The 263052-nt window shown below is 47.3% G+C and overlaps 6 protein-coding genes, 1 long non-coding RNA gene and 1 pseudogene across 16 annotated transcripts; 4 read left to right on the plus strand and 4 right to left on the minus strand.

The window, feature by feature from the left end:
• Positions 1-832: 832 nt before the first annotated feature.
• On the plus strand, positions 833-24328 carry CCM2L (CCM2 like scaffold protein). 2 transcript variants are annotated; one of them, XM_031004829.3, is made up of 10 exons: positions 833-906; positions 5333-5500; positions 8229-8312; positions 8408-8591; positions 9350-9813; positions 13079-13214; positions 16250-16313; positions 19386-19515; positions 20091-20229; positions 21384-24328. In XM_031004829.3, the coding sequence occupies exons 1-10, from the start codon at positions 877-879 to the stop codon at positions 21707-21709; spliced, it is 1725 nt and encodes a 574-aa protein (XP_030860689.3). In that variant the 5' UTR covers positions 833-876; the 3' UTR covers positions 21710-24328. The 2 variants fall into 2 exon arrangements, with proteins under 2 accessions (XP_030860689.3, XP_030860690.2); XM_031004830.3 differs by lacking the exons at positions 16250-16313; positions 21384-24328 and having other exon boundaries at positions 20091-20193.
• LOC109024383 (uncharacterized) lies at positions 17801-21450 on the minus strand. The gene is made up of 2 exons (XR_002003887.3): positions 21365-21450; positions 17801-19562 (listed from the first exon to the last, which is right to left on the minus strand). It is a non-coding gene; the product is annotated as an uncharacterized lncRNA (long non-coding RNA).
• A 17900-nt stretch (positions 24329-42228) lies between the features above and the next one.
• Positions 42229-92171, plus strand: HCK (HCK proto-oncogene, Src family tyrosine kinase). 4 transcript variants are annotated; one of them, XM_055373289.2, is made up of 13 exons: positions 42229-42300; positions 62023-62143; positions 63692-63734; positions 64089-64191; positions 64996-65094; positions 70133-70236; positions 74243-74392; positions 74740-74892; positions 76990-77169; positions 78932-79008; positions 84232-84385; positions 89317-89448; positions 91632-92171. In XM_055373289.2, the coding sequence occupies exons 2-13, from the start codon at positions 62024-62026 to the stop codon at positions 91832-91834; spliced, it is 1518 nt and encodes a 505-aa protein (XP_055229264.1). In that variant the 5' UTR covers positions 42229-42300; position 62023; the 3' UTR covers positions 91835-92171. The 4 variants fall into 4 exon arrangements, with proteins under 4 accessions (XP_055229264.1, XP_063558575.1, XP_004062021.1 ...); XM_063702505.1 differs by having other exon boundaries at positions 64092-64191; positions 91632-92159; XM_004061973.5 differs by lacking the exon at positions 42229-42300 and adding an exon at positions 42643-42933 and having other exon boundaries at positions 64092-64191; positions 91632-92159.
• A 7633-nt stretch (positions 92172-99804) lies between these two features.
• Positions 99805-154695, plus strand: TM9SF4 (transmembrane 9 superfamily member 4). Of its 4 annotated transcripts, none has more exons than XM_004061975.5 (18): positions 99805-100071; positions 121615-121728; positions 124734-124833; positions 130265-130433; positions 130534-130663; positions 131749-131872; positions 133859-133977; positions 134080-134191; positions 135554-135624; positions 138397-138529; positions 139391-139472; positions 139569-139644; positions 142572-142655; positions 145265-145440; positions 145919-145982; positions 147464-147583; positions 148732-148821; positions 152737-154695. In XM_004061975.5, exons 1-18 carry the CDS (start codon positions 100057-100059, stop codon positions 152884-152886), a joined length of 1929 nt encoding a protein of 642 aa, XP_004062023.2. In that variant the 5' UTR covers positions 99805-100056; the 3' UTR covers positions 152887-154695. The 4 variants fall into 4 exon arrangements, with proteins under 4 accessions (XP_004062023.2, XP_055229265.1, XP_055229267.1 ...); XM_055373290.2 differs by having other exon boundaries at positions 99816-100071; positions 154412-154695; XM_055373292.2 differs by lacking the exon at positions 99805-100071 and adding an exon at positions 100343-100361.
• Positions 154696-156834: 2139 nt separating this feature from the next.
• LOC129529044 (probable ribosome biogenesis protein RLP24) lies at positions 156835-173609 on the minus strand (annotated as a pseudogene).
• Positions 171668-177595, minus strand: LOC101132210 (putative testis-specific Y-encoded-like protein 3). The gene has a single exon (XM_019016710.4). It carries the CDS (start codon positions 175437-175439, stop codon positions 174372-174374), a length of 1068 nt encoding a protein of 355 aa, XP_018872255.3. The 5' UTR covers positions 175440-177595; the 3' UTR covers positions 171668-174371.
• Positions 177596-177680: 85 nt separating this feature from the next.
• PLAGL2 (PLAG1 like zinc finger 2) lies at positions 177681-193010 on the minus strand. 3 transcript variants are annotated; one of them, XM_019017357.4, is made up of 3 exons: positions 192857-193010; positions 187130-187503; positions 177681-182859 (listed from the first exon to the last, which is right to left on the minus strand). In XM_019017357.4, exons 2-3 carry the CDS (start codon positions 187387-187389, stop codon positions 181629-181631), a joined length of 1491 nt encoding a protein of 496 aa, XP_018872902.1. In that variant the 5' UTR covers positions 187390-187503; positions 192857-193010; the 3' UTR covers positions 177681-181628. The 3 variants fall into 3 exon arrangements, with proteins under 3 accessions (XP_018872902.1, XP_055229268.1, XP_063558346.1); XM_055373293.2 differs by lacking the exon at positions 192857-193010 and adding an exon at positions 188691-192827; XM_063702276.1 differs by lacking the exon at positions 187130-187503 and having other exon boundaries at positions 192857-192989.
• Positions 193011-193052: 42 nt separating this feature from the next.
• POFUT1 (protein O-fucosyltransferase 1) lies at positions 193053-223901 on the plus strand. The gene is made up of 7 exons (XM_004061977.5): positions 193053-193281; positions 195291-195412; positions 200503-200685; positions 201843-201955; positions 213491-213683; positions 216073-216315; positions 219730-223901. Exons 1-7 carry the CDS (start codon positions 193158-193160, stop codon positions 219916-219918), a joined length of 1167 nt encoding a protein of 388 aa, XP_004062025.1. The 5' UTR covers positions 193053-193157; the 3' UTR covers positions 219919-223901.
• Positions 223902-263052: the final 39151 nt, after the last annotated feature.

Here is a 263052-nt window from a genome sequence, read left to right on the forward strand (position 1 = left end):
CAAGGTTTCACCATGTTGGCGAGGCTGGTCTCGAACTCCTCACCTCAGGTGATCCGCCTGCCTCAGCCTCTCAAAGTGCTGGGATTACAGGTGTGAGCCACCATGCCCAGCCTTACTGAATACTTAATATGTGCCAGAAGTTCTTCTACGTGCATTTAATCCCCGCAAGGTCACTGTGAGGTTAAACTAGTATTATGCTCATTTTAAAGAGGGGAAAACTGAGGCACTGGTGGTTAAGGGACTTCCCAAAGGTCATAACCCTAATAAGTGCCAAAGCCAGGATTCAAATTCAAGCAGCCTATCTTCAAAGCCCACGCATACTGCCTCCCTTAATAGTAATGATTAATTTTTTAAAATCATAACTTGCTTGGCTACAATACTCTCTATAAGGCACTTTCCACCCACCTTTTCATTTCTCACCATAGCAGCCTAGGGAGGGAGGCCGTGTTGACTCCCAACTTATAGAGAGGAGGGGGAAACAGGCTGTGAAAGGGGGAACTGACTTGCCTTGCCAAGGTCACACAACAAGGTCAGTGGCAGAAGTAGGGCTGTAACTTGGAATTTTCCAAACCAGGACTTCAAATGTGGGGGGCCCTTTCCCAGCCTTGGCCAATTCCCAAGCTCCCCCAATAACCTGCCTTCTGGCTAGAGGCCTTGAGCCTCCCTCCTCAGGTCAGCTCTGCCTGGGCTTCCACCCTTCAGCTGCAGGGTCCCAAGGCTGTGTCCTCCACACCCCCTGCCCTCCCCATCAGATGGGAGGGGCAGGAACTCCAGGGCTGGTGGAGTTTCCGACCAGGCAGGAAAAAGAACAAAGGAACTGGGTGGGGGGGTGGAAGGGATGGCCAGGAGGGTGGCAGGAGTAGGGGACATTTCACCATGGAATATGAAGTCAAGAAAGGGAAGAAGGTAGGTGGGAGGTTGGGAGGGACGCAGGGAGAGGAATGTCCCCAAAGCCGGGGAAGGGGGCAAACTGGGGCGGGGTGGGGGGTCGGTAGCGAGGAGCATAAGTGGAGCCTTTCTTCTCATTTGGAAGTAACTTCCTTCCTACCCTTGGGCAGCCAGACATTCAGGCTCTAAACTCCCTGTTTCTCTGCTCTCAGTGGCCTCTGGCATCCCTAACATGGACAGACAGGGACCTTCTCAGGAAACCTGGCCAGACGGACTCAGTTTGGGAGATTCTCCACACCTGCTTCCCTGGTGTTCCCCGCAGCTCCCTCCTGCAGCCTCTCAGACAGACGGACAGACAGACACCCAGCAGATCCATTCTCTTGCTCGTCACTGCCCCAAACAGAAGGACTCAGCCAGGGCAATTCCGATAGGAGGTTGCCTACACAGGCTTGAGTCTCCCACCTGCCCCCTGCCCCTCCCACCTTTCTACAAGGGCGTATGTAAGGCGTCAGCCAGAAGCCATTCCCCCCACCCCCAGATCCTCACCCCTTCTGACTCTGAAGTTTTCTAGTATGCTTCTCTGGGTGTCTCACCTGGTTGTCTTTGGAGTTCAGGGAGCCGCTCTGATTTTAACTTCCATCTTACCCCCATTTCCACCCTCCCCTCTACCCCACCCCCACCAGAAACATATGTCCGGGCTGTTCTAAAAGGTGCCCACATGAATCACAGAGGGCTCAGAAGGGAGCCAAGACATAAGTGCATGTTTTCTCTTAGTTTGTTCTTTTAATTGACATTTATTGAGTGCCTATTATGCACCAGGTATTTCTTTTTTTAAAGCAATAAATAAGTTAATGTAAAATTGCATAGAAGGGCCGGGTGCGGTGGCTCACACCTGTAATTCTAGCACTTTGGGAGGCCAAAGCAGGTGGATCACCTGAGGTCAGGGGTTCAAGACCAGCCAGGCCAACATGGCGAAACCCTGTCTCTACTAAAAATACAAAAATTAACTGGGCATGGTGGCACATGCCTGTAATCCCAGCTACTAAGGAGGCTGAAGCTTGAACCTAGGAGGCAGAGGTTGCAGTGAGCCGAGATCACGCCACTGCACTCCAGCCTGGGTGACAGAGTAAGACTCTGTCTAAAATAAATAAATAAATAAATAAAAATTTTTTAAAAATCATAGGAGGCCCCATACTCAGTGCTGGAGGAAACCGATCAGTTTGAGTCGAGAGCTGACGGGTGGAAGGAAAGTGGGTAGGGAAGAATGTTTGAGGCAGAGGAACAGCATGTGCAAAAGCACCACAGTGGGAAGTAACATAGCAAGCCAGAGGGACTGAAGGAGGACTGTGTAGTGGGGGCCCAGGGGACAAGAGTGAGGCAGATGGGGCTGGACAGGTGGGCAGAGCTGAGCCATTCAGGGCCACCAACAAAAATACTTACCCCTCCCTACCCCTAATACACACACATACGCAAGACAAAGTCCCAGCTCCATAGCTAGCATTCAAGATATGTTCGTCTCATAATCTAGCCATGGCAGACTGACTGCACACAGCTTCTCCAGGCTCACCCTCATCCAGCCTTTGAGGCATCCAGAATTTTGCACATGCTGTGCCCTCTGCTTGGCATGCTTTCTCCCAGATAGTTTCTTCTCATCCCTTAAAGTTGCTACATACCCCATCCTGGCTCCATGATATTGGTTCTAACATAAGCTGAGTACCCATAAGAATCACCTGAGGGCTCATTAAAACACAGATCACTGGGTCTTACCCCCAGTTTCTGGGCCAATAGGCCTGGGATGGGGTTCAAGAAATTGCATTTCTGGCCAGGCACAGTGACTCACGCCTGTAATCGCAACGCTTTGGGAGGCTGAGGCAGGAGGATTGCATGAGCCTAGGAGTTCAAGACTAGACTGGGCAACATAGTAAGACCCCATCTCTTTAAAAAATATATATTAGCTAGGTGTGGTGGTGGTGCATGCCTGTGGTCCCAGCTACTGTGAGGCAGAGGTGGGAGGATCGCTGAGTCAGAAAGAATTTGCAATTCTAATAACCCACAGGTTATGCTGATGGCTGTGGGGCCACACTTTGAGAACCACCGGATTAGATCCTGGCTACTCAAAGCGTGGTGCACAGACCAGTAGTATCAGCACCAGATGGGAGCTTGGTAGAAATGTGGAGTCTCAGGCTCCAACCCAACCATACTGAATCAAAACTCCAGGGCAGATAAAGTTGGAAACTCACTAGTCTAGGTCATTTATCACAAGCCATGGAGGCAAGGATAGGATCCAGGTCTCCACTGAATCCTCAGCACCCAGCAGAGTCCAGCCATACAGGTGTAAATGTTTACTGAATGAATGAGTAAACGAACAGATGTATTTGTGGACTTGTGTTCTGTTTACCTGGAAAGAACGTGAGCTCCTTGCAGGCAGGGAGGTTGTCTTACTCACATTTGCCTTGTTACACAGTTAAGTAATCACACCACACATTCACTCAGTGGTTTTCAGCTGAGCTGCCTTTTGAAATTACCTAAGAAGGCTTAAAAAAATCTTAATGGACCGAGCTCATTAACCCCAATGGCTCACACCTGTAATCCCAGCACTTTGGGAGGCCAAGGCAGGAGAATCATTTGAGCTCAGGAGTTCAAGCCAGCCTAGGCAACACAGTGAGACCTCATCTCTACTAAAAATTTAAAAAATTAGCAGGGCATGGTAGCACACACCTGTAGTCCCAATTACTTGGAAGGCTGAGGCAGAGGGATCGCTTGAACCTAAGAGATCAAGGCTGCAGTGAGCTATGATTGTGCCACTGCACTCCAACCTGGGCAACAGAACAACATCCTATCTCAAAAAAATTAAAAAATAAAAAATTTTATGCCTGGGTCTCAGTCCCAGAATTTCTTATTCAGTTGGTTGGGAGTGTAACCTGAACATCTGAAGTTTTAGAAGCTCCCCCCGTAGTTCGTGTGTGTGTGTGTGGAGTGTTGAGGGGGGGTTGTTTGTTTTGTTTCTTCGACAAGGTCTTACTCTGTCACCTAGGCTGGAGTACGGTGTTGCAATCGCAGCTCACAGCAGCCTCGACCTCCCAGGCTCAGGTGATCCTCCCACCTTGGCCTCCCAAGTAGCTGGGATTACAGGTGCATACCACCACACCCGGCTAATTTTTTTTTTTCGGCGTATTTTTTGTAGAGACAGTTTCACCATGTTGTCAAGGCTGGTCTCAAACTCCTGGGCTCCAGCTCTCCTCCCGCCTCAGCCTCCCAAAGTGCTAGGATTACAGGCGTAAGCTACCGTGCCTGGCCTTCCCCAGGTAGTACTAAAGGATGGCCAGGGCTGGGAGCGACGGCTCTAAATGCAGTCTCACACTTGAGCATGTATCAGAAGCACCTGGTGGGCTTGTTAAGCCCTAATTGCTGGGCCCTACTCCCAGAGTTTCTAATTTAGTGGGTCTCGGATGGGGCCTGATAATCTGCATTTCTCTCAATTCCTAGGTGGTGCTGCTGGTCCAGGAATCTCATGTTGAGAAATGCTGTTCTAGATGGAACTCAAACTTTCTTTTGAGATTCAGATGGCTGGTCTGGGCTGAGCCCCAGAATTTGCACCTTTAACCTTGATCCAGGCCATTTTTATGCAGGTGCCTCTGGATTCTACTTAAATGTACTTATTAATAATTTATAACTTTTAGGAAAGCACAGAGAATAGCCTAAAAAATAGCTATGCACCCACCACCACTCCACCACATTGAATCCTAATCTATATTAATTTATGTATACGATTTATATATATGTGTGTACATATATATATATATATATATTTTTTTTTTGAGACAGAGTCTTGTTCTGTTGCCCAGGCTGGAGTGCAGTGGCTCCATCTTGGCTCACTGCAACCTCTGCCTCTGCCTCCTGCGTTCAAGTGATTCTCCTGCCTCAGCCTCCCGAGTAGCTGGGATTATAGGCTCCTGGCACAACGCCTGACAAATTTTTGTATTTTTAGTAGAGTCAGGGTTTCACCATGTTGGCCAGGCTAGTCTCCAACTCCTGACCTCAAGTGATCCACCCGCCTTGGCCTCCCAAAGTGCTGGGATTACAGGTGTGAGCCACCACGCCTGGCCTTGAATCCTAACATTTTTCTGTATTTGCCCCAGCCTAGACTCATTCCTCAAACCTGTTTGGCAGGAGCTACACTGTCACCTGGGTGTTTAGAAAGAAGGTCGTTGGATCCGGAATGCCCAAGGTGAACTATTGGTTCCACCACTACTAGCTGGTGACTTTATCAGTTAGTTCCTCTCTAGGGTTTAGTTTCTCCATCTGTAAAATGGGACTTACAGAGGTATCCCTTCTGCAGAGTTTTGGTGAGAATTAAATTAGGTAATGTAAGTAAAAGTGAGCATAGTAAGAGCTCAATAAAAGCAGCCACTGTTATCACTCTCATTCCTCCTCTCCTCCCCAGGGCTTTGTATCCCCCATCCGAAGGCTGGTGTTCCCCAAGGCTGGGCGCCGGGCAGCCTGTAGGAGCAGCGTGAGCCGCCGGCCCCTGCACTCGATGCCCCTTTATCCCCCCGACTACCTCATCGACCCCCAGATTCTGCTGTGTGACTACCTGGAGAAAGAGGTCAAGGTGCGTGCAGGATGAGAAGGGGTGGGAAAACCTTGGGGTGAGGAGACCTTCACTTCTCCTTGACACCAAGTTCTGATCAGCCGTATCTCACACAGGGGAAGTTGTGGCTCATTGGAAAGAGGCCTGGGTTCATGTCAGCCTTGCCCCCACCTTCAGCAAGTGACCTCCATCTGCTGAGCCTCCTCAGTGTTCCCATCTCAACATGAGTCTCAAAACCTACCCCCAGTGCAGAGTGGATGGGAGAGTGTTCTGCGCGTGGAAAAGTCCTATCTTTTGTCAACTGACATAACAGAAAGGGAGACTCCCTAAAAGAAAATGATGTTTACTCAGGAATAGGCATTGCAATGGGAATATGCGTGCCATAGTAAACTGTGTATTCAGGAGGTAAAGGAAGGCAAAGGTTTTTAAAGGAAAAGTGAGGAGGATTACATAATTGTTTTGAGATAATTATCCCTGGCTGCAAGGATCAATAACAAGGATGGCACCATTTCCAAGTTGGATGAGCAGTTGCTGTCCTTGCAGGAATATGTGTGTGTGTGTAAGGTTGTGATAGCCTTTGTGCAAAGTTGTAGTTTTTACAGTCTTTTTGATAGTTCTTGTTATCAGGCATTCATGCACGAAAATCCTCCCTCCTATTTGTCAGGGCTTTTAACACAAGTGACTCCATTCTGATTGACAACTTTGACATTTCCCACGAGATTTTACTGCAGTGACCTTGCTGTTACTCAGACAGTGTCCAGATTAACAGCAAAGCACAAAGGACTTCCACCACTTAGGAGCTGTACTTCTTTTTTTTTTTTTTTTTGAGACAGAGTCTTATTCTGTCTCCCAGGCTGGAGTGCAGTGGCACATCTTGGCTCACTGTAACCTCCGCCTCCCGGGCTCAAACAATTCTCCTGCCTCAGCCTCCTTAATAGCTGGGACTACCGGCATGCACCACCACACGCAGCTAATTTTTTTGTATTTTTAATGGAGCTGGGGTTTCACTGTGTTGGTCAGGCTGGTCTCAAACCCCTGACCTCAGATGATCCGCCCACCTTGGCCTCCCAAAGTGCTGGGATTACAGGTGTGAGCCACCACACCTGGCATGAACACCATGAAGAGGCAATGATGGGTCTTCATTTAGCCTAAAAAGATTGATATGGGGGTAGGGTTGTCCGAACTGGCAAACAACAAGCCACCTAGTAAAATCTGAATTTCAGATAAGCAATGAATACTTTCTTAGCATAATTATGTCCCAAATATTGCAAGGGACTAAAAATACTAAACAACTTAAAAATTATTGTTGATCAACGGCCAGGCACGGTGGTTCACACCTGTAATCCCAGCACTTTAGGAGGCTGAGGCCGGTGAATCACGAGGTCAGGAGTTCAAGACCAGCCTGGCCATCTTTTAGTAGAGATGGTGAAACCCGTCTCTACTAAAAATACAAAAAATTAGCTGGGTGTGATGGTGGGCGCCTGTAATCCCAGCTACTCGGGAGGCTGAGGCAGGACAATTGCTTGAACCTGGGAGGCGGAGGCTGCGGTGAGCCGAGCTCACACTGCTGCACTCCAGCCCAGGCGACAGTGCGAGACTCCAGCCCCCCCACGCCCCCAAAAAATTGTTGTTTTCAAGTTCAAATTTAACTGGCATCCTATATTTTATCTGGCAACCCTGTATGGAGGGAAAAGCTAACAAATAAATCTGCTTAAAAATTGAGGGCTGAAATCTGATAAAGAATAGAAAGAAGAGAAAAGGTTTGATTGGTGGATTCACCTAGAGGAATACAACTAAAAAAATTTTTTTAAAAGTTGGCCAGGCATGGTGGCTCACGCCTGTGATCCCAGCACTTTGGGAGGCTGAGGCAGGCTGATTACTTGAGGTCAGGAGTTTGAGGGCAGCCTGGCCAACATGGTGAAAACCCATCTCTACCAAAAATACAAAAATTAGCTGGACATTGTCGCACGCGCCTGTAATCCCAGCTACTCAGGAGGCTGAGGCAGGAGAATCGCTTGAACCCGGGAGGCAGAGCTTGCAGTGAGCTGATATCTTGCCATTGAACCCCAGCCTGAGTGACACTGAGACTCTATCTCAAAAAAAAGTTAACTATTATATTGAATAACATTTAAGTGCTAACATTAGGATACAAGAGTAAAGGAAAAATTTGTTGATTTAGTGCATCATTTTTCCTGACAAAATTGTATACTAATTTGATCCAACATTCTTCCCTTTCCATTTGACTTCTGCAACAAGACCATAAGGAAGGCAAGTGATTTGCAATTCCTTTGACGATGCTTGGGGTAGAGAGAGCCACTCAGGCCAGAGGAAATTTACAGGTGGTCAGTTCTTTCAAGCTATTATAATAACTTTTGCTTCCCTATGGAATCTTATAGCTAGATGACTATGTGTTAAGGCAATATAAGCCAGCAGTTGAGAGTGTCGGCTCTGGCATGTGGATCCCAGTTTGATCCTCTCTAGCTATCTAATCCTGGGCAAGTTCTTTAGTTAGCCACACCCTGCCTTGGTTTTTCTCATCCTTAAAGCAAGGGTGAATGAGTGAATATATAGAGAGCGCTCAGAACTGTGCCTAGCTTCTATTAAGGGCTCAGTAAAAGTTATTATCAGGTATATTAATTCATGTATTTCTATCTCAATCTATCCGCACTGCATCAATGAGAAAGCCAGGGTTCTTCAAGGTTTCAGGGTGACATCTCTGTGTCCTTCTCTCACCCCGATTTCCATCCAGTTCCTGGGCCACCTTACCTGGGTGACTTCCTCACTGAACCCCTCCAGTCGGGACGAGCTCCTGCAGCTGCTAGACACCGCCAGGGTGAGACTCTGGGGAGGGAGGAGGGCAGGATCTCGCTCCCTTCTCCCTCTTCTACCTGCGGACCTCGGGAACTCGAGATCTGCTCCTCCCTGCAGCAGCTGAAGGAGCTGCCGCTGAAGACCACGGCGGAGCAGGACAGCATCCTGAGCCTGTCTGCCCGCTGCCTGCTGCTCACCTGGCGCGACAATGAAGAGCTCATTCTGCGAATCCCTACGCACGAGATCGCCGCCGCCTCCTACCTGCAGGACGACGCGCTGCACCTGCTAGTGCTCAAGACCGGTGCGGCGGGAGGGGGAGGGGGAGAGGGCGGGGAAGGGGGCGGGGCAGGGGGCGGGGCAGGGGCAGGGGCAGGGCCCGGAGGTGTGCGGATGGAGAAGGAGAGGGACCTGCGGCGGGGGCAGAGGAGATGGAAAAGGTCTGACCATACTACCCTGAGACTAGGGGCAGGCCGAAGAGGCTCTGGGAAAGCAGACAGGGCCTGAGGTTGAGGACGAAGGTGGGTGGCCTGAGCCACTACACTGAGGCCAGGTGGTGGAGCACTAAGAGGGTGGAGAAGCCCAAGACCTAGGCCAGGGCTGGATCCGCAGTTACCACCCGGCTCTGAGGCTAGAGTGGACCCTTGGGCTGGGGGCGGGGCCTGATTCCAGGGGCGGGGCTGAGGAGAGGCGGGAAGTCAGAATCCAAGGGGGCGGTCCCTGAAACCCGGGACTGAGTCCCCAGTTAAGGCTCCCTCGGGAGGGGACAGCCTGACCACCACCCTCTGTTCAGAGGGCAGGTCTGAGGCCAGGGGCGCAGGCGTCGTGGGGAGCGTGGAAGCCACCGGGCCACACCACCGAGAGGCCAGGGGTGGAGACTGAGGCCGGGGGCGAGCCCGAAAGTGTGGAAGCGGAGTGGGCGGGGAACCGCCGCGCTACTTTAAAGCCGGGGGCGAGGCGGCGGTGGAACCCCAGAGCCGCGAGGTTAGGTGGCCAGCCGGCCTCGGGGGGGGGTCTCTGAGTCCCGATCCCCGCGGCTGACGGTCCCCCGGACTCTCCTAGGTCTGGGTGTGGACCCGGTGCCGGCCGGCGTGGACGCCAGCCCAGGCGGCGCAGGACGCGACCCCGGCCCGCCAGGCGCGGCGCCCGAGAAGCGGAGGGTGGGCACCGCGGAGCGGCGCCACACCATCTGCAGCCTGGACTGGCGGATGGGGTGGGGTGGGGGCGCCGCGGAGGCCCGGGCCGGGGGAGGCGGCGGCGGCAGCCTGGAGCGCCAGCGCGCCGGGGCGCGGGCGTCGGGCAGCTGGGAGCGACGGCAGACGTTCAGCGGCAGCTGGGAGCGGCGGCACGGAGGCGGCGGCGGCGGCGGCGCGGGGAAGCCGGGCGGTAGCTGGGAGCGGAGGCAGGCGGGCAGCGGCGGCGGCGGCAGCTGGGAGCGGCGCCACCCCGGCCCCAACCCGCTCGACCCGCAGGACCCCAGCCCCGACGCCTACTGCAACCTGGTCATCCTGGCTGTAGCCAACAGGGTGAGCCCGAGGGCAGCCTGCTGCCAATGCCCGGCTTCGGGAACGCTGCTTCCCCGCCCCCACCTTGCCCCCGCCCCACCCACCAGGTTCCTAGGATCTGCCCCTGCCTTCTCCCTGCACCTGCCCCACCTAATGGCTCCTAAACTCCGGACCTGGACACCTCCAGGGCATCTCCCCTTGACTCCCTCAATGGGATGAACTCTCAAAATGGCCAAAACAAACTAGATCTAACCTCCAGCCCGTTCCTTCTCCAACGTTGTCAGTGTTGGCCCCACCACAGTAACATTCACGAGGACACTAATCACCAGCGTGAATCGAGGGCCAGCTCATGCCAGACAGAGGGCTGCATCAACTCATTTAATTCTCACAGCAACCTCTGGAGGCAAATATTACAACTACTGTATTCCCATTCTATAGAAAAGGAAACCGAGATCCATAGGTGAAGTAACATAGGCAAGGTCACACAGGAAGCACGTGGTGGTTTTAAGATTCAAATCCAGGAAGTTCAGAGCCAGTATTCTTGGTAACTAAGATGGCCACCCAAGGCAGAAGCCTTCCTGCCATTCTTCCTTCCCCCTCCGTCTTCCCCTCTGCCTCCCCCATCCTCTTCATTCACCCTTGCTTTTATTCATCCGACCATGTTTCTTGAGTGCCAGCTCTGGGCTAGGCAATGGGCTAGGTGCTATGGATACAGACGTGAAAAAGACATCTGGTGTCCACCCTTAGGGAGCTCACAGGAGAGCAGACACCTTCAAGTTCTGAGCATTCTAAGCTTTTCCTCTGATCTTGGACCACCAGATCCCTCTGTATAAAAACAGTGGTGAACGAAACAGACATAGTTCCTGTCTAGATGGTGAGGCAGATAATAACCAGTAAACTCAGACACCACAGCTGTCTCTCTCCCCTTGAAACACTTCCTCACTTGGCTTCCAGCTCTCCACCTTTTCCAGGCTTTTCTCCTACCAAGCTGGTTCCTCCTCTTCTCCAGAAGTTGGAGTGCCCCAGACTTTGTCCTTGATCTTCTTCTCTCCTCCATCTATCCTTCATCTACCCATTTCTAGGTGATCTGCATCTGAAGATCTAACGACTGTTTCAAACCCAACACATCCAAAACTGAGCTCCAACCTCCTCCCCCAAACCCGCCACTCCCTTGGTTTCCCTGTCACAATTAATAGCAGCTGTGTCCTTACATTGGTCAGGCCAAAACCTTGCTGTGGGCCTTGGCTGGCTCTCGCGCTCTCTGTCTTTCTCACACACACCCCATATCCACTCTGTCAATAAATCCTGTTGGCTCTTATTTTTAAAACATAACCAAGCCTGTAATCCCAGCACTTTGGGAGGCCGAGGCGGGTGGATCACCTGAGTTGAGGAGTTAAGACCAGCCTGGCCAACATGGTGAAACCCATCTCTACGAAAAATACGAAAATTAGCCAGGCATAGCGGCGGGTGCCTGTAATCTCAGCTACTTGGGAGGCTGAAGCACGAGAATCACTTGAACCCAGGAGGTAGAGGTTGCAGTGAGCCAAGACTGCGCCACTGCACTCCAGCCTGAGCAATAGAGCAAGACTCCGTCTCAAAACAAAACAAAAAAACATCAAAATCCATTTATTTCTCCCCACCCTCCCCCTGTACCCACCCAGGTCCATGCCCCATTTTCTCTCACCTGAATCATGTGGTCACCCTCTGACTGGTTCAGCCCTTGCTGACAGTCTCTTTCCCCACACAGTCAGAGTGGTCCCGTTAACATGAAAGCCACATCATGTCACTACACATCTTCCAGTGGCTTCCCATTTCACTCCAAGTAAAAGCTAACATCCTTACAATTGCTTACAAGGCCATTTGTACTCCAGCCACCATGCCCACTTCCTCTGTGCCTGGAAATAGGATTCCAGACAAAGCCAACAGTCATCCCACTGGACTGTGAGGGCTTTGCGGTACTGAACCTGGCCCAGTGTCGGCCACATAATAGGACTAAGTTGGAATTTGTGGAGTGAGTAAATAAGTGTAATCCCAACACTTTGGGAGGCTGAGGCAGGCAGATCACTAGAGCCCAGGAGTTCCAGACCAGCCTGGGCAACATGGCAAAACACCGTCTCTACTAAAAATACAAAAAATTATCTGGGCGTGGCGGTGTGTGCCTGTCATGCAGCTACTCAGGAGGCTGAGGTGGGAGGACCACCTGAGCTCAAGAGGTTGAGGGTGCAGTGAGCCATGATTGTGCCACTGGGCGACCGGAGTGTGACTCTATCTCAAAAAAAAAAGTTGCTTTCCAGGGTTGTCTGAGCATCTGGCTTCTTATCTGAGTCATCCTGGTCCTAAGAAGGATATAGGAGTTAGAGTAAAAAACAACTTGGGTGCTGGTACTAATGCCATGAACCTGCTGTGTGAGCCTAGGCAAGGCACTTAACCACTCTAAGTCTCAGCATCTTTGTCTGTCCATTTTGTAGGTTTATGGTAAGGATCACCTGGTTTAATTATTAGGACACACCTACTATCCCAAAATGCCTATCCTGGGTTACGTTTTAATTTATTCTTTGGGCTTTTTTATTTTTATTTTTTGTATCCAACCATCCATTGTCTTGGGCCTTTTTACAGACACAACATAGAGAAAAGGTTCATGAAGACAGTGTCTTCATCAATTACTGGTTTTCTATGTGTCTTGCTTAAGGCATAAAGAGGTAAATTCAAGACCTAAATACCTATTCACATTTGTAGTCTCAAAAAAGTTTTACCCAAGAACTTAAACTCCTTCCTTCTATCAGAGACTGAATTTTATTTATCCTGTTTCCATTCTCACACTGAATGCTAGGAAGCTCATGTCTAAATATGGCTTCCAGTATTAGTAACTATATTGAGCCTAAAATTTTGATACATTTAATCATCCCTTCTCCTACTAGGTATTAGGAGAACTGGATTCTAATCCTGACTAATCACTTCCCCTCACTGGGCCTCAGTTTCCATATCTGTACTTTAAACTAAATTAGGACTTATCTTAGAAGGGCATCAGGAAGGCTGATGAATCCTCCACAAATCTGGGGTACATTTTTCATGGCACAAGAGTTAGAGTTGTCACTGAATTCTATAAAGGGGTTCTAAGATCCAGAGAGTAGCCATCGAATTTTGATGGAAAAATTCTTGAAAGCCAATTTAAAGGGCTCTATAGGTGTGTATCTTTGTGCGCATCTTCACACAGTGTTTTAGGAAGCAGGGTAACATCTTGGTCATTGGTGAGGACCTGAGCTCTCTCTCCTCCTCCCTGGGCCAGGATGCTGCAGAGGAGTCCTGCGCACTCATCTGTCAGGTCTTCCAGATCATCTACGGGGACCAGAGTATTGAGTGTGTGGACCGGGCTGGCTACCACTACACATCCACACCTGAACGGCCATGGCTCTGCAGCCGCAGTGAGTACCAGAACTCCTGGCCTCCCCTCCTGTGAAACATCCCAAAAAGGCCAGGGGAGGGAAGATGTCCCAGGACTTGGGCTGATGAAGGTATTTAGGGTTCCTGATCTCTGCCATAATTACAGTGTACCCCACAATTGTAGGTGAAATGTCAATTTTCTTTTTCTTTTTCTTTTCTTTTTTTCTTTTTTGAGACAGAGTCTCCCTCTGTTGCCCAGGCTGGAGTACAGTGACGCCATCTCGGCTCACTGCAACCTCCACCTCCTGGGTTCAAGCAATTCTCTGCCTCAGTCTCCCAAGTAGCTGGGATTACAGGCATGTGCCACCACGCCCAGCTAATTTTTTTTTTTTGTATTTTTATTAGAGACGGGGTTTCACCATCTTGACCAGGCTGGTCTTGAACTCCTGACCTCATGATCCACCCGCTTCAGCCTCCCAAAGTGCCGGGATTACAGGCGTGAGCCACTGCACCCAGCCATCAGTTTTCATGATGATCTCAAACTTAGCTTCTTCAAAGATGTTTGGATTGTCAAATTCAGAACAAGCCCCCTAAAGCTGAACTCTTCTCTCTCCCTTTTGTTTTTGTGTCCCTATATTGCAGCAACCTAAGCACATGTATTGTCTGCTTACTGAGCCATTGGTCCCACTAGGACCCTAACACAAAACCAAGATTTCCAGATGGGTCCTTGGATGCACACAAGGACTAGAAGGAGAATGAGACTAATAGAGACATTTGTTGAGCACCAGTTGTGTGCCAAGCACCATACCAATGTGTCATGTCCTTATAGCAACCTTGCCTGTCCTCTTTGTCACTGTATCCCCTGTGCCTAGCACGAGACTGGGTACATCAGATACTCATGAAGTATTTTTCTGAATGGATGAAAGAACTCTCTGAGGCCTTAGGATTCCCATTTTTTTGTTTGGTTGGTTTTTTTTTTTGTTGTTGTTTGTTTGTTTGAGACGGAGTCTCACTCTGTCACCTGAGCTGGAGTGCAGTGGCACGATCTCGGCTCACTGCAACCTCTGCCTCCCGGTTCAAGTGATTCTCCTGCTTCAGCCTCCTGAGTAGCTGGGACTACAGGCGTGCGCCACTACGCCCAGCTAATTTTTGTATTTTTAGTAGAGACGGGGTTTCACCATGTTAGTTGGCCAGTGTGGTCTTGATCTCTTGACCTCGTGATCTGCCTGCCTCAGCCTCCCAGAGTGCTGGGATTACAGGTGTGAGCCACTGCGCCCGGCCAGGATTCCAGTTTTACAGATGAGGACATTAAGGCTCAGATTAGTCAATAAATTACTCAAGGTCACACAGCTGGTAAGTGGCAGAGTCAGGATTCAAATCCAGGTCTGTCTGATTCTGAAGCTTCTATCAGCAACAACCTTATTCCCCATGCTGCCTTCAGGCCAGTGGGTGAATTCCCCAGCCATTGTCTCCCGCAGCGTGGTACCAGCAGCAGAGTGCTCGTTCTTTTCTTCCGAAGACCCTCGCATCTGTGGGAGCTGTGCTTGTTGGGAGGCTGGGTTAGTTCAACTCTCACAAGGATGATAGGCAAATAAATGAGATAATTCAACAAATATTTCAACAAATTCATTCATTTAGCAAATATTTATTGAGCACCTAGTAGGTCAGATCCAGTGCTAATGAGTAGGTTATTCTGGTGAGCAAAACCAGAGGTGGCCTGTCTTCATGAAGTTTACTTAGTGGAGGCAGGCTGACAGTGATTAAATAAGTACACAAATAAATACATAACCACAGGTTGGGCACAGTGGCTCACACCTGTAATCCCAGCACTTTGGGAGGCCAAGGCAGGTGGATCACCTGAGGTCAGGAGTTCGAGACTAGCCTGGCCAACATGGTGAAAACCCATCTCTACTAAAAATACAAAAATTAGCTGGGCATGGTAGCAGGCACCTGTAATCCCAACTACTCGGGAGGCTGAGGCAGGAGAATCACTTGAACCTGGGAGGTGGAGGTTGTATTGAGCAGAGATCGCACCACTGCACTCCAGCCTGGGCGACAAGAGCGAAACTCTGCCTCAAAATAAATAAATAAATAACCACAGACTGTGCTGGGGGAATGTATGATGAGGAACTGGCCCCACCTGGAGGGTAAGGAAGCAACACTGATCAGAGATCAGAAATGGTAGGGCTAATAACCAGCTAAATGAGACAACAGACTAGGAAGAGCGCAAGCTCTCCGTACTTGGTGTTTCTTTGCTCTGAAGGTTTTCAGATCCTTCCCCTTCACAAATTTCTTCCCTTCTTTCTTCTTCTTTCTTTCTTTTTCTTTCTTTCTCTTTCTTTCTTTCTTTTCTTTTCTTTTCCTTCCCCTTCCCCTTTCTCTTTCTTTCCTTTCTTTTTTCCTTTCCTTTCCTCTTTTCTCTTTCTTTTTTCCTTTCCTTTCCTTTCCTCTTTCTTTCTTTCTTTTTCTTTTCTTTTCTTTTACTTTTCTTTTATTTATTTATTTTTTTTCAGGGTCTGGCTCTGTCACCCAGCCTGGACTGTAGTGGTACAATCACGGCTCTCTGCAGCCTCGACCTCCCAGGCCCAAGCAGTCCTCCTATGTCAGCCTCTCAAGTAGCCGGGACCACAGGCATGCACCACCGCACCCAGCTAATTTTTTTGTTATTGTAGAAATAAGGTCGCTCTATGTTGTCCAGGCTGGTCTTGAAGCCTGGGCTCAAGCAGTCCTCCTGCCTTGGCCTCCCAAAGTGCTGGGATTACAGGCGTGAGCCACAAATTTTTTTTTCTTTTTTTTTGTCTTGACTGAAACACACAGTTTACAAAATATTCCCTCACATGTTTCCTCATCTGCTGTTCCCAAGGCCCCCCATGAGGTAGGTGGGGGGTGGTATTCTCCCCACGTCGGGGAAGTTGAGGATCAGGAGAGGGGAGGGGAGTTCCCCAGGGTCTGTTGTGTGTTGGTGTCAGGGGCAGGACTAGACTTCAGGCTGAGACTGAGGGTGGGGCCTCAGGGAGCAGGGGATGCTGATCCCTGCTTTGCTGCCTCTGACAGTCCCTCTGTCTGCTGGTCCCAGGTGAGAGCTGCCACACAGATGGGACGTATGCCTATGACGCCGACTTCAGCTGCTGCAGCTCCTTGTGAGTACAGCCCCTGTCAGGGACTCCACCCTGCTCCCCTACCCCTGCACAAACAGGGTGACTAGAGAGGATAGGAGAAGGTAACCCAACCTTGCTGTGTGCTGAGACACTGGGCACTAAGAGGGGGAGGTAAACTGAGCTCCCTGACTCTGCAAACTCACAGGATCCAGACCCTTGAGAGACCCAGGAGACACCAGAACTCAGATGTGGGTCCACACAGTCCTGTGGTTCTCTCCCAGTCATCCAGGCACAGTGGCCTGCAGAAATCAAAATCATAGCTACATGCCAAAAAAATTATTTTGGCTTAATTTTGGTTCCATGTAATAGAAAATCCCCAAAAAGAGTATCTTAAGCAAGATAGAACTTTTTTTTTCTTATATTTGACATAAAATAGAGCAGCAATTCAACATTTCATGGTTGTTAGGAGCTCAGGCTTCTCTTTTCCTTCCCTACCCTCTTCAGGACTTGCAGCCATCCTCAAGGTCACCTCATGGACCGAGATGGTGGTTGTAGCTCCAGCCATCACAGTAGCATGCTAAGGGGCCTCTTTAAAGAGTTTTGCCAGATTCCCACCTGATGACTTCTGCTTATATCTCATAGGCCAGAACTTGGTCACATAGCCATCACTAGCTGCAAGCAAAGCTGGAAAATTTAGTATTAAAAAAATATATTTCAGGCTAGATGCAGTGGCTCGCACCTGTAATCCCAACAGTTTGGGAGGCTGAGGCAGGTGGATTGCTTGAGCCTGGGAGTTCCAAACCATCCTGGGCAACATGGCAAAACCCCATCTCCACCAAAAATACAAAAATTAGCCAGGTATGGTGGCGCACACCTGTGGTCCCAGCTACTTGGGAGGCTAAGGCAGGAGAATGGTGTGAACCCAGGAGGCAGAGCTTACAGTGAGCTGAGATTGCACCACTGCACTCCAGCCTGGGCGACAGAGCGAGACTCTATCTCAAAAAAAAAAAAAAAAAAATTCAGGCCAGTCATGGTGGCTCACATCTGTAATCCCAACACTTTGGGAGGGCAACGCAGGAGGATCACTTGAGCCCACAAGTTTGAGACCAGTCTAGGCAACATAGGGAGACCCTGTCTCTATTTAAATAAATAAATAAACAAATAAATAAATACATAAAATTTTAAACAATTCAGTTGGGAACATTACCCAGGGTTCTGTTTAGGGTGACCAGCCGTCCCAGTTTGCTCAGAAATGAGGGGTTCCCCCGGATATGGGATTTTCAGTGCTAAAACCAAGAAAGTCCTGGGTTACTGGTTGATCACCTAGTTATATTACTGAGGGCTTCAGTTTGGCATGTAGCAGTCTCTGCCAGTGATATATGTCTTACTGTTTTTTTCCTTTTTAGTGGCAATAGATTTGCCTTCCTCATACTGTATGCCCTTAGGCTAGTCTTTAAACAACCAGATATCTACTGAAGAGATAAAATAGTGATAATAGCGTTTGAACATTGAACTTGCTATGTACTAAGTGCTGTTCTATAAAGCACTTTATTTTTTCATCAACATAGTAACATTACAGCAGCTACTGTTTATTGCTTATAGTCCATAATTCTAAGTGTTCTACAAATATTAACTCCTGTAATTCTCATGATGACACTAATTATTATTATCCCATTATACAGATGGAAAAATTGAGAAATAGAGAAATTAAATTTACTTTCCCAAGGTCAAGCACCTAGTAAGTTATAAGTATGGGATTTGAACAGAAGAAGGCTGGCTCCAGAATCCAGTCCTTTAACCACAAAGCTACATGGCTTCTTTGTAGGTAATAATGGAGGATGGTTCTGGAACAATTTAGAGACAAAGAGGCAGGAGCCCAAGGTTGAGTTTTTATTAAGCAATATTTCTTAAGTACCTCCTATGTGCCAGGCACTCTGCTGTGTGCTGGGGATACAGATGGACACAAGACAGAGGGCAAAACCTGGGCCTGGCACATAGTAGGTGTTCAACAAATGAAGAAAACCAAAGTCCCTGCTCTTGTCAAGTTTACAATCTAGCATAGGAGGCAATGAAATCACAATTTAACAGTAACAATCATTAATGGTAATAAGTACTAAAGGGAGGCTCAGGGTGGTATAAGAGAGGCAGAGGGGGACCGCAACTCAGCTGGAGAGTCAGGAGGGCCTCTCAGAGGTGATGGCACATGAACTGAGGCCTGGAGGATGAAAGGGGGAAGAGTGTTCCAGGTAGAGGGAACAGCAAATGTAAGAATCCTGAACTAACCAGGCGTGGTGGCTCACGCCTGTAATCCCAGCATTTTGGGAGGCTGAGGTGGGCAGATTGCTTGAGCTGAGGCATTTGAGAGCAGCCTGGACAACATGGTGAAACCCTGTCTCTACTAAAAATACAAAAATTGGCTGGGTGGCACATGCTTGTAGTCCCAGCTACTCAGGAGGCTGAGGCATGAAAATTGCTTGAACCCGGGAGGCGGAGGCTGCAGTGAGCCAAGATCGCACCACTGCACTCCAGCCTCAGTGACAGAGCAAGAATCTGTCTCAAAAAAAAAAAAAATTCTGAACAGGATAGAGCTTAGTGGGTTTGAGGGGCATCAGGTGGCCACTGTGGCTGTGGCAAATGGTGTGAGGGAGAGAGTGGTCAGAGAGGATGCTTGGGGGTACCTGGAAAGGCCATGCATGTCACAGGTAGGCCATGGACTGAGGGAGCATATTCGACAGAGGTTCTAACCCAACCTAGGGGAATTAGGGAACACTCTCCTGAGGAGATGACATTTAAGATCACAGGATGAGTAAGAGTTAGCTGTGCAAAAGGGAGGGGAAAGGAGGCAATCCAGGCAGAGGGACCAGCAGGTGCAAACACCCAGAGGTGAGGAGATAGTAGAGGAAGAAGGAGAAGGGGGGCGCGGGGCGCGAAGCCCAAAGAGCAAAGGCAAAGGCAAGCACAGTGAGAGATGAGACTTGAGAGGTGCCAGGGGCCAGGGTGTGCGAGGCCTTGGAGGCCAGCATGCAGTCTAGGATGAGGCCTCCTACCTTCAGCCTGCCTGAGGGCCAGGAGCTGGAGGGAGGCGAGTGAAGGCCCTTCTTCCCGTGCCTGCAGCAATGGCTCCCAGGACACCTTTGAAGCATGTTACAGCGGCACGTCCACACCTTCTTTCCATGGCTCCCACTGCAGCGGCAGCGACCACAGCGGTCTGGGCTTGGAGCAGTTACAGGATTACATGGTCACGGTGAGCTGGGGCCGGTGGTGGGAATGGCACAAGCGAAAGCCTGGAGGCTGGAGTAAACATTTTGGGAATGGCACATTGCCCTGGACATAACCTAAGCAGAAGACATCAGAGGTCAGAGCAGGAGATGAGGTTAGGAGAGTAAACTGAGGCCAGCTTGTGCAAGGCCTTAACTAATGTCAGCTGGCATTAACTGAGTGCCTGCTGTATACCAGGTGCCATTCTAAGCACCTTTCATGCATTATTTCTTTTAATCTTTTCAACAACCCCAAGAAGAAAATGCCATCATTATCCTCACTTTGCAGATGAGAAAAGCAAGCATCATGGAGGTTGTCACCTACCCAAGATCACAGAGCTGATCCAGTGAAGGGGTCAAGATTTGCACTCAGGCAGCTTGAGTCCACACCCTATTCTTAAATGCAGCCTAAGGGATCTAGATGTCCTCTGAGTAGCCCATGAGAAGGTTTTCAGAGGAGGGCTGGGCCTAACATGCCCTTAGGGAAGGCTCTGGGCCTTTCAGGCAGGGGTTGGGTGGCGCTGCTTCCTGGGATTGATCTCGAATGGTGTCCCCCACATAGTTGCGGAGTAAGCTGGGGCCCCTCGAGATCCAGCAGTTTGCGATGCTGCTGCGGGAGTACCGGCTGGGGCTGCCCATCCAGGACTATTGCACAGGCCTGCTGAAGCTCTACGGAGACCGGCGCAAGTTCCTCCTCCTTGGTGAGCCCCCGCTGTACCCCCAGAGGTCAGCTAGGGCCCCTGCTTGGTCCATACCATCCCAGTCAGGCACCAGGCTGCAAATGTTTTCTCCTTATCTTTCAGCCTCTGATGAAACCCAGATCATGAGATTCACAGGGCAGATGAGGAGCCCAAAGTGCAGAGTAGGGAAAGGACTTGTCAGAGCTGGGAGACACTGTTGATAAGAAGAACTAAGCAGTGGTGTGGCCATTTCATCCTCACAGCAAAGCTGCGAGAGGGACTGATTCTTCCCATCTTACCCCACGCGGAAGCTGAGGCTCAGAAAGGCTAAGGAACATGTCCAAGGTCACACAGCTAGTAAGGAGGGCTAATAACAGGAGGAATAATACGAATAAGCTGACATGTGCTTGGCAGTTACCCTGTGCCAAGCATCATCTCATTAAATGCCCCCAGTTCTGAGAAGTAGATACTATTATTGGTCCCCATTTTGTGGGTGAGGAAACTGAGACTCAGAGTTACAAAGTAAAGGACTGAGGTCACATAGCTAGTAAGTAGGAATGGAAATAAACTGTTTACGGAGTGCTCAGTATGTGCTGAGTACCTTGTTATTTAATCCTCACATCCCTACCCAGAGAACAGGTGCAATTATCTGTTTTACAGGTGAGGAAAATGAGGTTCAACATAATTAATCAATGGGAATATAATGATGGTACTAATAATAACAAAAATAGGCCTGGTGAGGTGGCTCACACCTGTAATCCCAGCACTTTGGGAGGCTGAAGCTGGCGGATCACCTGAGGTCAGGAGTTCAAGACCAGCCTGGCCAACATGAAACCCTGTCTCTACTAAAAATACAAAAATTAGCAGGGCGTGGTGGTGTGCGCCTGTAATCCCAGCTACTTGGGAGGCTGAGGCATGAGAATCTCTTGAACCCGGGAGGCGGAGGCTATAATAATAATAATAAAAGTACAGTAATCTAGTATGTAGTGAGCATTCACTGTGTGCTGAGCGCTGTGTCGTTATTCGCTGGCTCAGAGAGTTAAGGACCTTGGGCAAGGCCACACAGCCAGTGAGTGACAGCAGGGATTTGCACCCAGATCTGCAGAGAGGACGCTTCCCCTGTGGGAGGGAAAGGGAACGTGTCCTGGGGACTCACCACGCCCCTCGGCTCGCAGGGATGCGGCCTTTCATCCCGGACCAGGACATCGGCTACTTCGAGGGCTTCCTGGAGGGCGTGGGCATCCGCGAGGGCGGCATCCTCACTGACAGCTTCGGCCGCATCAAGCGCAGCATGAGCTCCACGTCGGCCTCCGCAGTGCGCAGCTACGATGGCGCGGCGCAGCGGCCCGAGGCACAGGCCTTCCACCGGCTGCTGGCTGACATCACGCACGACATCGAGGCGCTGGCCCCCGATGACGACGACGACGACGACGACGACGACGAGGATGAGCCCCGGGGCTCCAGGGGCGGGAGCGACGCCGCAGAAGACAACTACCTGTAGCCACCGCCCCTGCGGACGGCGTGGCGCCGCAGCCCACCTCTGAGTCTCAGTTTTGCTTCGGGGACCCTATCCCCAGGGCCCCCCCATCACACCTGGCGGGGCCCGAGGGTGTTCACTCCAGGGTCTCGCTCCCTGCCCTTGGGGCCCGGGGCCATGCAGTACCGAGAGTGTCCTGCAGGGGGAAAGCGAAGCCGGGCCCTAAAGTCCGGGGCAGTCACCCGGGGCTCCCGGGCCGCTCTGCCGGGCTGGGGCTGGGCAGCGATCCTGCTTTGTCCCAGAAGCCCAGAGGGATCAGCCCCAGAACACACCCTCCTCCCCGGGACGCCGCAGCTTTCTGGAGGCTGAGGAAGGCATGAAGAGTGGGCTCCACCTGCTGGCCGACTGAGAAAAGAATTTCCAGAACTCGGTCCTATTTTACAGATTGAGAAACTATGGTTCAAGAAGAGGGGAAGGGGCTTGAGGGAATTTCCTGATTCTCCTTATATGACCTCAAACTGACCATACTAAATAGTGTAGAAGGTCTTTTTCAAGGCTCTAAATGTCAGGGTCTCCCGTCCCCTGATGCCTGACTTGTACAGTCAGTGTGGAGTAGACGGTTTCCTCCACCCAGGGTTGACTCAGGGATGATCTGGGTCCCATTCTGGCCTTAAGACCCCAAACGGGTTTTTTCAGCTCCAGGATCTGGAGCCTCTATCTGGTTAGTGTCGTAACCTCTGTGTGCCTCCCGTTACCCCATCTGTCCAGTGAGCTCAGCCCCCATCCACCTAACTGGGTGGCCACAGGGATTACTGAGGGTTAAGACCTTAGAACTGGGTCTAGCACCTGAAAAGAGCTCCATAAATGTTGTTCCTTTCCACATCAAACATTTTATGACTCAGTTTACCTTTCTTGCCTGGTAATAAGCAAAAGATGCCTGGGTGCATCCTACCCCAACTGAAGTGGTGGTGAGCTATTCAGAAGATCCTCAGGGGAGCTCACTGTTTGGGAAGAAGAAACAGTACTTGTTCCCTTGCAGCCTTGTTACAGCCTAGCTCTGTGCTCAAGTCACAAACAAGAAATAGCCAAGACTCCACAGGCAGCTATCTGGGAGTCTGGGGTAGTCAAAGAAATGGGAAGGAAAGGTTGGAGAGGTAGAGAAGTCAGGATAAGGACAGCATTCAGCACAGCCTGAGTAAAGGCTGGAAAGCTAAAAGGGATGAGGCCTGAGAGGAGGCCAGAGACTCACATAGGAGAGCCAAAATGTGTTTGTAAAACCTTGCAAAGGCTTCCATGGCCAGACACATTGTACACACCATAAAATAGGCACTGTTAGCAATTTTCAAAAAAATGTTATTAGGACTCCAGGTCCAAAGAGTTCCATAATTCATACTTGGTTTGTGGTAAATGATCATCCCATCATCACTGGTCCATGTAGGGCCCTTCTGATGTTTTATTTTACCCTCTCCCGATCCACATGTTCCCCACACTCCTTTTCCCTCTTTACTATGAGCACCTAACCCTATGTGCTGATATATGTCCCTGGACCTAAACTACACAGTGCTTTGTGTGTGTGTTTGTATAGATGATTTTATATAAGAATTTCACTCTATTCCTTCCCTTACTCTGTAATGTTTTTCTAATTTAAAAAAAAAATTAAGAAAATTTTTAGAGACAGGTTTTTGCTCTGTCACCCAGGCTGGACGGCAATGGTGCAGTGACAGCTCACTGCAAGAACTCCTGGGCTTAAGTGATCCTCCTGCCTCGCCCTCCCAAAGTGCTGGGATTAAAGGCATGAACCACCAAGCCCAGCCACCCTATAATGTTTTAAATACCTACCTATGTAGCTGTTGAAAAATCTCACTGTTGCATCCAACTGCTGCAAAATATTTCGAGTTGAGCATCCACTGTTTTCTTTATCCATCTCCCCAGAGATGAACACCCAGGCTGCTTCCAACTCCCTCTTACCACAAACAACACTGTGATGAACATTTTTGTACATGAAACTTATGGGCCTATGTGAGCATTTCTTTGGGCTCTAAATCCAAGAGTGGAATTACTAGATCACAGGGCAGGTTTTAAATTTCATTAACTTCTTCCAGAATGGCTTTCACCAATGGTGAGTGAAGGATGCTGTTTCCCGACATCTTCATCAGATTTTTCATCATCTGATTTTGTAACTTTGCATTCGGTGTGGGTGTAAGGTGGCAAGTTGTTTTAATTTGCATTTCTCTGTTAATCCTGAAATTTATAACTTCCTTCTATACTTGTCAGCCATTTGAGCTTTCCTTTCTGTGACTTCCTTGTTCATATCTTTTGTTCATTTCCTACTGGGCTTCCTGTCTTTTTCTCATTGATTTGCAAGAGTAGTTTATACATTTTAGATATTAATCCCTTTTGGATGTTGATGTTCCAGGTATATTCACCTAATATATTTGCCTTCTGTCAAGTTTATCTGTGACAGTACTCAAACTTCAGCAGGCATCAGAATCTCCTGGAAGGCTTGCTAAAACACAGATGTCTGAGCCCCACTCCTAGAGATTCTCCATAAGAGAAGGGGAAGGGCCTGAAAATTTGCTTTTTCTTCTTTGGGGGGACAGAGTCTTGCTCTGTCACCCAGGCTGGTGTGCAGTGACGCAATCTCAGCTCACTGCAACCTCTGTGCCTCAGCCTCCTGAGTAGCTGGGATTACAGGCATGCGCCACCATGCCTGTCTAATTTTTGTATTTTTAGTAGAGATTGGGTTTCACCATGTTGGCCAGGCTGGTCTCAAACTCCTGACCTCAGGTATCTGCCCTCCTCGGCCATCCAAAGTGCTGGGATTACAGGCATGAGCCATCGTGCCTGGCCAATAATTTGCATTTCTAACAAGTACCCAGGTGATGCTGATGGTCCAGGGACCGCTCTGAGAACAACTGATTTGTGATGGCTTCCATTGGGCAAACTTGTTCTATTGAGCAAATTCCTTAATTTTGAGGTTGTCGATTTTATTTATTTTCATTTTCTGGATGAAGGAACTGGAGTTCAAGAGGTGAAGTGAATACCCCAAGGTCACACAGTGAGCTGGGCTTTGGACTCATGTCTGGCTAACCCAGAGCCCATGTCCCTAGCCTCTCTACTGTCCTGTCTCTGAGACGTTGGGATGTAGTGGCCGTAGCCTGAGGCATTCAGACCTGAGGCTACAGGGAGCCTTAGTAAGTTCCTGAGCAAGGTAGCCAGAGAGGGAACAGTTGGTTGGGTAGGGACAGGGGCCAAAGATATAGGAGTCCCTCTTAAAGGCCTTGGGGCTTTCCAAGAAAAGCTCAAAAACTGCCCAAAGTCCTAGCCACAGCACAGTGACAGGGCTGCTGAGAGGCACTGGGACAGACAGTTCTTACCCCACAGCTCCGGGGATGGGGTAATTTCCCTCACACCCCAAGGAAGTCCCCACCCACTCCGGAACTACCTTCTTACCAAAGCCATGTAACCCCTTAGTTCCTGGGGTCCAAAGGACACTGGCTGGGGCAACCCAGGCACTGAGCCTGGAGACTCTGGCCACACTTCCTCCTGTAGCATCCAGAGACCCTGCCAGGAATTGCTTCCCTTGTTGGTTCAGTTCCTGACATCACAAGAGGGGAAACCCCCCTAGGGGTGGGATAGCTGGTTCCCAAGGACTTCTAGGGGTAGTGCAAGTATGGAACTTCCCCACCAGCTGGATCCCCTGGGGATGGTCTTGGCCCAAACCTGAGTGGTAAAATTGTCTCCAGCTGCCGTAGATGGACGCCTCTCCCAAGGTGGGGCCCTGAAACTTCCTACCCACTCCCCACTTCCACTGGCAGCTCCCAGCAGTCCTTCCCAACTATGTGCTCAGGAGAAGGAGTCCTGGGGCCACTGTCATTCAGCCGCCAAGCATTTAGAGGGCACTTGCTCTGTGCCAGGCATTGCACAAGACACTAGAGGGAGATACAGCACAGTCTGCCCACTGAGGGGCACACTGATGGGGAAGACAGTTCCCAGATAATCACAGCACAAAGTTCTCAATTGTAAAGTCAAAGAGTGAGACACCAGCTCTTTCTGGGGAAGCCGGAAAAGGTTTCACAGGGGAGGTGACCCATGAGCGAGAGCTTAAAGGACAAGGTTTTTGGCGGGTGAACAATAGAAGAGAGAGCCCTCCAGATGGGGACCCAGCACAAGCAAAGGCAGGGGAGCTTGAAGGAGCATGGCATGCTCCAGGATTGGCAACAGGTTAGCACTCGTGCAGCACTTAGGCTCCCGGGCCAGAGGGTCGGAGGGTTTTGAATCCGAACTCTGCCATCTGCTTGTTGGGTGACCTTGGGAAAGCCCCTAAAATGTCCCTGGGTCTTGGTTTCCTCATCTGTAAAGTGGGGTTGGTAACAGCCTCACCCTCGTAGATCCCATAGATTGTCATGAGTCTTAAGATATTTCACGTAAAAGTACATGTAGAAAGTGCTCAATTAGTGACCATTGTGATAGCTGGAGGAACACGGAGTGTGTGAGGTGGGTGACGAGGTGGGTGGGTAGGAGTTGCAGGAGAGGAAACCAGAGAAGTGGATAGATTAGAAGCCCTTGAAGGGCAGGCTAGGAAGCATAGGCAATGGGAGGCGATCTAATGTTTGTTGTTGTTATTGTTGTTTTTGTTATCGTTGTTTGAGGCGGGTTCTCACTCTGTCACCCAGCTGGAGTGCAGTGGAACAATCAAAGCTCACTGCAGCCTCCAGCTCCTGGGCTCAAGCCATTCTCAGCCTTCAAAGTAGCGGAATTACAGGTGTGCGCCACCACGCCTGGCTATTTCTAAATTTTTTTTGTAGAGACGTGCTCTCTTTATGTTGCCCAGGATGGTCTTAAACTCCTGAGCTCAAGGGATCCACCCGCCTGAGCCTCCCAAAGTGCTGAGATTACAGGCGTGAACAAAGGTGCCCCACCTGGGAACAAGCCAGGGGACCTGCATTTTCTTGAAGCGAATCAAACTGCTGGAGAGGAGGATCAATAGGAAAACAGAGGAGCGTCTGGAAGCAGGGAAGTGGGGAGGAGGCTGGAACCAGGACCACATGAGAGATGCTAAGACCTGGCTGAGCTGGGGTAAGAGGAAGGAAGAGGAGAGAGTAGGTTCAAAGAGGAAAGGAGAGAAAGAGAACTCTGCCTACCCCCACCCCCACTCAGAAATAGTAGCCCCTCACATTCTTTGACCAAATTCATTCATTCATTCATTCATTCATTCATTCCACAACCATTTATTTAGCATTTAAACCCTGGCCTCTTGGAGTTTACATTCTAGGAGTTTATATTACTATTAAATGTTACTAGGAGCTTCCAGATGCAGTAACGACCCAATCAGGCCTAAATGGCCAGAAATTGATGGCCCTCTTGGTGGGTCCTCCCACTTGACTTGTTGCTTATCCTCAGGTATTTCAGAGCAGGGGCAGAGGGGTCTTAAAGCCAGGCCAGCCTGTTCTGCCCACTTCCTACCTTGGGGAGTTCACTGTCTCCTGTGGCAGCCCCTTCTATCCAATGCAAGAGCTAACATCCACCTCCTTGTCCCCCCACTCCCTGCCCGCCGTCCCCAGGGCCCCCCACCTGGCTTCTAACATCACCTTTAAGAGCCCTACACAGTATCCCTGATGCCTCAGCCATTGGGCAGCCCTGCAGCAACGCGCAGAAAATGATGCAATCTGCAGAAACTTTTCAACTTCTCATTTATATCTAAAAGCAGCCTGTTCTCCTCAAAAAAAAAATTTTCAAAGCCTGTCATGCAGACAAAGGGGGAGTGCATTTGATGTGTAAAGACCTACAAGTAAATAAGACCAACAGCCTAATAGAAAAATAGGCAAATTATTTATACAGACAGTTCACAGAAAATACAAATGACTCTAAAACGTGTGACAAGATGTTCAACCTCACTCATAAGATAAATGCAAATTAACACAACACCGAGCAACCATTTTTCAATTAAGAGATTGGCAAAGTTTGGAAAAGTGTGATCACTCACTATGTGGGTGTAGGTGTGAGGAAACAGACACTCTCACACATTCCTGGTGGGAGAGCAAGTTGGTATAAACCCTACTGAGCAATATCTACCAGGATGCAGGAGCCTTTTGATGCAACAATTCCACTGCCAAGAATTTCTCCAACATTTATACCCACACGAGTGGAAACCAATGTGCAAGGAAAGCCATTGCAGCTTTGTCTCTAATAACAAGAGTTTGGAAATAAACCAAATGTTCAGTGATAGGGGTCTGGTTAAATGAACTGTGGCTCATGCAGGCAATAAAATACCATGCAGCCATAAATAAGAACTAGGTAGCTCTGTGCACCGATACAGAATTATTTCCAAGATAGAGTAAGTGAAAAAAAAAAAAAAGCAAAGTACAGAACAATGCACTTTGAATAGTGCTGTATTTTTGTTTAAGGAGGCGGGAAATGTCTTTTAAGTATAGAATAGTTCTGGAAGGTATACAAAACAAGTTATAGTTGTGCCTCTGAGCTGGAGGAGTGTGTGGCTATAGAATAAGGAGGGAAGGAGACTTTCTCTGCATGATGTGTCCTAAATGTTATGTCATGAATATGAATTACAGCAGAGCAATTTTTTCAAAAACCACTATTCCAGTATTGTGGTATTTACTGAACTCTATAGACACCATCTGTTTCCATATCTGTCTGACCCCTCCAACCCCACCCCTACTCCCAACACTCATGCTTACACACACACACACACACACACACACACACACACACACACACACAGAATCTTGGAAAGGGAGGCTGGTTCTGACTCATTCCTACATTCCCTGGAGCTCAGCACAGCACCCAGCACAGAGCCTCCTGCCAACAATCATATGAGTGAACTATCTTGGAAACAGATCCCCCAGCCCCAGTCCAGCCTTCAGATGACTTCTCATCGGCTGACATGTTGACTGCAGCCTCATAAGAGATCCCAAGCCAAAACCACTAAGCTAAGTTAGTTCCACATTTCTGACCTACAGAAACTGTGTGAGATAATAAATGTTGGCCAGGTGTGGTGGCTCATGCTTGTAATCCCAGCAGTTTGGGAGGCTAAGGTGGGAGGATTGCCTGAGGCCAAGAGTTCCAGACCAGCCTGGGTGACATAGTGAGACCCTGTCTCTATTTTTTTTAATAGTTACAATTTTTTAAATCTCAATCCTGCTTCTTCTGTATAATTACACAGTTTTAAGTTGCTAAATTTTGGGTAATCTGTTACACGGCAATATATAACTAATACAATCACCAAAGGTTTGTTTTTGTTTCTGTTTGTTGTTGTTTTGTTTTTTTGTTGTTGTTTTGTTTTTGTTTTTGAGACCATCTCGTGCTGTCATCCAGGCTGGAGTGCAATGGGGTGAACACAACTCACTGTTACCTCGACCTCCTGGGCTCAAGCAATCCTCCTGCCTTAGCCACCCATGTGGCTGGGACAATAGGCATGCATCACCATGCTTGGCTAATTTTTAAATTATTATTATTATTTTTGTACAGATGGGGTCTCACTTTGTTGTGTAGGTTGGTCTCAAACTCCTGGGCTCAAGCAATCCTCCCACCTCAGACTCCCAAAGTGCTAGGATTACAGGTGTGAGCCACCCTGCCCAGGCACAATCAGTAAGCCTTTATTAAGCATTTGATGTGTATCAATTCCATGGTGATTGCAAAAGAAGAAGACATGGTCCTGCCCTTAGGGGAGGAAGCCACCTGCACATTCACTCCTAGACTCATTCCTTACTTCAACCAACATTATTGAGCATTTACTATATACCTAGCTCTGTGCTTAGTGTTGACCCATAGGATGTCAGCAATTAAAATACACCATAGAGGCCTGTAGTCCCAGCTACTTGGGAGGCTGGGATGGGAGGATCACCTGAAACCAGGAGTTCAAGGCCAGCCTGGGCAACATAGCGAGACCTGCTCTCAAAAACAAAAATGTGTGTGTGTGTGTGTGTATATATATATATATATATATATATATATATATATATATATATATATACTGTAGGACAAGAGGGAACTTTCTAGAGTGATAAAAATGTATTTCTTAATGGGGTTTAAGTTACATAAATATATATGCATTTGTAAAAACTCAGCAAATGAACACGTAATCTTTTGCCCTTTGCCTATAAATTTACATTAAAAGAAAATTACTGTAAACAAATATTGAAATTGAACTCCAGTTAATAATATGTGTATTGAGGTAATTTCTTTAAAATGCATTTTAAAAGATGAATTGATGGACAGATAGATGAACAAACATGGTTAAAGCAAGTAAAATGTCAATGGTAGAATGTAGGTGGTGAGAGTAGGTATTTTGTTGCCAAAGTCTTTCAATTTTGCTGTGTATTTGGACATTTTCATAATAAAATCTTCAGAAGGAGCAACACTTGATAACCATATATTCCAATTCCCTCATTTATTATCATTATTTTAGTTCCATAAATAAAAACAATGCATTCTAGTTAAGAAAGAAAAAAACAGTGAGAGAAACATCACACACCAGGGCCTGTTGGGGGATGGGGGGAAAGGGGAGGGAGAGCATTAGGACAAATACCTAATGCATGTGGGGCTTAAAACCTAGATGACAGGTTGATGGGTGCAGCAAACCACCACGGCACATGTATACCTATGCAACAAACCTGCACGTTCTGCAAATGTATCCCAGAATTTAAAGTAAAAAGAAAGAAAGAAAGAAAAAAAAAACATAGAAAAACACTTCCCCACCACCAATTTCAATGTTCCTTTCCTCTTCAGTGACAACCTCTGCTTCTTGTTGGCTGTTTAGCTTCCAGACTTTTATCTACGCATTTACATACATGTAGAGGTAAACACAAAACCATGTTATTATTTTAAAAAGGAATGTACTCTGCGATTCTGAAAGAATGTCTTGGGGATCTCTCCATGTTAATTCATGCACATCACCCCAGTTTCAAATTGCTGAGTAAGGATGTGTCTTCCTCTTTGAGATTCAGGCTCAGAGAAGAGTTTGTCAGACACACACAGAAAGTTAGAAGAGCTGGGACTCCAACCTACTCTCTTAGTCCCAGGCCTGGGCGCACCCTGCTTGAGCGTATCCACCACTGAATGAGGGGCAGGGCCACACCCAGGCCCTTTTTTTCTGCAGATTACAGTGGGCAGGTCCAGCCCTGCCCCTGGGAGAAGACCAGCCTGGGCTTGGGTGCACCGGACCCAGGAGGAAGTCCACAAAGCGCTTCCTCTTTTCTTAGCCTCCAGAGACACTGGGGGAAGAGAAGGGGGTGTTGTGAAACTGAACAGTCCCCCAACCCCCCTGGGGGGACCCATCAGCTGGGGGTGGCCATGCAGCTGGGGGCAGAAAAACAATTTCATGGACTCCCCCAGCACTGCCCCCGCCCCACCCCCGTCCCCACCCAGTCTCACCCTGCCCCTGAGCAGGAGGTCTGCTGCCTCTAGGATGGTACTTGGGGTAGGTAAGCTTGGAAGGCATCCATAGGCCAGCCTTGTACAGTCTTGCCCGAGTCCTACATGAGTTGGCCCCAGTGCCTATCAGCTGCTGCCGCCACTTCCAGCCTCCTCTTCCAAATATGGTATCTGCCTGGGGCTTCAGGCACCAACAACATGGAAATGTTTGCAGTTCCTCAAACAGGTCAGACTGTTTCCCTCTCAAGCCTTTGTCAGGTTGTCCCTTCTGTCTGGAACACCCTTTGCCCTGATCTTCCACTGGCGTCCATTAAGCCTCAACTCATATCACTTTTTTTTTTTTTTTTTTTAAGGCAGGTCTCACTCCATTGCCCAGTCTGGAGTGCAGTGGCGTGATCTCAGCTCACTGCAACCTCTGCCTGCCGGATTCAAGCAATTCTCCTGCCTCAGTTTCCTAAGTAGCTGGGATTACAGGTGCCCGCCATCACGCCTGGCTAATTTTTGTATTTTTAGTAGAGACAGGATTTCGCCATGTTGTCCAGGCTAGTCTCTAACTCCTGATGTCAGGTGATCCGCCCACTTCGGCCTCCCAAAGTGCTGGGATTACAGGCATGAGCCACTGTGCCTGGCCCATATCACCTTTTTCAAGAAGTCCTTGCTGCACTCAGTGTCCTTCCTATTTGGTCCTACAATATCATGGGCCTCTCTCTCTCTCTCTCTCTCTAGCAGCATTTTCCACTCTGTATCTAAGTTATTGGTTAAATGATTGTCTCCATAATTGGATTGAAAGTTGCTTGAGGGCCAAAACCCTCTCATCCATTTTTGTGCTCCCAGACCTTGGCAGAAATGCACATGGTAGGCCCTTAATCGTATTAATGGAATTAATCAAAGAATGAAGGGTTTAGATGCCAGCACTGTCACTATCACTCACTGGCTGTTCCTAAACTCTGAGCTTCAGTTTCTTCCTCTGTAAAATGGGCATGTGAATAATATCTGCATGGAGTTTGCAATATAGTAGAGGAGACAGAGAATCAACAGGTGAACATACAAATATGTACCATAGTGCCTGGTGGCGACAAATTCTCTGGAGAAAAATAAGGCCGAGTGGGAGTTAAAGAAGACTGGAGGAGGGAGGAGCTTTCTAAGGGGGTCAGGGACCCCCTAGGGGCTGTTGGGCGTTTCTCAAGGGTTAGTCTTCTCTGATTTTCATTTGACCTTTTTGGAAAAGGTGGGGAGCAGTGAGGTCCTGCCTGGGAGGGTGTAGCTATGAAATAAACGCTGGCTAATTTACAAATAAAAGGGGAAATGGTTGAGCTCTGAAATAATGATTGTGGCTCTCTTTCCCATCCTTCAACATGTTTTGAATATAAAACAATCAACAGTGATCCCAAAGAATTTGAAATATGAAATGCAAATGCCCTCTGGAAATAGGAAAATACATTTCTGAAAGAGCCAACCTCTGACCCACTGTAAAGCGAAGCTTACATTGTGTTCTAGCTCCTGCCCTCCTTCCAGGACAAAGCCCTGGGTCCCTTCCTGCATTCTGCATCTCTCTCTATACTCCTCAACTTCCTGGGCACAATTACTGCATTTTGTGTAATGGTTACAAACACAGCTGTCAAAGGCACACTGGAGGCATGTCCATGTGGGTTCTTCAAATCCCAGCTCTGGCACTTATTGGCTGTGTGACCTTGGGCAATTGTCTTTACCTCTCTGAGCAACCCTCTTATAGTCATCCCTACTTATAAGACAGAAAATGAGATAATGTAAGTGAGGGCAACCACCTGGTGCAGGAGGTACTCTTATTCTACTATGCAGGGGAGGAAACAGGCAGAGAGAATCTGCCCAAAGTCACAGCTAGCGAGAGGCGGTCAGTCCAGCCTCTGTGCCTTTGCTCCCACACTCTTCCACCCCTGGCCCCAGAGTCAAGTGCACACTCAGAACACCTTTCTTGACTTTTCATCCCCTAAAAATCCCAGCCAGCATCAATTCTATCTCATCCATGAAGTCTCTGATTGTATTTTCAGTTGACTTTACTTGATTTTGAATAGCTAATACATTTAAGTAGTTCAACATTCAAGAGTACAAAAGATACTATGCAGTTCCCCTCCCTGGAAGAAACCACTGGGACTGTTTGCTATGCGTACCCTTCTTCACTTGGCCCAGCCATATGCTAGTGTGTTTGTTCTGTTATTCTGCACAAATAGTGAAATACAATAGAAGCTGTTGGACGCCTCAATTTCTTCCCTATTTACAGCTATATTTTTGCATTGTTCTCTATTAGTACATAAGGGGCTTCCTCCTTCTTTTGTAAAAAGCATTTTTATTGAATTATAAATTTACGTACTATACAATTCACCTGTTTAACTTTTACAATGCAATGGTTTTTAGTATATTCAAATGTTGTGCAACTGTCACCACAATCAATTTTAGAACATTTTCATTACCCACCCACCAAAACCACCCTGTACCTATTAGCAGTCACTTCTTATTTCTCCTCAGCTCCCAGCCCAATGCAACCAATAATCTTCTTTCTTTTTCTTTTAAGTAGAGATGGAGGTCTCAGCATGATGCCCAAGCTGGTCTTGAACTCCTGGGTTCAAGTGATCCTCCTACCTCAGCCTCCAGAGTGGCTGGGACTACAGGCATATGCCACTGTGCCCAACCTCTTTTCTGTTTCTATAGATTTGCCTGTTCTGGACCTTTCATATAAATTGAATTTTATAATATGTGGTATTTTATGATCAGCTGTTTTCATTTAGCATAATGTTTTCAAGGTCCGTCCATATCATAGCCTGTATCAGTACTTCATACCTCTTTATTGCCAAATAATATTTCATTGTGTGGATATGCCACATTTATCCATTGAGGGACATTGAAGTTGTTTCCACTTTTTGGCTGTTATGAATAATGCTGGTATGAAGATTTTATGTACAGATCTTTGTGTATATATTTTCAGATTTCTTGGGTATATACCTGGGCGTGGGATTACTGGGTCATATGGTAATTCTATGTGTAACTTTTTGATGAACTGCCAGACTGTTTCCCAAAGCAGCTGCTCCTTTTACATTTCCACCATCATTGTATGAGGTGGAATCTCTCCATATTCTCACCAACAGTTGTTATTATCTGTCTTTTTAAATTATAGCAGTTCTAATGGATGTGAAGTGGAATCTCATTGTGGGGTTGATTTGCATTTCTCTAATAACTAATGATATTAAGCACCTTTCCATGTGCTTATTGGCCATTTGTATAGCTTCTTTGGAGAACTATCTTTTCAGATCTCTTGCCCACTTTTAAGTTGTGGATTTTTAAATTATTGAGCCATCCTATGTATATATTCAGGACCCCAGTCCCTTTTCAGATCTGTGATTTGCAAATATTTCCTCCCATTCTGTGGGTTGTCTTTACATTTTCAGGATAGTATCACTTGCAGCACAAGTTTTTAATTTCAGTGAAGTCCAATTTATCTATTTTTTCCTTTTGTCACTTGTATCACATCTAAGAAGAATTTGCCTAGCCCAAGGTCATGAAAATTTACTTCTATGTTTTCTTCTAAGAGTTTTACAGCCTGGGTAACATAGCAAAACCCCTTCTCTACCAAAATACAAAAAATTAGCCGGTGTGGTGGTGTGTGCCTGTGATCCCAACTGCTCAGGAGGCTGAGGTGGGAGGATCACTTGAGCCTGGGAAGTGGAGGTTGTAGTGGCTAAGATCGTGCCACTGCACTCCAACCTGGGTGACAAAGTGAAACCCCATCTCACACACACACACACACACACACACAGACACACACACACACACACACAAAGAGTTTTATAGTTTTTGTTCATACACTTAGATCTACGATCCATTTTGGGATCCAACTTCATTCTTTTGCACGTGAATATTGAGTTGTTCTAGCACCATTTGTTGAAAATACTATTTTCTTCCACTATTGAATTGTTTTGGCACTCTTTTTGAAAATCAACTGGCCTTAAATGTGAGGGTTCATTTCTCAACTCTCAATTCTGTCCCATTGACCTATATTTCTATTCTTATGCCAATACCACACAGTCTTGATTACTGTAACTTTGTAGTAAGTTTTGGAAATCAGGAAGTGTTAGTTCTGCAACTTTGTTGTTCTTTTCAAGATTGTTTTGGCTGTTCTAGGTCCCTTGCATTTCCATATGAATTTTAGGACCAACTTGTTTATTCCTGCCACTCCCCCAAAAAAAAGGCAACTGGGGTTTTGATAGGGATAGTATTGATCAGTTTGGGGAGTACTATCATCAACACTATTAAGTTTTCCAATCCGTGAACATGAGATGTCTCTCTCAACCCATGGGATGATTTTATTTAGGTCTTAAGTTTCTTTCAAGGATGCTTTCTTGCTTTCAGAGTATATTGTACTACTTTTGTTAAATTTATTCCTAAGTATTTTATTCTTCTGGTGATATTATAAATAAAATTGTTTTCTTAATTTCATGTTCAGATTGTTTATTACTAGTGTATAGAGATACATTTTTTTTTTAATACAGCGTTTCGCTCTTGTGGCCCAGGTTGGAGTGCAATGGCGCAATCTCGGCTCACTGCAACCTCCACCTCCCGGGTTCAAGTGATTCTCCTGCCTCAGCCTCCTGAGTAGCTGGGATTACAGGCGCCCGCCACCACACCCGGCTAATTTTTGTACTTTTAGTAAAGACAGGGTTTCACCACCGCGCCCAGGTACAATTGGTTGTTATATATCCTTATTATTTTTGACAACTGCTTAGTATTCAATTATTTTATTAAGATTTATTTTCCCACGTCCCAAGTCATGGGCATTTAGGTTATTTTCTGTCTTTTCCTAGTAAAAGAAGTGCTGCGATGATTCTCCTGTACATACTATGAATTCGTTTAGGCATTCTGATGTTTTCTCTCTCTGAGCTCCTTTAGTCGTCAGCTGCTACCACTCTGACCCAAGCTCCCATCATCTTGCCCTTGGATGACTCTCTCCCTGCTCACTGGTTTCCCTCCTTTCCCTTTGCCCCTCCAATTCATTCTCTACCCAGCAGCCGGACAGATCCTGTGAAAAGATAAGCCAGTTTGGCTCACTCCTCTGTTCAAAACCCTCCAACAGGGCTGGGCACAGTGGTTCACACCTGTAATCCCAGCACTTTTGGGAGGCTGAGGCAGGTGGACCACCTGAGAGGTCAGGAGTTCGAGACCAGCCTGGCTAACATGGCAAAACCCCATCTCTAGTAAAAATACAAAAATTAGCCAAGCGTGGTGGCGGGTGCCTGTAGTCCCAGATAACGGGAGGCTGAGGCAGGAGAATCACTTAAACCTAGGTGGTGGAGGTTGCAGTGAGCCGAGATCGCGCCACTGTACTCCACCCTGGGCGACAGAGTGAGACTCTGTCTCAAAACAAACAAACAAAACCCTCCAACAGCTCCCATCTTGTGTCAATTAAAATTTAATATCGATACCAAGATGTCTGTGGCCTTCACAATATGACCCCACTTACTACCTCTCCAACACTGTCTCCATCACTCTTGTCTGCACCCTCTGTGTTCCAGCCACAATGGGCTCTTTGTATTCCCTAAACACACCACGTGCTGTTGCCTCTCAGGACCTTTGCTGTTACTGGTGCTTCTGCTTGGAACACAATTCCTCCAGATTATCACATGACTTATCTCTCCAATTCAAAAGGTCTTGCTCACATGCCACCTCCTCAGAGAAGCCTTCTCTGACCACCCTGTCTCAAGTTATACCATCGCTCCTCTCCATCCCACTACCTCTCCCCTTGACCTCCCTAGTTTTCTTATAACCCATATCATTCCCAAACATGGGATGAGTTTTCATTATCTGTTTATTATCCATCTTCCCCTCAATAATGTAAATTCTAAGCACATAGGAAGGAATTAATTTTGTTTATTACTGTATCCTCAGCATCAAAAATAGCACATGGCACATAGTGGGTGCTCCATAAATATTTGTTGAGTGAATGAATTATCATGCCACTCCCCTGTTTATAACCACCCAATAGCGTCCCATGTATGTTAGAATAAAACCTATGCTCCTCACAGAGGCCTGCAAGGTCCTGAGTGGCCTGGCCAATTTCATGGACCTCACCTTGGGTCTCCCTCCTCTGCTAGACACAATGGGATTCTTCAGACACACAAAGCACCTACTTTCCTTGAGGCCTTTGTGTGTTGTATTAGTTATCAAGATTGCATAATAAACTACCCCGAAGCTTAAAGGCTTGAAACAATAAGAATTTATTGGCAGGGCACGGTTGCTCGTGCCTGTAATCCCAGCACTTTGGGAGGCTGAGGTGGGTGGATTACCTGAGGTCAGGAGTTTGAGACCAGCCTGGCCAACATGGTGAAACCCTGTCTCTACTAAAAATACAAAAACTAGCCAGGAGTGGTGTCAGGCACCTGTATTCCCAGCTACTCAGGAGGCTGAGGCAGGAGAATCACTTGAACCTGGGAGGTGGAGGTCACAGTGAGCTGAGATTGCGCCTCTGCACTCCAGCCTGGGCAACAGAGTGAGACTCTGTCTCCAAAAAAAAAAAAAAAAAAAAAAAAAAGCTATTACCTGTTCTGGGGAGGCTTCCCTACCTTCCCCTGTTAACCTGCACGGAGCCCCACCCCTTGATAGTGCTTGTTGCAAAATTCCAACCTGCCCTTATTGGTGCAACCATTTGTCGAATGCCCTCCGGTAAGTGGAAAATGCCATGAGGCCAGGGATTTCGGCTCCCTCATTCTCTGTTGTGTTCCCTAACACTCAAGACTCATTACCCAGTATGTGCCCATTATTATGTTTATTGACCAAATGAGAGAATCAGAGACATCAAATGGCTTGCTCAAGGCTACACGTCTAGAGGTGGAAGGAGCACTAGAATCTGGGCCTTGTTACTCCTGGTCTAGAATTGGCCTCCTGCCCCAGGACTCACTTGGTTCTCCAGACTTCAGTCACAGCAAAGTCCACCCTCATTTCAGAGTTCCTTTTATTCCATGTTGAAAAGGGTCCACTACCCACAGGGCAATATCTCCTTTTTAAAGTCATATCCTCCTTCTTTTATCTTTGGAACAAGGCAGAGTGACAAAGGTGATTTCCAAATTATACTTGAATCAGTGCCTAAGCAGCAGTTTGAAATCTTAATGATTAGGCTGTACTAATGAAATTGACCATCTATATATAGCAAACCTAAGCACTTTACTTATATTTCATTCTCAAAATGACCCACTGAGGTAAGTAGTAGTATTATACCGACTTGACAGATGAGGAAACTGAGACTCAAAGAGGTGACGATCAAGTCACCTCTTAGTACAACATTACCCATTTGGTAACAGCAGTGCCAGGTTTGAACTCTAGTTGGACTCCTACGATGGAGCATTTAGCACCAGTTTTTTGTTTTTGTTTTCGTTTTTTTTGTTGTTGTTGTTGTTTTTTTTTGAGGAGTTTTGCTTTGTCACCCAGGCTGGAGTACAGTGGTACGATCTCGGCTGTCTGCAGCCTCCGTCTCCCAGGTTCAAGCAATTCTCCTGCCTCAGCCCCCCAAGTAGCTGGGATTACAGGCACCCACTACCACACCCGGCTAATTTTTGTATTTTTAGTAGAGACGGGGTTTCACCATGTTGGCCAGGCTGGTCTTGAACTCCTGACCTCAGGTGATCTGCCCACCTTGGCCTCCCAAAGTCCTGGGATTACAGGCGTAAGCCACCACACCTGGCCTTTAGCACCACTTTTGTGGTCAGCTATAGTCTCCATGACAATGAACGAATGAATAATTGAGTAGACAAAATGTTTGCCACCCCCAAAGACTGGTAAGGGGGTGTTTTAGAATACAATTTGTAATTGTATAAATATTCTTTGGTGCAAATATGGGTTAGATGGGAACTTTTTTTAATTGAAAAGAATGACAATGCCAAATGTTGGCAAGGATGTGGAGCAACTGGAAATCATAAATCACTGGAGGGAATGCAAGATGGTATAACCACTTCAAAAACCAATTTAGACCAGGCACAAAGGCTCACACCTGTAATCCCAGCACTTTGGGAGGCTGAGGCAGGCAGATGGCTTGAGCCCAGGAGTTCAAGACCAGCCTGGGCAACACGGTGAGACTGTATCTCTACAAAAAAAAAAAAAAAAAAAAGCTGGGCATGGTGGTGTACCTGTAGTCCCAGCTACTCAGGAGGCTGAGGTGGGAGGATCACTTGAGCTCAGGAGACAGAGGTTAAAATGAGCCAAGATCTCGCCATTGCACTCCAACCTGGGTGACAGAGCAAGACCCTGCCTCAAAAAAACAAAAAGAAAAACAATTTAGCAATTTATTGCAAGTTAGACATACACTTGCTATATGACCCAGCAATTCCAATCCTAAGTATTTACCCAAGAGAAATAAAAATATGCCTACACAAAAACTTGTACATAAATATTTATAGCAGCTTTATTTATATAGCGCCAAATTGAAAACAACCCAAATGTCTCTCAACAAATAAATGGATAAACAAATAGTGTTACATCTATACTATGGAATACTACTCAGCAGTAAAAATGAATGAACTACTGGAACATGCAACAACATGGAAAATCTCTGAGTAACAGAAGACAAACACAAAAGAAACATACTGTATGACTGCATTTATGAGAAATTCTAGAAAAGACAAAGCTAATGTATAATGGCAAAAAGCCAATTGGTGCTTACCTAAGGCTACCTAAGTGTGGGAGGAGTTGACTGCAATAGGACATAAGGGAACTTTTTGGGGTGATAGAAATGTTCTATATCTTGATTGGGGTGGTGGTTACACAGGTATATATATTTGCCAAAACTCATCAAGCTGAATATTTATGATGGTAGATTTTATTCACGAAATTATGTCACGATAAAGTTGACAGAAGCTTTGGGAACATACACAAGGATTTCAATTACAGCATTACCATCAGGACAAAACATTTGGGAAACTGTCCATGAACAGGAACATGTGTCAGCTCTCTGGCTCTTTACTATCAGAATGGCAAACTTTTGAAAGGAGATGTAGCTGATGCTAATGTGGACCCTCTGATGCCCCCTGGGCCTTTACTAAGAGCTGCACTTCTCTTCCTGGAGACCCTCTGGTGGCTGAAGCATGCACCAGGGAGGCCAAAATGCTGGAAGGTCAGTACCCCTGGAGTACCCCTCATCTGGTGTCCAACAGGAGTTGGTGTGTAAATGCCCCAGCTCCCTCGCCTGACAGGTGGAGTAACCCTGAAGTGGGTATATCTCCAGAGATCCCTGCAGAATTGAACTCCAGTTGCCCAAAATGGTAACTGGCTTCATGATACTCCTTTTAACTGGCTTCCCTCCCTTCCCTGTCTCATCCACCTACTCCCCTACCAGTGTCTTCTGCATCTCCTAAATAAACTATTTTCACTTGGATCCATGTCCAGGGTCTGCTTCTGGGGAACTCAAATTAAGACCAGTGGATAATACCAAGGGTTGGTAAAGATAAGGGGAAATGATGGGAGAAAGAGTGGGGAAGTGGCGATTCTCCAAACACCTGTCATTCTTGGCAAAGCAAGTACTTAACAAAATTCTAATGTAGGACAATAAGGGGACGTGTATGAGGATGTCCACTGTGGCACTATTTACAGTAGTGGGAAATTGTGTGCAATCTAGGTGTCCATGACTAGGAGAATGGATAAATAAAATGTGAAGTATGTAAACAGTGACTACACGTACAGCTGCTACCTTCGGCAACATGGCTGGATATTAACAACAGTAATGGGGGTGGCGGGGGGGAATGTACAAAAGTGAATAAGTAACATTAAACATACATTCAGAACATTATCTGTTTTTATAAAAAGCACATACAGACTAGGTGCAATGACTCACACCTGTAATCCCAGTACTTTGGGAGGCCAAGGCAGGAGGTTCAGTTGAGCCCCGGAGTTCAAGACTAGCCTGGGCAATACAGCAAGACCCCATCTCTATTTTTTTTTAAGTTGTCTACGCCATACCACACCGAACACATCTGATCTTGTCTGATCTTGGAAGCTAAGTAGGATCAAGCCTGGTTAGTACTTGGATGGGAGGCCCCCTTAAAATAGTTAGCACTGTAGGCTAAAGAGAAGGAAAAAAGGCCCATACGGGTACATATACCAAAAACATAAGAGTAGGGTCATTGTCTTTCTCATTCATGGTTCTTCCCCCCTTCTCCACCAGGGGACATTTTACAAATGTCTGGAGACATTTTGTTGTCACAACTAGGGAGGAGGATGCTATAGACAACTAGTGGGTAGAGCCCAGGAATGCTGTTAAACATCCTATCATTCACAGGACAGTCCCCCACAACAAAGAATTACCTGCCCCAAATGTCAATAGTGCCAAGTTTAAGAACCCCTGCATTCCCCAGCCCCCAGGACAGCATTGCTGAATGAATTATGAATGAATGAATGAAGAAAAGACTGTGGTCCTGATCAGCTGGTAGCAACGGGAATAGAGAGACGCGGTAGAATTCTTGTAGTTTTGGAGATTTTGGAGGTGTGTTACACAGCATTTAGGGTGATAGCCCCTGTCTTTTCCAGGAGAGGGTGTGTTCTGCCCTTGCCTGGAGCTGGGCACAATCCCATCCACTTGGGGCCTCAGTCACCCTCCAGCCCGACTCCTCCCCTCCCCCGACCACCTCCCCCAGCTTGGGAGTCCTCTGAGCTGCCAGGAAGCCAGGGTGGTTCCTTCGGGCAGGCAACTTTGCATGGCCATGGTGGTTCCTTCGAGAGAGGAACTTTGCGTGGTGTCTGAATGGAGCAGGCCTGCGGAAGGGAAACCGCTGACCACAGACCGATCTGGAAGTCTCGGGCCGCGGAGTTGGGGAGGGCCGGGCCAGAAGGGAGGGGTCGGAGTGGTGGGGAAAAGAGATCACGATGCTTCCGGGGTAGGGTAAGGCCTTTCCAGGGTGGGTTGGAATCTTTGAAGACTGTGGCAGGAATCCTTTGATAGGTGGGGTTAGGATCTCTGAAGGGCAGAGTTGGAATCTTTCGACCGGCGGGATAGACCCCTGGGTATTAAAACTCTTAGGCGGCGGGAGGTTGGATCGCGCAGGAGCAGGAGCGGTACTGGAACCCTGGGGTTTGTGTTCCAAATCTTAGGGCAGGGTTAGAATCCACTGAAGTGAGAGTTCGGATCCTTCCATTGGGCAGATTAGAATCTTTGGGGGCAAGTTGAGTTTAAAAATCCTTCAGAGGTGGGATTAAAAATCGTTTGGCGGGGCAGGGTTAGTATCTTGGGAGCCTTGGAGCGGGTACTGGGGTTCTTAGACGGGCGGGTTCGAATCCCTAGGAGTGGGATTTGGGATCCTTTGGAGACTGGGGTAGGACGCTGGGCGGTGGGATGGGGAGGTGTTAGGGAAAGTGGAGCGGAAGGGATGGGGGTTAGCATCCTTGGTGGACGCGTTAGAAGCCTCCGATGGATGGTGCTAATTTTTTTTTTCTCTTGGTGGAGGGTTTGGGATCCTTCTTGCAGGAGACGGAGGTTATGACCCTCGGGGAGCCGGTTAGGATCCTGGGGTGGCGTCTGAATCTTCGGGGAGGTATTAGGACACTTGGGGCGGAGTTAGCATCGCTCAGGGCGCGGCTAAGGCGCCCAGATGGCCTGCGGGCGCCACCACATCCCTGGTCCCAGCTCGGGAGCACATCAGAGGCTTAGAGGCGAGTGGGAAGGGACTCAGACAGTGCAGGACGAGAAACGCCCGCGGCACCAAAGCCCCTCGGAGCGTCGCCCCCGCCTCTAGTTCTAGAAAGTCAGTTTCCCGGCACTGGCACCCCGGAACCTCAGGGGTTGCCGAGCTGGGGGGGCGCTCAAGCTGCGAGGATCCGGGCTGCCCGCGAGACGAGGAGCGGGCGCCCAGGTGAGTGCCGCGCACAGGGGACCGGGAATACCCGGCCGGCTAGGGGTCCCAGGAGGCGGAGGGAGCCCAGGAGCCTGGGGAGGGCTGGCTACGGGTGCGGCTCGGGGCAGCGAGGGGAGACGGAACGTCGGGGGAGCCGCGGGTAGCCCGGGGGATGAGGGGTCGACAGCGAGTGGAGGGTGCCCTAGGGAGGGGCGGCACTGTTGCGGACTGCTGGATTCCTGGGGAAGGGGACGCTCGGGCCCGTGCAGTGACTTTATCCACCACTTCTCTGGGCCGTCCAGGTTCCCCTTCTGAGCGGGGGGGGGATTTTTTTTTTTTTAATTAAAAAAAAAAAAAAGAAGGAAGGGATGGGGCTTCACAGAACCCGGGAGGGGGAAGGCCCTTACGGTTCCCGGTGGGGGCCGGGTCACGCCGGGTTGGCAGCCAGCTTGGGGAAGGGGGTAGTTGGGCGGAGGCGTGACGTGCGAGCCACACCCAGGCCGGCTGCAGCTGGTCGGCTCTCTGCCCCTCCTCCCACAACAGGTCTAGGTCACACCCCCAAACCTCCTGGCCCCAGACCACACTGCATGCATGCCCTGTCACTTTCCTCCTTGGACGAATTCTCCGCCTCCGAATTCGTTTCCTCATCTGTAAAACGGGGCTATGAAGTCTTTCTTGCAAGGATGCAGGAAATTGGAGTATGCGAGAGGTGGTGCGTGTGAGAGACAGGCTAGTGGGTAGGGGAGGGGGCTTCTAGGGTCAAACTGCCTGTTGGGGCTGGGGTAGAGGATTTGGCCTTTCTTTGCCTCTGTTTTCACAACTGCAGGATGGGGAGAGTAATAGTACCTCCTTCACAGGGTTGTTTAGAGGATTAATTGGGTACTGAAGGGGCCGGGCAGGGTGGCTCACGCCTGTAATCTCAGCTTTTTGGGAGGCCGAGGCAGGTGGATCTCTTGAGGTCTAGAGTTTGAGACCAGCCTGGCCAACATGGTGAAACCCCGTCTCTACTACAAGTACAAAAATTAGCCGGGCATAGTAGCACATACCTTTAATCCCAGCTACTCAGGAGGCTGAGGCACGAGAATCACTTGAACCTGGGAGGTGGAGGTTGCGGTGAGCCGAGATCGCGCCACTGCACTCCAGCCTGGGCGACAGAGAGAGACTCTGTCTCAAAAAAAAAAAAAAAAAAAAAAAGTTACTGAAGGAAAGCTTTGAGAGTGCTGTCTGACAGTACACAGGCTTAATGTATGATAACATTGCCCTAGCTAGACATATGGCCCCGTGTTCTCAGACTTTAGCCTACATCAGCATCACCTGGACTGCTTGTGAAAACACAGATTGCTGGGCCGAATCCTAGAGTTTCTGATTCAGTAGCTCTGTGCAGGACAATGAGAACTTCCATCCCCGGTGATGCTGCTGCTGCTGATCCAAGGAGGACACTTTGAGAACCACTGGGGTAGCCTATGCCTGGCACAGAGAAAGGCCTCAATGCATATCAGTTGCCTTATCCCATGGTTTTCTCTTTATGGTCCTTTTTTTTTAGGGGAGGGGGTGACAGGTTAAAATACAGAAAAGTGAAGATAATAATATATTAAATGTCCCGAGAATCCACCATCCAGAATTAACAAATAATAGCATTTTGTTGTGTTTGTTTTGAGATTTTAAAAAATTAATTTACTAAAAGTAACAGAAAAAATTGAAGTCTCCCCACCTTGTATCACTCTCAGTCCTGTTTCTCTCCCTCCCCAGGGGCAACCGCTGTCATGAGTTACAGTCCTTCCAGGATGTGCCTCTGAAAATGGATTGCATATAAATGTACGCATAAACAACACGTAGGATTGTTTTGTGTGCTTTAAAAATGCTATCTATGCAATGGTTCATTCCTGTAATCCCAGCTACTCGGGAGGCTGAGGCAGGAGAATCGCTTGAACCCGGGGAAGCAGAAGTCGCAGTGAGCCGAGATCGCGCCATTGCACTCCAGCCTGGACAACAAAAGCGAAACTCCACCTAAAAAAAAAAAAAAAAAAAAAAAAAAAAAAAAAAAAGGCCGGGCGCGGTGGCTCATGCCTGTAATCCCAGCACTTTGGGAGGCTGAGCCAGGTGGATCACGAGGTCAGGAGATCGAGACCATCCTGGCTAACGCGGTGAAACCCCGTCTCTACTAAAAATACAAAAAATTAGCCGGGCATGGTGGCGGGCGCCTGTAGTCCCAGCTACTGGGGAGGCTGAGGCAGGAGAATGGCGTGAACCGTGGAGGTGGAGCTTGCAGTGAGCCGAGATCGTGCCACTGCACTCTAGCCTGGGCCACAGAGTGAGAGAGACTCCGTCTCAAAACAAAACAAAACAAAAAACTATCTAATTGTGAGACTTTTCTGCAATTCTGACAATGGGGATAGCAGAGGAGCATATTTGCCCCATCTTATCGTTAAGTTGTCAAAATCTATACAGGATGATAAATAGAAAAGAGAGGCCTCATTCATTCCTTCCAGCTGCTGTGGAGTATCCCAGCAGGTAACGACTCTACAGTATTTCTCTTTCCCCTGTGGATAAATATTCAAGTTGTTCCTAGGTGTTCACTACAACGAACAATATTGACAGGAGCATCCTGGATGTGTAGCTTTCGGCCCATGTACAGGTGGTTCTTGAGGAAAACACCAAAAGGCTGGATGGCTCCCCAGAGAGGGCACCTGTCACACTCCCCTTTGTGTGAGAGGAGTACTGTAGCCCAGAAGGGTCATCAGGGACTCTGGGGCAGAGAAGAGAGAAGAATGTTGCTCTGCTGATCTCCCAGCTGTCTCTGGATCAATGGCCTTTCTTTCAGGCCTCATGTTCTCTGCTGTAAGGCACTTCATTTGCCTTACTCACTGTGCCTGACACTTAATAAGTGTTCAAGAAAATGGAAGCATGAACCTTTTGAGGGAACAATAACCAATATTTTCATGTATCTTTATGTAGTCTTTTCTATGCACTTTTAAATTAACATAATTAGTATAATGCTACACATAGATTATTTTTATCCTATTTATTTGCTTAGTATTACATTGTAGCATTTTCCAGGTCATTAAAATGTTCTTAAATTTTTAGTGGCTGCATAATATTCCACTGTTTGCCTGTATTATAATTTGCTTAACCTTTCTAGCAGAGCAATCTTTTATATAGTTCAAAATTTTAAGAAATATTTTAATCGAGGTGAAATTCACATAACTTTATAAAATTAACTATATTATTTTTAAAGTGAACAATTCAGTGGTATTTGGTATATTCACAATGTTGTGCAAACACTACCTGTCAGTAGCTCCTAAACATTTCCATCACCCCTGAAAAAGGAAACTTTGTACCCATTAAGCAATTACCCCCCATTCCCCCAGCCCCTGGCAACCACCAATCTGCTTTTTGCCTCTACGGACTAATTTATTCAGGATATTTAACATAAATAGAAGCATACTATGTGACTTTCTGTGTCAAGCTTCTTTCACTTAACATAATGTTTTCCAAGGTTCATCCACATGGTGGCAACTATTAGTACTTTATTCCCTTTGTGGCCAAATAATATTCCATTGTATGGATATTCCACAGTTTATTTACCCATTTATCCACAGATGGAAATTCAGGTTGTTTCCACATTTTGACCATTGCAAATAATACTGCTATGAGCATGCATGTGCATACATGTATTTGTTTGAGCACCTATTTTCAATTCCTTTGGGTATATACCTGAAGTAGAGTTACTGGGTCATATAAAAGTTCTATCTTTGTGGCCGGGTGCGGTGGCTCACGCCTGTAATCCCAGCACTTTGGGAGGCTGAGGCGGGCGGATCACGATGTCAGGAGATCGAGATCATCTAAAAAAATACAAAAAAATTAGCCGGGCATTGTGGTGGGCACCTGTAGTCCTAGCTACTCGGGAGGCTGAGGCAGGAGAATGGCATGAACCCGGGAGGCGGAGCTTGCAGTGAGCCGAGATCGAGCCACTGCACTCTAGCCTGGGCGACAGAGCGAGACTCCTTCTCAGAAAAAAAAAACAGTAGTTCTATCTTTAACTTTTTGAGGAACTGCTATGCTGTTTTCCACCATTTTACATTCCCACCGTAATATACAAGGGTTTCAATTGGCTTCACATCCTTGCCAATGCCTACTATGTTTATATTTTATTATTATTATTATTATTACCATTCTAATGGGTACAGAAAGCACGAATCTTAATCTCATTCAAACCAGGCTGCCCTCTGAGGGCTCTTACCTCAGAAAGTAAGGAGAAAGTTGTCTACATTCTAAGGACTAGCCAGGGCTTGGACTTTAAACTCTTCTAGAAAGTAAATTCTACAAGAGCACAAACATGTTTGTCCTATAAACCACTGTATCTTCTAACACCTGGCACCTGGCACATAGTAGGGCCTCAAAAAAACACTGATGGGACAAACGCAATGAATGTTGGACAACCTCCTCCCTCCCTTGCCTGAGATATTTCAGCTGCCCTCCCCGAACACCCCTCCACCCACAACGATTATTTTTAATTAGTCGCTAACATTTAAACTCAGGAGAGCTCACATAATCTGGATTTCTGTCTCCTAAAACATTAGAAGAGTTAGCAGCCCTGAGACTAGAACCCACGACTCCAGTGCTCTTCAGACAACCTCAGTGGAGCTGGGGGCTGCCCTGGGGGCTACACCTGGGCTGTCCAGCTTGCACAGCCCTTGCCAGGCCCACTTTCCTCATCCGCAGAACCCTCCACATCCCTATAGTCATTTGAGTTTTCAAACCCCACCCTTCGGGTCATGACAAGGCTTCCTTTTTTATAGAAAAGGAACATGAAGGGCTGGGTGCGGTGGCTCACCCTGTAATCCCAGCACTTTGGGAGGCCGAGACCAGCCTGGGTAACATGGCAAAACCCTGTCTCTACAAAAAATACAAAAATTAGCTGGGTGTGGTGGCACATGGCTGTAGTACCAGCTACTCAGGAGGCTGAGGTGGGAGGATTGTCTGAGCACAGAAGGTGAAGGTTGCAGTGATCTGAGACTGCACCACTGTACTCCAGCCTGGGTGACAGAGGAAGACCCTGTCTCATAAAAAGAAAAGAAAAGGAATGTGAAGCCTAGAGAGGGTAATTGACTTTCCCAAAGTCACACAGCAAGTTAGTAGCACAATCTCTCTCAGCCTCTTTCTTTCTTACATCTTTTTGTTGTTGTTTATTTTTCTTTTTTTATACCACAAGTCATCAAGCAATCACTTCTGCCTTTCTAAACAAACCCCACCACATGCACCAACCACATGTTGGTCCCCACCCCATTTCTCCAGTTTCCTCCCCCACAGGACTGGGAGTTTGAAGGTACTTTCAGAGGCGTGGGTAATGATGCAGAAGCAGCCTGTGTTTAAGTGTAAATGTGCCCTGGTCTTGGCCCCAGCTGTGGTCCCACATGCTGCATCCTCTGGATGGCACTGCGCTAGGACGTGCGTTCCTGACTCTCCCTTGGAGTCACCTCCCTGAGTTCCAGGCATCACCGTGAAATCCTTTGGCCCAGGAGATGTAAGTGCAGCCAAGAGAACAGGAATCCCAGCCTCATCTCTACCATAGAAATGAAGAACAGTGGGCACAGCACAGTAGACGACCCCGAGTCTGAGCGCCAGCTCTGCCAAAGACAGGTTGTGATGCGCTAGGCAAATCTCTTCCCTTTCTGAGCCTCAGTTCCCAAATCCAAAAAAAAATGGAACTGAGGCTGGGCACGGTGGCTCACACCTGTAATCCCAGCACTTTGGGAGGACAAAGCAGGTGGATCACCTGAGGTCAGGAGTTCAAGACCAGCCTGGCCAACATGGTGAAACCCCGTCTCTACTAAAAATGCAAAAATTAGCCGGGCATGGTGGCGGACGCCTGTAATTTCAGCTACTTGGGAGGCTGAGGCAGGAGAATTGCTGGAACCCGGGAGGCACGGTTGCAGTGAGCCAAGGTCTTGCCACTGCACTCCAGCCCGGGCTGACAACAGCAAGACTCTGTCAAAAAAAAAAAAAAAAAAGCGGGGGGGAGAACTGAGGAGGATACTACTCATGATTCCTGCAGCACAATTCCTTTTATGTCAAAACACACAGACACACACACACACACACACACACACACACTAGTCCATCATGGCGTATATGTCTTAGTTTGAGTTTCTCCAGAAGCAGACCCTAGGCAAGGTTTCAAATGCAAATAGTTTGTTTGAGAGCTGATTCCAGAGACCCTTCTAGGGGAGTAAGGAAGTGAGGCAGGGAACAGGAGGTAGTCATTAAAGGTGTCTTCTAAGCCCAGTTACCACTGCGGGCACCTGGAGCTCAATTCCACTGAGGAGCTCTGGGAGCCAGGGTAGAACAGGCTCGAGAGGTGAGGGAACCGGGGTATTTGTCCACCCTGGTCTCGCTCCTGTCTTTTGTTGAAAACTACTCCTGGGGATGTGATAATTCTCTAGCACTTTCAGCTTGCCAAGCCCACGGGCAGAGCAGGCACCAATAGCCACAGAGAAATCTCTCAGACAAAGAGATGAAGGTGCCGGCAGCTGGAAGTCCAGCCAGAATGTGCAGAAATGGTAAAGGGCGGAGTGATAGAGGCAGGGCACTGACAGCCTCTGCTTCAACATACATGTATGTAAATGCAGAGGCAGAGGCTGAGGCCAAATTCTGGCAGAGGATATTTGGGTGGGGAAAGAGGTGGCCATGGAGGGCTTATAGAATGAGTAATCCAAGAGTGTCTTAAATGTATCTGTAATGTTTTAATCTTCCTTCCTTCCTTCCTTCCCTCCCTCCCTCCCTCCTTTCTTTTCTTTTCTTTTCTTTCTTTCTTTCTTCTTTCCCTGCTTTCCTTCCCCCTTCTCCTCCTCCTCTTCCTCCTCCTCCACTTTCTTCTTCTCTTTCTTCCTTTCTTCTTTCTCTCTCTCTCTTTCTTTCTTTTTCTTTTTGAAACAGGGTCTCGCTCTGTCTCCCAGGCTGGAGTGCAGTGACGCTATCATGGCTCATGCAGCCCCAACCTCCTGCGCTCAAGCGATCCTCCTACCTCAGCCTCCTGAGTAGCTGGGACCACAGGCACATGCCACCACACCCAGCTAATTAAAAAAAATTCTGGTAGAGATGGGGTCTTGCCATGTTGCCCAGGCTGGTCTTAAATTCCTCGGCTCAAACGATCCTCCTGTCTTGACCTCTCAAAGTGCTGGTATTACAGATGTGAGCCACCATACCTGGCCTCTAATGGTTTAATTTTTAACAAGAAGGATGTACTAATGTTTTACTAGGTGGTAAAAGGTCATTTTAAAAATAAAATACATACCCTTCAAAAAATAAAAGAAACGGAGACCTGGAGCTTTGTCAATTATAAAAAAAAATGTAAAAGTATCAGCGCCTGTGTTACTGAGGCTTTGAGGATTCCATTTGTGGAGGACAGGTTTGGGGGCAGCTGACCTCTCAGTACCACAGCAGGTTAAAGTGAAAAGTGGCCCTGGTGGTGAACTGGCCACCATGTCCTTTCTGGAGGGGGAAACTTCCACTCAGCGGCAGCCAAGGAAAGACTGCTCCTCTCCCAGCAGAAGCGAGCAAACGTGCATCACCCTTCTCAGTTTAAACATATATTAATAGCTATTGGTCTTCTTTTTGTTTGTTTGTTTGTTTGTTTTTGTTTTGAGACAGGGTCTTACTCTGTTGCCCAGGCTGGAGTGCAGTGGGGCAATCTTGGCTCACTGCAACCTCTGCCTCTTGAGTTCAAGCAATTCTCCTGCCTTAGCCTCCCAAGTAGCTGGGATTACAGGCACCCACTACCACGCCCAGCTAATTTTTGTATTTTTGGTAGAGACGGGGTTTCACCATGTTGGCCAGGCTGGTCTCAAACTCCTGACATCAGGTGATCCGCCTGCTGACCTCAGGTGATCCGCCTGCCTCAGCTTCCCAAAGGCTGGGATTACAGGCATGAGCCATTGCACCTGGCCTATTTATAGCTATTGTTTAGATGGGAAATCTGGGGGCATCCAGCAGGCTAAATGGGGACTTCATTCATTAAGAATTTATTGAGCACGTACTGTGTTCTAGTTTTACACACTGGGGATATAGCAGTGAACACAACAAAGTCCTTACTGTCATATCTCATATCCTAATGGTCAGATGGATAATAAACAAACCAACAGGTAATACATTACACGCATTAATCCAGGTCCTTTTTTCTTTTTTCTTTTCTTTTTCTTTTTTTTTTTATACTTAACTTCAGGATACCCTGAGATAGTTCAAGTCCTTTGAGAAGCAGACTCCCATAGCATTAAATGTGCAAGAAATTTATTGGAGGAAATGGCTATGAGAGAAAATGGGAAGAAACCAGGAGAGGACAGGAGAGCCATCAGATAGTGGGGCACCTCTGTCCACTAATGAAAAAGAAAAGGAAGGAAGAAGAAAGGAATAAAAGGAGGACGTGTCTTGGACTGCCATGACGTATTTTTTTTTTGTAGTTGTTGTTCTGTTTTATTTTGTTTTTTTGAGACAGAGTCTTGCTCTGTCGCCCAGGCTGGAGTGCAGTGGCACAGTCTTGGCTCACTGCAACCTCCGCCTCCCGGGTTCAAGCAATTCTCCTTCCTCAGCCTCCTGAGTAGCTAGGATTACAAGCATGTGCCACCACGCCCAGCTAATTTTTGTATTTTTAGTAGACACGGGGTTTCACCATGTTGGCCAGGCTGGTCTTGAACTCCTGACCTTGTGATTCGCCCGCCTTGGCCTCCCAAAGTGCTGGGATTACAGGCGTGAGCCACCGCGCCCAGCTGCCATGCCATTCTAAGGAAAGTTTGTCAAGGCTGTTAAGGAGCCCTTGGCCAAAGTCTTTTGACAGAGGTCCCCCAGACATGGGTGGGCTTCAGTCTCCCTGCCACACTCAGTCATTGGCTGGGAGCAGCCCATGAGAGCAGTGATGGACTTCAGAGCACAGCAGCTGAGCCACTGATCAATTTCTCCAATCGTACTCCTGTAGTTGGAGATCTGAGAGGTGCATCCTCATGGCCACCACGTTTAAGAGGTGGTTACGGGCATGAAGACTAGCTGGGAACAGACTAGACAGTGATGGGAGTTGGGGGGCAGAGGATCCTGTCTTTGCCAGGGTGATGAGGGAAGGTTGCTCTGAGAAGGTACAATAATTAGAGAGACTGAAGGAAGTGATGGAGCCTTTCTGGGTGAAGAACATTCCAGAAACAGAACATGCAATGCCCCAGAGGTATAAGCACAGTTGGTGAGTTGAAGAAGAGCAAGGAGGGCTCCAGTGGAATGATCAAGGGAGAGTTAGAAGGAGACAGATCTGAGAGGCTGAGGAGGGGATCAGATTGTGGAGGTCTTATCCACCTTGGAGGGGACTTGGGCTTTTACTCCAAGTGAGATGGAAACCCTGGGTGGGGGTTGAGCAGAGAAGGAGTGCGATCTGACTTACCTTTTTTTTTTTTTTTTGAGACAGACTCTCACACTGTTGCCCAGGCTGGACTGCAGTGGTGCCACCTCGGCTCACTGCAACCTCTGACTCCAGGGTTCAAGCGATTCTCCTGCCTCAGCCTCCTAAGTAGCTGGGATTACAGGCATGCACCACCATGCCCGCCTAATTTTTGTATTTTTAGTAGAGATGGGGTTTCACCATGTTGGTCAGGCTGGTCTCCAACTCCTGACCTCAGGTGATCTGCCCGCTTCAGCCTCCCAAAGTGCTGGGATTACAGGTGTGAGCCATCGTGCCCAGGATGACTTACATTTTAAAACGCTCACTTATTTGTAAGAGGCAGAATGAGGATTCAAACCCAGCTCTATCTGACTTCAAATCTCATGCTCTATTTTCAAACTGCCCTGCCTCCTGCCTGCCTTAGAGATAAAATCATTCCAAGAAGGTTCACAGTTGCTCTGGAATTCTGAAATTGACCAAGTGACCCAAGAGTAACATTGAACATGCTATGAGTTTTATATGTGGTTGAATAAGTGTTTGGAACACAGGCATCTCAGAGCCAACCCTATGGCTGAGCCAGGCAAATGATCAAAGCCCTGAGTTCTCCTTCAGTGTGTTGCTCTGTCGCTCGCCATCGTGTGAGCCAGGGCCCACACAGCCTCTTGGGGTTGTTACTCCACCTGTCCAATGAAGATTTTGATCTCCCAAGTTTCCTCCTGTTTGCAAAATCAAAGAAGCTGAGGCTCAGTAAAGGGAAGACGTGAGAAGTCAGGTGTGACCCCTAACTGTCTGTTAGGGACAGTAGTCACTCGGGGATAAAGACAGTTCGTTCAGAAGACAGTCAGGGAACCTGAGGAGAGGGAGCTGCTGGGCTCTGCACCCCCAAGGCACTGCTCAGGGAATTGGCTCTTGTTGAGGAAATACTTTTTCCCCACCCCCATTGCTGAGCTGTTCTGAGAAGGGAAAGTTCCTGTAACTGAACAGCCTTAAGCCCTGGGCCCCCAGCGGTCTGCCTTCTTGAGAGTTCTGTTTGGGTTCCTCATTCTCCCCTTCCCCTTCATCGCCCACAGCCTCTGGGGCTGACCTCAGTGGATGATGACAGGCAGGAGAGCTGAGTGCCAGTTTGACCTACCACTGACTAGCTGGGGGACCCACTCTCCCATGGGCTTCCATTTCCCTATCTGAAAAATAACTTCATAATTCTGGTCTGTTGACTTCAGCCAAGTATGATGAGGCCCATAGAGAGTAGAACATAATATATCCATTACACGAATGTGTATGGAGGGCCTATTAGATACCAGGTGCTTCTTTTTTTGAGACATTCTTGCTCTGTAACCCAGGCTGGAGTGCAGTGGCATGACTACAGCTCATTGTAGCCTCAACCTCCCAGGCTCAAGTGATCCTCCCACCTCAGCCTCCCAAGTAGCTGGGAATACAGGCACATGCCACCATGCCTGGCTAATTTTTTTGGGTAGAAACAGGGTCTCGCTATGTTGTCAGGACCAGCCTCGTACTCCTGGGCTCAAAGCAATCCTCCCACCTCAGCCTCCAAAAGTGCTGGGATTACAGGCATGAGCCCCTGCACCCAGTCTCTATAACCAGGTCCTTTTAAGGCATGGCTTCAGTGCCATCAGCTTAATGAGGTCCATATTCCTCCCATCCTCACCTACTCTAATAGGTCTAGTACCATCTTACCTTCTCTTCTACCAAAACCTGGTATCAGGGAGGTCTTTGCCATCAGCCATTTGCACTTGAGTGCAAATCACAATCCCTTATAAGAATTCCCTCTGCACTGGGCAAGACTCTTTGATGTTTAAGGGGAAATAAATCCAACTCAAAACTGGCTCAAGCAGAAGAAGGAGGTTACTGGAAAATCCCTGAGATATCAGCTTCAGGCAAGGCTTAATCCAAGGCTGAGAGTCTGCATTTCTCTATTTCTTGGGTTTGCCTTGCTGCTGCAGGCCTTTTTTTCCAGCTAGAAACCAAGGGCTGGCTCTCATTGGCCAGAATTGAATCACATGCCCATCTCTACATCTCTACTTTTTTTTTTTTTTTTTTTTGAGATAGAGTCTCGCTCTGTCACCCAGGCTGGAGTGCAATGGCGCAATCTCGGCTCACTGCAACCTCCACCTCCCAGGTTCAAGCAATTCTCCAGCCTCAGCCTCCCACGTAGTTGGGATTACAGATGCCTGCCACCAAGCCCGGCTAATTTTTTGTATTTTTAATAGAGATGGGGTTTCACCATGTTGGACAAACTCCTGACCTCTGGTGATCCACCTGCCTCTGCCTCCCAAAGTGCTGGGATTACAGGCATGAGCCACTGCGCCCATCCACCCATCTCTGCTTCTATTACTGCAACTCTCATTGGCTTGATTTGGTCACAGACCCACCTCTACAGCCAGGGGTTGGAGTCAACTCTATCCCAATCCATAAACTGAGACTAGGGGAGGAGTAGTTCCCAAAGGAAAATTGGAGAACTGTTGTGAGAAGAAGGGGGGAATGGATTCTATGCAGGAAAGAGCTGCAGCTTCTTCTCTCAGAGAACTTCTAATCCCACATCTCATTTCACATTTGGAGAAACTGAGGCTCAGAGACAAGTTGAGACTTGGCTAGCGTCACACAATGAGCTTATAGCAGAGATGGGACCACAATCCAGGGCTTCACACCCTCAGCCCTTGCAGGTTTCTGCTTAAGCATAGAAGCTCCCAGAAAACCATCTCCAGCCCACTGGATGGATGCTCAGGCAGGCCCTGGCCTCTCCCCTCTTGAGCTTGACTCTGAGAGCACAGGCCGAGTCTCTGAGTTTTCCACAGCCAGCATGGTAACCCTGGGAAGCAGCCAGGCACAAGCAAGCTGACCTCTCTCATTTCACTCAGCAGAGGCTGAGGTGGTGAGGAGCAGGTTTCAGGTTCCCAGGGTCGGCAGTGGCCCAAGGAAGTATCTTTACCAGGGATCAGCAGTTTTGAGTGGGTGTGCAACCAGGCAGACTACTTCTGCTCTCAGAGCGTGCTTTTGAAGCACATTAGATGAGAAATGCGTATGCAGAAGTTTTACACAGTCCTTCACATCCCTAGTCACATAGGACCTCAGGCCAAGCCTGAGAAGCAAGGCCTCCTATTTAGCAGGAAAGAAAAATCAGGCTCAGAGAGGGCAAATGACTTGCTCAAGGTCACATATCCAGTCAGTGGGAGAACTGCTATCCAAACTCAAGTATTCTGACTCCCAAGTTCAGCCTTCATTCTGCTACATTGGTGGATCTCAAATTTTAGTGTATACACTAATTTCATGTAGAATTGTTAGAACTACAGATTCCAGGACCTCACTCCCAGATACTGGTTCATTCAATCCAGAGTGTGACCCAAGAATATGCAAGAATCAGTGAAGACTTTTTGAGTTCAAATGGCAGAAACCCAACTCAAATTGGCTTAAGCAAAATTGATAATTTATTTGCTCGTGGACTGGAAAAATCCTGAGGTGTATAGGCCTCAGGCATAGCTGGATCCAGGTGCTCAATTTATCTTCAGGAATTACTTTATCTCCATACCTCAGCTCTGTTGTCCTCTCTGGTGGCTTCACTCTAAAGCAGCTTTTACCTTGATGATGTTGAGGTGGCCTCCAAGAACTCCAGGTTCCTACATCTCAACAATCCTTATAGAAAGAGGGTGCTTTTTCCCTAATTTTTGCAGCAATATCCCAGGGCAGACTGCCTCAGTGAGGAGGACGTATATGCCTATAACTGAACCAATCTCTGTAGCCAGGGGGCCAGAGGATACGAGATTCTCTGATTGGCCAGGCCTGTGTCAAGTTGCCAATTCCTGAAGGCAAGGGTGGGATCGGCCCCACCAAACTTCATGCACTAAGTGGGAGAAAGCTGGTTCTCCGAAGGAAAATCCAGGTACTGTTATCTGAAGAGGGACAGATGCTGAGGAGGCAGGAGCAAAAGAGGTTCTCTAGCCTTCTTGGCTAGAATGTTCACATGAATCGCCTGGGAACCTTGTTAAAATGCACATTCTGATTTGGGAAGTGGGGCCTGAGATTCTGCACTTCTTACAGCTCCCCTGTGAGGTTGAGGCTGCTGGTTCTCACACTAGCCACACTCTGAGCACCATATTGCATTTCTAAACTCACTCAAGCCACTTTGTCACAAGGCACTCTGCAGAGAGGCCCTGGGCTACATAAACCTCTTTCTTCCACCATTCTCTCCCCACCTTTACCCCATCCCCTATTCCCAAACTCACCCGAATAATATCAGCACCATCTGTTTGAGAACCACTCACCAACATACTATAGATTCTGCTGACAAATCACAGTTGAAGAAATTGTCCATTGTGCCCTCCAGTGACTTCTTTTTTTTTTTTTTTTTTTGAGACAGAGTCTTGCTCTGTTGCCCAGGCTGGAGTGCAGTGGCACGATCTTGGCTCACTGCAACCTCTGCTTCCCGGGTTCAAGCGATTCTCCTACCTCAGCCTCCCAAGTAGCTGGGATTACAGGTGTGCACCACCACACCTGGCTAATTTTTTCTGTTTTCGGTAGAGTCAGGGTTTCATCATATTGGCCAGGCTTGTCTCGAACTCCTGACCTCAAGTGATCCACCCACATCAGCCTCCTAAAGTTCTAGGATTACAGGCATGAGCCACCGCACCCAGCCCCAGTGACCTTTTTATGAGGAGCCACAGAACAAATTCTCTTTTGAATTTATACTCAAAAAATATTTGTTTCTGTCAACAGACAATTTGTTGTGCTTCCTGGGATCTTATGGTGATGTTATACAAGTTTCCATTTTTATCTTGGCTACTAGGAGGCTCAGAGATAAATCTAGTACTCAATGTTAGTAGCAGTCCCACCCTGGGCTTCTGGTTCAATAATCTTTCCCTTCTATATGGTGTAGATAACCCTTTTTGAGTCTTGTAGTGCTCTGTATATGGTTTAGTATTATAAGCTCCTTCAAACCCTTTTTGGAAGTTGGTTCTTCTTTGGAATATTCTTGACTTTCCCCCAATCTTTATCTATTCAGATCCTCCCTGTTCTTCAAAACCCAACTCATTATCTTGCTGCTCAATTATTATTGTAAACAGGTTGCTTTTTATACGAACTTACTAACATACACATAGGCACATAAATTCATTTTAGAAGAGTGGTTTGATGTACATGTTTGCAGTTTGCATTTTTCACCCAATAAGTATTTTAGCAATCTTTGCATGGCCCCTCCTATCTTTACCACTCCCTAGTAGCTTATTTTTCTTTCATTCTTAAAATTGTGGTAAAATATGCATAACAAATTTTCCATCCTAATCATTTGCAAGTGTACACTTCAGTGGTATTCAATCCATTCAGAATGTTGTGCAACCCTCACCACCATCCATTTCCATAACTCATTTCATCTGAAACTCTACACCCATTGAACACTAACTCCTCACTTCCCCTTCCCCCAGCCCCTGGCAACCACCATTCTACTTTCTGTATCTCCTAATAGCTTCTTAGTATGTGGCTTCGGAATGTAATTGTGTGTACAGTCTCCCCTTCTCAACTCGGTCATAGAGGAGGAATGTCCTGATGCTTTTACTTTTTTTTTTTTTTCTTTGCCCTGTCTTATGGTGCTCAGACACTTTTACTTCCTACTACATAAAGCATGGCACGCCAGGCATGCAGCCATTCACTCACTGTGCATGACACTCCTACTGTGTGCCAGGAGGCACTGGGCTAAGCACTGAGGAACGCAGGTGTGGGCACCAGCCTTTCCTGTGCTGCAGTGATGGGAGCATTCTGTCTCTGCATGTTTGTATATGGTGGCTCTGAGCCACAGACGGCTGTTGAGCACAGATGGAGTCATAGCTGAGATGTGCTCTAACAGTAAAATCCACACTGAGATGTGAAGGCTTAGTACAAAAAAAATGTAAAGTATCTCATTCATAATTTTTATATTTATTATATGTTAATAATTTTGATATATTGGGTAAAATAAATACATCTTAAAATTAATTCACTTGTTTCTTTTTACTTTAAGAAAACTGGATGTAAAAATTTTTTAAAAAATGAAAAATAGGCCAGGCGCAGTGGCTCACACCTGAAATCCCAGTACTTTGGGAGGCAGAGGCGGACAGATCACCTGAGGTTGGGAGTTCAAGACCAGCCTGACCAACGTGGTGAAACCCTGTCTCTACTAAAAAATACAAAAATTAGCCAGGCGTAGTGGCACATGCCTGTAATCCCAGCTACTCAGGAGGCTGAGACAGGAGAATCACTTGAACCCGGGAGGCAGAGGTTGCGGTGAGTGGAGATTGCACCACTGTACTCCAGCCTGGGCAACAAGAGCAAAACTCCATCTCAAAAAAATAAATAAATAAATGAAAATTTAAAAAAATAAAAACTAAAAATAAATTTAAAAGGAAAATAAAAATAAAATAAAAAAAATAATTTTTTTTAAAAAAAGGAAAAAATGAAATAAAATAAAATTTTAATTTTTAAAAACCTGGCTGTAGAAAACTTTAACTTATATTTGTGGCTCACATGACATTTCTGGGACTAGTGACCATGAACATGGACATTTCTGATGCCCAGTCCACACCAGGCAATAGACGTGGTTCTCTCATTTAGGGAGACAATCACATTTTACACAAATTTGACTCCTGCCAGTGTATCACTTTCAGAAAAATCACACTTTCAGCTGGGCATGGTGGCTTATATCCCAGCACTTTGGGAGGCCAAGGTAGCAGGATCACTTGAGGTCAGGAGTTCAAGACCAGCCTGAGCAACATTGTGAGACCTGCCCCCCTCTCTGCCCCCTGTCTCTACAGAACATAAATTTTAAAAGATTAGCCAGGCATGGTAGTTTGTAACTGTAGTCCCAGCTACTAAGGAGGCTGAGGTGGGAGGATCACTTGATCCTGGGAGGTCGAGGTTGCAGTAAGCTATGATTACACCACTGCACTCCAGCCTGGGTGACAGAGCAAGACTGTCTCTGAGAAAACAAATCACACTTTATTGTGCAAAGATGGAACTCATGGGAATTCCCTATTTTAAAAAAAGCGAACTTCTCCAGTGTTGCAGTATCTCTAGGCTTGTGGGCCAGAGGAATTGCCAACTGTGCTTGCTTCATGATCCGGGGCAGTGTCACATCTGCCAGTAAACAGAAATGGTTGTGGTTAATGTTTCTGCAGCGCTTACTGCATGCTGGGCACTTTTACACTCATCAACTTGCTCAGTGCTCACCACCACCCTATGAGGTAGAACCCTTGCCACCCTTTCTCAGAGATGGCCTTGGATTGTGAATGAACACAGGTCTTCTGAGACCCCTCCCTCGGGACCATGTGGCCATCTTGAATATGTACATTGATCACGTAAGTGAAGCATACAAGGTGCTCAACGCGCATGGATTGGAAATCACAAGACTCACAGCTGCAGATCAGTGGGTGCCCAGAGAGGTAGAGTGAGCTGCCCTACCTCACACAGTGCTACTCTTCCCAGAACATCTTTATGCTGACCAAAACACACGAAATGTGATATAATTTTATGTCATATATGCCACACAAGATGCCTGTTTAATTTCCCAGAACTGTAATACACATTTATCTCAAAGAGAGATGCTGGTTTCAGTTTTAAATGCATGCAAGTATATTATAAATCTGTGCTTAATTATGATAATTTTTCAAATTAATGATCCAGCACTCCAGGAGTCTGAATGTGTTCCTTATTTTATTTCCAAAAGACAAACAAAGCAAAACCGCTCAAGTCTTGAGGTGGCAAATCTTTCCCAGTTCCCACCAGAAGAGGTAAATCCTTGTAAATAAAAGGAATCTTTTTTCATTTTTAAAAGTAACTCGTCTAAGCCTAGGAATTTGGGGTTTTTTTTCTTAAACCACAAATACATGTTTATTTTAACAAGATAAGTATAACTGAGTTCTAACTGCTTTAGAAGAAAATGGCAATTGTGCAGAGATGAGAAAAGCAAGCGCTTCCTTATGTGGTTGTCACAGCCTGCCTTCTCAGCAAATGTGTGTGCACATTTTGAGAAAAGAAATGAAACATTTCTTCCACTTTTACAATTATGTTTTGACTCTACTTGGAGTAAATGTGTTTTGTTTAAGCATCCTTAAATTAATTCAATACAGCAGCAAAGTCTGCAAGCTCTACCTCCAAAATGTCCCCCAAACCTGTCCAATGCTTACCTCCTCTCTGCCCCCACCCCACCCTGGGCCACCATCATCTCATACCTGAACAATTTCGGCAGATTTCTCACAGAGTTCCCTCCCCTGCTCCCTACTGTCCACGACTCACTCAGCCACCGGTGGGATTACTTAAAGTGCAAATTGAATCCCATCATTCTCCTGCCAGAAACTTTCCATCATCCTTAGAATAAAATCCAAAGTCCTTACTGGCCCTACAGGATATGGTGGCCTTGTCACAACCACCCTCTCCCCTGCCCATGAGCTTCAGCTACACTCTCCTGCTTTCAGTGCCTCCAACTTCTCTCTAAGCACATGCCAGCCTCAGGGCCTTTGCATTTGCTGTTCTCTCTGCCTGGAACACTCTTCCCTCAGAGTGTCCCCTCACTGGCTCCTTTGTGCCATTTAGACTGCAGGTTCTGTATCCCCTCCTCTGACAGGCCTTCCCCAAATGCCCTGCCTAAAAGAGCCAGACCTGTTGTTCCCCACAGCATCCTCTCTTATTGCCCTCACACTTTTCATTAACTCAATTTGTCCTGTTATTTATTTGTTGGCCTGTTTATTGTCTGTGTCTCCCATTCGGCTGCAGTTGAGGTCCTGAGGGCGTGAACTTGCTTCTCTTCTTCACAGTTTAGAAAAGTGCCCAGTAAATGTTGGCTGTGTAAATGGATGAATGAATTACCAAATAACTCAGAGAGAGACAGAGAGAAAGAGGAGGAAGAGGAAGAGGAAGAAGAAGAAGAAAAAGGAGGAGGAGGGAGGACAGAGGAGGGGGAAGGAGGAGGAGGGGAAGGAGGAGGAGGGGGAAGGAAGAGGAGGGGGAGCAGGAAGGAAGGGAGGGAGGGAGGGAGGGAAGGAGTTATAAGCAATTTATAAATTGATACCAGTAATACGGTGTCTTGACAAACTAGATTGTTTGAGCCATGTTATGTGACCTCATCTTGTTATTTAATATAAAAATGGCAATTTATCATCTGATAATACTGCAGTTTTTCTGTAGTGTTTGCTCTGAGCCTGACACTGCACTGAGTATTTCCCCACCGTAGGTCATATTATTGTCCCCATTTTGCCGATGAAGACCTGAGAGGTGGGTAGGGGCAGGAAAGTGGTCAGTGAGGTGCTGGTGGGGTGGAGGGGCCAAGGATCAACTGAGGCTTTCTGACCTGAGAGCCGGCAGTGCCCACCACCCGCTCTGCCCCCCAACAGCTCTACCTGTTACATTTCTGTTATCCTCATGCCATCCTCTGAATAAACATCCATCACGCTGGTCCTTGGTACCCACGACAATGACAGCTTGTCAGCCCTGGGCCAGTGCTGTGGCAAGTGGACATGGGGAAGCCCAGAGGTGGCAAGGATGGAGTGGGTTCCGTGTGGGGAGGATAAGGGTGCATGGAGCTGGCAGGGGAGTTAAGACCGGGAAGGCCAGTGGGAGCCAGCCCGGGAGCAGGGAACCTGGAATGCCAGCATCAGAAGACTTCCCCGCATGAGGCTCTTGGTAACTGGGGCTCACCTCCCTTCTGTCTGCTGCAGGATGGGATGCATGAAGTCCAAGTTCCTCCAGGTCGGAGGCAATACATTCTCAAAAACTGAAACCAGCGCCAGCCCACACTGTCCTGTGTACGTGCCGGATCCCACATCCACCATCAAGCCGGTGAGTAGGGGAGGTCCCAGTTTCCCTGGGGGCTGACGGATGCTGCCCCAACATTGCCCTAACAGCCTCCTGTCTTCCCAAGGTTGGGCAGGGTGAGCTTGGGGTGAAAGGGAGCTGACTGGCCACCAACAGTGTCCTGACTCGACTCTCCGGGATGCAGCACCAGCCAGCATGCATAGGGGCAAGGAAGTCACCTCTCTTTCCTGCAGCCCAGGCTTGGCCCCTCAGCCTGGGCTCCACCAAACAGGTGTGAGTGAGCATCTCAGGCCTCCGGCCTGGGCAGAAGCAAAAGCAGTGCTGAGAAACGAGTGAACAGTAATGATAGCAGCTGAAGTGACAATGTAATGGTAGTATCAGCAGCATTGCAAAAATACAGTAACAATTGTCATACTAATAGTACCAACCATAATTGCGTGAGTATAAGACCAAGAGTAGCAGCAGGAACAACAGCAAGAGTTGTAAAAAGAGAACCAGTCATGCTAGGAGAGGTATTTACCAACTTCTTTTATGTTTATACAAAGCTGACTATGAACCCAGCACTGTTCTAAGCCTTTACGGTTATTAACACCCTAATCCTCACAATAATCCTATTGTGTGACACACAAATACATTCTTCTTGAAAATAAAAACACAGGCCAGGTGCAGCGGCTCACACTTGTACTCCCAGCATTTTGGGAGGCTGAGGCAGGAGGATTGCTTGAGCCCAGGAGTTCGAACTGCATGAGCTATGATCACGCCACTGCACTCCAGCCTGGGCAATACAGGGAGACCCTGTCTCTTTAAAAAAAAAAAAAAATGGCTGCTTAGAACGCCATAGTTTAGGTGTCACTTCCCCTTTGCATGGACACTTAGATTGTTTCACATACATAACAGAGCCTTTATTTATGGAATATAAATCACTGGTGGGCCTGTGATTTCTTCAAACTTAGTCGGAAAACACTGATCTGGACCGACCCCTTCACTGTGTGTTGAGGGGAGGGGTCAAGCAGCATCCCCTGGTACATCCAAGACCGAAGGCCGAGGCCACAGCTCAAGAAACCTGGATCCTGGCTGGGCACAGTGGCTCACTCCTGTAATCCCAGCACTTTGGGAGACCGAGGTGGGCAGGTAACCTGAGGTCAGGAGTTCTAGACCAGCCGGGCCAACATGGTGAAACCCCATCTCTACTAAAAATACAAAATTAGCCAGGCATGGTGGCATGCGCCTGTAATCCCAGCTACTTGGGAGGCTGAGGCAGGAGAATCACTTGAACCCGAGAGGTGGAGGTTTCAGTGAGCTGAGATCACGCCACTGCACTCCAGCCTGGGTGACAGAGTGAGATTCCATCTCAAACAACAGCAACAACAAAAAACCTGGACCATTTTGTTTGCTGGCTCTGCCCCTAATGTGCTGTGTGGTGCCAGGCATGTCCCCTGCCGTATGTGGGCCTCCTCCCACGACATGCAGGGCTAGGGTAAGATGCTCTTGGGTATCCTTCTCAACACAGTCCTTCCATGGGTCCCCACACATTGGTCAGATTCATTCTCTTCTCCCATTTCTTCCCCACAGGGGCCTAATAGCAACAACAGCAACACACCAGGAATCAGGGAGGGTAAGTATTCATGAGAAGATGCAGTGGAGTCACGTGTCCTGCAGAGGACTCCGCTAGGTTCTCCCTCAGCTTGAGGCATAAATCCCAAACAGTCAAACCCCTGTCGAGAATCCCCAAAATTTCCTCTGAAGTACTTTGCACAGGCCATTGTGTTTCTAGAACGCTGTTTAGTAACATGAACAAAACATATTTAGCTTTAAACTTGAGAATCACACCCAGCATGGTGAGACGCCTACTTATACTTGGAGCCACATATTGATGGGTGCGGAGCTGTTCCAGGTGCCGGGTGAGGGTCACCAAGGGCTGTGGATGCACTTAGACGAAACCTCACCCTCCGTGTGTCTCCCTTCCCAGCAGGCTCTGAGGACATCATCGTGGTTGCCCTGTATGATTACGAGGCCATTCACCACGAAGACCTCAGCTTCCAGAAGGGGGACCAGATGGTGGTCCTAGAGGAGTGAGTCCCCATCCCACTCCCCCTGAGACAGACCTGCCTCCTCTACTCAACTATGTGCTCTTTTGTGCTTCCATAAAGAACCTGATAGATGGGCTATCTTATCCTGGGTATAAATGTCTAATGAGAAGCTAATCACAATAGTGGAGGAAGGGTTTGCTGTCAACCTGAATGAAGGGGATTGTGCACTTACTAAGAGTGCACGTCCAGCCTGGGATGAACAGGTGAAGCTTTCTCAGGGAAGCCTTTCTAGGGCTCCTGTGATTAAGCCACCCGCTTTACCTGTGGACCAGGCCCCATCGAGTCGACCTTGCATTTGGAAATCCTTGGATCTCTGAGTTTGCCACCTCTGATCTCCTACAGCCTTCACCATCGTGGGTATAGTGTCCAGGATGTGCTGAAGCCCGAGAACGGGAGTGGTCATGCCTGGTCGGACCCCCAAGCCCACTCTCCCCTATTCTCAGCCCCAGCTGAACCATTCTGAGTCTCCATAGGCACAGGACCCTGCCATGGGTATAGCTAATAAGACCAAAGCTGCAAGTCCAGGGAAAAGGAGTGGAGCCAGAGACCCAGGGCTCTGGGCTGTGGACAGGGTGATTCCAGACCCTCAGAGGCACAACAGGAACTGTTGTAAGGATCCCTACCCTAATCATGGGAACGTGCTGGGGCTGACATAGTCACAGCCCTGTCCTTCACCTTACTGGCTTTCTGGAGGCAGGGAGTTTTCTAGGTCAAGGCTGGGGAGCTTGAGGAGAATGGAGAATGATCCTTCTGTCCCTAACACCTTTACTCCCTCATGTCCCTCAGATCCGGGGAGTGGTGGAAGGCTCGATCCCTGGCCACCCGGAAGGAGGGCTACATCCCAAGCAACTATGTCGCCCGCGTGGACTCTCTGGAGACAGAGGAGTAAGTATCCTATTTCCTACCTTCCAGAAAGAGGCATGAGCAAAGCCAGCCTTGTTTGCAACTCAGGACGTCTGCACACACTGTACCACTGCCTGGCACATACTCTTCCCAGGGCTCTGGGCTTGGCTGGCTCCTTCTCTTCCTTCAGGTTTCATCCTTCCGGTCAGGGAAGAGAGGCTAAAGTGGATCCCAGCTGTGACTCTGTCTTGTGGAAACCTGTTTTAATCCCTTCTGAACATGTTTTACTAGCAAAACGACCTGGTTTCTTTGGTTGGTTACACGTGCATTCTCTGCCTGCCCTGCAAGGAAGAGAGCTGGTGAGAGCGGGGACTTTGTCTGCTGCTGCATCCTCGGCACAGGCTGGCATGCAGTCAGTGCTCAATAAATATTGTTGAATGAAGCACACGGTCTTGCCAAGGAGGGTTTCTGGAGAGGTGAGACAGCTCACACCTGGCCAGTCGTCCCTCATTTGTTGTTTCGTTTTGTTTTGAGACAGGGTCTCACTCTGTTGCCCAGGCTGGAATGCAGTAGCACCATCACAGCTCACTTCAGCCTCAGCCTCCCTGGGCTCAGCTGATCCTCCCACCTCAGCCTCCCAAGTAGCTGGGACTACAAGTGCGCATCACCATGCCCAGCTAATTTTTTTCTTTTTTGTATTTTTGGTAGAGAGGGGGTCTCTCTATGTTGCCCAGGCTGGTCTCAAACTCCTGGGCTCAAGTGATCTTCTCGCCTCAGCCTCCCAAAGTGCTGGGATTATAGGCCTGAACCACTGCACCTGGCCCATCCCTCATTTGATTCATTCGACAAGCACATGCTCATGACTCTTCAAGCCCTGTGCCAGCCTAAGGGGCTGTGGAAACAAATAAGATATATCCCTACCCTCAAGGAGCTCTCCATAACCCATCGTTCTTGGCTGTGGGTTCTTCTTGTGTCTAGCTTGACTCTAAAAATATACTTCAATCATCCATCCATCCATCCATCCATTCATCCATCCATCCATCCATCCATCCATCCATCCATCCATCCATCATCCAACAGATACCTGTTGATTCCCTATTCCAGGGATAGAAGATGACTTGGATGGGGCTCCCTGCTGGAGATGTTCTCTGTATGGTGGATGAGGTTGATGAGTAAAAAGATGACTACATTGTGGGGTGGCAATACATCCCATTAAAAACCAGCCAATCAAAAGTTGACAAATGACAGTCCCCATTGTTTTGTCTCTTCTGCCTCCTCTTTCTAGCTAGATGGTATTATGGGTTTGGGATGCTTGCCTGTTAAAAATGAAAACGCTTAGGCTTTTCCCATTATAAAGCCACCTCCTTCTGGCTGGGCATGGTGGCTCACACCTGTAATCCCAGCACTTCGGGAGGCCAAGGCACGCAGATCACCTGAGGTCAGGAGTTCAAGACCAGCCTGACCAACATGGTGTAACCCCATCTCTACTAAAAATACAAAAAAAATTAGCTGGGTGTGGTTGTGCGCGCCTGTAGTCCCAGCTACTCAGGAGGCTGAGGCAGGAGAATCACTTGACTCCAGGGGGCAGAGGTTGCAGTGAGCTGAAATATCCTGCCACTGCACTCCAGCCTGGGGGACAAGAGTGATACTCTGTCAAAAAAAAAAATTATGTCACCCCTTCTTAGTGATCATGGAACTGGGGGCTCTTAGCTGCTTCTCTCTCCTTCTTCCAGGCTTTGCCCTGGGTCATCCCATGCTCTGTTTCTCCACTCCAGGGTCTGAACACTTACAGAATCCCTGGGTCACCTCATGTGGTCCTTGCAGCAACCATGGAGGAGGCATGGCTGGTATTATTTCTCAAAGGCAACATAATTGCTAAGTGTAAAATGCAGGTGTAGACAACATGAATGGGGGGTTATCATTTGCAGACAAAGGCAAAATAACCTAGGTGGGGGGTTCTCAGACATGAGCAGCAACAGCATCACCTGGATTGCCGGCTAACAAGTGCTTTCTGGGCTCCACTGTCAGATTCCGAATGTGCATTTCTAACAAGTTCTTGGGTGAGGCAGCTGCTGCTGCTGCTGCTCCAGGGACCCAGCTTGGGAACCACTGATCTAAATACGCATATCTGGCCAGGTGCGGTGGCTCACATCTGTAATCCCAGCACTTTGGGAAGCCAAGGGAGGCGGAACACTTGAGGTCAGGAGTTCGAGAGGCATGGTGATACCCTGCCTCTACTAAAAATACAAAAATTAGCCAGGTGTGATGGCGGGCTCCTGTAATCCCAGCTACTCAGAGGCTGAGGCACAAGATTTGCTTGATCTGGGAGGCAGAGGTTGCAGTGAGCCGAGATCACGCCACTGCACTCCAGCCTGGACAACAGAACGAGACTCTATTTCAAAAAATAATAATAAAAATAAAAAATGAATACACATATGTGTCCTTTCAGGGCACTCAGGGGTCCTTGTGTCTGAATCAAGAAACTGCTAACAGAGGTTGCCTCTGGGGAGCACAACTGGGACCTTGGGAATCAGGGCGGGATGGAATCTTAGTTTCTCTCATTCTCCCTTGAAATAGGCAATACTTTCAAATGTTTCAAAATGCAAATGTGGGGAAGCATACAGAAGAGTGAAAAGTCTTCTTCCCACCCTGTCCCCAACCAGCCACTTCCCCTCCCCAGAAGCAACCAGTTTCTCGTGAGTCCTCCCAGATGCTTCCTCCTTATATAAGAAAAGACATCTCTTCCCGCTTATCTCACACAAGTGGTAGATACCACACACACTGTTCCATGCCTCTCGTTCAGACCTTCCATGCAGCACCTTGTTCCTGTTTTGTTTTTGTTTTTGTTTTTGTTTTTTAGATGGAGTTTCTCTCTTGTTGCCCAGGCTGGAGTGCAATGGTGTGATCTCGGCTCACTGCAACCTCCGCCTCCCGGGTTCAAGCGATTCTCCTGCCTCAGCCTCCCAAGTAGCTGGGATTACAGGCATGCGCCACCATACCTAGCTAATTTTGTATTTTTAATAGAGACAGGGTTTCTCCATGTTGGTCAGGCTGGTCTCGAACTCCTGAACTCGTGATCCTCCTGCCTTGGCCTCCCAAAGTGCTGGGATTACAGGCGTGAGCCACTGCTCCCGGACACCTCCTTCCTTTTTATACCACAGGGCGTCTGTCCTGTAGATGTCCTACCGTCCATTTAACCTCTGCCCTATACAGTGGTCACTTAAGTTGTTTCCAGTCATGTACTGAAGCGAATCTCCTGGTGTATATGTCATTTCTCCCTTGTACAAGATCTATGGGATAACTTCCTAGGACCAGAATTGTCAGGGAGACAGTTGTTTTTTTTGTTTGTTTGTTTGTTTGTTTTTGAGACAGAGTCTCGCTCTGTTGCCCAGGCTGGAGTGCAGTGGCGCGATCTCGGCTCACTGCAAGCTCCACTTCCCAGGTTCACACCATTCTCCTGCCTCAGCCTCCCGAGTAGCTGGGACTACAGGCTCCTGCCACCATGCCCGGCTAATTTTTTTTTTTTTTTGTATTTTTAGTCGAGACGGGGTTTCACCATGTTAGCCAGGATGGTCTCGAACTCCTGACCTCGTGATCCACCCACCTCGGCCTCCCAAATTGCTGGGGTTACAGGTGTGAGCCACCGCGCCCAGCTGGGGGAGACAGTTCTTAGTCTTACATAGTTGAATATTTTACCATGGCACAAGTCACTTTACAACATGAAAGCAAAGAAGGTAGATGAGCAACATAGCATGGTGATTCAGAGCTTGGGTTCTGGAGTTAGACTGCCTAGCTTCAAATCCTGCCTCTACAACTTCCCAGCTGTGTGACTCTAGGCAAGTTACTTGCCCTCTCTGTTCCTCAATTTCATCATCCATAAAATGGGGCCAGGAGCAGTGGCTCATACCTGTAATCCCATCACTTTGGGAGGCCAAGGTGGATGGATCACCTGAGTTCAGGAGTTCGAGACCAGCCTGGCTAACATGGTAAAACCCCGTCTCTACTAAAAATACAAAAATTAGCTGGGTGTAGTGGTGGGTGCCTGTAATCCCAGCTACTTGGGAGGCTGAGGCAAAAGAATCGCTTGAACCCGAGAAGCATAGGTTTCAGTGAGCCCAGATCACACCACTGCACTCCAGCCTGGGTGACAGAGCAAGACTCAGTCTCAAAAGAAAAAAAAAAGAAAAAGGGGGAATGATAAAGGTGACAACTCCATAGAGCTGTTGGGTGGATAGCAAGATAGATGTGAACTTCCTCCCCAGTTGATAACAGAGGAACCAAAGGCCCAAAGAGGAAGGCAACTCGCTCGAAGTCACACTGCAGGTTTGTGGCAGAGCCAAGGTAGGCTGAGGTCAGGTCTGCGGCTTTTTTCCAACTGCTCCTCACCCTAGTGAAGGTGGGAATGGATTCCGCTGCTGCTGCTTGAACTTTTCCACCCAAATATCTCAATATTCAGGAAGAATGAAGAAAATGTCCCAGGATATAATCCTAAGTATAAAATTCTTTCCAATCTCACATTGTAGCTTGGAAGTTCATGCCAACTTTGTATTCAACTCCGTATACGCGGAGGAGGATTGGTTGTAAAGCTAACGAAACTCAGGCCCTTCACAGGCTTCCAAGGTCCCAAGAAGGATCTTCCCCGTGGTCTTGTATGCTTGTGAAACCTGCAAAAGTAAGACTTTGACCACAGCTGGTTAAGACTGCTGTCTGTTTCCACTCTGTCTTCCTGTCCATCTCCCTGTCCCTCACAGCGAGCAGCACTGGAATGACCTATCAGCTTTTTGCACTTGTTAATGCTGTATTATTTTTCTTAAAGGAAGTTCCCCCACTCCAAATTGCATAGGCTTCAGTCTCAGCAAACAGGATTCACTTCGGGTAAAATGTCTATATTGATATCAAAAGAATGGCTCCTTTACCTTCTCTCCCCCAAAAAATCTTTGAGTAAAACTGATGCTGCAGGAAGCCAGACCCTCTGTATCCTGACATTCCCCTGGGACCTGCATGGCCACAGGCATCCTGTGTAGGCCGGACAGGACTGCATGACCCCAGGTTCACATTTGTCCCCTCCCTTTTCCATCAGGTGGTTTTTCAAGGGCATCAGCCGGAAGGACGCAGAGCGCCAACTGCTGGCTCCCGGCAACATGCTGGGCTCCTTCATGATCCGGGATAGCGAGACCACTAAAGGTGACACCAGCCCTCCCCACCTTGTCCTCCCTGCCGAGGTGCCCCAGGTGGGACTGGCCACCACCCTTTCCTTGGAAAACGCCCTGGGAAAGGCTGAAAAACCCAACCAGGTGCTGTGGCTGCCAGGTTTCTCCTGCTCTTGGCCACCTGAGCTGCGGAGTGTTGAGGCTCTGTGCCTGGCTCTGCCCTTCTTATCCACCATAGCTGCCAGCTTAGGTCAGTGGAACTAGTGCCAGGTGGCTTAAGCCCTGAAAACAAAGAAACATCCAGCTGAAGCTTGATCTTCACTGACTTGTTTTTTCATTTGTTTTGGTTCTTGTTTTGTTTTGTTTTGTTTTTTTGAGACGGAGTCTCACTCTGTTGCCAGGCTGGAGTGCAGTGGTGCAATCTCGGCTCACTGCAACCTCCACCTCCCAGGTTTGAGCGATTCTCCTGCCTCAGCCTTCCAAGTAGCTGGGATTACAAGTGCTCGCCACCATGCCCAGCTAATTTTTGTATTTTTAGTACAGACAGGGTTTCACCATGTTGGCCAGTATGGTCTCGATCTCCTGAACTTGCGATCCACCCCTCTCGCCCTCCCAAAGTGCTGAGATTACAGGCGTGAGCCACTACGCCCAGCCTGTTTTGTTTTGTTTGAGACAGGGTCTCACTCTGTTGCCCAGGCTGGGATGCAGTGGCACAATCTCAGCTCACTGCAACTTCTGCCTCCTGGGCTCAAATGATTCTCCCATCTCAGTCTCCCGAGTAGCCGGGACTACAGGTACGTGCCACCACGCTGACTAATCTTTTCTTTCTGTCTTTCTTTCTTTTTAGTAGAGATGGGGTTTTGCCATGTTGCCTAGGCTGGCCTCAAACTTCTGGACTCAAGCAATCTGCCTACCTCAGCCTTCCAAAGTGTCAGGATTACAAAGTGTCAAGATTGTTTTTGTTTTGCTTTTTTTAAATACCCATAACAGACCAAGTAGGGGAGGCCAACACAGGAGGATCACTTAAGCCCAAAAGTTCGAGACCAGCCTGGGCAACATAGTGAGACGCCATCTCTATGAAAAATTTTAAAAATTAGCCAAGCATGGTGGTGCACATCTGTACTCCCTGATACTCGGAAGGGTGAGGCCAGATGATCTCTTGAGTCCAGGAGTTCAAGGCTGCAGCGAGCCATAATGGAGCCACTGGACTCCAGCCTGGGCAACAGAGCAAGACCCCATCTCTAAAAAAATAAAACAAAATACCCATTACAATAGATCTTATCCACAAGCCTCATTCCTCCTTTCCTCCCTCCATAAGGAAATGAGGTAGGATGAGGTTGCCAGAAGAGACTCAAGCCAGCCTTCTCTGGGACTCTGCTGAAAATGCTCCTTGGAAGCTTTTGGAAGTTTTAATGTCAGGTGACCAGCTTCCTGGAATTTCTGTGCTGCAAGGGTGGATTCATGCTGATTCGGTGCATGGATGGCAAGAACAGGCCTGGAAAACATCGCGTAGCTCAAACTGGCATCGATTGAGGCTCATTGCCTCAAAGGAATGAACATCAGTAGGATTCTTACGATTTCAGATTTCATGTGCTAAGTGCACCTTTACTAATACATTTAGGTTCACAACTGCTTGACTCAAGCCAAGTATATTGTATAAAATGTGACCTCACGGTACCCTGAAGCAAACAGATTTGGGGACATTGATTAAAGGCATGTTCTTCATGTGGCCTTCTACTTGACCCTCAGCTATCTGAATTGGCGAAGCTTTCATGTGGCTAGGATAATGCTACTCACAATCAGTGTGGCAGCTCAGTGAATGCCTGGGCTTTGTCTCTTCCCACCCAACGAGCCCCATTCAAGCCCCCAGGGGGAAAAAAAGGAGATAAAAAGACAAAGCTGTGCACAGCCCAGCGCTTCTCCTCTCTAGCTGTGCCCAGGACAGCTTTTGGCTTGGGCTGGTCCATCCTGCAGACAAGGGCAGAGAAATCAAAGAAACCATCACAGATCTGTGGGGCAGGAAAATGAGCCTGGTCCAGCTTTCACAGCTCTCTGAGATGGGGCATGTAGGGAAGTTTAGCCGATTTAATAAAAGTTGCAGTATGAGACCTGTGAATCCCACCCTGCTGCTTCCTGGATCCTGCCACACCCCATCCAGCAGCAACCAAGCCAGTCTCGCCCCTGACTGGGACAGAGTGGCTGAGAGGGGCTCTGGAGCCAGCTGCCTGGATTTGAATCCCAGCTGTGCCACTTACCAGCTGTGTGACTGTGGGTGAGTTATTTCACCTCTCTGGGCTTCAGTTTCCTCATCTGTAAATGAGGATGATGATATTATAAAACCCTTACCCCATGAGGTTATTCATTCATTAAATAAATAATATAATTTATATAGTTATAATTCATTACAATGAATATTATTCTTATTCATTCATTGTTCATTTACGCAGAGTGCTTTGAACTTGCCTGGCATGTACGGTAAGCTATTATTCATTCAACAGTATAAACTGGCCAGGTGAGGTGACTCAAGCCTGTAATCCCAGCAGTTCGGGAGGCTGAGGCGTGTGGATCACCTGAGCTCAGGAGTTGGAGACCAGCCTGGCCAACATGGCGAAACCCCATCTCTACTAAAAATACAAAAATTAGCCGGGCATAGTGGCGGGCGCCTGTAATCCCAGCTACTCAGGAGGCTGAGGTAGGAGAATTGCTTGAACCTGGGAGGCAGAGATTGCAGTGAGCCAAGATTGCGCCACTGCACTCCAGCCTGGGTGACACAGCGAGACTCTGACACACACACACACAAAATAAAGTTTAAACTTCCAAAATCCTATGACATTGTACTATTATCATGGTAAAGAACACTGAGACAGAGGGACTAATAACTTGCCCAAGGGCACACAGCTCACAAATAGCAAAATGGTGGTCATGAGCTGAAAGACTTACGTGTTTCTGCTCTATGTGATAATATAGGGTGGTGCAAAAGTAATTTCAGTTTTTTCCACTACTTTTGATGGCAAAAACTGCAATTACTTTTGCACCAGCCTAATATGTATGTTAGGTTCCCATTGCTGCTGTAACAAATTAATACAAACTTAGTGGCTTAAAACAACACCCGTCTATTCTCTAACAGTTCTGGGGATCAGTAGTCTGACCTCACTGGGCTCAGGATGTCAGCAGGCCTGGTTCCTTCTGGAGGCTTCAGGGGAGAATTCATTTTCTTGCCTTTTTTAGTTTCCAGAGGCTACAGCATTCCTTGGCTCATAGTCCCTTCCTGACATCTGTCCAAGCTCTTGTTTCCATCTTCACCTCTTCCACTTTGACCTTCCTACCTCCTTCTAACGAGGACCCAAGGGATTACACTGGGGCTACCTGGATCATCTGGAATAATCTCCCCATCTCCAGATCCTTAACTTAATCACATCTCTAAAGTACCTTTTACCATGTAAAGTAACATATTCCCAGGTTCCAGGGTTTAGGGCATGACTATCTTGAGGGACCATTATTCAGCCTACCACAGCATGTTCACATTTCAATAACTGGACTGGATTTCTGGATTTTTTTCCAGAAAAGTCATAGCCTGAGTTTTTATGAAAAAGTAAAAAGTATACTATGGTCTCTTGGCTTTTTGTAGGGTAGATGATAGAAAGACGGAACAATAGATCAGAAATAATGAATATGATGATGATGATAGCCAACATTTGCAGAGTGTTCAGTTTCCAAGTAGTTTACAGGCATTACTTCTTTTAGCCGGTAGGCAATAGGATCAGGTAGGGAGGCGTGAGAACTATTCCCATTTTACAGATGAGAAAACTGAGGCATAGAGAGGTGACATAGTCACATGGCCAAGGTCTCACGGGTGGATGTGGTAGAGCCTGAATGAGAGCCCAGGATGCCTGGCTCCCACAGCCCACTCAGACCCTCAGGCACTTCTGCCCAGGTGTCAGGACGGTGCCAGCAGTAGCCTTACAGGGTGTCAGAGTGCTAATGCAAGGTGGCAGGCCTCCAAGATGCCATTCTGAGGGGTTTCTCTTTGGTCAATTCAGGAAGCTACTCTTTGTCCGTGCGAGACTACGACCCTCGGCAGGGAGATACCGTGAAACATTACAAGATCCGGACCCTGGACAACGGGGGCTTCTACATATCCCCCCGAAGCACCTTTAGCACTCTGCAGGAGCTGGTGGACCACTACAGGAGTGAGTCCCACCCCGGGGGTGACATCCCCACCATGATGGGCCCACAGACTCCTAGTCACGGATGCACTGTGGCCCCTGAGACCTGCTGTGTCCTTCCTGGCCATCCCCTAGACAGATAGTTGCTTTGGATGCTTCTGAAGGCTTAGGACTGTTGAGCAGGAGGGTGAGGTGGCCAAGATGTAGAGGTGGCACCCCGTCACACTCTGCTTGCTTGGGAATGTCTCTGATGGTGGCAACCAGGTGGAACACTGGAGAGATCCAGTGGACCAGGCAGGGCGGCCTCCAAGGAGCAACCTCTGGCTGGCTCGGTGCTTGTTGCTCTCAACTGACCAGGGACTCTGTTCCAGAGGGGAACGATGGGCTCTGCCAGAAACTGTCGGTGCCCTGCATGTCTTCCAAGCCCCAGAAGCCTTGGGAGAAAGATGCCTGGGAGATCCCTCGGGAATCCCTCAAGCTGGAGAAGAAACTTGGAGCTGGGCAGTTTGGGGAAGTCTGGATGGGTAAGGACCCAGGGCCACAGCCCACAGGGCCAGAGGGTGGAGGGGAGAGGGAGGTCACTTGCTTCCAGGAACACCTTATGGCAAAGCGGGAATGCTACCCAAGGCAGAGGGGGAGATTTAAATAATAGCCATAAAGAAGCAGTTCCCTGATAGCAAACCAAATTGTCTTGCTGTGCAAACACTGATTTGCCTTTGAGACCAGTCCTGTAGGGGTCAAAAACTTCCTTCTGGGAAGCAGGTGTCATGGATGAGGAATCCCTCCCTCATACGGAGTGGGGACTGCCTAACAGTTTGGGATTGAGATAACCAGAGACCTTTTCAGATGATGAAAATTAAGAATGGGGAAATGCAGCTCGGAGATTTCCAGGCAACTGATGAACAGGTTATTCTGAGCACCTGCTGTGTGCCCAGCACTGTTAGGGTCTTGTGGGAAAATCAGAAAGGCACATCTCACACCTGCTGATTTTCCCCAAGAACTTAAGAACAACATTGCCTGCTTTGCAGGGCTGTGGGGTAGATGCAGTGCCAGCCCAGTGTGGGGCAGCCTGCTGTGTTAATACGTTCCAAGTGGGAGCGTTCCAAATGGGAGCGAAGACAACTTACAGGGATGCAAACAACTCAGCCAGATAAAGTAAGTTTAAAATCCATGTATTTCGACTGTATTTATTGCGATTCTGCTGCATGCAAGTCCGGGCACAGTGGCTCACGTCTGTAATCCCAGCACTTTGGGAGGCCAAGGCAAGTGGATCAATCAAGGTCAGCAGTTCGAGAAAAACCTGGATAATATAGTGAAATCCCATCTCTATGAAAAATACAACAATTAGCCAGGCGTGGTGGTGGGAGCCTGTAATCCCACCTACTCGGGAGGCTAAGGCAGGAGAATCGTTTGAACCCAGGAGGTGGAAGTTGCAGGGAACCGAGATCGCACCACTGCGCTCCAGCCTGGGAGACAGAGTGAGACTCTGTCTAAAAAATAATAATAAAATTAAAAAGAATTTGACAAAAAAGAAAATACGGAGAGGAAGGTAAGACAGATCTGAGTGGTGAGATTTGAAAGCCAAAAATATCATATAAGATGCTAGACTCCTACTACAGGAAGCCCATGGTTCTGGATTGGAGCTTCCTGGAAGCCAAGGCAAAATGGAAACCCAAGCAATTATAAAATTGACAAGACCCACCAAATGAAGCAGGGTGGGGTGAGGGGAGGGAACAGCATGTGCCAAATCCCTGTGGTGGGAGGGGAGTTGGGTGCTTGAGGGACTGAGTGACCTGCAGGGTGACTGGCACATAAAAGGCAAGGGGATAGTTTAGTGGCTGATGAGGCTAGAGGGGTGGACGAGGCTGGGCCATGTAGGGCCTGGGGGTCATAGTAAGTCTGGCATTTATTTAAGAGCAATGTTAAGATTAAAGTGGGCGGTGTATGTGTGTGACATAACCTGAGTAGTGTTTTAAAGCTATTTTTATTTGTTTGGGTTTTTTGTTTGTTTGTTTGTTTGTTTGTTTGTTTGAGACGGAGTCTCGCTCTGTCACCCAGGCTGGAGTGCAGTGGCTCAATCTCGGCTCACTGCAAGCTCCGTCTCCTCGGTTCACACCATTCTCCTGCCTCAGCCTCCCCAGTAGCTGGGACTACAGGCGCCCACCACTACGCCTGGCTAATTTTTTGTATTTTTAGTAGAGATGGGGTTTCACCGTGTTAGCCAGGATGGTCTCGATCTCCTGACCTTGTGATCCGCCCACCTCGGCCTCCCAAAGTGCTGGGATTACAGGCGTGAGCCACTTAGAGCTATTTTTAAATCCTTGCAACAGCACTTCAAAGGCAAAGCTTACCATTTCCACTTTACAGATGAGGAAGCTGAGGAAGCCATGGCTCAGAGACGTTAAGCCACTTGCCCTAGTGTGCACAGCTGGGAAGTGGTGAACCCGCCTTTCAACCCACATTTGTCTGAGGCCTAAGCCCATGATTTCGCTTCCCTCTCTGAGAGTTGAGATGAGCAGGAAAGACTTTCTGGAGGAGGCGGGTCTGCAGCTGGGCCTTCTAGGGTGGTACGGGAGACCAGTGGGCTCTGACCACCTTCCCTGCTCTCTATCCCCCTCCAGCCACCTACAACAAGCACACCAAGGTGGCAGTGAAGACGATGAAGCCAGGGAGCATGTCGGTGGAGGCCTTCCTGGCAGAGGCCAACGTGATGAAAACTCTGCAGCATGACAAGCTGGTCAAACTTCATGCGGTGGTCACCAAGGAGCCCATCTACATCATCACGGAGTTCATGGCCAAAGGTGCTGCGTGCTGGGGCTGGGGGTGCAGGCTGTGGCCTATACTGATCAATTGTGGGCTCAAGGGTGGCTTGGACATGGTTCTTGCCCTTGAGATGGCCCCAATCTGGCCAGGAGCTCTTCCAACAAGTATTCATTGAGAATCTAATGTGGAACAATCCAGCCCTCCTGGTTAGTGGGGTGAAATCATGTTAAGGGGTCACCAAGGGGAAGGGAGAACAAGGGGCTACCAGGAGAAGGGAATGGGGCCAGAATACTCCTGGGCGATGGGAGAAGGGGCTTATGGTTCACAGTGAGCCTTAGAGGCCAGGGTGTGGCATGGGTGGTGGGGGTGCCACTCTCCCGCATCAGCCACCTTCCCTGTACTTGCCAACGCCCTGGGAGAGGGAGTTGGCAAAGCAGCAGTTCTGCCCCCACCCCCGCCCTGCCACAACTCAGGATTTCTCGGGGAATTTTTTTAGGCCACTGTTTCACAACCATTTTCAACCCCTGCCATTTTTTGTTTGTTTGTTTTTTAGGGACAGGATCTTGCTCTGTTACTCAGGCTGGAGTGCAGTGGTGCAATCATAACTCCTGGGCTCAAGTGATCCTCCCACCCCAGCCCCCCGAGTGGCTGGAACCACAGGCCCATGCCACCACACTCAGCTAATTTTATTTATTTATTTACGTATTTATTTTTAGAGACAGGGTTGCCCTCTGCCTGCCCAGGCTGGAGTGCAGTGGCGTGATCATAGTTCACTGTAGCCTCAAACTCTCAGGCTCCAGGATCCTCCCGACTTAGTCTCCCCAGTAGCTGACACTACAGGCATGCACTACCACACCCAGCTAATTTCTAAAAAAAATTTTTTTTTTTTTGAGACAGAGTCTCACTCTGTTCCCCAGGCTGGAGTGCAGTGGCACAATCTCGGCTCAGTGCAAGCTCCGCCTACCAGGTTCACGCCATTCTCCTGCCTCAGCCTCCCAAGTAGCTGGGACTACAGGCTCCTGCCACCATGCCTGGCCAATTTTTTTGTATTTTTAGTAGAGACGGTGTTTCACCGTGTTAGCCAGGATGGTCTCAATCTCCTGACCTTGTGATCCGCCCGCCTCAGCCTCCCACCATGCTGGAATTACAGGCATGAGCCACCGCGCCCAGCTTCTAAAATTTTTTTCTAGAGACAGGGTCTCGCCATCTTGCCCCAGCTGGTCTCAAACTCCTGGGTTCAAGTGATCCTCCCAAAGCTTTGGGATTATAGGCATGAACCACTGAGCCTGGCCTAACATACATATTTGTAAATTTCTTCTATAGATGGGGTCTTGCGATGTTGCCCAGGCTGGTCTCAAACTCTTGGCCTCAGGTGATCCTCTCGCCTCAGCCTCCTAAAGTGCTGGAATTACAGGAGTGAGCCTCGTGCCTAGCCACTCTGCCATTTTTTGATAAACAGAATCATCTCATGCAATCCCATTTAATGCGATTTGAAACCTCAAGCCTTTTTCATTTTAACTATGCAATTATGCCAGTCCTGTGAAGGCATGATCCCAGCCATCCAGGCTCAGGGGCTGTCTCAGTCACAGAATCCATCTAGCAATCAAAAAGTCACTTCACTAAAACTCAAATTCTCTTTCTCAAACACTAGGAATTGCAAACAAATATTCGTATTTAAATCTACTACTATGAAAAATCTTCACCACACACTAAAGTACTAGATTGGTGCAAAAGTAATTGTGGTTTTTGCCATTAAATAGTAAAAGTAGTAAATGTTCCTCCCCTCTCCCCCATATATAGGAAGCTTGCTGGACTTTCTGAAAAGTGATGAGGGCAGCAAGCAGCCATTGCCAAAACTCATTGACTTCTCAGCCCAGGTGAGAGCCTAATGAGGAAACGGGGAAGGGAAACAGGAATTCGATTTTTTTACTTGCCAAATATTTACTGACCACATACTATGATGATAGCAGTAATAATAATGGGTAAAATGTATTGAGAGCTCAGTATAAAACTATGCTTTTTGCATATATTTTATTATACATGTACTCATTCATTTAATCATCCTATAAGCTTTATAGGCTGGGATTTTTGTTATCTATTTTGGTATAACAAACCATCCAAGTCCTAGTAGCTTGAAACAACAGCAATTGTTATTTCTCATGATCCTGTGGGTTGCCTGGGTTCAGCTGGGTGGTTCTTCTGCTCGTCATGATAAAGTGAGGTGCAGATGTACTGTTGGCACTTGCCCAGGCTAGAATGTGCAAGACATGGCTCAGCCTCAAGGGTCTCTCCACATGGCCCCTCACCACCCAATCACCCAGCCTGAGCTTCTTCACGGCGCAGTAGCTGGGTTCCAAAACAGAGCTGGACCAGAGGCCAAGCCTTCATGAGCAGGCTCTCATTAAGCCTCTGCCTGCATCAGGCTTGCTAATGGCCCATTGGCCAAGTCACATAGCCATGCCCAGAATCAGTATGGGAGGGGACTGACCAAGAACACAAATCCCAGGGACCCCCCCAATGTAACAGTCTGGCCACAGAGTAGGTAATTATCATCCCATTTTACAGAATAGGAAATTGAAGCATAGAGCACAAGTAAAGTACAGATGTGGAAACTGAGCCCCAGTGTGGTTAAGTGGCTTGCATAAGTTACTGTGCTAATTATGGGGGATATAGCAGTGAACAAAATGAAAATGTTCCTGTCCTAATAGAGTTCACAGTCCAGGTGGGAAGATGAGTATTAAATAACCAAATCTCTTAGAGACCATGACCCAAGTGGTCCTGGCTGAGTCAAAAGAGCACAGTATCTAACAAAGTAAATAATGTTCACAAATCGCAGAAACACTGCTGAAAACCTAATTTTCTTTCTCATGTTCCCCACGCCCCTTGCAGCTCCTCTCACCCCCAGCCTAAGCAGTTTTTTCACTTCTGTCCTCTCTCATGCTCTCTCTGATGTATGGGAAAACAGAGTGTAAGGACGGGGTGGTATTAGAGTGCATAGCTAGAGCATTTAGCCTGGTCCAGGAGCAATCAGAGAATGCTTCCTGGAGGAAGTGGCCTCTAGGCTGAGCCTGAAGGATGAATAGAAGTTCAGTAGATGAAGAGAACAGGTAAAGGTCTTTTAGACAAAAGAAACAGCCTGTGCAAAAGTAGGTGAAGGAGTTCAGCCTACTCAGCAGGAGCCCAGGGATAGTGGGAGTTGAGTGAGACCCTGCCTGGGCCTCAGCTGGGCCTGCTGGAGATGCCAAGGGCAGGGCTCATTTGAGTATGCAAATTCAGGGGCCCAGAGGACACCACAAAGTGTAACAAAAGACTCTACTTTCAGAGCCTGGAATGCCAGAGGCATATGGAAATGTGTTTTCACTCCAATGGGCCAGGTCCTCTGGGAGACAATAGACTGGTCTGTTGCTAAATTATCATCTTCAAACTAGCAGAAACCCTGCTGGACAGCAGTCACCGACCAGGGCAAGAGCCACTCTGCCCGTTTCACAGATGGGAAAACAAACCAAGGGAGGAAAAGAGGTTCTGGGCCTTCATCTGTCCAGAAGCAGAGGTAGATTCAGAGCCCAGGGACAGAAAGGAGCCCACCTGGGGCTTTGGTCTTCACCTCCAGACTCAGAGAGGCAGCTTGGAGCAGCAGGTGGAGAACTGGACCACACATGTGGTGTTTTTGTAGTCACAGCTTCATGGGTGACATGAAACGTTATGCAGTAGCTGCATATATACAAACAGGTCAAAACAGAGCTGCTCTGACTGAAGCAGGGTGGGGGGCTTATCTGTGGCCTTTCTTTTGTCTCCCCCACCCTCATATAACCTTGAGGCATCCATAGGATTCAGTTTGAAGAGCTCTACAGGTCCTTCCAGCTCTGATGCTGTGACTCCCTGATACTCTTTGGAAGCAAACCCAAGTTCCAAGCAAACCCAAGGGTGCCCAACCTCATGGCACCCTATTTGGGGGTCATGAAATCTCACCACCTTATCAACCCGCAGTGCTTACACCTGGGCCCAATAAACCTACTCGTTCGTTATTCATTCAGTCAGCAGACCCTTGAGAAGTAACACTATTAGCATCTGGGCTTAGGAGTCACACAGAGTTTTGTTTTGATCTCAGCTCTGCCTGTGTAGCCTCAAGCAAGTTGCTTAACCTCTCTGAGTGCCACTTTCCCCCACTGGGAGCACTGGGAGCCACTCTTTAAATAAATACTTAACTATGTGCCAAACACTCTACTAAGCCCTTGATGTAGGCTTAGGGGATTCATCTTCACATGACCCTTGGAACCAGGTGCTATTACAGAGAAGAAATGTGAGGTACAGAGAGATGACACAACTTGCTTGACATCACAGAGCTGCAGCACTCAAGCTGAGTTGGTCCAGCTCCAGAGCCATTTAGCTATTACCCTCTGCTGTCTTCTAAGTGGGGTGTCATCCCTGCCCCATCAAGCTCCTGTGAAAATCAGTAGCATATGAGCATCTGCCAGTGAGCATCAAACAGTGGTGACTACCAGCATTAGTCCTTGCTCCAGAAGAAAAGCAAGGCAAAAAAGCTGGGCCAAGTAACAGGTAAGTGTGTGGACCCCAAGCAGTGCTTTTGGAGCTCCAGCCCTGGCTCTGCAACTTGCAAGCTGTGTAAGCTGAGGCCACTTACCTATTTCTCTGGGCTTCAGTTTTCTTATCTGTGGAAATGGGGTTGATAACAAAAGTGCCTTCTCCAAAGCACATGGTAAATGTCACATAAGTGTTTAAGTATCATCTTATAAATAAGCTATGATGCCTTCCATTAGCATCATAATTTTTGTTAACGGTTCATCTAAGGACTCATAAATTTCCCACACTCCCAGGGCCAAGATTCTGTCTCACTCCACCCTGGCAACCTCATCCCCATTTCGTCCCCACCCCTCACTATTCTAAACAAAATCAGAGTCTCTTCCAAGTTTTTATTGAAAAATTTGGGTCTCTGGGGCTCCCTTGGGTATGACAGCTCAGGCCTGTAATCCCAGCACTTTGGGAAGCTGAAGCAGGAGGACCCTTTAAGCCCAGCCTGGGCCACATAGTGGGACCTCTTCTCTATTAAAAAAAAATTCTTTTTAAATTTAGTCTGGCATAGTGGCATGCACCTGTAGTACCAGCTACTTGGGAAGCTGAGGTGAGAAGCCTGCTTGAGCCCAGGAGGCACAGGTTGCAGTAAGCTGTGATCCCACCACTGTACTCCGTGACAGAGCAAGGCCCTGTCTCAAAAGAAAAAAAAAAGAAGAAAAAAGCGAAGCATGGGTCTCCATTCTAACTGCCTCGGGTGCCCCCTGCTGTCCACCCCTTGCAAGTGCGCCACCCGCTTGCCTCAGACCTTGAGAAGCCGGCCGGTGGTGCTTTGATTGTTCTGTCTAGTCAGACGCCCTCACTTCCAGAATAATTTCATCAGACTGCACCCAGCTGCAGTCTGCCGGAGCACTGGAGTGCTGGGTTATTTAGAGGCAGCAGGAGGCACTGGATTGGGAGTCCTCAGACTGGTTTGAGTCTGACATTCAGAATTTTCCTGGTGGTGTGATCTGGAACAAGTGGTTCCATGTCTGTAAAACAGAGATCATGATCATTCCTGCCTCAAAGAGCTCAAGCCCAGTTTGTAAACCAAAAGTGCTGCTTTCTGGGCATCTGAGGGTTCATCTTCAACCTCTTTTGTCCAAACCCTTGTAAGTAAAAATGTCTGCAAGATATAATCCCTGTGTTTTCATCAGAGGCTTCTAGGGCTCCTGGTGTGAATAAGAATCCTCCACGCAGTCTGTTATTCACTCAGCAGCCATGGTGATCTTTAAATGTACATCAGAACATGTCACGCTCCTGCTCGAAGGCCTCTAATATCTCCCCAACATGCTCAGAATAAAATCCACCCTCCTCTCCTGGCCTACAAGGCAGTTCATGATTGGCGGCCTCCCTCTCAACTTCAACTCTCCCCACTCTCTCTGCGGCATCTTCTGCTGGCCACACTGGCCTCTGTGCTGTTCCATGAACACCCAAGCTCTTACCTACCTCCACGCCTTTGCACCTCATGTTCTCTCTGCCTAGAATATTCTTATGCGACACACTTATTATTATCTTCATTCAGATCTTTGCTAAAATCTCACCCCCTCAAAGCAGGTTTCCCTGAACGCCCAATCCAAAAAAGCTCTCTACAGGTCATATTTTGTTACTTTGTTTTACCTTTTTTTTCTTTTTGAGACAGAGTCTTGCTCTGTCACCCAGGCTGGAGGACAGTGGCACGATCTCGGCTCACTGCAGCCTCTGCCTCCTGGGTCCAAGCAATTCTCATGCCTCAACCTCCTGAGCAGATGGGATTACAGGCGTGCACCACCATGCTCATCTTCTTTTTGTATTTTTAGTAGAGACGGGGTTTCGCCATGTTGGCCAGGCTGGTCTCGAACTCGTGGCCTCAAGTGATCCGCCCACCTCGGCCTCCCAAAGTGCTGGGATTACAAGTGTAAGCCACCATGCCCGGCCTGTTTTGCCTTTTCTTTATGGTACTTACCACCTGCAGGGGCTTTGCCGGGCTCATCACCTGTTCAAGCAACATGTCTGGCACCCAGAAGACACTCAGTGGATTTCTGTTGAGTAAATAAGTGAATTTTCCCTACCCAGGCTGGGGCATGAGGAAGATATGAGAGGTATAGCAGAATATGACATGAACCTGGGTTGTCCCCAGAAAGAGAGTTGAAGGTGAAAGCTCTTCATAGTATCCTAGGGTTCGTGTGTGTGTGTGTGTGTGTGCATGTGTGCATGTGCACGTGTGTGTGTATGTGTGTTCCTGGAAGAATAGGTCCTGGAGAAATAGTCCCATTGCTTTTTCCCTGAGAACATTTCAAAGTGCTCTCTGGAAGTCTTGGAATTCTAGAGAATCCCCCAAACTGGCCCAGGCCTCCTTAGGGATCCCCCTAACCTGAATGGGTTGATGGAGGAATGCCACCCTGAGCCCTGGGGCCCTCCCGACACAAGAGGGAGGGCTGGTGCAGACATTTCGCATTTTCTTCACTTGAACACCTCTCTGCTGCTTTTGGGTGGGGCCATCTTGGCGTAGGCCAGGTCTGAGGACAAAGGTGTCTCTGTTTGGGGTGCAGATTGCAGAAGGCATGGCCTTCATCGAGCAGAGGAACTACATCCACCGAGACCTCCGAGCTGCCAACATCTTGGTCTCTGCATCCCTGGTGTGTAAGATTGCTGACTTTGGCCTGGCCCGGGTCATTGAGGACAACGAGTACACGGCTCGGGAAGGTAGGGAACGCTGCCAAGCAGCCCCACGTTGCCCATTTGGATGCTTGTGAGTGTTGAGAGTTGATACTTGTGAGAGCGATTGGTAAAATGCAAGGGTCTGCCCCAGTACTAGCTGTGCATTCTTGAGCTTGGTGGATCCTTCTGGATAATGTCCTGAACTTCAGAGTCTCACTCAGAGACTTTGAGGAGATTTTAGATCAGATTGAGAAGTACTGATAGATTTTAGAGGGAGTGGGCAAATATATGTTGAAATTAAGGGTAAGAGCAGCTTTGTGCATAACAGACAAAAATGGGGAGGGTATCTAAATGTCCATAGCAGGAGGATGGATGTATACATTGTGGTATATTCACACAATATAATACCAAGCAGTGATGAAAAAGCACAAACTGGCCAGGCTCAGTGGCTCACGCCTGTAATCCCAGCACTTTAGGAGGCCAAGACTGGAGGACTGCTTGAGCCCAGAAGCTCAAGACCAGCCTGGGCAACACAGGAAGACCTAGTCTCTACAAAAATTTAAGAAATTAGCCAGGCATGGTGGCGCATGCCTGTAGTTGTGGCTACTCAGGAGGTTAGGGTGAGAGGATCACTTGAGTCTAGGAAGCTGAAGCTGCAGTAAGCCATGATCATGCCACTGCACCCAGCCTGGTGGACAGAGCAAGATCTTGTCAAAAGAAAGAAAGAAAAGAAAGAAAGAAAGAAAGAAAGAAAGAAAGAAAGAAAGAAAGAAAGAAAGAAAGAAAGAAAGGCACAAGCCAATGCTAAATGCACCAAAATGGGTAACTCTCACAGGTATAATATCAAAATGAAAGAAATTAGACCAAAAAAAAAAAGAGTAGATGCCACTTGGTTTCGTTTTTGTGAAATTCTAAAAGAGACAAAACATGTAATCGGACATTCATGGCAGCATTCTTCCTAATAGCCAAAAAATGGAAACAACACTCTTTAATGTCCATCAGTTGATAAACAGACGAACAAAATGTGATATATCCATATAATGGAATATTATTTGGCCATAAAATGGAATGAAGTACTATGCCAGGCTAGAACACAGATGACCCTTAAAAACATTTTGTTAAAGGAAAGCCAACATGAAGACCACATGTTGTATAATTCCCCTTCTATGAAATGTCCAGAAGAGGCAATCTTTTTTTTTTCTTTGAGATGGAGTCTTGCTGTCACCCAGGCTAGAGTGCAGTGGCTCAATCTCAGCTCACTGCAACCTCTGCCTCCCAGGTTCAAGCGATTCTTGTGCCTCAGCCTTCTGAGTAGCTGGGATTACAGGCGCACACCACCATACCCAGCTAATTTTTGTATTTTTAGTAGATACAGGGTTTCACCATGTTGGCCAGGCTGAACTCAAACTCCTGACCTCAAGTGATCCGCCCGCCTTGGCCTCCCAAACTGCTGGGATTACAGGTGTGAGCCACCATGCCCGGCCCAGAACAGACAAATCTAAAGAGACAGAAAGTAGATTATTGGTGCCTACAGCTGGTGGTGGGGAGTTGGGAGAAATGAGGAGTGACTTCTGTGGGTTTTTTGCAGGGAAATGTGATGAAAGTATTCTAAAATCCACAACTTTGTAAATATTCTGAAAGCCATGGAATTATACACTTTAAATGGGTGAAATGTATGGTCTGTGAATTCTATCTCGATAAAGCTGTTAAAGAAAGAAACAGGCAAAATTTATTTATAGCACTAGAGGTCAGAATTGCAGTCACCTTTAGTTTCTGTTAGCCTAATATTTATTTATTTATGTATGTATGTATGTATGTATGTATGTATGTATTTATTTATTTATTTATTTATTTATTTATTTATTTATTTTGAGATGGAGTCTCGCTCTGCTGCCCAGGCTGGAGTGCATTGGCGCCATCTCAGCTCACTGCAACCTCCACCTCCTGGGTTTAAGTGATTGTCCTGCCTCAGCCTCCCAAGCAGCTGGGATTACAAGCATGTGCCATCATGCCCAGCTAGTTTTTGTATTTTTAGTAGAGACAGGGTTTCACCATGTTGGCCAGGCTGGTCTCGAACTGCTGACCTCAAGTGATTCACCCACCTGGGCCTCCCGAAGTGCTGGGATTACAGATGCGAGCCACTGTGCCAGTCCTATTTATTTTTTTAAAGAGACGGGTGTGGCCGGGCACAGTGGCTCACGCCTGTAATGCCAGCACTTTGGGAGGCCAAGGCAGGCGGATCACAAGGTCAGGAGTTTGAGACCAGCCTGGCCAATATGGTGAAACCCTGTCTCTACTAAAGATACAAAAATTAGCTGGGCGTGGTGGTGGGTGCCTGTAGTCCCAGCTACTCGGGAGGCTGAGGCAGGAGAATCATTTGAACCCGGGAGGCAGAGGTTGCAGCAATGAGCCGAGATTGTGCCATTGCACTCCAGCCTGGGTGACAGAGCGAGACTCCGTCTCAAAAAAAAAAAAAAAAAAAAGATAGGTGCTTGCTCTGTTGCCCAGGCTGTAGTGGAGGGGTGAGATCATAGCTCACTGTAGCCTCCAACTCTTGGGCTCAAGCAATCTTCCAGCCTCAGCCTCCTAAGTACCTGAAACTACAGATACGTGATACCATGCCCAGCTAATTTTTTAATTATTTGTAGAGATAGTGTCTCACTGTGTTGCCCAGGCTGGTCTCAAACTCCTGGACTTACGTGATCCTCTTGCCTCAGGCTCTGAAAGTGCTAGGATTACAGGCATGAGCCACTATGCACAGGCTGCAGTCACCTTAAGTAAGGGGGTATTAACTGGAAGGACGCAGAAAGGAGCCTTCTGAAATGCTGAAAATGTTCTACAGCCCAATCTGATGGTGATTACAAGGGTATATATATATATATATATATATAAAGCTGCAGCAAAATGGATATTAAAGATTTGTGCATATTATTTCATGTATGTTATAACTCGATAAAAAAAAAAATTAGACCGGGCACAGTGGCTCATGACTATAATCCTAGCACTTTGGGAGGCCAAAATGGGCAGACTGCTTGAGCCCAGGAGATCAAGACCAGCCTGGGCAATATAGCAAGACCCCATCTCTACAAAAAATTTAAAAATAAGTCAGGCGTGGTGGTGTGAGCCTGTGGTCCCTGCTACTCAGGAGGCTGAGGCGGGAGAATCGCTTGAGCCCAGGAGGTTGAGGCTGCAGTGAGCCAAGATCATGTCACTGCACTCCAGCCTGTGTAACAGAGCAAGACCTTGTCTCAAAAAAGTAAATAAATAGGGCCGGGCACGTTGGCTCATGCCTGTAATTCCAGCACTTTGGGAGGCTGAGGTGGGAGGATCACGAGGTCAGGAGATCGAGACCATCCTGGCTAACACGGTGAAACCCCATCTCTACTGAAAATACAAAAAATTAGCCAGGCGTGGTGGCGGGCACCTGTAGTCCCAGCTACTTGGGAGACTGAGGCAGGAGAATGGCGTGAAAGCCAGGAGGCGGAACTTGCAGTGAGCCAAGATGACACCACTGCACTCCAGCCTGGGCAAACAGAGCGAGACTCTGTCTCAAAACATAAATAAATAAATAAATAAATGTAATGACTAAAGGAATAAAAGTAGAATGTATAATTTCTAAACCAGAAGAAGATAAGCAGGAAATCAAGAAAAGTCTGTAGATCCAAAGGAGGAAGGGAGAAAACACATATACACACACACACACTCTCACACACACAAACACACACGGAACATTTTCAAAACTTGACCGTGTACTCAGTCATAAAGCAGGTCTCAACAAATTCCAAAGAACATATATTCTATAGACCATGTTCACCAACCATGATATAATTAAACTAAACACTTTTTCAAGAAGGATAACTATGCCAGGTGCGGTGGCTCACACCTATAATCCCAGTGCTTTAGGAGGCCAAGATGGGAGGATCACTTGAGCCCAGGAGTTTTGAGAACAGGCTGGGTAACATAATAAAACACTGTCTCTACAAATTTTTCTATTTTTTTATATTTTATTTTATTTTGTTTTATTTTATTTTATTTTTGAGACGGAGTCTGACTCTATCATCCAGGCTGGAGTGCAGTGGTGTGATCTCGGTTCACTGCAACCTCCGCCCCCTGGGTTCAAGTGATTCTCCTGTCTCAGCCTGTAGCTGGAACTACAGGCACCTGCCACCATGCCCAGCTAATTTTGTATTTTTAGTGGAGATGGAGTTGGCCAGGCTGGTCTCGAATTCCTGACCTCAGGTGATCCTCCTCCTTGGTCTCCCAAAGTGCTGGGATTACAGGCACAAGCCACCATACCTGGCCAAAAAAAATTTTTTAATTAGCTTGGCATAATGGGGCAAACCTGTAACCCCAGGTGCTTGAGAGGCTGAGGCAGGAGGATAGCTTGAGGTCAGGAGTTCGAGGCTTCAGTGAACTATGATTGTGCCACTGCGCTCCAGCCTGGGCACCCTGTCTCTAAAAGAAAAAAAAAATGAAAAGGCTAACTAAACCCATGTCAGACTAGGTGGGAGGAGGGGCGGGTAAAGGGAGAGACACACAGTGACTGGTGGGAACCTCATGGGCTGAGAGCCAGAATCCTCCCTTTTCCCATCACCCAGGATGAGAGGACTGGGGCATCAGCTGCAACCTGGACTCAAGGCCCCCTGAAGTCCTTCTGTCCCCAAAGACCTGTGACCTCTGGGATTCCACTCTTCGGAGTTGCAGTTAACTGGGGTATCAGCTGAATCAACGAGGAGGATTCTAGAGTGAACTTCCACACCATAACCCAGGCCCCTAAGCCCACTCCTCCTTGTTTAGCCATCTGTTCTCAGGATGGATGTCCCTTGCTTCCACAGGGAGGCCACGTATCAGGGAAATTGCAGGTCTGCAGGGGCAGATGTTGGCAGCTCTTGCCCTTGCCTGTTCCCCCACCTTAGCAGAGCCAACCCTCACTACTCCCCAGCCTTCCCCTGACTCTGCTCTGTTCAACCCTGCAGGGGCCAAGTTCCCCATCAAGTGGACAGCTCCTGAAGCCATCAACTTTGGCTCCTTCACCATCAAGTCAGACGTCTGGTCCTTTGGTATCCTGCTGATGGAGATCGTCACCTACGGCCGGATCCCTTACCCAGGTAGGGAAGGGGCATCAGCTCAGGGCTGCTACCAGGGCCCAGTCTGGCAATGGGCTCATCTCAACAACATGTCCATTCAAACTGAGTTCTTGATCCTCACCCCCAACCTTCCCTCACCTTTCCTGTCTTAGTTAAAGGCACCTCCATCCATCTAATGTCTTAAGCCTGAAATCTGGGGGCTTCCTTGGCCCTTCCTTCTCTCTCACTCCTATGACTTTTTTTTTTTTTTTTTTTTTTTTGAGACGGAGTCTCCCTCTGTCACCCAGGCTGGAGTGCAGTGGCGTGATCTCGGCTCACTGCAACCTCCGCCTCCCAGGTTCAAGCGATTCTCCTGCCTCAGCCTCCTGAGTAACTGGGATTACAAGCGTCCACCACCATGCCTGGCTAATTTTTGTATTTTTAGTAGAGACGGGGTTTCACCATGTTGGCCAGGCTGGTCTCGAACTGCTGACCTTAGGTGATGCGCCTGCCTTGGCCTCCCAAAGTGCTGGGATTACAGGCGTGAGCCACCGTGCCTGGCCTCACCCCTATGACATCTGAGCAGTCACAGGGTTTTGGCCACTTGACTCCAAAACATATCCCAAGTCTCACCACTTTGAACCCCACAGTCTCCACTGCATCCAGGCCAGCGTCATCTCCCATAGATGGTGCAGCGGCATCCTCATCAGTCTTACCGCTTTCTCCCTCCTCGTCCTACAGCCTATTCTCCACTTGCAGCCAGAAGGATAATTCTAAACTTTAAATCAGATCTTGTCCTTTCTCTACCTTTTTTTTTTTTTTTAAGACAAGGTCTCACTCTGTCACTGAGGCTGTAGTGCAGTGGTGCAATCATAGCTCATGGCAGCCTCGACTTCCTAGGCTCAAATGATCCTCCCGCTTCAGCCTCCCGAGTATCTGGGACCATAGGCACATGCCACCATGTCTGGCTATTTTTTATTTTTTAAATTTTTTTGTGGAGACTTGGTCTCACTACGTTGTGCAGCCTGGTCTCTAACTTCCAGGCTCAAACGATCCTCCAGCCTTGGCCTCCCAAAATGCTGGGATTACAGACACACACCACCATGCCCAGCTAATTCTTTAAATTTTTTGAGAGACAAGGTGTTGCTATGTTGCCGGGCTGGTGATTTCCATTTTTAAGTGATGCTTTCAGCATGGAGAGTGAATGGGAGGGAAGGGGAACAGGGTGGCAGCCAGTGAGGAGGCCACAGCAGTGGCCCAGGAAGAGGTGATGATCGTCTGGACAGGGTGGTGGCATTCGTGACTAGCATACGTTGATGAACTGGTGCTACGTTTCAAAAGGTTTCAGAAAAGATCTGACTTGCTGACTTAGGAGGTGAGAGAGAGAGAATAAAGGATGATTACCCTGGCTTTGCACCACAGGGTGGGTAATGGTCTAGGGATAGAAATGGGAGAGCTCTGTTTTAGCTCTGCTAAATTTGAGTTGACTTAAATATAGAGACATCCAAGTAAAGGAAGCACTTGAGTTCATGAGTTTGGAGTTTGAGACTAATAATATGAAATTGGGGAGCACAGACATTGAATGGCTATTCTTATGAATAGCTAATAGAAACTTGAACTGAACAAAAAAATGGTCCCACCCATAGGTTAACATTGAATCTGGCCACCTGAATGTTTTGTCTTGAGGGTGCACTAGTCAAAACCAGGCAACACACAATAGACGCTGAATCCATTAGGATGTGTTCCACAGCAAGCAACAAAATAACAGACAAAGAGTAACTGAAATAGAAGCAATCTATTACTCCCAATCTGCCATTGGTGACTGGTTAGTTCAGCAACTCAGCAGCTGTCAGGACTCTGGGTTCCTGTCTCTATGATGGTCTTCTCCATGTTGTCAGCTCCAAGTATCATAAGTATCTCACAGTGTTCAAAGGAAGAGATGAAGTGTGCGTTCTCCAAAGACTCTCCTCTAAGCGGGAGGAAAACCTTTCCATCACTTTCCCAGCAGACCTCCCTGTCAGCTCCCATTGGCCCATACTGGGTCCGAGGCCCATGTCCTAGCTGCAAGTGAAGCTAAGGGTGGAAGTCTGTCTTTCACAGTGGAAGGGGCTCAGCTTGCAAGGTGAGGTGGGGAGTGATGCCTGCTGGGGAGGCCACAGGGCCTGCCACCCCTGGGCTCTCATTTCCCAACTGCTTCCTTTTCTAATTCCACGGCTCCTTTTCAGGGATGTCAAACCCTGAAGTGATCCGAGCTCTGGAGCGTGGATACCGGATGCCTCGCCCAGAGAACTGCCCAGAGGAGCTCTACAACATCATGATGCGCTGCTGGAAAAACCGTCCGGAGGAGCGGCCGACCTTCGAATACATCCAGAGTGTGCTGGATGACTTCTACACGGCCACAGAGAGCCAGTACCAACAGCAGCCATGATAGGGAGGACCAGGGCAGGGCCAGGGGGTGCCCAGGTGGTGGCTGCAAGGTGGCTCCAGCACCATCCACCAGGGCCCACACCCCCTTCCTACTCCCAGACACCCACCCTCGCTTCAGCCACAGTTTCCTCATCTGTCCAGTGGGTAGGTTGGACTGGAAAATCTCTTTTTGACTCTTGCAATCCACAATCTGACATTCTCAGGAAGCCCCCAAGTTGATATTTCTATTTCCTGGAATGGTTGGATTTTAGTTACAGCTGTGATTTGGAAGGGAAACTTTCAAAATAGTGAAATGAATATTTAAATAAAAGATATAGATGCCAAAGTCTTTACCAAAACGTTGGTTTTCCTGTCCTTCCAATTCCTGAATATCTATTTGCCTTCTTGCTGTATGACAAGTCAGAAATGGTGAAGGACTCTCCCGGGGACCAGAAATACAAAGACAAGTGGGGTTCAGACTGGGTGCTGTGGCTCCCACCTATAATACCAGTGCTTTGGGAGACCGAGGAGCGGGGGATTGCTTGAGCCCAGGAGGTCGAGCCGCAGTGAGCTATGATCGTGCCACTGCACTCTAGCCTGAGCGACATAGTGAGACCCTGTTTAAAAAAAAAAAAAAAGACGAAGAAGAAGAAAGAAAGGAAAGGAAAGAAAATTGGGGTTCAATGCTTGAGGTTTTCTAACTGCCCTAAAATAGTTGCTGGCTATATTAGTTTCCTCTTGCTCCTGTAACAAATTACCACATATCTGGTAGCTTAAGACAACAAAACTGCATAACATTACTTGGCCGGGCATAATGGCTCATGCCTATAGTCCCAGCATTTTGGGAGACTGAGGTGGGTGATCACTTGAGATCAGGAGTTCGAGACCAGCCTGGCCAACATGGTGAAACCCCGTCTCTACTAAAAATACAAAAATTAGCCAGGCATGGTGGTGGGCGCCTGTAATCCTAGCTACTGGAGAGGATGAGGCAGGAGAATTGCTTGAACCCAGGAGGTGGAGGTTGCAGTGAGCCGAGATTGTACCACTGCACTCCAGCCTGGGCAAGACAGCGAGACCCTGTCTCAATACATACATATATACATACATACATACATACATGTATAACCTTACTGTTCCAGAAAAGCGAGACCCTGTCTCAATCAATCAATCAATCAATCAGTCAATACATGTATAACCTTACTGTTCCAGAAGTCAGAGGGACTGAAATGGGTTGGCATGGCTGCATTCTTTTTGGAGGCTCTAGGGGATAATTTGTTTCCTTGCCTTTCCCAGTTTCTAGAGGCTGCTCCTATTCCTTCACTCATCAGCCCCTTTCGTTCATTACTCCAAACTTTGCTTTCATCTTCATATCTCCTCTGAGTCTTCTTCCCCTCTTTTATTTGTAAGAACTCCTTGGACCCACCTGGATAATTCAGAATAATCTTCTCATCTCAGGATTCTTAATCACCTTTGCAAAGTCCCTTTTGCCATGTGAGGTAACATTTTCACACGCTCTGAGGGTTAGGACACGAACATCTTTCGATGGGGGGCACTTTTCTGCCTTCTCCACTGGTATCCAGATGCTGGATGGGTTTTGCCTCCAAGGAGCTGGGTCTTCCAGGATGACAGGAATGGTTTCTCATGATCTGGGACCCTGACTTTCCTGTTAGGCCACATTGCTACAAGAGCTGGTCAGTTTACAGCTCCCCAGAGCTGGGGGCTGCCTCCAGGGCTGGGGGCTGCCTGCAGACCTGACGTTTCCCACGGGTCAAGCAGCCATCATACTTGTTGAGGTGGTATTTGCCATTGCAGGAATCCTGGTCTGGAGATATGGCTGCTGAGAGGTGTCTAGTACCCTACAGGGGAAGCTCTCAGTGGAGGGGTGGGAGACCTGCGTAGGAAGCAGAGAAGACGAAGCGGTGCGGGCTTCCCGAATGTTGCCTCAGCTGAAAGACCCTGGCAGCTAGTTTTTATCACAGAGAGAAAGACAAAAGAGGTGGACAATGGGTGAAAAGGAAACACCACCTTTCTATATTATTGCATCCCCTGAAGGTTGTACATCATATCACCCCCCAGGGTCCCATGGAATCCTATACTAACTTGATTCTGTACTTCTGAGTAGGGTGGGGTTCTAACTTTAGGAACTGAATATAAGAACAGTGGAAAATAAAGCTAGTAGTGTTTCAATTTACCTAGTTGGTAATTTCTTTCCTGCTTTCTAGTTTGGGGTATGGCTTGGGTACATGAAAGCAGAGCCCAGGGTCTTCTGATGGAAATGTTCCCTTATGATTTGTGATAATAATCCAATGGGAGGAGTACATTTCCCTGCTCCATCAGTGTTGAGCTTGACCATGAGACTTGCTTTAGCCAATGGGATGTTAGCAGATGTGATGCAGAGAATTGAAACGTGCTTGTGGGGCTGGGCTTGCCTTTCAGTCTTTTGCCCTGAAAAGAACATGGTCCGAGGAAGATGAGTGACAGATGGAGCAGACCTAGACCAACCTGCAGGCCTGAGCCCAGCCTAGATCAACTGAGTTCAATCTGACCTGTGGACATGTGAGAGAGAAATAGATGTGTTCTGGGGTTGTTTTGTTACATAAAAGTATGACAGCCACAGCAACTGAGGCACGATCTCAGGAGTTGGAGCCTATTGCTTATGAACAAGGTTAAGAGATCAATTTCTGCTTCTTACTCTTTCAATTTATACCGCCCAAACCAACACTGATTTGTCTCTCTGGTCACCGAAAAGACAGGTAAAAACATGGGGATAGATACAACACCAAAAGCATGATCCACAAAAGAAAAAAAAGATAAACTGTACCTCTTTAAAATTAAAAACTCTGCTCTGCCAAAGACACTATTAAGAAAATAGAAACATGGCCAAGCGTGGTGGCTCACGCCTGCAATCCCAGAACTTTGGGAGGTCGAGGTGGGTGAATCACCGGAGGTCAGGAATTCGAGACCAGCCTGGCCAACATGGTAAAACCCTGTCTCAACTAAAAATACAAAAATTAGCCAGGCGTGGTGGCAGGCGCCTGTAATCCCAGCTACTCGGGAGGCTGAGGCAGGAGAATTGCTTGAACCCAGGAGGCAGAGGTTGCAATGAGCCAAGATCACACCATTGCACTCCAGTCTGGGTGACAAGAGCAAACCTCTGTCTTAAAAAAAAAAAAAAAAGAAAAAGAAAAAAGAAAAGAAAAGAAAAGAAAAATGTGATTCCCAAGCTTGTAGAAAATATTTGCAAAAGATATCTCTGATGAAGGACTGGTATCTGCAATATATAAAGAACTCTTAAAACCCAACAATTAAAAAAAAAACATATCTGCTAAAATAGCTAAGATTCAAAACACTGATGACACCAGATGCTGAGGAGGATGTGGAGCAACAGGAACTCTCATTCATTGCTGGTGGGAATGCACAATGGTACGGCCACTTTGGAAGGTATCTGGCAGTTTATTACCAAACTAAGCATAACCTACTACACAATCCAGCAATTGTGCTCCCATATGAGTTGAAAACTTACGTCTACACACACTCACAAAAACGGCACATGGATATTTACAGCAGCTTTATTCATAAATGCCAAAACTTGGAAACAATCAAGATGTCCTTCAATAGGTGAATGGATGAACAACTTGTGGTATATTCATATAATGGGATATTATTCAGCACTAAGAAAAAAGAGTTGACCAGGTGCAGGTGCAGTGGCTCACACCTATAATCCCAGCACTTTGGGAGGCTAAGGTGGGAGGATTGTTTGAGCCCAGAAGTTTGAGACCAGCTTGGGCAACAAGTGGGACCACCCCCCAACCATATCTACAAAGAGTTAAACATTTAGCTGGTTGTGGTGGCATGCAACTGTGGTCCCAGCTACACAGGAGGCTGAGGCAGGAGGAACACTTGAGCCCAGGAGATTGAGGTTGCAGTGAGCCGTGATTGTACCACTGCACTCCAGCCTGGGCAAGAGAGCTAGACCCTGTCTCAAAAAATAAATAAATAAATAATATTGGCCAGGCACGGTGGTTCACGTCTGTAATCCCAACACTCTGGGAGGCCAAGGCAGGTGGATCACTTGAGCCCAAGAGTTTGAGACCAGCCTGGGCAAGATGATGAAACCCCGTCTCTACAAAAAATACAAAAATTGGCCGGGCATGGTGGCAGGTGCCTGAAGTCCTAGCTACTCAGGAGGCTGAGGTAGGAGACCTGCCCAGGAGGTCTAGGCTGCAATGAGCCGTGATTGTGCCACTGCACTCCAGCCTGGGTGATAGAATGAGACCCTGTCTCAAAACAAATAAATAGCGGGGCACAGTGGCTCATGCTTATAATCCCAGCACCTTTGGAGGCTGAGATGGGTGGCTCGCTTGAGGCCAGGAGTTTGATAACAGCCTGGCCATCACGGCGAAACCCTCTCTACTAAAAATACAAAAAGATTAGCCGGGCTTGGTGGCAAACACCTGTAGTCCCAGCTACTGGGGAGGCTGAGGCAAAAGAATCACTTGAACCTGGGAGGCAGAGGTTGCAGTGAGCTGAGATTGCGCCACTGCGCTCCAGCCTGGGCGAAAGAGTGAAACTCTGTCTCAAAAAGAAAATTCAAAAATAAATAAATAGGCCGGGAGTGGTGGCTCACGCCGGTAATCCCAGCACTTTGGGAAGCCGAAGCGGGTGGATCACCTGAGGTCAACAGTTCCAGACCAGCCTGGCCAACATGGTGAAACCCCGTCTCTACCAAAAACACAAAAATTAGCCTGGCTCAGTGGCGGGCACCTGTAATCCCAGCTACTCGGGAGACTGAGACAGGAGAATCGCTTGAACCTGGAAGGTGGAGGTTGCTGTGAGCCAAGATCATGCCACTGCACTCCAGCCTGGACAACAAAAAGCAAAACTCCATCTCAAATAAATAATAAATAGATAAATAAACCTTTTAAAAAGTTATATATAATATATATATTTTATATTTATAAATATATAGTTATATACTTATATTAAACATAGATTACAGTTTACAGCTGCTGTGTTTCTATATCTTGGCTATTATGAATAGTGCTGCAATAAATACGGGGGTGCAGACATTGATTTCATTCCCTTTTGGATATATACTCAGAAGTGGGATTGCTGCATTATATGGTAGTTCCATTTTTAATTTTAATTTTGATGAACATTCATACTGTTTTCCATAGTGACCGTACCAATTTATGCAAGAGTTCCCTTTTCTCCACATCCTTGCCAATACTTATTATGTGTCGTTTTGATAATAATGGTTCTAAGAGGTGTGAAATGATTGCTCATTGTGGTTTCGATTTACATTTCCCTGATGATTAAGGATGTTGAGCACCTTTCCATTTACCTGCTGGCCATTTGTCTGTCTCCTGAGAAATGTCTGCTTAGATCTCTTGCCCATTTTTAAGCCAGGTTATTTGGGATTTTTTGCTATTGAGTTGTTTAAGCTCCTTATATATTTTGGATATTACCCCTTATCAGATCGTTTTTGATTGGTAAATATTTTCCTCAGCTCTGGCGGTCGCCTTTTTACTCTGTTGTTTCTTTTGCTGTGCAGAGCTTTTAGTTTGATGCAATCCCACCTGTCTATTTTTGCTTTTGTTTCCTGTGCTTTTGGTGTCATATCCAAAAAATCATTGCCCAAGCCAATGTCAAGTTTTCCCTATGTCTTCATCTAGCCGCTTTACAGTTTCTGGCCCTATAAGTCTTTAATCCATTTTGAATTGATTTTGTATATAGTGTGAGATAAAGGTCCAATTTCATTCTTTTGCATGTGGATATTCATTTTTAGGGATGATGAAAATGTTCTGGAGACGGATGACGGTAATGATTGACAACTTTGTGAATGTAGTTGATGTCACTGATTTGTGCACTTAAAAATGATTAAAATAGTCAATATTTAGTTATGCATATTTTACAACAATGAAAAATATTTAGGCCAGGTTCAGTGGCTCACATCTGTAATCCCAGCCCTTTGGGAGGCCAAGGCAGGCAGATCACTCAAGGTCAGGAGTTCTAGACCAACCTGGCCAACATGGCGAAACCCCATCTCTACTAAAAATACAAAAACTCAGCCGGGCTTGGTGGCATGCACCTGTAATCCCAGCTACTCAGGAGGCTGAGGCAAGATAATTGTTCGAATCCGGGAGTCAGAGGTTACAGTGAGCTGAGAATGCACCACTGCACTCCAGCCTTGGCAACAGAGTGAGACTCCATCTCAAAAAAAATTTTTTTTCAGAAAAAAAAAGAGAAACTTGCCCATATTATGGAGCTAATGAGTGGTGGAGATGGGTTCTGAACCCAGGCAGTCTAGTTCTAGGATTCTGGCATATGTCACCAAAAGAGATTGGGATATGAAAGGCCTTTAGGGAAAAATACAAAGCATGAGAAAAAAAAATGGAAATACTAAAAAATAATAGGCCATTTCTGGAGCTTTGCTCCTTATCAGTTATCTTTCTTCAGGCAGCTAGAAATGGTGGGAAACACTCAGGATTGAAGCTCTAGGAAAACTGGTTCCAAGTCTGGAACCTATGAGACTGCAGAAAATTCCCCCTAGTCTCTCAAGCTTCCTCCTCCTTGGGGTTAATAGCCAATCTGCCAATCTTCAGGATGGTTGTGCAGGTCACAGGAGTTAATGGGTGTGTGTTTCAATGATCTATTACTGAAATGACCTATAATAAACCACCCCACTCTAAAACAGCTGGGCTTAGCTGGGCAGTTCTTTTGGTCCACATGGTGTTCATGAGGTTATTCATGTAGCTGCATTCAGCTAGTAGCTCAGTGGGGGTTGGAATGTCCAAGATGACTTCAATTACATATTATAGTGCTTAGCTGTAGTTTCTAGAATGTCTTGAGGAGTTGGCTGGGCCTCCCTCTCTCTCCAGGTGCCTTTCCAGCAGAGTAGCTACACTTCTTTATAACCAAGAAGGTAGAATCAGACGTTTTCAATCCTCTTAAGGCCTAGGCTCAGTACTGGCAGAATCACTTGTAGCACATCCTATTGGTCAAAGCAACCAACATGACCAGCCAGATTCAACAGGAGGTAAAACAGAGTCTATCTCTTGAGGAGAGAAACCGTATGCTCAACATGCAAGGACGGACAGAACTACGTGGCAGCCATCTTTGCAGAAAATCCACCACAGTGGTGCCCATAGGTGGGGATCAGAGTTCAACTGTCCCTTGCCCCCTAGAATTAGATAAAAAGAGTCTAATGAACTGTTAGCATAATGCTAAGTGCTGCAGCACACAAAATGCTCGGCAAGTGCTGATGATTATTATTAATCATTATTATTCTTTTAATAGCTTTTTTAAAACAGTCTAAGATAGCACTGGTACTATATTCAGTTTAAAGTGATATACATGGGTCAAATGAACTTTGAGTTCTTTCCCAACCTTAATATCATGATTCTTTGAGTCTCTTTTTCACAGATTTGGAAACTGAGGCTTAGGAAGATTGCGTGACTTGTCTGGAGTCACACACTAAGCTAGTGCATGACGTCCACATTCAGAGATATTTCCCTCCACTGAATATGCTGGTTTTCACTCGTTCATTTAAAAAATAATGTATTGGGCATCTACCACAAGCCCAAAGGAGTATACATAAACATATACTGACAATTATTTATTGAATACATCCTATGTAATATTGTGTCACTGAATCCTCATCACAAGCCTATGATGAACCCCCTTCCCATTTTACAGATGGGAATGAGGAAGAGCAAGGTAAAAAACGAACAAACAAAAAAACAAAAAAACAGGGTCCACCCTCATGGGGATTACAGTCTACTAAAGAGGATATAGGATAGTCAAACAAATACTTAAATATATAATTACAAATTATTCTTGGAGTCGTACTGCTCTTGGAGCCCGAGTGCCCACCCTTTCCCTCAAATCAAGGTCTCAGGTAACCCTGGCAATGGGTCTTCCTGCCAGTAGTAAAGATGGCGCTGAGAGCACGCGCGCACTTTCACACACCCCCATTACCCACAATGCAGCGGGAATAAGGGAGGCTCAGTTTCTGCCAGGAGCTAATATGGCTTCCTTAGTTACACCGTTCTCTCTCTTCACCTAATCAGCGACCTTACTTTCCCAGACCAGACTGTCGAGCAGGAGCTAAGACTCCTTTTCCCCTCTGCTGACCGCCACTACAGGAGCGGTTGAAGCCAGACGACCACCTTGTGGAGTTAAACTCCGTAACCAGGGAGCACCACTTCCGCTGACGTCATTACGGCGACACGTGGATCCAAGATGGCGACGGCGATGGTGAGTGAAGGAGACTCCGGGAGCGGGAGCGGGAGCTGGAGCGGGGCCCTCCGGGGTATCCCAGGATCTTCCAGCACCCCATGCCTGGTCCTGGGCCACCTCCGGGACCCCTGACTCAGGCCTGAGGGCTACCTCTGACTGGGCTTGTCTTCCCCGAAATCCACCTCCCCGGCCCTGCCCCTGCACTCAGGCTTGTCAAGGCCCCGAGTTTTGGGGGAGGCGCCGTTTCGGAGGGAGACCTCGGCTGCTGCCTTCGCCGGTTCCCATTCTACTTTTGGTCTCCGCCCACTGTGAGCCCCATTTTCCATTTCTCACCTCCCAGTCCTGACCCCTCGGAAGACCCCCTCCCGTTATTCTTATCCTTGCTCCTCCCCGTCACGTCCAGACCCTGCTCTCCCCGCCTCCCCACCATCATAACCAGTCCGCAGATGTGACCTCTCCTCTGACCACCCTCCCCGCCCAAGCGCTGCCTCAGATCCTTTTCAGAGCCCTGTCCTCACTTACACTCATAGCTGTCCCCATCGCGCACCCCCTTGACTGCCGCTACCCCAGAGCTTGCCTTCACCTACCCCAACCCCATCTTTCATCCCTAGAGGCTTCCCTGCCCTTCCTGTCTTCTCTCAGTCAACTCCCTGCCCCTCTCTTAGGGACCTTTTACCCTGTTGGTTCTCAAACTTTACTGTGCATAAGAATCTCGAGGTGTGTAGGGGGAGGCATGTTAAAAATGCAGTTTCCTGAGCAGCCCCACTCCCAAAGATTCTAATTCCATAGGGCTAGGTGATGCCCAGGAATCTGCCCTTTTATAAGCACTCTAGTGATTATATAGTGGAGGTGGTCTGTGAACTACGTTTTGAAAAACACTAATAGCCCCACCTCACTGCTCTCCTTCCCATTTCCCAACATGGCCACACAGCTCGTTAGGGATGAAGGCTCTTTATTATGAAGCTATATGTTGGGATGAAGTCTGTGTGTGGATGAGGGTGGAGGTAAAATAGCCATGCTTGGAAGTTGGGTCAGAGCTTGCGGGCTCCTGGTGCAGAACCTTGGAAGTAAATCTTTGAAGGACTGGCCCTTTTTCCAAAAGTTTAGTTCAAATTCTGCTTGTCAAGAGACCAGAACTAAAATTGAAGTCACTTAGTCCAGAATGATTTCCTGGGTCTTCCTGCATACTGCCTCCTCAGCAGATAATTTCATCCTGGGAGTGAATGACAAGGAAGACTCAGAGAAAAGGAAATGACATTTGACTTTAGCAAAGGAAGATTCTGGCTTAAATAATTTGGTGTTGGTTTTCTCCAAACAGGGATATATTATTGACTGGTAGCAATTTTCCCTCCTTCTCTTAGCTGACTGAGAACTTATCTTTTGTTTAATGAGGGATTCCTTATTTAGAACTTCAGAGGTCAGGTAAAAAGATTTCATGGCCTTAACTGGTTTCTGTGGTTTCAGACTTCAGGCTGAACCACGAGTGGGGCAAATCCTCAAAGTAGTATGTTGAAACCTATATATATATGTATATATATTCTGGTACCACATTCAGAACAGAGATAGTGTAAGAACTTAAAAGGAAATCACACCCTCTCTTGCTATAAGGAAAACATTGAGTAAAGTGGTATTTACGGCACTGCACTGGGAAATCCCTGCCTTGTTCAGAGATTTTTAAGAGGTTATAAGCTAGCAATACATATATGTGGTACACATCTGTTTAGTCAACAAATATTTGAGTACCAATTCTGTCCCAGGAACTAGGGGTGTAGTTGTGAATTACAGGGTCAAGGTCCCTACACTTGTGGAGCCTTTCTGGTTTGAGGAGACAGGCAGTGAACAAGTAAATACGTGAACAAAATAATGTCACCAGTAGATGCTGTGAGGACAGCAAAATGAAGTGATAGTGATTAGGGGTGACTGGGTGACACAACTACTTTGGATTCAGTGGTCAGAAAGAAGTCTTCTCAGAGGAGGTGACTTGAGTTAAAACATAATTAACAAGAAGGAACCAGCCATGCAAAGAATGTTCCAAGCAAAGGAAATGGCAAGTGTAAGGGGCCGATGTGGAAGGGAGCTTGGTGTTTTTGAGGAACACACAGAAGGCTGGAGGGGCCGAAGCATGATGAGGGTTGGGGTAGGAGAGAATGATACAAGATGAAACTGGAGGGAAGCAAGAGCAACTGTTTTGAGAAGCATGCCTGGAAATGGGAAGGACTGCGGTCTACATTTTGTTGTCTGTGGATTGCATTTTGAAATAGTGTTGTATTAGGCTGCTTCCCCTTCCCATCCCCTTCAGGACAGTACTTGAAGGGAGCCAGCTTGTTCTCGGTTGGCACAGAGGCTGTGGAAAGGAGTTGGATTTTAGTCTAAGCACAGTGGAAGGAACAGTGATTTTTGCCCAGGACAGTGACTCACACCTGTAATCCCAGCACTCTGGGAGACCAAGGCTGGGAGATCGCTTGAGCTCAGGAGTTTGAGACCAGCTTGGACAACATGACAAACCCTATCTCTACAAAAAAAATACAAAAAGAAAAAATTAGCTGGGCTTGGTGGTGTGCACCTGTAGTACCAGCTACTTGGGGGGCTGAGGTGGAAGGATCACTTGAACCTCAGTGAGCCCTGATCACTGCACTGCACTCCAGCTTTGGCAACAGAGCGAGACCCTGTCTTAAGAAACAACAACAGGCCGGGAGCAGTGGCTCATGCCTGTAATCTCAGAATTTTGGGAGGCTGAAGCAGGCAAATCACTTGAGGCCAGGAGTTCAACACCAGCCTGGCCAACATGGCGAAACCCTGTCTTCTAAAAATACAAAAATTAGCAGGGTGTGGTGGCACACACCTGTAATCCCAGCTACTCGGGAGGCTGAGGCACAAGAATCGCTTGAACCCGGGAGGCGGAGGCTACAGTGAGCCAAGATCGTGTCACTGCACTGCAGCCTGGGTGACAGAGTGAGACCCTATCTCAAAAAAAAAAAACAAAAAACAAAAAAACACACCACCAACAACAAAACCCTGAAAGTACGGTGATTTAGTGTTTGTTGTGCCACCTGGGAGTATTGTACTGAAAACAGTAACTGATTTAAAGAAGCTGAGTATGTAACGTATGCAGTGACCCGCAGAGGCCAGTTTAAAGGGTGCATATGGAGAAACTTCATATCTGGTGCAATAGTGAAAAGGTGTAGAAGCAAATTTATTACAGGGGTATGTGATGAAGGGGCAAAGTGGAGTCACAGGCTTGAGTTTGGTCTGTGTCAGCACTTCATTACACGGAAGTCAGAATAGTCCCCACACCCTCATACACACCCTCATTTCATAACCATTGGGGCAAGGGGGTGCGGTAGACCTACTTTGGAGTGTATGGGTCTCTGAGGTGAGTCATACAGCCAAAGAGGAACTGAACTAGTGGATTCAGTGGCCGTGGGAATAGCTGGGTTGCTGGTTTGTCCTTTGTTTTGAAAGTTAGAGTTGTGGGTGCAACTGCGGTGGCATGTGAGCTTTTCCCTTTCTCTCTTTCCTTGGTGAATGGCTCTTCTTCCCCAAGGGTTGAGCCGCCAGCTCCCAAAACAATGTTAGTATAGAGGGTGTTTCCTGAACCTGCAGGGCAAGACTTCTCCCTCCATAGAAGATAGCTGGTGTAAACTGAAGTTCTCTTTGATTTTCCTGTCTTCTTCCATCCTTAGATTTAGACTACTCTGTAAAGTTACAGGATACAGTGTTGATCTAGCTAGGTCTGAATTGAGATGCAGGCTCATGTCTCACTCTTTATGGAAAACGGTTCTTGAGAATATTATTTCATTGAAACTTGGGAAATGTCCATTGAGTACATTTCTAGATGTGTCAGGAGTCTAGAAACTTCAGTTTGGAGAATAAAACTCTACTTCACATCATTGTTCATACTGTTTTGGTTTTTATTATAATCTTCTTTATGGATATAATTCATATGCCATAAAATTCACCCCTTTAAAGTATATAATTTAGTGGGTTTTAGTGTTTTTATAGGTTGTGCATACACTAAATGTGATGGTTATCACCATTGTGTAATTCGGAACATTTCATCACCCCAAAAAGAGAGTCACTCCCTACTCTTCCGTCCCCACAGCCCTAGGCAACTACTAATTTACCTTCTGTCCCTATAGATTTGCCTATTCTGGACATTTCATACAAAGATAATTATATAATATGTGATCTTTTGTGTCTGTCTTCTTAGCATAATGTTTTCAAAGTTTATGTTGTATCATGTATCAGTAGTGCCGCATCCCTTTTTTATGGCTGAATCTTCCCTTGTATGGATGTACCACAGCTTGTTTATCACTCATCAGTTGATGGATATTGGGATTGTTTTCACTTTTTGGTTGTTAGGTATAATGCTGCTGTGAACATTCAGGTGTAAGTTCTTGTGTGAACATATGTTCAGTTTCCATGGGTGTATGGAAGTGTATTCCTGCATCAGTTCACACTGTTTTGAGGTTACTTGGGTTTGATCCACTCCAGAAACAGGAATGGAATAAATGACATCATGATTCCTTTGTGCTAATGGAGCCAATGCCAGTAGTCCCTCCAGCCCCAGTCAAAGGTACAGAAACTGGTTTTGTTTGTTTGTTATTATTATTTGAGACAGGGTCTCACTCTCTCATCCAGGCTGGAGTGCAGTGGCACGATCATAGTTCGCTGCAGCCTCCACCTCCCAGGCTCAGGCGATCATCTCGCCTTAGCCTTCTGAGTAGCTGGGACTACAGGGACGCACCACATCCACCTAATTTTTTAATTATATTTTTCTTAGAGACGGGGTCTTGCTATGTTGCCCAGGCTAGCCTTGAACTCCTGGCCTCAAGCAGTCCTCCCGTCTTGACCTCCCAAAGTGCTGGGATTACAGGTGTGAGTCACTGTGCCCAGCAAAAACTGTTTTTAATGGTGGAATATGGTGCTAATCAGGTTGGATGATAGAGTCCTGGAACAGAAGGCCGGAGGCCTGAACTGTGCCATCAGTCTTGTGTGCAGGAAGTTGCTGTCTCCTCTGGACCCCATGTACAGGAGGACATGAGCTGACTGAAGAAGGAACGCTGGAGCAGGAGCCAGCAGCCTGGGCTTGGTCCCAGCGCTGCCACTGATGCATTGTGTGGCCTGGGGCAAATTACTTTGGCTTCATTAGTCTGTTTTCCACATATGTCATGTGTGAAATTAAGGTTTGTACTTGATGATTTCCAAATTCCGAGTTGAAAATTTTGTAGTTTGGAATACTTTAAGGTGAGTTTCGCTAATATGCCTATAAAATCAGACTTATTTTGTTTTTTCCATGATGATGGTCACTGTGATCTTTCCAAGCTGTTGTGTTGGTTGTATTGTCTGTCTGATCACCCAGGTTTCCCCACCTGCCTTATGTTCTGCAGGAGCTACTGTGTCCTTGGAGCTGAGGTGCTGACATCGGGCTTTGGTTAAATGTGTTTCTCTGAGGGGTCCCTTTAAAGGAATACCCTTAATCCCCCTCAGGAAGTACAGAGGAGGTTGGGATCACATTAAGTTGCCTCTTGGTTTCTGTTTTACAACTTGGACAAACGTCTCCCTTTGATCTTGGCATTAAAGAAGCATGTCACAGAATGTTGGAGAAGGTTGAGTTTTGATCTCTGGGCACTGGCAAAAAGATGGGAAGGACCCAGGATGAGAAGAGCCATCTGGCCACAGATGAATAATAGGAGCCACTACCACCTTCAAGCTTGCTTTGATCCCTGAACCATTTGCTGACACTAGAGTTTCCCAAATGGGGCATGGATGGGGACACCCAGGACTTCTCAGTTCCGTCTCATTCCTTTTCATTGATTCCTTCTCTCCCTTCCTAACATGGTTTCTCACCTATGCCTGATGCTTTAAACCGACAGACCTCCCAGGGTTTGAAATCCTCTTATGCTTGGTCTGAGAATCTGGGCTAGACTCCCAGCTCTGACACTGTGATTACTTTTGTGACTTTGGACTGATTGGTTATGTGATTTTGGGAAAACCGTTTGCGCTTTTAAGCCTCAATTACCTTACATTAAAATTTTTTATTGTGGTAATAACAAAATCTACCACTTTAAGCTTTTTTTTTTTTTTTTTTTTTTTTGAGACAGAGTCTCACTCTGTCGCCCAGGCTGGAGTGCAATGGTGCGATCTCAGCTCAGTGCATTACTGCAACCTCTGTCTCCTGGGTTTGAGCGATTCTCCTGCCTCATCTTCCCAAGTAGCTGGGACTACAGGCATGTGCCACCACGCCTGGCTAATTTTTGTATTTTTAGTAAGGACAGGGTTTCGCCATGTTGGCCATGCTGGTCTCGAACTCCTGACCTTGGGTGATCCACCTGCCTCAGCCTCCCAAAGTGCTGGGATTACAGGCATGAGCCACCATGCCTGGCCCACTTTAAGCATTTTTAAGTGTGCAGTTCAGTGGCATTAAGTATGTTTACATGTATGCAGCTGTTAGCACCATCCGTCTCCAGAACTTTTTCATCATCTCATTTTTGAAACAAGGATGATATTCTCAAGGGATTGTTGTGATGATTAAATGAAATATGAGATGAAAGTGCTAGCACGGAGAGGGCACTCTGTAACTTTACTCCAAGGTTTGAAGTCTTCCCGAGGTGAGCTATCTAAGCCTGCTGCTTGGGCTAGCTGAGAGTTCTTTTATAAATACTCAAGGTGGAGACAGGAGAGCAGTATGTTTCTGCACTTTGTGGTGTCAGGGTTGAAGTCTGGTTGCCTGTTGCTTTGTGAGGGTGGTTATTAGTTTCACCTGGACTTCCGCAGTGCAGCCTGCTGTGCGTTTTTCCCTACCCCCAAATTACAGCTTTGAGTCTTTCATGTGTCTCTGTTCAACAGCTACTCTGTGTCTGTGGGCTCTGAAATAAAGGCTACATTTTCAGTTTCCTGTGGCTAATTTGTTTTTTGTTTGTTTGTTTGTTTGTTTCTTGCCCTGTGAGTTCTTTAGTTCCATGGGCCTGCTTGGTAAGTAGTCTCTAGCTGTCATTAGCCTTCATTCACATGCGGTTGGACTCTTGGTAAGCTTTAACTGACTGGGTAATTGATTTCAGTTAACTGTTGGCAAACTGTGCCCAAAGCCTTTTTCTTTTTTTTTTTTTCCTCTCTCCTTTTTCCTTTTTCTGTCTTTTTTTTTTTTGCTTAATCTGAGGGAGCAGTTACTGACATGGTCTCAAAATGGTGACTGTCGCCAGGCACAGTGGCTTACACCTGTAATCCCAGCACTTTGGGAAATGCCGAGGTCGGAGTGGGTCATTTGAGGTCAGGAGCTCAAGACCAGCCTGGCCAACATGGCGAAACCCTGTCTCTACAAAAATACAAAAAATTCGCCGGGTCTGGTGGCAGGCACCTGTCATCCCAGCCACTCAGGAGGCTGAGGCAGGAGAATCACTTGAACCCAGGAGGCGGAGGTTGCAGTGAGCCAAGATCATATCACTGCACTCTAGCCTGGGCAACAGAGCTAGACTGTCTCAAAAAAAAAAAAAAAAAAAAAAAACAAGTGACTGTCTTTTAGAAAGAAAAAGAAGAATCTAGTCTATTGCTAAGGAAAATGCTGCTTTTGCAGTAGGAAAGGCATGGAACAGGAACCAAAAAGGCCGTTCAGATTGGCCAGATGTATTGCTGCTAGTTGATGCTATTTATGGGAAAGGAGATTGCAAGGCAGAGGGCTCCAGAAAAAGTTAACTTCTGGTTACAGAGAAATGCAAGTGAATGAAATAATTTTTCGTTCTCAGGGAAACTTCCTGTTTTCTTTGGAAGATGTTAATTGTTCACACCTTTCAAACTGGGTGGGGCGAATTTGGAGTGGCTGGGGGTACTTTTGAGTCCTAGCAGCCCTTCATTAGACAGCTGTTTGGGGGAGATATTTCTGAGTGCCCAACCCACCCCCGCCCCCCCCCAAGAATAAAACAGATGGGGAGGGAAAGACCTTGATTCTTGGTTCTCTTGAGCTTTATAACATTCTAGGTCACCTGTATCTTTGCCAGTGATGGCGTGTTAGATTACAGCACAAAAGGCTTCTAGATTGCCATCACCTTGTTCCTTGATATGCTGCCTTTGAGGTCTCGTGACTTGGAAACCAAGTAGCAAAAGCAAAATGACGTTGAATGGGCTGGGTTCACATCTCTTAGGACTCCTTGCATGGCTCTGAACATGCAGAAGATGATTACTAAATATTTAATTGACTTTTCAGACTGAACCTCTCATGGGAGTTAATGAGGCAATCAATTAAAAATTAAAAGAAAATTTAAAGGAATTTCCTAAGAAGCAGGTACTTTGCTCTTTCCTTACAGAAAAGAACTGCAGACCAAACATCCTCTATCAGGCTATCAGGAATATAGAAGGTGATGAAGTCATAGAATCCTAAAAAGTTGGAACAGTGTCCAGGGGTTTTACCAGAAACCCATGAACTTCTAGTCCTTGATTCTCTGTGTATTGGAATATTTTTTCCGAGATCAGTATCTGTAGCTTTGATAAGTTTCTCAGAGGGATTTGTGACACCCTCCCCAAGATTAAAAATTGCTGATCTGTCTGCTTACCCACATACCTGGTGCCAGAATCTGCTCTGCATAATTCTTACCTTAGCCCACTTTCTGCACATCTTCTGTGGAACTCATCCCAGTATTTTCAGAGGCAACCCATTTCCTTCACTTCTTAAAATATAAATGAATATTTGTCTTTAATTTTTTAATTTTCTTAGAGATAGGGTCTCACCCTGTCACCAGGTTGGAGTGCAGTGGTGGAATCATAGCTCACTCTAACTGCAGCTGTCGGACTCCTGGGCTCAGGTGATCCTCCCACGTAATTATAGGTATTAGCTACTATGCCCAGCCTAAATATATTTATTTCATTTTATTTATTCATTTATTTATTTTTTTTTATTTTTTATTTTGAGACAAGGTCTCACTCTGTTGCCCAAGCTGGAGTGCAGTGGCGTGATTTCTGCTCACTGCAAACTCCACCTCCCAGGCTCAAGTGATCCTCCCACCTCAGCCTCCAGAGTAGCTGTGACTACAGGCAAGCACCACCATTCCTCATTAATTTTTTGTATTCTTTGTAGAGACGAGGTTTTGCTCAGACTGGTCTCAAACTCTTGGGCTCAAGCGATCCACCTGCCTCGGCCTCACAAAGTGCTGGGATTATAGTCGTGAGCTACTGTGCCCGTAAATGTATTTATTTTTAATAAGGTGATCCATGTACGTGGAAAAAAGTATTAAAAGGCTATAAAAGTATCAAAACATTATGTTGTGTGCCTACCATAAATATATTCAATTTTTACTTGTCAGTCTTTAAAAAGCTATAAAATGGATCAGGCGCAGTGGCTCACACCTGTAATCCCAGCATTTTGGGAGACTGTGTTGCTCATAAAGGAATACCAGAGGCTGAGTAATTTATAAAGAAAAGAGGTTTATTTGGCCAGGTTTGGTGGCTCATGCTTGTAATGTCAGCACTTTGGGAAGCTGAGGCAGGTGGATCGCTTGAGCCCAGGAGTTCAAGACCATCCTGGGCAACATGATGAAACCCAGTCTCTATTAAAAATACAAAAATTAGGGCTGGGCACCGTGGCTCACGCCTGTAATCCCAGCACTTTGGGAGGCCAAGGCGGGCAGATTCTAGTGGGTGTGTGGTGGTACCTCACTGTGGTTTTGGTTTGCATTTTCCTATTGACAAATGATATTAAATATATTTTATGCTTATTAGTCATTCATATATCTTCTTTGGTGAATTTCTGTACAAATCTCTTGTCCATTTTTAAATTGGATTGTCATTTTCTTATTAAGTTTTAAGTGTTCTTTGCATATTCTGGATATAAGTTCCTTATCAGGTATGTGATTTGCAAAGAATTTTCCACTAGTCTTTGGCCCATCTTTTCATTTTCTTAGTGGTATCTTTGGAAGTGTAAAAGTTTTTAAATTTTTTTGAAATTTAATTTATTATAATTTTTTTAATGGATTCTGGTTTTGGTGTTGTATCTAAGACATTTTTGCCTAACCCAAGATCACAATGATTTCTTATTTTTTTCCGTATAGAGGTTTTTGAGTTTTAGCTTTTTTGTTTAGTTCTGTGATCCATTTTGACTTAATTTTTGTGTGTATGTTCTGAGGTTCCATGTGCATATGGCTACCCAGTGGTCCAAGCACTATGTTTTGAAAAGACTTATGTTTCACTATTGAATTTGCCTTGTCAGCTTTGTTGAAAATCAATTTAGTATAAATGTAAAGATTTATTTCTAGACTTTTAATTATTTTCCACTGATCTTTATGCATATTCTTACTACACTGTCTTGATATTGTAGCTTTATAATATGTTTAGAAATTATGTAGTATAAGTCCTCCAATTACGTTTTTAAGGTTGTTTTAGATGTTCTGGGTCCTTTGTATTTCCATATAAATGCTAGAATCAGCTTGTCAGTTTCTACAGAAAAACCTGCTGGAATTTTGATAAGGATTGCATTGAATCTATAGATCAATTTGGGGAGAACTGACATCCTGACAATATTGAGTCTTCTAGTCCATGAACGTGGAATATCTCCGCAATTACCTTTGTTCATTTCTCAGCAATTTCAGAATTTTCAATATACAAGTCCTTTTAAAAATATATATTCCTAAATATTTTATTCTTTTTGATACTAAGTGGGGCGTTTTTTTTTTTTTTAGTTTTAGTTTTGGATTGTTGTTGCTAGTATGTGGAAATACAATTAATTTTTCTATATTGATCTTATAGTCTGACCTTGCTTAACTTGTTTATTAGTTCTAGTAGTTGTTTTGTGTATTCCTTAGGATTTTCTAGATACACAATCATGTGATCCGCAACTAAAAGCACTTTTTGCTTATTTCTTTTAATTTTTTCCCCTATGCTTCTTCAGGGATGCCCTTAATTATTAATGTGTTTGCTTTAGTGCAGTGACTTATAGTATAGTGTTGAACGGAAATGGCAAGAGTAGGCATCCTTGCCTTGTTCCTGATCTTAGGGGAAATAATTCAGTTTTTCAGTACTGAGTGTGATGTTGGCTGTGGATTTTTCATAGCTGCCCTTTATCTGATTGAGGAAGTTCCCTTCTAGTCCTAAATTGTTGAGAGTTTTAATGATGAATATGTTGGATTTTATCAACAGCTTTTTCTTTTTTTTTTTTTTTTTTTTTTTTTTGAGACGGAGTCTCGCTCTGTCGCCCAGGCTGGAGTGCAGTGGCGCGATCTCGGCTCACTGCAAGCTCCGCCTCCCGGGTTCACACTATTCTCCTGCCTCAGCCTCCCGAGTAGCTGGGACTACAGGCGCCCGCCACTGCGCCCGGCTAATTTTTTTGTATTTTTAGTAGAGATGGGGTTTCACCGTGGTCTCGATCTCCTGACCTCGTGATCCGCCCACCTCGGCCTCCCAGAGTGCTGGGATTACAGGCGTGAGCCACCGCGCCCGGCCTATCAACAGCTTTTTCTACATCTATTATGATGATCATATGATTTTTGTCCTTTATTCTGTTTATCTCGTGTATTATATTAATTGATTTTCAAATATTAAGCCAACCTGGGATAAACACCACTTGGTCATGATGTATAAACCTATATTCAATTTTCTAATATTTTGTTAAGAATTTTTTCATCTGTTCATCATCATCATGAACACACAGGATAGTTGTCTGTAGTTTCCTTTTCTTGTGATGTCTTTGCCTGGCTTTGGCACGTGGTTTTTAAAAATTTATTTAGACAAGTGAAAAAAGGCTATACATAAACTACATAAACCTGCTGTGCCTCTTTTTTTTTTTCTACGTAATAGCTTATGTTGGCAGTACTTCAGTAACAGTTCTACCTTCTATGTAAGTATATATCACTAAATTACCCTCCCTAAAGACTGTACCAGTTTACCTACATCTAGGCTAATCATACTTTTTAAAGCTTTATAACTCTGTTAAGCAAAAAATGAGATATTATTTTGACCTACAGTTTTTAAATTATGAATGATGCTGAGCATCTTTTTGTGTTTGGCCATTTGAGCTTTTTTTTTAACTGCCCATTCGTATTTCTTTTGGATTATTTGTCCTTTATCGGTTTCTATTGTTCTTGTATATTGAAGAAAGTAGTTCTTGGTCAAGTATGTTAAATGTTTTTACCTAAACTCTTTTTCCTTCTCTTTGGTGTATTTTTTCATTTTTTTCCTTTATACATTTATATATACTTTTTCTTTATACCTTCTGGATTTTGCTTTATTCTTAGGAAACTTTCCACGAAGATTATTTAAAAGCCTATCCATATTTTCTTCTAATACTTCTATTTTAATTATACTTGCAAGTCTTTTATGTTCTTTCCAGCAGTATCAAACACTTTGGATAACTCTCTAGCTCATATGTTCTCTCTCTCATATATATATATATATATATATATATATATATATATATATATATACATACATATATATATATATATTTTTTTTTAAAGAGATAGGGTCTCCCTCTGTCATCTGTGCTAGAGTGCAGTGGCACAATCATAGCTCCCTGCAACCTCAAACTCCTGAACTCAAGCGATCCTCCTGCCTCAGCCTCCCAAGTAGCTAGGTCTGCAAGCCCACTTCACCATACCCAACTAATTTTTAAATAATTTTGTAGAGACAAGGTCTCACTATTTTGTCCAGGCTGTTCTCAAACTCCCATCTGTCCTCAAGTGATTCTCCTGCCAAAGTGCTGGGATTGCAGGTGTGAGCCACCATGCCTGGTCTACATTTTAATGTTTAGTAAAACTAGTCTGCCTTCATTATTCCTCTTTTCAAAATCATCCCAAAGTAAAGGACAAATACCAAATTGACTACAATGGTTTGTTAAAAGAAAGGCATTGAATTGGGGGAGAGACAAGTGAGACAAACAATCAGAGGAAAATAATTGGAAAGGGATGGTCGAAGGAGAAAAATAAGCAGTTCATCTGTGGCAGTACAGTTCTTCTTGAACACCTCTAATCGTGACCTCAAACTGTCCCTAAGCATGGTTCCCAGCCTGGTGATAGACCTCTGTTCACTTGGCTGTGCCAGTCTGGGTGGAGCTGGACTTACTTCACTTTGCAGATAACTTGCTGTGTGACCATGGGTCTTTCAGTTTCCCTCTCTGACCTCCTGGATTATATGACCTCTGAAGTTCTTTTAAAAACTCTTTTTTTTTTTGAGATGACGTCTCATTCCGTCACCCAGACTGGAGTGCAATGGCACAATCTTGGCTCACTGCAACCTCTGCCTCCCAGGTTCAAGCAATTCTCCTGCCTCAGCCTCCCAAGTAGCTGGGATTACAGGCGTGTGCCACCACGCCTGGCTAATTTTTGTATTTTTAGTAGAGACAGGGTTTCACCATCTTGGTCAGGCTGGTCTCAAACTCCTGACCTCAGGTGATCCACCCTCCTCGGCCTCTCAAAGTGCTTGGATTACAGGTGTGAGCCACCGCACCCAGCCCTACAAATTGTCTTTTTAACCCCATCAAACCCAACTTGGAATGGAAACTTGCCTTGTTTTGTTTTACTTTTACGTTACTTTGGTTGATAAAATGTCAAATATTCTCAAGGGAATTATGAACTTCTTGAGCTTCAAGGGAGGTCATGAGGCCTCTGATTCAACCTGTTCATCAGGGCAGAGACCTCCTCTGCCACCTCCTCCCATGGTCACTCAGCTCACGGTGATGGTTGCATAGCTTTCCTGTTAGAAGAGCCCTTAGAGTGGGCCCACTGCATCTCCCTTGCAGTGTCCTCCTTGGTTCTGCTTTCTTGTGCAACCCAAAACAAGTCCACCCTGCCTTATCAAGCACCTACTATGTGCCAAGTGCTCTATGAACTTTATTTAATCTTTACCACCATCACCCTACCATGAGGTTAGTAGTATTTTCCTAGTTTACAGATAAGAACCCAAGACTCAAAAGAGTTATACAAATTTACCCAAAGTCACACAGCTAGGAAGTGGTAGGTTTGGGATTTGAATTCATGTCTGTATGGCCCTCAAAGCCTGTGCTTTTTCCGGTACACCAGTGGTTTTCAAAGTGTGATTTCAAGAGCAGCAGCATCTTCTGGGAACTTGCTAGAAGTGCACATTCTCAGGCCCTGCCCCAGACCCAGGTGTTTTAGTAAGCCCTCCTGGTAATTTCCATGCATGCTCAAGTTTCACCACTGCATGTCATGTGTTCCGCTTCTGTACCTGGCTGCTGCTTCTCTTCACATTTGACCAAGAATTTATAAGTGATTTCTCTTTTTTCTTTTTTGAGACATAGTCTCGCTTTGTCACCCAGGCTGGAGTGCAGTGGTGTGATCATGGCTCACTGACTCAGGTGATCCCTCCCACCTCAGCCTCCCCAGTAGCTGGGGCTACAGGCACGTGCCACCACGCCCAGCTAACTTTTTGTATTTTGGGTAGAGATGGGGTTTCAGCATGTTGCCAAGGCTGGTCTCAAACTCCTGGGCTCAAGCAATCCACCCACCTCTGCCTCCCAAAGTGCTGGGATTATAGGCATGAACCACCGCACCGGGGTAGATTATTTCATTTATCGTTATTAGATGTCAAATCTAGGACTGGATATTACTACGTCTCCAGAGCAGAAATGTGCTGCACACAGCCCTCTTTCCCCTAAACACACACACACACACACACACACACACACACACACACACACACACAGAGTAGCCAGAGTAACCTTTAAAACTGCAGATATGATTTATTCCTTTTCTACTTAAAATTCCCGAGTCTCCTCACTGCACTGAGAACAAAGCCCAACACTTGTTGCTCATAGGATGGTCCATGAACAAAAGTGTCGTCATTATCTAGGAGCTTGTTAGAAATGCAGAGTCTCAGGCCCTACCCAGACCTTCTGAATCAGAATCTGCATTTTAACAATGTCACCAAGTGATTTAAATGCACATTAAACTTTAAGAAGCACCAGCCTATATATTACCTGCCAAAAACTCATAGTTGCCACCAGGCCTTTGCGTCTGTGTTTTGCTCTTTCTGGAACCCTTCTCTCTTTCCTCTCACCTCCCTTCAGGTTTCAGGGTAGACTTAAGTTCTTAGATTTGCACTCATTCCCTGCCCCAAGACTGGGTATATTGCTGCTCCCATGTACTCCCCAACATATTGCTCTTAGCCTCTTAACTTGCTGAGAGCATCTGGGACCTAGTGTTGTGATGGGCTGATGGCTCGTCTGTGTCCCCCCACCCGCCTGAAAGCTCCTTGTGGGCATGTATTCTTGAGGCTGGCACAGTGCCTGACACACAGTAGGTGCTCAATAAGTAGTTGGTGAACTAATTTCTTTTTTTTTTTTTTTTTTTTCTGAGACGAAGTCTCGCTCTTGTCCCCCAGGCTGGAGTGCAATGGCGCTATCTTGGCTCACTGCAACCTGCACCTCCCGGGTTCAAGCAATTCTCCTGCCTCAGCCTCCCAAGTGGCTGGGATTACAGGCGCCTGCCACCACGCTCAGCTAATTTTTGTATTTTTAGTAGAGACAGGGTTCACCATGTTAGCCAGGCTGGTCTCAAACTCCTGGCCTCAGGTGAACCACCCACCTCGGTCTGCCAAAGTGCTTGGATTACAGGCATGAGCCACCGCACCCAGCCTGTTGAACTAATTTCTGTACTGGTTTGAACATGGGCTTTGGGCTCAACCAGGCTAAATCCTGTTTAATCCTAATATTGTTCACTGCTAATCCTGAGAGCCTGTCTGACTCTCAGTTTCCTCATCTGTGAAATGGGAATAAGAGTCCCTACCTCATAGGATTGTTTTCATCGAGTTATTCCATGGACAGAACCTAGAATTGTGCTTAGCACATAATTAGCATTCAATACATGTTAGCTGCCATTGTTATGAACATCATCGTTACAGTCGCCTCATTTGTAATGCAATTCACCTGCCTGAAAAGAGCATCCTTGTTCCTCCACTTTCTGGCTGGATGACCTTGGGCAAGTTACTTAACCTCTGGGTCTCTGGGTCTCAGATTAACACCATCTGCGAAATGGTGACCAAAATCTCCAGGTACCTGTAGTTGTGAGGATACCACAAATCAATGTTTGTCAGTGCCTAGCAGGGCGCAGGGACTTGGTAAGTGGAAAGAAGGAACCAGGTCTGTCACTGTGCCTTGTGCTTAGGAGGTGCTCAGTGACTCTGGCTTGTTGTTTTTTGGTGGTGTTTTCCTGTTCGGGCATTCTTGTTGTGTCTTTTTGTTTTTGTTTTTTTATGTGTATACTTGCTCCGTTGGTTTGAGACTGGAACAAAAGTGTATTGAAGTCTTTCAGGATTTGCTTTTCATTCCTCTGCAACCTGAGCTTCGCAGAGAGCCCTTGAGTTCCCTAGGGTGGTGTCTCTCAACTAAATCTGGAGGATTCTGTTTCAAAAGAAGGTAGAACTGCAGTAACTGCTTAGACTTAATTGGCTTGATAACCAGAGGAGATTGCGATCCCCTGCACTGGTTTCAAATCACGTATCAGATGAGACAAAAAGGTCTGGTGTCCAGCTTCTTAGGAGGAGACCTTCAGAACACAGGTTATTGATGAGCAAGAAATAATGATAATCATACTTACATATAAGGGTTGTGGCTAACTGCTTATTAATGCTTTCAAATTCATGTTCTTTTCTGAGTTCCACTTCTACCACATGAATCCATCCTAGTAAATGAGGACACAGCCCAGCAAAGTTGAAGTTGATTCCCCAGTGCTGCACAGCTGAGGGGAGGGTATAACTCCCTGGCCTTATTTTGGGGCCCCAGGCTCAGTGCTTTCCCTAGCATATGATAGCCACCCCATTATTGGTTGTCAAGATGCAGTTTTAAATCTAGTCAAAGAGAAATACAGACCACTACATCCCTTCTGAGAGGTTTGTATCATCTGGGATAGACACTTCTACCTAAGCAGTGGTTTTTGACCCTGACTGCACTTTAGGATGACCTAGAGCAGTGCTGCTTAAACTTTAACTCAGGGAACTTGCTGAAATGCAGGTTCTAGGGTAGGGCCCGTGATTCTGCATTTCTTTTCTTTTTTAAAATAAAATTTAGGAGGTACCAAGTGCAGCTGTGTTACATGGGTAGATTGGGTAGTGGGGAAGTCTGGGCTTTTAATGTAACCATCCCCCGAATAATGTACATTGTATGCAGTAAGTAATTTCTCATCCCTCACCACCCCTACCCTTCAGAGCCTCCAATGTTATTATTCCACACTGTATGTCCATGTGTACACATTATTTAGCTCCCACTTATAAGCAAGGACATGCAGTATTTGACGTTGTTTCTGAGTTGTTTCACGTAATAGTCTCCAGTTTCATCCATGTTGCTGCAAAAGACATGATTTTATTTTTTATGGCTGAAGAGTATTCCATTTTGTGTGTGTGTGTGTGTGTGTGTGTGTGTGTGTATACATTTATGCAGTGTCCCAAGTCCTAGGTCTCCCTGAAGGCTTAGAAAGAAAAGGTGGGAGGTGCTGCTGGAAAGGCACTGGGGCCGGTGGGTGGAAGTTCCTCCATACCAAGCTAGGATTACTCTAACCTCAGTGTTCAGAACAGTGATGTTTTCTTTTGCCTCATTTATTATTTAAGTGGCATAAATACTATATAATCATCTAAGAAAATTAGAAAATATAGATACACAAAAAAGGAAAAAAGCTCATCACTAAGACATTTTGCCTCCTAAATATTTTTCCAAAGATAAAAAAAAAAGGAATCCTGCCACACAGTGTTCTAGCTCCTGCTTTTACTATGTAAATCTAAAGCTTGAACATTCCTACTCAAGAAATGTATCGGCCAGGTGCAGTGACTCACATTTATATCTCAGCACTTTGGGAGGCTGAGGCGGGAGGATTGCTTGAGCCCAGAAGTTTAGGACCAGCCTGGGTAATATAGGGAGACACCATATTTACAAAAAATCAAAAAATTTGCAGTGCATGGTGGCGTGTGCCTGTGGTCCCAGCTACTTGGCAAGTTGAGGTGGGATGATCTCTTGAGCCCAAGAGGTTGAGGCTGCAATGAACCGTGATTGCACCACTGCACTCCACCCTGGACAACAGAGTGAGACCCTGTCTCAAAAAAAGAAAAACATGTCATCACTTTCAATGACTATTTAAATGGACATATAATAATTTAACCCATTCCATTAACATTTGACATTTTACTATTGTAAGTAGTGAATTTTTTTTTTTTTTTTGAAATAGAGTCTCCCTTTGTCGCCCAGGATGGAGTACAGTTCACTGCAACTTCCGCCTCCCGGGTTCAAGCAATTCTCCTGCCTCTGCCTCCCAAGTAGCTGGGATTACAGGCGTGTGCCACCACACCTGGCTAATTTTTGTTCTTTTAGTAGAGATGGGGTTTCACCATGTAGTCCAGGCTAGTCTCGAACTCCTGACCTCAGGTGATTTGCCCCCAACTTGGCCTCCCAAAGTGCTAGGATTACAGGCATGAGTTACTGCGCCTGGCCAGTAGTGAACTATTTTAAATAATGTTATTGGTGAACACCCTTTCATGTATACATTTTGGCATACCTGACGTATTTTTCTTAACATGCCTAGAAGCAGAATTACAGAGTCAAAGAGTATGTACTTTTGGGAGACTTTTGGATACAGAGTGCCAGATAAACCCGCAGTAGTGTTCCAGTTTATAATCCCTATAGCCATGTGAAAATACCAAGACGGTGGCATTTTAATATCTAAAATAGACAGTGTCATCGGATACAGCCATTAGTTCTAAGTTGAAATTCTGAATTGCTTTTGGTTGCCAACTTCAGTATTATATTCAAAGATTCTAGCATATTATGAAAATATCCTTTGCTGTTTTTCATCTCTTGATCCTTCTAAGATAAATTGGTGCGTGATTTGTTGATAGTATCTTTGTGTGAGGATTGTTTTTCAAAAATTTAAGCTTGAGGTGTTTTGTTTTTTAACAACTTTTGGGTGGCTGTTTTTGCCAACAGTACAGGATTTGCCTTCTTTATATTTTGGTTAACTGGAATTCAGGAACAGAGGGGAATTAGAGGAAAAAAGAGGGCAGGGTTTATTTCTCTCACATGACACACTTGCATTCTAACCAATGACACATGAGGGTTGGCAAAAGCTTCCAATGAGGAAGGGCCAGAATCTTCAGATGCCTAGTCAGGTGGGGGAGGTCCTCTGACGCAGAGGAAATCAGATGCTGTACCCAGCCTGCAGTTGGTAGGCTTTCCATCACTACTCAGAGAGAAAGAAGAAAAATCTATTTGTTTTTGTATTCAAGCCAATCCATACTATGAAACCCTCCCCTTTGTACCAGCATAGAATGTCTCTAGAGAGATTTTCAAGGAACTGGTGATAGCAGTTGTCCATGGGGACCTGGAGTGGGAGGATTTGTTTTTCATGGCATACCCATTTGTACTGTTTGAATTATTTACTGTAGTTTGCTTTTTCAAAAAATGTTCACGCTAGTTGCTTTTAAAAAGGCTTACTCGCTTATGGTTATGCAGGATGTTAGCATTAGGGGAAACTGGGTGAAGAATGTATGGGAACCCTCTGTAGTGTCTGTGTAACTCTTCTGCAAATCTAAATTTACTTAAAAATAAAAAGTTCTTTAAAAAAAAAATGACAGAGGGAAAAAAATACTGTCTTCCTATCCTTCCTATCCAAATTGCCCCATGAGGCAATTTACCTACTAGTCTTGTCATTTCTTTTAAAGATTTTCCTGCTCTCCTGATTCATCTGGCCTCCTGATTGCCAAATACAATACACCTGTCTTAGCCATGGCACTGTGTTTATTGGAGTCAGGCTTTCCTAATGAACATCAGCTGGCAGATACTTGTAAACGTTCACAAATCGGAGGAAAAACTCCATGAAAATATTGCTTAAAAGACTTTGACCAAGCTATGTGTCTGCAAAAAGCGTACTGTATTCAGAACCTTTTACAAATTCAGAAACTTGTAAAGCCATTTTTCCCTCAACTTGTAGTCCAGGTAAAAGTACAGGTCAGTCTACATTTTTGGCAAGCCTCCTCAGTGATCCTGATTTCCTATAAAACTGAGTTTCACAGAGTCATCAGAGTGTGTGTGTGTGTGTGTGTGTGTGTGTGTGTGTGTGTGTGTGTGTGTGTGTTGGTTAGTTGGTTGCTTGGTTGGTTGGATGGGGTGTAACTTGGTGGATGGGAGGGCTGTGGAGACAGGTGATCAGGAGGCTGTGGCCAATGTCCAGGTGGGAGGAAATAAGCATCTGAAATGCAGCAGCAGTGAAAGGTTAGGGAGAGTAATCAGATACAGAAACTGACTTGAGTTGGTGATTTAGGCGTGTGGAAGACAAAAGTTCGTTGTTCAGACTGCGCAGAAAGAAGAGAATCCGGCAGCTCTTCTAGTTCCTTGCAGGGGTGAAGCACTATTATTAAGGGAAAGAGATGCAATGGACCTTTCTTGCCTTTGATTCCCAGGTGCCTATGCTGCATGCAGATATTTCCTGAGTCCCCATGCTGTGCCAGGCACTGTTCATGGTGCTGCTTTCCTAGAGATCACATTCAAGGGTAGGGGGACATGCAATACGCAAATAAACATATACATATAGTACGTGTCAATTAGATAAGTCCATGAGGAGAAATAGATAAGGGACTAGAGAAATGGGTAATGGGAGCCCTGAGGTTGATTTTTAGATAGAATGGTCAGTGCAGACTTCTCTGAGGAAGTGATATTTGAGAGACCTGAATGAAATAAGGAGATGTGCCATTGGGCGTGGTAGCTCACACTTGTAATCTCCGCACTTTGGGAGGCCGAGGTGGGCAGATCACCTGAGGTCAGGAGTTGAAGACCAGCCCGGGCAATGTGGTGAAACCCCGTCTGATCTAAAAATAGAAAAATTAGCCGGGTGAGGTGGTGGATGCCTGTAGTCCCAGCTACTCGGTAGGCTGAGGCAGGAGACTCACTTGAACTTAGGAGGCAGAGGTTGCAGTGACCTGAGATCATGCCATTTTACTCCAACCTGGGTAACTCCGTCTCAAAAAAAAAAAAAGAAGGAGAGAGATGTGCCATGCAGGTGCCTGTGGGAAGGGCATGCCAGCAGAAGGCACAGTAAAGACGAAGGCCCTGAGGGGTGCAGAAAGGTTTGTTGTCAGGACAACAAGGAGGCCCGTGTGGCTGAGCTGAGCGAGGAGGAGAGTGGGAGGTGAGAGAGGCCAGCACGGTTTTGGAGAAACTTGTAGGAACATCTCTTGGTAACATAGGAGCTTTTGACAGCGTGAACCAGTTGCTATACAGAGAAATGGGAATTAATTAAATGTCCTGGAGCTTTATTTCCTGCTAGCTATCCTGGGAGTTACACACTATAAATGGTTAAAAGAACATTGATCCAGAAGTGGGGAGACATGGCTCCTGTGTGATAGTCTTCCCTTTTGCCCAGATGTTAATTACTTTGTGGCTAACTCCTGGAAGTGCAGAATTGTTGTCCTGTGGCACTCTTGGGAGCATTTGGGAGAGAACGTTTACGAGGTCTTCAGGCTTCATGGGTCAGAGGGTGGCTACACTGGGTCAATTAAAGCAACATGAAGGTGGTATGACTTGATCTGCCTCAGAGGATCTTCTTCACTTCTTCTCCCCAATCCAACCCTGGCCTCTCTTCTGAGCAGGATTGGTTGCCGTGGTCTTTACTGCTTTTCTCCCTGATGTGTGAAACAAGCGCCTTCTATGTGCCTGGGGTCGCGCCTATCAACTTCCACCAGAACGATCCCGTAGAAATCAAGGTAAGTGTGTTCCTGGATTTTTGGAGCCTCTGTGCTAGGCAGTGTGTCTGGAGCACCATGGTGAGCTGTTCATGTCCATCCTTTGGTTGCAGAGAAGAAAGAATAGTGCCAGTTACCCCGGAACTCTGCCTCTCCCTCTCCCTGTGCCTCTGGTTCTCGGTCCCCTCTCTGTTTCTGATTCTTTCTGTGTCTCTGTCCCTGTGTATGCTTGTGTATATTTGCATCTCGGTCTCTTTCTCACTCTCACTTTTGCTTTCAAGTATTCTGTCTCTGTCATGTATGTGTCCATCTCTTTTTGTGCCTTTGTCTTACTCCACCTGCCTCTTCTGTAGCATCTCTGCCTCCCTTTCTCACCTGCTCCATCTTCTTCTCTGTTACCAGCTTTGTCAGCATAACTCCTAGTGTCTGCTCATATTGTTCATATATTGTGAGCATCTCTTTTCCTTGGCAGTCAGACTTGTAACTTGCAGGAACAGTCATTAAAATAACTTTTACTGAGGGTTATTTACATGCCAGGCATTGTGCATGGCTTAGCTCAGGATGCCCCCCAAGAACCTACTTGGGCCAATTCCATATGTTACATATGGAATTGTATGTACATATACAATATATGTACATATAAAAGATTTCCTATTCATTTTACAGATGGGGAAACCGAGGCCTGGGAAGGAAAATTAACATGTTCAAGGTCACATAGTGAGGAAGACATAGGGTTAGTTCAAACCCCATCTCTATTTAGAGGAGACGTGGTCTTTCTCTGTTGCCTAGGCTGGAGTGCAGTGGCATGAGCATAGCTCACTGCAGCTTTGACCTCCCAGGCTAAAGCGATCCTTCTGCCTCAACCTCCCAAGTAGCTGGGACTACAGGTGTGCACCACCATGCCTGGCTAATTTTTTTTTTTTTTTTTTTTTTTAAGTAGAGATGAGGTCTCACTATGTTGCACAGGCTGGTCTTGAACTCCTGGGCTCAAACAATTCTCATGCTTCAGCCTCCCAAAGTGCTGGGATTATCGGGCATGAGCCACCACACCCAGCCCAAGACCCCATCTCTTAACCACTGCAGTACCTTCTTCCCACTACCTCTGTCAAAAGCTCCCTCCAGAGCAGAGCAGTGGCCTGGAGGTACCAGAGCTGCTCTGGCTTCCAGTCCCACATAGCTAAGTATGTGAGGGTGGACGCCTTGGGTGGGAAGAGAGGGAGTGGGAGGCAACGTAAAGGTGGGACGCATCTCTCTGTAACGTGCATTCTTTTCTCATTGTCCTGAGTGAGAATGCTAAGAAACACAAAATTGTTAAAACAAGACTTTTTGGCCATTTTTCCTCAAGCAATTCATGAAATGTTTCATAGAGGTCCTTAATCCCTGCAGTTTCACACCCGGAAAGCTCTGGAACTCAGTTTTTCCAAGCTCATTGAAGGCAAGAACTGACCAGAACTGAACATGAAGCTGTTTATTGACTTTTTCTATTCCACTTAGTATGAATATCTTTGCATTTCTCTGCACAAATAGTTATCGAATTTGAGGTACTGTCCAGACCCAGCTTGGCTATGGTTTGTATACCACATTGCCTTCTAAAATCTGGAAATTTTCTTTTTCTTTTTCTTTTTCTTTTTTTTTTTTTTTGTGAGATGGAATCTTGCTCTGTCACCCAGGCTGGAGTGCAGTGGCATGATCTCGGCTTACTGCAACCTCTGCCTCCCAGGTTCAAGCAATTCTCCTGCCTTAGCCTCCTGAGTAGCTGGGATTATAGGTGCGCACCACCATGCCCAGCTGATTTTTGCATTTTTAGTAGAGACGGGGTTTCACCATGTTGGCCAGGCTGGTCTCAAACTCCTGACCTCAAGTGATCTGCCCACCTCACCCTCCCAAAATGCTGGGATTACAGGGAATCCAGAAAATTTCTAATCCCAAAAAAGAGTTGAGAAAAGATTGTAGACCTGTATTCCAAAAATCTTTTATACTTTTAGGTGGTGTGTGAGGAATGGTCAATAGTTCCTAAATAGTAAAGGTAGCTTTACTTACATTTGGATTAAAATTTTATTTTTTGTAACATTTCGATGGGTTCTATTTTGTCTGTGGTTTCCAGAGCTATATTCTGTGTGCTTGTAGCATTTCCTAAACATTCTTCTTCATTGTCTTAAACCTTATTTTTTTATGGCTTTACCATATTTAATTGAAAGAATATATCATAGTTTATTGATAAATTTCCCATTGCAGGAGCTTTGAGTTGAAGTTATTTTTCATTTTTCCTCTCTTCTCTCATTCAGCAAACATTTAATGAGTACCTACTTTGTGCCTAGCTCTAAAGCACTGGAGTTACAGAGGTGACCAAGGCACACGTGGTCCTTGTCCTTATAGAGCTTAAATCTTAGATGCTAATGGGAGAAACTGATTTTTTAAAAAACAGGGAAACTAATTAACATTTTATCAGATATGCTATGAAGTAAACAGTTGAAGACTGACAGTCCAGTGGATACTGGGGAGTTCCTTTAGATACCCTGGTGAGGGAAGGACACAGGCAAGGGGAGAGCTGAGACCCGAATATGAGGAGAAGCCAGGCGAGCACACAATAGGGCAGAAAGGAGCAGTAGGTCAAAGCCTGAGGCAGGAGAGAGCTTGACTGACTCGAGGAGCTGAAGGAAGAAGATCACTACGGTTATGAATAAGGAGTGAACTTCGTTGCTCCTAAAATGCTTTTTTTCCTTATTTGGAGTTATTTCCTTAGGAAAGATGCCCAAAAGTGAAATTGCTGTGTCAAGGGATAGTAGCATGTTCAAGACTCTCACAATGTATTGAATTTGGTTGTGATTCTCAACTAAATCTGTAGTGTAGTCTAAAATGAATGAAATGTGAAATAATTCAGAATTGTGGGCAGTACATTATATAGTGTACTGCTGTCATTTCTGCTAATTCGTTTGCCTATTAGTTAATATTACCAAGTGTACTAAAGATGTGTGGGTACCAGGGAGGATTATTGGTCATCTTGGTTTCTGCTGGATTCCCATCAGGCTGTGAAGCTCACCAGCTCTCGAACCCAGCTACCTTATGAATACTATTCACTGCCCTTCTGCCAGCCCAGCAAGATAACCTACAAGGCAGAGAATCTGGGTAAGTTCTTCTCCCACACTGCTGTCAACTTGTCCCCAGGGGGAACCCAGCATGATTTTTATAATGATAACAACAGTTAACTTTGCTGTATTCTAGACACTGGTCTACATTGTTTGCATACCTGTTAGCTTATTTAAACCTCATAACAGCCCCGGGGAGACAGTTGCTGTGTTTATTCTCATTTTGCAGGTTAAGTGACTTGTCTTTGTTTATACTGTGGGCAAAGGCATCCTCTGTTTTCTTCACAAAACAGCCAGAGTGATCTTTGTTTTGGATCCACAGTCAGTCTTCAGACTTGGAGCACTTGGCTTCTATTTACACCGCCTCTTCTTGATTTCTAGATAGCTCCTCTCTTGCGGCTTCATCACCTCCTCTGCTTTAAATGGAAAGAGAGAGCGAGTGCCTCTGCCCTGAATGCAAGCAGAGATGCCACCACAGTTCTTGCTGAGCTCTGCAGGACTCATGTCAAATAATGTGTGAGGCACCCAGTGCAGTGTCTGACACAAGTATTCCATAACTAGTAGCCATTTTATTCTAATTTAAATAATTCTCCATTTGACAGAATTTCAGGTGTAGAGGTGTCTATTCGTACACAGTTATTAGTGCCTCCTCTGTGACTGTGTTAGGTCCTGGAGATAAAAGCATGGAAAGGTGTCTCCCTGACCTCAGGGAACTTAAGAGACTTTCTTTTCTTACACCTTAGGAAGGAGAAAGGAGAGAACTGGTTCTTGAGCAAGCCCCTGAAAGGGCTGCCTTCTCCGTCAGGGCTACGCATGGCTCAGATGTTTCTGGAACCCCTAGCTGACAAATTTATCTACTGCCAGGTATTGGGGGTCCTGGACCAGTTGGAGGCAGGCCTTGGAGCCAGTTTAACCAAAATTGGGTAGGACCATCTCCCCCTAATACCAACTGTGCCGAAGTCTTGCCTTGTAGCGTTGAACAGAGGTTGGCCTCAGAGCCTGGGCTGGCCTCTACCAACTGTCTGCAGTGGTGCAGCTTGTGGCCCTGCCACTTACCATCTGTGGACCAGTGCCTGCCTGCCATTGCCCTCCTTTCCTCACCACACCATGCTATCCTCCAGCCACCTTGCCTCTCCCCGGGAAGCCTGACCCACTTGGTGCTCCAGGGTCCTGATATCAGGCCCCTCCACAAATGTACCTCCCTTCTCCTGGGAGCTGCTGTGGACCCTTTGGCAACCCAAGGCTCTATAGTTAGGCACTCTTAGTATGATCCTGGGTGACCTTAACCTCTCTGAACCCCTGCCAAATCTTCGTGAAGCTGGGGAAAGTTCCTGCCTCATAGAAATGGAGATTTCTGTATACAAATGTTATCCTGCCATATTGCATCTCATTCTGTCTTTGTAGTGCCTGCCTTCATGGCCTGAGGGCTCTTTGACTGGAGGGATTGTGTCTCACATTCCCCTCTCTTCTCAGCTTCTAGCCCAGTGCCTGACACATAGTAGGCATTCGATAATTGTTAGTGTTCTACCTGAGTGGAGCAAAACCATCCTTGATTGCATGACTGTTGGTTTGTAAGCCATTTACATCATCATCCTCATCATCATCATTAATACCTAGAGGGCTCATCCTATGAGCTGGGCACTGTTCTAAGCATTCCTGTGCCTTAACTTACTTAATTCTCACAACTCTAACTTAGTAATTCTCACAATAGGGTGTAGATTCTCTTACTCTCCTTATTATAAATAAGGGAAGTGAGGCACAAGGAGATGAAGTCACTCACCTAGTAAGTGACGGAACTCCAGGAACTCTGGCTCCAGAATCCATGCCCAAGCACCACACTGTACAGCAGCTTCTGTGACTCTGATAGTAACTCTGTAAGCTGAGTATTTCATAGTAGAGGGAACAGCAGCCTCAAGGGTTTGAAAGACTTAGTCAGGGTCACATGGCCAATAGGTGGAGAAATTGAGATTTTTAACTCAGGTTCTTTTACCCTAAAGCCAGAGTTCTTTCTGTTGTCACAGGCTGCCTTCTCCAGAAAGGCCCATAGGGCTGTCTGAGGGCTGTGCTAATGGTTGTCACATTGATGGAGATCCATGGCATGGTGTATGTATTGGAGCAGCTTTGGCAGGTGTTCCGGATAGAACCTTGGACTCTTTGGGAGGCTCCACATTCATGGCTTACTGCTCATTGTTAAAAGGAGTACTTCCATGTATAAAATGAGCCATTTCGCTCATGCCTGTAATCCCAGCACTTTGGGAGGCCAGAGTAGGCGGATCACCTGAGGTCAAGAGTTCAAGACCAGCCTGGCCAACATACTAAAATACAAAATTTAAAAAAATTTGTAAATTTGGAAATCTCTACTAAAAATACAAAAATTAGCCAGGCATGGTGGTGCACGCCTGTTATCCCAGCTACTTGGGAGGCTAAGGCAGGAGGATCGCTTCAACCCAGGAGGCAGAGGTTGCAGTGAGCTGAGATTGCGCCATTGCGCTCCAGCCTGAGCAACAGAGCAAGACTCTATCTCAAAAACAAAACAAAAAAAAGAAATAGAAATGAGCCATTTCCTGACCATTGTGTCCCCTTTCTTGGCTAAACTTAATTTTTAAATATCAAGAAGCGATTCCACTGTACTTGGTCTGCAGCCCTGTTCCTCTCTGTAACTCTTTCTCTCCTCAAGCAAGATCCTCATTGACAGGAGATGAAATGGGCAGTAGGAAATGGTATAGAGGAAAGAGGCCAGGGATTTAGCATTACCACCACCCCCTCATATCACCACGAGCAGGTCTCTGATCCTCAGCTTGTCATCTATAAAATGCCATTTCAGCAGTGGGCTCTGCAGATATCTTACTGTGTCCTCGCTCTTCACTGGCCAATCCATCCCTGGGTTTTGCAGGCTCACCTGCATTGCCAGCCTTCCAAAACAGGGTGGAGGGGTGAGGCCTTCATCCAGGCCCTTCCTCAATCTCTCCCTCTCCTGCGTGCCTCCTCCACACTCAAAGCATCGCTTGCCAGGGCCGCTACTTTGCACAGCAGAGTGCTGGTGCCTACAGCAGCGTAGCTCGCGGCCCTGCCATTTACCATCTGTGGGCCGATAACCCCCAACTTCCATCTGTGCCCTGACCTCTCCTCTGCGCCTCAGATCTTGATATCTAAGTGCCCACTTGATATATCCAAACTGAAAATGCCTTCGATGTAAATTTGCTGTTCTTCCTATTTTCCCACCTAGAACCTGGCTGTAGAAACCTCAGAGTCTTCCTAATATGCACCATCCCTCACTCATGCCTTGTTTACAGTCAGCACCGCTTCCCCTGGATTTCACCTCCTTGGAGCTCCTGAATCTGTATACTCTTCTCTACCCTCACCAGCACCTGTTCCAGCCACCGGTGTCACTCATTCCTGACTGACTGCCATCGCTGCCCCCCACCACCACCACTGCTCGCCGCCAGTTCCTTGCATCCTCTGTTTTCTTCACAAAACAGCCAGAATGATCTTTCTGGAACCAGACTCAGATAACATCTTTCTCTACCCCTGTTAGAAACCTTCATTGGATTTTGTTGCTTTCTAGGTCAAACTGGTCAAGATCAAACTGTTTGTGTCCCACAGGCCCCCTGCGCACTGGCCCATCTCTGCAGCTCATCTGAGCCTTCTGCACTGTAGCCACACAGGCCTCTTAGGTTCAGTGCCTCCCCCACCCCAAAGGGGTCTTTGCACATGCTGTCCTGTCTGGAATATTCTCCCATTTCTTTGCTTAGTTAACATCTCTCTTCCTTTCAAGTACCACTTCCTCAGGGAAGCTGTCCTAGACCCACTCCCCTGTGTCTGCAGCAAGTTATATATTCTCATTTTGCTGATTATTCAGCAAAGTCTATCTTCCTGCTAGGCCATGCACTCTATGAGTACATCTATTCAACTTTGTATCTTTAGGGCTTGGCATGTAGCCAGTACCCAGTACATGTTCACGGATGAATGAATGAATGACTAGATGACTAGGGAGAGTGCCCTATCGAGCAGATCCACACTGGAGGAAAAGTGCGAGACCAAGTGCATGTGGAGGTGTTAATTAGTCTTCATCTTGTCCATCAATTGTTGAACAGCTCAGAATGAAAGCACCATGGGGTTTGCTTGATAGTCCCTAACTGCTCAGTGCCTGTTAGGGTGACATCTGGCAGCAGGTTACTCTGAGGCAAAAGGCACACAAGGGGTGCCACTTCATTGAGTCAAAAGACGTTTTGGCTGAAAATCTCAGGTGCTGGATTTCACCCCGCTCCCCTCCCTGCTGGAACCAGGATCTGAAGACACAGAGATAAATAGGAAACAGTCTTAACAGTAACGAGCTCATAGTCAGGTAGGGGAGCCAGAAACATGACTGTATCAGCACATTGTGCAAAGTAAATCCTTGACATAGGAACGGGTGCTGATGATAAAAGAGCTCTTAACAGTAACGAGCTCATAGTCAGGTAGGGGAGCCAGAAACATGACTGTATCAGCACATTGTGCAAAGTAAATCCTTGACATAGGAACGGGTGCTGATGATAAAAGAGCGTTTGATGCCTGCCTACTCTGTGCCTGCTACTTTATTGGATTGACTTCCTTTATTTCTCACTGTAACCCTGTGAGGTGGATACTGTTATTATCCCATTTTATGGATGAGGACATTGAGGCTCAGTGAGATGGAGTGACTTACCAAGACTGCTAAGGCAAACAGCCGAGAGTCAGAGTCATCCCTCCACTGCATAATGCTGCCCTCACACAGGGCAATCAGGGGAGGGAGTGGTGGGCTTGTCCTGAAGGGGTTAGGGAGGGCTTCCCAGAGAGAGTGAAATGGAAACTGGGCTTCCTGGGGAGGCCAGGAGTGTGGGGCAGGGAACTCTAGGAGAAGGAAGCGACTGAGGCCCAGAGGCATAGAAGGATGTGATGCTTGGCCGGGCGCGGTGGGTCACACCTGTAATCTAGCACTTTGGGAGGCTGAGATGGGCAGATCACGAGGTCAGGAGATTGAGACCATCCTGGCTAACACAGTGAAACCCTGTCTCTACTAAAAATACAAAAAATTAGCCGGGCGTGGTGGCACGCACCTGTAGTCCCAACTACTCGGGAGGCTGAGGCAGGAGAATGGCCTGAACCCAGGAGGCAGAGTTCACAGTGAGCCGAGATCGTGCCACTGCACTCCAGCCTGGGTGACAGAGCGAGACTCCATCTCAAAAAAAAAAAAAAAGGATGTGATGCTTGATGAGTGCTGAGTGCTAAGAGGTCTGGTAGCACTAGAGCCCAAAGGAGGAGGGTGGCAGGTCGAGGTTAGCTGGGACCGTTGGGCGTGAAGCGATGGGAAGGGCATTGGCTGCCAGGCTGAGGCACTGCTGAAGTCCTTGAAAGCCCATGTTTGCCCCGCAGTCCTGTGTCTCTGTGACTCTGCTGACCTCAGCAACCTCAGGGCTGAAGCTCTGAGCTTGATCTGTCTCTCTTAACGGCAGGAGAGGTGCTGAGAGGGGACCGGATTGTCAACACCCCTTTCCAGGTTCTCATGAACAGTGAGAAGAAGTGTGAAGTTCTGTGCAGCCAGTCCAACAAGCCAGTGACCCTGACAGTGGAGCAGAGCCGACTCGTGGCCGAGCGGATCACAGAAGACTACTACGTCCACCTGTAAGTCGCCCTCTGCTCCCTGCTGCCTCAGGCTCACACAGGGGAGGACACTGACGGGAGAGGCGGTCGAGAGGGACTGAGCGGGGCCTTCACTTTCCAGCATTGCTGACAACCTGCCTGTGGCCACCCGGCTGGAGCTCTACTCCAACCGAGACAGCGATGACAAGAAGAAGGAAAAAGATGTGCAGTTTGAACACGGCTACCGGCTCGGCTTCACAGATGTCAACAAGGTAGAGTGTCTTTGGCGTGCTCACAGGGCCGGGAGCCACACCTCACGAGTCCCGAGCACTTGGGGCCACAGAAAAGGTGGGGCTTGGCCACAGCAAGTTTCTCCAGGTGCCCTGGGCATGATGATCTGTCAGAGGTCCGAGTGCTCCGGGCAAGTCCCTGGGAGGTGCTACAGGGAGGTGAAGCCACAATTCTTAGGAAGTTAGGTTCCATTTTTGTAAGATTAAAACAACATAAAAAAAAAACCGTGGAACTTCATCAGTATGTAGGAGAGAGGGCTAAGGAGTGGTCAAGAGTGTGCAGGCTCCCTGGGTTTGAATCCTTCCTCTCCCACTTACTAGTTGTCTGAGTGACCCTGAGCCTGTGGTTCCTTAGCTGTAAAATGTATGCAGCAGCAGTGGCGGGGTAAATTAGCACATTCGTGTGAGCCCTTCCCAGCACAGCCCTGGAGAATCAGCTAATAATGTGATGATTATAGCCCTGATTCTCTTATCTTTCTTTCTAAACTGAAAGATATTAGTTAGGGAATAAATTACAAAAACATGTGTTTTGAGGTGCAGCCCCTGTCCCCAAAGGGCGTCTGTCCTAACTGGGAAGAGAACCGACAGTGGGAGGCTCTAGGTCTCCAGTCCCAGCTGCCTTTCACTGGCCGTTAATGGCAGGGGAGGTCAGAGGGAGCTCCTTTTACACTCAGGTTGTCACAGAGGAGGTGGGCCATGAGAGGTTGGTGGGCTTTTGCTGAGTGGAGTTGGGGGTGGCATTCTAGTTGGAGTGATTGCAGGGTAGAGACTGGTTCATGGGGCGGTGGGCGCAGGGGAGGCTAGGTGAACTCATGTGACTTAGATGATTACACCCAGTTGTATCAGGGTCAGATGATAGAAGGCCTTGAATGCCAGACTTTGAGAAATGGGCTTTTGTCTGATAAGCCACAGGGAGCCCTTGAAGAGCTTCTGAGTAGGGGAGTGATGAGAACAGTGTTTTAGGAAGGTTGGTACAACCAGGCATGCTGGGTGAGGCAAGGGCCCTAATACCTGGAGAGTATCCCTAAGTGATGTTCTGTTGTGCTTTCTCTGTTGCTGTGTTTCAGATCTACCTGCACAACCACCTCTCATTCATCCTTTACTATCATCGGGAGGACATGGAAGAGGACCAGGAGCACACGTACCGTGTCGTCCGCTTCGAGGTGATTCCCCAGAGCATCAGGCTGGAGGGTGAGTGGGGAGGTGTGGCCGGAGGGGCAGGGCTGGATGGGCCTGGGCTTCTCCACGCAGGGTCTTCGCACTCTTCTCCCTCCCGAGCTGGCCGATGGGCTCGGGTGTGGCGTGTGGGCCCAGCCAAGGTAGGATCATGGTATTCTCATTAGAGAAGACGGGGTGTGGGGGCAGCTGACAGCTGCAGTGTCACGGGCTAGACACCTTACTAGTTTACCCCTTCCCAGCAACCCCAGGAGGTACGTGATGATTACAGAGGAGGAACTAGAGGCTGAAAAGGGGCTAGTGACTTGGCCAAGACCAAACAGCAAGTTGGGGCTTTGTTGGGCCTCCTCACAAGAACCAGCCAGCTCACCCTGGGTTGAGAACAAGGGGCCAGGGTACAGACAAAGCCTGTAGGCAGCAGGTTTCTTCGTTCCTCTCCCGCTGTGTGAGTGATTGGCATAAACTAAAATTTGCCCAGGGTCAACAGGTGTGCGGGAGTTTGAGAGTTCAGCACAGTCCTGATGGGCCTCATAGGAGCTGGTCCGGCTTCACCTCACCTCTTGGCCCTTGATCATCACAGTGTGCTTTTTAATTAAGCAGCATGCCCAGGATTTTGACCATGTTGGTGGTATTTGGACTTTTTTTTTTTTTTCCACTGTGGAACTTAGTGTTCAAACAAAATTAGACACAGAAGTCCCAAACATAGATCCTGCCCTTCAAGAGCTCCATAGCACGTCTCCTCTGGGAGCTTCCCAAGCGCAGTTCTACGTTTGCATGTGTGACAGTTTTGAGGCCACCTGCTCCCTCACTGGCTCTTCAAGCTTAGAGTCTCCCTGTCTCCTTTTCTCACCATTTTATCTTTTTTTTCCCCCCCAAGACAGAGTCTTGCTCTGTCACCCAGGCTGGAGTGCAGTGGCGCGATCTCCGCTCACTGCAACCTGCATCTCCTGGGTTCAAGCAATTCTCCTGCCTCAGCCTCCTAAGTAGCTAGGATTATAGGCGCCCACCACCGCACCTGGCTAATTTTTGTATTTTTAGTAGAGACGGGGTTTCACCATGTTGGCCAGCCTGGTCTCAAACTCCGGACCTCGTGATCTGCCTGCCTTGGCCTCCCAAAGTGCTTGGATTACAGGCGTGAGCCACCGCGCCCAGCTCACCATTTTATCTTAAGCACCTAGCACAGTACCTGGCCCATAGTTGGTGCTTATTATATGTTGTTGGTTGAATGAGTAGATGGATAACAGGATGAACAGATGAGCAAATGAATGGAGAAAACATCTGAATGATTGATTACGAAAGTGCCAGGGCTTTAGAGACAGACTAAATGAATGAGTAGCCATGATGGAATGGATCAAGGTTTTATGCTGAATGGGACTGGCTGGATGGTAGGTGAATGTTTGAATTGAGTGAAGGAACACTGACTCAGGGAGGAACTCCGACTCAGGCCCCTCCCTTCCCCCATGCACAGGCCTCTCTGCAGCCCCTAAGGACCTTCAGAAAGTCAGGGCTCTGAGGAATAATTTTCAAAAACCATTGTTGGCCAGGCATGGTGGCTCACACCTGTGATCCCAGCGCTTTGGGAGGCCAAGACAGAAGGATTGCATCAGGCCAGGAGTTCAAGACCAGCCTGGGAAACATAAAAGGACCTTGTCCCTACAAAAAAATTTCTTAAAATTAGCCAGGTGTGGTGACACACACCCGTAGTCCCAGCTACTCCGGAAGCTGAAGCAGAAGGATGACTTGAGCCTGGGAGGTTGAGGCTGCAGTGAGCTATGATTGTGCCATTGCCTGCGTGACAGGGCAAAACTCTATCTCTAAAAAAATAAGGTTTAAAAATAAAAAATGAAAAAAACCCATTGTTGCCCATTGTGCTCCCAATCTCCACTCAGACCCTGGAGGCTGGGTCTCCGCAATAGGCAGCCTTGAGGGCAGCCCCTGGAATAGCCCCTGGGCAGTGGCACTGGCCACCACAGGAACAGACTGAGTCTGTGTCTCTCTCAGACCTCAAAGCAGATGAGAAGAGTTCGTGCACTCTGCCCGAGGGTACCAACTCCTCGCCCCAAGAAATTGACCCCACCAAGGAGAATCAGCTGTACTTCACCTACTCTGTCCACTGGGAGGTGAGAAGGGGCTGGAGCTCATGGGCAGGGGAGGAGGGCTCTGGTCTGTGTCAGGTTCTCCAGCAGGAGGCCTGACTCTAAGTGCTTCCTCCCACCTGCCAGGAAAGTGACATCAAATGGGCCTCTCGCTGGGACACTTACCTGACCATGAGTGACGTCCAGATCCACTGGTTTTCTATCATTAACTCCGTTGTTGTGGTCTTCTTCCTGTCAGGTGAGAGATCTGTGGGTTGAAGGAAAGGGGATGGGGGTTGGGGTTGAGGGACTGAGACATCACATCATGTATGGGGGACTTCCAGGGTGTTCTCAGGGTCAGGCGTAGGTCAAAAACAGACATCAGGGCTCTGCTAAGCATCAGGTGTACATAGGTAAACAAGACTCATCTCTAGAGAGCTCTAGAACTCTGGAGAGCTCATTCATGGAGGACAGACACACCTGAGCTTGCACACATTCTTGATTCATTCAACAAGATGTTGTTGTTGCTCATTCTGTGCCAGGCACTTTGCCAGATGCTGGGAATATGGTGTGAACAAGCCCGACCCAGTCTCTGCTCCCGTAGAGCCTATATTCTAGTGGTGGGAGAGAAACAAAAAAGCAAATAAGTAGAGGAGTTGCAGATAGTGATACATTCTATGAAGCAGATCAACAGGGTGGCCAAATACACAATAGCTGAGGATAGTGTGAAGGCTCTTTGGGGAAGACCTTTCTTTACGATAAGGAGCCACCATCCAGAGACCTGGGAAAAGTCTGTGCCAGTGAGGATCATGGTCCTGCAGCGAGATAAGCTCAGCAAGAAACCGGGTGGTGAGAGGGTGGTAGGCAGGGGTAGAATGACACTGATGGTTTCACTATCATATGAGAAGCACAGATAATGCTAAATACTGTTTATTAAACATTTACCAAAGGGCCAGCTGCTGAACTAAGCACTTTACAAACATTTCAATCCCTGAAGCCCTGTGAACTAGGCCCGAAAATGTTAAGTGAACTCAAGGTCATTATGGCCCATTCTCTTAACCACTGCAGTGCTGCCTAGAGAGGGAAACAGGAAAGTACAAATGGGGATGGGAGTGGCTCTGTACTGTTGAGGGTGCTGGGATGTGAAGATGCCCAGAGTGAGCCTCAAAGCACGAGTAGGAGTCAGTCAGGATACGGCGGGACATTCTGGGCAAAAAGGATAGCTTGAAGAAAGGCGTGCCGATGAGAACATAGTGAGGCCAGGAGCCAACTGAAGCAGCAGATAGCCAGAGGTGGAGCCACAGGCAGCCCTTGGACACATGAGCTGAGAAGTCAGTAGGACCAAGCCATGGAACAGCTGGGATGCTCCTCTCCCCAGGATACCCCTATCCATCCCAGCAACCCTTTCCTCCCCACCTCCATGCTCTGTGCTCTCCTCCCCTGGTAGCTGGAGTGGAGCTCCCCCAAGAAGAGGCCTTGAGGTGGCTGCATAGCCAGTTCATAATGGAGCAAGCCGTGCAAGCCAGCTGTCGCAAAGTAAAACATCATGTCTAGGAGGGCATGGAGCATGGGCTTGCTGGCAGCGCCAACTTCTCCTCATCCTCACCACCATCTATTTCAGGTATCCTGAGCATGATTATCATTCGGACCCTCCGGAAGGACATTGCCAACTACAACAAGGAGGATGACATTGTACGAGGTCTTGGCTGGGGAGGGATGAAGTTGGATGGGGAGGGGAGGAGGACCGTGTGTGTGCATATGTGTGTGTATATTATCATTCAAAGAGGAAACCTCAAAAAACTAAAACAGTTTAGTATACTTTTTTTTTTTTGAGACGGAGTCTCGCTCTGTCACCAGGCTGGAGTGCAGTGGTGTGATCTCGGCTCATTGCCATCTCCACCTCCCGGGTTCAAGCAATTCCCCCACCTCAACCTCCCGAATAGCTGAGACTACAGGCACGCACCACCACACCTTGCTAACTTTTTGTATTTTTTAGTAGAAACGGGGTTTGCCATGTTGGCCAGGATGGTCTCAATCTCCTGACCTCATGATCATCTGCCTTGGCCTCCGAAAGTACTGGGATTACAGGCATGAGCCACCACGCCTGGCCTAGTATACTTTTAATACTAAAAATGTAATACTAAAAAAGTAAGGAAAAAAGTTTTATTCACCCAAAGTGATAGGGATGGCCTTTCTAATTTTAAAGCATAAAAACAGTGGAAGAAATCACAAAAAATAGTTGATTGATTTGACATTAAAAATTGTAAAACTATTCTGCATGCCAAATACATAAACAAAACAGAAGGCCACAATGGCAAACAATATCTGCAACAAACTTGAAAAAAGTGGCACAGTTTAAATAATTCATATAAAATCTCTTTGTTTTAAAAAAAAAACTAGGTCGGGGCTGGGCACGGTGGCTCACACCTGTTAGTTATCTCAGCACTTTGGGAGGCCAAGGCAGGTGGATCACTTGAGATATCAGGAGTTCAAGACCAGCCTGACCAACATGTGAAAACCTCGTCTCTAATAAAAATACAAAAATTAGCTGGGCGTGGTGGCATGCACCTGCAATCCCAGCTACTCAGGAGGCTGAGGCAGGAGAATCACTTGAACCCAGGAGGCGGAGGTTGTAGTGAGCCAAGAACGTGCCACTGCACTCCAGCCTGGGCAACAAAGTAAGACTCTGTCTCCAAAGGAAAAAAAAAAAAACTAGAGGACAGTAGATAACTTGAGGTTAGGAGTTCAAGACCAGCCTGACCAACATGGTGAAAACCTGTCTCTACTAAAATACAAAAATTAGCTGAGCCTGGTGGCAGGCGCCTGTAGTCCCAGCTACTCGGGATGCTGAGGCCGGAGATCACTTGAACCTGGGAGGCGGAGGTTGCAGTGAGCCGAGATCACACCACTGTACTACAGTCTGGGCAACAGAGCAAGACTCCGTCTCATAAATAAATAAATAAAACCAAAAAATCTAAAATTTCGAATGTGATGATGAACAGGAAATTTACAGGCAAGACACTGCAATATGCCCAGTAAGCAAGAGAAAACTGTTTTTACCTCAGGAATAACCCCACAAAATGCAGGTTCAAACAATCTTGAGAAGACCGTTTTGGACCATCATATTAGCACAGACTTTTTTTCTTTTTTTAACAGTACTAATTGTTGGTAAGGTTAATGTGAACCAAGCATCTTTCCATACCACCCATGGAAGTATAAGTTGATAGCTTTCTGAAAAGTGATTGGCAGTGGATATCAAGAACTGTAAAACAGGCTGAGCATGGTGGCTCGTGCCTGTAATCCCAGCACTTTGGGAGGCCAAGGCAGGAGGATCACTTGAGGCCAGGAGTTCAAGACCAGCCAGGGCAGCATAGGGAGATCCTACCTCAACAAAAACAAAAAAGAACTAAAACAGGCAACTTGCTTTGCACAGCAATTCTTCTATTATTTTTCTAAGGCAAGATTCAAAACACCAAGACTTGGTGTAGAAATATTACAGCCTTTTTTTTTTTTTTTTTAGAGACAGAGTCTTGCTCTGTTGCCCAGGCTGGAGTGCAGTGACACGATCTTGGCTCACTGCAAGCTCCACCTCCCGGGTTCACGCCATTCTCCTGCCTCAGCCTCCCGAGTAGCTGGGACTACAGGCGCCTGCCACCATGCCCAGCTAATTTTTTGTATTTTTAGTGGAGACGGGGTTTCACCCTGTTAGCCAGGATGGTCTTGATCTCCTGACCTCATGATCCGCCCGCCTCGGCCTCCCAAAGTGCTGGGATTACAGGCGTGAGCCACCGCGCCCAGCCAGAAATATTACAGCTTTGAAATAAAATGTCAAGCTTTTATTGACCTGAAGAAATGTTCACAAATACCAACTGAAAATAACAAAGTACATAGTGTGATCCCAATGTTATTGTTTAAAGCATACATATACACATATATACATAAAAGATTAAGGGAATTATATCAAAACAGTGTTACTAAGTGGGAGTATCAAATCATTTTATTTTTATATCGTTCTGTTTAAATTTTTCTATAATAAACATGTATTACTTTTTGTTCATTTGAATTTCATGCTACATACCAAATTATTTTTACTTTTTTTATTACACAAGTAAGAAAGCATATTTCTTTTATAATCAGAAAAAATAAATAAATTGACTCCAAATCTCACCACCCAAGAACTCTTACAGTTGACATTTTAGTGAGTTGAGGTATTTACATTATTTTCCCACAAACAAGGTTTGTGGAATTTAAAGAGATTTTCCTTTTACGCAGCTACAGGCATCAGGTTTGTGGCCTCCTTTTCTTGTGACAATTTCAGATAAGCACTTTCTCCCATCACTTACACTCCTGTGTCAGAGCAGCGCTGGTTGGCACCTGAGGGTGTCAGCTGTCACCTTGGGGGTGGTCCCTGCAAGAGCTGCCTCCATCTTCAACAACCAGCCTCACTCTGGCCCTTCGCTACAGGAAGACACCATGGAGGAGTCTGGGTGGAAGTTGGTGCACGGCGACGTCTTCAGGCCCCCCCAGTACCCCATGATCCTCAGCTCCCTGCTGGGCTCAGGCATTCAGCTGTTCTGTATGATCCTCATCGTCATCTGTGAGTGTGCCCAGCGGGGCTGGGCATGGGGGCATGGCTTCCTCTTCCAGGTGCCTCAAGGAGAGAAGGGTGGGCTTCCCTCCCTGGAGAAAGGGAACCAAGCTCCTGGCACCAAGTGGGCATGTCAGTATCTCTGGGCCAGACAGGCCGTCTATCTCAGCAACAGCCCCAGCCCCAGCCCAGGACTGGTGATTCACCTCACAGCCGTTTACAGAGCCCACCATGTCTCCTCCATCAATGAGGCAACACATCATTGCTGCGAGCTTGGCCTCCTTTTGTAGTCAGAGGCCAAGTGACCTGCCCAAAGTCAGTACCAGGATTAGGATTGAAATCAAATATTTTTTTCTTTAACAAAAACCCCACTAATATATAGTAATTTTAGACAGCTTTGGAGTCAGTCTGCCTAGATTTACATTTCAGCCTCATGCCTCCAAGCTTTGTGACCTTGGACAGGCCACTTGACCTCTGTGAGCCTCAGTTTCCTTATCTGAAAAATAGGGAAAGTAATCACCCTGCAGAGTTGGTAAGGTGGATTCAGAGACCTGGCATTTGTGGTGCCCTCAGCCCAGCACCTGACTCACTGCAAGTGCTCTGTGGACCGAAAGCTGCGGTTGAGATTTGGCCAGCTAAGGCCCAGCAGCTGCTGCACCCCTCCGAACCCCAACTAAGACCCAGTCTTCCCCTGTAGAGGGTAGGGGACTATGCTGTTGAGAAGACAAGGGATGGGGAGCCTCATCTGCCCAGAGTCCTCCTGTCAGCCTGTCCAAGGTGGGCCTGGGGCTGGGGCTGGGGCTGGGGCTAGAGGCCTGGTGATCAGCCACCCTGCCTTTCTCTGCCCTTCCTCCCTCCCTCCCTCCACAGTTGTAGCCATGCTTGGGATGCTGTCGCCCTCCAGCCGGGGAGCTCTCATGACCACAGCCTGCTTCCTCTTCATGTTCATGGGGTAGGTGTGTCTGAGTGGGCTCCCGGGGGCGGCACAGGCCTCCTCCACGCCAGCTAATGGGTCCCCTTGGTGTGGATCCCTGCCATTTTCCCACAGGGTGTTTGGCGGATTTTCTGCTGGCCGTCTGTACCGCACTTTAAAAGGCCATCGGTGGAAGAAAGGAGCCTTCTGTGTGAGTGTCCTAAACCTTCTCTTGTTTGGTGGGAAGCAGAGAAGCTTCTTCCTGGGCTCCTCAGGAGGAGGTAGGCAGGTCCTGGTGGGGATTTTTGGGCCAGAAGCTGAGCAGCAGCAAGACATAGCAGGAGGAGCACAGGTTCAAGGGCAGGAATCCCAGGCTGTTACCCACAGGCTCACAGCAGAACCTCCCAGGGCCTCCACTGCCCCATTTGTAAAATGAGGGATTTGAACTTAGGTCATTTTTAGCTGACATTGTCTGATGGCTCAAGCAAGAGAAGAAATAGGGGATTCAGAATAACAAGATTTAGAATAGCAGGGCAGCTGAGAGAACACCCTGAGTAAAGAGGGAATTGCCTGCCTACGCCTGAAGAGGCCAGACCCAAGTTCCTGTCAGCCCATTTTCCAGGCTGGTGCCTGCATTTCTCTTTGGTGAGGATTGCTGCCCTTCTCTGGCCTCCTGGAGGTAAGGAGAGTTCTTGGCAGCAGAAAAGCGCGTAGAAACCAGAGGGGGTCTCGAGATTGACCTCACCTCCCAGGGAGCTCCGAGCCCCTTCTCCTAGAGCGAGTGAGTCTCTTAGAGGACTAGGAGGACTCTTGGGTGCCCACACTCAGAGAAGTCTCTGGGCCCAGGATTCTGAAACCATTCTCACCGCTGTCAAAAGCTCAAGGAGAGCTCAGGCTGTATCAGTTCTGGCTGCGACGCTTCTGGCACAAAGTAAGCCCTCGGTAAAGAAAAGTTGTGACCGTGACTATTTTGGAAGGATCAAAGAAATGTTCCTGAATTGTTTTTTGTTTTTTTGTTGTTGTTGTTTGTTTTTGAGATGGAGTTTCGCTCTTGTTGCCCAGGCTGGAGTACAATGGCGTGATCTCGGATCACTGCAACCTCCACCTCCTGGGTTCAAGTTATTCTCCTGCCTCAGTCTCCCGAGTAGCTGGGATTACAGGCATATGCCACCATGCCTGGCTAATTTTGTTTTTTTGTTTTTTTGTTTTTTTGTTTTTTTTTGAGACAGAGTCTCGCTCTGTTGCCCAGGCTGGAGTGCAGTGGTGTGATCTTGGCTCACTGCAAGCTCTGCCTCCTGGGTTCACGCTATTCTCCTGCCTCTGCCTCCCGAGTAGCTGGGACTACAGGTGCCCACCACCACACCCAGCTAATGATGAAACTGGCAATGGAGGTTTGAGCATCAGGTTCCAGAGGGCCTTTGTCATTGTGGTTAGTGACCCACCTGGATGCTCAGGCTGCCACAGCAGTCCCTGGCCTGATGATCAGTGTGGCAAGAAGGTTCATGCCGGTTGTGGTGGCTAGCGCCTCTAATCCCAGTCCTTTGGGAGGCCGAGGCAGGAGGATCACTTGAGCCCAGGAGTTTGAGATCAGCCTGGGCAACACAGTGAGACCCTGTCTCTACAAAAAATAAATTACTTGGATGTGGTGGCATGTGCCTGTAGTCCTCCTAATCAGGCAGGTGAGGTGGGAGGATCACTTGAGCCCAGGAATTTGAGGCTGCGGTGAGCTATGATTGCACCACTGCACTCCAGCCTGAGTGACCGAGTGAGACCCTGTCTCTGAAGAAAATAGAAGAAAAAGTCTCAACTGTAACTCTGGTGCATTGACTAGACTAGAATCCCTGTGCCTATACCCCACCCAAGAGATTCTGACTGGCAAGAATACACTGCAGTAGGTCAGGAGCATGGGCTCTGGGGTCAGACTGCCTGCGTTTATACCTCTGCTGCACCTTCAGGAGGCTGGGTGACGTGGAGGTGGTGGGGTTGTCTTTAACATCACCAGGCCTCAGTGTCCTCATTAAAAGGAATAATGGTAGACTTTCCTTCCAGACTTGCGTGAGGATTAGGTGAGACAAGGTACATAGGAACCCAGCATCTGCCACCCCAAGACTCAGAGCTTCACCATCCTTCTAGGCAGTTTGGGTTGGGGCCCAGACATACGTGTTTTGTTAAAGTTGTTTTTTAGGGTTTTTGTGTGTGTGTGAGACAGAGTCTTGCTCTATTACCCAGGCTGGAGTGCAGTGGCATGACTCGGCTCACTGCAACCTCTGCCTCCCGGGCTCAAGCAATCCATCTGTTTCAGCCTCCCAAGTAGCTGGGACCACAGGTGCGTACTACCACGCCTGGCTAATTTTTTGTAAAGACAGGGTTTCACCATGTTGCCCAGGCTGGTCTCAAACACCTGAGCTCAAGCGATTCTGGAGGTAATTTTTCTGCCCCTCAAAAAAAAAAAATTTTACATATGTATATATTGGGTAGTTAACGTGTTCTTTTTTTCTTTTTTTTTGAGACGGAATCTCGCTCTGTCGCACAGGCTGGAGTGCAGTGGCACGATCTCTGCTCACTGCAACCTTTGCCTCCCGGGTTCAAGCAATTCTCCAGCCTCAGCCTCCTGAGTAGCTGAGACTACAGGCGTGAGCCACCACACCCGGCTATTTTTTGTATTTTTAGTAGAGACGGAGTTTCGCCATGTGGACCAGGCTGGTCTCAAACTCCTAACCTCAGGTGATCCACCTACCTTGGCCTCCCAAAGTGCTGGGATTGCAGGCATGAGCCACCACGCCTGGCCAGAGTAGTTACCGTGTTCTCAGTGATGAGAGTACATCAGAGAACAAGGTAGACACACTCCTCCCAAGGAGCTCACAGTCTTTTGGGGATAGGCGGATATTGATCAGGTAGCCAAAATATGTAATTACGAACTGGGATGAGAGCAAGAAGGGGCAGTATTAGGGACCTGAGAGGGCATAGAACAGAGTCCTGCTCAGTCTGAGGGTCAGGGAATACTTTCTGGAAGGAATGATGCTTGAGCTGAGTCTGAAAGACAAGGAGGGCTTAAGAGCTTCTGGTCTGGGGGCCCCACCGGGACAGGCTGGGGAGGTCCCTGGATGCTGTTCCTCAACCCGGCCCCTCTTGCTCCAGACGGCAACTCTGTACCCTGGTGTGGTTTTTGGCATCTGCTTCGTATTGAATTGCTTCATTTGGGGAAAGCACTCATCAGGAGCGGTAAGTGCCTCCCCTACCCTTCCAGCCCCTCCCCAGCAAGCGAGGACCAGTTGCACTCAGCCCCACTCCCAAAAGCCGCTTCCTGCCATTCCCTTCCCTTTTCTGAGTCCCCAGAGTTACGTTCCCAGCCATGAGGGCAGAGGGCCAGCTGGGGTTTCCCCAGCCCTGCCCTTGGTGTGTCATGCCCTGGCCCTGGCCTTCCTGTGAGATCTTTCAGTCAACTGGCCCAAGCCCACTTCTCTAAAGGGAGGTTTCCACAGTCCAGCGGCCAACTGGGGAATTTCCCTTTGTCTTAACCAAGAGTGAGCTGCCCAGTGTGAGTTTATTAGGTCATTATCCCTAAGCAAGCCTGTCCTCCTCAGTGTCCCTGCCCCTCAGCACCAGCCCCTGCAGGTGGAGGAGAGAGGAAAGGAAGGATCAGGTTGTATTACCCTTAGAGCTGGGAATCCTGCCAGCCCCAGTCCAGTGTGTTACTAGCAGCTGTCCAAGACTCACTGAGGAGGATTTTGAACCCAGTTGTGGGGAGGTGGGGTGGGGTCTTGGTCAATTAGCAGGACTGCAGTTGAGATGGGGCAGGCATTTTGCTATCCTAGCCTTAGCACGTAGAGCCCTCTGCCCTCCACCTGGGGGTGGCGGTAAAGGTCCTTGCATGAGGCTTCACGTCCAGGCGTACAGAGGAGGGGTTTCTTTCCCAGCAACTTAGGAAGCAATCCTCAAGACACAGTCATGCCCTTCCTCTCACTTCACCTTTTTTATCCCTGTGTTCCTTCTCCCTTTGAGCATTTTCCTCCCAGTTACCAGCTGCTCATTATAAACATTCACTGTAGAAATTTTGGAAAGTGCAGAGAAGTTAAAGAAGAAATTTAAAATAACCCCAAATCTGCTCACCCGGAGATAAATACAATGTAGGTCTTTAATATATGTTGTCTTTTTTCCTTTTTATAGATATACTTACAAAAGAATTACATAATTTATAAAATAACAGCAAACATTTATATGATGCTTGCTTTGTAGTAATACTGTTCTAAACACTTTATATATATATTTCTTTTTATGTGATTCTTGTAAAAAGTAAGTGTAGAGAAGAGGATAAAGAAGAAAATGAAAAATCAGTTCTAATCCCCCATATCCCATCTAAGGAAGTATTGTTAGCTCTTTGGTATAGGCCTTTCCAGGCACAAATATAAATAGATACAGTTGTCCCTTGGTATTCATAGGGGATTGGTTCCAGGACCCCTGAAGATACCAAAATTCAAGGATGCTCGAGTCCCATATATAAAGTGGCAGAGTGTTTACTTACACACATCCTGTATATTCTGACTCTTCTCTAGATTACTTAAAATACCTAATACAATGTAAATGCTATGTAAATAGTTGTTATACTGTATTGTTTTTTAATTTGTATTTTATTGTTGTATTTTTTGTTTGTTTGTTTTGAGACAGGGTCTCACTCTGTTGCTCAGGCTGGAGTGCAGTGCTGTGGTCTCAGCTCACTGCAACCTCTGCCTCCCAGGCTCAAGTGGTCCTCCCACCTCAGCCCCACTGAGTAGCTGGGACTGCAGGTGCCACCACCACACTCGGCAATTAAAAAAAAAAAATTGTAGAGATACAGTCTCACTGTGTTGCCTAGGCTGGTCTCAAACTCCTGGGCTCAAGTGATCTGCCCACCTAGGCCTCCCAAAGTGCTGGGATTACAGGCGTGAGCCACTGTACCCAGCTTATTTTATTGTATTTTTTTTTTCCTGGACATTTTCTTTTTTTTTTTTTTTTTAAGACGAAGTCTCACTCTCTCACTCTGTCACCCAGGCTGGAGTGGAGTGGCAAGGTCTCAGTTCACTGCAACCTCCACCTCCCGGGTTCAAGCGATTCTCCTGCCTCAGCCTCCCAAGTAACTGGGATTACAGGTGCCCCCCACAGTGCCCGGCTAGTTTTTTTTTGTAATTTTAGTAGAGACTGGGTTTCACCATGTTGGCCAGGCTGATCTTGAACTCCTGACCTCAAGTGATCTGCCCACCTTAGCCTCCCAAACTGCTGGTATTACAGGCATGAGCCACTGCTCCCGGCCTTCCTGAACATTTTCTGTTTGCAGTTGATTAAATCCATGGATGCAGAACCCATGGATACAGAGGACTGACTATGTTGTGTTTTTATTAAAATGGAATCCTTCTATACACATAGTTTATAGCCTCCTTTTTACACTTAATAGTATATCATGTAGTTTTATTCTGACAGGATTGGGAGCACTTTGTACAGTGTTGCTTTTTCCCTTCTTTTCTTCACATAATGTGCCACATGTAATCTCTTCATTTTGACCTCTTCATCTCCTCTTCACGTTCTCAGTCCCCTCCTTCCTGTTCCTCCCCGACTTCCTCCCTGGATGGTGAGCTCCTCTGGGATGCTGAGGTGCCTTCTTCACTGGGAGTCCAGATCAGGGCTGGGGTCAGCCTCAAGAGATTCTGGCCAGGAGCCCTGTGGTGGGGGCAGGGAGTGTGCTTCTGCTGCACAAGTCACCTCTCCTTCTGTGGAGCCCAGAAGGTCCCCTCCCCCTTGCGCAGCCCCCATCCCGGGCATCAGGGCCTCGTGGGGGCCTCATGGTGCCATGTCTACAGGTGCCCTTTCCCACCATGGTGGCTCTGCTGTGCATGTGGTTCGGGATCTCCCTGCCCCTCGTCTACTTGGGCTACTACTTCGGCTTCCGAAAGCAGCCATATGACAACCCTGTGCGCACCAACCAGATTCCCCGGCAGATCCCCGAGCAGCGGTGGTACATGAACCGATTTGTGGGGTGAGTCCTCCAGCAGAGGCAAGAGCAGGGGAACGTGGAAGAGGGTACACCCCCCTCCGCCACCAGAAGGGTGCGGCAACCAGAGTTCCTGCCGCTTCAGCCGGCTCTAATAGAGTTTATGAAAGCTTAACTTCACTCCAAGATCAAGGTGACCAGGTTGTAGGCAGACGTGGTGTCATCCTAGGAACCAGGACAAGGAAGGGGAAGGATGGAAGGGTATGGTGAGATAGGTTAAGACCATCACTTGGACCTTGGGCAAGTCACCCCACCTTTCTGCACCCCAGTTTCCCATCTATAAAATGAGAATAATGCCCACCCTGCCTACCTCTCAAGAGATTATAATAGTACAGAAATATGCCAGAAGAATTAGCACCACCACACTCGTGTAGGTGCTCTCTCTTCATGCCAGCTTGAGAGGGAGCTTGGGGCTTCCTGGTGGCCTGGTCTCTAACAGTGTCAACCTCTTGTTCTGCGGCAGCATCCTCATGGCTGGGATCTTGCCCTTCGGCGCCATGTTCATCGAGCTCTTCTTCATCTTCAGTGTGAGTACTGGTGCCTCCCCCACCTCTCCACCCATGCTAGCCGGGTCACTCCCACTCCACTCGGGTGCTCTGCTGCCTACTGCCTGAGAAAGTTCAGATGGGCCACTTCACCTCTCGGAGCCCCATTCTTCACCCTGAAATTGGATAACAGCCTTCCCTCTCAGGGCAGCATTGAAAGTGAAATGAGGCTGGGTGCGGTGGCTCACACCTGTAATTTCAGCACTTTGGGAGGCCGAGGTGGGTGGATCCCAAGGTCAGGAGTTCGAGACCAGCCTGTCCAATATGGTGAAACCCTGTCTCTACTAGAAAATACAAAAATTAGCTGGGCATGGTGGCACACGCCTGTAGTCCCAGCTACATGGGAGGCTGAGGCAGGAGAATCACTTGAACCCGGGAGGTGGAGGTTGCAGTGAGCCAAGATCGCGCCACTGCACTCCAGCCTGGGTGACAGAGTGAGACTCCATCTAAAAAAAAAAAAAAAAAAAAATTTAAATGAGATATGTGGTGTGTGGGGAGCCTGGTGTGTGGAAAGGGGGACTTGGTAAACAGAAGCTGCCTCAGTGATACTTCAGTCATTCCCCACCATGACTAATAGCATCGTTGCACCTGGTTTCATTTCTGGGTCCTTGCACATCTTTACCTCTCTGTGTTACTCACAGCTCCTGGGAGGGTGGACAGAATGATTCCTGCTTGTCGGGGTCATTGTGAAGTTGGAATAAGTCATTGTAAAAATGCTTGACTTCAGGAAATGCTGTTGTAGTGGTGATGATGACTCCTCCCAAAGAGTGCCAAGATGAAAGTTGGTAGGAAGGCCCTTTAGAGGCATGTAAGTGTGGCTAACCCAGCTCGGGGCCCAGCACAGATGGTACCTTGTACCAAGTCAGTACCGGACATGTATCTGCTATTCCAGAGTAGTGGCCCAGCCCCTCCCTGCTGAGACCACCTCACCCACACAGGTTTGCCTGGGAGAAGGGTCAGAGGAGGTGTTGGCTGCCCATGGTACCAAAGCCCATGTGCACTTCCCAGGGAAGCCCCCTCTGTTTCATCTGTGTGACTCTGGGCCAGTCACCAGCTTCTCTGATCCTTGACTTTCTTAGCTCTACCAGGCCAAGCTTTCATAGACACACACATGTAGCAATTGTATATGAGGCATGTGGCACAAGGCCTAGCGCTTGATAAGCTGCTCAAGTGGTGGTGGCTGCTCTATAATTTTGATTTGGATAAGAATCATTATTTTCTACAAGCTGCTGAGTTCAGGCTGGGGTCCACCCAGAGCAGGTCAGTCAACCCCTGGCCCCTCCCTAAGGACAGCGTGGCTCACCCCCTGCTCTGGGGAAGAGGGGCCAGAGCCACATACCAGGCCCACGGGCCCTGATGGTGTCATGATGATGTGTCCACTCCTGCCCTTGTGACAGGTTGGTGTGCCAGGGGAAGGGGAGCAGGGTGGTCAAGCCAGCTGAAGCCCCACTGTGTGTCCGCAGGCTATCTGGGAGAATCAGTTCTATTACCTCTTTGGCTTCCTGTTCCTTGTTTTCATCATCCTGGTGGTATCCTGTTCACAAATCAGCATCGTCATGGTGTACTTCCAGCTGTGTGCAGAGGTGAGAGCAGGGCCAGGAGGCGGGGGAGGGAGAACTGGATCCAGCATTGAACGGGTTGATGAGGCTCTGCGGACAGGCTGGGTCTGGGCTCTTCATGTGGCCCCTGCTTCTGGCTCTGAGCTCTTGGGCCAGTACGTTGCTGTGCCTCTCCCAGCCTCCATGTATTCAGCTGTACCCTGGGCCTAATGAGATACTTTCTAGCTTAGTTGTGTGGGGTACTCACCACAACTAGATGAAAGGACAGTAGATTTGCCAGTGCCAAGTCCACTCCAGTAGTAGTTTCTTCAACAGGCTGATGCACACTGGGTGGCCTGCCCTCCCTCTGGGAACTGGCCATTGGCAGAGTGGGTGAAGCCAGGGTTTGGGATGAACAGTCCCTCTGGGCTGGGACCCTGGCTCCTCCATGAGTAGCTCTGGGTCTTGGGCGGGTTGCTTAACTTCATGCCATCCGTTCCTCCTCCACATGATGGGGTGAGTGAGAGGACCTAACTTGGAGGGCTGCTTTCAGGATTAAATGAGTGGATTCATCTATAGCACTTAGAGTGGTGTTTGCCAGCCAGGCACGGTAGCTCACGCCTGTAATCCCAGCACTTTGAGAGGCCGAGGCGGGCGGATCACGAGGTCAGAAGATCGAGACCATCCTGGCTAACATGGTGAAACCCCATCGCTACTAAAAATACAAGAAGTTAGCCGGGTGCGGTGGCACGTGCCTGTAGTCCCAGCTACTTGGGAGGCCGAGGCAGGAGAATCACTTGAACCCAGGAGGCGGAGGTTGCAGTGAGCCGAGATCGCACCACTGCACTCCATCCTGGGTGACAGAGTGAGACTCCATCTCAAAAAAAAAAAAAAAAAAAAAGAATGGTGCCTGCCACATGCTAAGCATTTGCTCGAGAAATGTTATTTTGTTGTTGTTGATTTTTTTTTTTAATGAAGTATAAACAGTAAAGTTCACCCTTCTTTGTCCACAGTTCTGTGGTTTTTAGAAATGCATACAGTTCTGGAACCATCACAGTCAAGCTGTGAAACATTTCCATTACCCCATATGTTACTGCTCTTACCAGAGTCTTCAGCCCCTCAAGCAACTGTGAAATTGGTAGGAAGGGGTTCTGCCCCAGGACAACACTGACCTTCCTCTGTTTCCTCCTCAGGATTACCGCTGGTGGTGGAGAAATTTCCTAGTCTCCGGGGGCTCTGCATTCTACGTCCTGGTTTATGCCATCTTTTATTTCGTTAACAAGGTACTGCCCTCCTTGAGGAGGTCCTCTTAGTCCTCGTAGGGTAGGAAGGTCAGGAGGAGGATGCTGGGAGAAAAACCCAAGTGCCCGAATCTTCCTTTTCCACCCAGAATGGGGAGGACCAAAGCCACCTAGAACTGTTCCTGCTCTAGAAGATGGATCTTTTTAGGAAAGAAAGAATCTGTATTCTGTATGTTTGGGAGACAAAGGCCATCAGGATACGTGACAATGTGAATAATGCTTGTAAAACTTACGAGGTATAGCCATAGCCAAAGCAGGACTTGAAAGCAATATGTCACCTGCAGTGCTCTTCACAGGAAATAAGAGGGACTAATAACATCTTGAGAAAAAGGAAAAGATAAGAGTAACATGAAAGAAGAAAAGTAGAAAGGAGTTAATAAAGATAAAAGCACAAAATGCTGAAATAGTCTAAAGAGTAGAACCCAAATTTAGGGCTGCAGGTATCCTGTCTCTGCAGCTATCCTCTTCTTCACGCAAGTACTGTTCAATCCTGCAGAGTAAGGAGAGGATGGGAAAGTTTTTCACAGGCACCTCGGAGCCCTCCTAACTCTGTGACCCCACATAGGTAAAGTGTGGCCCAAGAATAAGAGGGAGCCAGGCTTACCTGACTAGGGCAACTCACAGAGCTCATTGTCCCGGGAGAGAGATGTGGGCAAGAATACAGATGTCCCCACGACAGTTTTACTAGATTCATTCATGATACACAAACCAGATGAGCCATTGAGAGGAATTTGGAGGAGCCCTATTGGGCCCCTCACCTCCAAAACTAATACTCAAGACTTACTCTGACCTGCTGTACTTTGGGTCTCCAGAGCCCAGAAGCAAGCAGTCCTCTGCGGCAGTCAGGCGTATTTGCAAAATAGAGTTGTAGGTCAGTTGATCGAAGCTGGGAATGCCGTTTCCCAAAAACAATCAAGTTGGAAAAGACTGGAAGGATCATTTAGTGTAGTGCTGCACCCCTACCTCCAGTCTGGTGACTGTGCCCCTCTTCTCTAACAGTCTCAACAGATGATTCTCTAGCTCAGGGGTCAGCAAACTGCAGCCCCCGTGGGCCAGCAGGCCTGTTTCTATAAATTTTTATTGGAACACAGCCATGGTCATTCATTAACATATCTGTCCATGGCTGCTTTCACACTACAATGGCAGAGTTGAGTAGTTGCGACAGGGACCATATGGCCTGCAGAAACTTAAATATTCACAATCTGGCCCTCTAAGTAAAAGATTGCAGACCCCTGCTCTACTACATCCAGCAACAGAGAAGACACTCCCTCCTAACACTCCCATTCTTTCTGGACAGCTCCTGTCATTATCAAGGTCTTGATTCACACTGCAGTCTCCCTTGCTGTGACTTCCATCTTTAGACCTTAGTCTTAATTCTGGGATCATCTAGAACAAATCTAATCTCCCTCCTCTATAGCCCATATTAATCAGAACTCTCATAAATGGCAAGTGACTAAAACTCTATTCAAAGTAGCTTAAGCAAAAAAAAGGAAAAAAAAGTAGCTTAAGCAAAAAGAATGTATTTGCTGATATAACTGGAAAGACTAAGAAATTGGAGTTCTAGCCTCAACCATGCTTAGATCCAGAGTCTCAAAAATATCAGGGCTCAATCCCAGCACTTCAGGAGGCCGAGGAGGGTGGATCACGGGGTCAAGAGATCGAGTCCATCCTGGCCAACATGGTGAAACCCTGTCTCTACTGAGATACAAAAAATTAGCCGGGCGTGGTGGTGCACATCTGTAGTCCCAGCTACTCAGGAGGCTGAGGCAAGGGAATCGCTTGAACCCTGGAGGCAGAGGTTGCAGTGAGCCAAGATCGTGCCACTGCACTCTAGCCTGGGTGGCAGAGCAAGAATCCATCTCAAAAAAAAAAAAATATATGTATGTATGTATGTACGTATGTATATATGTATGTATGTACACATACATACCAGGGCTCTGTGCCCACGCCTTAGCCCTGTGTATCTTTTTTTGGCCTCAGTCTGCAGGCGAGATCTTTTCACAAAGTAGAAAGATGGCCAGTGGCAGCCCTAGAGTCTACTCTTTCCAGCTTTGCAGCCCTAGAGCTAAAAGACTGTCTTTCGTCTACCATGATACGTCAGCCAGTGAAGACTCGCTGCTCTGCTCGGGCCACATGCCCAGTGCTCACTGTTTTCCAGGTCCAATAGCATCACATATTCAGACAGACTGGCTTAGGTCTTGTGCTAGGAATTTTTTTTTTTTTTTTTTTTTGAGATGGAGACTCGCTCTGTTGCCCAGGCTGGAGTGCAGTGGTGCGATCTTGGCTCACTGCAGCCTCTGCCTCCCGGGTTCCAGCGATTCTCCTGCCTCTGCCTCCTGAGTAGCTGGGGTTACAGGTGCACACCACCACGCCCGGCTAATTTTGTGTTTTCAGCAGAGACAGGGTTTCTCCATGTTGGCCAGGCTGGTCTTGAACTCCTGACCTCATGTGATCCGTCTGTCTCAGCCTCCCAAAGTGCTGGGATTACAGGCGTGAGCCACCGCACCTGGCCTATTTTGTGCTAGGATTGATGGCCCCAACAGGACCAGGTGTTTTGAGTGTTCCTCAAAACATCTGGAATATGGAAGACAAGGAACACGGTTAAACAAAAACTAGAGATCACATCACAGCCTCTTGTCCTTCTTCCCTTCTGCTCCAGTCTTCTTGCTCTGCTCAAAAAATCTCTTCCTCCAGCCCCAGTGCCTTATGTATAAAATGAGGAACTTTCTGGCTCTGCCTCTTTGCCTCGTCCCTTGCCTCCTTTTACCACGGTTCTGCTCCTTGTCCCTCCCCCACCCCTCCCCCCACCTCCAGCCACAAGAATGCACATAAGAAGAGATGGAGGCTGGGTGCATATGGTTCACACCTATAATCCTAGCGCTTTCAGAGGTGGGAGAATAACTTAAGGCCAAGTGTCTGAGACCAGCCTGGGCAATAGAGCAAGACACCATCGCTAGAAAAAATATTAGCTGGGTGTGGTGGCACACACCTATAGTCTGAGCTACTTGGGAGGCTGAGGCAGGAGGATCCCTTGAGCCCAGGAGGGTGAGGCTGTAGTGAGCTGTGATCATGCCACTGTGCTCTAGTCTGGGTAATAGAGGGAGACCCTGTCCCTTTAAAGAAAAGGGGTTAGGGGAGAGATGCAGGGCTGAGCCTGAAAACATGGCCTTCACCCCTTAGGCTTAGGAGAGGGCTTCAAATGGTGACCTATTTTGTTTTCTTTGTTTCTTTACTGTTTTCTTCTGGGCTACTGGCATTCTGTGACCATGTGTCTGCCTGTGAGTCCTGGGACAGGCCCTACTCAGGCTCTGGGCATATCTTGATACCAAGGTTCCACATTAGTTCCCTTTGTAAATAACACAGATCCCCAGCATCTCTGCCCAGCCTCTAAACTCTACCCCAGTTAAAAAGGAGTCCAAAATGCTTCAAGATCAAAATCTCTGTGAGATGCTAACAAAAGTGACAAGCATTCTGGGGAAGAGAGGAATGAATGGAGGCTGAGGCGGGCTGATGGGGCTCCTGGTCCTGAAGCTGGGCATCCTGGACACCCCTCCCCTCCCCCACCCACTCCGACTGCTGCTCCAGCCATGCAGGAGTGTTGCCATACTGATCTAGGGACTGTGGGGGACCAGGAAGGGCACAGCTGTGGCCATTCCTTCTGTGGCATTCTGGGCCTGGCCCCTGAGGCTATGAGCATTAGGGCAATATACAGGCCTGGTCCAGATGAAGCAGAGCTGTGCCCATGAGCCCTGCCTGCCGCTTGCTGCCCACTGGAGCACGCCCCTTACCCTGGCCAGGCCTCAGTTTCCCCATGATATCAGTGAGGGTGGGGCCCCAGTTCGCCATGCAGCCTGGCGCTAAGCATGCACCCTGTCTTCTTTCTGCTCGTGGCCGCAGCTGGACATCGTGGAGTTCATCCCCTCTCTCCTCTACTTTGGCTACACGGCCCTCATGGTCTTGTCCTTCTGGCTGCTAACGGGTACCATCGGCTTCTATGCAGCCTACATGTTTGTTCGCAAGATCTATGCTGCCGTGAAGATAGACTGATTGGAGTGGACCACGGCCAGGCCCGCTCCGTCCTCGGACAGGAAGCCACCCTGCGTGGGGGACTGCAGGCACGCAAAATAAAATAACTCCTGCTCGTTTGGAATGTAACTCCTGGCACAGTGTTCCTGGATCCTGGGGCTGCGTGGGGGGCGGGAGGGCCTGTAGATAATCTTGCGTTTTTCTTCATCTTATTCCAGTTCTGTGGGGGATGAGTTTTTTTGTGGGTTGCTTTTTCTTCAGTGCTAAGAAAGTTCCCTCCAACAGGAACTCTCTGACCTGTTTATTCAGGTGTATTTCTGGTTTGGATTTTTTTTTCCCTCTTTGTTTTAACAAATGGATCCAGGATGGATAAATCCACCGAGATAAGGGTTTTGGTCACTGTCTCCACCTCAGTTCCTCAGGGCTGTTGGCCACCCTATGACTAACTGGAAGAGGACATGCCAGAGCTTCAGTGAGGTTTCCGAGCCTCTCCCTGCCCATCCTCACCACTGAGGCCACGACAAAGCACAGCTCCAGCCCGGACAGCACCCTCAGTGCCAGCCAGCCTCTGCCAGACCTCTCTTTCCCTCTTCTCCCCAGCCTTCTCCAGGGCTGCCCAAGGCAGGGTTTCCAGCCAGGCCTCGGGGTCATCTTTTCACCAGGAGCAAACCCAAGTCTTAGTTGCTACAAGAAAATCCCCTGGAAGTACTGGGGGCCAGGTTCCCCAGACAGCAGGAATTGCCCCTGTTCAGAGCAGCCGGAGTTTGCTGGACCAACAAGGAAGAAGAGAAGAGACTTGCAGTGAACTGTTTTTGTGCCAAGAAACCCTGGACCTGGGGCCAAGTATTTCCCAAGCCAAGCATCCACTTGTCTGTGTCTGGGAAGGGATGGCCAAGGCCGCTAGGGTCCTTACCCCTCAGGATCACTCCCCGTTCCTTTCCTCGGGAGGTACCGCTCTCCAAGGTGTGCTAGCAGTGGGCCCTGCCCAACTTCAGGCAGAACGGGGAGGCCCAGAGATTACAGATCCCCTCCTGTAAGTGGCCAGGCATTCTCTCCCTGCCCTCTCTGGCCTCCGGGGTCATACTTCTTTAGCCAGCCCCATCCCCTCCACCCCACACCTGAGTTCTTGCTTCTTCCTTTTGGGGACACCCAAAACACTGCTTGTGAGAAGGAAGATGGAAGGTAAGTTCTGTCGTTCTTTCCCCAATCCCCAGGAATGGACAAGAAGCCAACTTAGAAAGAAGGGTCTCACGTGGCTGGCCTGGCTCCTCCGTAGACCCCTGTTCTTTTCAACCTCTGCCCACCCGTGCATGTCATCACAAACATTTGCTCTTAAGTTACAAGAGACCAGATCCACCGAGGGATTAGGGTTCAAGTAGCAGCTGCTAACCCTTGCACCAGCCCTTGTGGGACTCCCAACACAAGACAAAGCTCAGGATGCTGGTGATGCTAGGAAGATGTCCCTCCCCTCACTGCCCCACATTCTCCCAGTGGCCCTACCAGCCTCACCCATCAAACCAGTGAATTTCTCAATCTTGCCTCACAGTGACTGCAGCGCCAAGCGGCATCCACCGAGCATCAAGTTGGAGAAAAGGGAACCCAAGCAGTAGAGAGCGATATTGGAGTCTTTTGTTCATTCAAATCTTGGATTTTTTTTTTTCCCTAAGAGATTCTCTTTTTAGGGGGAATGGGAAACGGACACCTCATAAAGGGTTCAAAGATCATCAATTTTTCTGACTTTTTAAATCATCATCATTATTATTTTTAATTAAAAAAATGCCTGTATGCCTTTTTTTGGTCGAATTGTAAATAAATATACCATTGTCCTACTGTTTTGTCTTGAATCTCTTGCAGGGGTTGGAGGTCTGAGGTGAGACATCTTCCCCGACTGGGTTGAGTTGCATAGTTTCCCCCGAAGCTCATTCTCGTGTCACACTTCTCCAGGGCTCAAGCCACTGCTGTTCCCTGCCTGGTACAAGTCCATTACCTAGCCCCTCCATACTAAATTGCAGTCATTTGCTCTTCTGATCCCACAAGCAGGAAATGACAATCAAGTGTGTTTTGGTAGCAGTGAGATCTGGTTTTGGATTCCCAGCTTCAGTGTTTTACTGTCAGCTCATCTCACTCTATGAAACCCAGTTCTTCAATTGCAAGCAACAGAAACATCAGTCAAACTGGTTTTAGCCCAAAAATGAATTGATTGGTTCTTAAGTCATCAAGGATTTTGTTTATTTTGCTTCAGGTCTGGCTGGATCCAGGGGCTCAAAGGATAGCCTTAGGGCGCTTTCCCCTTTTCCACTGTGCTCTTCTCCGGCGTCACTCTGTCCTGTTATCCACAGTCTTCCTCCTGATGGGTGAGGCAGGGAGGGCAGGATGCCAATCACTCCAGACTTACATGATCCACTTGGGTATGCCAGGGGGCTGGGGTAGGGGAAGATGTCCCTTCCCACTTCAGTTTATTCAATATAGAGAAATTTCAGGAAACATTTCTGATTGGCCCAGCTTGGATTATTATTTGAACATCTTGCACCAATCACTATATCCAGGGGGTTGGAGTATGATTTGGGGCCACTTTCCCTGAAGGTGTTGGACACTGTGAATTTCAGCCCTACCAGAATTACTTAGAATGGTTGATGAGGAAAGAACCATTTCCCATGGTAAGGGATGCGAAACAGACCGAAACAGTGGCCTGTTACCCACCCCACCCCCACCCCAACCCCAAGCCTCAGTTCCTCATCTGCAATGGGAAAGGTGCTTGTTACTATTTATGGAGTACTTCCTGTGTTCTGATGTTCCAAACACTTTCCATGGGTTAGCCCATTTAATCTTGGATATGATACAAGATAACAACGTGCCCCTGAGGCAGGTTCTGTTATTAGCCCCCTTTTACAGAGGTGGTCACTGAGGCACCAAGCAGTTGGAGGTAACCTGCTGGGGCAGGATGGGGGGGTGATGTCCCATGATGGGCGGAGTAGTGTTCACCTGGGACAGCCAGACTTCTGAATCTGTCCTTCCAACCTCTCTAGCCGCCTTTTTAAAGGGCTGTGTGTGTGTGTGTGTGTGTGTGTGTGTGTGTGTAAAGTTATATGTAATTGATGTAAAATGAACTGCACAGTTTGATAAGTCTTGATACATACACCCATGAAATTATCACCACAATCTCAATAGTGAGCATACCCAGGTTTCCTCATGCCTTTCTTTATAATCCTGCCCTCTATCCTCTCAGCATCATGCTTGTCCCCTCCAAAGCTCATGTGGAAATTTGATCCCCAGTGTTGGAGGTGGAACCTAATGGGAAGTGTTTGGGTCATGGGAGCAGATTCCTCATGAATAGATTAGTGCACTGGGGGAGGTGGGAGCAGAGGAGGTGAGTGAGTTCTCTCTTAGCTCCTAAGAAAGCTGGTTGTTAAAAAGAGCCTGGCACCTCCCTGCAACCCCCACTTCTCCTCTCCCCATGTAATCTCTGCACATGCCAGCTCTCCACCTTCCACCATGAGCAGAAGGAACTCACCAGAAGCAAATGCCCAATCTTGAACTTTCCAGCTGTCAGAATCATGAGCCAGACTGGGCACGGTGGCTCAGGCCTATAAGCCCAACACTCTGGGAGGCTGAAACAGGAGGATCACTTGAGGCCAGGAGAAAGTCAGCCTGGGCAACAAAGCAAGACCTCATCTCTAAAAACAAATTTAAAAATTTCGTTAAAAACTCGTGAGCTGGCCGGGTGCGGTGGCTCATGCCTGTAATCCCAGCACTTTTGGAGGCCGAGGCGGGCAGATTACCTGAGGTCAGGAGTTTGAGACCAGCCTGTACAACATTGTAAAACCCTGTCTCTACTAAAAATACAAAAATTAGCCAGGCGTGGTGGCCCACGCATGTAATCCTAGCTACTCAGGAGGCTGAGCCCAGGAGATGGAGGTTGCAGTAAGCCGAGATTGTACCACTGCACTCCAGCCTAGCCAACAGAGCAAGACTCTGTCTGAAAAGAAAAAAAAATTCATGAGCCAAGTAAACCTTTTTTTCTTTATAAATTACCCAGCCTCAGGTATTCCTTATAGCAACACAAAACAGACTAAGACACCATCCCCAATAAGCCACTGATCTTTCTTTCTGTCACTATAGATTAATTTGCATCTCCCAGAGCTTTATATAAGGAGAATCATACGCTATATATTACGCTATGTATGTATACATTGCTAGGCTAGAAAAATAAAGTTTGTTCTACCAGGAATCACAAGTTAGAACTGAGTATTCTCCAAAGTGGAAATTACAGAGTGTAAGGTCATTCCAGGCAAAGATTATTCAGTCCTCATACCCAACATTCACAACTCCCTATCAGAAGGGTTAAACCAGGTCAAAACAGTCCGGCATAATTAGGCTTCATCAAACAATGCCATTATGTTCTTCTAAGATGCAAATAAACCAAAACAGGAAATACTAAAATCAAAATAATACTTGATGCTGTCATACAAATTGTTAGTTCCTTGCTGTATTCCCCCTTCTATAACATTAATAAAGGGAATATCTTACTGCAAAGAATATTTTATTTTATACATCACTAGCCATGAATTTTTGCCATTAGTTATTATACAAATGCTGCCTAATGCCATTAGCCAAATGGCATAACCATTTTATGTCCACCATTCACTTCTATAGTTATAAGTAGAATTTTCACGATTTACATATGTACATCTATCAGTGAGGATTTAACACTGAGATACAATCTAACATCTGTAATACCTGATGTTTTAAAGTAGATAGCAATGTAGGAAAGATATATTTTAATCACTTTTCATTTAAGTGACCTTATGTAAAACATAAACCAATAGTTTAGCAGTTCCAAGTCTCCAAGGGACATTTTCAAATGTATGTAAAGAAATGGTTACAGATTTTTAAGAAGCATCTTCCATGTCCACATCCTGTTGTAATCTCTGTGCCATTTTCTCTTCCAGCTGCTTCCCTTTGCCTACAAGAGAGGCTCAAAAAGATGGATGTTTTTCTTGACTTCTTTGATATCCTGAACTTCTCTACGTAGCCCTTTATGTTTCTTCAGTCTGTTCATTATAAATTTAGCTTGGCATTTCTGTTTGATCTCTTCAACTCTCTTCATTGCATCAATAGTTTTATTCCATAGCTCTCACTGGTATTTGATAAGTTCATTTCTATGTTTTTCCAATTCAAATGAATTATCCACTGTAAGCCCTTTACCAGCTGTTTTCCAGAATGCTTTGGTCCACCTACCTTTGTGAGGTTTGTGCTTCTTTTTAAAGTTTTTATGACATTTAGATTTACAAAATCTGAACACCTTGCAATCATTGCGGACAGACATCATGCCATGGCCAGGGTAGATGGGCCCCGAACAGAAATAACACTCTTGAGACACATGTTGAACCCACGTGGGTCCCCACCGACCAAATGCCAGGCTTGAGAGGAAGTCAGGTGTATGTTTAACCTAAACTGCCACACTCTTTTCTAAGGTGGTGTATCATTTTATGTTACCATCAGCAGTATACAAGAGTGCCAGTTCCTTTACATCCTAATAACACTTGGTATGGTTAATATTTTTAATTTTAGCCATTCTTACAGGTATATAACATCTTGTGATTTTAATTTCTATTTCCCTAATGACATGTTGCACATCTTTTCATGTGCTTATTTGTTACTGTTGGTGACAAATATATCTTCTTTGGTGAAGTAGATGTTCAAATTTATGTTCATTTGTATTGGGTTTGGAGTTATTGTCAAGTTTTGAGAGTTATTTATGTATTCTGCAGACAAGTCCTTTATCGGTAAATGCTTTGCAAAGATTTTCTCAGTCTGTGTATGGCTTGTGTTTTCATTGAAAACTATGTCTTTTGAAGAGCACAGGTTTTTTATTTTGATGAAGTCTAATTTATAAACAAATAATTTGTTTAAGTAAGCAATTTAATTTGTTCTTTTTTGAATTTTTGGTTTGTTTGATTTTTGAAACAGGGGTTTCACTCTGTTGCCCAGGCTAGTCTCAGACTCCTGGGCTCAAGCGATCCTCTGGCCTCAGCCTCCTAGGTAGCTGGGATTACAGACACATGTCACCATGCCCAGCTCCTTTTATGGATTTTGCTTTTTGGTGTTAGACATCTTTGCTTAACTCAAGGTCACAGTGAATTTCTCCTGGGTTTTCTTTTTTTCTTTTTTGTTGTGGCAGAGTCTTGCTCTGTGACACAGGCTGGAGCACAGTGGCATGATCATAGCTCACTGCAATCATGATCAAGGATCAAGTGATCCTCCCACTTCAGCCTCCCAAATAGCTGGAACCACAGGTGTGCACCACCACGCCTGGCGAATTTTTTTTTTTTCTATTTTTGTAGAGACGGTGTCTCACCTTGTTGCCCGGGCTGATCTCAAATCCCTGGGCTCAAGCAATCCTTTTGCTCAGCCTCCCAAGTAGCTGGGATTATAGGCTTCAGCCAAAATGCACCTGGCTCGAATGTCTCTCTTTATTTTATTTTTATTTATTTATTTGAGACAGGATCTCACTCTGTCACTCAGGCTGGAGTGCAGTGGCAGTGGCATAATCACAGCTCACTGCTGCCTTGACCTCCTGGGCTCAAATAGTCCTCCCCCCTCAGCCTCCCAGGTAGCTGGGACTATAGGCACGCACTGCCATGCCCAGCTAGTTATTTTTTGTCGAGACAGGTCTTCCTATGTTGCCTAGGCTGGTCTCAAACTTCGGGGCTCAAGCAGTCCTCCTGCCTTGGCCTCCCAAATTGCTGGAATTACAGGCATGAGCCTCTCTGCCCAGCTGTGGAGTTGATATCTTAACAATATTAAGTCTTCCAACCCATGAAGAACGTATACCTCTCAATTTAGGTCATCTTTAATTTCTCTCAGCAGTGTTTTGTATCTTCAGCATCTAGGTCTTTCACTTCTTTTGTCAGATTTATTCCTCAGTGTTTCATATTTTTGATGCTATTGTAAATGGTGGTTTTTTATTTTTATTTTTTGAGACAGAGTTTTGCTCTTGCTGCCCAGGCTGGAGTACAATGGTGTGATCTCGGCTCACTGCAACCTCCGCCTCCCGGGTTCAAGCGATTGTCCTGCCTCAGCTGGGATTACAGGCATGTGCCACCACGCCCGGCTAATTTTGTATTTTTAGTAGAGATGTGGTTTCTCCATGTTGGTCAGGCTGGTCTTGAACTCCAACCTCAGGTGATCTGCCTGCCTCGGCCTCCCAAAGTGCTGGGATTACAGGCATGAGCCACTACGCCTGGTGTAAATGGTATGTTTTTAAATTTTTATTTATTTATTTAGAGATGGAGTCTTGCTCTGTCACCCAGTCTGGGGTATAGTGGCGGGATCTTGCCTCACTGCAACCTCTGCCTCCTGGGTTCAAGCAATTCTTGTGCCTCAGCCTCCCAAGCAGCTGGGACCACAGGTGCATGCCACCACACCTGGCTAATTTTTACATTTTTCAGTAGAGATTAGATTTCTCCATGTTAGCCAGGCTGGTCTCAAACTCCTGACCTCAAGTGATCTGCCTGCCTCAACTTCCAAAAGTGCTGGGATTACAGGTGTGAGTCGCTGTGCCTGGCCTGTAAATGGTATGTTTTTATTTCTGATTTTTCGTTGCTACTGTTGTACAGAAATAACAGTTGATTTTTAAAATACTGATCTTATACCCTAAAACCTTGCTAACTTATTAGTTCTAGTAGCTTTTTTAGATCTCATTGGATTTTCTCCATAGATGATCATGTTGTCTGTGAATAAAGACAGTTTTACTTCTTTCTTTCCAATCTGGATGCCTTTCATTTCTGTTTCTTGCCTGATTGCACTGGCTACAATACCCAATACAATACCTGAATGGTGAAAGTAGACATACCTGTCTTTATTTTTTGGGTTTTTTTGTTTATTTGTTTGTTTGTTTGTTTTTTTGAGAGAGAGTCTCTGTCGCCCAGGCTGGAGTGCAGTGGTGTGATCTCGGCTCACTGCAAGCTCTGCCTCCTGGGTTCGAGTGATTCTCCTGCCTCAGCCTCCCGAGTAGCTGGGATTATAGGTGCCTGCCACTGGACTTGGCTAATTTTTGTATTTTTAGTAGAGACAGGGTTTTGCCATGTTGGCCATGCTGGTCTCGAACTCCTGACCTCAGGTGATCCACCTGCTGATTCAGCCTCCCAAAGTGTGGGATTACAGGCATAAGCCACCACACCCAGCCCATCCCTGTCTTTAATTTGCTCTTTTCTAGTGTTTTAAAGTGGAAGCTAGGGCATTTATTTGAGGGCTTTCTTTTCTAATGTAGGTGTTTAGTGCTATAAACTTCTTTTAAAGTCTCACTGTAATGGCATCCCAGAAATTCTGCTATGTTGTGTTTTCATTGTCATTCCATTCAAAATACTTTCTAATTTTCATTTGATTTCTTTTTTTTGAGTCATGTGTTATTTAGAAGTGTGTTATTTAGTTCCCAAATATTGGGGTTTTTTTTCAAGGATCCTTAGGTTACTTATGTCTAATTTCTAATTCTATTGTGGACAGAGACTTTGTATGACTTGGGTCCTTTTGGCTTTATTAAGACTTGTTTTGTGGCTCAAAATATGGTCTATCTTGATAAAGGTTCACGCACAATTGAAAAGAATGGTATTCTGTGTTCTTGGGTACAGGGTTCTATAAATATCAGTCAGGTCAAGTTGATTGATAGTGGTGTTCAAGTATATGATATCTTTACTGATTTTCTGCCTGCTTATTCTATCAATGATTGAGAAAGGGGTACTAAAATCTCTGGCGGTAATTATAGATTTTTATATTTCTCTTTGCAGTTCTATTTTTTGCTATAGGTATTTTGTTAGGTACATACTATCTTTTGGATTAATTTATCCCTAGTAATTTATGTAATTTATCTATTTTGTCACATATTGATATAGCCAATCCCACTTGCTTCTTACTGTTAGTATGGTATATCTTTTCCATCCTTTTACTTTTAACCTATTTCCATTTGTATAGTTAAAATGTGTTTCTTATAGGCAGCATATAGTTTGGTCTTTCTTTTTTCCAGTCATACAGTCTCTGCTTTTTAATTGGTATGTTTAGACCACTTAAATTTTTTTTTTTTTTTGAGACAGAGTCTCACTGTTGCCCAGGCTGGAGTGCAGTGTTGCAATCTCAGTTCACTGCAACTCCTGCCTCCCGGGTTCAAGCGATTCTCCTGCCTTAGCCTCCGTAATAGCTGGGACTACAGGCACGTGCCACCACACCTGGCTAATTTTTGTATTTTTAGTAGAGGTGTGGTTTCACCATGTTGACCAGGCTGGTCTCGAACTCCTGACCTCAGGTGATCCATCCATCTCAGCCTCCCAAAGTGCTGGGATTACAGGCGTGAGCCACTGCACCCGGCCTCCAGTGTATTTTTCATCTCAGACATTGTCTTTTTTTTTAATCTCTATATATTTCATTTGGATCTTTTTTCATATTGTCCATGTCTCTACTTTATTTTATTGTGGTAAAATACACAACATAAAATTGACTGTTTTAATATTTGTAAGTATACAATTCAGTGGCATCAGGTACAGTCTCAGTGTTGTGCAACCATCACCACTATCTATCTACAGAATATTTTCATCATCTCAAACTGAAACTGGGCTGGGCGTGGTGGCTCACACCTGTAATCCCAGCACTTCGGGAGGCCAAGGCAGGCAGGTCAGCTGAGGTCAGGGGTTTGAGACCAGCCAGGCAAACATGGTGAAACCCCATCTCTACTAAAAATACAAAAATTAGCTGGGTATTGTGGCACGTGCCTATAATCCCAGCTCCTCAGGAGGCTGAGGCAGGAGAATTGCTTGAACCCCTGGGAGGTGGAGGTTGCAAGTGAGCCGAGATCACACCACTGCACTCCAGCCTGGGCAACAAAGCAAGACTGTCTTAAAAAAAAAAAAAAAAGTGAAACTGTATACTCATTACAGATTAACTCTCCATTCTCCGCTCCCCCAACCCCTGGTAACCACCATTCTACTTTTTGTCTCTGAATTTCACTACTCTTAAGTGCCTCATATAAGTGGAATCATACAATATTTGCCCTTTTTGCCTGCCTTATTATACTTAACATAACGTCTTCCAGGTTGACCCATGTTGTAGCATGTGTCAGAATCTCACTCCAGCCAGGCATGGTGGCTCACACCTGTAATCCCAGCATTCTGGAGGCCAAGGCAGCTGGATCACCTGAGGTCAGGGGTTCGAGACCAGCCTGGCCAACGTGGCGGAGACCACCCGGTCTCAACCAAAAATACAAAAATTAGCCAGATGTGGTGGCATGTGCCTGTAATCCCAGCTACTCGGGAGGCTGAGGCATAAGAATCACTTGAACCCGGGAAGCAGAGGTTGCAGTGAGCCAAGATCGAGCCACTGCACTCCAGCCTGGCCGACAGAGGACAGAGCAAGACTCCATCTCAATTAAAAAAAAAAAAAAAAACTCCTTTTGTAAGGCTATATTATATTCTGTCATATTTTGTTTATTCATCCATCAATGGACATTTGGGTTGCTTTCACCTTTTTGCTATTGTGAATAATGCTGCACTGGTATAAAAATATCTATTTCAGCCCCTGATTTCAGTTCTTCTGGGTACATACCCAGGTGTAGAATTGTTGAATCATATGGTGGTTCTTTAATTTTTTGAGGAACTGCCATATTGTTTTCTACAGTGGCTGTGCCATTTTATACTCCCATCAGCAATGCACAAAGACTCCGATTTCTCCAAGGCCTTGCCAATACTTATTTTCTGTTTTGTTTTTTTTAATAATACCTATCCTAGTGTAGATGAAGTGGTATCTCACTGTGATTTTGATTTGCATTTATCTACTTATTAGTGATGTTCAGCATCTTTTCATAAGCTTATTGACTATTTGTATATCTTCTTTGAATAAATGTCTAATCAAGTTCTTTTAATCAAGTTGTTTTCTTGTTGCACTATAGAAGCTATTTGTATACTGTGTATATTAAACCCATATCAGGTATCTGATTTGAAAATATTTTCTCCCATTTTGTGGGTTGCCTTTTTACTCTCTTGATAGTGTCCTGTTTTGAACAAAAGTTTAATTAATGTATTTAGAGACAGGGTCTTGCTATGTTACTGGAGTACAGTGGCTGTTCACAGATGCAGTGATTGCACACTGCAGCCAGCCTCAAACTCCCGAGCTCAAGCGAACCTCCCACCTCAGCCTCCCAAGTAGCTGAAACTATAGACATGGGCCACCAAGCCTAGCCAAAAGTTTAATTTTGATGAACTCCAATTTATCTATTTTTTCTTCTGTTGCCTGTGCTGTTGGTGTCATATCCAAAAGATCGTCACCAAACCCACTGTTATGAAACTTTTCTCCTGTGTCTTCTAAGAATATTATAGTTTTAGCTCTTACACTTAGGTCTTTGATCCATTTTGAGTTCATGTTTGTATGTGGTATGTGGTCCAAATTCATTCTTTTGCATGTGGATATTCAGTTCTCCCAACACCATTTGTTAAAAAGACTGTCCTTTTTCCTTTGAATGGTTTTGGCACTCCTGTCAAAAATCTTTTAACCATATATATGAGGGTCTATTTAATTTGTTGAACATGTGGAATAAAATTAGAGTAACTTGTACTTACCTGCCCGTTTTAACATCGGTTTCAGTTGTGGGTTATGCCTGCTTATTTCCCTCATTATGGATTGCATTGCCTGCTACTTTGTAGGACTGATACTCTTTGATTGGGTGCCAGACATTGTGAGTTTCACCTTGTTGGGTGCTGGATATATTTGTAATCTGTAAATCCTCTTGAGCTTTCTTCTGGGACATTTGAGTTACTTGGAAACGGTTTAATCCTTTTGGGTCTTGCTCACACAAAATTTTTTTTTAGGCAAATCCAACCAGTGCTCATTCTAAAGCTAATTATTTGCGCTTAGTGAGGCAAGGCCTCCCTGAGTTCTCTCAACACCCCATGATACTCGGCATGGCTGGTGGGAACAGACACAGTCCCCATCCAGTGAGCAGCGGGCACTGTTCCCTAAATCCTTCCTGATGGGCCTTTCCTTGGCCTGGGGTCCTTCCCTCACACACATGTGCTCATCAGTATACTTCTGGGTTTCAGGGATGCCTCCACAGCTCTCCAGGGGTCTCTCTCTAGGCAGCTGTCTCCTCTCTGGCACTCTGTCCTACACACTTCTGTCCTACACACTTTGGTTACCTTGCCCTGACATTTAGCGCCATCTCCTCAACTCATGGTGTTCCCTGGCTCCACTTTAATTCCCCCTCCCTGTGTTGCAGCCTGAAAACTCTCTCAAGGCTGGGGTCAATCACAGGGCTCACCTTTGTTTCCCATCTGTCTGGAATCTCTGTCCTTTATCGTTCAACGCCCAGAGCCTTGAAAACCACTATTTCATGTATTTTGTCTAGTTTTACTTTTGTTTCAGGCGGACGAATATATCTGATCTCTGTTACTCCACCTTGCCTAGAAACAGAAGTCTCTGCACTGCTTTTTTTATTTTTATTTTTAGAGACAGAGTTTCACTCTTGTTGTCCAGGCTGGAGTGCAATGGCATCATCTCAGCTCACTGCAACTTCCACCTTCTGGGTTTAAGTGATTCTCCTGCTTCAGCCTCACAAGTAGCTGGAATTACAGGCGCCTGCCACCACGCCCAGCTAATTTTTTTGTATTTTTAGTAAAGACAGGGTTTCGCCAAGTTGGCCAGGCTGGTCTCAAACTCCTGACTTCAGGTGATCCTCCCACCTTGGCCTCCCAAAGTGCTGGGATTACAGGTGTGGCCACTGCGCCCGGTCTGCACCGCCTTTTTTTACCTGTAAGATCACAGGGCCTCTGCAAAGCACTGTATGAGTGATTTTTTGTTTTGTTTTGTTTTGAGACAGGGTCTTGCTCTGTTGCCCAGGTCAGAGTGCAGTGGCACAGTCTCAGCTCACTTCAACCTCCACCTCCCAGGTTCAAGCAATCTTCCCACCTCAGCCTCCGAATAGCTGGGACTACAGGCGCCCACAACCACACTCAGCTAATTTTTTTTTTTTTTTTTTGAGATGGAGTCTCACTCTGTCGCCCAGGCTGGAGTGCAGTGGCGCAATCTCGGCTCACTGCAAGCTCCGCTTCCCAGGTTCACGCCATTCTCCTGTCTCAGCCTCCTGAGTAGCTGGGACTACAGACGCCCGCCACCAGCTAATTTTTTTCTTTTTTTTTTTTGTATTTTCAGTAGAGACGGGGTTTCACCATGTTAGCCAGGATGGTCTCGATCTCCTGACCTCGTAATCTGCCCGCCTCAGCCTCCCAAAATGCTGGGATTACAGGCGTGAGCCACCACACCTGGCCACACTCAGCTAATTTTTATATGTTTTTTGTAGAGACAGGGTTTCACAATGTTGCCCAGGCTGGTCTCGAACTCCTAGACTCAAGTGATGTGCCCGCCTTGGCCTCCCAAAGTGCTGGGATTACAGGTGTGAGCCACCACGCCCAGCCAAGTTATTTGAAGTGAAAGAGACACTCACACAATAGATGCTCAATCTCTCCTCACTCACCAAAGGAGAGTCTAAAGGGCCTGCCTCCTAGGAATCTTAGTTTGGCAGTGACTTGGCTCAACTTAAGGAACTTTCTAGGTCCAGACCCTTGCAACTGGACCTGTGCTAGCCTAGAAGTCAGCACCCTCTAACCCTGAGGGCCATCATGGGGTGAAAGTACCAGCTGTGAGGTCTCACAGAAAAGCCAAAGTGTGACTGTGAGCGCCTAGAGGCAGTGGTCTTAGCTTGCCTCTAGGCACTGGACATTATGAGCAGACATCCATTCCGCGTCAATGCTTGGTCTACCACTACCCTGCTCCCCCTTGCCAATAACTAATTCAAGACTGGGCATGTGACCCAGTTCTAGTCAGTAAGGTATAGGACCAGGAAAATCTACAGTGGCTTCTGGGAAAGGCTTCCTCCATCTTAAGAGGAGCCATGGTAAGACATAGTCTCCCCTCTCTGGAATTGCCATACTCCAGTGTGGACACTTGGGGCTGCTGCCACTATCTTGGCACCAACCTGAGGATGGAACTAACAAGAAGGATGGCAGATCAGAGAAGGCCCGAGCCTGGACGCATCATTGAGGTGATGGATCAAATAGCCCCACTGCCTCGATTCCCCTCTGAATATTCATATAAGGAAAAAAGACTTAATTAGTGGTTCAGTTAGATGCCACCAAAAGCAAAAGCATTGTCACTGAGCCAGCCACCTGGAGGGCTGGAGGTGCATGGAGGGGAGCACCTTAAAGGTACTTTTACCTCCTGCTAAGGAGTTTTGACTTTCTCCTTTGGATGAGAAAAGGGCCAATAGCTGTGAAAAGACATGCCTAAGGCCATGTAGGGGGAAGTGGCAAGAGCAGCCCTGCACAGGCCTATCAGCCTTCCAGCGGGTACCTGATGCACTACAGCCCTGTGCCCCAAGATCCTGAGTCAGCTTTGATGGTGGGGCCTGGGGGTGGAGACCTCAAAGTTCACCGACTCCAGTCAACGTTTAGTTCTCCTGCTGAGCAAGAGCGAGCAAGCACTGGGGACTTCCTTGAATTTTTGTGCTGAAATGGTATCCTTGGAGGAAAATATCAAAGTCCCCCGAGCTGTAATCAAGGCAGTTGCAGATTACAAGTAATTGCCATAGTTTCGGGACAGGTTTTTCTCGGATTTAAAAGAGCCTGTCCAAAGTTCCTTCCCAGGCCAACAGAACAGAACAGGGCAGGCACCTGAGACAGAGGGGAGCAGAACCCTGGGATCCAAGGCTTGTGTTTGCTCTCCACGCCACAGCAGGAAGCCCCTCTGTACCCTGGCCTCCTTCCTCCACGCTTGGAGCATGTGTAGGCCACGTGGCCATCTCTCTGTAGTAGGAGTCAGGAATGGGCTCCGGGACATTTATTGCCTCAATTCCAAGACTGCCTGGAAAAGGGCGGTACTGCCTTGGGCAGTAGAGAGTTCCTATCCCTAGAGATACAAACCCCGGAAGGGCCTTCAGCAGGCATCTGATGCCTCCATACATGCTGTCGCCTCGCCCACCAGGAAGACCCTCCTGAACCTCAAAGATGTGACACATGCATTCATTCATTTCACAAAGAACTATTTGTGCCAGGTGCTGCTCTAGGTAAGGGGGATTTAGCAATGAATAAAACAAAGTGCTGCTGGGTGTGGCGGCTCACGCCTGTAATCCCAGCACTTTGGCCAAGGTGGGCAGATCACCTGAGGTCAGGAGTTCGAGACCAGCCTGGCCAACATGGGGAAACCCCATCTCTACTAAAAATACGAAAATTAGCCAGGTATGGTGGTGCATGCCTGTAATCCCAGCTACACGGGAGGCCGAGGCACAAGAATCGCTTGAACCCAGGAGGAGGGGGTTGCAGTGAGCTGAGATTATGCCACTGCACTCCAACCTGGGCGACAGATCCAGACTCCGTCTCAAAAAAACAAACACACAAACAAAAAAATTCCCGAAGAGTGTAGAGAAAAAAACAGATAAAATGAATATACAATGTGATATCAGGTGGTTGTTAAGTGCTATAACAGAAAGGGGACAGAGAGTGACAGGGTGAGTTTTAGAAAGGGTGGTCGGGGAAGGCTTCCCTGGAAGAGGTGTAACTAATGTTTGAACTGATAAACTTTAATGAAGGCAGGAGCCGGCCATGCAAACATCTGGAGAAGCAGCGTCTAGGCAGAGGGAAGAGGAAGCAAGGTCTTCAGCCAGGTTTGAAGACTAGCAAGAGGCTGGTGTAGACTGGGTATGGTGGCTCACACCTGAAATCCTAGCACTTTGGGAGGCCAAGGTGGGCAAATTGCCTGAGCCCAGGAGTTCAAGACCAACCTGGACAACATGGTGAAACCCCATCTCTACAAAAAATACAAAAATTAGTTGGGCATGGTGGCACACACCTGTAGTTCCAGCTACTCAGGAGGCTGAGGTGGGAGGATCACCTGAGCCCTGGGAGGTTGAGGCTGCAGTGAACCTTGATCGTGCCACTGCACTCCAGCTTGGGCAACAGAGTGAGACTCCGTCTCAAAAAAAAAAATAAATAAAAAATAAAAAGAGGCTGCTGGAGCTCGAAAGTGGTCTGGCGGCGGAGAAGCATAGGAGATGAAGTTGGATTGGTGACTGGAAGTCAGATCAGGAGGGTCTTGCAGGCCAGGCAGAGCATGTTGGCTTTTCCTCTGTATATTGCAGCCATTGGGTTTGGAGCAGAAGGGCATGGTCTGACTCAGGCTTAGACAGCCACACTCTGCCTGCTGCACCCATATAAAGCCCTGGCACATGGTAGGTGGTTAATAAACATTGGTGATTATTATCAATGTTCTTCAGCTGCACCATTGGGCCCCGGAGCTCACTGAGGGCAGGGACCAGAATGGTCATCCATGCCTATTATAGCTGGTGCTAAGATGTGTGGATATATCAGTGACTCAGGGCATGAATGAGTGAGCAAGCTTGGAGTGGGTTCTGAGGAGGAGACTCATGCCCCCAGGGCAGGTGGGACATGCCGTTGGTGCCATGTAAAGGAAGCAAGCCACTGGCTATGCCACAGAGAGAACAGGTAAGCAGGTAAGTGCCCATTTTAGAAAAGAACCATTGCCTGGGCCCTAGGGGAATGCAGGATGCAGCTGGGCCCAAGTATGGCTGCAGGAGCCAACGCAGCCTGCAAACCAGCAGGCAAGAGTCAGGCAAACCACATGGGGCACCACCTCCTAGAATTACCAGGATGCTTACAGGCTCACCCTGATCCCCCCGGGAACATTAGAGGCAGTCATCTGGCACAAAACAGCACCCAGAGGGTGCAGCCTAGACAGGCACTGGTGCCCAGATTCTGGTTTTAGGCTGTACATGGGAGGTGGCAGACACTGTTGTGGGCTGGGGAAATCACGGAGGGCTTCCTAGAAGAGCTACAGCCTAGATGGACAGATAAGGTTCAAACTGAAGACACTAGGGGTCTATAACTGCAGACACTCCTCCAGACGTGCCCTGTGAGATCACTCCACCTCTGAACCATGCCTGATACCCCTCCCCACTATCCACAGGATAATGCCTTGGCTTGGCATTCAAGAGTTCCTATCTTCAGAAAGTGGCCTCTTCAGGTATTGCTCTTGAAAAAAAAATAATAAAAGATAAATAAAAGAAAAAAGTGGCCTCAATCTACCCATTCAGCTTTGCCTCTCCCAAACAGCCAAACCCATGGCACATGCTATACGTTAACCACGCCACACATTTTCCCATCCAGTGCCTTCGCTCACGTTCGCTCTGCCAGGAATTCCCTTCTCTGGCTCCACTTTCTAAACTACTGCCTATTCTTTAACACCCAGCTCGTGACCCAACTTCAGAGAAGTCTCTGCCCTCTGGTCCCACATCATCACATACCTGGTGAACTATAAGCCACGTTGAACGCAGTTGGGTTTTGTCTCCTTGGATGACCGTTGGATACCAGTTACACCTCTTGCCCCGGTGTAATTATTAGTCGTGACCCTTTCATTCCCAGATATGTTCCAGCTGGATGGCAAATTAAACAGTCACCCTTCATCACCCACACCGTTCTCCACCCAACTCAAATCCTTTGGGCAGGAACTATGCCTTTGTCAGAGCCTGGCACAGTACTCTGTATGCTGGAATAAAGTCAGTCACTCATACCAGTAATCTTTGAGACACTGGACACTAAACTATGGGGAAGCAAAGCAGCAGAAACATGTGTCCCTATTCTCCTGCCACATGTGAAAGGAGGTGGAAGAAGGTAAGAAAAGATCATTTCAGAGAGGCCGCGCGCAGTGGCTCACGCCCGTAATACCAGCACTTTGGGAGGTGGAGGCAGGTGGATCACTTGAGGTCAGGAGTTTGAGACCAGCCTGGCCAACGTGGTGAAGCCCTGTTTCTACTAAAAATACAAAAATTAGTCGGGTGTGGTGGCAGGCACCTGCAGTCCCAGCTACTAGGGAGGCTAAGGCAGGAGAATCGCTTGAACCCGGGAGGTGGAGGCTGCAGTGAGCCAAGATAGCACCACTGCACTCCAGCCTGGGTGACAGAGTGAGAGACCCTGTCTCAAAAACGAAAAAAAAAAAATCATTTCAGAGAGTTACAAGTGACATGGAAAAAATCATGAAGGGAGGGGTAGAGGCTAATTTTGGACAGGCTGGGCAGGGAAGGCCTCTGAAGTGGCGTTTGAGGTCTGAATGAATTGAGGGAGCCATGAGATGAGAATATCTGCAGGAGGAAAATCCTAGCTAGGAGAGGGAAAAAAGCAAGTGCTAAAATCCTGAGGCTGGAACATGCTTAGTGTGTTTAAAGAACAGGAGAGAGGCCAGTGTTGGGGGAGCAGAGAGAGCAAAGCAGAAGTGGATGGGAGATGTTGGGAGGGACCTGCAAATGTAGGGCTTTGTCGCCTGCAATAAGGAATTTTATATATATATATATATATATATATATATATATATATATATATATATATATTTTTTTTTTTTTTTTTCTGAGACGGAGTCTTACTGTGTCACCCAGGCTGGAGCGCAATGGCGAATGGCATGGTCTCAGCTTACTGCAACCTCCGCCTCCCAAGTTCAAGCGATTCTCCTGCCTCAGCCTCCTGAGTAGCTGGGACTACAGGCACCCGCCACCATATCCAGCACATTTTTGTATTTTTAGTAGGGATGGGGTTTCACTACCGGTGAAATCCTACTGGCTGGTCTCGAAATCCTGACCTCGTGATCCACCCGCCTCAGCCTCCCAAAGTGCTGGGATTACAGGCGTGAGCCACCATGCCCGGCCTATAGATACATATTTTTAACCAGTGTAGGGTTTTGGATGGGGAAGTGACATGATCTGTTATTTTTTCCCCAGACAGGCAATTTTTAATTTTTTATCATGCGTATAGAAAACATAAGTGTCACAGATCCCCTTGTGACTGGACAAAGCCACCTCAGGAATATTTCTCTGCATAAAAGAAGCGTTGTCAGTTACAGTGATGTCAATTACAACCTGGCACAAAATCATCAAGACCATCAGGGTCACAGAATTCTTTCTGGAGGTTATCCTTGCAGAACACAGGCACAGCTTCCAGTCTGAAGTCCAACAAAACCGGAACTCTGCTTCTAAGTACAAGGTTATGGTAAAGGCCCCAACAACCTGATAACAATTGTGAATAGTCACATAAGTTTCCAAGTGGCATAAAAAATGTACACTGACAATCTTGCAAAAGTTCTCAACTAAAAGCAACAAGCAAGCCTTTACAGCATAATGCCCCAGTGGGCTGAAACACAGGAGGGGATGCATAGGGTCTTACTTAAAAGCAGCAGAAGAAAAGCTTACATTAACTTTCTACACACACAAGGTAGGACCAAGAAAGAAAACCTCTAAAGTTGCAGTGTTCTGTTATTCTTCTAGTTTACAAAACATATTGGTGAATCAAAAATGTTAGCAAGGGCTGGGCGTGGTGGCTCACACTTGTAATCCCAGCACTTTGGGAGGCCAAGGTGGGAGGATCCCTTGAGCCCAGGAGTTAAGACCATCCTGGGCAACATAGTGAGAACCCCGTCTCTACAAAAATGTTTTTAAAAAAGCTGGGCATGGTGGCATACACCTGTAGTCCCAGCTACTTGGGAGGCTGAGATGGGAGAATTACTTGAGCCCAGGAGTTTGAGGCTATGATGCATCACTGCACTCCAGCCTGGGCAACAGAGTGAGACCCTGTCTTGAAAAAAAAAAAAATCGGATGGGCACAGTGGCTCACACCTGTAATTTTAGCACTTTGGGAGGCCAAGGTGGGCAGATCGCTTGAGCCCAGGAGTTCAAGACCAGCCTGGGCAACATAGTGAGACCCTGTCTCAATGTATTAACCAAAATCAAGGGCTCTCCTCCTTCCACCATCGCTCAGCCATCCTGCCTTTTCAGCTGGCTCTGGCTCCTTTTGTACTTCCCTGCCAAAAGCACCCTCCACATTATTTTGTGATAAGGCCTCCCCAGGTCCTAGGGAACAGAAGATAAGGCCTTCCATGGGAAGGGGCCTGGGTATGGTCACCACCACCCCTTCCCCTAAAATGAAATGGAGACAGACAGCTCTGCAAGCAGGGGGAGGAGGGGGTGGGCAGCTCAGCTCTTATACCTAGAGGGGTTCGGACTTGGTGGAAGGGTAAGAAAGAGTTGGGGTTAGTCTAAAAGAACACAGCATAAAATGGAATATTAACTATCCCCGCCCTGGGGACTTCCTGGTCTCTCTGTTCAGCAGCCTTGGACTGTCCCCTTTGGAAGATTCTAGGCCTTGCTAAAGAGGGTAAGGTATAGGGGAAGAGAGAATGCTGGCAGTCTACAGGGCAAACCCTCCCTCTCTGGAGACGAAGAGAGGCAAACTCAACACGAAAGTCTTTCTTGTTGAGTTTAAGAAAAAATCTTTTTCTTCAGCTGTTATTTTTTGTTTCTAAGCCATCATTTAAAGAAAAAAATGGTGTGAGATCTGGGTATGGATAGACAGGCCCCAGGACCAGGAAGACCCCCTCCCCAGCACCCACAGCCTGGCAGCCTAACAGGTAGAGGCAGGGGGGCTGGCAGAGCACCTGGATTCTGTGGGGTCCAGTAACTGGGGCTCAGGAGGGGATCCCATCCTTGCCCCTGCCTCACTCACATGCCCAGATAGGCCAGTTTGGCAGAGTTCTTGGGGATTAGGGGCTCTCCTGTGCATTGGCAGGTGGCCCACCTGGGTCCACAAGCGGCTATGGAGGTTCCTGTAGACCTGGGAGCGGGCAACAGGGCTGATGGTGGTCTGGGCAAAACTCATGGGAAAGGAGATGGCTAGGCATTGGTGGGGCACGGCACAGACCCTCATAAGCTAGCAGCAGGCTGTGATGTCAGGCCACCGTGGGGCAGGAGGAGCAGTATGATCACAAAGAATGTGCTGTCCACTGCTTCATGCCCTTGACCTCACCCGTGCCCAGCAGCCAGCTGTGTGCTCATCCTGCCAGATACCCAAGAGTCCACTTGGTGGTAGCCTGTGGTCTTAAGGCCATGGAATGTCCAAGCCTGGGTGGCACCCGGCACCAAATGAAGCCACTTCATCTTGGGTGATGAGACTCAGTTTGCCACAGCCAGGGTGTAGAGCTACTGTGAGCACGACCAGCACGCATGCGAAGGCCGGCAGGCTGGAGTCTTGAAGCATAGGCCTCAAAGAGGCACTGTCCTCCAAGTAGTGACTTGTGGGTATCCTTGTCAAAAATGGCTGGGATGGCCACGGTCACAGGCCCATGACGTAAAGATTATGGCAGTGCACATCCACAGCACTGGGTGCTTAGTGTAGACGCAGCGGCATGTGACAGCCACGTGATGTTAACACAGAACAGCAAGAGGCCATATGGAAACAGTAGAGACTGGCCACGAGAGCCACAATCTGAGAGCTGAGTCCACCGAACCATGCAGAGCCGGAGTGCACAGAACAGACAGCAGACAGCAGACAACAGAGCGCCCACCATGGGCCTGAGCCCAGATCCGCCACCCGTAGGAGGCATGAGGAAGCTTATGTAGGCCCCACATCCCAAGGCAGCACTTAGCCAGACTGGAACCCGTAGGGCCTAGAAGGGGTCTCCGTGGGCCACCTTGCGAGGCCTCCCCTGGCTCTGCAGGGCCTATCCCCCAGCAGGTAGTACTGCAGGGGGTTGGGCCACAGGTCATCTTTAATAATCTGGGCAACGCTGTCGGCCTCTGGGAGGCTGTGCTGTGAAAACCAGCTGAAGAAGCTTCGGACAGTGTCCCGGTTCCTGTGTACGAGGGCCGGGGGTTCCTGGCCCCGGTGCCATCGGATGCGAGTCGCAATAGACACCACTCGGCCTGAGGCTCTGCATTCATACTCCTTCACTATCACCTTGTTCTGGAAGTAGGGGTTGCTCCAAAAGCGGAACTTGAATTTGCAACCTGTCCTGGAGTGCCTGAGCTCCCTCACCTCCAAATTCATCAGGTAGCAGAGCATGTCTTCATCTCGAGGGCTGATCATGGCTGAGAGCTGCGGGTGGTTCAAGAAGGCGGTGACCCAGAAGCCCGGAATATTCTGGATGATGAAGCTCCTACGGGCGAGGTACAACCTGCGCATCCGCCCAAACCTGCGCTCGAGCGGGAGGTAGGCCCTGTCGGCCTGGGCGCTCACGGCCTCCGCCTCCCACTGGATGGCCTCCAGTGGGTCCACAATTAGGGCACCAAGGTTCAGGAGCCGCGGGCCCTCCTGGGCCTCCGCTGCCACCTCCTGCTTCTCCTCCCCCACCTGCTGCTTCTCCATCTCCTCCGCTGGCTCCTTCTTGAAGATGGCGCCCTCCTCCTTGGTCGCGTCCTCGGCCTTCTCGCTGGCTCCCGCCCGAGTCCCTAGCCCCTCTGCACCACAGGTTTCTGGGGCTTCGTCCCGGACCCGGCCGTTTCCCAGGCTCGGAGTAGTCGCCGCGGAGGCCGCTTCCCCGCGCCCAGGGGAAGGGAAGGCGGTCCCGGGGCCCGCAGCGGGGTGGAGGGACCCGCGCCCCCCAGCTTCTCGGGCCCGGGCCGCGGGGGCCGTGCGCGCGTCCCCCTCCCGGGCAGGGCCGGGCGGCGGGCGCGCCGCGGCTTCTGGGGTCCCCGCCCTCTTGTCCGCCATCGCCTGCGGGAGCCTCTGGCCTGGAGGGGCTCGGGGCGCGCTGGCGACTGCGGGCTCGGCGACAGGGGCGGCTGGTGGCGGGAGGACAGCGGGCGGAAGGCTCCGCCCCACGTGCCCCCCTCTCGGATGTGATTCGCCGGGGTCTCCCGCAGCCGGAGCGAGCGGCTTGGAGGCCCGGAGGAGGGGTACGGAACTGCCCGATGGGGATGCGACCGCGGGCGCCAGACGAACTGTCCCCAGATTCGTTGGCGCTGGCGGTGGAGGTGGGGAGAAGTGTGTACCAAGCAAGAGTCAGCTCGGAGCAAACACCAGGGGACAGGCCCAGTCGCTGGTCCTGGACAAGTAAAACTTTCCCATCACAACCACCACGCCAGGCGATTGCTCAATGTTCCCCATCTGCGGTGGGCAGGCAGGAGTCGCCCGGCTTCCACACTCGAGTGGCGCTTTGGGGCAGTTGTAGGACGCTCTCAGTCTCACACTGGATAAATTACTCAGGCACATGCAGAGGGCTTAAGAGGCATCTCCTGCAAAGACTGACCAGACTCAAACTGGGAGCGGCAGATAATGGTAACTTTCTGACACACAAAGGTGATCAACACGTTCATGTAGGGAAAGCAGGTGCTTGAAATATTCATGTGGGGAAAATAAGCAAGGTCAGAGTGGAAGGATCTGGGGTGAGAGAGGGTCTTAAATGCTACAAACCAGGGAGCGAGTGGACATCTGCCTGGTTTCCCCAACAGGAGTTGGTTCCTCCTGGGCTGGTTGGCAGAAGCGAGGTGGACCTTGCTTCACTTTGTCCTAGGCCCAAAGGCTACCCTTCCAAAGGTGGACTCTAGCTTGAAGTGCAGGAACTGTACCTGGCAGGCTAAGAGCTGGATTGGCCAGCCCTCTTAGTCCTTGATCCTGCAAATCTGTGTTCCTGTGGTCTCAGCTCCCAAACTGTGGCCTGTGGAGGTCAGTACCTCTAATCCCCCTCCACCTCTGCCTGGAAGTCCTTGCCACCTCTTCCAGAAAGCTTTCAGCCTTTTCCTGACAAATGGATACAACAGCTCCCTCATCTGAGCCCTCAGACCTATACTGTGGTATACACTCCCTAGGGAGCAAGGTGGATTTCCTTAGGGTCCTAGCTAGGGTTTTAACCTACTGGGGTGGACAGTGAACATTTGTCAAGCAGAAGGTCAAAAATGAAGGGTCAGCCCACTTCCTTTGTACATAAAACACCTGCACTTGTTAATGGCCCCATAGGCTCTTGGCTGGACTGCAAGTGACTTGCACTGCTTGGCCATAGACACTGGCTCCAGACCACAGAAAAGCCAGTTCAGTCTGAGCCCCTGATGGGAGGATCTCAGCACAAGGGTTGGCACCCAGGATGGTGGTAACGACCTTCATTAGAGACCACCAAAGTCAGGTGAAGCTATGTAAGCCTCTCAGCAGTCTGCCTGAACCCGGTGGTTGGGCACAAGTATAGGTAAGGTCAGGTCCTAGCTGTCACCAGCTGTGCACCTTGGGCAGTGACTAGGGTGAACATTTGTCCTTTCTTGGACAACCAGCATCAATTCTTCATCTTAAGAGTGCCCCAAATTTCCTTTGAGAAACCACTCCTCCTGTCTCAGTCTTGTTGTCACTGGCATATGGTAACTGGTTTGGGGATGGCACAGAATCCCATCAAGGCCAATGAAACAGGATGCTTATTGGGGCTTCTGTGGTGAGTCCTCTCCTGAGAGCCCAGAAAGGGTTGCTTCCTTCTGGTCGGCAATGTGTGAGAATGGCAGGTCTGGAATCCAGGCAGCATTCTGCTCACTCCCACACAAAGGGGAAATCTACTTTGTACGGCCTGTGGATGAAGTCACAACTACACAAGACAGAGCAGAGAGAAATAGGAATGCTGAGGCCAACCATGTTGGAGCCACTAGATCAAGCCTAACCCAAAGACTGCTCTACATCTGGCATTTTCCAGTTACATGCAATTTCAGTGTTTAAAGCCAGTTTGATTTTGGCTGTCTGACTCTTGCATCCAAGATGATTAACTGATAGAATTATGCCACTTACCTCAAAGACATGCAAATATGATATTTAACTTAAAAGTACAAAGCTTGTAGGTGCTGATGGGAGGGGTTTTTACTGTCTGCCCTACGCTCACCATCATCCTGGATGCTAAAGATGTCTGGAGACTCCAATTCTTCCCAATTCGAGGCTCTCTCCAACCCTTTCCCAATCAGACAGGTTCACAACTCCCAAACACATCATTCAGAAGTTTTTAATAAACAACTTCATTATAAAAACCTTTTTTTGAAAATGTAATTCTGTAAAACATTGAAAAATCTACTTTAACAAAGATATGCCCTGTGCATTTTCTAATGGCACTTATACTTTACAATTAAAAACCTTGTTTTATATAAAGCCAAAAATACTCCAAGAGGTTATTCACTGTGTTTACAAAGTGCTAGAAGATTTCTGTCTTGTATTTTTCTCTTTAAATAATCTGGAGTTACAAAAGAGTGGCTCCAAAGCCTTGACCGCTGGTAGGGAGGGAGAAGCATGAGAAGTGGTGTCTCAGGAGTTCTAGTGCCAAAGGTGGAGAGGTGCAAGTGGGAACAATCAGCTAAGGAAGTCAGCTGACACACAAAGAAATCGGACTGGAATTTTTCCAAACCCCTCTATGGAGGCACTAGGTTATCATGGTGAACACCCTTTTCCCTCGCCATAGACCCTACTCTCCAGAGGTGAAGGTCATGGCCAATTCCTTCCACAGCAGGTTCAGAGCTCCAGGAGAGGCCAGGGTGGGATCCCAGAGGAATCTGGACTTTTCTGGCCAACACCTGCCTAAGGCAAAGTTTCTTATTACATAAATATCCTTGTTAAAAAGCAAAATATTGATCCTGTACAATATAACCTGTTAAAAAAAATCGTGCTTACAAACAGCTCCTAGATAAGAGGGGAGGTGGAGAGAGGATGGAGAAAACAGCTACCAAAAAGGGAGGGGGGAATTTAAAGGACTACTAGGGAAAGTTTTAGGGCAGTGGGAGAATTCCAACTTAGGACAATATCTACGAGCAAAAAAGTAATCACACCTGCTTCCCGGATTTTCAATTAAGAAAATGCCATTTGTAAAAGGTTGGGCGGTGGGCTGGAGGCGGGGGGGTTGCAGGGAACCTCATTGGCGCTCCTTTCCCTGCCTCCCACCTCAAGATGATGCAGAGATCCTTTGAGCTGACACTTGGGCATGTCATCCCCTTACCCCCAGGACTGTACTCAGCCCTGACCAGCTACAGTGTAGGGTGGGAGGGGGACAGCTCATTGCTGGCAGAGGCTGGAGGTGGCAGGGAAAGGGGACATCACCACTTTTTTTCCTGGTCCCTCATTGGTCTTTGTCATATGCCATGGCTCCTGTCCCGGGCAGATGCCCTCAGGTTCTCATGGCCTCAGTAAGCATACTGAAGTGAGTTCGGGTACTGAGTGCAGGATAAAGCTATTCTTATCCTTTGAACAACCAGGCCACTAAGGCTTTTTTTTTCTTTGCCCCCGACCCCCCAGATTTTAGGAAGGGAGGTTTAAGAAATGACTGGCTAGCTATGGTCCAAAAAAAAAGGTGAAGGCAGATATTATTCCTCTGTACCAGCAAAGTTCACAGTGATAGGAAAATTCCTTGTGGGTGCTGAGGACACTGAGAGGAGGAAAGGAAAGACAGGATAGATGGGAGGACACAGGAGTGGGGAAGGCAAGGAGAAAAGACAGGAGGTGGGGGCAAGGCCCCGGTTACAAAGGGTTTAAACAGTTGCTTTGCCAGTCCTATGACTTTTCCAGCATCACTTACGGGGAGAGAGAATTCGAGGGAGGGACAGGAAACGGCAGGCAGAGAGGAAAGGACTCCTCTAACAGCCCAGGACTTTGTATTCTGCAGCCAGAGGCCCAGTGGCCTCTGTAAACTGAGAGTGTAGGGAAGGTGGCAGTTAAGGTGAGAAGGGTTGCTGGGTCTAGTGATGAAAACCAGATACAACAAAGAGGATGGCAACAGCGAGTCCCAACTGGATTCTCACATACCATCGCCTATAATACAAGTCCCAATAACATGCACAGCATGCAGGAGGTGGCTGCGTACCAAGGTAGACACTTTTTAAAATAAACCTTAATTAGTCCCTGGGACTCACTGAAACTAATTTTTAGAAGCAAATCATCTAGTCTGATTCTAACCTTGCCAGACATTTTAATATCTGGTTTTTTTTAAAAGGTATCCCAAGCTACCCTGCCTAAATCAAAACACACTTACTCCAAATTGCTTCTAATCAAGAGCTAGGGAGCTAAATTTTAAGGCTTTTACCTCAAACAAGGAGTACTGGCTTAGGCTGAAGCAGAAAGCTGAGTCCTGGACCTGCTCAGTTCCTGATGACAAACCAAGTGAACCTAGACAGAAGGTGAGTGAGGGAGGACTGGTAGGAGACTGAGGCAATTCCTTGGTAGTTTGTCCTGAAACCCTAGTGGAGAAGTCAGCATGAGGCACCTACTGAGAGAAGTGCCCAGAAACTGCTGACTGCATCTGTTAAGAGTTAACAGTAAAGAGGTAGAAGTGTGTTTCTGAATCAGAGTGGAAGCGTCTCAAGGGTCCCACAATGGAGGTCCCTGAGCTACCTCCCTTCCATGAGTGGGAAGAGTGAAGCCCATGAAGAACAGAGATGAAGCAAGGATGGGGTTCCTGGGCTCCGGGCAAGGGCTGTGCTCTCTGCAGCAGGGAGCCCCACGAGTCAGAAGAAAAGAACTAATCATTGTTGCAAGAAACCTTGCCGGATACTAGCGGAAAACTGGAGGCGGGGGTGGGGGCACAGGAAAGTGGAAGTGATTTGATGGAGAGCAGAGAAGCCTATGCACAGTGGCCGAGTCCACTGTAAAGTGGAAGAGACAGAAGGGACATTGTGGATAAGGAAAATTTTGGTTTGGGACACAACAATGTACCCATAGATTAGGACTTAGCTATCTACCCATTCCTAACTTTCTGCAAACTCTTTTTCCAACAATTCCACAACTTCCCGGAAAAGGGACAGGTGGGAGGAAGACAAATGAGGGGCTCAGACTTCCTCCTTTGCTATCCACACCAACCCAGACTCTGCTTCCAAGACTAATAACAACAGCTCATGATGTTCAAGGTGGGGACTAGGGGATGGGGAGGTGACGGATGTGGGCATGCCTTTCATTTCTTCCCCTCTCCAGTTCAAGAGAAGGATGAGGGGGTCATAATGTACTTGGAGAAAAACAGAATTGCAGACCTGTGAGAAAACTGCTCCAATCTTCTTGCCTGTCTTCTGTGGATACCGCCGAGGCAGGCAGGAACAAATGCAGTCATGGAAGATGGCAGAGACTGAAGCAGTCCAAAGTCAGTTTATTTCCCCACGGGGGAAAAATGTGACCTCAAATGAAGAGAAGTCAGCAAGACCCGACTCCGCCTTGTAAACAGGACTCCAGTTAACACCAGGTACCAAATGGTTCAGGCTGGTGCCAACTGGAACGGACTGATGGGAATGGATTCACGGTGTGTAAACAGTGTTCACTGCAATCACTCTAAGGCTAACAGCTTGGCAAGGGAGGTGAAATGGTGTGTCTGAGGTGACTGTGTAAACGGTACCGTTGCTGGACAACACTGACTGAAAACGGAGGTGCTGGTACAGGAGGAATGGGTGGGCGAGAAATAAAGGCCTTCTCTCCTGTCCATTGGTTGGAAGCAGGCAATGGAGCCAAGTGACCTTCTACAGCAGGGCCTGACCAACTGACTGCTGTGGGGTCTGCAGGTTGGGACCAGAAGGTGGGCTTCTTGGGCAATTTCTCTAGAGGTCATCCAAGGTGAAACCCTCTGTGTCTCCAAGAGGCCTCCCCATTCTCCAAAGAGAAGGAGGTTCTGGCGCTTTGGAGAGGAAGAGGGCCAAGTGTGGCTCCCGATTCAGGTCAAAAAAATAAAAGTAAAAAATACCTGAAGTCCTACGGTATGAGATCTTTTCACGGGGTTGGGGCTCAAGGCTCCTTCTGGAATCGATCCCAGAGCCTGAACCCCCAAACCAAGTGCTCCTGTATACAGACACTGGAATTTTTTTTTTTTTTGAACCCAGCTCTGAAAGCTCAGCTGCCTTCATGGGGGACACGGACGGGGTGGGTACTAAGGCTCCCTAACAGAGCCAAAAACTGAGCTGAGGGCCTCTGTGGGGGCTACTGGAATGCTTGGTGGAAACGAGGCAGGGTGGTGCTACTCAGGCCAGACGTGAAGACAGGAGGCAGGGAGTGCAGAGGCCCAAAGTTCAGTGGTCCCCCAGCTCCTGGGGAATCTTGAGGCTGAGCTTGCAAAGTGGTGAGCAGGGGCTGTGCCTCAGCCTGGGAGTAGCCCATGACCAGGCCTCCTGTGGCCCCAGGTGGGTTACACGGGGGCAGGTTGAGTGGAAGAAAGCCCAGTAGGTGGGAGAAGTCCACATTAGCAGCGCAGAGGGCCTCAGAGAGGTTGGCGGGGCTCTTGGCAAGCAGTGCTTCATCTAGGAGGGCCGCAGCTGCCGCCGGCTGAGGTGAGGCGGGCTGGGGTTCAGCGGATGAGAGAGACAGGCTTCCAGGAAGCTCCGCCAGAAAACTATCCACCTCCACTTTGGGCAATTTGTCGGGCAAGTATGAGGTAGATCCAAGCTGGTATTTTGGAGGGAGCTGAGCTGGGGAAGAGATAGGTGAGGATTCCAGAGGGTAGCTCATACCCATGGGCAGCGTGTTGTGCACCAGGGAGTGTGGCACGCCCGTGCTAGGCATGGTAGGGATGTGGGCACCATACATGCCCATGGGCAACATGCCAGGGAAGGCCTTGGTCCCCATTACGTCCCGAGAGGCCATGCACAGCACAGGGCTCAGCTCTTCCTTCACACTGACTGTGGAGCTGCAGCTGAGTAGGCCTAACATGTCCACGGGCTCTGTCTTGATCTTGAGCAACTCCTGCGAGTGGCTCTTCTTGACATGACGCGTCAGGTGGTCCTTACGGCCAAACCGCTGGGCACAGTACTGGCACAGGAAGTCCTTACGGCCTGTGTGCACCACTAGGTGCCGCCGTACATCCTTACGAGTATAGAACCGCCGGTCGCAGTGGTCACAGGGGTGCTTCTTCTCCTTGGCACCGCCTGCTACCCGGCGTGAGTGGGCCTTCAGGTGCTCTAGCAGGGCCTGGGTACTCTCAAAGGTCTGCAGGCACACCTTGCAGCTGAGGTCACCGCTGCTGGCAGCATGCATGGCCAGGTGGCGCCGGTAGCCCAGCTTCGTATTGTAATTCTTACCGCACTCAGAGCAGTGGAGGGCCTCTTTGTTAGGATCATGGGTCTGCAGATGGTTCCGCAGATGGTCCTTGCGGTGAAACATCTTATCACAGTACATACACTGGTGGGGTTTCTGGGCTGAGTGGGTGGCCATGTGCCTGGGGGTAGAGACAGGGGATACGGGAGAAAGCAGAAAGAGGGGAGATCACAAGGGATGACTGGACAACCAAGGTGTCCATTAACAGGAAACTAGATATAAAAACTATGGTAAAGGCTTGCAATGCAATACCAAACCAGTTATATTCTACAGATATCCTTGCCTATCTGCAAAATAATGTGTACCGATATTCTTTGCAGCATTGCTTGTAGTAGCAAAAAAAAATCAGAAACAATCTGAACGTCCAATCTATCAATAGGGAACTGGTTACATAAATTATGATAAGTCCATAAAATGACTCAACTTTTCAAAAATGAGGCTTTTTGTGTACTTACAGGGAACATGCTCCTAAGAGACAGGAAGTAGAAAAAAAGCAAGGAGGCAGAATAGTGGATGTAGACTAGGACTCTATGTGAAAAGGGGAAAAATATATGTATGTTTGCTTGTATATGGCTAAAATATTTCTGGAAGGACATACAAGAAACTGATACCAGTGGCTGCCTATGCGAAAAAGAACCGAACAGCTTATGGATGGGTGTCATGGAGAATTTTCATCGTATAAGTTTTGGTACTTTTTGAATTTTGAATTACGTGAATGTATTTCGTTTTTTAAACATTACATTTAAATAATTTTAAATGATACAATAAAGAGAAAATAAAATATACCTAAACGTGCAGTCTGGGCACAGTGGTGCATGCCTGTAATCACAGCACTATGGGAGGGTGAGGCAGGAGGATCATTTGAGCCCAGGAGTTTGAGACCAACCTGAACAACATAGCGAGACCTTGTCTCTACAAAATCTTAACCATTAGATGGGCATGGCAGCACGCACCTGTAGTCCTAGCTACTCAAGAGGCTAAGGCAGGATTACTTGAGCCCAGGAATTCGAAGTTGCAGTGAGCTGTGATCGCACCACTGCAATCCATCCTGGGTGACAGAGCAAGACTCCATCTCTAAATAAATAAATAAACTTCCTTATCTAGAACAAATTTCCAAGATATACAGGGCTAAGTCAAAAAAGGAAGTTCAATACAGTACATGTGATACAATCTGTTTTGAAAATAAAAAAGAAAGAGAATATACATGTTTGAATGTCTTAGGAAGGATACACAAAAACCAACCCACCAGCTGCCTTTGGGGAGAGGAATAGTGACTTCGAGTGTGAGGACCATTCATTCTTCACTGCATGCCAGTATGTACCACTTGAATTGCTTGTCATATAAACCAGTAACACTTTAAGAAATGTTTTAATGGTATGGCACTTCAGTGTCCCTTGGTTTACCTGATCCTATATGGTTGAAAAGTGGCTCAGAATCCAGGAACTGCAATTCACAGCTCCAGAGCATACTCAGAATCAACTCAGCACCCACTGTTTTCCAGGCTCTGCATAAGCTGTGTCATTAACCTTGATCTCCAGACAAGGAAAGGAGTCTAAAAAACAAGGCGGCCCCGTCACCCACCAGTTGGTAAGTAGCAGAGGCTGGATTTAAACAGGCCTTCGGAAGACCTATGTTCAGTCAGGTATGCAACAGCTGTCTCTCTCTCGTGCAGCACTCTGTGATCCTTTCTACCTGGAGGGTATCAAACACACCCCCTGCCCACATCCCACATATGCATGCTCAAGAGTGCTCTTGCCTATGTGGGTTACTGTCAACCTCCTGTGATGGAACTGACGTGGTAATGTAGAGAGGGAGGTGCTGAGTGATCCACTTTTCATTTCCCTCATTTTGCAGGTGAGGAAACTGAGGCCCAAAGAGGTCTAGCAACTCACCTAAGATCACACAGTAAATTATATGCGATGAGTCAGGGCTCCTGCCTCCTGACCCAGGACCTTTCCTGCAGCCGCCCACTGGCAACCAGATCATCATTAAGAAAGTCTAAGAAGGCCGGGTGCAGTGGCTCATGACAGTAATCCCAATACTTTGGGAGGCTAAGGTGGAGGGACTGCTTGAGGCCAGGAATCTGAGATCACCCTGCACAACACAGGGAAGAGACCCTGTCTCTAGGAAACATACAAAAATTAGCGGGTGTGGTGGTGGTATATGCCTGTGATCCTAGCTACTCAGGAGGCTGAGGCAGGAGGATCACTTGAGCCCAGGAGCTTGAGGCTGCAGTTAGTTATAATCACGCCACTATACTCCAACTTGGGCAAAAGTGAGACCCTGTCTCAAAAAAAAAAGAAAAAAAAGAAAGCCTAAGAGTATGGCCTTGACTGGAGTTCCCTTAACTTATAGGAGCACACAGAGAATCTAAGCACTCCTGAGGACCACAGAACTGTCAAGAGGGCAATCCTGACTACCATGCTACCCTGTTGCCTATTTTAGTCCCTTCCTATTAACTGTTTTCCAGATGAGGAACTGAGGCTTTGTGGTCATCTTGTTCATGTATTTACTTGTTTACTGTCTGTACCCACTATTAAGACCATAAACCCAAGGAGGACCAGCACCCCCATCTGTCTGGGTCACTACTCCGCCCCTTGCACCGAGCACTGTGCCTGGTACAGAGCAAGAGCTCAATAATGTTGGATAGATGAATGGATGGTTGGATGACTGTGCATCAGGCCAATCTATCTCATTTCTTTTTTTTTTGAGACGGAGCCTCGCTCTGTCGCCCAGGCTGGAGTGCAGTGGCGCAATCTCGGCTCACTGCAAGCTCTGCCTCCCGGGTTCATGCCATTCTCCTGCCTCAGCCTCCCGGGTAGCTGGGACTACAGGCGACCGCCACCACTCCTGGCTAATTTTTTTTTTTGTATTTTTAGTAGAGACGGGGTTTCACCGTGTTAGCCAGGATGGTCTCGATCTCCTGACCTCGTGATCCGCCTGCCTTGGCCTCCCAAAGTGCTGGGATTACAGGCGTGAGCCACCGCACCCGGCTGATCTATCTCATTTCTAAAGGGCAAGTTCATGGTTCCTCTAATGTGAAAAGGATAAAATCAAAATTGCCCTTTTTTTTTTTTTTGAGACAGTCTTGCTCTGTCACCCAGGCTGGAGTACAGTGGCACAATCTCAGTTCACTGCAACCTCCTTCTCCTGGGTTCAAGTGATTCTCCTGCCACAGTATCCCAAGTAGCTGGGACTACAGGCATGTGCCACCACACCCAGCTAATTTTTTAAAAATTTTTAGTAGAGACGGGGTTTCACCATGTTGGCCAGGCTTGCCTCAAACTCCTGGCCTCAAGTGATCCGCCTGCCTTAGCCTCCCAAAGTGCTGGGATTACAAGTGCGAGCCACCACGCCTGGCCCAAAATTGCTTTTGACCATGCCTCCCCATCCTCACCAAAGCAACCAAAGCTGCTCTTCTCTATCTGCCTTATGTCAGGGCTTTTACGTTTAATTTCACTTTAAGTAGGGGTTCTTGGGCTTACAAGTTTCAGAAAAGCAGCTGCCCCAGTGGGCAACAGGGAGACAGACATAGTTAAATGAGTAAGTAGCAGGCTGATTCAGTAGAAGAGGCACTGCAGGACCTCTGAAGCTGTGTGACCTTGGGTAAGTTATGTCCCTACTCTGAACCTCTACTTTAAAATTTACAGACTGGGCCAGAAGGTCTACTTTTCCTTCTGAAGTTCGAATACTGATTCCTAACTTCTAGCTAAAATTCTGACCATCACCTGACAAAGGTGAGGAAAGCAATATTTAAAAAAAAATGTTCAGGGCTAAGTGCGGTGGCTCATGCCTGTAATCTCACTGCTTTGGGAAGTCAAGGCAGGAGGATCACTTGAGCCCAGGAGTTTGAGACCAGCCTGGGGAACATAGCCACACCCCCATCTCTACAAAAAATTAAAAACAACCAGGTGCGGTGGTTCAAGCCTGTAATCCTAGTTACCTGGGAGAATGAGTCAAGAGGATCACTTGAGCCCAGGAATTGGAGGCTGCAGTGAGCTGACTGCACCACTGTACTCTAGCCTGGATGACAGAGCAAGACTCCCATTTCTTAAAAAAACAAACAAACAAACAAACAAAAAAAACTCAAGGCTGCCTGACATTGGCACCCAGATCGTCACTAAGAAGGTGTAAGAAGGCCAGGTGCAGTGGCTCACGCCAGCAATCCCAATACTTTGGGGAGGCAACCCATCAGATTCTAGTGTCTGAATCAAGCAATCTGAATCATTTTTTATTGAGTGACTTCAACTGTTTGGCATTCAGGGTATACTTGTAGGACAAATTAACCTCCACTCTTCTGCCACAGATTAAAAACCCACACTAGGCAGAGTCTGTCTGCTTTTTCCCTCTGGGAACCTCAGGGCAGGAAGAGATATGAGAGTGTCACCTACCTATACAGCTTGTATTTGGAAGCAAAAGCCTTGCCACAGTGCAGCTGAGGGCAGCTATATGGTCTCTGCTCTGGTTGTGGGAGGCTGTGAGGCCTCAGCTTCTCCCCATTTGAGAAAGGTGTCCCCGAAATTTCACATTGGCACTTCACTTGACTCTCCGCCTCCCGGCCCCGAGGCCTGGGAACTAGTTTCCAGCCCACTTCCTCCTCCTGCTTTGCATCTTGAATCCAGGGGGGGACGCTGGTGAAAAATGTGGTCATGGCAAGGCTAATGGCAAAGGGCCATGTTATTGAGAAAGCCTCCCCATCCGCTCCACACAGGCTCTCAGCTCTGTCACAGCCTCCAACGCAGCTTTCAGAAAACAATCTCTTCACCTGAAACATCAGAACACCTGGTGTTAGGGAGCCCAATACCATGAGAACATGGGCTCTGGAGGCAGACAGATTCCGTTCCAATCCCAGCCCTTCCACTTAGAAGCTGTGTGACTTTCAGCCAATTACTTACTTCCCTGAGCTGTTTCCTCATTTATAAAATGGGCATAATAATCTCCTAAATTATAAAAATGTTTTGAGGATTAAATGAGATCATGAATATAAAGCATTCAGCAGAAGGCTGGGCATCCATTAAGTGCTTAGTGGTAGCTACTATTACTAGTACCATCTAGGCTAATAAGAAACAAGATAAACTGAGGAACCAAAAGCCCCAAAACTTCAAACTTTTTCTTCTGGACCTCACTTTTATATCCTTTCCACTGAACCTAGAGATAGCGGTTCCTCCTTCTCATTACCCTGGCACCTCCTCGTCCACTACTTTCCACAATTGTCCTCCTCATGGAGGTGCTAAGGAGCAATAAAATGCCCAAAAGGCAAGAGAGGAGGAAGGGGAAGCCTCTACTTAGGAAATTTACATCCTAGTCAGTCCTGGTACCAGATGTGTTTCTTAGCAGTGCATCAACATCAGGAGGGTCTATATGGGAAGGCAACAGCAGATTCTTAGCATTTTCCCTAAACCAGGACTAGGACTGGTCCCATCCTGACCACCACCGCTTCTCTGGGTCACTGTGTCTCAGGGCCCAGACCATCCCTCTTTAGCAAAGCCTGTCCAACACCCCTAGGTGCTGAGAGGCCCCTCCTACAGGGCCTCAGAGTACATATGCACATCTCCTTTAGAAGACGGTAGTGAGCTCGCATTGGAATTTACTCCTCTCCACCAGCCTGGTTGTCTGAGGGCTTGCATCATTTCTCTTTCATCTCTATATACCTAATATCTAGAAAAGGAACCTCAACTTTATTTCAGATAGGTAAACTAGTCACTGAATGCAGGTTGATTCTCAGGGACCAACCTAGGCCCAGGTAGTTCTGGTTTAAACTGGGTTCGCCGCCATTCCCAAGTGGGGAGCCGAAATCTTAAAGTCTGATTCTTTCTCTTGTTGAATAGAAGGGGAGATGTGCAAGAACGACACAACTCCATTCCGGATACTAATCCAGAGGAAGAGGATGGGAGTTACCACACCGACTCTCAAAAGGGGACAAGAGACCCACATTCATACTCCCAAGCTTACCACAGATTACCAACCACGATGCAACCTGCTACAACAGGGGGATTCCCTTTGAAGAGATCATGCCAAAATTTGATCATGAGGCTTTTCCATGTGAAGAGAGAAAAGGGGGTGTCTGGGGATTATCCACGAGAATCTGGGGAGGGCTCCAACTGCACAAACTAGCTGTGGGCCACAGAATGCTTGCTCAGCTCATTAGCACCTGCTGCTTACAGTGACCATTCATCCAACAGACTGGCTGTGAACAAGATGATGGGATCAGCGGGTTCATGCCCCAGAGAGCTTTGCTCATCATTAACATGAGCTACGTCCTGTTCAGGAACCATTCCTCTTGTTGAAGAAACACTGCGATGTAATATGATAAACACGTCCCCATCACGAGTGTAGATTTGTCTAGAAAGATCTGCATTAAGGTGGCTGCATTTTGCATGAATCACATGCTGGGGAGGGGTAGGTAGCACTAAAAACTAGTCCCACTTGAGTCTTCAAGTCATTATGGCATATGTGCCTGCTTCACTATAAACCTCAAAGGCCTGTGACGTCTGGCTTTCATTGTTTAAGTCCCCTCCTCCTTTGCAAGGGTGGAATTACCTGTTTGTAATACCAGCGATTACTATGCACCTTGGAATCGAGCAGAGAGTGTGCTCGAGTGTGCATGTTTAGATTGGAGGGAATTACCCCTACCTTCAAAGTCAAATTCTACTCCCCGGTCAATTTGAAATCATGCACCTCAGCCTCTGGAAAGTTGGGAATGGCAGCCAGAAGGAAACAAGTCACATCAGTTTGGCTGATGTGAGAGAGGAGCCTAGCCCTGGAAACTCCACACAAACTCAGAAAGAGAACATTACGTCCCCACCTCCCACACGTCCACCTCATCTGTTCTCCTGAACAAGCACAAACAAGACACAATAGTTTAGTAGGCTGCTACTGAAAGAGTGAGTAATGGGCTTCTAGGAAAGAGGCTGGTGGTGGCTAAGCAGCTTGTACTGATAGAACCAAAGGAGGAAAGCAGCAGCCATGTGCTCACCTTGATCTGCTTTTAATGGGGCTATGTCTTCACAAAGAAAAGAGCCAACACCCTGATCCTACTCTCCTACACTTTTCAAAAGGCACAGGAAGTCCCTACCTACAGTCACCAGCAGCCTCTTGGATAACCAAAGCTGCTAGTGTTACCTAGGAACCCTTTTGGGGATCTAGTCTCTCTCTGCCCTTTGTCTGAAAACTCCTCTGATCCAGAAAGATTCCTGGGTTTGTCTTACATAATCAGAAGGCCTGTTCCTTCAGACTTGTCCTTCCTCAGCAAAACTGTGAAAGAATTCTACTTCTCTTTCAAAGCTGCTCTTCTGGTCTGACATTTTAATCTTAACAACTACAGACTATAGAGAAGCTGACAGAACCTGTTTCCATAAAACAAACACAATCCTTCCCAGTTACTGGCACAACTCAGTATATTTTCAGCCTAAGATTCTTTCTAGTGCCTGATCTGAAAGGGGAAAGAACCTTGGACTTGCTATCAGAAGAGATGCCACTTACTGGCTGGGAAACCATAGGCAGGTTACTTTATTTCTCTGAACCTCAGTTTCCTCAATTTCTAAAATACGGATTTATTTTCCTTACCTGTAAGATTCGTATAGAGGATTAAATGAAATAATACTCTTGAAAGTGGCTGATACAAAATGTGTGCTCTGAATACATGCAGTGCCTTCTCTGAGGTCTCGGCTGTGTCTGCCTCTTTTTCCGCATGAGGCCTAAATAGTACTTCTTTTTTTCCTCTTTAATGTTACTTCTCAGGCCTCAGAGTGAGTTTCCTTCCTTTCCCAACATCTCCCCCAGAATGCAGTCTTCCCCTTTTCCCTCACAACTAACCCTCGGCACATCCCCTTTAAAGAGCCCCTTACTTTACCTCCCTCCAGGCACCATCTCCTGGACCAGAGTTCTCTCTTAAGCAGATAGCCACTTTCCTATACTCTCTTCTATTATTAGGGCTCCATATCCCAAACAGGAATGCTTGCTAAACACTCTGTATGGTCCTCTTTGGAAGCTGAAACTGAGACATATTTCTCCCCAGTCTGTCCGTCCCCTGTTATGGGCCATGATGCCTGCTGCCCTCTGATGAAACTATAGTTTTTATGGTGTTACATCATCTCTATAGAAACTGCGTTCTTTCTCCATTATTAGCCTGTTTCCTCATCTGTAAAGCTAAAAATACTTACCTCACAGGCTTGCTGTAAGGATTATTTTAGTGAGGTATGCAAAGGGCTCAGCACAGGGCTTGGCCTGCTAGAAGTACCCAACAAAAGAGAGCTATTATCTTTGTCTTTGTATTGAGTTGCATGTTTCCACCTTCTGCTGCCACACTCAAATTCTCCTCACTCCCCCCTAAAACACAGTTGAGAGATAACACCCTTGCACAAGGAAAGGGTTAATCTTTGAGTGTTCTTAACTAAAGAGACCCACAGAGGATTAACAGCTCCACTTCAGTGACTACCCTAAAATAGCTTTTATCCTCCTGCCCAAGAGTTACTTGGGGATCTGAAGAACTCAATTCAACACCTGCCGGAGGAAATAGACCCAGAACGTTCCTTGGGGTAGAATCTTCCCTTAAGCAGAACCCAAAATAGCAACTGGGAAATTATAAATAGACTTAGAGGAAAGAAAAAACAAAACAAAACAAAACAAAACAAAAAACAGATCCTGATCTCGGAACCAGAAACAAATCCTAAAACACACTGGTTGGCTGGAAAACAGTGAGAAGAGGGGAAATGGGAATGCTGTCGCCCCCTTCCCCCCCGCCCACTCCAGAGTGGTGGGAGAATTAAATTACAGGGAGGCTGGAGAGTCTCAATGACTTGCATCATTCCAAGAAACATCAAACAGGATTAACAGGGGTTGGATTTACTCTCAGGCTGCTAATTCTTCTGTCAGTGTAGATGGGCCCTCTTTGGAGTCTCTTTGATTCACTATTTCCTCAGATTCCTGCTGCCTCCCACTCCTGGGGAGGCCTTGAACAAATGGCTGCAACTCATCACAACCCCATTTTCATGGGGAGAAAACCTGATTCGACACCCCCGCCCCCAATCTGGTGGCCTCACCTTAGGAGAGAAAGGTTAGAAACCCAAGACCAGACTCTACACACAGTCCCATGGCTGACAGGTGGAAAAACACACAAGCCAGGAGACAGGCTAAGCTTGCAGGTGAAAGCACCGATTCCCCCACACAGTTGTCCCCATATCCTCCACCTAACAGGCCCCTTTCTCCCCACCAAGGTGGGCCACAGCCTGGTCCCAGGCCAACTTTTAGATCACCCCACTGTGGTGTGGGAAAGGTTCAATTCCCCGAGCCTGGGAGAGATGGGAGTGGATGAGGGCTGGAGAAGCAAAGGAAATTCAGGGAGAAGTCTGGAGGGAGTCTCTGGGATGGGAAGGAAGAGCGAGAATGGGAAGGAATCACGAGCAACTTTCCTGGGTCTCTAAGGGATCCCCACAAGAATGAAATGGGGGATTCTAAGGGTTGGAAGGCTGGGGGGATGGGGATAGTCAGAAGTGTATCCTCTGAATTTCAAGAGGGTCTCAAAATGGGTAACGGGATGGAAGATGTCGAAAGCTTGGGAGTATGGCCACTGAGGAGGGAACTACAGGTGGGGCTTATTCGACTTCTCCAGACCCAGATATTTGAGGGAAGCCTCAAAGGGGGTTATATAAGTCTGGAAAATGAAACAGGGTACAGAGCGGGCTATCTGGAGCAGGAAAGGGGGTTATGTGGGTCTGGGTAGGCGTGTCGGAGGGAGGGAGCAGGTGCAGCTTATCTGCGTCCCCCAGACCCGGGTCCCTGGTAAGGTCAGCAGCGCCTTATCTGGGTCTCCAGGGAGCCTAGGGGTCGGGAATGGGGGACCCTCAGGACTGCGTCTCCAGGTCTCGGAAGGGAGGGGACCAGTGGCTTCCTCGGGTCCCCCAGACACAGGTATGGGGTCCAGGGAGAGTTTTCGTCACCCCAGGGCCTATCTGGGGCCGGGTTGGCGCACACCGGGCCGCGGGTCGGGGGTGTGGGCGACCGCGCTGAGGGGCCCGAGATGAGGGGCGCCGCCGCTCCGGGTACAGGGCGCGCGGACGCAGCGAGACGGCCTCCCGCCCCTCTCCCCGCCGTCCCCTGGGGCCCTCGCCGGCACTCACCGCGCTCGGGGCCCCACGCTGCGGGCCGGGCCGCGCTCGGGCTCCGCCAGGCCCGCTCAGGCCCCGGTAGTGGCGGCGGTCGGGCCATTGTGCGGTGCATTGTGGGAGCCGCGCGAGCGGGCACTCGGGTCGTGGAGGGGGCGGTGCCGCGGGATCTCTATGGTCCCGCCCGCCCGCGGGCTAGAGCGGCCGGGGCGGTGCGCGGGCGGCGCGCAGGGACCGCTGGGAGCGGGGCGGGCGCTCGCGTCCCTCCTTCCATCCCCGACTGTGCGCCGCGGCTGGCTCGGGTTCCCGGGCCGACATGGGCGCCGCCGCGTGGGCACGGCCGCTGAGTGTGTCTTTCCTGCTGCTGCTTCTGCCGCTCCCGGGGATGCCCGCGGGCTCCTGGGACCCGGCCGGTTACCTGCTCTACTGTCCCTGCATGGGTAAGGCCTCCCAAGCCCTCTGCTCAAATGGAGAAACTGAGGCCGAGAGAGGAAAAGCCACTCCTCAGATGCGCCCAGAGACACCTTCACAGGTCCAGGAGAGAACCTCAGAGCGGGACGGGGCATGCTCTTCTCCTCTCTGCCTTAGTTGCAAGGGCACAGAGGGGCCAACGTGTCCAACTTTCCATTTGACAGATGAGAAAACTGAGGCTGGGAGAGGTTACGTGACTTGCTCGAGGTCTAAGCCAGTCCAGGGTCCAGTAAATGGAGTTAGTGGGGCAGGACTTGATGTCACTGACCCACGCTGGCTCCTGCTGATTTTTCATTGATTCAGCAAATATATATGGGGCACCTATTCTGTGCCGGGCCCTGTTCTCTGTACTGGGAATACCGCAGTGAATAAGATAAACTCCGTGTCCTTGTAGAGCCTTCATTTTAGTTGGGGAAGACAAACAATTGAGAAGAAGTAGGCCAGGCGCGGTGGCTCACTTCTGTAATCCCACCACTTTGAGAGACCGAGGCAGGATCACTTGAAGCCAGGAGCTCGAGATCAGCCTAGGTAACATAGTGAAAATCCAATCTCAAAAAAAAAAAAAAAAAAAAAAAAAAAGCAGAGCGTGGTATCGTGTGCTTGTAGTCCCTTGGGAGTTATCTGGGAGGCTACTTGGGAGGCTGAGGTGGGAGGATCTCTTGAACCGAGGAATTCGAGGCTGCAGTGAGCTCTGATCGTGCCACCGCACTGCCAGCCTGGGTGACAGAGTGAGACCCTGTCTTGAAACAAGCAAACCCAAAAAGGGGTAAACATAAAACAATAAATACATAGTTTCATAGAGGATGATGAATACTAAGGGAAAATAAAGAGAGCAGGGTAGGGGAGAATCTAAAGACCATGCCAGGTGCACAGTTGAAATGGGTGTGGTGGATCATCATTGTGGAAGTGGATGATCTTAAGGCCCCCAGTGGCTTCCAGACTCCTGACCATGACTTTCAGGGCCCTGAATGATGTGGCCTCCACTGGCCATCTCCACAACTCCCTTCTCTGCTGATCCTCCAGCTGCAGCCACACTTACCTCCTTTGCGTTCCTCACACATGCTCAGGTCTTCCCGTCTGCGCTGCTGCAGGTGGCGGTCCCTATGCCTGGAATCCTCTCCTCCATTTCTGCCTGACCAGCTGTTTCCCATCCTTTAGATCTCAGCCTAAATGTCACCAGAAAGGATTTCACTGACCTCTACCCAAGTAATCTCCTCATTACCGTATCACCAAACTTTTTTCATCTCTTTCTGGCAATTATCAACATTTTTCATGTATTTGTTTACATGTTTAGTGTCTCTGCAGTGAACTGTGAGTGCCTTAGGGGCAGAGGCCTTGTCCTTCTTGTTCATTCCTGTATCCCAGCACCTAGCACAGAGTCTGGCACATTGTGGCCTCTCAATCATATTTGTGAAATGAATGAACAGATGCCATGCTGGGGTTAAGAAAAGGAATCACACAGGGTCCTTGCTTCTGAGGCATTCACAGGCTGAGGAATCAGCCAGTACGAAGGCCAGGAAGTGAGCAAAGATATTTGAGGAAAATTGAAGAACTGAAGTAGCTCAGAGCCAAGGTGGGAGGTAAAGGAGGGAGAGTGAGTATGGCAGGGGATTGGTGAAAGGAGTCCAGTGAATGAGGCATTCAAGTTGCCCGTCCATGTGCAGGTGGATGGAGATAGAGGTAGAAGCTCTTCTGGCTGAGGGACAGCAAGATCAGAGGCATTGGGTGGGGACGGGAATTGTAGAGCATGTTGGGGAAACAGCAAGAAACCTGGAGTGGCGGAAGCAGTTGTTGCAGGACCTGAAGAGCCTTGGATATCAGACCCAAGAGTCCAGACTTGTTCTTATGCTGCCAGCTCCCCTAGTTCTCCTTGGTATCCCTGACTTTCTACCCCTGGCTCCACAACCTTTCTGAGCCCTGCATGCTCTATGCCCTCCATGCCCCAGGCCTCACCTCACCCTCAATGTACCATTTCCAGGGCGCTTTGGGAACCAGGCCGATCACTTCTTGGGCTCTCTGGCATTTGCAAAGCTGCTAAACCGTACCTTGGCTGTCCCTCCTTGGATTGAGTACCAGCATCACAAGCCTCCTTTCACCAACGTGAGTACTTCCCACTGACCTTGGCCTTTCTCCGCCCTTTCTCAGTCTTGCTTACTTACACTTAACCCTCAAGTCCTCTGGGCTTTACCTCCCACTCCTCTGAGATTGCCCTACCTCCAGCCAGAACTGTCTTCACTGCAATAACAATGCCTAACATTTATTTATCCAGCACCTGTTGTGTGCAGCTGCATGAGAATTAGCTCATTTCACCCTCGTCACTTGCCTGTGAGGAAACCGGGGTTTACAGAGGTTAGGTAACTTGCCCAAGATCACACAGCCTGTGAGTAGGAGAGCTGGAATTCAAAGCTATCTTTGTCTGACTCCAGAGCCTGTGACTTGAACCTAAAGCCTCCATTTCCTTCCCTGACTGGTCCTACCCTCTGTGCATTCCATTGGCCAAGGGTGGCAGATGCTATTATCAATTTTAAAGGAGACATGCAGGCACAGGTTATTTAATGACATGTCCAAGGCCACAACCCAGGTAGTCTGGCTTCAGTGCTGCCTCTCACCCCATCAAGGGGCTCCCTTGTCATGTGATGCTCACCGGCCCCCAGTTCCTTGCTTATTCTTTGTGTCTTCCAGTGACCTTGTGTCTTTGTTCATATTGTATCTCCCGGAGCCTGGCAGTAGGAACTTAATTAGTATTTGATGAATTGACTTAATAATTTTCCAATAGACATCAGAAATAATACTTAGTGTGAACAAAACACTTAATTTCATTCTTACAACCTTTTCTCTGCATAGATTTTACTTTTTCCTTTGCATGCCAGTATTTACAGAGGTTTTGAACAGCAGTCAAAAGCCAGAGTACCAGAGATCATAGTCTGACTTGGGTTCTTACTAGTTGCATGGCCTGGACAGGGTACTTTACCTCTTTGTGCCTCAGTGTCCTCATTTTAAAAATAAGCTAGTAATGATTCTTGTTACCCTCTTGTGGTAAGGACTGAATGTGTCAGTAACAGTAACACGCCTTCAGTGTTGTCATATGCCGCCTCCCTCTTAGAATCAACTGAGCTTATCAACGTACAGATCCTAGAGTCCTCAGTTAATGGAAACCATTGATGTTCTGATAATTTCGCACTCACTATTTTTTTTTTTTTTTTTTTTTGAGGTGGAGTCTTTCTCTCTTGCCAGGCTGGAGTGCAGTGGCACGATCTCAGCTCACTGCAACTTCCGCCTCCCGGGTTCAAGCGATTCTCCTGCCTCAGCCTCCTGATTAACTGGGACTACAGGCGCACCACCACGCCCAGCTAATTTTTGTATTTTTAGTAGAGACAGGGTTTCACCATGTTGGCCAGGATGGTCTCGATCTCTTGACCTCATGATGTGCCTGCCTTGGCCTCCCAAAGTGCTGGGATTATAGGCATAAGCCACTGCGCCTGGCCTCACACTCACTATTACAGTGTAGACATTGCCCATCCATCTCCCTCTGGCTTGCTTGCCTCTGTCTCCTTGCCTTCTCAGCCAGTTGTCTTTCCAAGTCCCCACTTCCTTGCTTTCTGTGGCTTACTAACCTGCTCCAACAAGGCTCTTCTTCGCCACTGTTAGCATTCTCACTGAGGTCACCAGTGACCTCCAAATTGGCAGGGGTTATTTCCCAGTCTTTCTCTCACCTGACCTCCCACTGGCACTTGACCCTGCAAGCCTCTCCTTCCTGAACTTCCCTGTTCCAAGACACCACCTGTCCCTGCTACAATCTAACCTCTCAGCATTTTCCTCTTTCCACTGTATCAGGGGCTCCTTTCTCTCCACCCACTGTTTAGATGTTAGTGTTTCTCCTCTTTCTGTTTGCTTACTAGCTATGTGACCTCAGATGTTATCTAGATTCTGTATGCTTGGGTTTCTTCATAAGTAACCTGGAGATGGTTATATTCCTACCTCAGGATTAAATGTGCAAATCTATGTAAAGTGATGAGTGCAGTACCTAGCACTGTGTCAACATGCAATAAATATTAGTTGCTATTATTACCATTACTTGCTTTGCTATAAATATCTGTTGACTCCTGTGGCTTTTACTCTTCTCCGTGTACCTCCCAAATTTATCTGTGGCCCAGACTCAGACTCCTCCATAATTACAGGCCTGTGTTTCTTTTTTCTTTTTTTTTTTGAGACAAGGTCTCACTGTTGCCCAGGGTGAAGTGCAGTGGCATGATCATCGCTCACTGCAGCCTCCACCTCCTCAAGCAGTCCTTCCACCTCAGCCTCCAAGTAGCTGGGATTACAGGCACCCACCACACCCGGCTAATTCTTTGATTTTTAGTAGGGACAAGGTCTCGCCATGTTTCCCAGGCTGGTCTCAAACTCCTGAGTCTAAGCAGTCCTCCTGCCTCAGCCTCCAAAAGTGCTAGGATTACAGACATGAGCCACCACACCCTGTAGAAATTTTTTTGGTTTTGTTTGTTTTTCATTTTTGATGAAGAGTCTCGCTCTGTCACCTAGGCTGAAGTGCAGTGGCAGAATCTTGGCTCACTGCACCCTCTGCCTCCCGGGTTCAAGTGATTTTTGTGCCTCTACCCCTGAGTAGCTGGGACTACAGGCATGTGCCACCACACCCGGCTGATTTTTTGTATTTTTAGTAAAGACGAGGTTTCGCCATGTTGGCCAGATTGGTCTCGAACTCCTAGCCTCAAGTATTCTACCTGCCTTGGCCTTGCAAAGTTCTAGGATTACAGGCAAAAGCCACTGCACCCAGCCAGAATTTTTTTTTTTTTTTCCGAGATGGAGTTTTGCTCTTGTCACCCAGGCTGGAGTGCAGTGGCACGATCTTGGCTCACCACAACCTCCACCTCCTGGGTTAAAGCGATTCTACTGCCTCAGATCTCCCAAGTAGCTGGGATTACAGGTGCCCACCACCATGCCTAGCTAATTTTTGTATTTTTAGTAGAGATGGGGTTTCACCATGTTGTCCAGAGTGGTCTCCAACTCCTGACCTCAGGTGATCCATCCGCCTCAGCCTCCCAAAATACTGGGATTATAGGTGAAAGCGACCGCACCCAGCCAGAAATTTTTTAAAATCTAGAAAAATACGCCAGGCGCAGTGGGAGGCGGGCAAATCACTTGAGGTCAGAAGTTCAAGACCAGCCTGGCCAACATGGTGAAACCCCGTCTCTGCTAAAAAAGTTAGCTGTGCATTGTGGCGCCCGCCTGTAATCCCAGCTATTCAGGAGGCTGAGGCAGAAGAATCGCTTGAACCCGGGAGGCGAAGTTTGCAGTGAGCCAAGATCGCGCCACTTCACTCCAACCTGGGAGACAGAGCAAGGCTCCATCTCAAAAAAAAAAAAAAAAGTAGAAAAATATAAAGATGAGGCTGGGCGCAGTGGCTCACACCTGTAATCCCAGCACTTTGGGAGACCGAGGTGGACAGATCACGAGGTCAGGAGTTTGAGACCAGCCTGGCCAAAATGGTGAAACCCCATCTCTACTATAGATACAAAAAATTAGCCGGCGTGGTGGTGCGTGCCTGCAATCCCAGCTACTCGGGAGGCTGAGGCAGGAGAATCGCTTGAACCTGGGAGGCGGAGGTTGCAGTGAGCTGAGATCACGCCATTGCACTCCAGCCTGGGTGACAGGGTGAGACTCCATCTCAAAAAAAAAGAAAATTACACAGATGGATACAACCACCAACCATATACCCACCATTAGAAGTGATAATTGTTAACACTTTCTCATGTTTGTTTCATCTTCTCTTTTTGTTAATAAAAGAAATAAAGCGTTACAGATAAAGTTGGTAAAAGATGAAGTCTCTTTTTGGCCCCTGGGGCTAGCCCTGTTCCCTTAACAACTGTTGTGGATATAGTGTATTTGGTGTGACTCCTTTGATGTTCCTTCCTATACTTTCATTGTGGCACTGAGCATCCTGGTACTGATCTCCAGGTCCAAAGTGCAAGAACTTCTGTACTTCTCTAGAGCAAATAGTTAGAAGAGGGAGGTACATTAAAAAAACAAAAAAAAATTGTTTTTTGAGACAGAGTCTCACTCTGTGGCCCAGGCTAGAGTACAGTGGCACAGTCACACATCACTGAAGCCTCACCCTCTTGGATGCAAGAAATCCTTCCATCTCAGCCTCCCTAGTAGCTGGGACTACAGATGTGCACCACCACGCCCAGCTAATTTTTTTATTTTTTGTAGAGACAGGGTCTCGCTATGTTGTCTAGGCTGGTCTTGAACTCCTGGCCTCAAGTGATCCTTCCACCTCGGCCTCCCAAAGTGCTGAGATTACAGACATGAGCTACCACACCTGGCCAGAAGGAGCATTTTAAATTCTATTAGATACTCACCGATTGGATCCCAAACTGGTTGCTCCAAAATGTAGACTTCTGCTACCAGCCGTGTAGAAGAGTGTGCATTTCCCTACAAGTTAAGCTTTTCAGTTTTTGCTAGTCTCATGAGTGAGAAGTAATTGATGCCTCGTTATAATTGTAATTTGCTTTTTCCTAATTACTAATGAGGTTAGACATCTTCTGAGTGTGTTGGCTATTTGGGTTTCCTTTGCTGTGAATTGTATACCCCTAACCTTTGCCTGTGTTTTATCTTGGCATTATTTGTCTTTTTTTGTTATAGATCAGCAGGTGTTTTTTAACACAAGGGATGTTACTGTTTGTTCTTTAGTTTGCAGACTCTCCTGCTAGCCTGTCTCTATCCTAGCTTTGGCATCTTTTGATGAAAACTTTTAATTGTCATGTAGTCTGAACTGTCTTGGTCTTGGAGTGTTTTTGTTTTTTTGAGACGGAGTCTTGCTCTGTCGTCCAAGCTGGAGTGCAGTGGCACAATCTTGGCTCACTGCAAGCAACCTCCACCTCCTGGGTTCAAGCAGTTCTCCTACCTCAGTCTCCCTAGTAGCTGGGACTACAGGTGCTCGCTACCACCCCCAGCTAATTTTCTTGTATTTTTAGTAAAGACAGGGTTTCACCATGTTGGCCAGACTGGTCTCGAACTCCTGACCTCAAGTGATCCGCCCGCCTTGTCCTCCCAAAGTGCTGGGATTACAGGCGTGAGCCACTGCACCTGGCCTGGAGTGTGTTGTTTTAATAAATGTCTAAAGTAGCTACTGGGGCACTGAGACGGGACCTCTGCTCCTCCTTTTCCTGTAGCTCCATGTGTCCTACCAGAAGTACTTCAAGCTGGAGCCCCTCCAGGCTTACCATCGGGTCATCAGCTTGGAGGATTTCATGGAGAAGCTGGCACCCACCCACTGGCCCCCTGAAAAGCGGGTGGCATACTGCTTTGAGGTGGCAGCCCAGCGAAGCCCAGATAAGAAGACGTGCCCCATGAAGGTGGGTCCTGTGGGTTCGGGGGCCCTTTCTTCCTGTTCCATGACCTCTAGGCCCCCAAGACTATGTCATGGCAAAATGTGGGGAAAAGCACCAGAAGGACTTAGAATAGAAAGATGGAGATTTAAGTCCTGTTTCTGGTATTTGTTAGCAAAGCTGCATCACCTTGGGCAGAAGACTTTGCTTCTCTGAACCTTCATTTCTACCTACAAAATAGAGATGCCAGTCCCTGCTCTGTCTCACTCCTAAAGTGTCATGAGGGCCAGGTGAAAAAGTGCTTGTAAACTGCAAAGTGCCACATCAGTAATAATAACTAATATTCACGTAGCACTTACTATGTATGTCAGGTACCACGCTAAGAGCTTTACATGTATCAACTCATTTAATACTCACACTGTTCCGTGAGGAAAATACTTATAATATCCCCACTTCATAGAGAGGACACCGAGGGCGGCACAGAGAGGGTCAGTGTCTTACCCAGGATCACACAGCAAACAAGTGGTAGAGCTGGGATTCAACCTTAGGTAATTTGGCACCATTGTCTACCCACTTAACTTGAATACCTTCCTGCATCTCAGCAGGTAAATGAGAGGCTGTCATATCTTATTAAAAGAAATTTATACATTTCTGGCACTTTGGAAATAAACCCCCAAATATGTCTTTCGGTGTATGTGCTAAAGTCTTGGGAAAGTGGTTGGAAGAACTATGAAATTTGAGAAAGGAGACCTAGCTCACAGCCCCAACAGTGCCCTTACTGGCTGTGTAACCTTGGGTAAGTGTCTGACCCTCAGTGGGCCTTGGTTTCCACCTTGAAAATGAAGGCATTGGATTAGCCAATCTTGAATGTCTCTTGAAGCTCTAGTCCTTGGTTCAAAATCCAAGGTCTGCTTCTCCCCAGACCCTCATCAGTGCTGCTGGGTCAGCAGGATGTGACATGTGAACAGGAAAGACTCTCCTGCTGGAATCCAGAATTGAAGCCACGGCACTCTCCTCAGCCCCTGGCCTAGGAATTGCAGAGTGACATTTCTCCTAGGCCATCCTGTGAGAATGTTTTGGCCTGAGTCACATCACCCAGCTTCCCCCATCTACACTTCCCTGGCCCCATCCCCAAATGGCTTTCCCTCCCCATCAGTAAGCCTTCTACCACTCTCTTTCTGCAGGAAGGAAACCCCTTTGGCCCATTCTGGGATCAGTTTCATGTGAGTTTCAACAAGTCGGAGCTTTTTACAGGCATTTCCTTCAGTGCTTCCTACAGAGAACAATGGAGCCAGAGGTACTTGGAGGGGGTAGCGTTTCTGGGTTTAGGGGAAGTGCATGGACTCATGAGCATTCAGCACCTTCTGGCACTCTCCCCATCTTCCCAACTCTGATGTATGAGACCAAAGGTGCAGGGGCTCTGTCTGTTGAACTTGGAATCCTGTGTGATCTGTTCCCATCTCCACGCCTGACACGGTGGAACATTGACCCGCCATGAGGTTGAGAAAGAGTTTATCGGTTGATAAGGGATGTCATAAAAAGAACATTCTGCAGTCACATGAGTCTCAATTTCCTCCTCTAGGCGTGAGAATCACTCTTGTGTTACCTTACTCTTCCCGAGGTGAAACTGGAAGCAGCTTCTAGAGAACAGCTTCAGGTGCAGACCGAGAAATGATGTCATCCTGATAATTACTGGACGTGTTTATTAATTGCACCCCATTAGCCCCTGTTTTAAAAAAAAAAATAGGTTAGCAGGGCATGGGCACAGGCCGTGAAACATTTATAGGGCGCCTGTCACGTGTGAGACATAGTAATCAGAGGCCAATGGTGATATGTGAAAATGAGGATGACCAGCTCTGGTTTTCTAGGAGCTATGGTCTCATAATGACAATAATCAGCATAGTGTACTTGTCCTTAATGTTATAGCATGGCAGGAAAGATCATGGGCTTAGAAGGCAGACATTGGTTAGAAGGTGCAAGGAACATACTAATTCATGTGCGGTCAAAGCACTTGGCATTTAATAGGGCAAAGGTAAACAGATGTAGAGAAATGAGTCTCATGCCTGTAATCCCAGCACTTTGGGAGGCCAAGGTGGGTGGATCACTTGAGCCTAAGAGATCAAGGCTGCAGTGAGCCATGATGGTACCCCTGCACTCCAGCCCAGGTTACAGAGCAAGGGCCTGTCTCAACAAAACAAAACAAGCACAGGCCAAGAGTGAGATAGCCCTGAGCCAGCACTGATGGTATCTGCCTCATAGTGCATGAAGTGCATGTCATACACTAAGCAGCCAGCCAGTGTTGGCTGTCAGTGTTATTACTCACATGCTTTATTTTATTTAAGCCTTTGAGATAGTTCATGAAGTGGGTATTATTATCAATTTCCATTTTATAGGTGAGGAAACTGAGCCCAGTGAAGTTAAATAACTTCCCAAGGTCATTGAGCTGTTGAGTGGACAGCTCAGGTCTGTTTGTACATCTTTAATAAATAACAACAGCTAAGATTCATTTAGTGTCTTCTATGTGCCAGACACTGTTCTAAGTCTTCACAGGTATTGACTCACTTAATCTTTCCCTGAGTCTGTGGGTTGTTACTGCCACCTATGCTTTACACTTAGAGAAATTGAAGCAGAAAGGAGTAAGGTCCCTTGCCCAAGGTCATAAAGCTTGAAGTTGCAGAGCTTGGTTTTGAACCCAGGAAGTCTGAATCCAAAGCACCAGTTACTTTATATATTTATATTTGAAATGGGTCTTGCTTGTCTCCCAGGCTGGAGTACAGTAGCATGATCATAACTCACTATAACCTCAAATCCCTGGGCTCAAGCAATCCTCCCCGCTCAGCCTCCCAAGCAGCTGGGACTGCAGGCATGTGCCACCATGCCTGACAAATATTTTGTTTTGTTTTATAGAGACAGGGTCTTGCTATGTTGCCCAGGCTGGTCTTAAACTCCTGGCCTCAAGTGATCCTCCCACCTCAGCCTCCCAAAGTGCTGGGATTACAAGCATGAGCTGCTGCGCCCAGTCCCAAAGCACCTGTTCTTAATCACCGTGGATTAAATAGCTGTGCCTTTAACAGCTGCCAGTTCCTTTCTGGGACTTGCCTTTGGACCTAGTTCATGTGCCACTGAGTATCCTCAGTCATGGCAGATTTAAATCTTCCTCATTGTTGATCCCAGATAGCACATTCCCATTCTCTGCCTGCATGGTTCTCCCCCATTCACCTCCGAATGACCTGGAGCTATTGCCAGAAGGCAGACCTGCCCTCAAAGGATGGAGATTTGCCCATATTGACAATATGCCAGGAAAAAAAGAAAGAAAAAAAAGCCACCAACTCTAAAAGCAGCTCCAAAAGCAAATTCCAAAAAGCTAGAAAAAGCACGCAATCCTAGTAGGAAGAGAAAGGACAATGGTGCATGGGGAGTGTTGTTTAAACACTTGTTTATTGCCCCATAGCTTTGTTTGAGTTCATTGAGTTGTAAGAATTACATGAGGGTTTGAAGAAGTTTGTGCCTTACAGCCAAGTTTTTGGGAAAGGAAAATTAGTAGGGAAGATGAGGTCCCTAGAGGGAGTTTGAGGGAGTTGATGGTCCCTTGGCAGCTGCCTGTCTTCCTTCAACACATATTTAAGAAGCACTTCCTGAGTGTCAAGGGCTGGTTTGGATGCTGGGGATATAGGCCAGAATAAGGACATGAACAAGTCAGGGAATGAACAAGGCCAGAATAAGGCAGATAAGGTCCCTGCCCCAATGGAACTCATAGTCTAACAGGGGAGATAGTGAATAAACTTTTACATAGGATAGTTCCAGAGTGAGATGGTGCTTAGAAGGATGTAAACAGGTGGTATGTGATTGGCAGGGCTAAGACCAGAAGGATGAGAAGGAGCCAGTTGTGTCAGAGTTAGAGGAAAAGTAGTTCACAGCAGGAAGTCAGGAGCAAAGACCCTGAGGCAGGAATAAGCTTGGTATGGTGAAGGAGCAGAAAGAAGGCAATGTGGTATGGAGTGAGTGAGAGAATGGTAGGATGTTGCTCTCATCTGTTGCTGCATAATAAATCACTACAAAACTTAGTAGCATAACAACAAGTTTTTTGTTTTTTTTTTTTTGAGACGGAATCTCGCTCTGTCACCAAGGCTGGAGTGCAGTGGCGCGGTCTCGGCTCACTGCCAGCTCCACCTCCCGGGTTCATGCCATTCTCCTGCCTCAGCCTCCCAAGTAGCTGGGACTACAGGCGCCCGCCACCACGCCCGGCTGATTTTTTTGTATTTTTAGTAGAGACGGGGTTTCACCGTGTTAGCCAGGATGGTCTCAATCTCTTGCCCTTGTGATCCACCTGCCTCAGCCTCCCAAAGTGCTGGGATTACAGGCGTGAGCCACCGCGCCCGGCCAACAACAAGTTATTATTATTTCTCATGGGACTGTGGGTTAACTGGGCTTAGCTGGGCAATTCTTTTGGGTTTTCATTTTTCCGTTTTCTTATGGAATCCCTGTTGTACAAAGTTTAAATTCAGGTTAAACATCTTATTTCTTGGAACGAATAACCTTTATTCTTGCAATGAATAGCCTCAGTAAATGCTTTTCTACTTTCTGTCTTTGAATTTCTCTAGGTATCTCATAGGTACTTAGGTATCTCATAGAAGTGGAATCATGCAATATTTATCTGTTTGTGTCTGGCTTATTTCATGTGGCATATTTCATGTGGCAAGATTCATCAGTGTTGTAGCCTGTATCAAAATTTTAGTCCTTTTAAGGCTGAATAATAGTTCATTGTATGTATATACCACATTTGTGTATCTCTTCATCTATTGATGGACACTTGAGTTAGCTGGGCAGTTATTGCTTGTGGTCTCATGTGGCTGCAGTCAGCTGTCAGCTAGGGCTCAAGTTATCCTTTTTTGGTAGAGATGGGTGGGGATCATGCTCTGTTGCTCAGGTTGGTCTTGATCTCTTGGCCTCAAGTAATTATCCTGCCTTGGCCTCCCAAAGTGCTGGGATTACATCATGAGCCACCATGCCCATCCAGGGTTCAAGTTATCTAAAGGCTTGACCAAGGCTGCGTGCAATGGCTTACACCTGTAATCCCAGCACTTTGGGAGGCTGAGGCGGGTGGATCACTTGAGCCCAGGAATTCAAGACCAGCCTGGCCAACATGCCAAAACCCCATCTCTACTAAAAATATAAAAAATTAGCTGGGCGTGGTGGCACACACCTGTAATCCCAGCTACTCAGGAGGCTGAGGCATAAGAATCACTTGAACCTAGGAGGTTGAGGTTGCAGTGAGCCGAGATTGTGCCACTGCATCCCAGCCTGGGCAGCAGAGCGAAACTCTGTCTCAAAAAAAAAAAAAAGGCTTGACTGAGCTACATATCCAGGAAGTCCCCCTCATGTCTGGTGGGTGATGCTGCTGTCATCTGGGAGCCAAGCTGGGGCCACCAAGAAGCATGTATACACTTGATCTCTCCATGTGGCTTGGGCTTCTTACAGCATGGCACCTGTGTTCTGAGAGGGAGCATCCAGGGAGTGAGTGTCCCAAGAGACAGGAAATAGAAACTGCGGGCTCCCTAACAACTGAATCTGGAAACTGGCACAGTGTCACTTCTGTCGGGTGCTATTGGGAGGAGGCAGAGCCCACCTAATGGGAAGGGGTTCAAAGACTTGACCACTTCTAATCTGCCACACAGGAAAAGAGATCAGAGAGGTGGGCAGGGGTCAAAACACGTGGGTTTATAGGCCCTGTGAGGCAATCTGTTAAGAAGCCTGTGAATGATTAGTAGGGATGAATTTGAATGTGTATGAACATTTAACATTAAACATTTCTTAAGATACAGGATACTTCCTTACTATGCAGATTTGTCCTTGGGGAGAAGAGAAGAATGGAATCAGAGAGTGAAGCTCTTCCCAGGCTTACTGTGCGATTAGGCAGCTGCTCCCCTTCTCTGGCCTCAATGTCCCATCTGTAAAATGAAGGGGATGGGCAAGATGAGTGGTTTTGAAACTATCTTCGGAGTTTTCAAGAAGTGCTTGTCAGGCATAGTGGCTCACACCTGTAATCCTAAGGGATTACAGAGAGGCTGAGGCAGGTGATCGCTTGAGCCCAGGAGTTCAAGACCAGCCTGGGCAATGTAGGGGGACCCCATCTCTACAAAAAATAGAAAAAATTAGCCAGGCATGGTGGTGCATACCTGTAGTTCCAGTTACTTGGGAGGCTGAGGTGGGAGGATCAGATGAGCCTGAGGAAGTCATGGCTGCAGTGAACCCATGATCTGTCCACTGCACTACAGCCTGGGCAACAGATTGAGACCGTCTTAAAAAAAAAAATGCCTCCAGGACCTTTATGGGGGGCAGCAGTAGGGGACCAAGTTCCAGGGGCTCAATTCTTCCTCCCTATTGCCTTCAACCAATAACCCTTAAATATATCAGGGTTCTCAGTAAGGCAGAAGAAGTTTGTAGGCCACAAGTCTAGGTGTGTCAGACTTAAGTTAGGCTACAGGTAGCAGGAAGCCCGAAATAAGAGCAGATTGATAGGGTTTATTGTTTTCTTAAGTAAAAGAAGATCTGGGTATGCAGTCCAGAGCTGAATGCCAGCTCCATAGTGTCATCAAGAATCCAGCTGGGTAGAGTGGCTCACACCTGTAATCCCAGCACTTTGGGAGGCAGAGGTAGGCGGATCACTTGAGGTCAGGAATTCAAGACCAGCCTGGCCAACATGGTGAAACCCCGTCTCTACCAAAAATACCAAAAAAAATTTAGCCATGCATGGTGGCATACACCTGTAATCCCAGCTACTCAGGAGGCCAAGGCAGGAGAATCACTTGAACCTGGGAGGCGGAGGTTGCAGTGAGCGGAGATCCTGCCACTGCACTCTAGCTTGGGTGACAGAGTGAGACTTTGCCTCAAAAAAAAAGAAAAAGAATCAGGCTTCCATCTCTTTGTTCAGCCATCCAGTATTAGCTTTTGCATCACCTCATGGGCCAAGATGGCAGATGAAGCTCCAGCCATCACATCCCAACTGGAGGAACAAAAGTTGCGAAAGGGCATATCCTCCCTTTTTAAGAAGCCTTCCCGGAAGTCCATTATAACCCTTTTGCTTACATCTCATTGGCTAGTACAAGGGCACATGGGCCATACCTAGCTGCAAGAAGTACTTAGAAATGTCTGTCTTTCTTTTTCTTTCCCCCACCTTGCCCGGGGTATGTTTGGCTGATAAGAAGTGTCTTTATTTTAGGCTGCCATGTATCCAGCAGAAAACTGGGTTCTAGGGAAAGAGGTTAAGAGGTATTTCTTCTTTACCACGTGATTTCTGAGGATCCTTCCAGCTCTGCTCGTTCTGAGCCTGTGAATAGCCTGGCACAGCTCTAATTCAGCTGACACTTACTGCACATTGACTATTGGAAGGCAATGCACCATCGTGCCAAACCATTCTCAGGTATAATGGTCCAGGAATTTGAGCGCATGGCTTGTCATTCTCCCAGGCTGCCACCTCCCTGTGGGAACCAGAATGAGACTGGAAGAGTGAGAGGGAGCCAGCCATGCAGAGAGCTGGAGGGAAAGGCAGTCCTTCATGGCAGGGACATCCAGAACAAGGCCCTGCCTTGTTCATGTCCCTGGGTCTTCTGCACTCAATATGGGTTTCATCCACTGGTGGTCCCACAGATATATACTGGACACATAAATGGATGCTGTATACAGAGAAGTCCTAGTTTGTTGGAGAATCTCAGCAGCACAGGCATGGTGGTGAAGAATCCCAGAGGTTCACTGGGCCCAGCAGCAGGAAAGCCAGCTGACTTCAGCTGGATAGCAAGAGGCAAAGGGCCTGACCAAGGGTGAGCAGTCACCGGGCAGGTGGTGCTGGTCAAGATTTTCTTTCCAGCCAAGATCCCTGTTCACCCCTCATTCTTTCCAGACAGCGCTGTCTTACCTCACCAAAAGTAAGTGAGCAGATCAGCCTTAGCCTCTTGCTGCTTGTTGGGTCTGAGCTGATGTTGTCCCACTGGGACAGCTCTTTGCTGGTCCAGATCCAGGTAGAGGGGACACACATTCCAAGTCTGGAATTCACCGAAGGTCGGCTGCAGGTGCTTTCCAAGAGGTCGGGGGGTGGCAGGGGGCCGCAGATCCTGGTTTTATCCTGACATTCCAGCCCCACTGGGAGATCTACTCTGGCTTTCCTTTGAAAATCCTTTTGAGGTAGCATCTGAAAGATTAGCTGAAGACCTGGCCTATAGTAGGTACTCAGGTAATATGAATTCCTTCCTTCTCTAACCCCTGACAGCCTGATCGGGTCTTTCTGGTGAGGTCCCCAAATCTTTCTCATTTATTCTAAAAATATTTATCATGCCTACCATGTGATAAGGTCCATGCTGGGGCTGGGAATCAGAAGATTAAGCCACAGACTCAGCTCATTGTCAGGGGTGGGGGAGATGGGAGTGAGGGGTAGTAGTTAAGAACATAGGATCTGGAGCACACTGCCTGGATTTAAATCCTGGCTCCACCAATTCCTAGCTGTGCAACCTTGGGCACGTTACTTAACCTCTGTGCCTCAGTTTCCTCACCTGTAAAATGAGAATGACAGTAATACTTCCCTTACAGAGCTCTTGTGAAAATCAAATGACTTAATATACACAAACAATCGGAGCATTGCCTATCACATAATGAGGCCCAATAAACAATGCACAATTATGTACATATAAACAAAACTGGAGTCTAGGCCAGGCGCGGTGGCTCACGCCTGTAATCCCAACACTTTGGGAGGCTGAGGCGGGTGGATCATCTGAGGTCAGGAGTTTGAGACCAGCCTGGGCAACATGGTGAAAACCCGTCTCTACTAAAAGTACAAAAATTAGCCGGGCATGGTGGCACGTGCCTGTAATCCCAGCTACTCAGGAGGCTGAGGTAAGAGAATCGCTTGAACCTGGGAGGCGGAGGTTGCAGTGAACCAAGATCACACCGCTGCACTCCAGCCTGGGCGACAGAGCAAGACTCCATCTCAAAAAAAAAAGAAAAGAAAACTAGAGTCTAGCAAGATAAGTGTCGCACAGCTGGACCATCAAGGAACACTTTCTTGTCACTGGTCCAAGGCCTGTGTAAGTGACACAGGCCTTGGATAGTGTATGTGGGAACAATGGCAAACAGGCTGCTTGGGTCCCCAGCCTCACCAGCTGACAGTTCCATGGGCAGGGAAAGTGGCTGCAGGGCATATCATTGTGCAGAAGGCAGCAAGAGAAGTGGGACAGGGAACACTCCCTAAGGAGGTGAGGCTTGGGAATTGTGACTGACCTTGGAGGTGTGGAAGGTGTTTGCTGAGCAAGCAGTCTCTGTTGGGTGTGGAGAATGAGTGGCATGTCTGTCACAGCACTGTTGTGTGAGGGAAAGATTGGAACAACCTCACTGTCTAGCAAGAGGGAAATAGGTAGGTAAATTGCAGTTTATTTGTACAAAATGGAAAACTTTTAGAGAAGCTAATACAACCACATGATCAACATGGCCAAGTCTCTGAAACATAAAGTTGAATTTTTAGAAAGTTGATTAGATTTATATGTAACCTTTAACTAGGTTACATGCAATGTGATGATGATAAGAGCTAGAATTCTTTGAGAGCTTTCTGTGTGCCAAGGTACTGTTCTAAATGCTTTGCTTTGATAATACATTAATCCTCTCAGTAGCACTATAAATGGATATATTAATTAGCTTGGCTGTACTATTCATTTAACTACATACATGTAGATCAAAATATCATATTGTATATCGTAAATATATACAACCTTTTTTTATTTTTTATTTTTATTATTATTTTTTGAGACGGAGTCTTGCTCTGTTGCCCAGGCTGGAGTGCAGTGGCACGATCTCAGCTCACTACAAGCTCTGCCTCACAGGTTCGCCATTCTCCTGCCTCAGCCTCCCAAGTAGCTGGGATTACAGGTGCCCACCACCACGTGTGGCTAATTTTTTGTATTTTTAGTAGAGACGGGGTTTCGCCGTGTTAGCCAGGATGGTCTCGATCTCCCGACCTCGTGATCCACCTACCTTGGCCTCCCAAAGTTCTAGGATTACAGGCGTGAGCCACCGCGCCCGGTCAACTTTTTAAAATTTTTTTTGAGACAAGGTCTCACCCTCCCACCCTGGCTGGAGTGCAGTGGCACGATCATGGCTGACTGCAGCCTCAACCTTCCAGGCTCAAGCGATTTTCCCATGTAGCCTCCTAGGTAGCTGAGACCACAGGCACACACCACAACACTCGGCTAATTTTTTGATATTTTTGGATAGATGGGGTGTTGCCATGTTGCCCCAGGCTGGTCTTGAACTCCTGGGCCCAAGTGATCTGCCCACCTCAGCCTCCCAAAGTGCTGGGATTATAGGAGTGGCCACCACACCCAACCACAATTGAAAAAAAACAAAAACAACAACAACACAAAAACAGCTTTATGATGTGGGAACTGTTATCTCTATTATGTGGATGAGGAACTAAGGCACAGAGTGGTAAAGTCACCTGCCCAAGTTAGCTAGTGGCATAGTCAACATTGGAACAAAGCATTCTGGCTTAACCTACAATCTTCATCATTCCACTCCATAGAAAGCACGCAGAAGAACACTCCCCTCCTTTTTGATGTCTATAGTAAAAGTGCAATCATACATTAAAACACATTACCCTCTGGGAAGGATGATGGCAGGATGAGCTTGTATTTAGGTGTGTGTTTTTTGTTTTGTTTGTTTTGTTTTGTTTTTTAAACCTGAAACAAAGCACAGTTAGTTTCTGCTGATTTGGGTCATGGGTATATAAATTATTAAATTATTTTCTGTATTTGCCTGGATGGTTTGAAATATTTCATAGTTTTTATTTGAAATTTTCATTGAGGTCATTGTACATTTACATGCAGTTGTAAGACATAAGACAGCAACCTCCCATGTACCCTTTACCCAATTTCCCCCAATGGTAACATTTTGCAAAACTATAGTACAGTATCACAACCAGGATATTGACATTGATACAATTTACCCATCTTACTCAGTTTTCTTGTACTTACTTCTGAGTGTGTGAGTGCATGCCTGTGTGTGTGTGTGTGTGTGTGTGTATTTCTGTGCAGTTTTATCGTGTGTGGGTTTATGTATCCACTACCATAGTTAATACACTGAACAGTTCCATTATCACAAGGATCCTTGTGTTGCCAGTTTATAACCACACCCACCTCCCTAAACATATACACCCCATTCCTAACCTCTGCCAAATACTAATCTCTTCTCCATGCTATTGTTTTAAAATGTTTATATAAATGGAACCATACAATACATAACCTTTGAGATTGCCCACCCTCCCTGACCCAAGGATAATTCCCTTGACATCATCCAAATTGTTGCCTGTGTTGATACTGTGTTCCTTTTTTTGGTGGGGTTCATATTCCATGATACAGAGGTACAGCAGTTTGTTTAACTGTTTACTTGTGAGTGACGTCTGGGTTGTTTCCAGTTGGGGGCTATTTTATGAATAAAGCTGGAAGGGACATTGGTGTATAGGCTTGTGTGAACATAAGTTTTCATTTTTCTTGAATAAATGCCTAAGAGTACAATTGCTGGGTCATGTAACTGCATGCCTAACTGCCAAACTGTTTTCCGGAATGGCTGTTCCCATTTCATACTTTTAAGGAAAGGATTTTGGCTGGCAGAAGGCACTTCCCCCCTCCAGCTGGAGGGAAGAAGTATACAGAGATCTAGAACTTGAAAGTGCATTGTGAACATGGAACAGCAAGGGGTTTCATGTTGCTGAGAGGTAGTCTGGGTTTAGCTGAAGAGGGAACACAGGTTTGTTCCTCATTTGTTCAGTCAAGAAGTATTGACCGGGCGTGGTGGCCCACACCTGTAATCCCAACACTGGGAGGCCTAAGTAGGCAGATCACTTGAGTCCAGGAGTTCGAGACCAGCCTGGGCAACATGGCGAAACCCCATCTCTACAAAAAAAATGTAAAAAATTAGCTGGGCCTGGTGGCACTTATCTGTAGTCCCAGCTACTCAGGAGGCTGAGATGGGAAGGTCTTGTCTTGAGCCTGGAGGCGGAGATTGCAGTGAGCCGAGATCACGCCACTGCCCTCTAGCCTGGGTGACAGCAAGATCCTATCTCAAAAAAGAAAAAGAAAAGAAAAATATTTACCAAGCTCTTGGGTGTGCCAGACACTATTATGCGCACACTGGAGCACTGCCTTCCCACAGCAAGGACAGAGGCGAAATAATTATGAGATGGACTGTGTATGAGGGGGAAGCAGGGGCTTGGGAGGGCATGATAGGGGCACCTGCAGACCCCTGCTCCCTTCCATAGCGCAGGGACTATGCCTGTCTTGTTTTCCTCCAGGTCCCAATACATAGTAGGCAATCAATAAATGTTTTTTAAATGTTGAATGAATGATTCAAATCCAGTATACATAGTCCCTGTGAGTGTGACCTGGCCGTTGCTTCTGTAAGCAGCTGCATGTCCCAGTCCCGCCATGTAGGTAAAAGGGCAAAGGCTTGGTCCAGACACCCCACCCTGGAATGAATTACCGCACCGCACATTGGAAGCCAGTGTGACATATAAAAGGTTGGAATGCTCTACTGTAAAGTTTTAATTGTTTGACAAGCAAAGAGGGTTGTAAATTCCGTGTGGCGGGACAGTATTGCATATTGTGCCTGTTGCCGCCGCCACCAAGGTTCCTTATCAGCCCGTTGGTATTTCACAACCTCTCGTGCTTCTTGCGTGTTGCAGGGGCCCCTCCGCAGGGTCTCTGGGGCATGGTGCAACACCATCCTTTTTCCCGTGGGGGTGGCAGCCAGGCTCTCTGTGCGTCCTCTGACTTCCCTCGTTCCATCTCCTGTCTAGATTTTCTCCAAAGGAACATCCGGTGCTTGCCCTGCCAGGAGCCCCGGCCCAGTTCCCCGTCCTGGAGGAACACAGGCCACTACAGAAGTACATGGTATGGTCAGACGAAATGGTGAAGATGGGAGAGGCCCAGATTCATGCCCACCTTGTCCGGCCCTATGTGGGCATTCATCTGCGCATTGGCTCTGACTGGGTAACTTCCCCCTTCCTCTCTCACTGGCTAACTTGGATGTGTCCCTGAGCATGGCCCTGGCCTGTAGGGATCGGCCCCGCGTCCCAGCCAGAGCAGAGAGCTCTCACTTGTCCTGGTTCGTGAGATTGTGTCCCATCATCCCACTGCAGCACATATCAAAATGTAACTCCGGAGTGCCTGCCAGCCAGCTCTCACTTTAGCAGCAGCTGTTTTTATCCTCATTTTACAGATGGATAAACTGAGAGATCAAGCCAGACCCCAGGTCAGGCAGCAAGCCATAAAGAGGCCACAGTCCAGGAGTCCCCTGTCCTAGCTCAGTGTCTGGCTAGTAGACTCCATGTTGAAAAACCAACTGTGGAGATGAGGCATGGCTCCCAAGAAATGAAGATGTCATCCTAACAGAATTTGGAGGCTGTTTAAATGTGCAGAATCCTTGTATTCCAATGAGGTTTTCACCTCTGTGTGAAAATAACAGAAGCAATATAGATGGTCACCTTAATTTACCTAAGAAGATATATAGATATGTTAGAAATGCTCATTGCAGAAAACTTGAAAAATACTAAAATTAAAATTCACTCATAGCCAATTGATGAGGTAGTCTTACATTTACCCACTGAACTCTCCTCTTTCCCCCAGCCCCCACAAAGAAAGGGAGCCAGAGCCAGGATGTTTTATGAGTGGCTCCAACCAAACATTCAAGGAATAGTAATTCCCATCTATACTTTCCTACAACATCAGGAGATATAAGATTCTATTTTTTATAAAGCTAGCATAACACTAATACCAAACTCAGATAAGGTCAGCTCAGAAAATTGTAGCCTGTTCTTGCTTATGAACACAAATGCATAGGCCCTAGGTGAAATATTAACAGGTCAAAGCCAATAACATATTAGCACACAACACAAACACGTAAAAATCTATCGCAAGAATGTAATCAAATTTACTATATTAACACCCAAAGAAGAAAAATCATATGATCATCTCAATAGAGGCCAAGAAAGCATTTGATAAAAGTCACCACCTGTTCATGATAAAAACTCATAACTAACCAGGAATAGAATGGACCCACCTTAACTTGATAAAGGCTATCTCTCGAAAACACAGCAGATAGCACACCTCCTGGGGAGCTATTGGAAGTGTTCCCACTGTAGTTGGGAATCATATAAGTCTGCCCGTTAGTACTGCCACTGTTCAGAATTCAGTGAATGTCCCAGATAATGCAGTAAGACCAAGAAAAGTAATTTTTGTTTCAAAATGCCAGGCTTTCTGTGCTGTGCCCACCGCCCAGAAAGAACCACTGTTAACTCTTTTGATGCATTTTCCTCCTCCTTCAATGCTTTTTTTTTTTTTTTTTTTTGAGACAGAGTCTCACTCCATCGCCGAGGCTGGAGTGCAGTGGCAAAATCACAGTTCACCGCATCCTCCACCTTCTGGGCTCAGGTGGTGGTCCTCCCACCTCAGCCTCCTGGGTAGCTGAGACCACAGGCGCACATCACCATACCTGGCTAATTTTTGTATTTTTTGTAGAGATGGGGTTTTGCCACGTTGCCCAGACTGGTCTCCAATTCCTGAGCTCAAGCCATCAGCCTGCCTCGGCCTCCCAAGATGCTGGGATTACAGGTGCGAGGCACTGCGCCTGGTCCTCAGTGTTTTCTTTAAAAATGTAGTTAGGCTGGGCGTGGTGGCTCACGCCTGTAATCCCAGCACTCAGGGAGGCCGAGGCAGGCGGATCACGAGGTCGGGAGATCAAGACCATCCTGGCTAACGTGGTGAAACCCCGTCTCTACTAAAAATACAAAAAATTAGCCAGGCGTGGTGGTGGGCACCTGTAGTCCCAGCTACTTGGGAGGCTGAGGCAGGAGAATGGCGTGAACCCAGGAGGTGGAGCTTGCAGCGAGCAGAGATCACATCACTGCACTCCAGCCTGGGCGACAGAGCAAGACTCCGTCTCAAAAAAAAAAAAAAAAAAAAATGTAGTTAGGCCAGGCACGGCTGCTCATGCCTGTAATCTCAGCACTTTGGGAGGCCAAGGTGGGTGGGTCACCTGAGGTCAGGAGTTCAAGACCAGCCTGGCCAGCATGGCAAAACTCCATCTCTACTAAAAATACAAAAAGTAGCCGGGCATGGTGGCGGGTGCCTGTAGTTCCAGCTACTCGGGAGGCTGAGGCAGGAGAATTGCTTGAACCCGAGAGGCGGAGGTTGCAGTGAGTGGAGATCACACCACTGCACTCCAGCCTGGGCGACAGAGTGAGACTCCGTCTCAAAAAAAAAAAAAAAAAAATGTAGTTAGGTTCTTCCTGTATAGCCTGTCTTTTTCCACTTACCAGGTCTTGCTTCTGGGGTTCCAGGGCAGTTGCCAGTATTTAACCCTATTCCCCGCTCTCCGTAGAAGAACGCCTGTGCCATGCTGAAGGACGGGACCGCAGGCTCGCACTTCATGGCCTCTCCGCAGTGTGTGGGCTACAGCCGCAGCACAGCGGCCCCCCTCACAATGACTATGTGCCTGCCTGACCTGAAGGAGATCCAGAGGGCCGTGAAGCTCTGGGTGAGGTCGCTGGATGCCCAGTCGGTCTACATTGCTACTGATTCCGAGAGTTATGTGCCTGAGCTCCAACAGCTCTTCAAAGGGAAGGTATGTGTGGGCCAAGTGGGAGTGCAGTAGGAAGGGAATGAAAGGAGGAGCCAGGATGGTCCCACTGCCCACTGCATGCTTCACGGGCTCCCCTACAAGCCTTTTGCCTGGACCTACCATTCCTCTTCAGTTCCTACCCTCCTTCAAACCCCAGCTCAGAGGCCTCCTCCGTAGTCTTTCCAGGTTTTCATCCACTCCTGGAGCTCACGTATCCCTGCTGGGACCTTCGTGGCCCTGTATCATTTCTTCTCTTGGGCACTTTCTGGACTGTATGAGACTGGTGTAGAAATATGTCTTATTTCCTCCCAGGAGCTGTGGGCTCCTTGAAGGCAGGGTCCAAGGCTGACTCACTGTTAACATTCCTTGATGTCTAGCCTGGTGCTTCGACCTCTTTGGGACTGAAACCCTGCCTTACCATCACCAGTGTCTAGTACAGTGCCTGACACTTAGTAGGCAGTCAGTTTGTTGAATGAGGATGTAGAGAGTGGGCTCTGGGGAGAGATCCAGTATAGTGGAGGAGTTAATAGCAGAGACTCTGGAGTCAGAGAACTTGAATTTACCCACTCTGCAGCCTTGAAAAAGTTATTTGACCTCTCTGTGCTTCTGTTTCCTCATCTATAAAATGGGATTGAATAGTACCTATCTCATAGGGCAGTTGTGAAGGTCAGATGTAAAGAAATTGAAACAGTTCCTGCTACAAAATAAGTGCTCAATAAAGTTAGCTATCATCAATAGTAGAAATTGGTGGCTGATGAATGAAGGAAAGGATCTTTGTGCTTAGCAAACCGTTGAAGAAGCCGTGAATAGTGAGTATTCAGTACATTAGTAAATACTAGAATGTTCTTGGTCAGTGCTTACTATATTAGTGAAGAGTAATACTCAGGCAATGAGTGAGTACGTATTGATAAAATGACTGAATTAGTATTAAGCATTCCATAGGACTTTGTAGGATGAGTGAAAACCGTAAATGCTGTGCAGGCCTTAAGAGGCAGACACTGGGTACCGCTGGCTTTATATCAAGGGCCTCCCCTTCTCTTTCACCCCAGACACACAGGAAGCTCCAGTGCAGAGAGGAAGTGCTAAGTCAGCACATTCTAATCTCCTCCCCACCTACTGAACAGAAAATCAGAGCTGGGGCTGGGCACAGTGGCTCATGCCTGTAATCCCAGGCCAAGGGAGGAGAATTGCTTGAGGCCAGAAGTTCGAGACCAGCCTGGCCTAACATAGCGAGACCCCCATCTCTATTTAAAAAAAAAGAAAGAAAGAAAGAAAGAAAAGCAGAAGAAAAATATAATTAAGAGAAAATCAGAGCTGAGAGATCCCAGGGGTTGTCTAACCCAACCCCTCTATTTTATAGCTGAGGAAACCAAAGTCCCAAGAAAGAATAGAGTTTACCCAAGCAGTCCCAGAGCTAATTATAATGGGCATGACACAGAGTGGGTAAGTTTCAGAATGTGAGTGGAATTGTTTGGGGGATTTTGGCCATGATTAAACTGGTATTATTTCTTTGCTACAATCCAGATAGCAAGATGATGATTTTTGTTACATCAGAAATCTCTGTGGAACAGCAAAGCACTTTCAGCCCCAACTCTGCCCACATTCCCCCCACCTACCTACAACCCCCAACTACCTCCGTACTAAGCTGAAGCATTTGGAGAGTCCCAGGGAGTTTTTTTGTGAGTTTTTGGAGTCAGTGTATCTGTTACACCTTGAACCTCTTGCCATTTTCTATTTCCTGTCCCTATGCCAGTCTTCTCATCCCTCCCCACCCCTCAACTCCCTTCTCCATGGGTTCAGAGGCCACCTTTATCCTGAACTAAGCCTTGCTCCTCCATTAAGCTGGTCCAGTGCTGAGTAGGGGTACCAGTAAATAAGATGTGGTCCTGCCCTCCAGGGCTCACATTCTAGACCCAGGAAAAGAGACTGCAGAGAGCTATAACGTGGGCCACAAGGTGGTTTCAGGAGCTTGCTAGAGAGATGGGCAGGTCCATTCATTCACCTGTCCACTCACCAGATTTTTACTGGGGCAGGCTCTGTGCTGGGCCTGGCCAGCAGTGGAGAGCAAACCAACACAGCTCTAGCCCCAGTCAGGGGCAGGAGATGATGCTAATCAGAGAATCACTAAGGAGTGGAAACTATAAGCAGAGATGTGTGCTCCAAAGTAGAGCAGCAGGGTTCTGTGAGAGTGAAGAGCAGAGGACGGTGGCCTAGGCTAGAGGGCCAGGGAGCGCTTCCCCAAGGAGGCACCACTGAAGCCGAGATGCGAAGGAGAACTAGGAGCTAACCAGGTAAAGGGAGGTGCACCCCGAACAGCACAGCACGCACAAAGGTCCTGAGGAGGGCGGGAGCCTGGGTAGGGGCTGGATGATGGGGGTGGGAGAAGAAGAGCCCCAGCGAGGACCTTGTAGGCCACGTTCACAATTTGTCACCCTTATCTGAAGGGCAATAGGGCATCATTAAAGGGTGTTCCACTTGGAGGGCGGGAAGGACAGGTGTGAGGTTATCTCGAAAAGTTTCTTCTGGCTGCTCTGTGGTGAGCAGACCAGGAGAGGCAGTGAGGGGACCAGGAAGAGGCTGTTGCAGTCCATCAGGCAAGACATTGTGATGACTGGGCCCAAGGAGTGGCCCTCCCTCAAGAGAAGGGCTCACCTTTGGGGAATATCTCAGGGGTAGATTGGACGGACCTTGGGCTTGGATTTGGGGTACATGGGAGACGGAGGCATCCAGCCCAGAATTGGAAGGTGTGGAGCTCTCTGTTCCCCTCTCTGGTTTGGTGGGGAAGTCCACCAGGCCAGGGCTTTAGGAAAAATAGAATTTGAGCTTAGCCTTAAGAGTCTGGTCAGGCCAGGCACAGTGGCTCACACCTGTAATCCCAGCCATTTGGGAGGCTGAGGCAGGAAGATCACTTGAATCTCAGAGTTCAAGACCAGCCTGAGCAACATAGCAAGACTCCTCCTCTAAAAAAATTGTTTTAAATTAACCGCGTGTGGTGGTGCACACCTGTAGTCCCAGCTACTTGGGAGGCTGAGGTGGGAGATTGCTTGAGCCTGGGAGGTTAAGACCCACCTGGGCAGTATAGCAAAAACCCATCTCAAAAAATAAATAAAATAAAAGAGTCTGGTCGGTATTTTAATGGGTGTTGAAGCAGCATTCCAGGCAGAGGGAACAGCACAAGTGAAGACATGAAGGTGTGAATGGTGTGTTTGGAGCTGAGGCTCCTGGAGCCGGGAAGGGTGGGGTGGGCCTAGGCAGCAGCTGGGCAATGCTTCCCTCAGACACTGAACCACATCTTCCTCCTCTCTGCTCCTCCTTTTGTGTCTGTAACTGCAGCTCAGGGAATAAGGTTGGGGGTGTGGATGGCAGGCCTTGGCCTGCAGCCACCCCAGCTTATATGCTCTGTGCTTCTTCCTGCAGGTGAAGGTGGTGAGCCTGAAGCCTGAGGTGGCCCAGGTCGACCTGTACATCCTCGGCCAAGCCGACCACTTTATTGGCAACTGTGTCTCCTCCTTCACTGCCTTTGTGAAGCGGGAGCGGGACCTCCAGGGGAGGCCGTCTTCTTTCTTCGGCATGGACAGGCCCCCTAAGCTGCGGGACGAGTTCTGATTCTGGCCAGAGCACCAGACCCTCTGATCATGTAGGGACCAGAGTCTGAGCTGGTCCTTCCAGCCAGGCCTGGCAGCCAGAGGTGCTCCGGGATTGCAAACTCCTCTCCTCACCTGCCAAAGATGGAGAAGAGTGCCAGGGACCCCTGGAGGAGGGAGACGTTCCATATCCCAGGGCATAGGACTTGCAGCTTCCTAGGAGCAGGAGCATCTCCCATCGCACGTGCTTTCTGCTCTTCTGGGAATTTCTCACACTGGCAAAGCAGTCCAGCCTCCGTCTTCTGGTCCACTCTGCTCTGAGCAGCCTGGGATGCTGAACTCTTCAGAGAGATTTTTTTATAGAGAGATTTCTATAATTTTGATACAAGGTCATGACTATCCTAGAACTCTCTGTGGTTTTTGAAAATCAGTGAATTCTATTAACGTAGGTACCTAAAGTGACCTTAACTGAATGTGGATGAGGCTGGGGCTGGTGTGAGTCTTTTGGCTGCTTTTCAAGGTGTCCCCCAATGTGGCCCTCAAGAGCCATCCCCACTGCCTGGCCAGAGCCATTGTTGTCCCCCACTTCCTAGGCCATTTCTGGGGCTTGGGGGATGAATGCTGTCCTGTGTTGTAAACACTATGCAAATGGAAATTATCGGTTGTGGTGCTGTGCAGCGCTCTGTGGGCGACTAAGTGCCACTCACACAGCACGTTCCTGGCAAGGAGCACATACCATCAAGCCACACTATCATGGTATTGTTCTCACAGTCTTTTGGTGGTTGATGGCCACTGCAAACCTGGCACCATCAGATCTCTTCTGATCTCTTGCCCCAGTGGGGCCTGGTTGGTAGAATGTTGGCATGAGGTTGATATCCAAAGCATGTTCTCCCAGCCGTCCTCCTGCAGCTGGAGCCTTCAGGCCGTATTCTCACGAGGGAACGTTTGCCAAGGCTCTGACCTCACAGAAGATGCCCAGGGCCCAGAAGCCATCAGAATTATCAGTGGAGAAGCACCTTTTGACTCTTCCCTTCCGATGTAATATCTGCCAACACCATGAGGCTTAAGGTGCTCCAAGTCATGAGTGTTTTGGTCTCAAATGCTGCAGTTTTAATCTATGACTCCTGAGAGCCCATGGTTTTTTGACCTTGTGGTTCTAAAATTCCTTGTCTGACCCCTGTAGATCTTTTCCTTGCCATGTCACCTCCCTTGGCCTTTGATCCTGGAAAGGTGGCAGAGCCTCCACTGAGCCAGGCCCAGAGCTCCTTGCAGTGCCTTCTCCCTTGTTTACCTGTGGGAGGAAACACTTTTTTTGTCAGGGGCAGCCTGGGTCAGAGCTCAGAGGTCACACTGTATCAAAGATCTCAAATAGCAAAGTCAGCATTTGCTGTATAGAGCTGCCACCCAACTCTAAGCAGGAGAAACTGTACAGAAAGGGCTTTGCTATTTTTCCCTTTTGGGAAAACAATGAAGTGTTTTAAGTCCTGGGTGGACTGAGAGATGGTTTGCCTGTCCAGACTTGCTCTCAAGCCTCATCCAGAGAAGGAGCTGCAGATGAGGGAGCCCGTACACTCCCTGCCGCCACTAGGTTGTAAGCCTGTAGCTGGCTGGCTGATTTCATTTTGGAATTCATTTGCCATCCACAGCCTTACACTAGGCACACACTTTAGAGTCTGGGGCTCCAGTGGGGCCCGCCTAATTTTTTGTCCCCCAAGACAGGGCCTTGCTCTGTCTCCCAGGCTGGAGTGCAGTGGCATGATCATGGCTTACTGCAGCCTTGATCTCCCAGGCTCAAGCGATCCTTCTGCCTCAGCCTCTCTGGTAGCTGAGACCGCATGCCCAGCTCCAAATCACCTTGATTCATATCAGCCGTAATAATCACTTGTGTTCTGAAAGAAAGGGCACCAGAAGTTCTAGCAGAATTCAGTTGTGTTCTGTGAGCTAGCACTTTTTCCTCTGACCCAGTTTTCTTACCTATAAAATGGTGATAAAAACCGACAGGTTGTTCAAAGGCCCAGATCAGCTAAAGCATGTATATAAGAGCACGTAAACTTGAAAGAGACAAAGGCACAAATGTGGCTGTCGATTAATTTGACTGCTTCTCGTTGCTCGTCACCTCCATGCCAGGCACTGTGCTTGCTAATTGCTTTATGGGCATTCTCTTATTTATTCCCCAGCCCTGGGAAATAGGAGCTGTCATTATCCTTCTCTTTCTGCACAAGGAAAAATTAATGCCCTGAGAATTATCATAATTTTCCCAAGGCTGCCCAGCTGGTGGTGTTAAGCCAGAATTTGACCTCCCAGAGCCAGTTTCCATTAGCTGCCATGCTCTGCTGCCTCTAATTCACAGAATGCACTTTCTACCCTGTGTGCCATGGAGGCCTCCTATGGAAAAATGATCAGCCACCTTACCTTCTACTGGGTACCTGCTGTGAGTCTGCCTATGCCAGAAGGATTAAGGAGGGGAGGTTACCCAAGAAACAAAGCCTACATGCCGCTTACAGCCCCCATTGGATGGTTACTCAGTACAAGTCTTTCATTCAGCAGGTGTTTGTTCATCACCTACTATGTGTCAGGCTCTATGCTAGGTACTGGGGATACAGGAGAGAATCAAGCATAAAGTCTTTGTTCTCAAGGAATTTGCATTCTAGAAAGTAGAAGATGTAATAAATGTACTGTGGGACGTGTTAATAAGTGCTATAAAGAAATATAAAGGGTTTGGGAGCAAAAAGAGGGAGTGGATCTATTTTAGATAAGGAGCCCAGGTAAGACCTCTCTGAAGAGCTGTCATGAAGGAGGGAGGGAGCACATTCCTGGCAGAGAAAACAGCACGTGCAAAGGCCCCGAGACTGGAATGTGTGCCTGAAGAGCAGCCAGGAGGCCAGCATGGCTGGAGAGGCAGGCATAAGCAGGGAACTGAGCAGCAGGTCAGAGCAGGCGAGCTGACATTCTGCAGCCTGGACGGCCATGGCAGGAAGCTTAGTTGGAGAGATACAGGAAGCCGCCTAGGGATCTGAGCAGAAGAGGGGCATGAGCTGATTCACATTCTGAAAGACCTCTCTAGCTGGCCAGTGCTGAGGAGGTTGGAGAGAGAAAGGGTGAAAGCAGAGAGACCAGTGCAGGGCTGTTAACAGGGCTGCAGGCAAGAGACTGGGGTGCTGGGCTCCCCTAGACTAGGACTCCAGTGCCCTTCTCTCCCAAGAGACAAAGGCCATTGCATTGAAGGAGGTGGGAAATGATTAGATTCTGAACATACGTAATTATTTTTCAGTCTTTTTCAAAGATACAAATATTTACATAGTTTTAATCATGTAATATATATAATTTAATGTCCTAGTGTTTTACTTAATAGTGTATCATGTTTTCCCTGTTGGTATGTAGCCTGGATAAATGCTCTTAATTATAAAAAATTCTGCCGAGGAGTGTTCCATAGTTTATTGTTTTCCTATTTTGAGAATTTAGGCCAAGTGTGGTGACTCATGCCTGTAATCCCAGCACTTTGGGAGGCCGAGGTGGGCAGATCACTTAAGGTGAGGAGTTCAAGACCAGCCTGGCCAACATGGTGAATTATCTCTACTAAAAATACAAAAAAATAATAATAATAGCCAGGCGTGGTGGCACATGCCTGTATTCCCAGCTACTTGGGAGGCTGAGGCAGGAGAATGGCTTGAACCTGGGAGGTGGAGGTTGCAGTGAGCCGAGATGGTGCCACTGCATTCCAGCCTGGGCAACAGAGCGAGACTCCATCTCAAAAAAAAGGAGACTTCATGTGCCCCCAATTTTTCACTATTGTTATTTGAAAAAATATTTTTATTTGTAAGAGTTTTTCTTTATTTAAAATGTTCATTAATAAAGTTGTTGGACAGGAAGCAAAAAAAAAAAGTTGATTAAGATAAATTCCCAGAAGTGAATTTGTTGGATCAAACACTTAAAACTTTTTGTTATGGAAGAATTCAAATATAAATAAAAAATTGTAATAAAATGAACTCACAGTTTCAACAATGACCCACATTTTACCAGTCTAGTTTCATTGACTCTCCCACACCCAAGTCTGTTTGCTAGAGTCTTAAAGAAAACCTAAATGTGTTTTGAAAGAAGAGCCGACAGGATTTGCTGACATGCTGAATGTGGACTGGGAAGGAAAGAGGAGTCCAGGGTGCTCCAAGATTTAGGGCCCAGGCACCAGGGAGTTGTCCCTGACTTGCAGAGTGACCTTGAAGCAAATCCCTTCACCTCCGCATTCCTCACCTCAGCATTACAGGTGCTAATGGTCTAGGCAGTGCTTTCCAAAGGGTGGTCTTCAGAGGTTCCTTCCAGGGCTGGTTGATACGGCAGATTCCCAGGAGCCACCCTGAACCTGAGAATCAGAATGTCTCGGGGGTAGTGCCCAGGAATCTGCCTTTTCACAAGCACCTGCAAGTGATTTGGATGCCCAGTGGCCCAAGACCTGAAACTGGTCGTCAGACCAGCGACATCAGCATCACCTGGGGGAACTTGTTAGAAATGCAGAATCCCAGGCCCCCGCCCAGAACCACTGAGTCAGGAACTCTGGGGACGCAGCCCAGGAATCTCTTAAGCTCTCTTGGGGCTAAAACTTGAGCAACACTGATCTGAAGGAAGTGGGGATCTCACTGTGTGGTCATTCAGCCCACAGTAATGGAAGACCTTTGCGCAGCCCCTCCCTGGCAAGCCTCACGGGTTCCACCAGGCATGGTCAACAAGGTGGCTTTAGGAACTGCCTGCTGCCCAGTTGGTACTGACCTACATCTCCTATTGTATATTTGTAGGGGCTTTACAACCAGATGATCAAATCTCTGTCATTGTTTTAGGGTCAGCCCAAATTTATATATAAGAAAAGGAAGGGAAGCCTGGGCGCAGTGGCTCACTCCCATCATCCCAGCATTTTGGGAGGTTGACACAGGCCAATCGCTTGAGCCCAGGAGTTTGAGACCAGTCTGGGTAACATAGGGAAACCGCATCTCTACAAAAAAATGCAAAAATTAGCCAGGCATGTGGCATGCACCTGTAGTCCCAGCTACTCGGGAGGCTGAGGTGGGAGGATCATTTGAGCCCAGGAGGAGGTCGAGGCTACAGTGAGCTGTGATGGCACCACTGCACTCCAGCCTGGACATTGGAGTGGGACCCTGTCTCAAAAGAGAGGAAAAAGAAAAGGGAATTCAATTTTTCAAAATTAAAAGGGAATTCCATTTTTCAAAATCTGCATCTGATTGGATAGAGAAATGGAGAAGCTGGTGTTCAAAGGAACCAAAGCTGGAACACTGTCCTGAAACATTGTAGATCTCCAGAAATTTGGAAGGGAGGGGAGAGAGAATAAGAAAATAAAGAAAGAGGAGAAAGGACAGAGGGAGGAAGAAAGAGTTGAGTTCTCATTTCCATTTTCTGTTCAAAGAAGCTCAGCAAATAATCTATTAATAGTAACTACAACAACAATAATAATAAGCTTTCACTGGCCTGAAAATAAAGATCCTTCCTCTCCTCAGTTCTCCTTCTGTCCTTAGTGGAATTGACAGAAAAAACCCATAGCCTGAAGGCAAATCCTGCACTCTGGATTATGTTGTCAAAGTGAATTCAAATTCTTGCTTGAAACCTGGTTTATTTCAGGGTTGAGACCTTTCCCTTGAAATAACATTATTTAAGGGCAAGCAGGTTTGGTTTGTTTTTACATCTAATCCTTTATTGATCATCAGCCCAGGATGCCAAGCATAACCAGGTAAACAGTGAGAATGGAAGAAACAGAAGGCATTTCCCAGAAACCTCATTCCTCAAGTGCAGTGACTCAGAACAATGCCCACCTGGGGGCGGCACCCCGGGGAGGATACCCCACCCCTCTGAAAAATCCACCTTTGCAAAAAAATTGGCAACACATTGATCCATTTGATATTCATCTCCTCCAGTGTGGGGGATGTTTTCCCCTCTCTGACACTGCACAAGCTGGTTTAGGAGGTCCTGGGTGGGCACTGGCAGAAGGCAAGAATCATCTTTTCAGTTTTTCTCAATCCTGCTAACAATGCCCAAAGAGAAAGTCTCAGTTCAGTGCTATTGTGTCATTAACTCCTCTCTACTGCTTGCTAATAATCTGTCCTTGTAACAGAGTAGACCTCAGAGTCAGACAATCTTAGTTTTCTGGAATTTAGTAACACTATTACTAAGTAAATAAATGAATTATTTATTTATTTGTTTGTTTGTTTATTTATTTATTTATTTATTTATTTATTTATTGAGACAGGTTCTCACTCTTGCCCAGGATGGAGTACAGTGGCTTGATCTTGGCTCACTGCAGCCTCAACCTCCCAGGCTCAAGCCATTCTTTCACCTCAGCCTCCCAAGCAGCTGGGATCACAGGCACGCACCACCACACCAGCTAACTTTTGTATTTTTAGTACAGATGGGGTTTCGCTGTGTTGCCCAGGCTGGTCTTGAACTCCTGGCCTCAAGGGATCCTCCTGCCTCAGCCTCCCAAAGTGCTGGGATTACAGTGAGCCACCGTGCCCTGCCATTTTATTTATTTTTGATCCTTTGTACTTGGGTTTTTCTGTTTAAAGATGTGATTTAAAGTTTCCTTCTAAGAAACTTAGGTTACAAAAAGTGAGTTGGTTCAGAGAAAAAGTATTAAGTAGATGGTGTGGCATGAATTATGAAGATAAAGTTTGGGAGATCCTTACTCGGCTGGCCCCTGAAGATAGCTCAAAACAATACCCAAGGGGCTTTTGTGAGAGAAACTCTCCTCACTCTTCACACCTCCACACTATTGTCTAAGCTTTCGCTCTGCTTAAAACATATCGTAAATGTTTCAAAATTCTATGAAATTCTCCTTTTCTGAGCTCCCATAGAACCTTGAAATTGTAATAATAAGTAACATGGGCTGGGCACAGTGGCCCACGCCTGTAATCCCAGCAGTTTGGGAGGCTGAGGCAGGTGGATCGCTTGAGCCCAGGAGTTCGAGACCACCCTGAGCAACAAAGTGAGACCCCCCCCGCCGACATCCATCTCTACCAAAAGTCAAAAAATTAGCCAGGCATGGTGGCAAGTGCCTATGGTTCCAGCTACTCAGGAGGCTGAGGTGGGAGGATCACTTGAGCCCAAGAGGTTACAGTGAGCCATGTTTGTGCCACTGCACTCCAGCCTGGGACAGAGGGAGACCCTGTCTCAGATAATAAGTAACATGTATTAAATGACTAACATATATCATTTACCGTGTGCTACAGTGTTCTAAGCACTTTACTTCAATTAACTCGCCTCATTAGAGAATATCCCTAAGAGGTTGCTTTTCTTATTATCTCCATGTTACAGATAAGAGCACTGAGAAGCAGTGAGGTGAAGCACCCAGCTTAAGGTTGTAGAGCCTGTGAGTGGAAGAGCTGGAACTTGGGCCCTAGAAGCATGGCACACGAGTCAGTGCCCCAAAGCCACGCATTGTGCTGCCTCTCATGTCATGTTACCCATCAGACCAAATTATTTGCTAACTTGTTTCCCCAGCTGGACCAGAAGTGTCCCCCAGGAATAGGGACCATGCCTGATGCATCTCCCAACATCAGCGCCTAGCCCAGTGCTTGGTTTATAAAAGTGTCCTAAATTTATGGCCGGGCATGGTGGCTCACGCCTGTAATCCCAGCACTTTGGGAGGCCGAGGTGGGCGGATCACCTGAGGTCAAGAGTTCAAGACCAGCCTGGTCAACGTGGGGAAACTCTGTCTCTACTAAAAATACAAAAATTAGGCCAGGTGTGGTGGCTCACGCCTGTAATCCCTGCACTTTGGAAGGCCAAGGCGGGCAGATCACCTGAGGTTGGGAGTTCGAGACTAGCCTGACCAACATGGATAAACCCCGTCTCCACTAAAAATACAAAATTAGCTGGGCATGGCAGTGAATGCCTGTAATCCCAGCTATTTGGGAAGGCTGAGGCAGGAGAATCGCTTGAATCTGGGAGGTGGAGGTTACGGTGAGCCGAGATCACGCCATTGCACTGCAACCTGGGCAACAAGAGCGAAACTCCATCTCAAAAAAAAAAAAAAAAAAAAAAAATACAAAAATTAGCCAGGCATGGTGGCAGGCCCTGTAATCCCAGCTACTTGGGAGGCTGAGGCAGGAGAATTGCTTGAACCTGGGAGGCAGAGGTTACAGTAAGCCAGGATCACGCCACTGCACTCCAGCCTGGGCAACAGAGCAAGACTCTCTCTCAAAAAAAAAAAAAAAAATATATATATATATATATATTCACTCATTCAACCCACATATGTGTATGTGTACATATACGTCTGGCATCATGGAGGGTTCGTGGAGGAGATAGGAGTCGAGTCAAATGATGGGTATGATTTTAACAGCCACACATGGGAGATAAGAAAAGGAATTATAGCTGGAGGGATTGCGTGAACAAAGGTGCTGACCCAGGTGTTGAGAGCTAAGTCTGTGGGGAGCAGCAAGCAGTGCTGGCCATAGGTTTAGGGAGGTGGAGACAAGAGATGAGGCAGCATCGGGAGGTTTGAGCCATGTGAGAAGGCTCTGGAATGCCAAACTAAGAGGTTTGGTCCTTACCCTTGGGGATCTTAACCAGAAGTTGTCTCAGGATTAGAGGCAAATACATGGGGTAAGGGTACGAGCAGGGGCTTTGCAGGGCTCACTAAGGGCCCTGAGGCATCATAGGAGTGAAAGGGTCCTCATAGTGCCCCTTGAGGGCAATGCCAAAAGGCAGGACTTTGGCTGCATAAATTAGTCAAAAATGTAATGACAATAAATTCATGTACAGGGTGAAAAATTCAAAAAGTTCAAAATAACATACCTGTAGTGTGAAAAATAAGTGCCCCCTTGCTAGTGCAAACCCCACTCCAGAGGCAAACACTGCTCAAAGTTTCATGGCCAGGTGTGGTGGCTCACGCCTGTAATCCCAGCACTTTAGGAGGTGGAGGCAGGTGGATCACTTGAGATCAGGAGTTGGAGATCAGCCTGGCCAAAATGGTAAAACCCTGTCTCTACTAAAAGTACAAAAGTCTTGGATTTGTGCATTTTGATTTCTGTCCTGGTGCTACAGTGTGCTGGCTATACACAGTATGGGAGACTTGGCTTCAAATCCCAGCCCAGTCACTAACTCAAGTCATTGTGGGACTCAAACAAGTCACTAGCCTGTCTGAACCTCAGTTTTTGCATCTACAATACAGAAATAGGCCTAGCATGGTGGCTCATGCCTTTAATCCCAGTATTTTGGGAGGCTGAGTCAGGAGAATCACTTGAGACCAAGAAATCAAGAACAGCCTGAGCAATGTGGCAAAACTCCATCAATACAAAATAAAAATTAAAAATTTAGCCAGGTGTGGTGCTGTGTGCCTGTGGTCCCAGCTACTTAGGCGGCTGAGGCAGGAGGATCACTTGAGCCCAGGAGGCAGATGCTGTAGTGAGCTGTGATGGTGCTACCACACTCCACCTGGGCAACAGAGCAAGACTGCATATAAAAAAAAAAATACACATGCACACACACACACAGAGATAGATATAGATATATATAGATATAGATATAGATATAGATAGATAGATAGATAGATAGATAGATAGATAGATATAATATTGCCACCGTACCTGATGCATAGTAGATGGTTGATAATAAAAGTGTGTTATTATTTAGTGAAATTGCATAACCTTTCTGAAATTCAGATTCTTCAGCTGGGAACCAGCAGTTGGCATGAGGCTGTCAGAGAGATTCCAAAGTTCATGAAAATGCTTTGCAAGTCTTAGGAGGGCCTCAAATATGAAGGATTAAGCATTATGGGGGCTCTGGCAACCCTACTAGGCATTGCCTGCTATAAGTTTCCTTTACATCTCCCTCTGGCTTTTAAATGTTGTGTTTGCTTACAGTGAGACCATTTTCTCCCAGCTGTTGCCAGTAAGCAAACAGGAACTCTGAGCACTTTGCCTGCTGGGGAGATGGGCTGGCAGGAGAAACCCCCTCCCACCTCTGAGGGATTAGGCTTCTGAGGAGTAGGGCTTGGAGGGAGTTAAGGACCCAGGCCAATGATGTAGGGGCAGAGAATGGGGAGAGGCAGAGAACTGTCTCTCTGCAACAGGCCCTGGCCTTCTGTGAACTCTTGCCTCCTCTGCAACAGTAAAATGAGGGCTTTGGAACTGAGTCACCCTTTGGAAAGGGCATTAGGTTTGGAGTGTAAGGGCGCGGGTGCAAGGCCTAGCTTTAAAATTAATCCGGAGTGTAATTATGAGACTCAGTGTTCTCATCTGTAAAATGAGAATACAAATTAAGCCATTGAACCATTATGAATTAAGTCTTCCTCCCATGGTACTGGCATTCTAGTGGGGAAGAAACAGGTAAGAAATAAATAACGAAACACTAGCTGGGGCCAGGCTTAAGTCTGTAATCCCAGCACTTTGGGAGGCCAAGGTGGAAGGATGGCTTGAGCCCAAGAGTTGAGACCAGCCTGGCAATGTGAGAAAACCCTGTCTCTACCAAAAGAAAGAAAGAAAAAAGAACAAACGAAAATTAGCCAGGCATAATGGCACATGCCTGTAGTCCTGTAAAACCAAAGATGAGGTCAGGTGCAGTGAGTCACGCCTGTAATCCCAGCACTTTAGGAGGCTGAGGTGAGAGGATCACTTGAGCCCAGGAGGTGGAGGTTGTAGTAAGCCATGATGGCACCATTGTACTCCAGCCTGGGCGACAGAGCAAGACCCTGTCTCAAAAAACAAAACAACAAAAAAACTCAGCCACACTGTCATCATCCAATACTTAACCAGTTTTTTTTCTTTTTCTTTTTCTTTTTTTTTTTTTTGAGATAGAGTCTCACTCCATCACCCAGGCTGGAGTGCAGTGGCACCATCTCGGCTCACTGCAACCTCCGCCTCCCAGGTTCAACTGATTTTCATGCCTCAGCCTCCCAAGTAGCTGGAGTTACAGGCATGTGCCACCACGCCTGGCTAATTTTTATATTTTTAATAGAGATGGGTTTTCACCATGTTGGCCAGGCTTGTCTCCAACTCCTGGCCTCAGGTGATCTGCCCGCCTTGAGCTCCCAAAGTGCGGGGATTACAGGCGTGAGCCACTGTGCCCAGCCCAATTAACCACTTTTATTTTTTAAACAATTAGCTGGGGCCCGGCACGGTGGCTCATGCCTGTAATCCCAGCACTTTGGGAGGCCAAGGCAGGCGGATCACTTGAGGTCAGGAGCTTGAGACCATCCTGGCCAACATGGTGAAACCCCATCTCTACTAAAACTACAAAAATTAGCCGGGTGTGATGGTGTGTGCCTGTAATCCCAGCTGCTCGAGAGGCTGAGGCAGGAGAATCACCTGAATCTGGGAGGTGGAAGTTGCAGTGAGCTGAGATTGTGCCACTACACTCCAGCCTAGGCAACAGAGCAAGACTCCGTCGCAAAATAAGTAAATAAATAAAAATAAAAAATTAGGCGGGCACAGTGACTCACGCCTATAATCCCAGCACTTTGGGAGGCTGAAGCTGGCAGATCATGAGGTCAAGAGATTGAGATCATCCTGGACAACATGGTGAAACCCCGTCTCTACTAAAAATACAGAAAAGTTAGCTGGGTGTGGTGGTGCGTGCCTGTACTCCCAGCTACTCAGGAGGCTAAGGCAGGATAATTGCTTGAACCTGGGAGGCAGAGGTAGCAGTGAGCCGAGACTGCGCCACTGCACTCCAGCCTGGCAACAAAGCGAGACTCTGTCCAAAAAAAAAAAAAAAAAATTAGCCTGGCATAGTGGTGTACACCTGTGGTCCCAGGTACATGGGAGGCTGAGCTGGGAGGATTGCTTGAGCCTAGGAGGTCAAGGCTGCAGTGAGCCATGATTGTGCCACTGCATTCCAGCCTGGTGACAGAGACCACATTTCAAAGAAAAAAAAAGTATGAGGCGGTAATGAAGACTATGAATGAGAATGAAATAGAGTAAAGAGAAAGAGAGTAACTGGGGTGGTCAAGGGAGGCCTCTGTGTTCAGGTCACATTTGAGCAGAGGCCTGAAGGAGGTGAGTGAGTGAGCCACTTCTACCATTTCAGGTAGAAGGAACAGCAAGTGCAGAAGTCCTGAAAGGGAGATGATTTTGGCCACAGGGAGCGGGGCAGGAGGTGAGGTATGACAGTGAGAGAGGCCAGATCATAGTGGACCTCACCTTTGGTTTTTCATGGGTTCTGCCTTTGTTTTTGTTTTTGTTTTGAGATTTTTATTTATTTACTTATTTTGTGACGGAGTCTTGCTGTGTTGCCTAGGCTGGAGTGTGGTGGCACGATCTCAGCTCACTGCAACCTCCACCTTCCAGATTCAGGCGATTCTCCTGAATCTCCCACTCTGTCATCAAGGCTGGAATGCAGGGGTACAATCATGGCCGACTACAGCCTCAACCTCCAAGACTCACACGATCCTCCCACCTTAGTCTCCCAAGTAGCTGGGACTACAGGCATGCATCAGCATGCCTAGCTAATTTTTAAATTTTTGTAGAGATGAGGTCTCACTATGTTGCCCTGACTGGTCTCGAACTCATGGGTTCAAGTGATCCTTCTGCCTCAGCCTCTCAAAATGCTGGAATTATAGACGTGACTCACTGTACCCAGCCTCGCCTTTGGTTTTTTGTTTGTTTGTTTGTTTGGGATGGAGTTTCACTTTTGTTGCCCAGGCTGGAGTGCAATGGTGCGATCTCGGCTCACCGCAACCTCCACCTCCTGGGTTCAAGCAATTCTCCTGCCTCAGACTCCTGAGTAGCTGGGATTACAGACATGTGCCACCATGCCTGGCTAATTTTGTATTTTTAGTAGAGACGGGGTTTCACCATGTTGGTCAGGCTGGCCTCGAACTTCTGACCTCAGGAGATCCGCCTGCCTCGGCCTCCCAAAGTGCTGGGATTACAGGCGTGAGCCATCGCCTTTGGTTTTATGTGAGTGACCTGAGAAACCACTGGAAGGTTTTGAGCAGAGGGGAGTGACATATCTGACTTAGGTTTTGTTTTGTTTTGTTTTTTTGAGACGGAGTCTTCCTCTGTCACCCAGGCTGGAGTGCAGTGGCGCCATCTCGGCTCACTGCAAGCTCCGCCTCCTGGGTTCATGCCATTCTCCTTCCTCAGCCTCCCCAGCAGCTGGGACTACAGGCGCACGCTGCTACGCCTGGCTAATTTTTTTGTATTTTTAATAGAGACGGGGTTTCACCATGTTAGCCAGGATGGTCTCGATCTCCTGACCTCGTGATCCGCCTGCCTCGGCCTCCCAAAGTGCTGGGATTACAGGTGTGAGCCACCGTGCCTGGCCTCTGACTTAGGTTTTATATTAGTTATCCGTTGCTGTATAACAAATAACCCCCAAATGTAGTGTCTTAAAACAAGAATCATTTATTATCTTTCAGTTTTTGTGGGTCAGAAATTTGGAAGTAGTTTGGCTGAGCAGTTCTGGCTCAGGATCTCTCATGAGATTGTAGTCAAATATTGGTCAGGGCTACAGTCATCTGAAGGCTTGACTGTGTCTAGAGGCTTCGTTTCCAAGGTGGCTCACTCTTATGGCTGGCAAGTTGGGGCTGACTATTGGCAGGAGGCTTCAGTTCCTCTCCATGGGGTTGCTGGAAGGTCTTTGCAACATCGTGGCTGTCTACCCCCAGAGAGTGAGTCAAGACACCAAGACAGAAGCTGCAATGTCTTTTTTTTTAAGACACAGTCTCGCTGTGTCACCCAGGCTGGAATGCAGTGGAATGATCACAGTTCACTGCAGCCTTGACCTCCTGGGCTCAAGCAGTCCTCCCACCTCAGCCTCCACAGTAGCTGGGACTACAGGCACGTACCACCATGCCTGGCTAATTTTTTTTTTTTTCCAGACATAGTCTTGCTCTATTGCCAAGCTGGAGTACAGTGGCACGTTCTCGGCTCAAAGCAACCTCTGCCTCCCAGGTTCAACAGCTTCTCTTGCCTCAGGCTCTTCAGTAGCTGGGACTACAGGCACACGCCACCATGCCCAGGTAATTTTTTGTATTTTTAGTAGAGACAGGGTTTCGCCATGTTGGCCAGGATGGTCTCGATCTCTTGACCTCGTGATTCACCCGCCTTGGCCTCCCAAAGTGCTGGGATTACAGGTGTGAGCCACCGTGCCTGGCCCTGGCTAATTAAAAAAAAAAAAATCTGGGGTAGAGGCCGGGTGTGGTGGCTCACGCCTGTAATCCTAGCAGTTTGGGAGGCTGAGGCGGGCAGATTACCTGAGGTCGGGAGTTCAAGACCATCCTGGCTAACATGGTGAAACCCTGTCTCTACTAAAAATACAAAAAATTAGCCAGGTGTGGTGGCACGCACCTGTAATCCCAGCTACTCTGGAGGCTGAGGCAGGAGAATCACTTGAACTCGGGAGGCAGAGGTTGCTGTGAGCCAAGATCAGACCACTGCACTCCAGCCTGGGCTGCAGAGCAAGACTTTGTCTCAAAAAAAAAAAAAAAAAAAAAAAAGGTTTTTGGTAGAGATGGGATCTCAATATGTGGTCTAGGCTAGTCTCGAACTCCTGGCCTCAAATGATCCTCCAGCCTCAGCCTCCCAACCGGGATTACAGGCATGAGCCACCATGTCTTGCCATTTTTCTTGTGACCAAGAAAAATGGCACAAGCCTGTGTGCAGGCTAGCCCTGTTCAATATGAGAAGGGCGTAAGTACAAGGAGGAGGTGAGGTCATTGTGGAACATCTTAGAGGCAGGCTACCAAAAGTTTTTTATTTGTTTGTTTTAATTAACATACAATGAAATTTACCCTTTTCTTTCTTAATTTTGACGTAAAGATGTATAGGTCTATGAATGTTAACATATGAGTATATTTGCGTAACCACTACCACAAACAGGATATAGAAGAGTTCCATCACCCCTCAAAAAACCCTCGTGTTCCCCTTTGTAGTGACACACTCCTCCTACCTTAACCTGTGGTAACTGCAGATCCATCATGATAGTTTTGTCTTTTTTTTTTTTTTTTCTTGAGACAGAGTTTCGCTTTTGTTGCCCAGGCTGGAGTGCAGTGGCACGGTCTCAGCTCACTGCAGCTTCTGCCTCCTGGGTTTAATTGATTGTCCTGCCTCAGCCTCCCAGTTAGCTGGGATTACAGGCATGCACCACCATGCCCAGCTAATTTTGTATTTTTAGTAGAGATGGGGTTTCACCATGTTGGTCAGGCTGGTCTCGAACTCCTGACCTCAAGTGATCCGCCCGCCTCAGCCTCCCAAAGTGCTGGGATTACAGGCATGATCCACCACGCCCGGCTGATAGTTTTGTCTTTTAGAAAATGTCATAGCAATGAAATCATTTCTATGTAACCTTTTGAAACTGGCGTCTTTCACTCAGAATAATGCCTTTGAGATTCATCTAAGTTGTTGCAGGAATCAGTAATTCATTTCTTTTTATTGCTGAATTATGTTCCAGTGTGTGGATAGGTCACAGTTTATCAATTTACCCATTGAAGGCCTTGTTTCCAATCTGGGGAAATTGTGAGTAGAGCTGTGTCTTGGTCCATTTGGGCTGCTATACCAAAGCATCATGGACTAAGCAGCTTATAAACAACAGAAATTTATTGTTTACAGCTTTTTTTTTTTTTTTTTGAGGCGGAGTCTCGCTCTGTCGCCCAGGCTGGAGTGCAGTGGCGTGATCTTGGCTCACGCAACCTCCACCTCCCGGGTTCATGCCATTCTCCTGCCTCAGCCTCCCAAGTAGCTGGGACTGCAGGTGCCCGCCACCGCCCCTGGCTAATTTTTAGTAGAGATGTGGTTTCACTGTGTTAGCCAGGATGGTCTCAATCTCCTGACCTCGTGATCCGCCCGCCTCGGCCTCCCAAAGTGCTGGGATTACAGGCGTGAGCCACCGTGCCCCACCGGGGATTAGGATTTCAACAAATGAATTTTCTTTTTTTAATTTATTGTCACCTAGGCTGGAGTGCAGCGGTGTGATCTCGGCTCACTGCAGCCTCCGTCTCCCAGGTTCAAGCCATTATCCGGCCTCAGCTTCCCAAGTAGCTGGGATTACAGGCCCGCCACCAACACACCCAGCAACATTTTGTATTTTTAGGAGAGATGGGGTTTCACCATGTTGGCCAGGCTGGTCTGGAACTCCTGACCCCAGGTGATCCACCTGCCTCAGCCTCCCAAAGTGCTGGGATTACAGGTGTGAGCCACCTTGCCCAGCCAATAAATGAATTTTTTTTTTTTTAATTTCATGGTTTGTTTTTGTTTTTGTTTTTGAGACAGGATCTTATTCTGTCCCCAAAGCTGGAGTGCAGTGGCATGATCTCGGCTCAGTGCAACCTCCACATCCTGGGTTCAAGCAATTTTCCCACCTCAGCCTCCCAAGTAGCTGGGATTACAGGCATGCATCACCACACCCGGCTAATTTCTGTATTTTTAGTAGAGATGGGGTTTTGCCATGTTGGCCAGGCTGGTCTCAAACTCCTGGCCTCAAGTGATCCACCTGCCTCAGCCTCCCAAAGTGCTGAAATTACAGGTGTGAGCCACAGCACCTGGCCTCAACAAATGAATTCTGGGGAGACACAAACATTCAGATCTCAGCTACTCTAAACATTCATATACCATGCTGTCTGCTGTCCTTCTGATACTCTGATTATACAGATGTTAGACCTTTCAATCTTGTCCTACACGTCCCTTAGGCCCTGTTTATTTGTTTATTTATTTCCATTTATTTATTTATTTATTTGAGACAGAGTCTCACTCTATCGCCCAGGCTGGATTACAGTGGCATGATCTCGGCTCACTGAAGCTTCTGCCTCCCGGGTTCAAGCAACTCTCATGCCTCATCCTCCCAAGTACCTGGGACTACAGGCGTGTGCCACCACGCCCAGCAAATTTTTGTGTTTTTTTAGTAGAGACAGGGTTTCACTATGTTGGCCAGGCTGATCTGAAACTCCCAATCTCAATTGATTTGCCCTCCTCAGCCTCCCGAAGTGCTGAGATTACAGGCATAAGCCACGGTGCCCAACCAATCTTTTTCTTTCTGTTGTTCAGATTGGATACATTCTGTCGATCCATCTTCAAGATCACAGACTTTTTCTTGTGACATCTCCATTCTGCTATTTAGCCCATTCATTGAGTTTTTTGTTTCACTTATTCTTCAGATCTAAAATTTCCATTATATATGTACATATATATGATATAATAAATCTTTATGAGGAAGCTAAAGGAAGCAAAGAGTCTTCACCCTTACTTCTTGGAGTATTTTTTTAAATTGTAAAATACACATAACATAGCATTAACCATTTTAACCTTTTTTTTTTTCTTTTTTTGAGACAGAGTCTCGCTCCGTCACCCAGGCTGGAGTGCAGTGGTGTGATCTTGGCTCACTGCAAGCTCTGCCTCCCAGGTTCATGCCATTCTCCTGCCTCAGCCTCCCGAGTAGCTGGGACCACAGGCGCCTGCTACCACGCCCGGCTAATTTTTTTTTGTATTTTTAGTAGAGACAGGGTTTCACCGTGTTAGCCAGGATGGTCTCGATCTCCTGACCTTGTGATCCACCCGCCTCGGCCTCCCAAAGTGCTGGGATTACAGGTGTGAGCCACCGTGCCCGGCAACCATTTTAACCATTTTTAAGTGTACAGTTCAGTCTGTTCGGAGGCATTAATACATCCACATTGTTGTGCAACCATCACCACTGTCTACCTATATAACATTTTATCCTCCCAAACTGAAACTCTGGACCCATTAAACAATAATTCCCCATTTCCTCCTTGGAGTTTTTTTGTTTGTTTGTTCATTTGTTTGTTTGTTTGTTTTTTAGACACAGGGTCTTGCTGTGTCCCCTAGACTGGAGTGCAGTGATGGGATCATAACTCACTGCAGACTCCAACTCCTGGGCTCAAGGGATCCTCCCACTTTTCCACGTAGCTAGGACTACTAGTATGCACCTCCATGCCTGCCTAATCTTTAATATTTTTTGTAGAGGCAGGGTCTTGCTATGTTGCCTAGGCTGGTCTTGAACTCCTGGCCTCAAGCAATTCTCCCACCTCAGCCTCCTGAAGTGCTGGTGGTAATTCAATCAGTGGTCTTCTGCCCCAGTTTGCCTGCTACTCTTGACTCTTCAGAGCCCTCAGCTGGCTGTTCCCTGGGCTCTGCACAGGGTTTATAGCTGTCTTCAGCAGCAGAGACAGGGAGGCTTTGAATCAATCCCTCTGGCCATCCAGCAGACAGTAGACTGAAGGGGGCAAGGTTGGAAGTAAGGAGACCTGCAGGGAGGTCAGAGGAGGCTTCACAGAGGTGACCTCTGGATCGAATCTTAAAAGATAAGTGGTTGTTTTCAGAAGGGCTAGTTGTGGGTAGACCATTCAGGACAGAGAGATGGATCTGAGTGATGTCTTTTTTTTTTTTTTTTGAGACAGTCTCACTCTGTCTACCAGGCTGGAGTGCAGTGGTGCAACCTTGGCTCACTGCAACCTCTGCCTCCCCGGTTCAAGCGATTCTCGTGCCTCAGCCTCCTGTGTAGCTGGAATTACAGGCGCGTGACACCATGCCCATCTAATTTTTGTATTTTTAGTAGAGATGGGGTTTTACCATGTTGGCCAGGCTGGTCTTAAACTCCTGGTCTCAAACTCCTGGTCTCAAGTGGTCCGCCCACCTCAGCCTCCCAAAGGGCTGGGATTACAGGTATGAGCCACCGCGCCCGGTCCCTGAGTGATGTCTTGAGGGGCAAAAGACTGCGAAGCCTGGAAAATAACACTTTGGGTTGTCTGAAGTGAAGAGGGCAAGGCTGGGCAGGATGAAGGGTGAGTGCCATGAGAGAGGGGCAAGCGAAATGGGCTGGGACTAGATGTTGAGAGGTGAGTGGTTGATTTCTGATTTCTATGGTTTGAAGAAAAAGACCCGATAACATTTTCCACTAGTGTAGAAGGAGGGGGAAGCCCCCACCCCCAGACCTGAGACAGGATGTGGGGATGCTTGTAGGTGTCTAAGGCCTTGGCAGGGAAGGTGGCATCTAATCTGGAAAGGCCAATGGCGCAGTTCCTGTGGAGAAAGAAGGGTGTGCGATTTTGCAGCTGCTGAAAGGGATTGTCATACTGCTGCAGCCTTTCTTGGGTTGGATGATCAAGAAGAGGGGTCAAGGGGATGTCTGCTTCTGAACCCAAGAGAATAAACTGAGCAGTTCCCTAGGGCTTACTGTAAATGAGGTAGCAGAGGTGGGAGAGGATGGGAGATCAGGTGTTTAAGGGTAGGAGTGACAAAGAGTGTTTGTTGTATCCCTTTTTTGGTTTTTGTTTTCTGGGTTTTTTTTGTTTTTTGTTTTTTGTTTGAGACAGGATCTCAACCTGTCACCCAGGCTGGAGTGCAGTGGTGTGGCGTGATCTTGGCTCACTGCAGCCCTGACTCCCAGGGCTCGAGTGATCCTCGTACCTCAGACGGCTGAGTAACTGGGACTGCAGGGACACACCACCATGCCCAGCTCGTTTTTGTATTTGTTGTTGAATCAGCGTTTTGCCATGTTGCCCAGGCTGGTCTCAAACTCCTGGATTCAAGCAATCTTCCTGCCTCAGCCTGCCAAAGTGTTGGGATTACAGGTGTGAGCCACCACACCCAGCTTACCTCTTTTTATACTTTTTAAATTTAGTACTTTAGTCATACAAGTTGGAGTTAGAAAAAAAAGGAAAAAAATAGTATTAGTTATCTATTGCTGCAAATAAGTTACCCTTAAACTCAGCAGCTAACGACAACATTTATTATCTCACACATTTTTTGAGGACAAGGAATCTGGAATCAGCTTTGCTGGGTGATTCTGGCTCAGGGTCTTTCATGAGGTTACAGTCAAAATGTCAACCAGGGCTGCCATCATCTGAAGGTTTGACTGGGGCTGCAGGGTGCACTTCCAAGATGTCTCACTCGTGTGGCTGTTGGCTGGAGGTCTCAGTTCCTCACTAGCTGTTGACCAGAGGCCTCAGTTATTCTCCTTGTGGGCTTCTTCACAGAGATGCTCTCAATTTGACAGCTGGCTTCACCCACAACAAGGGATCCAAGAGAAAGATCCAAGACAGAAGCTACTGTGTCTTTTATAACCTAATCTCAGAAGTGTCATATAATATCATTTCAGCCATACTCTATTGGTCACACAGGCCAGTGCTGGTTCCGTGTGGGAAGAGACTACACAAGGATTTGAAAACAAGTAGGTGGGGGTCATTGAAGGCCATCTTCAAAGCTGGTGACCACAGCACATGAATGTATTACCAATTCAGATTCTTTTGTGAATATAAAGATATCACTGAGACATATTATTAATAGAAAGAAGGCAAGTTGTCTTCATATATATAATCTCACTTAAAAAAGAAGCATGAAACCTACATATTTCTATTACATACACATATAAATGTATAGAAAAAGATTGAGAAGGATACACTTAAAACTGGTAATGGCTGGGCATGGTTGCTCGCACCTGTAATTCTAGCACTTTGGGAGGCCGAGGTGGGTGGATCACCTGAGGTCAGGAGTTTGAGACCAGCCTGGCCAATGTGGCAAAACACTGTCTCTACTAAAAATACAAAAATTAGCCGGACGTGTTGGCATGCTCCTGTAATCCCAGCTACTCGGGAGGCTGAGGCAGGAGAATCGCTTGAACCTGGAGGGCAGAGGTTGTAGTGAGCCGAGATTGCGCCATTGCAACAAGAGTGAAACTCCGTCTCAAAAACAACAACAACAACAACAACAAAAACTGGTAACAATGTCATCCCTGGGGAGGGAGATGGAATGGTAGGCATATTATGAAAAGGGAACCTACCAGGGCCGGGTGTGGTGGCTCACACCTGTAATCCCAGCACTTTGGGAGGCCAAGGCCGGCAGATCATGAGGTCAGGAGATCGAGACCATCCTGGCTAACACAGTGAAACCCCGTCTCTACTAAAAATACAAAAAATTAGCCAGGCGTGGCGGAGGGGACCTGAAGTCCCAGCTACTCAGGAGGCTGAGGCAGGAGAATGGCATGAACCCGGGAGGTGGAGGTTGTAGTGAGCCAAGATCGCACCGCTGCACTCCAGCCTGGGTGACAGAGCAAGACTCCATCTCACACAAAAAAAAAAAAAAAGAGAAGGGAACCTATCTTTTTTTTTTTTTTTTTTTTTTTTTGAGACAGGGTTACACCCTGTCACCTAGCCTGGAGTGCAGTGGTGCAATCTCAGCTCACCACAACTGCTGCCTCCCAGGCTCAAGTGATCCTTCCACCTCAGCCTCCCAAGTAACTGAGAATACAGGCACCACTACGCCCAGCTAATTTTTGTATTTTTTGTAGAGATGGGGTTTTGCCATGTTTCCCAGGCTGTTCACAAACTCCTGAGCTCAAGGGGTCCGTCCGCCTCGGCCTCTTGAAGTGCTGGGATTACAGGCATGAGCCACTGTACCTGGCCAGAACAGACTTTTTTTTTTTTTTTTTTTTTTGACGGAGTTTCACTCTGTCGCCCAGGCTGGAGCGCAATGGCATGATCTCAGCTCACTGCAACCTCCGCCTCCCAGGTTCAAGTGATTCTCCTGCCTCAGCCTCCTCAGTAGCTGGGATTAGAGGCACCCACCACCACACCCAGGTAATTTTTGTGTTTTTAGTAGAGACAGGGTTTCACCACATTGGCCAGGCTAGTCTCAAACTCCTGACCTCAGGTGATTTGCCCACCTCAGCCTCCCAAAGTGCTGGGATTACAGGCGTGAGCCACCTTGCCCCACTGGACCTATTATTTTTATACTACATATTTTCTTGATGGTTTGAATCATTTGCAATAACTGTGTTCCTGGGTAACTGGTCTAATTTTCTGTTGCTGGATAGCAAACCACCCCAAACTTAGTGGCATGAAACAACAATCCTTTTATTCCATTCACAGATTCTGTGGATCAGGAATTTGCACAAGGCACAACATAATTGGTTTGTCTCTGCTCCCTGATATATGGAGCCTGAGCTGGGAGATGACAACAGCTGGTGATGACTCACGTTTCTGGTGCCTGGGTTTGGATGACTAGCATGCTGGGCTCAGCTACAGCCATTGACTAGAACACCTACAAATGGCCTCTCACTGTGGCCTAGGCCTCCTTGCAGCATGGAAGCTGTGTTCCAAGAGGGAATATTCCAGGAAGAAGCATTTGGAGAAAGAATATTCCAAGAGAACCGGGCAGAGCTGCATGTTTATTTATGACCCAACCTCAGAAGTCACATAGCATCACCTCTGCCATACTCTATTGGCGAAATCAGCCACAAGCCACCCAGATTCAAGGAAGGGGGACATAGACTCCCCCTCCAATGGGAGGAGTGTCAAGGAATTTGCAGCCACTTCTTTAAAAACTGCCACATTTAGTTATAGAATTTATTGTATTATTTTATTTTTGTAGAGACATGATCTCACTGTGTGGCCCAGGCTGATCTTAAACTCCTGGCCTCAAGTGATCCTCCTTCCTCAGCCTCCTAAAGTGCTGGGATTACAGACGTGAACCACCATGCCTGGCCATGGAATTTAAAAATCTCTTTTAGGTCGGGCACGGTGGCTCATGCCTGTAATCCCAGCACTTTGGGAGGCCGAGGTGGGTGGATCACTTGAGGTCAGGAGTTCAAAACCAGCCTGGCCAACATGGTGAAATGTTGTCTCTACTATAATTACAAAAATTAGCCAGGAGTGGTGGTGCACGCCTGTAATCCCAGATACTTGGGAAGCCGAGGCACGAGAATCGCTTGAATCTGGGAGGCAAAGGTTGCAGTGAGCCAAGATCGTGCCACTGCACTCCAGCCTGGGTGATACAGCGAGACCCTGTCTCAAAAAAAAAATGTATTTTAAACAAAGGGTGAGCAATAAACATTGAGGCTGCCTTTCCTAAGACAGTGGGTTGGGAGCACGTAGGCACATGCTCATATCCCAGACTCTTAGCTCTTTCTGTTTTGTTGCCTTTATTGCTTTGAGTCTGATAATCTCGGAGAGACCTGAGATAACTTGGCAGTTGTAACTTATAATTCTCTTTTTGTTTCTCTTCAGTACCTGGAGCCAAACCCTTTAGGTAAATATTTACGTATAGATTCATTTGTTCCCCTTATTCCCAGAAAAGATTTGAGGAAGCTTACAGGAATTCATACAGTATAATCGTATGATTAAAAATATATAAATAGATCAAGAAACCAAGGGAAAGGGAAAGGAAAGACTGAAACGTAAGTTGAAACCAGAGGGGAAGTTAGTTCTCAAAAATATATGCTGCAAAGTCTTAAGTAAATATTTGTCATTGCAGGGCTGGAAAGCATAATGTATGTTATCTGATCTAATTACCCAACTGGCTCTTGAAATCCCTCTCTGACATCCCTACAGTAGCCATCTAGCCTGAGTTTGCACATTTCCAGTGACAGGGAGATCAGTACATTGCAAGGCAATTCCAACTGTTAGAAAGTATGGACCCAGGAGTCACAAATTCAAATGCTTCCAAGGGCTGGGCGTGGTAGCTCACACCTGTAATCCCAGCACTTTGGGAGGCCGAGGCAGGTGGATCGCCTGAGTTCAGGAGCTCAAGACCAGCCTGGCCAACATGATGAAATCCCATCTCTACTAAAAATACAAAAACTAGCTGGGAGTGGTTGTGTACACCTGTAATTCCAGCTACTCAGGAGGCTGAGGCAGGAGAATCACTTGAACCTGGAAGGTGGAGGTTGCAGTGACCTGAGATCGCGCCACTGCACTCCAGTCTGGGCAATAGAACGAGACTCTGTCTCAAAAAAAAAAAAAAAAAAAAAAAAAACACAAAAAAATCCCCAAATGCTTCCAAGGACCAGATGAATGAGGCAGGTCAATGTGGTGGAGTGGGGGCTGGGGGGCCTAAGTCAAAGTGCAATGCACACACCCCCTTTAACTGTAGCAACTGCTACTCCTCTCAGCCAATTGTTGCCATATGGGACTTAGGTCCAGTGTACCCAGATCTTTAGATATTTCAAGAGAAGCTGAAAAATCCCAATTTTATAGGAAATTTCCCTTTTTTTTTGAGACAGGGTCCTCACTGTGTCACTCAGGCTGGAGCGCAGTGGCATGATCTCAGCTCACTGCGACCTCTGTCTCCCGGGCTCAAGCAATCCTCCCACCTCAGCCTCCTGAGTATCTGGGACTACAGGTGCACGCCACTACACCTGGCTAATTTCTGTAGAGACAAGGTTTTGCCATGTTGCCCAGGTCGGTCTCAAACTCTTGAGCTCAAGCGATCCACCCGCCTTGGCTTCCCAAAGTGCTGGGGTTACAGGCATGAGCCACTGTGTCAGGCAATTTCCTGGGTTTTAAATTGGCAATTAATTCTTTATTTTATTTTATTTTTGAGACAGAATCTCGCTCTTTTGCCCAGGTTGGAGTGCAGTGACACAATCTCGGCTCACTGCAACCTCCGCCTCCCAGGTTCAAGTGATTCTTCTGCCTCAGCCTCCCAAGTAGCTGGGACTACAGGTGCCCGCTGCCACACTCAGCTAATTTTTGCATTTTTAGTACCGATGGGGTTTCACCATATTGGCCAGGCTGGTCTCAAACTCCCAACCTCGTGATCTGCCCGCCTCGGCCTCCCAAAGTGCTGGGGTTACAGGCGTGAGCCATTATGCCCGACCTAATTCTCTATTTTATAAAACACTGAACAGCCCACAGGAAATACAACTGCAGACCTGTGCTGTCTCTGGTTCACAGGCTTGTGAGTCCAAGGTGGCCAAAGTCTCAGGCTTTAAAGCTGGGTTAAAACAGTCTTTGAATCTCACTCTGTGACTTACTCATTGCATAATTGTAGCCTCAATTCTCATCTGTAAAATGGGAATAATAATAGCACTTACCTACTTCTTTTTTTCCTGTTTCAGGGATGAAGTCTTGCTCTATCTCTCACTGCAGCCTCAAACTCCTGGGCTCAAGTGATCCTCCCACCTCAGTCTCCCAAGTAGCTAGAACTACTGGTACATGCCACCATAATTGACTAATTTTTAATTTTTTTTTTTTTTTTTTTTTTTTTTTTGGAGAGACAGGCTGGTCTTGGACTCCTGGGCTCAAAAGATCCTCCCACCTCAACCTCCCAAAGTGCTGAAATTGTAGGTGTGGCCTGGCCAACAAAGCAAAACCGCGTCTCTACTAAAAATACAAAAATTAGCCGGGCGTTGTGTCGCACACCTGTAATCCCAGCTATTCGTGAGGCTGAGGCAGAAGAATCACTTGAACTTTGGAGGCAGAGGTTGCAGTGAGCTGAGATTGTGCCACTGCACTCCAGCCCAGGTGACAGAACGATACTCTGTCTCAATAAATAAATAAATAAATAATGCTAAATATTAATAACTACAATAAATAAACTATTTTTGGCTGGGCACAGTGGCTCACTCCTATAATCCCAACACTTTTTGGGAGCCCGAGGCAGGTGAATTGCTTGAGCCCAGGAGTTCAAGACCAGCCTGGGCAACATAGGGAGACCCTGTCTCTACAAAAATACCAAAATTAGCTGGGTGTGGTGGTGTGTGGCTACAGTCCCAGCTACTTGGGAGGTTGAGGTGGGAGGATAGCTTGAGCCTGGATGTCAAGGCTACAGTAACCTGTGATTGTGCCACTGCACTCCAGTGTGGGTGACAGAGCAAGACCCTGTCTCAAAATCAATCAATCAATCAATCAATCAGTAAAATAAATAAACTATTTTGAGGGTCTCTCTGGAGCTTTCATCCAGTAATTCCTGCTTTACCCATAAAGGCAATTTTTTTTTTTTTTTAGACAGAGTCTCGCCATTGCCCAGGCTGAAGTGCAGTGGTGTGATCTCAGCTCACTGCAACCTCTGCCTCCCAGGTTCAAGCAATTCTCCTGTCTCAGCCTCCTGAGTAGCTGGGATTACAAGCATGTACCACCATACCTGGCTAATTTTTGTATTTTTAGTAGAGACAAAGTTTCACCATGTTGGTCAGGCTGGTCTCAAACTCCTGACCGCAGGTGATCCACCCGCCTTGGCCCCACAAAGTGCTGGAATTACAGGCGTGAGCCACCCCACCCGGCAAAATAATTTTTTTTTTTTTAAGACGGAGTCTCGCTGTGTTGCCCAGGCTGGAGTGGTTCCATCTTGGCTCACTGCAACCTCTGCCTCCCGAGTTCAAGTGATTCTCCTGCCTCAGCCTCTCGAGTAGCTGGGACTACAGGTGCGTGCCACCATGCCCGGCTAATTTTTTGTATTTTTAGTAGAGATGGGGTTTCACTGTGTTGGCCAGGATGGTCTTGATCTTCTGACCTCGTGATCTGCCGGCCTCGGCCTCCCAAAGTGCTGGGATTACAGGTGTGAGCCACCGTGTCCGGCCCAAAGGTAATTTTTTATAAGACTGGTTGAGGTACGTTCCAAGGTTTCAGTGACTTTGGTTTTTGTTTTTTTGTTTTTGTTTTTTTTGAGACAGGGTCTCACTCTGTCGCCCAGGCTGGAGTGCAGTGGTTTGATCTCAGCTCACCGCAACCTCCGCCTCCTGGGTTCAAGTGATTCTCATGCCTCAGCCTCCCAAGTAGCTGGGATTACAGGCATGCACCACCATGCCTGGCTAATTTTTGTATTTTTATTTTTATTTATTTACTTTTTTGAGACAGAGTCTCGTACTGTCAACCTGGCTGGAGTACAGTGACTATCTGATCTCGGCTCACTGCAACCTCCGCCTCCTGGATTCAAGTGATTCTCCTGCCTCAGCCTCTTGAGTAGCTGGGATTACAGGTGTGCGCCACCACACCCAGCTAATATTTTTTGTATTTTTAGTAGAGATGGGGTTTCACCATGTTGGCCAGGCTGATCTTGAACTCCTGACCTCGTGATTCACCCGCCTGGGCCTCCCAAAGTGCTGGGATTACAGGCGTGAGCCACCACGCCTGGCCATTTTTGTATTTTTAGCAGAGATGGGGTTGGCCAGGCTGGTCTCGAACTCTTGACCTCAGGTGATCCACCCGCCTCCGCTCCCAAAGTGCTGGGATTACAGGCATGAGCCACCACGCCGGGCCAGGACTTTGTTTTTAATTATTAGAAGTACAGCTCACATTTTCCCTTTAAGTGCCAGAAATACGACATTTTCCTTTGTCCACAATGCAGATAAAACTCAGCTGAGTGAGGATGTCTGCAGGATCCTGCTTCTTTGGGATGGTGGGCAATGAACAACTATGGACATAGATGTGTTGTTTGTAGGTGAAGAGAGGGGTTTAGTGGAGAGGGCATTCTAGGTGAGGAGAACCGGTGGAACAAAGTATTTAGAGGCGGGTGAGCTCCTGGAGCCTGATCAGAGAAAAAAGGGAAATATCGCCAATACTTAAGTTGGGCCTGGTGTTGACAGGAAGACAACCTGGCCTAACCTCTGGAAAATGGGGAGCCATTAGAGAGATGTAAGCAGGGCAGTTCTGCAGAAACACACAAAGAGGGCTAACCAAGAATGATCACGGTTTGCAAGTCACTCACTGAATGTGCTTCTGAAAGGCCTCGTCTCAAATCAGTTATATATTGTGTCTCTTCTCCAGAGTCTGGGAGCCTCCAGGGACGAGGGGAATAGGATATTTTTCATCTCTCTGTCCTAGAAACACACCCAATATTTGCAGAGGACTTGAGAGAAGGGGAGGGACTGAGCTGGGGTCACCTGATTGTAGGCAGAGGAGAGAGTGTGAGCTCTGGGTTACAACCTGACTCTGCCACGAGGTAGCTAGACAACCTTGGCTAGTTAATGAACTGAGCCTCAGTCTTCCCATCTGTAAGGTGGGGATAGTAATAGTACCTTTGGGCCGGGTGTGGTGGCTCACGCCTATAATTCCAGCACTTTGGGAGGCCGAGGTGGGCAGATTACCTGAGGTCAGGAGTTCGAGACCAGCCTGGCTAACATGGTGGAACCCCGTCTCTACCAAGAATACAAAAATTAGCTGGGCATGGCGGCGGGCGCCTGTAATCCCAGCTACTCTGGAGGCTGAGGCAGGAGAATCGCTTGAGGTGGGAGGCGGAGGTTGCAGTGAGCCAAGATCATGCCACTGCACTCCAGCCTGGGCAACAAGAGTGAAACTCCATCTCACAAAAAAAAAAAAATAATAATAATAATAGTAATAATAATAAAAATAATAGTACCTTCATGACAGAATGATTACAAAGACTGATGTGCTTAACTCATCATAAGTGCTCAATAAATGTCCTTTTGGGGATTTTCAGCTCCCCCAGCAGCCTTCCCGTTGGTCTCCTTGCCTTAGCCCCCAACATTGTGTCTGTGGATTATCGTCTCCCACCGCCCTCCACCCCTTGTGCTCTCACCCTTTCATTTCCCGATCCCACTTTCCTACTGGTCAAATATGAACCATTGCATGTATTTACTTCTGATGCTTTTTAGGAAAAGCCAAAATGTCACACCCAGCTGAAAAATGGAAGAACTTGGTCTTGAATCCAGGTCAAGTTCATGAACTCTTATACCACCCTGTGCTCTTTGGGTCCATTACGTACTGGCTGTGAGAAATCAAGTTTCTAGGTGGGGCACAGTGGCTCATGCCTGCAATCTCAGCACTTTGGGAGTCTGAGGTGGGAGGATCACTTTGAGTCCAGGAGTTTGAGACCAGTCTGGAAAACAAAGTGAGTTCCCGTTTCTACAGAAAATTTTATAATTAGCCAGGTGTGGCTGTGTGCACCTGTAGTCCCAGCTACTGGGGAGGCTTAGGTGGAAGAATTGCTTGAGCCCTGGAGGTTGAGGCTGCAGTGATCTGTGATCATGCCACTGTACTCCAGCCTGGGCAGCAGAGTGAGACCCTGTGTCAAAAAAAAAAAAAAGTGTTCCTGTCCAGCTCCACAGCTGTCAATGGTAGACCTGAGAGCCACACTTATATCTGCCTGGCTCCAAATCTGGTGATTCTCCCCTACCCCATGCTCCCCAGTCTCCATGTGGAATCTTTAGTGGCCCTTTAGTGGAATCACCATGCTTCTCCTGTATGGTCATTAAATACTGGAGCATTTCACTATAGCGCTTGATTATCAACTCTCACAGAAATTCTGTAAGGTCATCCAGCAGGAGTCATGCCCATTTGTGGATGAAGAAACTGAGGCTCAGAGAGAGAAAGGGACTTGTCCAAGTCCACGTTGACTTTATATAGTCAATATTCTCCACACTTCCAGGGTCCTAGCCTAGTGAAAACTCTACACCTTAACCACTTTAAGGGGTCACATACCTCCTAAAGCAATGTCCTTCACACAATTGTTTCAGTAAATGTTTCCTGACGGATTGGCCACCCCTGTGTCAGATGCCAGTTTTGTGTAGAGCCTGAGTCGTGTGCCCAAGGCACAGGAAATGGCCTTGCTTCTCAGAGGAGAGGATAAGTGACCATATCCTGATGGACCTTCTTGACTTTCCAGGTGGTGACCATTACAGGGTGATAGTCACCATGTCCAAATGGTGGAGTTGAGAATGGTGGCCTTCATGAAGAGCACAAACAGGCCAGGCATGGTGGCTCACACTTGTAATCCCAGCACTTTGGGAGGCCGAAGCAGAAGGATCACTTGAGGCCAGGAGTTCAAGGCCAGCCTGGCCAACATGGCAAAACCACATCTCTACTAAAAATGGAAAAATTAGCCAGGCGTGGCAGTGCATGCCTGTAATCCCAGCTACTTGGGAGGCTGAGACACGAGAATTCCTTGAACCTGGAAGGCAGAGGGTGCAGTGAGCCGAGATTGCACCACTGCACTCCAGCTTAGGTGACAGAACGAGACTCTATCTCAAAAAAAAAAAAAAAAAAAGAAGACCACAACAGCTGCTTTGTTTTAACAATAAACATGATTCCTCCTTACTATATACAATTTAGAAAATAGGAAAAGCTGTTAAGAGGAAAATAAGAATCAACTATAATCTGAATACCCAAAGATAATGACCATTGCAAATATTTGATGTATTTCCCTGTAGTTTTCTCTGTGCCAACACACATGCACACATACTTCCTATTAGGTCAAGTGTGTGATCATAAAAAAACTACAGTAACATACCTGTAGCAGATGCTATTGATTGCCTACTCAATACACACTCTCCCTTCTCCCTGTTTACAGAACTCCAATTTTTTTTTTGAGACAGGGTCTCACTGTTTCCCAGGCTGGAGTGCAGAGGTGTGATCACGGCTCACTACAGCCTCAACCTCCTGAGCTCAGGTGATCCTCCCACCTCAGCCTCCTGAGTAGCAGGGACTACAAGCGTGAGCCACCACACCCAGCTGATTTTAAAATTTTTTGTAGAGATAGGATCTCGCTTTGTTTTCCATGCTGGTCTCAAACTCGTGGGCTCAAGCAATCCTCCCACTTCAGCCTCCCAAAGTTCTGGGATTACAGGCGTGAGCCACCTTGCCCAGCAGAACTCTAATTTTGTTTTTAGGTAGTCGTGGAGTTGCCTTAATCTTAGAGAAGATTTAACCTGTGCCAGGTGATGAATCATGGCTGGTCTAGACCAGTCATGCTAATCTGATTCCCCTTCTAGATTGGATTGCTGCATTGTCTAACGTGGTTGTCATTACCCACACCGGTGGCTTTTTAAACTAATGTTAATTAAAATTAAATACAATTTAAAATGCAGTTTTTCAGCTGCACTAGCCACATTTTAAGTGTTTAAAAGCCATCCATGGCCGGGCGTGGTGGCTCATGCCTGTAATCCCAGCACTTTGGGAGGCTGAGGTTGGCAGATCATGAGGTCAGGAGTTCGAGACCAGCCTTGCCAACATGGTGAAACCCTGTCTCTACTAAAAATACAAAAATTCACTGGGCATGGTGACAGGCGACTGTAATCCCAGCTACTCGGGAAGCTGAGGCAGGAGAATTGCTTGGACCCAGGAGGCGGAGGTTGCAGTGAGCCAAGATCATGCCATTGAACTCCAGCCTCGGCGACAAGAGCCAGACTTTGTCTCAAAAAAACAAAAGCAAAAACAAAAACAAACAAAAAACGCCATCCATGACTAGTGGCTACCATTTTGGACAACACAGATAAAGGACATTTCCATCACTACAGAAAGTTTTATTGGACAGTGCTGGGGGTATGCAAGTGGTCCAATTCTGGCCAATGAAACACGAGTGGTAAGTTTGGGGGGACTCCCCTACATAGATAGAAAAAAAGAGCCTCATTAGGACAGAACCTGTCCAAGACGCTGGTGTGAGTATGATGTCTAGCAGCCATCTTGCAACCACAAGATAACAAGTGCGAGGACAAAAAGACAAATTGCTGAGGATGGCGATGGAATAGGATGAAAATAGGCTGCTTCTTTCTTTCTTTTCTTTTCCTTTTTTTTTGAGATGGAGTTTTACTCTTTTGCCCAGGCTGGAGTGCAGTGGCGCAATCTCAGCTCACTGCAACCTCTGCTCCGCCGGGTTCAAGCGATTCTCCTGTCTCAGCCTCCTGAGTAGCTAGACTACAGGTGCCCGCCGCCATGCCAGGCTAATTTTTGTATTTTTAGTAGAGACAGGGTTTCGCCATGTTGGCCAAGCTGGTCTCGAACTCCTGACCTCAAGTAATCCACCTGCCTTGGCCTCCCAAAGTGCTGCGATTACAGGCATGAGCCACTGCACCCAGCCTCTTTTCTTTTATAAAATTGCATAAGGGCTGGGCACTGTGGTTCAAGCTTGTAATCCCAACACTTTAGGAGGCCGAGATGGGAGGATCGCTTGAGCCCAGGAATTCAAGACCAGCCCGGGCAACATACAAAGATAAAAAATTAGCTGAACATGGTGGCACATGCCTGTAGTCCCAGCTACTCACGAGGCTGAGGTGGGAGGATCGCTTGATCCCTGGAGGTTGAGGCTGCAGTGAGCAGTGATTGTGCCATTCACTGCACTCCAGCCTGGGTGACAGAGCTAGACCCTGTCTCAAAAAAATTAAAATAAAAAATAAAATTGTGGTAAAATACATATAAAATATACCATATTAGCCCTCTTTTAGTGTACTGTTCAGTAGTGTTAAGCACGTTTACACGATTGTGCAGCCAATCCTCAGAGCTCTTTTCATCTTCCAAAACTGAAACTCTCTCTCCATTAAACAATTTCCCATTTTCTCTCCCCAGCCCCTAGCAACTAGCACTCTATTTTCTATCTCCATGAATTTGACTACTCTAAGTACTTCATACAGGTGAAATCATGCTGTGTTTGTCCTTTTGTGACTGGTTTGTTTATTTATTTGTTTACATATATACATATATATATATATATATATATATATATATATACATATTTTTTTTTTTTTGAGACAGAGTCTCTCCCTGTCACCCAGGCTGGAGTGCAATGGTGTGATCTCGGCTCACTGCAACCTCCACCTCCCGGGTTCAAGCGATTCTCCTGCCTCAACCTCCTGAGTAGCTGGGATTACAGGTGCCTGCCACCATGCCCAGCTAATTTTTGTGTTTTTAGTAGAGACGGGGTTTCACCATGGTAGCCAGGCTGGTCTCAAACTCCTGACCTCGTGATCCACCTGCCTGGGCCTCCCAAAGTGCTGGGATTATGGGCATAAGCCACCGCGCCTGGCTTTTTTTTTTTTTTGAAACGGAGTCTTGCTCTGTCACCCAGGCTGGAGTGCAATGACGTGATCTCAGCCCACTGCAACCTTCGCCTCCCAGGTTTAAGCGATTCTCCTGCCTCAGCCTCACGAGTAACTGGGGTTACAGGTGCACACCACCACACCCAGCTAATTTTTGTATTTTTAGTAGAGACAGTATTTCACCATGTTGGCCAGGCTGGTCTTGAACTCCTGACCTCAAGTGATCTGCCTGCCTGGGCCTCCCAAAGTGCTGGGATTACAGGCATGACCCACCGCTCCCAGCCTGTGACTGGTTTATTTAACATAATACCCTCAAGATTCATCCATGTTGTAGCATGTGTCAGAATCTCATTCCTTTTTGAAGTTGAACAATATTCTATTTTATGTTTATACTACATTTTATTATCCATTTATCCGTTGAGGGACAATGGGTTGCTTCTACCTTTTGGCTATTGGGAATAATGCTGCTATCAACATAGGTATACAAAAATCTCTTTGAGACCCTGCTTTCAATTCTGTTGGGTATTTAAAGTGGAATTTCTGGATCATATAAAAATCTATTTTTAGTTTTTTGATGAACTAACACTTCAGCACCTCTACCATTTTACATTTCCACCAACAGCGCATAAGGTTTCCAATTTCTCCATCCTTGCCAACACGTATTTCCTGTTTTTTTATTTTTATTTTTTATAATAATCATCTAATGGGTTTGAGGTGCTAGCTCATTGTGGTTTGATTTGCATTTCCATAATTAGTGATTTTGGATATCTTTTCATGGTTTTTTTTTGCCATTTCTTTTTTTTGAGACGGAGTTTCACTCTTGTTGCCCAGGCTGGAGTGCAGTGGCACGATCTCTGCTGGCAGCAACCTCCACCTGCTGGGTTCAAGTGATTCTCTTGCCTCAGCCCCCCAAGTAGCTGGGATTACAGGCGCCTGCCACCATGACCAGCTAATTTTGTATTTTTAGTAGATGTAGGATTTCACCATGTTGGTCAGGCTGGTCTCAAACTACTGACCTCAGGTGACCCCCCCGCCTTGGCCTCCCAAAGTGCTGGGATTACAGGCATGAGCCACGATGCCTGGCCGTTTTTTTTGCCATTTCTTTAGTTTCTTTGGAGAAATGTCTATTCAAGTCCTTCGCCCATTTTCTATTCTTTATTTTTTTGAGACAGACTTACTCTGTCACCCAGGCTGGAGCACAGTGGTGCAATCATGGCTCAGTGCAGCCTTGACCTCTAAGGATGAAATGATCGTTATACCTCAGCCTCCATGCCAGGCTAATTTTTTTTCCTTGTTTTTTTGTAGAGGCAGAGTCTTAACACGTTGCTCAGGCTGTCTTGAATTCCTGGTCTCATGCCATCCTCCTGCCTTGGCTTCTAAAAGTATTGGGATTACAGGTGTGAGCCACCACACCCAGCTTTTGTCCGTTTTTTAATTGGGTTGTTTATATGTTTGTTGTTGAGTTGTAGGAGTTATTTTTGTTTTTTGGAGACAGAGTTTTGCTCTTGTTGCCGGGCACGATCTTGGCTCACTGCAACCTCTGCCTCCAGGGTTCAAGCGATTCTCCCGCCTCAGCCTCCCAATTAGCTGGGATTACAGGCATGCGCCACCATGCCTGGCTAGTTTTTGTATTATTAGTAGACATAGAGTTTCACCATGTTGGCCAGGCTGGTCTCAAACTCCTAAGCTCAGGTAATCTATCCCCTTCCCAAAGTGCTGGGATTACAGGCATGAGCCACCGCACCAGGCCAGAGTTCCTTACAGAACCTGGATATTAACCCCTTAATATATGAATTGCAACTGTTTTCTCCCATTCCGTGTGTTGCCTTTTTAATTCTGTTTATTGTGTAAGAAACTTTCTTGAAGACCACCATAGAGCAGTTAAAAATTTTTCCTAATGAGTATAGATATCCTTTTACTTTCTTATATTTTCATGAGCATTTCCCCATATCATTGGATGCTGTTGAAAAATATCATTTCCCTCCCTTCCTTCCTTCCTTCCTTCCTTCCTTCCTTCCTTCCTTCCTTCCTTCCTTCCTTCCTTTCTCTCTCTCTCTCTTTCTTTCTTTCTTTTTTCTTTTTTCTTTCTTTCTTTCTAGACAGAGTCTTACTCTGTTGCCAGGCTGGAGTGCAGTGGTGCGATCTCGGCTCACTGCAACCTCTGCCTCCCGGGTTCAAGTGATTCTCCTGCCTCAGCCTCCCAAGTAGCTGGGACTACAGGTGTGCACCACCATGCCCAGCTAATTTTTATATTTTTAGTGGAGATGGGTTTTTACCATGTTGGTCGGCATGCTCTCGATCTTCTGACCTTGTGATCCACCCGACTTGGCCTCCCGAAGTGCTGGGATTACAGGCGTGAGACATCGCGCCTGGCTGAAAAATATTATTTTCAATGGCAGCATAATATTTCTCCTTACTGACATCTCTTAGTTTATCCTCTCCATTCCTCTAACATCGGACATAATATTTCCCTGCTGCAAATGAAGCTGAGGTGAACAAGCTTGTGCCTAATCTTTGCGAGTATATCTCATTATTTTCTCAAAATTGATTCCTAGGAATGGAATGGGCTGACTCAAATGCTTTTTAGTCATCATGATTATTTTATTTATTTATTTATTTTTGAGACGGAGTCTTGCTCTGTCGCCCAGGCTGGAGTGCAGTGACGCAATCTCGGCTCACTGCAAGCTCCGCCTCCTGGGTTCAAGCCATTCTCCTGCCTCAGCCTCCCGAGTAGCTAGGGCAACAGGCGCCCGCCACCATGCCCGGCTAATTTTTTTGTATTTTTAGTAGAGACGGGGTTTCACCGTGTTAGCCAAGATGGTCTTGATCTCTTGACCTCGTGATCTGCCCGACTCGGCGTCCCAAAGTGCTGGGATTACAGGCGTGAGCCACCGCGCCCGGCCATGATTTATTTTCTTACAATTTGTGGCAATTTCTCAATACCATCAGCAATGGGATGAAAGTGCTCCTTGCCAACATTGTGTATGATGCTTTTTCTCTCTCTCTCTCTTTTTTTAAGCCAAGGTCTCACTCTGTCACCCAGGCTGGAGTGCAGTGGCACAATCATGGCTCACTCAGCCTTGACCTCCTGGGCTCCAGCAATCATCCTGGCTTAGCCTCCCCAGTAGCTGAGACTACAGGCATGTGCCACCACACCTGGCTAATTTTTAAATTTTGTTGTAGAGATTGGGGACTCACTATGTTATCCAGGCTGCTCTCAATCTCCTGGGCTCAAGCAATCCTCCTGTCTTGGCCTTCCAAAGTGCTGGGATTATAGGTGTGAACAACTGAGCCCAGCCAAGTATGATGCTTTAAAAAAAAAATCTGCTAATATGAGAAGTAAATGATGATAATATTTTTTTTTGTTTGTTTTTGAGACAGGGTCTCACTCCATTACCCAGGCTAAAGTGCAGGGGCATGATCTTGGCTCACTGCAGCCTCAAACTCCTGGGCTCAAAGGATCCTCTTGCCTCAGCCTCCCAAATAGCTGGGACTATAGGCATGCACCATCAGCTAATTTTTTTTTTTTTTTTGAAACAGCATCTTGCTCTGTCGCCCAGGCTGGAGTGCAACGGCGTGATCTCTGCGCACTGCAACCTCCGCCTTCCGGGTTCAAGCAATTCTCCTGCCTCAGCCTCCCGAGTAGCTAGGATTATAGGCACCCACCACCACACCCGGCTATTTTTTTTGTATTTTTAGTAGAGACAGGGTTTCACCGTGTTAGCCAGGATGGTCTTGATCTCCTGACCTCATAATCCACCTGCCTTGGCCTCCCAAAGTGCCGGGATTATAGACGTGAGCCACCACGCCTGACTGCTAATTTTTTAATTTTAATTTTTAGGGATGAAGTCTCTCTACATTGCCTAGTCTGGTCTCAAACTCCTGGTGTCAGGGGATCCTCCCACCTTGGGCCCCCAGGATGCTGGGATTACAAGCATGAATTACCTCGCCTGTCAAATACATGTTTTTAAATAAGTGTACTGCGTGCAGTGCACCAGCCACTGTGCTAAGCACAGAGGATACAAATAAGTAACATAAAACCTGGTCCTGGGACCTAGGGTGGTAGTCTTGGTCTGTCAAGGGATTTTATGACCTCCTCCTGGCTCTAAGACTTTAATATCACTGTTTTCTTGGCCAGGCACAGTGGCTCACGCCTGCAATCCCAGCATTTTGGGATGCTGAGGCAGGTGGGTCATTTGAGGTCAAGGAGTTCGAGACCAGGCTGACCACCATGGTGAAACCCCATCTCTACTAAAAATACAAAAAAAAAAAAAAAAAAAAAATTAGCTGGCCATGGTGGCACATGCCTGTAATCTCAGCTACTAGGGAGGCTGGGGCAGGAGAATCGCTTGAACTTGGGAGACGGAGGTTGCAGTGAGCCGACACCATGCCACTGCACTCCAGCCTAGGCCACAGAGCAAGACTGTGTCTCAAAAAAAAAAAAAAAAAGTATCGTTTTCTTTATTTCAGTATTACTATGTATGGGCCTTACAACTGGGAAAGCATTTCACACCCATTCCCTGGGTAAACCCTCACAGCAGCCCTGAGGGAAGCAGGCAGGGAAACGAGGTCCTGAGGGTGAACTCACTTGCCCAAGGTCACACAGCCAGTTAAGTGCCTGAGGAGGAAGCAATTAGCAGCCAACTCCTGTCTGGCTTTCTTCAGAAAACATCAGAGATGTGAATTTAGAAGCCATTAGCTTGATCCTCAGCCCTTAGAGCCTCCCTGAGGTCCCAGAGTTCCATCCATTCTGAACCTGGGCACTCCGCCAAGTGAGAAGCATCAAGCACAGCTCAGGTGCTTGGCTTCAGTCCAAGCCCTACATCTTGTTTCTTCCTGAAAGGGGTGCTGGGATGTCACCTTCTTGCATTCTAATAAATAGTTCCCTTTGCAGTCTTTTTATACAACCCCTCTTCAGCCCTCCTCCCCAAATGGTATTAAATTTCCAGGAATACTGAACTCTCCCACCAACCAGCATGACTTCTCACATTTACAATGATTGCTTTGCTGGAGGGCACCATGACTCCACTGATAAAGAAAGGAAAGACAGCCACCATTCATGGAGAACGTACTAAGTGCATCTTTTTTTTTTTTTGAGACAGAATCTTGCTCTGTTGCCCAGGCTGGAGTGCAGTGGTGTGATCTCAGCTGATTGCAGCCTCAACTTCCTGGGCTCAAGCAATCCTCCCATATCAACCTCCTGAGTAGCTGGGGCTACAGGTGTGCACCACCATGACCGGCTAATTTTTGTATTTTTTGTAGACACAGGATTTTGCCATGTTGCCCAGGCTGATCTTAAACTTCTAAGCTTAAGCAGTCCACCGGCCTTGGCCTCCCTAATTACAGGTGTGAGCCACTGTGCCCAGCCCCAGACCATATTTTAGTTAATCCTCACAACAAACCTAAGCAGTTGCATTTCTAGCCCCACTTTGCATATGAGAAATGTGAGTCCCAGAGAGGTCAAGTGATGTGCACTGGGTCACTCAGCTAACACATAAGGAATGGAGCTGGGATTCAAACCTTTGACTGTCTGGACCCCGCAGTCCATGCTTGTCATTTTCACCTCAGAGATGCACTGTCCAATATGATAACCACTAGCTGCATGTGGCTGCTTAGGCATAAATTAATTAAAATTAAATAAATACAATTCAGTTTTTCAGTAGCACTAGACTCATTTCAAGTGCTCAATAGCCACATGTGGCTGTTGGCTGCCTTATTGGACAGCACAGATATAGAACATGTCCACCACGGTGGAAAGATCTGTTGGACAGCGCTGCTCTCAAATGTGAGAGAAGAAAGAAAACATCGTGATTTTACCCTTGCATGGGGAGCCAGGCCATCTGCCACTTGTCAGCTTTGTAGAGAGTCCATCGGAAGTTATTTTTCCTGGATGAGATCATAATAAAACCATCCATGGGTGTCTGGGCTATGTTTTACCTTTCTCCTGGTTTGGCCTCCATTCATCCCCATCCATGATAGATGCAAGCATGTCCTTTCCCACACTCCCCTGCTGCCACCCAGTCGCCAGGTATCTAGTGCCTTTCTCTGTCATACAGGATTTGGGTTATCTTAGCCACTAAAATGGGGCGTCCTCACAGGACAACTCAGATGGAGACTGAGCAAAATTTCATAACACAGTAGGCTTAATTCCAGCTGGGTGGTCCCTGGGCGACATGCCTGCCACTGGGGAGGAGAGTCCTCACTGACTGACGTTGAGGAGGAGGGCTAACGGAGTTTCTTGGCAAAGGGGATGTCTGGTTATAAAGGGATTCTTCCCCCCGCTTAGCAACAGAACCCCCTCCCTATGTCTGGGGACTCCTTACTTTGTGAACGGAAGGCAGTCTTCTTCCTACCATAGAAGCCAAAAGGTCAGATGTTTGTCTTTACAGCTTCCACTGCAGGTAGGAGATGGGCATGTGATCAAGGATCAACCAATTAAGGCTTGGGTTATAGAGGTCGAGACTGTGGGGAATCCTTATGGAGAGGGAAGGTGAGAATGGTCTTGAGACAGTGCCCATGGCCAGGTAGCCATGGTGAAAGCAGGGCAACCAGTGTTCTCACCATACAGGTCCAGTAGTACATGGTCCCACGTGGCCTCACCTTCCTTATTCATGGCCACTTCTAGAAACTTCCTGGTGATTTTGTGGCCTTCCTACTACCCTGCTAATAAATTCCTTTTCTGCTACCATCAGAATTGGTTTCTATTATTTATGATATCTATTATTATGATAAACTGACACAATGGTGCTCGCTGGAATTAGATCATTTCTAGGCTAGAGTTTGCTCTTGGGGATGTAGGAAGGAGGATCTCTGTTCTGGTCCATGTGATCTCTCCAGGACCCTTTTTTTCCAGCCCCACTGGCCTCCTTCCTCTTGTTGCATCCTCACCATCTCTCCCCTTCATTGAACTGAGCAAATCTCCAGAATTGAGAGGTTTGGAAACCCTACTCTGACTTTTCAAAACTTCTTTCATTCCCTGAGTCTCCTCCCCAAGATTCTGGGGCTCAGAAAGTCCTTTCTCTATTTTTCTACTGAAATAACTGTTTTCTGAGCAATAAATACCTCACAGTCCAGGTTAGATGGAAAAGAGGACACAGTATGGAAAGGAAATGCCAGGAGTGGAAACATACTTGGTAATATAGAAGTTACCCCATCATACTAGGGTGACCACTCATCCTAGTTTGCCTGGACTAAGGAGTTTCTTGGGACATGGAACTTTTGGTGCTAAAACTGGGACAGACCTGTGCAAACTAGAACAAGTTAGTCACCCTACACTGTATAGCTGCTACTACTAATCCCATTCCAATACACAGCTTTATTCAGCTTGCTAATGACAGAATCAAGACCAGACCGTCATCAACAATGCCTTACCAAAGTTCTTTTTTCGGCCAGGTGCAGTGAGTGGGTCATGCCTGCAATCCCAGCACTTTGGGATGCTGAGGCAGGCGGATCACTTGAGGCCAGGAATTTGAGACCAGCCTGGTCAACATGGCAAAACCCTGCCTCTACTGAAAAATACAAAAATGAGCCAGGTATGGTGGCACATGTCTGTAATCCCAGCTACTCAGGAGGCTAAGGCATGAGAATAACTTAAACCTGGGAGGTAGAGGTTGCAGTGAGCTGAGATTGCGCCACAGCACTCCAGCCTGGGCAACAGAGCAAGATTCTGTCTCAAAAAAAAAAAAAAGTTGTTTTAATTTTCATTTCTTTAATATGAGTAAGCATACGTATCTTTCCTTTTCCTATGTTTAAAAGCAATATTTTCTATTCCTTTTCTCTGAACTATCTGTTCATACCTTTTACCTACCTGTTTAAAAAATTTTTAGGCCGGGCGCGGTGGCTCACGCCTGTAATCCCAGCACTTTGGGAGGCCGAGGCGGGCGGATCACGAGGTCAGGAGATCGAGACTATCCTGGCTAACACAGTGAAACCCCGTCTCTACTAAAAAATACAAAAAATTAGCCGGGCGTGGTGGCGGGCGCCTGTAGTCCCAGCTACGCGGGAGGCTGAGGCAGGAGAATGGCGTGAACCCGGGAGGCGGAGCTTGCAGTGAGCCGAGATCGCGCCACTGCACTCCAGCCTGGGCGACAGAGCGAGACTCCGTCTCAAAAAAAAAAAAAAAAAAAAAAAAAAAATTTTTAAAATAGTTTTTGTACATATTTATGGGGTACATGTGCAATTTTGTTACATGCATAGAATGTGTAATGATAAAGTCAGGGTATTTAGATTATCTATCACCCAAGTATTTATCATTTCTATGTGTTGGGTACATTTCAGGTCTTCTAGCTGTTTGAAGAACACAATACATTGTTGTTAAATAGCAGTAAAGACATCCAGTTAAACATAGTGGATTGATGATGCATATTTATTTTTCTCTCCCTCAAACCCCACCTATATGGCAATAAGGAATAAAAAATGTATTAACCCAGAACATTAATAGGAATGAAAAGGAGACATTAGTGGCCCAGGGATTTCAGCAAGTTTTTAGAAAACAGAGACAGAAGGGGAAGTAGTAACTGACTTAACAGGGGGAGGAAGTTATGACCCAAATGTCTGCAGGGAATATTGATTTGATGACTAAAAGGTGGGCCCAGATTCTTCCATAGAAGAGATAGACACTAAAAATAAAGATATGGATGGAAATCTCCCACAGAGTAGAACAAAAGAGCCAAAAAAGAGGGACAATAAGAGAAAAACAGAGAAAATTAGAAACTCAGTTTGGAAAGTATAACTTCTGACTAAGAGAAATTCCAGAAAGAGAAAAAAATGGAGGGGAGAGCCAAGTCTGGTGTCTCATTCCTGTAGCCCCAACAGTTTGGGAGGCCGAGGCAGGGGGATTGCTTGAGCCCAGGAGTTTGAGACCAGCTGGGCAACACAGTGAGACCCCATTTCTACAAAAAATAGAAAAATTACTCAGGCGTGGTGGTATGCACCTGTAGTCCCAGCTACTCGGGAGGCTGAGGTGGCAGGATCACTTGAAGCTGCAGTGAGCCATGATCGTGCCACTGCATTCCAGCCTGTGCAACATAGCAAAACACTGTTTCAGGGGGAAAAAAAATAGGAGGGGAGAAAATTATCAAAAAAATAATACAAGAAAATTTCCTAGATTAGAGGGATATAAGTCTCCAGATTGAAAAGGCCCAGCTAACACAAGAGAGGAAAAGCCTCACTGAGGGGAGTCATCATCAAATACAACATTATGGATAAAGATGATAGCCTAAAAGTTTTCAAAGATTAAAAATAAAAAAAGAACAAGACACATATAAAGCAACAGGATTAAGAATGGCATTAGATGTCTTAAATCTGGATACTAGAAACAATAATGCAATGCTTTAAAAATTCTGAGAGAAATAATTTTCAGCCTAGATTTCTATTTTTTTTTTTTTTTTTTTTTAGATGGAGGCTCCCTCTGTCGCTCAGGCTGGAGTACAGTGGTGCAATCTTGGCTTACTGCAACCTCTGCCTCCTGGGTTCAAGCGATTATCCTGCCTCAGCCTCCCCGAGTAGCTGGGACTACAGGCATGTGCCGCCATGCCCAGCTAATTTTGTTTTTGTATTTTTAGTAGAGACAAGGTTTCAGCATGTTGGCCAGGCTGGTCTCAAACTCTTGACCTCAGGTGATCTGCCTGCCTCGACCTCCCAAACTGCTGGGATTACAGGCATAAGACATGGCGCCTGGCCTTCAGCCTTGATTTCTATACCCTGCTAAGCTATTAATCAAGTGTGAAAACAGTATAAAGGCATATTTAGACATACAAGGACTAAATATATTTTCTTCTTTGCAACCTTTCTCAGGAATCTACAGAAAGATGTGCTGCACAGAGATGACAGAGTAAATCCACAATCCAGAAGTTTGAGACACAAGGTCCAGGGCACAGGGTATCCCAACCAGGTGTAGGATGTAGGAAAGTTCAGTATGACAGCTGTGCAGTAGGCCTGGAGAGCCCTGGTCCAGATCAGAGCTGAAGGCTTCAGGAGAAAAAAACAAAAGAGAACTCATGACCTTTTTTTTTTTTTTAAGTTGTTGTTTTTGTGAGATGGAGTTTTGCTCTTGTCACCCAAGCTAGAGTGCAATAGGGTTATTTCGGGTCACTGCAACCTCCACCTCCTAGGTTCAAGCAATTCTCCTGCCTCAGCCTCCAAAGTAGTGGGGATTACAGGTGCCTGCCACCACTCCTGGCTAATTTTTGTATTTTTAATAGAGACATGGTTTCTCCATGTTGGACAGGCTGGTCTTGAACTCCTGACCTCAGGGTGATCTGCCTGCCTCAGCCTCCCAAGGTGCTCGGATTACAGGCATGAGCCACCATGCCTAGCCGAATTGTTATGTTACACATCTGGAAAAATCACTGTTGATTATTTTGTCTAATTTATTAACCACATAGGAAAAAATTAACAATATCTGCAAAGAAAGCTAATGAAAGTGGGGAAAAAATGAGGCAATTATTAGCTTCCGGAAATACCAAAAGAGGCTGGGTGCAGTCTCTTTTGGTATTTCCTTTATTATTTTATTTAAAAATAAACTTCTTCACTGTAGAGAAAGTGTAAATCAAATTAGTGGGAGTTTTAATGGGCCAGGCCTGAGAATAGCACACATCACATTTAATTGGCCAGAACTTGGTCTGAACTGTAAGGAAGGCTGGGAAATACTGTCTAGTTGTGTGTCCAGGAGCAGGAAGAAATAACGTTTTTGAGAGGAAGTAGCAATGTCTGCCACAAC

The sequence above is a fragment of the Gorilla gorilla genome, chromosome 21, assembly GCF_029281585.2.
Source record: "Gorilla gorilla gorilla isolate KB3781 chromosome 21, NHGRI_mGorGor1-v2.1_pri, whole genome shotgun sequence".
NCBI lineage: Eukaryota > Metazoa > Chordata > Mammalia > Primates > Hominidae > Gorilla > Gorilla gorilla.

Coding starts and splice junctions, on each gene's coding strand:
- CCM2L (XM_031004829.3), top strand. CDS start 877: ATGGAATATGAAGTCAAGAAAGGGAAGAAG. Junction 5,501..8,228: donor ACCTGGAGAAAGAGGTCAAG/GTGCGTGCAGGA, acceptor ATTTCCATCCAG/TTCCTGGGCCACCTTACCTG. Junction 19,516..20,090: donor TACAGGATTACATGGTCACG/GTGAGCTGGGGC, acceptor TCCCCCACATAG/TTGCGGAGTAAGCTGGGGCC.
- HCK (XM_055373289.2), top strand. CDS start 62,024: ATGGGATGCATGAAGTCCAAGTTCCTCCAGGTCGGAGGCAATACATTC. Junction 74,393..74,739: donor GCTGGTGGACCACTACAGGA/GTGAGTCCCACC, acceptor ACTCTGTTCCAG/AGGGGAACGATGGGCTCTGC. Junction 84,386..89,316: donor CGAGTACACGGCTCGGGAAG/GTAGGGAACGCT, acceptor TCAACCCTGCAG/GGGCCAAGTTCCCCATCAAG.
- TM9SF4 (XM_004061975.5), top strand. Junction 145,983..147,463: donor AGCTCTTCTTCATCTTCAGT/GTGAGTACTGGT, acceptor GTGTGTCCGCAG/GCTATCTGGGAGAATCAGTT. Junction 148,822..152,736: donor TCTTTTATTTCGTTAACAAG/GTACTGCCCTCC, acceptor TCGTGGCCGCAG/CTGGACATCGTGGAGTTCAT.
- LOC101132210 (XM_019016710.4), bottom strand. CDS start 175,439: ATGGCGGACAAGAGGGCGGGGACCCCAGAAGCCGCGGCGCGCCCGCCG.
- PLAGL2 (XM_019017357.4), bottom strand. CDS start 187,389: ATGACCACATTTTTCACCAGCGTCCCCCCCTGGATTCAAGATGCAAAG. Junction 182,860..187,129: donor TCCAAATACAAGCTGTATAG/GTAGGTGACACT, acceptor CTCTACCCCCAG/GCACATGGCCACCCACTCAG.
- POFUT1 (XM_004061977.5), top strand. CDS start 193,158: ATGGGCGCCGCCGCGTGGGCACGGCCGCTGAGTGTGTCTTTCCTGCTG. Junction 200,686..201,842: donor AGAAGACGTGCCCCATGAAG/GTGGGTCCTGTG, acceptor CTCTTTCTGCAG/GAAGGAAACCCCTTTGGCCC. Junction 216,316..219,729: donor AACAGCTCTTCAAAGGGAAG/GTATGTGTGGGC, acceptor TTCTTCCTGCAG/GTGAAGGTGGTGAGCCTGAA.